The sequence below is a fragment of the Abramis brama genome (assembly GCF_963993115.1).
Source record: "Abramis brama genome assembly, chromosome: 1".
NCBI classification, from domain to species: Eukaryota; Metazoa; Chordata; class Actinopteri; order Cypriniformes; family Leuciscidae; genus Abramis; species Abramis brama.
The window spans coordinates 68,594,961-68,883,318 of NC_139963.1; the positions used below are offsets into that span (position 1 = coordinate 68,594,961).

The following is a 288,358-nucleotide window of genomic DNA, read 5'->3' on the forward strand; positions in this document are numbered from 1 at the left end:
TCTCTTTTTAGCCCACAACTGTTGGATGATCACCTTTGCTCTAGTGGTAAAGGGTAGTATGAACCCCAGTGGATCATATTGTGAAGCCAACACCTGGTAAGCAGCTCTCATAGTCAGTTCTGCATGCTCAATGAGCCGATAATGGTAGCTGAGGGTATCAGCTGCGCAATTCCACCTGAGGCCTAATGTGGGCTCCATAAGGTCAACACGGTTTTGCACTAACCACTGCTCTGTGGCTGATGACTGGGCTTCCGTTGGAAGATGAGCTACCACCGCTGGATGGCTGCTAGCCCACTGTCTTAGGTCGAACCCTCCTTCTGCTAACATGCTGCGTAACTGATCCACAGTTTGCTTGGCTGCTGGGACAGTAGGGAAGCTTGTCAGGCAGTTATCCACGTAGAAGCTTTGATGGACTAGCTGTTGTAGCCCTGGATATTTGGCTTCAGAATTGCAAGCATGATGTTGCAGAGCAAAGATGGCACAGCATGGACTGCTTGTCGTGCCGAATGGCAGAACCTGCCACTCATATACATCTGGAAGGTTTTCACTCTGCAAATCTCTCCAAATGAAACGGAGGAAGGGCCTGTCCTTCGGCAACAGACGGACCTGATGGAACATGCCCTTGATATCTGAGCTTACTGCTACAGGATGCTGTCTGAATCTTAGGAGTACTCCTAACAGCGATGGTCCAAGTGTGGGACCTGGGAGGAGCTGATCATTCAAGGACAGACCGTGGTATCTGAAAGAACAGTCGAACACCAGTCGGTGCTTATTGTTATGACTCACGAGATGATGGGGCAGGTACCATGCCTCTGTTTGTGTCGCTTCCGTTTGGTTGAGCTTGACCACGTAACCTGCCTCAATGAGTTTGGCAATCTCTCCTGAATAGATTGAGGCCTTGTCAGGGTCCTTCCGGAGTCTCCTTTCAGTGTTCCTCAGATTTGCAAGGACGGATTGCATAGAGCCCTTTAGTTTTGAAGCACCTGAGTTCCACAGAAGAGGGGTGGCATAACGCTGTACTCCCTTGATATTGACTCGCTGAGTTTGAGACTCAAGCAGCTGCATAGCCTCTTTGTCTTGCCTAGACCGAACCACCAGTTTCTCGTTGCGAAAGGGCAGCACATCCAGTTGCCATAACCTTTCCACATTTCTGTAGAGAAGATCATCTGGGTGGTCAGTGGAAACGAAGAAACACTGCTGCACTGGTTCTCGGCCGATAGTACTCATTTCCGCCCCTTGGAGTGCCCAGCCGAGAGCTGTACAAACTGCCACGGGTCCCCCTTTGGTGCCTTGACGAATAGGCTCTTTAGCAGTAATAAGGTGAACTTGGTCTGAACCTATGAGCACCAGTGGACGTACCTTGTGAAATGGCTGTAGTGGAACTCCTCTTAGATGTGCATACCGTCGCTGAAGAGTCTGAACTGGGTATGACTGTTCCACCAGATCAATGCCAGAAGCTGTGAATGCTCCAAACACTTGATAGCGTTTCTCTGGTTTACCTCTTGGAGAGATATCGAAGGTGACTTTTGAGCCATTGAGGCGAGTAGTGTCTGGTCGGACTGTACGAAGTGCTAGAGTCTCAGGTTCACCTTTAAGCTGGAGCTGCTGGACAGCAGTAGGTAGGATCATGGTGCGCTGTGCTCCGTCATCTAAAATTGCATAAGTCTCTATTGTCTTTGATTTGTGGTGCAGCAGCACAGGCACCACTTTCAGAAGGACTCTGCCAGATGCAATGGATGGCAAGAGGTAGATGCGGCTCTCCGAGGTAGCTGATGATGTATCAGTTGCACGACTTCGGGCCACACCATGAAGCACTTGAAGGTGAATACCACCACAGTCACTGCAGGGTTTCTTCAGATTACAGGTCTCATGTGCATGGGAACGGGCACATTTCCAGCAGCGCTTTCCCTCTGAAATCCACTTACAAAGATCAGACACTGACTGTTCTTTAATACTACTGCATCGAGTGATGTAGTGGTCTTTACTACCACAGAAAAGGCAGTTGACTTTGAGGGGGGTCTTCTTCCAAGACACCTTAGGACTGGGGGATGCTTTATCCTCAGTGGGTGCTGCACCATGATACAAGGCTGTACTTTGGCTTCTTGGTTTAGCAGCAGTCTTGTCCTTTGAACCACTGTGATCTCTTTCATACTGGTAGCGTTGCACTAACCTACTTGACAATCTCTGTTGCTGAGCTTTGATGTCGAGCCACCCTGTGAAGTCTTGTAGGTTGTACGGGTTAATACTGGGGGAGTTAAGCTTCCCTTGTAATTGGAGAAACTCTATGAAACCATCTCGCAAGTACTTCGGCAACTTACTAAGCAAACGATCCACATGCGAGCAGCAGTTCAACTCCATCCCTCTGGGTCCCTCCAAAGATAACAGCATGCTCACTAAGAGGTGGACACGGAGAGCGAAACTCTGAAAACTGCGTGCATCGTTTGGTTTTACCTCTGGTGCTGTGAGGATTGCTGCTATTTCGCTCTGCGCCAGCTGATGGGGTTGGCCATATTGTAACTGAAGAGCTTGCATAGCTGCAGAGTACGGGTAGGGATGATGACGGCAGGACTGGCCAATCATTTGTGCCTCAGGCAATTTAAGGTGTTCCAGCAAGATGTGATACTTGTATTTTTCATCTAGCTCTACATGAGGTTCCAGAAGATTGTCCAAAGCTAACTTCAGGTTAGCGAATTCCCTTTCGTTGTCATTCACAAAATCAGGAATCTTTGGCTGGGGAACAGCATGCAAAGGGCGGTGAGGCACCAAGTATTCTGGTCGCTTCAGAGGCTGGCTCAATGGCTTTAGAGAAGTGTCTGCGAGAGCAGGAATGTTCATGGCAGGAACTGAAGCACTGTGCAGGGTTTGAGGCACTGATGCTACTGGAGGCATTGTAGTATAGTGAGGAATTGAAAAGCTGGGTGCAGGTGGAGCCGCGACAGGTTGTCGAGGAGAAGGTGCCACTGTGGTGTAGGTGTAAGGCACACTGGGATGCTGGTAGGTTGGCGTGGGAGCTACTATCTGTGGCTGCACCCGAGGCTGAAAGGCAGTTCCAGCATCGCCATAAGGGCAAAACTGTGAATTAAGCAGTAGTGGCACAGTATCTGCTCTTGTTTCATACTGTGGTTGGCGGATGGCGGCAGGTAACGTACCAGACGAAATTGGTGAGTACAAAGGGAGTGAAGTGACTGGCTGTATTGGTACGAAACCAGAGTTAAAGTGGTCTGCCTCTGCAGTAGGTGTGCTTACATTTATTTGTGTGGCACTCACATGTCCTTGTCCTTTGGTATGTAACTCAATGTCAGGTGACTGTGATGAACAGGAAGAATGACTTGATGAAGGGGTCGGATGAGGTGAGTTTCCTGGAGGTGATCTCGTCGGTGGTGTGGCGGGCTTTACACTTTGCACCTCTTCATCCCCTTCTTCCCTCAGGAATGATGTAATATGTTTCATCAGCTCCTGACGTCGATGCTGTCGTTTTTCGTACTGCTTGAGTTTGCTCTGAAGTGCAGCCATATCAGCAGCCTCATCTCTTTCCTTCTCGGAGATAGACTTCATTAATTCCCTCAGTGAACTCATGCTTAATAAGTCTGTGGAGCTTGTGGCTGGATGCTCACCCTGGCTGGAGGCTGGTCGTGATTGACTAATTATGCCCACTGCGGCTGCTGCTCCTCTCTGCTCCGCTGGCACCTCTGCTGTAGGTGGGGAGGAAAGAGCAGGTCGGTGATGGCTGTAATCAAGAAGATACTCCTCCAGATGCTTAGGTGTGCGACGATGCCTTGAGGGTCTGTCTGACGTCTCAGCTTTAGGGAGAGAGGTTGATTGCTCTTCCAATGACATCACTGCAGTAGTCAATAGCTCCGGCTCGAAGGACCATATATTGGGGATTGCCCCACTAAAAACTGGTGGATTGTATTATTAACCGCTGCAGAACTCTGGTCAGGGAGTCGGAGTCATCAGATAGAGTTATTGCCGTCATTTATTGCACAAGAGTGACCATATACACATAATAGTGTACTTGAGGTAGTCTCTGAAACAAATAATATAACAGAAATAAATATTCACAGTCTAAAATTATTCAACAACTTAAGAGATTGCAAACTCAAATATAAACATCTCTGTAAAGTGCACTGATGCATGAAATATAAATCGAAAAAATATATTAGTATGAGTCTGTAATACAAACTGCATAATAAATTGACAAAACACCGAAATGTGGATTATAGAAATTGGACTGTCTCATTAATACAGGCAGTAATAAATGACCACCAGTGAAAGATATTATCCACGGAGAAATTCACTTAAAGCTAATAACTAGTAAACATGAACAGTATGAGCCGCGATGCTAGCGGGATAATCCGCTCGTTAAGCAGTATCAAATTACACTCAGAAAGATCGCTAAACATCAACCACACTGCAAACATGGTCTAACTTAGCGCAGTTTGGATACAGTATGACAATCTGTTATCAACAATATACATAAAAGGAGAACTTACTTTGTCACAAACTTTCTCTTGCACATAAACACTGCACATGCATGCGTGCACGCGATATGATCGCTCCACTGGAGTAGCTTAGTGAATAGCCAATTACGTTAAGTCCGTATGTGCTGAGAACGCTGCACTACGTTATTTCCTTACAATGCAACTTAAAATATCACACACGCAACCAACTTAATATTTAAAGGGACAGAATTCACAACAAGTAAGTCTAAGTTTTGCTTTCAACCTAAGACGAAGTCTCCTGTGATGAGTAGGAATATTAAGGCGACAGTTGCTGAACATGTTAGTAAACCTGTACTCTCACGAGACATGGTTTGCTTTTATTGTAAAAAGCCTGGTCATAAAATATCTGACTGTCTTATTCTCAAGAAGAAAGAGAGATTGTCGAAACCTGTTGCTTTAGTTTCTACTTCACCATTCACTGTTGATACTCGTGATAAGAAAGATTGTCATTTATCTGGTGCTAGTGATAAATCTGTTGATCAGTGTATAACTTCTTCTGTTGATTATACACCTTTTATCACTGAGGGAAATTGCCTGGTTCAAACGAAACGGTGCCAGTACGTCTTCTTCGAGATACAGGAGCCGCGCAGTCGTTTCTTCTAGAAGGAATTTTGCCTTTAACTTCTGAAACTGCTACTGGAACTCATGTATTGGTGCGAGGTTTTGAGATGGGGTTTGTTGAAGTGCCTTTGCATCAAATCCATCTTTCCTCTGCCATTGTATCTGGGGATGTAGTAGTTGGTGTTCGTTCTGCACTTCCAGTCCCTGGGATTACATTTATTCTGGGAAATGATTTAGCTGGTGGGAATGTTTGGGGACGGAGTGATGTGGCAGCTCCGCCCATAATAGCATCTATACCGAGGAAATCTGATGTTGATAATTGTAGAGAATTTCCTGATTTGTTTCCAGCTTGTGCAGTTACTCGATCAATGGCTAAACCCCTGTCTGAAAACCAAGTTGAAGTTCCACTGCATGACACTTTCTTTTACACTGTTAATACAGGATTTATTTAGAGCTCAACAGAGCGATGACACTCTTAAACCTTTATTTTCTGCAGCCGGGTCTAAGAAGTGTTCTGATCCTCTGTCCTCTTTGTACTTTCTTGAAGATGGTCTGCTTTGTCGGACAGTGGTCCTGCATAAAGATGTTTCTCTGAAACCTAAAACTCAGATTGTGCTTCCTTTCACAGTGAGAGACTCTGTGTTGCATTTGGCTCATCAAGGACTTGCTGGTCATACCGGAGTTCGTAAAACGTACGATCGTGTCTTGCGACAGTTCTATTGGCCTAAGGTAAAACGAGATGTGGAAAAACATGTTCGATCTTGTCATACATGCCAGATCACCGGTAAGCCAAATCAAAAAGTGCCTGTTGCTCCGTTGCAGCCTATTTCTGTCGTCTCCACTCCTTTCGAGCATTTGATAGTTGACTGTGTTGGTCCTTTGCCCCGGTCTAAGACTGGTCACCAATATCTTTTAACTGTTATGTGCCAGACTACTCGTTGTCCTGCTGCTTATCCGTTAAGGTCCATCACTACTAAATCTGTCCTGAAGGCCCTCACTAATTTCATGTCGACCTTTGGAATTCCCAAAGTTATTCAATCTGATCAGGGTTCGAACTTCATGTCAAAACAGTTCTCAAAAGCCCTGCGTCAGCTTCGAGTAAACCACAATATTTCTAGTGCCTATCATCCACAGAGTCAAGGAGTTCTTGAGAGGTTTCACCAAACCCTGAAGTCCCTTTTGAGGTCATATTGTGTGGAACTCGATGCTGATTGGGAAGAAGGTCTGCCGTGGATGTTATTAGCGATACGTGAGGTAATCCAAGAAAGCCTTGGGTTTAGCCCAAATTAATTAGTGTTCGGACATGTAGTGCGAGGACCTACGGCTGTGTTAGCGGAGGAGTGGCGAACGTCTAAGCCTTCTGAAAACATTTCAGATTATGTGAGTGGATTCCGGCGTAGGTTGTATGAGGCACGAGCTCTCGCTAAAAAGAAGTTGAGTAAATCTCAAATAAAAATGCAACAACATTTTGACAGAAAAGCTAAGCTGAGAGAGTTTCAGGTGGGTGATCAAGTATTGGCTTTGCTGCCTCTACCTGCCAACCCATTTCAGGCTAAATTTACAGGCCCCTACAGTGTAGTTAAACGTCTTTCCGATAATAATTATCTGTTGAATACTCCTGACCGGAGGAAAAAAGTACAAGTCTGTCACAGTAACTTGTTGAAATTGTATATAGCTCCTGTTCGTTCTGTTACTGTTAATGTGGTCAACCAAGGGCGTAGATTTGGTTTGAACATTGGGGGGGTTGAAGTTTGGGTATGCCTCCTGATATTGTGATCATGGTATAAATATTGGGGGGGTTGTAATGCATAGATTCAAATATTGGGGGGGAGATAACCCCCCTAACCCCCCCACAAACTACGCCCCTGTGGTCAACTCTTGTGACTCTTTTACAGAATCGTCTCCTCTCTTTCGCAGCACGAGTGGGGATTCTTTAGAGAATGCTGATGAGGATGAGAGTTTTCTTTCTCGAGAAAAAGTCGACGGGCGACTTAAAAACTCTGAGATTCTTCTTAACCTGTCCTCTCATCTTTCTTATTTGACAGAGAAAGAGAGGAGTGATGTCACTGAGTTGGTGATGTCATTTCCCTCTCTTTTCCTTGATGTTCCCGGTCGCACTTCTGTCATCGAACATGATATCGACGTAGGAACCTCAAGTCCAGTTAAGCAGAACGCCTATCGAGTCAATCCTTTTAAAAGAGATTTGCTGAAACAAGAGGTGAACTATCTGCTTGCTCATAATCTGGCTGAATCTAGTTTCAGTTCGTGGAGTTCCCCTTGTGTTTTAGTAAATAAACCTGATGGCTCATATCGATTCTGCACAGATTATCGAAAACTTAACTCTGTGACAAAGCCGGACTGTTTTCCTTTACCTCGAGTTGATGACTGCGTCGATCATGTTGGCTCTGCCCGTTACGTCAGTAAATTCGACCTCTTAAAGGGGTATTGGCAGGTGCCCTTGACTAGTCGCGCGAAGGAATTATCTGCCTTCGTTACGCCTGATGCCTTCCTGCAGTATACGGTAATGCCTTTCGGAGTTCGAAATGCACCCGCGACTTTCCAGCGACTCGTAAACCGTATACTGTATGGAATGTCCGGATGTGAGGCATATCTTGATGACGTCGTGCTGTATAGTTCCTCTTGGTTTGAGCATCTTAACCAGATTAAAGAACTTTTTTCTCGTTTAGCAAAGGCTAATCTCACTGTTAATCTCGCTAAGTCTGAGTTCGCAAAGGCAACCGTTACCTATTTGGGTAAGGTAGTGGGAAATGGTTGTGTAAAGCCCATTGAGACTAAGGTTGAAGCCATTTGTAACTTTCCAGCTCCCACCACTCGTCGTGAATTGCGACGATTTCTCGGCATGGTGGGATATTATCGGAGCTTTTGCGAAAATTTTGCCAGTGTAGTCTCGCCTCTCACCGATTTATTGAGTCCGAAAATGCCTTTTTGGTGGTCTGAGACATGTCAGCAGGCTTTTGAAAATTGTAAAGCTTTGCTGGCATGTGCCCCTGTTTTGACAGCTCCAAATTTTGAAAAGTCTTTTAGTCTTGCAATTGATGCGAGTGCTTGCGGTGCGGGCGCTGTTCTCTTGCAGGAGGATTCGAACCAGGTTCAACATCCTGTAAGTTACTTTTCAAAGAAATTAAATTGGCATCAACAGGTTTATTCCACTATTGAGAAGGAAGCTCTTGCCCTAGTGTTGGCTGTACAGCATTTCGAGGTATATCTAGGGTCAATTGCTGCACCGATTATCATTTATACGGACCATAACCCTTTGTTTTTTTTTAATCGGATGAGAAATCGAAATCAACGACTTATGCGATGGAGTCTCATTTTACAACCTTTCCATTTAGAAATCAAACACATTAGAGGAAAAGATAATGTTATAGCTGACACCCTTTCTAGAGCGTAAAATCGTGATCTCTGCGTTGCCTGTTCTTCTCTTTCTTTGCATCTCTAGGGCCCAGAGGTGTTGAAGAATGAAGAGGAGTAGAAGACGTTTCTTTGGATCACTAGAACTTTTTATTGTGTCCATTTTGGGTGGTGCTTGACTGTCTTTCCTTTGGTTTTTAGATTCGTTGCCAAATCTTTTTGAGGAGGGAGGTGTTACGACCCTGCGCTTTCTTTCCTCGCCTGCTGGTGGTGTTATGATTCAGGAGAGTGTGGGAGATTGTACACACCTGACACCGGTTCACTACTTGATTGTGGAGAGGATAAAACCTTGGCCTCCACCACTCTTCTTCACTTCGTCCAGGGGATTGACACCCTCTGGAGAAGTCACTTTTGGCGTGCCTTTATTTATTTACAACCCATACCAACCTTTTCTCTTCCCCATTTGGATTATGATTTTTCCCCTTTGATTTTGAACCCTAGACTTTGTTATATTAATTTATCTGTATTTTGAAGAGTAATAAAAACTTGCAAGTCATTCAGTGTATTTGTATCCTTTATGTACGGTCGAAACGAGCTGGCCGTAACAGTTACAGTGTTGGGCGCTGTCCCAGATGGCACCCTAAGCACTCGCGGTCTTCCTCTGAGTCCGCACTTTCGGGACGTAATGCCGCTTTGACTCGGCAAAAGTGCGCATCGAGGGCCCAAATCGACCACACGGGGGCGCTCGCTCACACCCTTCTGAGATCTACAAATGACAAATGGGACACACTGCGTTCTCACGGACTTAACGGACACGCGCACGCGGTAGCCACTGTAAGTCCACAAGACCGAAAGTGCTCATGAAGTGCCATTCGGGACAGGGCCAATAAATTAGTGTGTGTGTGTGTGTGTGTGTGTGTTACAGTGTTGGAATGTCTGGCAGTGACTTCTTCATATCAAGAGTGAATCTCCCTGAGACTCGCCACTGCCCCCTAGTGTCTCTGTGTATGTGTGTGTGTGTGTCCACTGCCCCCTAGTGTCTGTGTGTGTGTCCACTGCCCCCTAGTGTGTGTGTGTGTGTGTGTGTGTGTGTGTGTCCACTGCCCCCTAGTGTGTGTGTGTGTGTGTGTCCACTGCCCCCTAGTGTGTGTGTGTGTGTGTGTCCTTGTGTGTGTGTGTGTGTGTGTGTGTGTGTGTGTCCACTGCCCCCTAGTGTGTGTGTGTGTGTGTGTGTGTGTCCTAGTGTGTGTGTGTGTGTGTGTGTGTGTGTGTCCACTGCCCCCTAGTGTGTGTGTGTGTGTGTGTGTGTGTGTGTCCTAGTGTGTGTGTGTGTGTGTGTGTGTGTGTTTGTGTGTCCACTGCCCCCTAGTGTGTGTGTGTGTGTGTGTGTGTGTCCTAGTGTGTGTGTGTGTGTGTGTGTGTTTGTGTGTCCACTGCCCCCTAGTGTGTGTGTGTGTGTGTGTGTGTGTGTCCACTGCCCCCTAGTGTGTGTGTGTGTGTGTGTCCACTGCCCCCTAGTGTCACCCGCCAGTACACACACGTTTAAGTGATGTTACAATACACATCTATGATAAACAACAATACATAAGAATAAAACATAAGAATATCTGAATCTATATGACCTGTCTGTATTTCTGCTTTAGTTATTAATAAAGCTGGTCATTACAGCAGTGAGGTGTGTGTGTATGTGTGTCCAACACTGAGGAAGTGTGTGTGTGTGTGTGTGTGTGTGTCCAACACTGAGGAAGTGTGTGTGTGTGTGTGTGTGTGTGTCCAACACTGAGGAAGTGTGTGTGTGTGTGTGTGTGTGTGTGTGTGTGTGTCCAACATGGAGGAAGAGTGTGTGTGTGTGTGTTCAACTCAGAGGAAGAGTGTGTGTGTGTGTCCAACATGGAGGAAGAGTGTGTGTGTGTTCAACACGGAGGAAGAGTGTGTGTATGTGTGTTCAACACGGAAGAAGAGTGTGTGTGTGTGTGTGTGTGTGTTCAACAAGGAGGAAGAGTGTGTGTGTGTGTGTTCAACATGGAGGAAGAGTGTGTGTTCAACACGGAGGAAGAGTATGTGTGTGTTCAACATAGAGGAAGAGTGTGTGTGTGTGTGTTCAACACGGAGGAAGAGTGTGTGTGTGTGTGTGTGTTCAACATGGAGGAAGAGTGTGTGTGTGTGTGTGTGTGTTCAACACGGAGGAAGAGTGTGTGTGTGTGTGTTCAACACGGAGGAAGAGTGTGTGTGTGTCCAACATGGAGGAAGAGTGTGTGTGTGTTCAACACGGAGGAAGAGTGTGTGTGTGTGTGTTCAACACGGAAGAAGAGTGTGTGTGTGTGTGTGTGTGTGTTCAACACGGAGGAAGAGTGTGTGTGTTCAACATGGAGGAAGAGTGTGTGTTCAACACGGAGGAAGAGTGTGTGTGTGTGTTCAACATAGAGGAAGAGTGTGTGTGTGTGTGTGTGTTCAACACAGAGGAAGAGTGTGTGTGTGTTCAACACAGAGGAAGAGTGTATGTGTGTCCAACATGGAGGAAGAGTGTGTGTGTTCAACATGGAGGAAGAGTGTGTGTGTGTGTGTGTGTGTGTTCAACACGGAGGAAGAGTGTGTGTGTGTTCAACATGGAGGAAGGGTGTGTGTTCAACACGGAGGAAGAGTGTATGTGTGTCCAACATGGAGGAATAGTGTGTGTGTTCAACACGGAAGAGTGTGTGTGTGTGTGTGTTCAACACGGAGGAAGAGTGTGTGTGTGTTCAACATGGAGGAAGGGTGTGTGTTCAACACGGAGGAAGAGTGTGTGTGTGTTCAACACAGAGGAAGAGTGTGTTTGTGTCCAACATGGAGGAAGAGTGTGTGTGTTCAACATGGAGGAAGAGTGTGTGTGTTCAACACGGAGGAAGAGTGTGTGTGTGTGTGTGTTCAACACGGAGGAAGAGTGTGTGTGTGTGTGTTCAACACAGAGGAAGAGTGTATGTGTGTCCAACATGGAGGAAGAGTGTGTGTGTTCAACACGGAAGAAGAGTGTGTGTGTGTGTGTTCAACACGGAGGAAGAGTGTGTGTGTGTTCAACATGAAGGAAGGGTGTGTGTTCAACACGGAGGAAGAGTGTGTGTGTGTGTGTGTGTGTGTTCAACACAGAGGAAGAGTGTGTGTGTGTTCAACACAGAGGAAGAGTGTGTTTGTGTCCAACATGGAGGAAGAGTGTGTGTGTTCAACACGGAGGAAGAGTGTGTGTGTGTGTGTGTGTGTTCAACACGGAGGAAGAGTGTGTGTGTGTGTGTTCAACACAGAGGAAGATTGTGTGTGTGTCCAACATGGAGCAAGAATGTGTGTTCAAGACGGAGGAAGAGTGTGTGTGTGTGTGTTCAACACGGAGGAAGAGTGTGTTTGTGTGTGTGTGTGTGTGTTCAACACAGAGGAAGAGTGTATGTGTGTCCAACATGGAGGAAGAGTGTGTGTGTTCAACACGGAGGAAGAGTGTGTGTGTGTGTGTTCAACACGGAGGAAGAGTGTGTGTGTGTTCAACACGGAGGAAGAGTGTGTGTGTTCAACACGGAGGAAGAGTGTGTGTGTGTGTGTGTGTTCAACACGGAAGAAGAGTGTGTGTGTGTGTGTGTTCAACACGGAGGAAGAGTGTGTGTGTGTTCAACACAGAGGAAGGGTGTATGTGTGTCCAACATGGAGGAAGAGTGTGTGTGTTCAACACGGAGGAAGAGTGTGTGTGTGTGTGTTCAATATGGAGGAAGAGTGTGTGTGTGTGTGTTCAACACGGAGGAAGAGTGTGTGTGTGTCCAACATGGAGGAAGAGTGTGTGTGTTCAACACGGAGGAAGAGTGTGTGTGTGTGTGTTCAACACGGAAGAAGAGTGTGTGTGTGTGTGTTCAACACGGAGGAAGAGTGTGTGTGTGTGTGTTCAACACGGAGGAAGAGTGTGTGTGTGTTCAACATAGAGGAAGAGTGTGTGTGTGTGTGTTCAACACGGAGGAAGTGTGTGCGTGTGTGTGTGTGTGTTCAACATGGAGGAAGAGTGTGTGTGTGTTCAACACGGAGGAAGAGTGTGCGTGTGTGTGTTAAACACGGAGGAAGAGTGTGTGTGTGTTCAACACAGAGGAAGAGTGTATGTGTGTCCAAAATGGAGGAAGAGTGTGTGTGTTCAACACGGAGGAAGAGTGTGTGTGTGTGTGTGTGTGTGTTCAACACAGAGGAAGAGTGTGTGTGTGTTCAACACGGAAGAAGAGTGTGTGTGTGTGTGTGTTCAACACAGAGGAAGAGTGTGTGTGTGTGTGTGTGTTTAACACGGAGGAAGAGTGTGTGTGTGTGTGTTCAACACAGAGGAAGAGTGTGTGTGTGTGTGTGTGTGTTCAACACGGAGGAAGAGTGTGTGTGTGTGTGTTCAACACGGAGGAAGAGTGTGTGTGTGTGTGTGTGTGTTCAACACAGAGGAAGAGTGTATGTGTGTCCAACATGGAGGAAGAGTGTGTGTGTGTGTGTGTTCAACACGGAGGAAGAGTGTGTGTGTTCAACAAAGAGGAAGAGTGTGTGTGTGTTCAACACGGAAGAAGAGTGTGTGTGTGTGTGTGTTCAACACAGAGGAAGAGTGTGTGAGTGTGTGTGTGTGTGTTTAACACGGAGGAAGAGTGTGTGTTCAACACAGAGGAAGAGTGTGTGTGTGTGTGTGTGTGTTCAACACGGAGGAAGAGTGTGTGTGTGTGTTCAACACGGAGGAAGAGTGTGTGTGTGTGTGTGTGTGTGTGTGTGTTCAACACGGAGGAAGAGTGTGTGTGTGTTCAACACAGAGGAAGAGTGTATGTGTGTCCAACATGGAGGAAGAGTGTGTGTGTTCAACACGGAGGAAGAGTGTGTGTGTGTGTGTGTGTGTGTGTTCAAAACAGAGGAAGAGTGTGTGTGTGTGTGTGTGTTCAACACAGAGGAAGAGTGTGTGCGTGTTCAACACGGAGGAAGAGTGTGTGTGTGTTCAACATGGAGGAAGAGTGTGTGTTCAACACGGAGGAAGAGTGTGTGTGTGTGTGTGTGTGTGTTCAACACGGAGGAAGAGTGTGTTTGTGTGTGTGTTCAACACAGAGGAAGAGTGTATGTGTGTCCAACATGGAGGAAGAGTGTGTGTTCAACACAGAGGAAGAGTGTGTGTGTGTGTGTGTGTGTGTGTGTTCAACACGGAGGAAGAGTGTGTGTGTGTTGAACACAGAGGAAGAGTGTGTGTGTGTGTGTGTTCAACACGGAGGAAGAGTGTGTGTGTGTGTTCAACACGGAGGAAGAGTGTGTGTGTTCAACACGGAGGAAGAGTGTGTGTGTGTGTGTTCAACACGGAGAAAAAGTGTGTGTGTGTGTGTGTTCAACACAGAGGAAGAGTTTGTGTGTGTGTGTGTGTGTGTGTTCAACACAGAGGAAGAGTGTGTGTGTGTTCAACACGGAGGAAGAGTGTGTGTGTGTGTGTGTGTGTGTGTGTTCAACATAGAGGAAGAGTGTATGTGTGTCCAACATGGAGGAAGAGTGTGTGTTCAACACGGAGGAAGAGTGTGTGTGTGTGTGTGTGTGTGTGTGTTCAACACGGAGGAAGAGTGTGTGTGTGTTCAACACAGAGGAAGAGTGTATGTTTGTCCAACATGGAGGAAGAGTGTGTGTGTTCAACATGAAGGAAGAGTGTGTGTGTGTGTTTAACACGGAGGAAGAGTGTGTGTGTGTGTGTGTGTTCAACACGGAGGAAGAGTGTGTGTGTGTTCAACACAGAGGAAGAGTGTATGTGTGTCCAACATGGAGGAAGAGTGTGTGTGTGTGTGTGTGTGTTCAACACAGAGGAAGAGTGTATGTGTGTCCAACATGGAGGAAGAGTGTGAGTGTGTGTGTGTGTGTGTGTGTGTGTGTGTGTTCAACACGGAGGAAGAGTGTGTGTGTGTTCAACACAGAGGAAGAGTGTATGTGTGTCCAACATGGAGGAAGAGTGTGTGTGTTCAACATGGAGGAAGAGTGTGTGTGTGTGTTCAACACAGAGGAAGAGTGTGTGTGTGTGTGTTCAACACGGAGGAAGAGTGTGTGTGTGTGTGTTCAACACGGAGGAAGAGTGTGTGTGTGTGTGTGTGTGTGTGTTCAACACGGAGGAAGAGTGTGTGTGTGTTCAACACGGAGGAAAAGTGTGTGTGTGTGTGTTCAACACGGAGGAAGAGTTTGTGTGTGTGTGTGTGTGTGTGTGTTCAACACAGAGGAAGAGTGTGTGTGTGTTCAACACGGAGGAAGAGTGTGTGTGTGTGTGTGTGTGTTCAACACGGAGGAAGAGTGTGTGTGTGTTCAACACAGAGGAAGAGTGTATGTGTGTCCAACACGGAGGAAGAGTGTGTGTGTGTTCAACACGGAGGAAGAGTGTGTGTGTGTGTGTTCAACATGGAGGAAGAGTGTGAGTTTGTTTTCATGACAACTGAGGACATTTTTATGATAACACACCTGCAAATGAGGACACTCGGGAAAATAGGTGATATATGAGGACATTTTGGGTGTCCTCATTTTTCAAATGGCTTTAAAAACATACTAAGCAGTGTTTTTTTTTTATGTAAAAATGCAGAATGTTTCCTGTGATGGGTAGGTTTAGGGATAGGGGCAGTGTAGGGGGATAGAATGTACAGTTTGTACAGTATAAAAACCATTACGCCTATGGAATGTCCTCACAAATCACATAAACATGGCTGTGTGTGTTTAACACGGAGGAAGAGTGTGTGTGTGTGTGTGTGTGTTCAACACGGAGGAAGAGTGTGTGTGTGTGTTCAACACGGAGGAAGAGTGTGTGTGTGTGTGTTCAACACAGAGGAAGAGTGTGTGTGTTCAACACGGAGGAAGAGTGTGTGTGTGTGTGTGTTCAACACGGAGGAAGAGTGTGTGTGTGTGTGTGTGTTCAACACGGAGGAAGAGTGTGTGTGTGTGTGTGTTCAACACGGAGGAAGAGTTTGTGTGTTCAACACGGAGGAAGAGTGTGTGTGTGTGTTCAACACGGAGGAAAAGTGTGTGTGTGTGTTCAACACGGAGGAAGAGTTTGTGTGTGTGTGTTCAACACGGAGGAAGAGTGTGTGTGTGTCCAACATGGAGGAAAAGTGTGTGTGTTCAACACGGAGGAAGAGTGTGTGTGTGTGTGTGTTCAACACGGAGGAAGAGTGTGTGTGTGTGTGTGTGTGTTCAACACAGAGGAAGAGTGTGTGTGTGTCCAACATGGAGGAAGAGTGTGTGTGTTCAACATGGAGGAAGAGTGTGTGTTCAACACAGAGGAAGAGTGAGTGTGTGTGTGTGTGTGTGTTCAACACAGAGGAAGAGTGTGTGTGTGTGTGTGTTCAACACGGAGGAAGAGTGTGTGTGTGTGTGTGTTCAACACGGAGGAAGAGTGTGTGTGTGTGTGTGTGTGTGTTCAACACGGAGGAAGAGTGTGAAGTTCACATTAATAGAATTCCTTCATGTTGAACACACACACTCTTCCTCCATGTTGGACACACATACACTCTTCCTCTGTGTTGAACACACACACACTCTTCCTCCGTGTTGAACACACACACACACACACACACACACACACACACACACACACACACACACACACTCTATTAATCACTTTAATATTGTAAAGTTATGTTATGAAAAACACTTTTCTTTCTTCTTTCATCCTCAAATAAACTGTAATTAATAATCAGATCAATATATTGTAATAGTGAGTGTGAATGAAGCATTAATATCTCAGATGCGTCTGGAATATTTCCACAGATTTCTCTTGATTTGATGTTAATACTGTTGAACATGAGTGTGTTCTTGCACTGTTGCTCATAAATGAATATGAATAGTTGATGAATGTAAACTGACCTCCTCTAGAGCCGAAGCTGAAGAACACGAGGATGAACTGCAGTGAAGGAAGAATATCAAAGCTTATAGCAGCCAGAACACCGAATATAGCCGTGATCCGGTCACTGATCTCCACAGTTAATCTAATCAACACTGTAGAAGAGAAACAGCAATTAATAAATCATCCACATGTTGATCTGATATCTGGCATTTATAGTGTGTCGATTTAATTAAAAATCCACATATGACATATTTTAAAATATTACATAATCCATTGATGCCTTTGTCATGTGACACACCGACCAATCGTCATCGTCTAGTACAACAAGTTCAAATTTCATCAGACAATGTGAAGCAAAGCGGTAATTTCCCGATCATTCATAAATCGGTTGAAAATTACAGACGAATTTACATTAATGAAGCGATCTGAATCTCGTTGAGCTAATGGATGTTAATTGTCTACAAAACACCAGCACCAGAAGTCGCAGTGATGGGAAGTATTAAAGTCACGTGTGTTTAGTCTGTATTGATACAAGTCAAGTCAAGTCAAGTCAAGTCAAGTGTATTTATATAGCGCTTTTCACAATACAGATTTTATCAAAGCAGCTTCACAGCATTAAACCATAATAACACAACAAGGTTGTTTCTAGTGTAAATTTATTGATTGATAAAATTAAATTAATATCCCCAAAATATCCCCAACTGAGCAAGCCAAAGGCAACAGTGGCAAGGAACCGAAAACTCCATCAAGCGGCCTAATGGTGTCCTAAAACTCCATCAGGTGACCCAATGGAGAAAAAAAACCTTGGGAGATCCCAGGCTCAGTCGGGGGCCAGTTCTCCTCTGGCATTTATGAACTAGAGGCCAGATTGTAGTTTGAACAGTAAGATTTAAAATGTTATATGAATGCCTGGCTGAAGAGATGCGTCTTTAATCTAGTTTTAAACTGGGAGAGTGAGTCCGAGTAACGAACAGTATCAGGAAGGCTATTCCAGAGTTTCGGAGCTAAATGTGAAAATGATCTCCCTCCTTTGGTTGATCTGGATATCCTAGGTATGACCAAAAGCCTCGAATTTAGTGATCTTAAAGAGCGCGATGGATTATAGGGCGATAGAAGATCCGTTAAATAGACTGGAGCTAAGCCGTTCAGGGCTTTATAAGTCAGTAGCAATACCTTGTAATTGATACGGAACTTTATAGGTAGCCAATGCAGTGATGATAAAATCGGTGTTATATGATCATATTTTCTTAATCTAGTAAGAACTCTAGCGGCTGCATTTTGGACTAACTGTAGCTTGTTTATTGAGGATGCAGGACAACCAGCTAATAAAGCATTACAGTAATCTAGTCTCGAGGTCATGAATGCATGAACTAACTTTTCTGCATCAGAAACTGATAGCATATTACGTAGCTTAGCAATGTTTCTAAGGTGGAAAAAGGCTGTTCTTGTAACATATGAAATATGATTTTCAAAAGACAGGTTGCAATCGAGTATAACACCCAGGTCTTTTACTGTAGAGGATAAAGTAACAGGACATCCTACGATGTTAAAATTGTATTGTGAGAGGTTTTGTGGGCGGTTTTTTGAACCGATAAGTATTACCTCTGTCTTGTCTGGATTTAATAAAAGAAAATTACACGTCATCCAATCTTTTATATCTTTAACACATTCTGTCAATTTGGATAATTTAGCGTTTTCATCCGGCCGTGATGAAATATATATTTGAGTGTCATCAGCATAACAATGGAAACTAATTCCATGTTTCCTTATAATATTTCCAAGTGGCATCATATATATTGAGAATAACAGAGGGCCTAACACAGATCCCTGCGGCACTCCATAGTTTACTGGAGTTATGATCGATTTTTCTCCATTTAAAGAGACAAAATGGTAGCGGTCAGATAGGTATGATTTGAACCAGCTTAATGCTTGTCCTTGAACACCAGTATAATTTTGTAGTCGATCTAAGAGTATTGTGTGATCTATAGTATCGAACGCAGCACTTAGATCAAGTAAAACTAGTATTGAGAAACAGCCTTGGTCAGAAGCTAAAAGTAAATCATTTGTGATTTTAACGAGCGCAGTTTCAGTGCTATGATGCGGTCTGAATCCAGACTGAAACTTTTCATAGATGTCATTTTCTTGTAAGAAAGAGCCCAGTTGAGTGGACACCACTTTTTCTAATATTTTAGACATAAATGGAAGATTTGAAATGGGTCTATAATTTGCTAGATTATTATGATCTAATTGTGGTTTCTTAATGAGTGGTTTTATAACTGCCAGTTTAAATGTTCTAGGAACATGACCTAAAGATAAAGATGAGTTAATAATATTGAGGAGAGGCTCTTCCACTACAGGTAACACTTCCTTCAGTAGTTTAGTTGGTATAGGATCTAATAAACATGTTGTTGTTTTAGATGAAGTGATAAGTTTATTTAACTCTTTTTGTTCTATAGTTGTAAAGCACTGTAATTGTTCTGGAGGGGTGATAATTGAGGCTGAATTATAAGGCGCGATTGAAGATTGAACGTTTACAATTGTGGTTCTGATGTTTTCTATTTTCTCAGTGAAGAAGTTCATGAAATCATTACTACTGAACTGTAACGGGATATTTTGTTCGGGTGACTTCTGTTTATTTGTTAGTCTAGCCACGGTGTTAAATAAAAACCTAGGATTATTTTGATTATTTTCTATTAGTTTGCGGAGGTGCTCAGCCCTGGCCGCTTTTAGAGCCTTTTTATAACGTGACATACTGTCTTTCCACGCGATTCTAAAGACCTCTAAATTAGTTTTTTTTCCATTTACGCTCTAAATTACGGGTTTCTCTCTTTAGAACATGCGTAGTATTGTTGTACCATGGTGCTTTAATTTTCTCTCTGACCTTTTTTAATTTAATAGGTGCAACAACATCCAATGTTCTAGAGAGAATGGTGCTCATAGTGCTAGTTAGTTCTTCTAGTTCATCTGTTTGTTTGGGTTCAGGCAGCAGATGAGGCAGATTAGATAAGCAATTTGAGAAATTATCTATGGTGGATGGAAGGATTGTTCTGCCTGGTTGATAACGCGGCGCCGCATGACATATTACAGCAGTACGTAATATGCAAGTTACCATGTAATGGTCAGTGACATCATCACTTTGTGGAATGATATCTATATCAGTTGGATCGGTTCCATATGATATAATTAAATCGAGTGTATGATTAAGACGATGAGTTGGTCCGGTGACATTTTGCTTGACCCCAAAGGAGTTTAATAAATCTGTAAACGCAGCCCCTAACGCATCATTTGGATTGTCTACATGTATGTTAAAATCTCCAACAATTAATGCTTTATCAACATTGACTAATAGGTCTGAGAGAAAATCTGCAAACTCTTTTAGGAAATCAGCGTAAGGCCCAGGCGGTCTATATACGGTAGCCAAGGCTAGAGATAATAGGGATGTTTTTCTAACATCTAAGAGCGTAACATTTAGTACAAGTACTTCAAACGAAATAAACTTATAACCCGTTTTCTGAGTAACATTGAGAATATCTCTATAGATTGTTGCAACACCGCCGCCACGACCAATCAGACGGGGCTTGTGCTTATAGGAGTATCCAGATGGAGGAGACTCATTTAGACCGAAATAATCATTTGGTTTAAGCCAGGTTTCAGTAAGGCAAAGTACATCGAAGCTATTATCTGTGACTATTTCATTTACAATAACTGCCTTAGGTGCGAGTGATCTAATGTTTAGAAGACCTAGCTTTAAAAATAGTTTTTGTTTACTAATAGCAACATTTTCTGGTTTAATAACAATTAGATTGTTCCTAGATCCCGCAGTAGATTTATTATTTGGTCTCACTAAACGAGGAATAGACACAGTTTCTATGCAATGTTCAACACTAGTATTTATATCAGTTAAATTGGTTAAATTGGTGCAGCAGAGACTATGATTTGGACTTTTGGTTACTAGTCAAAAGGTATTTAACATTTTGGAGATGTTATCCGACAAAAGATCTGCTCCGAATCTGCTTGGGTGTAAGCCATCGGCACGGTAAAGCCTAGGACGCTCCCAAAACAGATTCCAATTATTTAGAAAGAGAAGTTTCTGCTCATTGCACCATGACATTAACCATTCATTTAGCGCGAACAATCTACTAAACTTTTCATGTCCTAGTCGGTACGTGGGAAGCGGTCCTGACACAATAATCGTTGTTTCGGGCGATGTGCTGCGTACCGTATCGATCAGATTCCTGAAGTCTTTTTTCAGAATCTCCGTCTGACGCAGCCTGATGTCGTTCACTCCCGCGTGCAGGACCACAGTTCCGATGCGCTCGTCATCGTTCAGAATCTCGGGAACACGAGCAGCGATTTCAGAAACACGAGCACCAGGAAAGCAGTGACTGTGCACCTTACTTTTACCTAACGTAGCGTGTACGTGCCGAACGATGGAATCGCCGATGATCAAAGCATCGCGTTCTATTTCGCGGAGAGGGGAGAAGCGGTTCTGTGTGGATAGCTCGAAAACCGGGAGGGTCGGAGAGAGTTTTGGTCTGGGCCTGACTCGCGTCTTCCGCTGCGGAACCACCCAGGCTTCGTGGTGGCGTGTTGGAGCCGGAGTGAACGAGACCATGGCTGATCGCGACCTCGGCGCTCGGGACCGATGTTGAGAAACGCACGGAGTAGACGAGGTCGGAGTCAGCAGGTTAGTAACGTTAGTCACTGATTTGTATGCATCGGCGCGTGATGTTTCAAGAGCCAAACGCCGGTCTATCAGCTCGGCCTGTCTTACTAAAAGGTCGTGGATCTGTTTCTCAACAGCTTCCAGCTCAGACTGCAATGCGTGCAGTTCAAATGTATCTTCACCTGCACCAAAGGGTAGACTACTTACATCTGATATATTCGCCATTTTAACAGATGGACAGTAAGTTAGCAACGACGCTACCAGTGATGCTATCAATATTAATACTAATTTATGACTGAAGTCTTGGATATAATCCGTCTTTTTAGTGGTGCGCGGGTGTAGAGTAGACGCACGATAGGCGAAAAAGAATGTTTGTTTGTAAATGAGTGTAGAGAAGAATCGCCGATGATCAAAGAATCATCAGCGATTCAGCCGTGAATCGCCGGTTCAGCCGTGATCCACGGACGTAACCTATAAGAGTATCCAGCGTTGGATCACAAATAGGCTTGAGACGCGTCTGCTCAACAGTCCGCGTTGTAACTATGAGGTGTGAGCAGTAGTGCTTCTAAGTGAGGAAAAGTAGAAAATGTTCGTTTTAAGTGAGTTTAAAGAGAAAATCAAGAATTATAAATCAAATCGATAGAGCTCCAAAGACAACAACACGTTCAGACCGTTCACAGTTTGATCAAACTACAGGGTGGGCAATGTACTACAATGTAACTACAAAAAATGCAATGTTGGATGTTGTGATTAATAACTGATATTTTTTCTGCCCTGGTTAAAATACAGGGTGGGCCATTTATATGGATACACCGTAATAACATGGGAATGGTTGGTGATATTAAAGTCCTGTTTGTGGCACATTAGTATATGTGAGGGGTAAACTCCTCAAGATGGGTGGTGTGTACTAATATATACTAATGTGCCACAAACAGGACTTTAATGCCTCGTTTCCACTGAGCAGTACGGTACGGTACGGGACAGTACGGTACGGTTCGGGTCTGTTAACCATGATCTGGCTAGCGTTTCCACTGCCAACAGTACCCTTACTTGATAGGCGTGGTGTTTCGATCAACGTCATTTTCGCGCGAAGAAGAACATAGAGCATGTAGAACATGCTACAATGGATGACATGCAGCAGATCTTGTTCTTGCTCCTCGACATGTTTGTCACAAGAAGACAAGCGCCGACATTAGGCTTTTCTCAATATCAAGTACGCAAAGTTTGTACTTGCCATGTGCGACTCCTACATGCAAATGGTACAGAGCGTTTTTAAAAGCGTCACTCAGCTCGCTCTGCTACTCCGGTTATCTCTGTTAACTTGCTCTGTATGTACATTTTAAGCAACAATAAAACGAAATATGTTATAAAACACCACTCTGCCTCTTTTCGTTTTCATTTAAATAAATTAAACATTATAGGGACACAAATGTGGTTCATGCGCAACGCATATTCATTATTCACTGCACGTTATACGTTATTCTATTTATAACAAAACGAAATTTAAAACACAACCCTAACGTTACCTCTTTTCGTTTAAATAAAAAATAAATAAACATATTCCAGGCAATATATGCGTTTGTACAAATGTTGCAATAAACATCAGTGATAATCTTGTAATAAAAAAATGACAAGAAACCATATTTCTTTTTGTAAAATTTCAGTTTTATCAATAATAGCCTATATAAAAGTTTAAGTAAAAGGTACAAGAAGCTATACAATAAGAAATAAAGCAAACAATTCAGTCAAATATCCAAATGCAGCGCTCTAGTCTAACATTACAAGTAAAGTTAAATATAAATAGCTATAACGTTAATATGAAACTAAACTTAGCCCTCAGCCAAAACGATTGACAGGGAACTCATTATATATTCACGAGAGCAAAGATCGCCCGTTAGGTCTACACAAGACGAATTATATCTCATGTTTAATCACTACCGTCGGAGTAAGCGACGAACGTCAGAAGATTAGCCGAGGAAAGGCTCATCCAGCCGGGAAACATGAGCGCCGAGCCCCGCTGAACGCATGGATCTCACAACCGGGGAAAAAAAAATCATCTTTATAAATAAACCACAGATTTGAGCTTTAAACAACTACATTCTCGCCTGAAAAACTCTTAAAATTACATTTCGTGATACAGTAACAGTAGTATTATATTAAACTGTATATTAAAAAATGGCGCTTCTTATGTTGTCATTCCCCTTGTAGCACGCGCAAGTGACGATTCTCTGTCAACCAATCAACGTCCTGCAGTGAGTCTAGCTCCACCTTTTAGTACCGTTCCACTGTGCTAGGTACCCCAATGGAAGGGTACCTAAAAAGTGGTACGGTACGGTTCGGCATTTTGGTACCATTCACAACTTTTGATAGTGGAAACGCAAATAAATGCGTACCGTTCCGTACCGTACCGTACCGTACTGCTCAGTGGAAACGAGGCATAATATCACCAACCATTCCCATGTTATTACGGTGTATCCATATAAATGGCCCACCCTGTATAGTTGTTCAGTGAAGCCCAGCGCCACCTACAGGCTATAATGTGTCGACATGAGAGGACTTTATTATTTTAACAGTTCTGATAATGATGCAGCAATAGTATAATAGTGTGTACAGTACCGGTCAAACATTTGGGCACATTACTATTTTATGTTTTTTAAATAAGTCTCTTATGCACATCAAGTCTGCATTTATTTGATCAAAAATACAGAAAACAATTATTACAATTTAAAATAAAGGTTTTCTATGTGAATATATAGTAAAGTGTGATTTATTCCTGTGATCAAAGCTGAATGTTCAGCATCATTACTCCAGTCTTCAGTGTCACATGATCCTTCAGAAATCACTCTAATATGAGGATTTATTATCAGTGTTGGACACAGTTGAGCTGCTTAATGGTTTATGTTTTTTTTTTTTTTTTTCAGGATTTATTATGAATAAAAAGTAAAAAAAGAACAGCATTTAATTCAAATAGAAAATACTTTACTATTGCGGTGTAGTTTAATGCATGTATGATGTAATTACACATTGACTCCACTAGAGGGCCACCGAGGGTTACAGGAGTTGTGGGAGTCAGACGGTGCAGTAGACCGAGTGTGTGAGTGTGTGAGCAGAAGTAGCTGCTCTGTTCTGTATTAATAAACATTCAGTTCTGAGATATAACTCTCCGTGTTTGTAGTTTATGGGATACACTGCACGAGAAGAAACACTACAACTATCGCTTCTTATCAATTTAGCACATGCTTGCTGAATAAAAGTATTGATTTACTTTTTATAAAAAGAAAGAAAGAAAATTCCTGACCCCAAACTGTTGAACGGTAGAGTATATTGGTACAAAATATTTCTATGCTGTTCTTTTTTAACTTTAGCACTGCAATATTTCTCATTTATACAGTATCAGAGGGATTTCCTCACATATCCCGCGTCAGTACGGAGGCCCACACATGACATGCAGGAAGAAGTAGTAGGAAAAATCTTACATCTTAAAATCTTACATCTTAAAAATTTACTTGCATGTCATGTGAGCAAAACTATTCCATATTTCTCTATTATGTCATTTATTTCCATGATTTGTCATGGCCTGGAAATCACAATTTGAACATTCCCTGATATTTCCAGGTTTTTAATGACCGTGAATCAAAGACACGCCAGAAACACACACACGTCTGTATAACGTCACTAATGTAATGTTAATATGGTGTGCTATCATGGATAATTGAGTATCCTGTGGATCGTAGGATAATCTGTCCTGTGTTTAAATCACTCGATGGCCTGAGACTGAATAAACTAAAGACTTGATAAACTCATGACTTTACCTGCTGATTCACACCATCATCTCAGTTTATGTCCTTTAATGGACCGTCACTTTCTTTATTACTCATTTCACACATTTTAAAATATACATTTTGTTTTAGTTTACTTTCTTTTTTTATTCTATTCTTTCATCACTTTTATTTCTCTCTCTTTCTCATGTAAAACTCCTGAGTATGTGAATAAAATCTGCTTTATAAACTGGCCTTGTCTATGTAATTAACTGATAAATCAGGGCTGATATTATGGTTTGTATATTTTGTAACTTTAACTCCATTAATCTGGTAAAACATGATTTCACAGCTCATATCTGTCACTGACTCTTGATGGAAGAAAATACTTACTGTAAATAATATAGAAGAGGTTTAGCAGGAGCGCCATTATAGAGAGGACTATAATCACGACACCTTCAAATCCGGTGTAATTCAGACTTTTGTCATAGGCAGATTTAAGCAGAACTGAATAAAGGAAGAGAAACAACAACAATTACTAAAATAGAAAAACTAAATATTAATACAGATCAGAGGAATTATATAAACCCTTCTCATTTAAACAGATGCTTTTATACACAACATTACAACACAGTCTCTGTCTGATCCTGACCCTTGACCTTTGTGCTGATTACATGACCCCTGACCCTGACATGACCCTGACACATGCTGAGATGATATTCAGAAGTAGCTTTAGCTTCAGTCTCAGTCACTAGCATGATGTCGACTGTAACAGTTAATGCACTGTTTTCATAATGAAGTGGTGTAGATTATAAATGTGTTCAGTCACACAGAGATTCAGCGCTGAACATGTTGATATACTGACAACAACACAACAGTAACACAAGACACTTCACAGTATTAATGTCACGTGTTTAAGATTTCCTGCTGGATATTGAGAATATTACATCATTTAAATGTAATTATTGTTCAACTGTTAATGTGCATTAATGTGTTTATGATAATGACTGTTGATTTACATTTGGATTTATTTACCTGAGTAAAAAACAGCTGTGAAAACCATATATTCTGTTCTAAAACTGAAAAGTTTAATCCATGTTTTAATCTTGCCTGTAAAACAGAAAATATGAAATAATTACATTCACAATATCATTTACAACAGGAACACAATGAAACACAAATATCAATACAACACTGAACTATTCTTAATGTAAAATGAATTGGTTTTACTGTCAGTTTTTGTGAAAAGAATATGTGTATTATAATTCATATACTATATTAATCTATGAATAATAATAAATCAGCCATACCTGTGAAGTTATTGATATATGGAGCCATCCAGAGCAACATGAGAGGCCTCAGAAAATAAAGAGCAGAACAAGAGACCGACTCAAACACAGATTCTGAAACACAACCACACATTACTGTACATCTACACAGATATATGAATAATCATAATGCATTGATAAACCATCAGTCCTGAAACACTGACCTTCAGAAAAACCCCAGAGGACAAAAGCAAGAAACATCAGAATATTTGGACAGAAGACGAGAAACATCTGAAGACGAAAGACTGTGTCTGAGAGAAGAGACACAATAACACATGATCAGTTCATCAGTAACTATTACATTTAATCATTATTTCAACTATCATTATCAGTCATTCAGTTTTATTTAAAACACACATCTCTGTTCTTTCTGACCATTACATTTATAACTGAATGAAACTGTGTTGGAAACACAGATGTAATATTATAAATAACTGAACACTGATTAAGGATAGAAGAGTTGCTCTTTTCTTTTCTGTTGACTCACCCAGTAGTCTCAGCAACACTTTTATCTTGGTTGAAAATTTCCTGCGATTCTGAGATAAGCCACTGTGAACTGTACATGTGTATTCTCCTTTATCTTCAGCTCTCAGATTGTCCAGATGGAGGGAAAAGTTTCTATGTTTAATCTCCTCAGTAAAGAAATGAGCTCTATCCTGATAATCCTTCTGCTGTTTCTCTGCTCGACTCTCACCACCTTCATACAGATGAACTAAAGTCTCTGAGTCTGAGTCTGAGTCTGAGTCTGTTTCTGAGTCTGAGTCTTTTTTTCTCCATTCCACCTTCAGATCCTTCATTCTAGAGGGTCTTTCTTCATAACAGGGCAGAACCACTGAAGATCCCAGAGGAACAGGTGTGTGAAGACAAGGTTCCACAATGAATCCTGAAAAAGAAACATTTATGTGAAATGTTAAGGCAAAACAGTGAGTTTGTTCAAGGCACTTTATGAAACTAGATATCTACAGTTTCATTTGCTTTGTTTTCTGAATTATAAATGTGAAATACTTATGTTCTGTTCTGTACTTGTGATACTTTCTACTCGAGTCTCTAAACATTTTCTGGTTTCCCTGTGTGTTCTCTGTCCAATCACTCATGAAGAACGCCAAAGCAACATTTAAAGGTCTATTCTCCACATCAGTCTATAATTGTGAATAATGAGTTTCTGATGAGAATAGATGTAGTTCTCACAGGTAAAAACCACCATAATTCCTTCCACTAACTGGGATTATTTTATATATTATCTGCTAATAGCTTTTATAATCATTTCATTTCTTGATTTCTTGTCTGTAATTGAGTGGGAATTTACTTTCCACAGAGACTCAGATGTACAAACCCAGAGCCAGCTGATAAAGCTTATAAATACATGCTCAGATGAAGATGCTGCTCATTCAAAATTAATACGTTTATATAATTAATAATATATGACCAGGCCAGACAATAATAGTTATCACTTAAATGCATCAAACTAATGTTATTAAAAGTCTGAAATACTATTTTTATTGTAACTATATTGCTTAATATTTTCATAGTAGTCATACACTGATCAGGAGTTCAACAGCAGAGTTTCTTTCTTTTTTACACTTACCCAGTTCCAACTCTGTCTCGGTTGAAAACACACACTCCTCGTCCCTGTAAACTTTACATCTGTAAACTCCTTCATCTTCAGCTCTCAGCTTTTTCAGACGGAGGGAGAAGTTTCCATCTTTGATCTTCTTATTGGAGAAATGAGCTCTTTTGTGAAAGTCCTTGTGCTGTTTCTCTGGTCGACTCTCTCCATCTTCATACAGATGAACTAAAGTCTCTGAGTCTGAGTCTGTTCTTCTTGTTCTTCTCCATTCCACCTTCAGACTTTTCTTTAACAAGCTTTTCTTAACCTGACAGGGCAAAACCACTGAAGATCCCAGAGGAACGTATTTATCAGTCACCCAGAACTCTATAAAGGAATAGATTTTCATGTGGAAAAACTATTAATACAAAAGAAAAGAAAAAACTTTGTACAAAACTCAAATCACCACACTAGTATAACAGCTGGTCGATCATTCACAACATGCTATTAATGAATTAATTTGGTTTAATATCCAAAATACAATAAAAAATGATCTGTTTTCAGATTTATAATTTTAAGCATGAATTATTTCAGTAGCAAACAATCCGACATATGTTTCCAATCGCTCTTAGAGGTGCTGAAGGAAAACTTTTCCAGTATTATATCAGAAAAGGATATACGGATATCATTACCATATCCTGTACAAGTGATAATGTGCAATTATTACCATAAGAATCTACATTTGATTTAACCTATAAAAACATAATCAGTCTAATGTAGTCAGGATGATTCAATCATATTAAATAATCATATATATTTGATTTGATCGAATTAGTTTATTTAGATTTTACCACATAAAGCAGATTTTAGATCACCTGACAAAACATATTTACAGTTTATAAAGTATATTTTATCAAAATATGTGTTCAATGAAGCTATGACCATGTGTTTCTACAATTGTTCTGACAGTGGAGTTTATACTGTCAAATACTGTAAATCATACTGTAAGAATGTTTACACTATATACACAATAATCCCATTTACTGTTCTGCTGTAGATATATATATATATATATATATATATATATATATATATATATATATATATATATATATATATATGTAACCCTGTGAATATTTGTACACTCTTATTTTAATTTGTTGTATTTAAAAAATATATATATATATATATATATTAAATATATATATATATATTATATATATATATATATTTTTTTTTTATAACACATGGGAATTTGGATATGGTCATGTCAAGGTAGTCTGAGGTATTTCAAATGTTAACCAATGAGTTGTTCCATTTGAGTTTTTTTGGTGTGTTCACTATCAGCCAATGAGAATGGGAAGAGGGGAGGAGAGAGACGCACGCGGAGGTTGGAAGCTGGGAGGACAGAGAGGGAGAGCGCGCTGTTTGACCGAAGAGAGTTAACTTAAATACATTGTTAAAGTATATCAAGCGACAGTGTTTGTGTCCTAGATCACATTCAGATATATTAATATGTGTTGTGACAACGGGGAACGTTTTCTTTGTGTTTAACGACTAAATGTGTTAAGTCTGCTCTGATCATCCTAGCAGCCGTCATTTTATGTTTCGCTGAAAAGGACTATAGTGTTTTCTTTAGTTTTTTTTCTCGGGATTCAAGGACCAAGAAGAGTCAAACAGCATCGGGGTATTTTCAGGCGGTTCTATGTCGAAAATAGACCTTGCAACTTGTTGAAGGAGAGAGAACGTCAGCTTTCGTGCGTCTGATTCGTCGGCCATTTTCGGGTGTGTGACGCATCACTTATTTCAGCGTTGGACTGTTTTCCTGTTCCTCTTGAGGAGACGAGGACACAAGCTTCACGTAACCACTTCTCTGTGCAGCTGGAGAGTTTCGCTGTAACAGAGTGGAGTATCTGAGTGAGTAACTGAGTGAGTAACCAGTTTGTCTATGCACGTTGAAAACTGCGTCATCTATTCGCTGCTGACATAAAGTGCACCACCGAATTTGGGCCCCAACGAAATCCAAGCGCTTGGTTCATGAACATTTAAACATGTAAAGTGTGAATATGTGATTCAAGTTACAGTTTTGATTTCATAAAAGTATACAACTGTAACTAGTAACTGGTATTATCCGCCTGAGATTGTTTTTTTTTTTCTCTGCTCATTCTGTAATTTACTGACATTATAACAAAAGTGGTTTCATTTTATTTCTTCTAAAAAGAAGAGGATTTTTCTTATTTCATTTTGACGTTTAAGGTGTTTTTTTTTGTTTTGAGGTAAAATAAATACGTTTTTTTATATTTGTTACTATTGTTGTATTTGTTTCATAGCTCAATTTGATTACAGTATTGTTGTAGGAAGAAAACAGCCCTTAACAAATAGTGAAGTAGCATTTTATTTAATCAAAGGTAATGTGTATACATATTTGTGTATAGTTTAAGCTACAGTTTTGGAGGCACCGTGACAAAGTTCCTGTAGAAATATCAGAGAAAATCCAGCCAACTCACCATCAATTGCTGGAGCCCAGGTCTTGCTGTTTTTATGCGCCTTTAACAGTAGTGTTACATTTTTGGAGGCACCGCAGGGATTTTTTTTTTGTTTCTCTGGATTTACTTTAATCTTGTTATCTGCTGGGGTGTCGTGTATTTATTTTATTTTATTTGTATTGTAAGGCATTGTGAGACATGGATATTTCTAAGGCTGGCGAGTGGATTCGTCAAGCGCAAATAAAGCCATCTTGCTGTCTAATACTCAGTGATGTCCCAATAGATGTGAGGGATGAGACTATCGCAGATGTGCTTAATACAGTGAAGCTATTCGGCCGTACCAAGATCCATGGTAAACGGGGAGATCCTACAGGAACTAAGTTGTTTTTGTTGCTTGAAACCAGTAATGACATTGATCCAGATACTGTACCACCAGAGATAGGGATTCCTGATGAAGTGGGGCCATGGAGGGTACATGTACCTGGAAAAATGGTGACAGATCCTTCTGTGGGAGATGCTGTTTTTCAGGATAAGTTGTTGTCCTTGTTGCAGCAGGAAGGAAAGTCACTGGAGGATGTGAAGGCTATGTTGGAACAAGGTCAGTCCTCTGATGCAAAAGTTAATCTTGATTTGGTGAATGCTATTGATCGCCTTGTGGAAAAGTGCATCCATATGCCCAGTGATACTGTGGGTTATAGGAGATTAAGAGTATTTTCAGGTGTGAAACCAGTACCTGCTGGGGAGGAAGAATATGACCCCTGGATGGAGCAGGCTGTTCAAATGATCAGCGAGTGGCAGTGTGCTGATTCTGTGAAAAGGCAGCGTATTGTTGAGAGTTTGCGGGGACCCGCTTCAGACATAGTCCGGTTTCTGAAGGTTAGTAATCCAGCTGCCACAGCTACTGATTATTTGGTTGCTCTGGAAACAGCCTATGGAACTACTGAAAGTAATTCTGATCTTCTTGCTAAGTTCAGGAGCACTTACCAAGGGGAAAGTGAGAAGCTTTCTGATTTTCTCTATAGGCTGGACAAGCTCCTTCATCGCATGCTTGTAAAAGGAGGAGTTGTAGCCGCTGATTTGGATCGCATGCGCATGGAGCAAGTGGTTAAGGGAGCTCGTACTACTGATATGGTAGCGCTGCGACTAAGAATGACCCACACTTTGCGTGATCCTCCTAGTTTCTCGAAATTGTTACGGGAAGTAAGGGAAGAAGAGGATTGGATCAGGGCTAGAGATGGTGGAAAAGTAGTGGTTGCTGCTGCCTCTGTTCCACAGGCCTCTTTGGTGTCTGAATTGAGCAGTATAAAGCAAGAGGTGAGTGCGCTTACAACTCAGATGTCCCAGCTGTTGAAAGCAGCTGCAGCTGCACCTGCACCTGATCCTGTTCCTGAGCATTCTTCCAAGGCAACTGGCCCTGTGTGTCAAGTGGCGGATGCAAGTGCTACAGAAGTCTCCGGCAAGAAGAGCACATCCAAGTTTACTCGGTCTGGAGTTTTCTGTTACAAGTGTGGTGAGGATGGCCACACAAAGAGAGAGTGTCGGGGAACTGAAAACCTGAGGAAAGTAAATCAAAAATTGATCAGTCAGAGCCGGTTCTCGGGAAACTTCTAGGGAGCTCCGTGGAGGAACGGCACAGGACTCCTTTTCCATCCCGTTCCACTTTTTGTTCTGGGGTAGAAATCGATTGTTCTTCTGGAATTCCATCTGGCTTGATTGGTCCAACTTCTGAAGTACCAGTCCAAATTGAAGGAGTGTATGCAAAAGCTTTACTTGATAGTGGCTCTCAAGTCACTATCCTTTATCGAAGCTTTTATGATGTGTACTTAAAACACTTACCACTGTTGCCAGTGGAAAATCTTGAAATATGGGGTTTGAGTTCACACAAATACCCATACGACGGTTATCTTCCCATTAAGCTTGAATTCACTGAAAATGTGGTAGGACTACCACAAGCTGTTGATACTCTTGCACTTGTTTGCCCAGATTCTCAGCCAGAGAAGAGAATTGCCATTCTGGTGGGAACTAACACAAATATAGTGAGACGATTGTTTGAGGCTTGTAAACAGAAGCTTGGTGTTCACTTTTTGCATACCTTGTCCATACATCCTGTAGTTCGAGAAGTCTATGAGAACATTCAGAAGTCCGATGGCTCACCTGATGATTGTGAGAGGCATGGTACTGTGTGGTTTACACAACATAAACCGGTTGTTGTAGGGCCCGGAGAGTCATGTCAAATTCAGGGTAAACCAATTTTTTTTTCTAAATCTACAGATGTGCATGTCCTGATAGACCAGCCGGAGGACACTAGTGTTTCAGATGATTTGCTAGTGAGACCTGAAGTGCAGTCTGTGTCTGTGGTATCTAATCGCATCATGACTGTTACCGTGAGGAATATGTCCACTAAAGATGTGCATCTGAAACGTGGCACACCAATTGCTCATCTTTATCCTGTTGATATTGTACCTCAGCCCGCATTAGCTGAAAGTCAGTTGTCCAATACGCTAACTCCTGCCTCATTTGACTTTGGGAATTCGCCTATACCTGAGGGTGCAAAGCAGCAGTTGTGTGACAAATTGATGGAAAGGCGTGATGTATTTTCTTGTCACGAATGGGATGTTGGGCGTTCAAAGAATACTAAGCATGAAATACGGCTTACTGATCCAACTCCTTTTCGTGAACGTTCTCGCCGTTTGCTTCCTGCTGATTTGCAAGATGTGCGAAACCATCTGATGGAATTGCAGAAATGTGGTATCATCTCTGAATCCAGAAGCCCTTATGCCTCTCCTATCGTGGTAGTGCGTAAGAAATCAGGCAAAGTGCGAATGTGTGTTGACTACAGGACATTGAACAGACGAACTATACCTGATCAATACACAGTCCCTAGGGTTGAAGATGCACTCCATAGTTTGGCCGGAAGCAAATGGTTCAGTGTACTTGATTTGCGAAGTGGGTATTATCAGATTCCCATGGAGGAAGCTGATAAAGAAAAGACTGCGTTTATTTGCCCACTAGGATTTTATCAGTTTGAGTGCATGCCTCAGGGGATTAGTGGGGCCCCTGCAACCTTTCAGAGAGTTATGGAGAAGACAGTGGGCGACATGAATTTTCTGGAAGTGTTGGTTTATCTGGACGACTTGATTGTTTTTGGCAGAACCCTTGAAGAGCACAATCAACGTTTGCTCAAAGTTCTGGATCGGCTTACAGAGGAGGGTTTAAAGTTGTCTCTGGACAAATGCCAGTTTTGCAGGACTTCTGTGACTTATGTTGGGCACATAGTGTCACAAGATGGAATCGCCACTGATCCGTCTAAAGTGGAAGCAGTTGTGAATTGGCCCAGACCGCAGACAGTTACCCAATTGAGATCTTTTCTGGGTTTTTGTGGCTACTATCGACGGTTTGTGAAAGGGTACTCTAGTTTGTGCAGACCCCTCAACCAGTTGCTTAAGGGTTATCCACAAAAACGCCAGGGAAAGGAGAACCTCAAGAAGCCTGCTACTGATGGGTTCTTCAGGGCCTCAGATCCATTTGGTTCTCGATGGGATGACAGTTGTGAGATTGCTTTTCAGGATCTGAAACTCCGTTTGACGCAAGCCCCGGTGTTAGCGTTTGCTGACCCTGAACTACCTTATGAGTTACATGTTGACGCCAGTATGGATGGACTGGGTGGCGTGCTCTATCAACCACATCCTGAAGGATTGCGCCCAGTGGCATTCATTAGTAGAAGTCTTTCTACCTCTGAAAGGAATTACCCAGCACATAAGCTGGAATTCTTGGCTTTGAAGTGGGCGGTAGTTGACAAGCTGCACGGCTATCTTTATGGAGTAACTTTCGAAGTCAGAACGGACAACAATCCCCTGACTTACATTCTGACTTCGGCTAAGTTAGACGCTACAGGTCACAGATGGCTAGCAGCTCTGTCAACTTACCAGTTCAGCTTGAAGTACAGACGGGGATTGATAAACATCGATGCAGACTTTCTGTCGAGACGGCCTCATGTCAGTCCTGGAGCTGAAGAAACATGGGAGGTAGTTCCAGCTTCCGGAGTACGTACTCTCTGCCAATCTGTGGAAGCAAAGGATCAAGTGCAAGGTGCCATTGAGTCAGCTGTAGTACGTCAGCAAAGTGCTTACTTACCCGAGTTGTGTTGTCCTGAGAGTGAAGTGTTTCGAGCTGCTGGAAAAGTTGTTTCCTTTACTCAGGATGAGCTGAGGAATTCGAACTTCAGTGAGTTGAGGGAGGCTCAGGGGAATGACCCTTGCCTGAGTAAAGTAAGGCTAGCAGTTAGTCAGAAGCAATTATCTGGAAGTGTTCAATTTGACCATGTTGACCTCAAGGCCTTGAAAAAAAAATGGAAAAGTCTGGAAGTGGATCAAGGTTTGCTATGCCGGGTGGTCGAGAGGAAAAATAATCAAAGATACAGGCAGTTTGTGCTTCCCACTGCTCTCCGAAGTTCTGTTTTGGAGTCTTTGCACGACAAAAATGGACATTTAGGTTTTAAGAAAACGTATGCGCTCGTGAGAGACCGTTTTTTCTGGCCTAGGATGAAAGAAGAAGTGGAAGCATACTGTAAAAATTGTGATCGCTGTATCATGAGGAAGACTTTGCCTCAAAGAAGTGCGCCTATGTCACATATGCACAGTTCTGGTCCTCTGGATTTAGTCTGTATTGATTTTCTAACAATTGAGCCAGACACCCGAAATGTTAGTAATGTGTTGGTAATTACCGATCATTTTACTCGGTATGCCCAGGCTTTTCCTTGCAAAGACCAGAAAGCTTTGACGGTTGCGAGAACCTTGTGGGAGAAGTATTTTGTTCACTATGGCCTGCCAAATAGAATACATTCTGATCAGGGGCGGGATTTTGAGAGCCATTTGATCAAAGATATGTTGGCTATGTTGGGGGTAAAGAAATCCCGCACTTCTCCATACCATCCACAAGGGGATCCACAACCAGAGAGGTTTAACAGGACACTTCTCAATATGCTTGGCACGTTGAATGTACAACAAAAATCAAGGTGGAGCCAGCATATTGCCCAGTTAGTTCATTCGTACAATTCTACCCAAAATGATGCGACCGGGTATACGCCATACTTCCTCATGTTTGGAAGAGAGCCTAAGTTACCGGTGGATGTGTGTCTCGGAGTTCAGTCTGATGCAGATTCGCCAGTTTCCTATGGGAAATATGTAGAGAGAATGAGGCAACAATTAAAGGAAGCATATGAGTTGGCAACGACTGCATCTGCACGTGCAAACCAAGAAAACAAACTGAGGTATGATAAGAAAGTGCGTCCTCAGAGTCTGAAGCCTGGAGACAGGGTGCTTATTCAGAACCTTGGGTTAAAAGGAAAGCACAAACTTGCAGATCGGTGGCATTCCATGCCATATGTGGTAGAGAGTCAGTTGTCTAACTTGCCTGTCTATAAGTTGGTTCCAGTGAGTGGCAATGGGCCTAAAAAGGTTCTACATAGAAACCATATCTTGCCCTTGAAATCAGAAGTGAAAGTGAGTTTTGAAAGTGAAAGCCTGACCCCTTTACCTGTTCGTAAGACCCGAAAGAGAAGTGAGAATGAAAAGTCCATGTCCGAGCCTGTCAACCTTGTGCAGAGAGATTTTTCATCATCTGATTCAGAGTCAGAATATGATTATGAGCCCCTTATGTGCTTTGATTCTAACTCTCCGGAGATTGAACATCAGGGTCAGGACCAGCAAGATAAGGGTGCTGTTGTGCCTGATGTCTGTGATTTCCCCAGAGTGGAGGAGGTGGGTCAACTGTTGGGAGATCAAGTTGAGACTTTAGATGATGGAAATGTTGACACAGAAATAGTAGGTGGTGAAGGTATAAGGGAACAGCAGCTTGAACATACTGATAACCTACCTGAGTTCATTGATCCTGTGACTTCAATGGTAGAACCGTCTAATGTGCTTGATAATTCTCAAGTGAGGAGATCTGAGAGGCAAAGAAAACCCCCTGAGAGGTTTACTTATCCTGAGCTGGGAAGACCTGTTAAAGAGAAAATGGTTACTTCTCATTGCTGTGGGGTTGCTGGTCATGGAGCTAAGTCTTTATGTTTTTGTGAACATGGTCAAAACAAACATGTGTGGTGGTGTAATTCTCAAGCATTGTGTAATATGTGCATGAGAAACTCAACGGCTTTTCCTTGCACAGTCCCAAGAGTGTAAACCTAGAATTACTCATTTTAATGCAAGGTTTGAGAATACTTTATTTGTTTATTTTTCTTTCCCTCCAGACATGGGGGCATGCTGGAATTTGGTGGGGGGAGGATGTAACCCTGTGAATATTTGTACACTCTTATTTTAATTTGTTGTATTTAAAAAAAAAGTATATATATATATTAAATATATATATATATATATATATTATATATATATATATATTTTTTTTATAACACATGGGAATTTGGATATGGTCATGTCAAGGTAGTCTGAGGTATTTCAAATGTTAACCAATGAGTTGTTCCATTTGAGTTTTTTTGGTGTGTTCACTATCAGCCAATGAGAATGGGAAGAGGGGAGGAGAGAGACGCACGCGGAGGTTGGAAGCTGGGAGGACAGAGAGGGAGAGCGCGCTGTTTGACCGAAGAGAGTTAACTTAAATACATTGTTAAAGTATATCAAGCGACAGTGTTTGTGTCCTAGATCACATTCAGATATATTAATATGTGTTGTGACAACGGGGAACGTTTTCTTTGTGTTTAACGACTAAATGTGTTAAGTCTGCTCTGATCATCCTAGCAGCCGTCATTTTATGTTTCGCTGAAAAGGACTATAGTGTTTTCTTTAGTTTTTTTTCTCGGGATTCAAGGACCAAGAAGAGTCAAACAGCATCGGGGTATTTTCAGGCGGTTCTATGTCGAAAATAGACCTTGCAACTTGTTGAAGGAGAGAGAACGTCAGCTTTCGTGCGTCTGATTCGTCGGCCATTTTCGGGTGTGTGACGCATCACTTATTTCAGCGTTGGACTGTTTTCCTGTTCCTCTTGAGGAGACGAGGACACAAGCTTCACGTAACCACTTCTCTGTGCAGCTGGAGAGTTTCGCTGTAACAGAGTGGAGTATCTGAGTGAGTAACTGAGTGAGTAACCAGTTTGTCTATGCACGTTGAAAACTGCGTCATCTATTCGCTGCTGACATAAAGTGCACCACCGAATTTGGGCCCCAACGAAATCCAAGCGCTTGGTTCATGAACATTTAAACATGTAAAGTGTGAATATGTGATTCAAGTTACAGTTTTGATTTCATAAAAGTATACAACTGTAACTAGTAACTGGTATTATCCGCCTGAGATTGTTTTTTTTTTCTCTGCTCATTCTGTAATTTACTGACATTATAACAAAAGTGGTTTCATTTTATTTCTTCTAAAAAGAAGAGGATTTTTTTTATTTCATTTTGACGTTTAAGGTATTTTTTTTGTTTTGAGGTAAAATAAATACGTTTTTTTATATTTGTTACTATTGTTGTATTTGTTTCATAGCTCAATTTGATTACAGTATTGTTGTAGGAAGAAAACAGCCCTTAACAAATAGTGAAGTAGCATTTTATTTAATCAAAGGTAATGTGTATACATATTTGTGTATAGTTTAAGCTACAGTTTTGGAGGCACCGTGACAAATTATAGTTCCTGTAGAAATATCAGAGAAAATCCAGCCAACTCACCATCAATTGCTGGAGCCCAGGTCTTGCTGTTTTTATGCGCCTTTAACAGTAGTGTTACATATATATATATATATATATATATATATATATATATATCATGCAGACTTATTTTTCTTGACTACATGTTCTTACAGTCAGTGAACTACAGATGATCTTTTAAGGGTTTACAACAATCATGTTTGTGAACAGAGAGTATACGGTCACTGAAGACCTGCTGATAACATATATATGACATCTGAATATATATTTAATCCTGATAATATAGTAATAGCTCTCATTATAGATCCTGAATATATAGTTCAATATATATTCAGATTTATAAATATATATTCAGATTTATACATATTCAGGTATCTTGAGTTATCCTGCCTCAAACATGTAATATTGATGCATCACTAAACCACTGAATAATCAAACCAGTTGAAACCTGTTCTGCACTGTATTGTTGATTAACTATTAAGAGTCGAGTTTGATTTGTTTGTATCGGTTTACTTACTCAGAATCACCTTTGTCTTGGCTGAAAACACACAATCCCTCTTGCTGTAAACTGTACATGTGTATTCTCCTTCATCTCCAGCTCTCAGATTGTCCAGACGGAGGGAGAAGTTTCCATGTTTAATGTGTTCAGTGAAGAAATGAGCTCTATCCTGAAAATCCTGCTGCTGTTTCTCTGCTCCATCTTCATACAGATGAACTAACGTCTCTGAGATTCTTCTTCTTCTTTTCCACTCCACCTTCAGATCTTCAGTTAGTAAGTTTGGAGGAACATGACAGTGAATAACCACTGAATCTCCCAGAGAACCAAGTTTTAAAGATTTTTGCACAATCAAACCTGAAAAGGAAAAGATGTTTCATTTCAAATGTGAAATAAATGTTGAGGAATAATAACCTCACTATCAGCCTCTGTCTAGGCTGTTTTAATCACACTAAATACAGTGGTAACACTAGAGAGTAATGGTCAGTCATTAATAAGTAACTATGCAGGAAGTAACGCAGGACTAATGAGTAGCACTACATTAACACTTCAGCTACTACTATTATTATTATAATTATAGCTATTACTACTATTTACTAATATAGAAACAAGCTTAACTAATCATTAAGTAATATCACATTTAGGACTGAGATAGTTCCTTAAGTAATCAATAATTATTTAATGAGGTTATAGCCTCATTAATAACTGTCAACTAACTATGACAAATTATAAATTATTATTATTAAAATATAAATATTTTTTTTTTTACTCTAAACGTAGTCATAAAAAGCATCACTAATGATTTAAGTGTTAACTTGTCACTCTGCAGGAACTATCTGGACCATTATTTTAAAGTAAAATAAAAATAAAAAATGAATGTAGTGACAATGATGAAAATTACTCTGATTGATGTCATCAGAACCACAAAAACATACTTCACAAAAATATACAAACAAAGAAAATGGTCGTCTAGCAATGCTTTTCTCCATTACCATACACAGTAATGATAAGCAATCTGTCTATAGCTAGATTTTGCTATAGTTGTCCTGAGTTTTACTGTAACAGAGCTTTAGGATGCTCTAAATTTGATGATATAAATTCAACAATACTTTAACAGCTGCTACCAGAACTGTATTTAATGTTTTATAACTTATGTTTTATCGCATCTTGGTGTTGTATTTGTCAAAATGTTAATGACTTATGATAACTGAAATGAATTACACTCATCATCTATCACAAACTTTTGACTTCTTGACTTTTTCTAAACTGTAAATATTACCATAGTAAAATCAGCAGCAGCTGTTAAATTTACCATCCTTTCACACTCAATAAACACTAATTACTATAATGATGTTATTATTATTAGGTTCAATCTCATTTCCCATTGAATAAATCAGGATATGTTCCTGTTATAATTGTACCTTTAGTCGGAGATCTGCAGTAGATCAGAAAGCAGAGCAGAAGTGCAGATCCAGATGCAGAGATACAGAGAATCAGCATTATTATGTGTAGAGCAGAGAAACCTGTCAAACACACACACTTATTAATGCTGTTATTGTGCAAATGTCCTTATATATATTGCACAAATATGTCCTTAAGATATGATACACACCTTTAGCTAAAGGAGACATTCAATAGATTTCTACTGTTTTATATCTAATTATAAATACTAACCCACACTCTAGCAAGCTTTGAACATATTGATTAAAAGGGTCTAAATGTAAATCATCATTGTAAATTTTTTACTAAATGTAGTAAAGGGATGTCGTATAGATAAAAAAATATTTTTCTATCTTCTCACCCTAATTTCAGTAGGTTCAATATATGTCCAGAATTAACGGACCAGAGGCTGGAAACTTATTTTCATAATTTATTCACAAATAAAAAAAGAAAAAAAAGAAATAAACAACACTATAAAACTGGGCAAGATACAGGCCCACTTAGATCCACAACAACCCACTCTTTAATTACAATTCGCTGTAATAGTCACAGATACTATAAGAAAATCAATATACACACTTCATGGCTTATACTGTTAAGACCCACTGAACTCCACACTTAATACTAATAAATGTCTATTAAAAAGACCACAACATGCATAAACCCAGTTAATAATGATTAAAAAGCTACATTAATAGCTCCACACTGCAACCAACACACTAAGGTGGGTCAAACAAGTATAAAGATCACCACCATCTGACTAGACTACAGTATAATTGTACAAAAGTGAGAAGTATTGCATGTTGCCCTAGCCCAAAATGGTACAAATAAAATAGAAATAAATAAAATAAAATAAACAAACCAATTAGGCCCACGACATTACAAGGTGAAAGAAAAACAGCGACAGGCAATCACACTAACATTCTTCTTTTATTTCGTCTGTTGCACCCAGCCTATAATGCGTGCACGCCGTGCGGGCAACAAAGCAAATCCGTTCGTTTTCTCATTAACCGGCGGTGTAAGCCACCTACTCCTGCAATTGTCTGTCTGAGCTCGCGCTCAATGTTTGGCGTCCCTCTGCTCTATATCGCACGTGCTGCTGCCCCTGTCCTGTGATCCAACTTTAGTGTGAGCCAACAAAGAACGAGCGAAAGTTACCTGTGCCCCTAAATAGCCTTCCCCGCTATGGAACTAAAAGCGACAGGAAGTTACCTGTGCCCCCTAAATATACTTCCCCGCTACATTTCAATATACTGTAACCAGAATACTAAAAAATGACCCCATGCTGATTTGGGTACCTGACCCTCTAAGGACACACCTAACAGAAAGTCAACTGGCAACTGAGGCTTCTGACCAAACATCAACTCATAAGGAGAGTAGCCTGTGGACTGATGCTCGGTGGTGTTATATGCATAGACAACCTGAGGTAAATATTGTGGCCACTTTCTCTTATTTTCAGGGGGAAGAGTGCGTAGCAAATCATGCAATGTCCGATTGAATCTTTCACATTGTCCGTTGCCCTGAGGATGGTATGGTGTGGTTCTACTTTTCTCAATGCCATATAGGCTACAGAGTCGTTTTAACAGGTCCCCTTCGAAACTCTGTCCTTCAATGCCTTGATGGCCATGTTCGTCGTGGAGCTGTTTAACCTGTTAACCAGTGCGCCCGCGCACTGAAGCGTTTTTTTTTTTTTTTTTTTTAGTTCAAAGTTACTATCACATTTAATGTTATACCTTGACAAACTATACATCATTAAAAAGATTTAAGACTCAAGTTTCAGTATTTGACCACTATTATATTCTGATAAACTTATAGCGACAATTATTTCTTAATTTGTGTCAGGAGTTATGAAATGAAAAAATGAGTCGATACCTTTAATATGAATTATGAGCGTCAGCCGCTTTCATTCATAAAAAAAAAAACTCTGTGTTGTCGTCATGACAGTGCTTCACAAAACAACGTCCCTCAGGGCTTTTAGCTCAAAAATGTGCAGATTTGGAGAAATATTGATAGATTCTCATAGGTTTACATCAGATTTCTATAGACAGGAATAATATTTATTGAATTTATACTCAAATGCGTCAATGTAATCATTATGAGCGCTGGATACTGATGTAATGTGTTTTCAATCCATACCAACAGCCTGAGGGTGCTATATGCACAATAATAGTCCATATATGGAACTCATGAAGAAGTGCCATAATCATGTGACTAGGGATGTGCCGGTATCAAATTTTCATGCTGCGATTAATTGATTAAGCTTTTATCACGGTATACGGTATTATCACAATATTTTAATTGCTCAAGAGAAACGAATGGATTGGGAGGGGGATGTAGAAAAAAAAACAACTTGCATCACAATAGGTGTAATTGTGATTGTCAAAACATTTGGTAACTAAACAAAATTTTACACAATTTTCACGATTTCAATTCAATTCTTGGGATTTGATTTCAATCTTGATTCAATATTGACTCTTTGGATAAATATTAGGTAGGCTACAGTAGATAGCCTACATGTTAATTTTTCTCAAGAAAAAATTTATCTCACATAATGCTGTAAACATACAGAGAGCCCTGTCAGCTGGTATTATTAAAGGTTAAAAATTAACAAATTAAATTTAATAATATAATTTGGTTTTCATTATAATAACAATTATGACACAAGTAAAAATATAATACAAATGTAATATAGTGCTTATATTTAGCAAAATACTCCTCTCTATAGCTATTTTTTCTAGTCAACTAACGTGTTGGTCATTAAATGGCTTTCCATGAGGTAAATGTAACGTTCTGTGACATAATTGTTCACCTGCAGTTTTACTGACCTCTTTTCGTGGTTGAAAAACACTGATTGATCGATATTATGTATGAGGCATATATACCTTTCGGTAAGTTGTACTGTATCTTTAAATAAAAAGTAACAGATGATCGGTTTACTTGAACTGAGGCACTACAGCGATCGGTCACGTCACATTTACAAGCGCCAAAACGGTATTTATTGTCTGAATTTCGTAATAAAATGGACAGAACCTGAGAGCTGAGAATTTTTTTCATATCAAAAGTAACCTGCTCTGTCTAGTCTGTCGGTCTCCGTGTCCTCTTTGCTCCGTGATTTTTCTCTGCGTGAGAAAATGGATGTGTGGCGCGAGAGCGTGTGAAAAGTGTACGTTAAATTGCGCGAGTCTCATGCTGAAGTTGGCAGCCCTGCTTTTAGAAGGGGGATAAATCCTATATTTTACTGTCTATGGATAAATCGTCGGCAGCGTTCCTCCTTCCGCCATGCTTCTTCTCCATGTGAGGATTGTTTACATTAGTGCACACTGCGCCGCATGCACACAGTGCTTCTACATGTGGGGATTGTTTACATCAGAGTGCGCACGTGTTTCGCGCAGCATATGCAGTGTTTGTTTAAGCGGTTGATGGAAAATAAGCTAATGCGCGTTCTATAAATATAAATTCTGATCTATTATTTTTCACGGTATTTTGAAGTGCCCGCGATAACAATATCGTGCATATTCATTACCGCGATTTATCGCATTACCGAATACTGGCACATGTCTACATGTGACATTCCAGGACATCACTGATACACACACAGCTAACAGAGAGATCGCTGTAATGGATGTAACATGCAGATAAAGATGTTTTGAAGACAATAAACATGATTGCAATGATATTTGAGTTACCTGTGTGTTCTTCGAGCCATGCCAGGTATTTTCATAATAATAAATTATATTTATAATGTAATGCTAATCGATAGACTTTATCATTGTGCAGAATACTATAAAATAATATATTTTCTGTCTGATTTTTTTATCTGAAGCCAAATTAGATCACAGAAGATTATTTAAAACACTCGACTTGCATTATAAAGTAAGTTTGGAGCACAAACATGGTTTTAATCTCATAAATGGTCGTGTATTGATGGTGTGCTAAGCTAACATGCTAGCTAGCCCCAGGTGCACCTGCCACCAGCAGTTATTCTTTTATGATTTTTTTCTAAATAGGAATGCTTACTGAAATTATTCTTTATTCCAGAAGGGCATTTGATACAGTTTCAAATGTAAGTGAGAACTTTGATAAAATAAATTAGGGATTGAAACCCTATGAATAGCCTGTGAATAGCCAGTCAAAAATAAATGCATATTTAGAGCCATAACCAGGCTGGAGAGGTGTGAATGTGTGCAGGGGGAGACTGAGACTGAATGGGGCTTGTTTGCACCACAAAACAATAGAGACAAAAGACTGAATAGATGATGACTACACATCAGCAGCATTTTAGAGTCTAATCAAAATAAAGTCACATGACATGATCTTGAAAAACATTTAACTAAATACAGAGTTTTAGACTTATAATCTTCAGATTTTAAATATAACATGGTCACACATATGGCTTTAGCTGCAGTGCATTTCTAGATTGCTACAGTGCCAACTTAAATTTTATTTTCATGAAGATGTTTCATAAAAATAAATTTCTAATAACTTTACAAAACTTTGAAGCTATTTCTAACAATTTTTTTTATTATGACAATAATAATTTCTACATTTACAATGACCTGCCATGAGATCATACTTGTGTTTTTAGTGCAAAGGGTTCATGAACTATATCTGTTTCAGTTTGGGTATGTCATTTCTGGGGATTTTTCAAAAGTGGGGTTGCAGCTTAACAGGTTAAGGACTTCCGCCTGTAAGCACCGGGGCAGCAGTAGCTGGTATAAAGCTTGCCCTTCCCCCGATGCTTGTATTTGACGGTAAAGAACGGCCTCACTGTCCTTTATTCTTGACCACTGCTGAACCAGCTTCTTCAGGCCTTTGCGAGCCACGACTCTTTCTTGCTTTGTTGGGGGCTTTCCTCTTCTCCAGTGGTTTAGAAATGCCCCGATCACTGGGTCGGCCGCTTGTAGAGTTATCAAGTCCGATTTGGGCCGTGCTGGAAAGGCCGCAATCGCTTGACAGGTAGAAACAACCTAAGACTCTTGAGACATACTCGATGTTTGTTCATGAACTTCGGCTGGCACTGTCACACCCGGGAAAAGAGATGATGTACTCTGGGAACATGTTTGGCGTGACGACATCAGCGTTACGATTAGTTGGCCCTGGTCGATACTTGATTTCAAAATCAAACACTGCCAATTCTGATGCCCAACGTTGCTCCACAGCCCCCAGTTTAGCAGACTGTAGATAACTGAGAGGGTTGTTATCAGTGAGCACGAGAAATTTGTTCCCCAATAAGTACTCCCGAAACTTTTGGGTCACTGCCCATTTCAGTGCCAAAAATTCCAACTTTCTGGAACTATAGTTTGACATGTTCCTTTCTGTACATGAGGCCTGAGGCCTCTGCTTGCGAAAGCAATTGGTCATCGCTTCCCCTCCTGCTCCTGGGATAACACAGCCCCCAAGCCAGCTTGACTGGCGTCAATCTCAAAGACAAAAGGTTTTGTGAAATCTGCATAGCCCAAGACTGGTGCACTCACAAGCAGCCTTTTCAGGGTTTGAAATGAATTTTCACACTCATCACCCCACCGTTCTCCTATGATACGCTTTCCCAGAGTCTTGCGTTTCTTCTTGGTGCCCTCCATTTCAGCCACCAGGCGGTGAAGTGGGGAAGCATATTTGGCAAAACCCTTTACGAAGCGGCGATAATAGGATGCAAACCCCAGAAACGACTGTAGCTCAGTGCAAGATGTAGGTCGTGGCCATTCAGCCATGGCACTTATCTTAGAAGGATCCGTTGCTACACCAGATGCCGATATTACATGACCCAGGTAGCAGACTTCAGACTGGAAGAAGTGACATTTCTCAAGTTTTAGTTTCAGGTTATGCTCTTCAAGACATTTGAGTACCAAACTGAGACGTTGGAGGTGCTGGTCAAAGGATGGTGAAAAGATGACAATATCATCCAAGTACAGCAATAAGGACTGGAAGCTTTGGTCCCCAAAGATTCTCTCCATCAAGCGTTGAAAAGTACTGGGAGCGTTACAAAGCTCGAATGGCATCCGGTTGAACTCAAAAAGTCCAAACGGTGTACAGAAAGCTGTCTTTGCTTTATCCTTCTCTGCCACCGGTACTTGAGTGTAACCACTTGCCAAGTCCAACGTTGAAAACAACCGGGCACCAGAGAGTGCATCCAGGGTCTCCTCAATGCATGGCAAGGGGTAAGCATCCTTCCTTGTTTTAGCATTAAGCAAACGATAATCCACGCACAGCCTGATTTCCCCTGTTTTCTTGTAGACTACCACAATTGGAGAGGAGTACGGACTACAACTCTGACGAACAACTCCTCGTTCCAGTAGCTCCTGAATGTGTGCTTTAACTTGTTCGTACTGCGATGGCGGTAGCCTTTGATAGTGCTGACGCACTGGTGCATCATCCAATAATGGGATTTCATGTTCCACCATTGTACTACAACCCAGGTCTCCCTCTCCTTGACTAAAAACGGAGCTATATTTTTGCAACAACTCTACACCTTGTCTGTTCTGTTCAGGGGAGAGGTTAGCCCATGACAAGCCGGAGAGACCAAGGGGCGGGGCGCCCACTGCCGTCACTGTCTGAATCACAGCAATGACATCCTGGTCATCGGTCTCCTCCATGAGAACCGAGCTTCCCGACTGAGGTGGGTTAACCAAATGTAGCTCACCCAGCAATGTGTGAGGTTGTAGCCAAACATCTTCTGTACTCACATTAACTACAGGAATCTCAATGCTGCCCTGATGAACAGCAAGAAGGGCTGAAGATACCAAAATGCCTGGCGGCAAGGGATTTCCTGACACACAAGGTTCAAGGAGTACTGACGGGAGGTTGATATGAGCCGCTGATGAACACAGGGAATTAATCCACTTCAGGGAACCAGCAGGAACACGCACCGCTCGACCATGGACTTTAGCTCTGCCCAAGTATCCGCCTGAATTAAGGGCTTCAATGCGTTGACACCTGGAGAGAGCTTCTATCCACACCTTACTGGCCGTTTGAAGAGTGGATGAGTCAAACAGTCTGAAACCAAACTGTTCGAAGAATAGGTGGTAGCAGCGACCAATGACATTCATCCCTAAAAGACCAGGCATGGATTGCTCTTACTGTGTAGACTCACCCTGGAGATCCTCTACCACCAACACTCCCATACGTGTTAATGTCTTACCCAACACAGTGATGTCCAGCTCCATATACCCTTTATATGGGATTATTAGCCCATTAGCAGCCTTTAGCCGTAACCAATGGCATTCTTTCAACAGCCTGCCTGTCGACTTGAAGTATTTTTCAAAGAATCTTTCTCTGATTGTGGTAACCATCGACCCCGTATCTACCAGGCAGGGTATCATAATACCCCCCATGTTGATGTCCACAACAGGGCAGTCTCCAATAAGTCGAACCAGATCTGGCACTTGACCTTCAGGTGAGCCCACAAGACCCTCTTCTGGTGCCTGGCTCACGGCACCAGAGGGGTCTAGTTTCCCGACAGTTGGCAGTCCTGGACCCCTCCCACTATCTGGCTCTGCACTCCAACCTCAGAGCCTGATTCTGTATGGTTTTTGGAGGCACTAAGGTTTACCCTACAGAAACGGGCAATGTGACCAGCCCTATTACAGCGGTGACATATTGGCTTACCATCTGCTTGAAAGCGGAAGTGTTTAGCATGAGAGGCAGTCATACTCTGGGTAGGCTGTGGGAACTGGGAAGTGACCTGTTTCAGTAGAGCATCTAATTGGGCTTGCTGTTTACGAAGGCACTCTTTGATCTCAGTAATTTCATCACCAGACCTAGCCATGACAGCACTTGTACTAACTTCAAAACTATCCACCGCCTGAGAATAGGTGTCACAGGAATAAGCCCGAGGTTTAGATTTATTCTGTCTACTGGCCTCCCCCCACCTAAGGGCAACACCCCGAAGGTCAACAAAAGGGATAGCTGGTACTGTGACAACACGTCTTAACTCTCTACGCAACGTGTCGTCCAGCACACCTTCAATAAATTGGTCACGCAACAGCACGTCAGAATTGGGGATACCCCCAGGGGTTTTACGTACAGACATATCCATCAGAGACTTAAGTGTATGTGAATAATCACGTAAAGATTCTCCCTCTCGCTGAGTGCGTTGGTAGAATTGCAACTGTGCCGCTACGTAAGACTGGGTGCAACTATAATTTTCAGTCAAAATAGCAAAGATTTTCTCAGGGGTGTCCCTGTTAACCCTCTGGGGTCTGAGGTGTTTTTGGGGTCCTTGAGATGTTTTGACATGCCCTGACATTTGTGCTTTTTTCAGTTGCTTATAAAGATATAAATGGCAAAGGTGTAATTACACTCTATTTAGCACAAACAGGGCTACCATAATATGTGAGCAACATATATGTTCATGTTTGTATTTTTGAGAGAATAATGTTTATGCATGGTTATTGAAAAAAACTAAAAACTAAAGTTTCTGAAATAAGGCCACAAAACACATACTAAATATGTGTCAATAAGACTTTTGACTAATGGATGTTGTCGCCTAGAGTTTCTTCAAAATGATCTGAAAATCATCCTGCCTAATCGTTCAAATAAAACAATACATTGATTTAAACTTTGTAAGTCAGTTTATTTGTCAGAAGAGGTTTATGCGTGGGAGTGGTAATGGCCTATCAATATTAATGAGATTCAGACCAGGGGTGTGACATAGACACTCCCCCAATGGCTAATGGGCCATCAAGTGAGGCAGCCTGAACAAAGAACAAAGAATGAGAGGAGATTCAAAGGTTTTGTTTTTCAATCTGTTTTATTGTAATTCCTCTATGTGGAGGAACTAAATGTTCTAAATTTTCTCTAAGCAAATCAAATGTGAGCAAAATAAAAAAATAATCAGTCGGCTATAAACAAAGCAATTGTGAGCGATAAATAAACAAAAGTAAAGGCAGGTATCTCACAGTAAATGCTTATGCCCCGTTGATGCGGGCTCTAAGCAAATCAAATGTGAGCAAAATAAATAATCAAAATTGTTGATTGCAATCAAAATTGTATTCAAAGAATCCTGAAAAAAAAAAACGTTTCATTGGTTATAAAAATATATTAAGCAGCACAACGGTTTCCAACATTGATTTAAAAAAAAAAAAAAATCATATCAGAATGATATATATATTCTACCAAATTGGTTCACAGTTAGAAGCATCTCAATATATATATTTTTTTTTACAAATTGTGCTTTCAAAATATCCAAGGAAAACATGTCTAGTAATTGTGCAGTTAATTCTCATACTGTATTTTCAGTTTTAGAATATGTATCTTCTCCCCAAATTTGTCACTAATAAAACACAATAAAAAATATTTAAAGAAAAGGCTTATATTTACTGTAGGTTTCCACTGAATGAAGCCCTAGCTTGACACTTTGTCCACTCCCTTCGTCAGAATCCACATCAATAAATCCACAGAACCACTCGTGAAAAAAACGTATCCGTTTACTCAGTTAGCATCAAAAACATCAGCACAGGAATATTACATAAAATAAAAATGATTAATTAACGACAAAAAAAGGGGGGGAGAGAGAGAAAAAAGGTTAAAAAAAAACTATGTGGCTCCACTCTCTGCTTGCCTGACTGTTCACTCAGAAACTTTTACAATTCTCGCGAGAGTATTCCAAGCAATTAAAGGTACATGCGATTTAGGTAAGTGCGATAACAATCCTCTATTCCCAAAATATCACCAATGTAATATAAATGCACTCTAAATTATCCATACACATTTTAGATAATTACAAAATTAACTCCTTGCATTACTGTAAATATTAACTGCATCAACCTGTAAATACTGTAAATATTCCCTTCAATTTCCTCCACATAAATGAATCATGTAAATTACTATTTAACGCATAAATTAAAATTATTTATCAGTTAACTGCCTTTAGGCTCCTACATTACCGGCCCCTAATTGTTATCAATGTCCTTGAAACAATTACTCAAAACTTAAATTAAAGGAGCCTACATGCTAACTAACAAACTATCTAAAGAAATCTTCTTGGTCTTCGCCCTGTACGAAATAGGGTCTTTCCTTTGAAACAGTTTAGGCTATAAATTGTCCTCAGATCCTTGAAGAAGACATAGCTTTGTTATCGGATGACAAAGCTCGCTGCTCTTAGTCTTGACTTTCACTTGATGAACGAAGCCTTTCTTGTCAGGAAAAATCTCCACAATTCTTCCAAGTGGCCATGAATTTCTGGGCGATGTATCATCTACAATCAGCACTACATCACCAACACTGAAGTTTCTTCCAGGAGTGGAGCATCGTTGACGTTCCTGGAGCTGCATAAGATATTCTTTACACCAGCGCTTCCAGAAGACATCCGCGAGGTACTGGACTTGCCTCCATCTGCGGTTAGCGTACTGGTCATCCTTGCTGAACACTCCAGGGGGTAACTCAGGCTTGACCTTGAGTAACAACAGGTGGTTGGGCGTTAAGGCCTCTAAATCGTTGAGATCTGAAGATGCCTGGGTAATTGGCCTGCTGTTTATGATGGCCTCAGCTTCACACAGTAAGGTATGGAGACCTTCTTCATCCAAAAGTTGTTCCTTCACTGAGATGTTCAGAATTGTTCTCACCGAGCGGATCAGCCGCTCCCAGCTTCCTCCATGGTGAGAACCTGCTGGCGGATTAAAGTGCCACTGAACTCCCTTCTCCTGCAAGTTCTTTGCTATCTTGCTGGTGTTCCATTCTTTTATTGATTTTTTTAACTCACTGTCAGCCGACCTGAAGTTGGTTCCATTATCAGAGTACATCTCTTTGACTTGTCCTCTTCTTGCAATAAATCTTCTAATTGCATTGAGGCATGCATCAGTGTCAAGTGAAGATGCTACTTCTAGATGTACGGCTCGTATGGCAAGACATGCAAAGATGACACCGTATCTCTTTATTTGCCCTCTTCCTCTTTTCACCAGAAATGGACCAAAGTAGTCAACACCGACTCTTGTGAATGGAGGACTGTCAGGCAGAACCCTGCATCTTGGTAGATCAGCCATGAGTTGCTTACCGGCAGTTCCGTGTAGTTTCTTACAGCTGATGCACTTGGACAAGAACTTTTTAATAGCACCGTTTGCACCGGGAACCCAGAATCTTTGACGCAGTTGTGCCAACATATGATTTCTCCCGGCATGAGCTGTAACATCGTGAATGTGCTTCAGCACAAGCATCGTGATGTGTGAATCTTTTGACAAGATGGCTTGCTGCTTGGAATCCTCTGGCATTGCTGCACGGCTCATCCTTCCACCAACTCTAATGACTCCGTTTTGAAGTACAGGGTTCAGCTTGTAGAGTGAACTACTCTTCTTTACCCTTTGATGTTCCTTTAGCATAGTCAAGTCTTCTTTGAAGCTTTGTTTTTGAAAGTATTTCACGATTTCTCTTTCTGCTTCAGTCAAACCTTCACAGGTTAGGTGTGTTCCTTTGAAAGCTTTCTTGAACTGATTAATTCTGTTTTCTCTGTGTGAGTTTGGTTCCTTTCTCATTGCTTTCAGTTCCTTAAGCAAATCTTTAAATTTCAGAAACCAGGCCACAGCGCGTTTTAGTTTTGTCCAGGATGAGTAATAGGTCATCAACTGTTCCATAGCATCTTTGGGCTCTTGTGTCTGAATAACATGCGCTTGAACTACCTTTTTAACCTCTGAGTCGTCAATGTCCAGCATTCCAGGATCTGGATTTTTGGGCCACTGGTCTTGTGCACAGAGCAGAAAACTTGGTCCTGAAAGCCAGCTTTCACTATTCAAGAACGCTTCAACAGTCTGTCCTCTCGAGACATGATCAGCAGGATTCAGATTGGTATTAACGTATCTCCACTGTGAAGTCTGAGAGTGCTCCAGGATTGTTGTGATCCTATTGGCAACGAAAGTCTTGAATCTTGTGCCTTCACTGTTCAAATACTTCAGCACAGCCGTGCTATCTGTCCAAAAAATTGATTCGTTAAGTTCCAGTTCAAGCTCTTTCTTCAGAAGCTTGTCCATCTTGACGGCAACTGTGGCTGCAGTCAATTCCATTCTTGGTATGGTTGGATACTTTAAGGGCGCAACCCTTGCCTTTTCCATAATCAGGGTGGCTTGAGCTTCACCGCTTGCAGTGCGTAGCAGTAGGTAACTTGTTGTTCCGTATGCGTCTTGACTAGCATCAGCAAAATGATGTAACTGTGCAAAGACTGGCGCACCAAACTGCTTTGACTTAACACATCTGCCAACTCCAAAGGTCTCAAGCTGTTGCAATCCAGACATCCACCTTTTCCAACTCTTAATGACGTTATCAGGCAGGTCTTCATCCCAGCTATACTTCTGCCGGCATAAGTCTTGCAAGATTCTTTTTGCAGGCAGTACTACTGGAGCAAGAAAACCCATCGGATCAAAAATGGAACAGACGAGGGAAAGCAGGCCTCTCCTAGTGTGTGGTCGAACCTTGAGGTTGATTTTGAACTTGAACTGATCCGTTTCGGCACACCAATGAATTCCCAATGCTCTCTCCATTGGCAAGTTATCTTCATCCAAGTCCAAATCCTGAAAACCCTTGGCCCTTTCCTCTTCAGGAATGGAGTTGAGCAACCTTCGACTGTTACTCGACCATTTCGTTAGTCGAAATCCACCTTTTGCCAACATGCTCCTCAAGTCAGTGCAAAGGGTAATTGCGGTGTCTTCATCTGACTTAAGACAATCGTCTACATAAAAATTCTTCTTCACTGTTTTGGCAGCTTCTTGACCAAATTCATCCTCAAAATCTGTAGCACATTTCTGAAGTGCAAAAGTTGCAACACTTGGCGAAGACGTCGCGCCAAAGATGTGGACGAACATCTTGTATTCAACAAGTGCCTGCTCGCAGTTCCCCTCGGGCCACCAAAGAAACCTGAAGAAATCCGTGTCTTCATCGCTGACTCTGACCTGGTGGAACATAGCCTCCACGTCAGCCATGACCGCCACAGTCTCTTGTCGGAACCTTAAAAGGACCCCCACTAGCGAGCTTGTTAGGTCAGGTCCCTGTAGGAGCTATTGGTTCAGCGATGTTCCTTGAAAGCTCGCTCCACAATCAAAAACAACACGCAGTTTTTGCTTAACTGGATGTCTAACTCCGTGATGAGGCAGATACCATGTTCGTCCCTCAGTTGGCTGACATTCAACGCTATCCAGCTTCACTGCGTAGCCTTTCTTGAGGAGGTCATCCATAAATGCAACATATTCTGCATGAAACTTGACATCTCTGGAGAATCTTTTCCGTAGGTTCAACGCACGTTGCTCTGTGACTGATCTGTTGTTTGGCATGCTCAATTACTTGTTCTTCACCGGCAGGCAAACACTGTAATGACCATCCACGAGTTTTGAGGACTGAGACACCATGTCAATAAACTGGTGATCATCTTTGGACATTTCAATGTCTTCGTTTTGTCCAGCATCAGGAATCAGAATCAGAATCAGAAAGAGCTTTATTGCCAAGTATGCTTGCGCATACAAGGAATTTGTCTTGGTGACAGTAGCTTCCAGTACACATACAATATAAAGTGACAAGACAAGTGACAAGTAACATAGGTATAAATAAAAAAAATAAAAAAAATAAAAAAAAATTATAAATTATAAATATATATAAAGTTATAAGGTGCTATAATGAAATGTCTGAGGGAAGTATTGCACATGTTTGTTCCACAGTAGGGGAACATTAAGTGTTCATGAGGTAGATGGCCTGGGGAAAGAAACTTTTCCTGTGTCTGGTTGTTTTTGTGCTCGGTGCTCTGTAGCGTCGACCAGACGGTAACAGTTCAAACAGAAAGTGTGCTGGGTGTGACGGGTCCAGAGTGATTTTGCGAGCCCTTTTACTCACTCTGGATGAGTACAGTTCTTTAAGTGTGGGAAGGGTAGTGCCAGTGATTCGCTCAGCAGTCCGAACTATCCGCTGTAGTCTACGGAGGTCGGTTTTGGTAGCAGAGCCGAACCAGACGGTGATGGAAGTGCAGAGGATGGACTGGATGACAGCTGAGTAGAACTGTACGAGCAGCTCCTCTGGCAGGTTGAATTTCCTCAGCTGACGCAGGAAGTACAGTCTCTGTTGGGCTTTCTTCACAATAGAGTCTATGTGAGTGTCCCACTTCAGATCCTGAGAGATGGTGGTGCCCAGGAACCTGAATGACTCTACTGCAGTCACAGTGCTGTCCATGATGGTGAGTGAAGGGAGTGCAGGGGGGTTTCTCCTGAAGTCCACGATCATCTCCACTGTTTTGAGCGTGTTCAGCTCCAGGTTGTTATAACTGCACCAAAGAGCCAGAGCTGCTCCACCTCCTGTCTGTACGCAGACTCGTCACCGTTCCGGATGAGTCCGATAACAGTAGTGTCGTCCGCAAACTTCAGGAGCTTGACAGAGGGGTCTTTAGAGGTGCAGTCATTTGTGTACAGGGAGAAGAGCAGTGGTGAGAGAACACATCCCTGTGGAGCACCGGTGCTGATGATGCGGCTGTCGGACGTGATTTTGCCCATTCTGACTAGCTGTTGTCTGTCTGTCAGAAAGCTGGTGATCCATTGACAGACGGAGCTAGGGACAGAGAGCTGGGTCAGTTTGGTCTGGAGCAGTGGTGGGACGATGGTGTTGAAGGCAGAACTAAAGTCCACGAACAGAATCCTTGCATAGGTCCCTGGTTTGTCCAGATGTTGCAGGGTGTAATGCAGTCCCATATTGACCGCATCATCCACAGACCGGTTTGCTCTGTAGGCAAACTGCAGGGGGTCCAGCAAGGGTCCAGTGATGTCCTTCAGATATGCTAACACCAGTCTTTCGAATGACTTCATGGCCACAGATGTTAAGGCAACAGGTCTGTAGTCATTGAGTCCTGTGATCTTTGGTTTCTTCGGGATTGGGATGATGGTGGAGCGTTTAAAGCAGAAAGGGACTTTGCACTGCTCCAGTGATCTGTTGAAGATCAGTGAGAAGATAGAGGCCAGCTGGTCAGTGCAGGTTTTCAGACAGGCTGGTGAAACACCGTCTGGGCCTGGTGCTTTCCTTCTCTTCTGTTTCCTGAAGATCTGACGCACATTATCCTCACTGATCTGAAGTGCAGGGGGGGAGGGGAGGGGGATGGCTGGAGGTGTTGATGGCTGTGTAGAGAGATGGTCAGGGCGGGTGTGGGGTGTCTGATCGGGGGTCTCAAATCTACAGTAAAAGACATTTAGCTCGTTCGCAAGATGCTTGTTGCTGTCGGTGCTGGGGGATGGTGTCTTGTAGTTGGTAATGTCTTTCAGGCCTTTCCACACTGATGCAGGGTCGTTGGAGGAAAACTGGTTTTCCAGCTTTTTGGCATAGCTCTTCTTAGCCACTTCAATCTCCTTTGTCAATGTGTTCCTGGCCTGATTATACAAGATCCTATCCCCACTCCTGTAGGCATCTTCTTTGACCAGACGAAGCTGTCTGAGTTTTGGTGTGAACCATGGTTTATCATTGTTGAATGATAAGTAAGTCCTGGTAGGGATGCATAAATCCTCACAGAAACTGATGTATGATGTTACAGTCTCTGTGAGCTCGTCCAGATCGCTGGCAGCAGCTTCAAAAACACTCCAGTCAGTGCATTCAAAACAGGCTTGTAAGACCTGCTCTGTGTCGTTGGTCCATCTCTTTACAGTCCTTATTACTGGCTTAGCAGTTTTAAGTTTTTGCCTGTAAGTTGGTAGAAGATGAACCAGGCAGTGATCGGAAAGTCCTAGAGCTGCTCTGGCGACGGAGCGATATGCATCCTTTGTTGTGGTGTAGCAATGGTCCAAGATATTATTGTCTCTGGTGGGGCATGTAATGTGCTGTTTGAATTTAGGCAGCTCACGTGTGAGTTTTGCCTGATTAAAGTCTCCGAGAATGATAAGAACAGAGTCCGGGTGTTGTTGTTCTGTTTCTGTGATCAGATCAGCCAGCTGTTGCAGCGCCGTACTCACGTGTGCTTGCGGTGGAATGTAAACACTGATGAGAACGAGCGAGGAAAACTCCCGCGGCGAGTAGAACGGCTTACAGTTAATGAAAAGCACTTCCACATCAGGACAGCACATCTTCCTTAACACAGTTACATCAGTACACCACCTTCTGTTGATGTAAAAGCATGTCCCACCACCACGCGTTTTCCCCGTTGACTCCATATCGCGATCCGCTCTGAACAGCTGAAAGTCCGGTAGATGTAACGCGCTGTCCGGAATGGCTTCGTTCAGCCAGGTTTCCGTGAAACACAGAGCAGCAGAGTTGGTAAAGTCCTTGTTTTTGCGTGAGAGCAGAAGTAGTTCGTCCATTTTGTTAGGGAGAGAGCGGACATTCGCCAGATGGATGCTAGGCAGCGCCGTTCTGAATCCGCGCTGCCTGAGCTTAACAAGTGTGCCGGCTCGCTTCCCACGCCTGCGCGTCTTATACTGTTTCCACAGTGCAGCGGCGCAACCGACGACAATGTTCCGCAAAACGCCAGAAGAATCAAAAACTGGTTGGTGATCAGTTGGTGTGCGCTGCCGAATGTTCAGCAGTTCGTCCCTGGTATAACTGATAGCGTATGACAAACATAAAACAGGACAAACTAACAAAAACAGTGTAACAGCTGGAGAGCTCAACACCGAGGCAGCCATCCGCGGCGCCATCTTGGAAAGTCCTGCTTGAACTGCAGTTGCCAGAGCTGTTCTAGCTTGGCTACAGAGATACGATTGGTGGTGACTCCTGTCAATGTGTTTGTCTCCCTTATACCGCTTCCACCCCTGAGTGGCCCATTTACTGTCCAGCCTAATATTGTTCTTACAGCGTATGGGCCGTCATCCACGCTGCTAACCACCTGCAGTGGCTCCATCGCCTTGGGAACATTTGCTCCTATGAGTAATCCAACCTCTGCTTGGATAGTGGGGAGTTTCACCTCCTTTAGATGAGGCCAACTGTCAACATCCTCTTGGCGGGGAATATTGTCTTTGGTTATAGGGATGTTTTTCTGTGAATACACCTCTGAAAGTTCAATAAAGTGATTGCCATCCAAGCTACTGATTTCCATTCCATTCACAATGCAAGTGTTAACAATAGATTCATTCCCCATTGTTTGCAACAAGATGCTTGTATTGCGTCCGTTCATATTCAGCTGGTTTATTAAAGACTCCGTAGCGAAAGTAGCTGAGCTACCTGGATCCAAAAATGCGTACGTTGTCACTGCCTTGGTTCCCTTTTGTGCTTTGACACACATTGGAATGATCGAAAGAGCACAGTTTTCCTTACCGGCCCCGGTGACAGCAAAAGTTTCTTTCATGTGTACAAGGGCACTTGAGACAGATTGCTGCTCACAACGCTCACTTGTGGCTTCTTCTCGCAAGCCTTTAGTGTTCATGTGCAGCAGTGTGGGATGCAGTCGAGAACATTCTTGACATTGAGCTTTCTCTTTACAGCTGTTACTCATATGACCATGTTTCAAACATGCAAAACACAGACCTTTGCTTCGCAGGAAGTCAATCTTTTCCTTGTGCGGCTTGCTCTTGAGTTTTCTGCAGACTGTGAGACTGTGTTGCTCTCCCTTGCAATAAACACAAGGCTTGCTGTTTGCATCCACTAAGACATTTTGTGTTTTTGGCGTTGGTTGTTTGTCATTTTCAGTTTGGGAGGAGACAATGGCTGCTGTGAATACTTTCTTTGGTTTGAGTGTCTCTGCGTATTTTAGGTGTGTTTTCTGTTGTACTGGTTGTTTTGGCCTGGAGGTGGTTTCTTGTATGTTCCCATAGAGTGGGTGTAGTAAATATCTAACTTGCTTGTTGACAAATTCGACAAAATCCTTGAACTTCACCCTTTTTTTTGTTTTTTCTTGTAGGTCGCACACAGACTTTCTCCAAGCTTCTTTGAGTTTGTACGGCAGCTTGTTAGCTAGTGCCTTTATGTTAGCTGTGTTGTCCAAGTCTTCCATGTAGCTTATATCAGTCATTGTGTTGCAGCAGCCTGTGAGGAACAATGCGAAAGACTGCAGTGCAGCGCCATCTTCTGACTTGATTGTCTGCCAATCCAAAGCCTCCTTTATGTAGGCTTCTGCAATCTTGTAGTCATCACCGTAAAACTCCTTCAGCATTTCTTTCGCTTTAGCATAACCTGCTGAGGGTTCCATGTGAATGCAGCTTTTTACCAACTCATGTGGTTGTCCACTTGTGTACTGCAACAAAAACTGTAAGCGATCACGACTGTCACCAGTGCGATCTTCAACTCTGTGTTCAATAGATCTGATAAAGGATTTATACTCAAGCGGATCACCCTTGAATGTTGGAATGGTGAGCTCAGGGAGTAATGTGGCTTTGTGATTCTTCACAAGGTACTCAGTGACGTCAACTTGCTGAGAGATAGCCTTGCATAAACTATCAAGCACTGGTCCATCATTGAGGTCCATGTTCGATGCAGTCAGAGCTCTTTGTGGCCTTGCCAGCTGAACCTTGTTTTCAAGATTGGACGTAGGCGGGGTGTGCTGTGTTGGTGGTTGGTAGGTGGTGTTCACCTTTGTTTCAGTGATCTGTTCATTAGCTTCTATACTGCTCTCGGCTGCTTGTGTGCACTCATATTTTTGCCAAACTTCCATTTTTGCATCTGACTCTGCAAGAGCGGTCTGCATTGCATGCATCTCCTTTCTAGCCTTTATTCTCTATTTCTCTATTTCTAGCCTCTATTCTTTTTTGCTCAGCCTCAAACTCCGCCTCTCGCCGCCTTTCTTCTGCTTGCAGCTGAGCTTCCCTGCATCTTTTTTCTGCATGCCAATCTGCTTCTTCTTTTTCTATGGCTAGCTTCTCTCTTAAAGCTGCAGCCTGTGCCTTTAAAGAAGCACGCTCCATTTCTGCCTTTATTCTGACTGAAGATGATGACACACTTCCACATCGTGATCCGGGTCTGCTTGAGCGTTTCGTGGTGGTTTTTGATGATGTAGACCTACTATCTGTTGGCATTACGTGTTTATCACACTCTTCAGCCTGCTCAGAGCGTTTCATGACATCTTTCATCCATTCCTCACATTTCCAGAAGAAATCATTTATTGACTTATTTTTAAGATCAAACCAATTCTTTTGATTATCCAGGAATTCTTCTTCAGACATAAATCTTCTCAAACCAGAATTTAAGTCGGAAAATTCTTGCTGCAAACCACTGAAATCCACACGCAATTTATTTTTAACAATGTCGGCGTTTGCATCATCTTCCATTAATTGTTCAATATGCTTTATCATGCTCGTTAGCTGGGATAACTTATACCTGCGTGCATGGAGTTGTCTAGACTTGTGTTCTTCCACAGCCTTCTCAGTCATTTTTACTGTCCGTTTTTCACTGTCTTGTTCATCCATGACAAACGAATGTTTCCACACTTAGTCAATGCAAATGTCAAAACCGTAGGGTAAACTTAACACACACACAATGCGTTCCACTTCGTCGTTCAGCCGAACGGCGTCCTTTTATTTATTTATTTCTCTCTTACGGCGGTGCGCACACCAACCGCACTCCTCGTGATTCAATTAACGATCCACAGCAGAGCAAGGAAAGCAACGACTTACAGATTCACCGTGAAAGTTTCCTCCTTCCGTCCTTTGTCTCGAGTCAGGCCGTTCCAAAGTCCAATAATCCGTGCAGAGCAAGTTTTTTGACTAAAATGTAGGTTTCCACTGAATGAAGCCCTAGCTTGACACTTTGTCCACTCCCTTCGTCAGAATCCACATCAATAAATCCACAGAACCACTCGTGAAAAAACGTATCCGTTTACTCAGTTAGCATCAAAAACATCAGCACAGGAATATTACATAAAATAAAAATGATTAATTAACGACAAAAAAAGGGGGAGAGAGAGAGAAAAAAGGTAAAAAAAACTATGTGGCTCCACTCTCTGCTTGCCTGACTGTTCACTCAGAAACTTTTACAATTCTCGCGAGAGTACTGCAAGCAATTAAAGGTACATGAGATTTAGGTAAGTGCGATAACAATCCTCTATTCCCAAAATATCACCAATGTAATATAAATGCACTCTAAATTATCCATACACATTTTAGATAATTACAAAATTAACTCCTTGCATTACTGTAAATATTTACTGCATCAACCTGTAAATACTGTAAATATTCCCTTCAATTTCCTCCACATAAATGAATCATGTAAATTACTATTTAACGCATAAATTAAAATTATTTATCAGTTAACTGCATTTAGGCTCCTACATTTACCTTTTAATAGTTTGTTTACATATACCTTGTAAATATATTTTTTATTAAAAAGGTTACAATTACAACAATTCAAATGTAATCTTTCTTTGTAAAAACTAAAGTATACATTTTAACATACATATTTCAAAGTTAAGGATTCATTACTTTGAATATAGCCTAGGCTACATTGGAAAAAACACTCATAACATATTATTTGATGACTTTATTTTTGACAAAACATACTTTATTTAACATATGAGCAAAAATTGGCAAACAAAAGCGGTAACCCTTCCTTTTACAGTCCCCTAATTACTAGGTATTTACCTGGTAAATATATGGTAAGTTATAGTTGGTTATTGGTAATTACCACAGGTAACAAGTATGTAAATGCAGAGAAACTACAAACTAATTACTAGGTATTTACCGGGTAAATATATGTTAAGTTATAGTTGGTTATTGGTAATTACCACAGGTAACAAGTATGTAAATGCAGAGAAACTACAAACTAATTACTAGGTATTTACCTGGTAAATATATGGTAAGTTTTAGTTGGTTATTGGTAATTACCACAGGTAACAAGTATGTAAATGCAGAGAAACTACTAAGTATTTACCTGGTAAGCATATGGTAAATTATAGTATTTTAGTGTGTAATTACTTAAGGTGATTATATGCAATTACAGAGAAACTACCAGGGAAAAAAACACCACTGTTAAATATCAACTCAACAAAGTACTGTGTACTTGTTACCTGTTTAGGTTGGTAATAACTCCGATTTAATTGTGTACTTCCTCAGAATGTAGGCAGACAATTTTTAGAAACACCTCCAGTATTACCCATCAATTCAAGTTAGGTTTGTAGTTATCCTAGGGTTATGTTGGTAACAGTCCATGTTTATTTATTACTATCTTGAAATTAAGACGGTAGTTTCCAATAAATTACCTTGTCTTACATAGTTGTTGTTCATTGCTACACCCATTTATAGAGGGTTTATCAAATAATTTACCTTACACTTACCTGGTAACTACCCCGCAGGAACAGTTTTCCCTAATGTCATGGCACATCTTAAATACTGGGTATGTTCTTGCAGATGTTTTTACAATTTACTCAGTAAGTAAAGTGCAACTGTACTGTAAAATGAAGCCTTGTTTATTTCCATGGTATTACCGGAATTGTACCATATAACTTGATCATTCCCTTTTCCATATAGTCACAATTTTTTACCTCATATGTCCTGAAACGTTACCAAGGAAAACATGACAATTTACTCGGTAAGTAAAGTGAAACTGTACTGTAAAAGGAAGCCTTTTTATTTCCATGGTATTACCGGAATTGTACCATATCATTCCCTTTTCCATAGTCACATTTTTTTTTCTTTTTTTTTTTCTCGTATGTCCTGCAACGTTACCAAGGAAAACATGACAATTTACTCAGTAAGTAAAGTGCAACTGTACTGTAAAATGAAGCCTTGTTTATTTCCATGGTATTACCGGAATTGTACCATATAACTTGATCATTCCCTTTTCCATATAGTCACAATTTGTTTTACCTCGTATGTCCTGCAACGTTACCAAGGAAAACATGACAATTTACTCGGTAAGTAAAGTGTAACTGTGCTGTAAAAGGAAGCCTTTTTATTTCCATGGAATTACTGGGATCTTACCCTATAATCTGTAATAGCTGTAGCTATTACAGATTATAGGGTAAGATCCCAGTAATTCCATGGAAATAAAAAGGCTTCCTTTTACAGTACAGTTTCACTTTACTTACTGAGAATGTTCAACGTGATCTCATGAGAATATGTGTGTATTTTTACGTAAAGTGTAATTCTACCATACGTACATTTACTTACGTTTTATACACACAAAAACGTATAATACTGACGTATTTACAGCACTAAAACGTAAAATGTTTACGTATTAACAGCACAAAAACGTAAATTATTTACGTATGAACAACTCTACCGACGTACATATTTGTACGTATTCTTATTTATGCATATTAAAATCGTGGCATTAATGTTTTGACTCTATTGCATTCAAATGTCTTATCAATTACGTTTTCAGTCGCATTTATGCAGTTTACTCAAGAAATAGACTAATAACATTTCGCTCTGTTCGTGCCTTCTGCTGCAAACTCGTTTCGGAGGATTAGCCTACATGCAGTTAAACAAGAATACACTTTAAAACCTTAAAAATACCTTATTTAATCGTTTAACCATTTTAATATTATAGTTTATTTACAGTGAGACACAAAATGTGTTTTCTCCAATAGAACAATAATACACCAAAACCCAACATAAATTCACAAAAGACATCAATTTTATTATACTTGATATAATCCAAATCTTTAGAATCCATACGTTTGCAAGAAAGAGATCCAAATTCAGCCCTTTATCCAGTGAGTGATCTTCATCTCCATTTCACAGGCTATCACAGCAGCGCAGTCTGTAACTGTCAAATCCCGCGCTCGTGATGATGAATTCATATTCAAAAATTGCGCCCTCAAGAAGCGTTACGACATGTTTTACGGCATTGATATCAAACGCTCATTGGCTCTCGCCTGTTCGTCTATGTTCGTCACAGATTGCGACATGCCGTATTTCAGTCGGTAAACTACATTTGCAATGGAGAAGCGCGCGCGCCTTCACACAGAGCGAAGCCGGATTAACATTTTCATGGATTAATAATTTAAATTCTGCTCTGTACCTCATTCAAAACTATTATATACTGAAAGAGAGGACTGTGACTGCAACACATCGTCATGTGAACGACTTTTGGTACCGGTTTTGACATTTTCGCAATAAATAAATTATTGTGATTACACGTATGTTGTTTTTCTTCATAATTGTAGCCTATGTAGTTTTCTATCTTTGAAAATTACGTATTAATACTACGTATTAACAATGAGACCAGGCTGGAATGTTTTAGTAAAGTTGCAGAACACACGGTAAAAGTTTGTGATTTCAAAAATGTTTAAGCAGTAGCAAAGGATGTGGTAAGAGTCTGGTAATACCATGGAAATAAACAAGGCTTCCTTTTACAGTACAGTTGCACTTAACTTACTGAGTAAATTGTCATGTTTTCCTTGGTAACGTTGCAGGACATACGAGGTAAAAAAAAAAAAAATAATAATAATAATAAAAAAAAAATTAATAATAATAATAATAATAATAATAATATATATATATATATATATATATATATATATATATATATATATATATATGACTATGGAAAAGGGAATGATATGGTACAATTCCGGTAATACCATGGAAATAAACAAGGCTTCATTTTACAGTACAGTTACACTTTACTTACCGAGTAGCTGCTAAATTGTCATGTTTTCCTTGGTAACGTTGCAGGACATACGAGGTAAAAAAAAATAAAAAATGTGACTGGAAAAGGGAATGATATGGTACAATTCCGGTAATACCATGGAAATAAACAAGGCTTCATTTTACAGTACAGTTGCACTTTACTTACTGAGTAAATTGTAAAAACATCTGCAAGAACATACCCAGTATTTAAGATGTGCCATGACATTAGGGAAAACTGTTCCTGCGGGGTAGTTACCAGGTAAGTGTAAGGTAAATTATTTGATAAACTCTCTATAAATGGGTGTAGCAATGAACAACAACTATGTAAGACAAAGTAATTTATTGGAAACTACCGTCTTAATTTCAAGATAGTAATAAATAAACATGGACTGTTACCAACATAACCCTAGGATAACTACAAACCTAACTTGAATTGATGGGTAATACTGGAGGTGTTTCTAAAAATTGTCTGCCTACATTCTGAGGAAGTACACAATTAAATCGGAGTTATTACCAACCTAAACAGGTAACAAGTACACAGTACTTTGTTGAGTTGATATTTAACAGTGGTGTTTTTTTCCCTGGTAGTTTCTCTGTAATTGCATACTAATCACCTTAAGTAATTACACACTAAAATACTATAATTTACCATATGCTTACCAGGTAAATACTTAGTAGTTTCTCTGCATTTATATACTTGTTACCTGTGGTAATTACCAATAACCAACTATAACTTACCATACATTTACCAGGTAAATACCTAGTAATTAGTTTGTAGTTTCTCTGCATTTACATACTTGTTACCTGTGGTAATTACCAATAACCAACTATAACTTACCATATATTTACCAGGTAAATACCTAGTAATTAGAGGACTGTAAAAGGAAGGGTTACCACAAAAGCTTATTTGAGGTGGCAGATATTTTACAGTAAAAATGTATAATCTATCCAAAACTAGTCAACGAAATGTTGTCTTTCATATGTCTGTAACATAGGTCTTTCATTTTTATTATAAGGAATATAAAAGCGGATCATTCATTCACACACAGAAATGCGATTCAAATTTAAACCGTCTTTTTGCGAGTTGTGGTAAACAGCGCGCATCTCTGCCGTTCATTCATTCACACACAGAAACGCGATTCACTTGAGAATGAAAAAAACTTACTACAGTATTCCTCAGCTCAGCGGCATCCGTTTGCTCCTCGAAATACCAGCACTTCTGAGGTACATTTTCCATTATTATTATTACGATAGTATTATTCCTCACAGCACTGCGAGATGGTGTAAAAAGTACAATGTGTTTTCTCGAGCTGATATGGGGGCGTTCACAGTTTACATGGATTGCCTCAGATCATTTGCGTTTGAATAGCGCGCGCTCTCCATGGGCGGGGTCATATTAAAAATAATGAGCTGAGATGAGAACGACTGACATCTCTCTCTTTTCATACAGATTACATAAACTGAGAATATATTTTTTTTAATATAAATTACTTCATTCAAAATAAGATAATACAAGCTTCATGCCTGTGTGTCTGTATGCCTGTTTAACTGAGTATTCGCTGAGTTATGGTTCATTTTCGGACGCATTTCAGAATTGACTTCACTGACAGAGAGAAAGCAGAACTCGCAGAATAGCAGCATAACAGTGGTTATTAGGTAATCAAACATTTCTTCATAATTTGGAGTAGTGGTTTATTTCTGTCTCATATTTAAAGCCATTTTGTGTTTGTGTTAATATGCTCTGGTTATGGCTATGTTTGCTGGAATGTGATTTTATATGATTTTCCATGTTTTATGTACTTATAGACTTTCCTTTACCATCAACTGCCAGGGGCTACAGATGAAAATGAGCCTGCATGGCTAAATCTGGCATTTATGATGGACACGAGTGCTCATATTAATTAATATGTATTGTCCCTTTAAAAAAAAGAATAAAGAATGTGAAATGTGTGTGCGAAAATGAAAGCTTAAAAAGATTAAAGAACTGTGTGACAAGTTTTGAAAAAGTACTGAGAAAAAAGCAGTTGTATAAAAAAAAAAGAATTACTGAAAAGATAATTGCAGAGTATCCCATGAGAAAGCACATCCGTAGCTTATTTAATGTAATAAAAAAACATATATAATACAAAACTAAACTATATAAATATAAAAACAATATATTGAATGTTTTTGATGTTATCTGACAAGCCAAAACTATCATTTTATTAATTTCATTCAAGTATTATGAAAAAAAAGTTTTTAGTTAGTTATTAGGGTTTTTTTTACTCACCCAGTTGCTCCAGCACTACAGTTGCATTGGCTGAATCTCTTCCAGCAAACACTTCACACATGTAAACCCCTATATCCTCAGTTCTGACGTTCTTCAGTCGGACAGAGAAGTTTCCTTTGGGGATTTCAGAAGTGAAGAACTCAACTCTGTCTCGGTATCGCTCGTCTGATGAATCTGGAAAAGCCTCGTTGTTTTCGTAGAGCAGAACCAGAATGTCTTCATCTTCATCGGTTTTCTTCCATGAAACCTGTTCAAAGTCTTCAGGTGTGATGTGAGAGTCTACAGAGCAGTTCAGAGTGACGTCTTCACCCACAGACGCAGATATGGGCCGATCTGATCCTGAGACTAGCAAACGCTCTGAAATAACAAACTGTGTAAATATCACACACTCAAAGTATTTCTGAAGATCCATTTCAGTTCAGACTCACCAACATCTTTTATCTGAACCTCAGTCTCTCCAGACTCCTTCTGAGTGTGAACGGTACATGTGTATTCTCCTTTATCTTCAGCTCTCAGATTGTCCAGACGGAGGGAGAAGTTTCCATGTTTAATCTCCTCAGTAAAGAAATGAGCTCTATCCTGATAATCCTGCTGCTGGGTCTCTGGTCGACTCTCACCACCTTCATACAGATGAACTAAAGTCTCTGATTCTTTCCTTCTCCATTCCACCTCCAGATCCTCCATTACTAAAGGTTCATCAACATAACAGGGCAGAATCACTGAAGATCCCAGAGGAGCAACCAGAGGACCAGAGGGACCGCGCAAAATGAATCCTGAGACAGAGAAATACAATAAAGCATACTATATAGCTTTTCAAAGCATAATGGATACAAACTAATATAGAACATAATTACTGACATGAACAAGTATTTCTGTACAGTAGGTGCATTCAGGGATGTCCCTAGGGCTCGACCCCAAATGTTGTTTTTGGTTTCTAGTTATGTAGGCTGTTTACTCGCACAGGGGCACTGACAGCCTCTTAATTTTGATTTTAATATTTACGGCACACTAATAGCATCACATGTAATTCAAAAGGTCTTTTTAGACTTTTGAAGTATTTAATATTAGGGGAAGAATCTTCTAGGTTACTAAAGTAACCCCCGTTCCCTGAAGGAGGGAACGGAGACGTTACATCAGAACGACTGATGAATTGGGATCTCGCCCGAGATGGTGCCCCTTCCAGCACCCCGGTTAAACCGCCTGGCCCCCCTGTACCTGTTGGGGTGGAAGAAGGGACAAGGCTTTGCACTGAAATGTCTATCACTGATGTTCCATCTAACCCTGTACAGTGAGATTATTAGATAACTCTGGGAAAGCGTGCGAAGTCCAACCGGAATGGAACACTCCACATGTTACCTCCCTACAGATGTGGTCTCTGTAGTTATAGTCTGTAGTTATACATATGGACTGATCACAAGGGCAGTGCTACATATGGAAGTTCTCTGTGGCAGATCCCGCCTTTTGCAAGAGTGGAGTCAATACCAGCAGAATAAGTGCTTCTATCTCGTCCTTAGAGGGGAATGGCGCAGCAAGCGAGACACATACCCCTTTTCCACCAAACAAGAACTGGTTCGGAACTGGTGCTGGTTCAAAGTTGGTTCAACTTGAGAACCTTCTCAGAGCCTGTTTGTTTTTCCACTGACTAGAGAGCCCAGCGAACAACGTTGTTACGTCACTGTGTACGTTGCCATACGTCTTAGCTTTCCCAGAAACGCTTGCGCCAACTTCAAGCATAACAATTACAATGGTGGACTACATCGTCTTTCTGCAAATGTTTCTCCTGGCTTTGCGATCCTATATTGGGGTCAGAAGAAGACGTTTAGAACACATTTGTGCTGCTCGTCTGGATTACTATAGATGGATGTTACGTTCAAGAAGAAGTCTAGTCCAGCAAAGAGTTGGTGCCCCTTTGGAACCAATTTTCCTGGCCGAGAACCGGTTCCTTGGCTGTCGAAACACAAAGAACTGGTTCGCGCGTAGGCACCGGCTCCGAACCGGTACCAGCACTGCCTTGGTGGAAAAGGGGTAACAGAGCCAGGCTTCACACATATTACGTGTTTGTACACAACATACTGGAAGACACTGGCTCCACTCTGAGACTGTAGAATCTCGCAAATGTTTAGGTGTCGCCCAGCCCGCAGCTCTACATATGTCTGCCAGAGATGCCTAAAGGTCCCCCACCTTCTTAATGGATGTGAGATCAGTCAGAAGCGCTGTCTTAAAAGGCACAATATGCAAGATTTGTACCTTAATACAACAGCTTCGAAATAATTTTGATAAGCGAACTCATAGTAGGGCGAATCATCCCGATAGCAAAGCAGGGGGGGATGCAATGCAAAACCAGCAATGCAAGTTTGAGAGTTGGCATCCCGACAGATCACGACTTGCTTTACGGCACGACGTCACATACATCCAGGGCCGTAGTCAAGTCAAGTCAAGTCAAGTTTATTTATATAGCGCTTTTCACAATACAGATTGTATCAAAGCAGCTTTACAGTATTAAATTAAAATAATACATCAATGTTTGTTTCTAGTGGAAAACGTCCACGTTTGGTAATGCTGATCAATAGTATTGTTGATTGATTAATTAAATTAAATATCCCCAAATATCCCCAACTGAGCAAGCCAAAGGCAACAGTGGCAAGGAACCTAAAAACTCCATCAGGTGACCTAATGGAGAAAAAAAAAAAACCTTGGGAGAACCCAGGCTCAGTCGGGGGCCAGTTCTCCTCTGGCGTTTAGGAACTAGAGGTCGGATTTAACTGTAAGATTAACAATATTATATGAATGCCTGGCTAAAGAGATGCGTCTTTAATCTAGTTTTAAACTGGGAGAGCGAGTCTGAGCAACGAACAGTATCAGGAAGACTATTCCAGAGTTTTGGAGCTAAATGTGAAAATGCTCTCCCTCCTTTGGTGGACCTAGATATCCTAGGAATGACCAGAAGCCTCGAATTTAGTGATCTTAAAGAGTGCGATGGATTATAGGCGATAGAAGATCCGTTAAATAGACTGGAGCTAAGCCGTTTAGGGCTTTATAAGTCAGTAGCAATACCTTGTAATTAATACGGAACTTTATAGGTAACCAATGTAGTGATGATAAAATTGGTGTTATATGATCATATTTTCTTGATCTAGTAAGAACTCTAGTGGCGGCATTTTGGACTAACTGTAGCTTGTTTATTGAGGATGCAGGACAACCGGCTAATAAAGCATTACAGTAATCTAGTCTCGAGGTCATGAATGCATGAACTAACTTTTCTGCATCAGAAACTGATAGCATGTTACGTAGCTTAGCAATGTTTCTAAGGTGGAAAAAGGCTGTTCTTGTAACATATGAAATATGATTTTCAAAAGACAGGTTGCAGTCTAGTATAACACCCAGGTCTTTTACTGTAGAGGATAAAGTAACAGGACATCCTACTATGTTAAAGTTGTAGTGTGAGAGGTTTTGTGGGCGTTTTTTTGAACCGATGATTAGTACCTCTGTCTGGTCTGGATTTAATAAAAGAAAATTGCGCGTCATCCAATCTTTTATATCTTTAACACACTCTGTCAATTTGGATAATTTAGCGTTTTCATCTGGCCGTGATGAAATATAAATTTGAGTATCTATCAGCATAACAATGGAAACTAATTCCATGTTTCCTTATAATATTTCCAAGTGGCATCATATATATTGAGAATAATAGAGGGCCTAACACAGATCCCTGCGGCACTCCATAGTTTACTGGAGTTATGATAGATTTTTCTCCATTTAAATAGACAAAATGGTAGCGGTCAGATAAGTATGATCTGAACCAGCTTAATGCTTGTCCTTGAACACCAGTATAATTTTGTAGTCTATCTAAGAGTATTGTGTGATCTATAGTATCGAACGCAGCACTAAGATCAAGTAGAACTAGTATTGAGATACAGCCTTGGTCAGAAGCTAAAAGTAAATCATTTGTGATTTTGACGAGCGCAGTTTCAGTGCTATGATGCAGTCTGAATCCAGACTGAAACTTTTCATAGATGTCATTTTCTTGCAAGAAAGAGCCCAGTTGGGCGGACACCACCTTTTCTAGTATTTTAGACATAAAAGGAAGATTTGAAATGGGTCTATAATTTGCTAGATTATGTGGGTCTAATTGTGGTTTCTTAATGAGAGGTTTTATAACTGCCAATTTAAATGTTCTTGGAACATGACCTAAAGATAAAGATGAGTTAATAATATTGAGGAGAGGCTCTTCCAGTATAGGTAACACTTCTTTCAGTAGTTTAGTGGGTATAGGATCTAATAAACATGTTGTTGTTTTAGATGAAGTGATAAGTTTATTTAACTCTTTTTGTTCTATAGTTGTAAAGCACTGTAATTGTTCTTGCGGGGTGATAATTGAGGCTGAATTATAAGGCGCGATTGAGGATTGAACGTTTACAATTGTGGTTCTGATGTTTTCTATTTTCTCAGTGAAGAACTTCATGAAATCATTACTACTAAACTGTAACAGAATATTTTGTTCAGGTGACGTCTGTTTATTTGTTAGTCTAGCCACGGTGTTAAATAAAAACCTAGGATTGTTTTGGTTGTTTTCTATTAGTTTGCGGAGATGCTCAGCCCTGGCCGCTTTTAGAGCCTTTTTATAACGTGACGTACTGTCTTTCCATGCGATTCTAAAGACCTCTAAATTAGTTTGTTTCCATTTACGCTCTAAATTACGGGTTTCTCTCTTTAGAACATGCGTAGTATTGTTGTACCATGGTGCTTTACTTTTCTCTCTGACCTTTTTTAATCTAATGGGTGCAACAAAATCCAATGTTCCAGAGAGAATGGTGCTCATAGTGCTAGTTAGTTCCTCTAGTTCATCTATTTGTTTGGGTTCACTGAGCAGCTGAGACAAATCAGATAAGCAATTTGAAAAATTATCTATGGTGGATGGAAGGATTGTTCTGCCTGGTCGATAACGCGGCGCAGCATGATATATTACAGGAGTACGTAATATGCAAGTTACCATGTAATGGTCAGTGACATCATCACTTTGTGGAATGATATCTATATCGGTTGGATTGATTCCATGTGATATATTTAAATCGAGTGTATGATTAAAACGATGAGTTGGTCCGGTAACGTTTTGCTTGACCCCAAAGGAGTTTAATAAATCTGTAAACGCAGCCCCTAGCGCATCATTTGGATTATCTACGTGTATGTTAAAATCTCCAACAATTAATGCTTTATCAACATTGACTAATAGGTCTGAGAAAAAATCTGCAAACTCTTTTAGGAAATCAGCGTAAGGCCCAGGCGGTCTATATACGGTAGCAAAGGCTAGAGATAATAGGGATGTTTTTCTAACATCTAAGAGCGTAACATTTAGTACAAGTACTTCAAACGAAATAAACTTATAACCCGTTTTCTGAGTAACATTGAGAATATCTCTATAGATTGTTGCAACACCGCCGCCACGACCAATCAGACGGGGCTCATGCTTATAGGAGTATCCTGATGGAGTAGACTCATTTAGACCGAAATAATCATTTGGTTTAAGCCAGGTTTCAGTAAGGCAAAGTACATCGAAGCTATAATCTGTGACTATTTCATTTACAATAACTGCCTTAGGTGTGAGAGATCTAATGTTTAGAAGACCTAGCTTTAGAATTTGTTTTTGTTTACTAATAGCAACATTTTCTGTTTTAATAACAATTAGATTTTTCCTAGATCCTGCAGTAGATTTATTATTTGATCTCACTAAACGAGGAATAGACACAGTTTCTATGCAATGTTCTACACTAGTATTTATATCAGTTAAATTGGTGCAGCAGAGACTATGATTTGGACTTTTGGTTACTAGTCAAATGGTATTTAACATCAACCGTAGCTAGAGGATTCGGGGCCCCCTGAAAAAATATTGATGTGGGCCCCCACCACCCTCCACCAATATTATACTGTATATCTATACATCTATACTGTACAATAGATGAGCATGGAGGCCCACATATAACAGAAGATGATGTTAAAAGTTAAATGTTTATATAAAAATTACAACTAATAAAAACTAACAAAAAGCAAGAAATTGTTAAATAATAATAAAACCAATTTTAAAAAAGTAACAGCAAAATATATATATATTTTTTCCATTAGTCTGTTATAATTCATAAATCAAAAAGTAAACATTTAGAAATTGACAAGAATGCAGTCAAATTTAAAAAATAAAATCATTTATTGTCTTATTTTTTTAATAAAGATAATATGGAACTGGTAATATTATTAAATTACGGTATTCTTTATGTAATAAATACATCATCATCCGGCAGGTCAGGTGCATAATGCAATGTGCCGTGACTATTTACAATAGTGTAAAAAGACAGGAATTTTGACTACGTAATCATTCGGTGGATTGTGGTGTACAGCGATAATGAAGAGTGACAGGACTGGCAGGCTGTAGACGGTAGTTTTCTTATTCCCAGCGAAATAACAATACAAGCTATCTTTAAGAACATCTTGATTGACTGGGATACAACAACTCTCCTGGCCTCCCTCTCCTTCTGTTCATGGCGTTTCTGGTTCCGATTTATATTTTCTTTTCCCCCGACATGTTTCAGTCAGTCAGTCTCCTCTCCCACCAACTTCATCATTAACTTCAGGCACTGCCGCCTCAACTCTGATTGGTTCTGTTCACGAGCTGGGGTGGGACTTACAATTTTATTGGGTCCTTCTGATGTTTGTCACTGGCTGAATAATTAATAAATACTTTAGATCGGACTAAACCATTTATAGGGAGGTAAGAGAATATTTGGAAAAAATATTTAACCAAATTGCATGTTTTTGTGGTTTTCATTTAAATCTCAAGCATACAACTAATATAAATATTAGAATTATTCATACAACAGGGGCCTATATAGTATAACTGCTATAATTGTCACCACCTTTCACCCCACTAGCGACGGCCCTGCATACATCAACAACATATGAAGGAGCCTCTATGGAAGACACTAGTACGCATTTCAGACGTGAATCATGGCAGAGTCGACGAAGAAAACACAGTCGGAAGAGTCAAGGAAAAGAAAACGAGAAAGTGAGACACTCGGTCAGGCTTTCACTCGTTGGCGAGAGCTAAAAAGCAGCAAAGGATGCAACAGCGATGCTGACCTGGCGTTCTTTTTGATGGACTAGTAAGTAAATCTCTTATTTGTAAACTTGCTTGCGTTCTATGTTGTATGTTGTTGTGCTTGCTTGTTGTATGTCAACGAAGTTGTTCATTCATCCAATGTTGATCATAAGAGCAGTCCACTAATTTCCACATATGTCTAGCTAGCTATCAATTTGCAGAGCTGTTAGCAGACTTGACAACAAACACTTGTCTCTCTTACGTGTTTTTGCGTTATGTTTTATTGCCCAGCTTGCCTCACGAGCAAGTTTACAAGCTGAACTCAGGTGTTGTGATGTGCATTTATTACGTAGTCCTTTGTCAGGTTCAAGTTTCGTATGGCATGTGTACTGTGCTTATGCAAACTTTAGCTGGCATATTTGTATGAAATCGTGAAACATTACCTCATCAGTAGACATCTTCGGAGGCTATCTGTGCCTGTTCGATGTCCGACGCTTCCATCCTACTGAACAGGTACCGGTACACAGGGGGGGAGGGGATCAGGTTGTGAGTGCAGAGACTGCTCTGCGTAAGTGGTATTTACGTCAGTAACGTTAAATACAAGTACTCCATAGCGACTCTAGTGGTTACTGTTTGACAAAAACGGAAAAGTGCATAGTGTGCCTTTAAGAGACAGGATCTTAATCTCTACTGACTGCAAGGGCTCAAAAGGTGTTCTCTGTAGGGCCATCAAGATCAAGGAGAGGTCCCAAGAGGGGTTGAGGCGTGACCAAGGAGGATTCAACCTCCTGGTGCCTCTCAGGAACCTGATGATCAGGTCATGTTTCCCCAGAGACGCAAGGCAAGTTGTACTGTTAGCAACTCCAGGCAATTGATATGCCACTGCAGTCGAGGTCCTGTCCTGGAGCCTGAGACTGCTTCCCTGACGCATACAGCACCCCAGCCCATGCTGGAGGCATCTGTTGAGGCAACAAAATGCCTGGACACTTGTTCTAGGGTAACTCCTGACCGTAGAAAAGCAAGGCCCGACCACATGCTGAAAGTACGGCGATAGATCGGAGCTGCAAGATGCATCAACAAATACTTGACAAATGCATTCACAACCATGTAACTATGTTATTGAACTTTAATACATAAAGTAATAGATCCTGTGCAGTTGTATTGCAAAATAAATTGTAAAAAATTTCAAATGGAGTAAATTAGTATTAACAAGATAAAATGTATTAAAAAGATAAACATTATACAACGTATATTTATTTAGCTTACAGTTTTATCCAAATTGAATTACATAGAAAAATCACAAGCATGTTGTCATAAGAAAAAATAAAATGAAATAAAATACGTTTTTAAATATGCATTTGTATTGCAAAATAAGTATAACTTTCCTTATGTGGGATCGCACCTTTATTTGACACTGACACGTATGTGCCAGCTTTGCAGGTCATGCATTCTGCTTCACACGGATCCCAAACAAGACGAAAACACAGGAATTTTCTCTGTAAATCATCTGTGAATTCACATTTGGGCTTTTTTCAGGAACCATGTGCCACTGTTGACAAGCCGTGGTGCTGATGGTAAAGACTGAGATGCAGTTTGACCAATGCTTGCGTGACATACATGACCAACTGACCAATGGTGGCGTGCGAGAAGGCGGGACCTAAAGCAATGCAAAAACGCACACAATGAACGGCGACTGTAAGCAAAAACCGAATCCCGGACATTTTGGGCAATCTAGAAATCCTGGCCGGATGCATTTCTTTAGGTCCAAAAAGAGGACATGTCCGGGGAGAAAAATAGGACGTATGGTCACCCTAGTACAGATCAAATGTTAAATCTGAGGTAGTAGACATATATTTCTCTCTGTTGTTTAGTTTCCTTAACTTTATATCGTGGCTCTGTGCTACAGAAGTGGGGATTCCCTCACATAAATATTGCTATATTTTCAGTATAAGCTCATATTTATTTTAATATTAACTATCTAAAAGGTGTGCATCATGCCTGACACCTACATGAACACTTTACAGTTGGTTTTATGACTGTAAGTCATTCTCTTCAAATGCTATTGAAGTTAGAAATGTTGAATGTTCAATGTCAAGCCAACTTTATGCCCATTAAGCTACATTATGCATCCTGACGGCAGGGGAATCCTGGAGAATGACTTATTGAGGGAATCCCCAGTTCTGCAGCACAGCACCACAAGATATAAAGTTACATAGCTGCCAACTCTCACGCATTCACCGTGAGACACACGCAATTGACACTCTTCACACGCTCTCACGCCACACATCCATTTTCTCACGCACAGAAAAATCGCGAAGCAAAGAGGACATGGAGACCGAAAGACTAGACAGAGCAGGTTACTTATGATATAAAAAAAATCTCAGCTCTCAGATTCTGTCACTTTTATTACGAAATTCAGACAATAAATACCGTTTTGGCGCTTGTAAATGTGACGCGACAGATCCCTAGCGGCACGTGAACCGATCATCTCTAGCTGATAGGGCTCTCTGTATGTTTACAGCATTAGGTGAGTTGTTTTTTTCTTGAGAAAAATGAATGCCTATCTTGTGTAGCCTACCTAATATTTATCCAAATGAGTCAATATTAAATCAAATCACAATAACTGAATTGAATTGAAATGAAATAATAAAAAAGCGTAGCTTACCAGAAATTGAACCATGTAAACATTGTAACATGTTGTCACTAAACCTAATAAAATTCAGTTTAGTTACTAAAATGTTTTGACAATCACAATACAATTGTGTCCCCCCCCCCCCCCCAACCCCCCCCCCCCCCCCCCCCCCCACATAAATCTCACTCCAAGCAAAACTCATAAGTTGGCAGCTATGAAGTTAAGGAAACTAAATAACCAAGAGAAATATGTCTAATACCTCAGATTTAACATTTGATCTGTACGTCAGCAACGGGGAATAACATAATCTCGTTCACGGTAGAGAAAGCTGCTTACATGTACAAAAGTAACTGTGAAGACTTAAATGTAAACACAGCTTTTGTGTCTTTATCAGCTTTTCCATATATAGCTACTGGCCCTAATATTCATCACAAATACTTACCGCTTGCTCTATTTCTGTAAATCTATTTTCATTAATGAATATCTCTCTCTACCTGTTGCTCTGGTCTTCATCAACAGCCACTTGCACCACCTGCTTGTTAGGTCGACTAACAGCTATTAAGATTATGAATCGGTAATCTACCGCTATTCCTGCAGTTCCCGGATGTCAAATGTTGAATTTTCTGTCGAATTTGAACCACTGAGTTTGTGGAAGCGAATTTGTAAAGCGAAGTAAAATGGACCGAAAATTGCCTGTCGAACATTATAGGTATTATAATGTTATGAATTTTTAATAATAAAAATGTGTGTGAAATGTTTTTAATTGAAATATTCACAGCTTAAATATACAACCATGTTTAATTTCAGCCCATAAAAATGCAAGCTCTAAAAATACAATGCATTAAAATGCAAGCACGGTTAATGTAATGCATATTTTTTTCAAGTAGTGCAATTCAACGCGTTTTTTTGTTTCAAAAACATTTGGCATTATTTTATTTTAAAAATATTTGGCAGGATGTGTTTGATAGCCTGAGCCTGCTTGTACTGCCGAGAACTGCTGGCCAAAGTTCTCGACATCATAGCCTAAGAGGCTGGCCTGGGAGATGGAGGAGTCGAGAAAGAGAACTTTGTCGACATCCTCGACAAGTATAGAGTAGAGGAGGCAGCGGAGCGGTTTCTGGCAGAAAAAGGTGCCTTCCACAACTTTGTGACCTCCTCATGCACTTCTGGGAAGAAAGGCACTGGAGCAGAACGCTGCTGTTCAGCATGCCCCACCCGAGATACCAATTGTCCAACCATGAAGGTTCTGGACACGGTGGAGGGTTCCACTTAAGCCCGACGGAAAGCATGGCAGTCAGTTACGGGTCGGACTTGAACAACGCTACTCTCCCCGAAGGAGGCAGCACAGCCGAATCTTCATCCCCAGAGGACTCTAGCTCACCCTCTGATGCAGAGATCAACATCTGGTCCTCCGTGGGAGCCCCGAATGAGATGCTGGGTCCTTCAAGAGAAGGACCAGCAACCCCAGCCGGAAGCTCCAGTTTGGGGAATAACAGAAGAGACTCTTTCGAGGTTTCTTAGTTTGATCTCAGCATCGAGATGGTCATCTTCCCACAGTGGGTGCATGACTCATCAACGAACGCCACCTCAGTGTGCTTGCGGCCCAGACACGGGAGGCAGACAGGGCCAGGAAACGACCACATCCAGAAACACACTGTTTACTTTTTTAAGGAGACCTCAGCTGGAACACACCAACACACAAACAGGAACAGGAACCCTCTTGTTCTGATACTCAAGAACGATGATTGAAGAGCAGAGTGAAACAAAGTTTGCTCGGCTCCGATGCGAAAGCTTAATGTGAGTAATCGCACATTGCCTTATATACCCGGAAGCAAGAGAGTGGCTGTCTATGCAAATATCACTCGCCAATGTGCATTAACTTGTTCTGTTACCATTTGAAGGTGATTGGGCTCTCAGGCAAGATCCCAATTCATCAGTCGTTCTGATGTAACGTTTAATGTGACTGACTGACTGATAGGGAACTCATGTTATGTGTAGTGTTTCATAGTGTTTGTTTGAGTGAGAGAGAGGGAGAGAGTAATGTTCCTTAGTGTTCATCTCATCCATTACTTTAAACATTTTTCTTTTAGATGTAAAATGTATATATACATTTAAAAGATGATTTTTTGGCCTCAGTTCTGAATGGTTTTAAATCAAATGCTCCAAGATACAAATTCCTATGATTATCTCTGTCAAATTTAATTTAATTTTTTCGGGGTTTTTTTGCACTTCACAAGCCAACTGTGTTTATGAATCATTGACAGAGATTATTTCACTTTCATTGCTGTAGAAAAAAAAAGGTTGTAAACACTGGGTCAAATCAGGTTACCAGGAAATATGACCTGAGAAAAAATATATTAAAGTACGACACAGACTCACACCTCAACATGACATTAGCTGACATGAAATTTAAAATGCCAAACAAAAATGTTAATCAAATGTAAACAGTCTTGTGTTTGAGCTGCTTCTTTGTCTTCCAGCTCTACTCACTCTGGACATTCAACTTCAAATGGTGCTCCAAGTCATCCATAAAAACAATCACAAAAAATACTTGATTTTATTTGAAGACATAAAAGAAATCCTGAAACCCAAAATGTCAAACTGATTTTGTTTAGGTTAAAAATTAAGTGGTGATACTGTACAATGTACAGTAAGTGACGTTATGTGATTTCGACACTGATCCGCCATTAAACCCAAAGAAGAAGATGTACCTGTTGTGCACATTGACCATGAGCAGAGTTAAGAAAAATATATAAATTAATTTTGGTCTTTATCAACATAATAACATTTGTTTATTGGTTTATTTTTTTTTATTTTTTTTTGTGGGACATAGCGAGCTAGCATTGTCAGCAATGGATTGTTAAATTGGCACCATTTTCCACCTACGTGTGTTTTTGGCTCAGGTTTATCAGGGGTTTTGGGGTCCTTCTACACTCATGCCAAAGTGTTTTGAAAGCAGTTCTGCTTACCGCAGGCTCTACACTCACTCCCTCATCTTTCACCCTCTCCTTATCCTCCTCACTGTGTGTGCTGGTTCTCCAACACCTCCAACACCACCACCACTATCATCATCAGCCACGGGAGCTGATGAAGGTCCTGCTGCTGCAGAAAACATATCAGTTATTTTGACACATTTTGCAGCATCTGCATGAAGGGCCTGTTCCCTTTCGAAAGGGAACTCTACACTACGTCAGAATGACGCTATGGGGAACGCCTCAGGCGTGACAGGTGTCTGAAATAAATATCAACTCACGTCAATCATGTTGACCGGCGACAGCCCGTGAATCATCAGCTTGATTGATTAACGCGCGACCTGGATGTATAAAGGGGAGCCTTGCACACATGACAACATCTTTTCGTCTTCAGGGACTGTTTGTCTGTTTTGAGAATATCGCTGAAGCGCGCGGGAGGCTCTCTCGAGAGAGCCTCTTGTGCAAACTGTGAGCGTTTTTCATTTAAAGATGCTCCGCTCTCGTCGGACCCTTTTCTCGAGGGAGGAGGGTTCAGCATCTGAGCCCTGTGGCGATCTGTGAAAAAACAATACTGTTTGGGTACGAGGCGTTCACAGTCAGTTCCTGAGGGTGCTGGCAGTGTTCATTAAGAAATATCTCGGCGCGCGTGAGAAAGAAAAAAATCCGTGCGCTGTCGGATGTTTCAACCTCGCACCTGTTGACTTTCTTCTCGAGGGATGAAAGCCAAATATATTTAACGGCTCGTTTTTCGCGCTTGCCGAGGCAGTGTGTAGACTACGAGAACGTATAAATGTTAAAACAGTATTGTCTGGTGATTATGGCTGCATTTAATTCTATGAATTAAAATGATGGAATTTTATCTGACTTTTATGAAGTTAGATATTTAGTAATTCAGCCTATCATCCAGATCGCGTTATCCAGTGTTTTTGGCTGCATTTTAATTAAGGAATTAAAATGATGAGCAGTGAACAAAAAGAGCAGGTGTAATTCTGGTCTTTTTGTAAAATGTGAAATTAACATATTTCTGTTTCTTTTCAGACCACGTTTCCTGTTTTAGAGTCTGGGGCAAAATGTTGTGGGTAAGAAAGTAAATCTAAGATTTTTTTTCGATGGTCAGGTAGTAGGTCTTATCAGGCCTCCTTGACCAGACAGTCCCCATTCTGCAACCGGACAGCGCTTGGGCCTCCCTGAGGTGAGCTCCCAGGAATCGACTGTCAAGGAGTAATGTGGTTATCAGGTTATAGGCCTCACTAGGCCTTCCTGAATATGAGCTTCCACATACTATGGTTGAATGAGCTCCCACATATTATGGTTATCAGGTCATAGGCCTCACTAGGCCTTCCTGAATATGAGCTCCCACATACTGTGGTTATCAAGTTATAGGCCTCTCCAGGCCTTCTTGAATATAGCTCCCATATAATGTGGTTATCAGGTCATAGGCCTCACTAGGCCTTCCTGAAAATGAGCTCCCACATACTGTGGTTGAATATGAGCTCCCACATTCTGTGGTTATCAAGTTATAGGCCTCACCAGGCCTTCCTGAATATGAGCTCCCATACACGGTGGTCGCCAGGTTACAGGCCTCGCCAGGCCTTCCTGGTTATGAGCTCCCACATACTGTGGCGCCAGGTTACAGGCCTCACCGGCCTTCCTGGTGATGGGCTTCTACATGTCAGGTTGCAGGCCTCACCCGGCCTTCCTGAATGTGAGCTTCCACATACTGTGGTTGAATATGAGCTCCCACATTCTGTGGTTATCAGGTCAGAGGCTTCACCAGGCCTTCCTGTATATGAGCTCCCACATACTGTGGTTGAATATGAGCTCCCACATACTGTGGTTATCAGGTCAGAGGCCTCACCAGGCCTTCCTGAATATGAGCTCCCACATACTGTGGTTAGCAGGTCAGAGGCCTCACTAGGCCTTCCTGAATATGAGCTCCCACATACTGTGGTTATCAAGTTATAGGCTTCTCCAGGCCTTCTTGAATATAGCTCCCATATAATGTGGTTATCAGGTCATAGGCCTCACTAGGCCTTCCTGAAAATGAGCTCCCACATACTGTGGTTGAATATGAGCTCCCACATTCTGTGGTTATCAAGTTATAGGCCTCACCAGGCCTTCTTGAATATGAGCTCCCACATTCTGTGGTTATCAGGTCATAGGCCTCACCAGGCCTTCCTGAATATGAGCTCCCACATACTGTGGTTATCAAGTTATAGGCCTCTCCAGGCCTTCTTGAATATAGCTCCCATATAATGTGGTTATCAGGTCATAGGCCTCACTAGGCCTTCCCGAGTATGAGCTCCCACATACTGTGGTCGCCAGGTTACAGGCCTCACCAGCCTTCCTGGTGATGGGCTTCTACATGTCAGGTTACAGGCCTCACCTGGCCTTCCTGAATGTGAGCTCCCACATACTGTGGCCACCAGGTTACAGGCCTCACCCGGCCTTCCTGAGTATGAGCTCCCACACACCGTGGTCGCAGGTCTTCCTAGTTATGAGCTTCCTCATGTCAGGTTACAGGCCTCATCCGGCCTTCTTGAATGTGAGTTCCCACTTACTGTGGTCACCAGGTTTCAGGCCTCATAGGCCTTCCTGAGTATGAGCTCCCACATACTGTGGTCGCCAGGTTACAGGCCTCACAGGCCTTCCTGAGTATGAGCTCCCACATACTGTGGTCGCCAGGTTGCAGGCTTCCTAAAGGCCTTCCTGGTTATGAGTTTTTCACATGTCAGGTTACAGGCCTCATCCAGGCCTTCCTGAATGTGAACTCCCACTCTCTGTGGTCGCTAGGGTTTAGGCCGCACTGGTTGTGAGCTTCCACATGTCAGGTTGCAGGCCTCTTCAGGCCTTCCTGAATGTGAGCTCCCACGCATTGTGTCCATCAGGTTATAGGCCTCATCTGGCCTTCCTGATCATGGGTTCCCACATGCTGTGGTTGCCAGGTTACAGGCCTCACCGGCCTTCCTGGATACGAGCTCCCACAGTCTGTGGTCGTCAGGTCACAGGCCTTAGGGGCCTTCCTGAGAATGAGCTCCTACTTACTGTGGTCATCAGGTTATAGGCCTCACTAGGCCTTCCTGAATATAGAGTGATGAAGTACATGCACCTTTACTTCATCTATTTTTCTTAAACCCATGCTTATGTAAGTCACACGACTAACGTCCTGTGTACTTTCTAAAATCCATTTTTATGGTAAGGGTCATGCGCTGTTCTCTTCGGTCCCTTCCTATGTGGCTCAGACCTTGGTCTTTCACCTCGGGTCCCACTCTAGATGCGTCCTGTCGTCAATTTTTTACGACAGACGCCTTTCTCTAGCTAACTTCCACATTCTGATGAGCTCCCACACACTGTGGTCACCGTGTTACAGGCCTCACCGGCCTTCCCGAGTATGAGCTCCCACATGCTGTGGTCGCCAGGTTAGAGGCCTCATCAGGCCTTCTTGGGTTCAGAATGGCTAAGTACATGCACTTTCTTTCATGTACTTTCTATTTCCATATTTATGGTAAGGGTTGTGCGCTGTACGCTTTATTCCCTTTCTGAAAGTGAGCTCCCACAGGTTGTGGTCCCCAGGTTATAGGCCTCACCGGCCTTCCTGATAGGAGTTCCCACATGCTGTGGTCGCTAGGTTAGAGGCCTCATCGGCCTTCCTGATTTGAGCTCCCACATGCTGTGGTCGCCAGGTTAGAGGCCTCACCGGCCTTCCTGATAGGAGTTCCCACATGCTGTGGTCGCCAGGTTACAGGCCTCACCGGCCTTCCTGATATGAGCTCCCACATACTGTGGTTAGCAGGTCAGAGGCCTCACTAGGCCTTCCTGAATATGAGCTCCCACATACTGTGGTTGAATATGAGCTCCCACATGCTGTGGTCACCAGGTCAGAGGCCTCACCGGCCTTCCTGAAGGTAAACTCCCACATATTGTGGTTGAATACAAGCTCCCCCATGTTGTGGTCGCCAGGTTAGAGGTCCTACCAGGCCTTCCTGGAGGTAAGCTCCCTTTAGGCCCTCACAGGCCTCCTCAGTGTTTTGAAACTCAAACACTGGGTAGATCCATGGATAGAGTAGAGAAACTCCCCTCGCTGGCAAGGGTTGTAAAGCACTATGCTGAGTCATACTCTCCAGGATGTCCCGTCTCTGAGATCCGGGCTGAGTGGTTCACTGCCTGCTTCGCAGTCCCTCGGGTTGGATGCCTTCCTAAGGCAAGTTCCAGAGGCTCTGTCTTCGGACAGACAGGAAGTGGCCAGACTTTAGTGTCTTATGTAGTGACACCAGGTCAGGCCTGCCTGGTGGTATTTCAGGTGGCACGTTCCCCTGAACAGTGACTGGCTGGGGTTCCCTCGGGTCCCCTAGCCACATTCCCTAGAAGGGACCCTTTCTAGTTTTTGAATTGTGGTCCTAGGCCTTTGAGCTGGCCCAGGTAGACCTTCCTTTAAAACTGAGGTTTTCTGTGGTATCATTTAGCTTGGGCTATGACCGTAGGGAATGCTGTCACTGACAGCCCAGTGTGACCTGAGGGCATGCACTCCCCTTAGCATGGTGGCGTTGGTATATCGTTCCCCATAGCGTCATTCTGACGTAGTGTAGAGTTCCCTTTCGAAAGGGAACGTCTCAGGTTACGACTGTAACCTATGTTCCCTGAGAACAGGGAACGAGACACTACGTCTTCCTGCCATGCCTCGGGGCCTGCCTGCAACAGTCCCTTCAGACGATAGGATGTTGTCATGTGTGCAAGGCTCCCCTTTATACATCCAGGTCGCGCGTTAATCAATCAAGCTGATGATTCACGGGCTGTCGCCGGTCAACATGATTGACGTGAGTTGATATTTATTTCAGACACCTGTCACGCCTGAGGCGTTCCCCATAGCGTCATTCTGACGTAGTGTCTCGTTCCCTGTTCTCAGGGAACATAGGTTACAGTCATAACCTGAGACGTTTCTTTTCTTTTTTCACAGTTTCTCTGCGCCTCCCTTGCGTTTTTTTCTCCATCTCTCTGAATATTTTGACCGCTGCACACACTCACACAGAGCCCAAAAATGGGAGTTGTTTAAGATGTGATCGTCATGGGCCGGTCTGTCAGAAAAAAACCCTACACTGACATTTGTTGACATTCATTACACCAGCACAGAGACCCCAGTGCCATCAATTAAGCAAAACAAAACAAAGACAAAAAGAATGGGCTGCCGATGTACGAGTTTTATGGGCCGTTCATACAAAAAAAAAAAAAAAAAAAAAGTATGAGATGTATTGGCCCAAAAAACAAGTCGACTCAGCTGGAAAATGCCCTATCTGCCAGATGGCCAGTCCGCCCCTTGTCTGTATGAAGCATGGCCTTTATTTCATGAGACCAGTGCAGCTATAGTAAGTATGATTTGTCAAATAAAAAATAAATAAAAAACAGAGTAAAGCGTAATTGAATGGTAATCAACTGTAAATTAATTTCAAGGAATAAATCAAGGAAAAACAGTAATATACTGTAAAATGTAACAGTCAGATTTATTAAACTAGGGTGATCATACATCCTCTTTTTCCCGGACATGTCCTCTTTCTGGACCTTAAAAATTATTTCTAGATCAACCAAATTGTCTGGGATTCAGCTTTTTCTTTCTACAGTCGCCGTTATTGCATTTCTTTAATCACCATTGGTCGGTCGGTCATGTACGTAACGCAAACATTGGTCAAACTGCATCTCAGTCATTACCCTCAGCACCACGAGAGCACAAGAGAGAGCCAGAGCGGTGTTTGTTTATCAACAGTGGCACATGGCTCCTGAACAGCGCATGGGCGTCACTAGGCCTAAACTTCAGCCTAGCCCCCCTAAAAAAATTGTGATTGACTGTACACTAATTCTTGATCACTTCAGTCCCCTTTAAAACATATGAAACCGGCTTCGGCTTCGCCCCGTCTTGTTATAATCAGCACGTTCCTCAAAATGCAGCTCCAAGCAGAGAACACGTCAGAAAACAGGCCTCTGTGTGTGTGTGTGTGTGTGTGTGTGTGTGTGTGTGTGCCTCATTGGTCTGTCACTGCTTGTCAATGTCAGAATATTTTAAATGAACCAATCAAATCAAAGTAGGCAGACTTTATGTTCACAGATTTTTAGCAGCGTGACCCGACGCTTCAGTTTACGGTCAAGTGCGAGATAAGATGTAAGTAGCTAACAGCGTTTAAAAAAAAGCCCAAATGTAAATTCACAGGTGATTTACAGAGACATTTCCTGTGTTTTCGTTTCAGTCGGGATCCGTGTAAAGCAGAATGCATGACCTGCAAAGCTGGCACGTACGTGTTGGCGCGTTTCCATTACAGATTTGTTCTAAATGTCGACAAAAAACTATTGCGAAATGACGGCGTTTCCATTAGCCGATGTTACGCGACTAAAACTTAAAGGTCCTGTTCTTCGTGATCCCATGTTTCAAACTTTAGTTAGTGTGTAATGTTGTTGTTAGAGTATAAATAATATCTGTAAAATTATAAAGCTCAAAGTTCAATGCCAATTAAGCGAGATATTTTATTTAACAGAAGTCGCCTACATCGAACGGCCGGTTTGGACTACATCCCTCTACTTCCTTCTTTAATGACGTCACTAGAACCGTTTTTTGACTAACCTCCGCCCACAGGAATACACAAAAAAGGGGGCGTGGCCTTGTTGCGCTCCCACGGAGAAGAGGAAGAGTTGCGTTTGTAGAGTGTGTTTGTCGCCATGTCGTCGAGACGCTGTTATTTTCATCCCCGAGTCAAATCACCTTTGTTTGGCCTTCCCTGAGCGCATGCATTTCCACGTTATGGTAAGAGGCGTGACCTTTCCGGGCAACGTGCGCTAAGCTGCTGTCAAATCACAACACAGGAACCGCTGGCACAATCAGAACTCGTTACGTATTTCTGAAGGAGGGACTTCATAGAACAAGGAAGTTATCAGCCCGTTCTTAGGACAGTGAAAACAGCGGTATACAGATAAGTAAATTGTGTGAAAAATACTGTGTTTTTTACACGCGAAACATGAACACATGTTATATTGCACACTGTAAACACAATCAAAGCTTCAAAAACACACGAAAAACGGGACCTTTAATCCACATAGCTCTCTCTATTTACTCCCGAAATCTGAGGCAGCCGCGGTGGAATTATTTTGTTTTTAAAGAAAATGCTCCCTCAACTCTACCGAAATTCGTTTATGTACTTGCGCACTTCTTATAACTTACTGTGTTTACTCAGCTCTTACGGTGATTTTCTGAAGTAAAACTGACGCTTCATCTTTTGTGTGATGTACAATAAACTTTATTAAACTCATAAGTATATTTTTGATCATCATTCGGACCTGGTCCGAAACAGCAGACTCGTAGGCTATTAATAATGGATACATACAAGCAGATGACAAATACGTTATAACCGTAATTAAACTACTAAACTATACCTGTTCCATCTCTATACAGCACTCTGACTCTGTAGGCATTATTGTCCGACTCGAAATGAACACCGTTACTGAGAGTTTCTGATATTATCATCATTCCGTGAGATGAAATTGTACTGACAGACTGAGCGCGAGCTCATGAAGCTCCGCCCCCTGCAGCAGCAGCTTATTTGCATTTAAAGGTCACACACTAAAACAGCACGTTTTTCTGAGCCCCAAAAAATGACAATTTAAACATGCTGTAAAAAATGATCTGTTGGGTATTTTGAGCTGAAAATTCACATACACACTCTGGGGACATCAGAGACTTATTTTACATCTTGTGAAAAGGGGCATAATACGGGACTTTTAATTTTTTCCTCTTGCGATAAGTCATTCCAAAAATCATGGCAACGGACATTGGTAGGTTTATGTATATCTCAGCCACTGCGCTAGCTATTATTATTAATCGAAGGAGACGTATGTGTGTTATCCAATCATTAATGGCAAGGAAAGACCCTTGAGAGCGGCACATATGAGGTGTTTATGGGTGTTTCTCCCTCATATCTGCCTCAAGGTCTTGATTGTGGCATTTCTTTGAGGTTTAGAATCCAGTAATCCTGTAATTCTTTTGTCTTTTATGAATTTAATAAAGAACTCTGTCTCGTATTCTGTCCAAACATACCACATTATCTACGTCAGGTGACCTGTAAATGCGCAAAAACTGTTTCCATTGCAGTTTTGCGAAATATTTCTTTTGCGAATTGCCTGAAAAACCACCTTATGCGAGCGCTAAAACTGTTTTTTGTGATAAATGGGAGTTTTTGTGAAATTGACGTGTTTCCATTGGCCGTATTTTCAGTTTTCAACTTGCGCAATTTGAAGAGTAATGGAAACACAGCTTCTGTCAAATAAAGGTACTAGCGACCTAGAAGCCCACATAAGGAAAGTATAAGAGAACATCAGGAGGACTGAACTAGTAGATTTTTTATTTTATTTTAACCTATGGCCATGAAAAGAAACAGTGTCATGTAAAAGGTGTTAAAAGCTAAACTATTATTAATTTTTGTTTTATATTATTCTATTGTTGCGGGCCAAATGTTGAATGGAAAGTATGTATTACTTTATGTATTAAAGTACAATAACATTGTTGCAAGGTTGTGAATGCATTTTTCAAGTATTTTTTGATGCATTCATCCAAACCACACCCCCACTCTTAGCCACGCCTCCCCAAACCACACCCCCACCCTTAGCCACGCCTCCCCAAACCACGCACCCACCCTTAGCCACACCTCCCCAAACCACACCCCCACCCTTAGCCACGCCTCCCCAAACCACGCCCCCACACATCAACCACGCCTCCCCAAACCACGCTCCCACCCGTTAACCACGCCCCGTCCTCTTTTCTGAAAACTAAAATATGGTCACCCTAATTAAACTGCAGGACTAGGCTAACTCTCACGAATTCAGCGTGAGACTCACGCAATCGTCACTTTTTACACGCTCTCAGGTCACACCATTTTTATTTTTTTCAATAACCACGCATAAACATTATTCTCTTAAAAATACAAACATCTACATACATGTTGCTTACATATTATGGTTGCCCTGTTTGTGCTATATAGAGTGAATTTACACCTTTGCCATTATCATGTTTATAAATAACTGAAAAAAGCACAAATGTCAGGGCATGTCAAAACATCCCAAGGGCCCCAAAACCACCTTAGACCCCAGAGGGTTAAAGGCAGATGAAACAGCACGCGGAGAAAAATCACGAAGCAAAGAGGACCGACACCGACAGACAAGACTGAGAAGGTTACTATTGATATGAAACAAATTCTCAGCTCTCTGATTCTGTCAATTTAATTACGAAATTCAAACAATAAACACCGTTTTGGCACTTGTAAATGTGACATGACAGATCTCTGACTGATCTCAGTTCAAGCGGCACGTGAACCGATCATCTGTTACTCTTTACACTAGTTAATAGTAAATAAACACGAATGATCAATAGGTAATTTGAAAGATACAGTTCAACTTACCGAAATGTAATAAAAGTGATCGATCATAAAACAGCTGGAGAACAATATGTCACGTAAAGTTACATTTACCTCAGGAAAGCCATTTAATGACCATAGCACGTTAGTTGGACTTAAAAAAAATGCTATAGAGAGGAGTATTTTGCTAAATATGATAACTATATTTCATTTTTATTTTTTCCCTATATCATTAATTACCAACAATTAACATAACACATTAACATATCTAATGTACCTAATATGTATCCAAAGGAATCAATATTGAATCAGATCAGAATCAAATCACAAGAATTGAAATCGTGAAATTTGTGTCAAGCAATAATAAAAACAGTAGCATACCAGTCATTGTACTTTGTAAACATTGTGTTGTCACTTAACTTAATAAAATTCTGTTTAGCTACCAAATGTTACCAAATGTTTAGCTACCAAATGTTTTGACAACCACAATACACTTATTGTGATGCAAGGTTTTTTTTTTTTTTTACATCCCCCCAATCCCAATCTACCCATTTTATGTCATGTTACATTTTCACTGTTTACAAAGGCAGGGCCTGCCATCTTGTATTTTGGCTTGTTGTTTCTGATTGCACTTTAACCCCAAGGGGGAAATCCAGATCAAATCCCAGAAGGGAATATCAAAACAAAAGAAAGTTAAAACTAGTTTTGAAAAATGTCTTTGTCATCTGCAGATTGATTTTAAGTAGGGGTAAAAAAATCGATTTAAATCGTAAATCGGATTTTTGTGTGAAAAAAGCCATATCGCCCAGCCCTAAGCTGAGTCTACTGTCACCTGACCAGTGCTCTTACGCTTTGGGCTTTACTTTACTCTTTTTCTTTTAGTAGAGGGAGTTTTAAAAAGTGCTTCATCCCTCATCGTCTCAGTGTCCAAACTCTCTTCAGCCTCTATAGATTCTGCCATATACATCTTCATCATGTGATACGTCAGTTTTATTTTCTACTTTGTCTGCACTAATCATCATTGTGTCACTGACGTGTTCCTTTACACTCTCCACATCTTCCTCATCTTCCTCATCCTCAGCAGTCTCACTTCTCCCAGCTTCCACATGCATATCTTCCCCAGCAGAAGCGGCAATGGTCCCAGCTTCAGCACTCCCACCCATCCTTTCATTATCAACAGTTTCAGCATCATTATCTCTACATGTACTTAATGTGGCCCTCCTTTCCACATCGGAAACATTTCATAATATTAGAGGAGGCAAAAACTACATACAGTAATCAAACCCATCGATTCTAAATTTGAAAGCCACATTCAATCATCTGCATCGTTCTTCAAAACCCTATAAACCTGTCGTCTAAAACAAACAACATGCTTACGATTTACAGCCAAGTGGGATCTTTTTCATTTGGCACACTACTTTACCATGCCTTGAAGCTCTGTAAGCAAGATTTAATGAACGGGGGAACATTGGACAACATAAGTTTTTCCGCTGGCTGAAGCAGCGGCATTACGGTAGTAAAGGTGTCTAACAACGCCATTCTGTACGATACTGTAACCGATGTTAGGGCCAAGGGACGATTACCACACTCCGGAGGAGCAGACACCAGAGGACACCAAGAGGCGGACAACAGAATGACTTTTAAAGGTCAGTTTTTATTCATTTAAAACAATAAAAACAGTGCTGAGAATGTTCGTGGCTGGAACCCGGTTTGGGAAGAGGAACTGGGGGGGGGGGGGAATATTCCTCTTCTCTACTGGCTCGTGGGTGGAACAATGGCTTCTTCTCGTCTTTTCGACTCATCAGAATGTGCTTGTAGGATGGACAGAGGCTTCTTCTCGCCTTCAGCTTTCCCCACGGACAGAGCAGGTAAGTATTCGGCTCGTGAAGATGTTCTTAGGACAGCCGATCGAATGAACAGCAGCTTCCCCACCTCTTCTGAGGGACAGACAGTAACGGTGGATCAGGCAATAACAAGTGAGACAGGACTGTGGTATTTTACCCGCCTTTACTCTCGTTCCGTGCGTAGCGGAGCGGCGTCGTTGGAAGAGTTCGTGAGACTGGACTTTCGTGGACGTGAGAGACAGTGCTCGTGGAGTGTGGTACTCGGGGTGCGTTGAGCTCTTTCCCTCCACACCGTACACTCAAGTGGGAACCTGGACACAGCTTTAGACAGATCAATTTGAAGGAATCTTCACAGTCATAAGTCAATATTCATCCATCAAAGTTTCAGAGGAAACGCAGTCGTTTGATCTCACCACACTTGTGCATAAATCACTCTTGTAAATCCTCACACGTGCGCATTTCACTCTTTCAGACACTGCAAACTCACTTCATCTCCACAGTGATTAATCGACTCGTTTCTCTTCTCTCTGAAGGGTGAATGACTCGAAGAATAATGTTTTCAGAAGATCAGCATGAACACATCAGCGATCCTCCCAGCTGTTCCAGTTACTACGCTTCGTTCTGTCAACAAGATCACACACATTCATTGCGTTGCTGTTTGTGGTTTCTTCAGAAAACTCACTAAATGAGCATGCCTCGGGGAATCTCACAGTAGAACTCCGATCCGGCATTAAACCTTCAGCCTTCCTATTTCACCGCCGCTGTCAGAACACACACTGCTGCCTACCCGTCCTCACACACTGCTCAAACACTCCCTTTTTATGCTCCTTTTCCTGAGCACATGCTTCAATGAAGCGCAGCTGATTTGCTTCAGCTGGCACTCGTTATGGCCAACACTCAACAGAGCCAGATTTAGAACCAATGAGGAATCTTTTTGGATTTGCTAGGTTTTCACCCGGTGACACCCTCCCCCACCGGATCCGTTCTAGTCCCGAGAACGGGGCCCAGACTCCCATTCTCCGTATCTTGCAGGGGGCACTCCTCGGGTCTCCCGCTGAGAGCGTCGAGCTGGAGCAGCGGGTTCTTCCTCTCTTTGCTCCGGAGTGGGGGCTCTACGGATCATAGCCCAGCCCACCCAAGGTGGTGCAGGGGCCACAGGCACTAGCGCCTCTGGCTCTTGTCTCGGGTAATTGGGACAGGGGCGCAGCAAGTTTCGGTGCAGGACTCTCACAGGGCCGGGCTTACCCTCGGGACGGATGGTGTACACGGGCTGGTCAGGCCTCTGCCGTTGCTCCACTACGTAGGGGGTGGTCTCCCACCGGTCGCTAAGTTTCCCCTTCCCTTTGCGCCGGTTATCCCGTACCAGCACCCGTTCTCCGGGCAACAAAGGGGCCTCTCGGGCAGTGCGGTCATACAAGCGCTTGTTTATCTTGGCTGCTACGTCGAGATGTTTGGATACCTTGTCGTAGGCAGAGTGGAGTTGGCGGTGGTGTCGGTGTACCCATTCGGTGGTGGTGGCAGGGGCCTCAGCTGGAGCCGTCCCCAACAGCAGATCCATGGGCAGACAGGGAGAGACATGAACATAATTCAAGGCTTACGTTTCCTTCAGCATTCTCTTCAGCAGCAGACAGGGAGAGGCATGAACATAATTCAAGGCTTACGTTTCCTTCAGCATCCTCTTCAGCAGCACAGGGAGAGACATGAACATAATTCAAGGCTTACGTTTCCTTCAGCATCCTCTTCAGCAGCACAGGGAGAGACATGAACAATTCAAGGCTTACGTTTCCTTCAGCATCCTCTTCAGCAGCAGACAGGGAGAGACATGAACATAATTCAAGGCTTACGTTTCCTTCAGCATTCTCTTCAGCAGCAGACAGGGAGAGGCATGAACATAATTCAAGGCTTACGTTTCCTTCAGCATCCTCTTCAGCAGCACAGGGAGAGACATGAACATAATTCAAGGCTTACGTTTCCTTCAGCATCCTCTTCAGCAGCACAGGGAGAGACATGAACATAATTCAAGGCTTACGTTTCCTTCAGCATTCTCTTCAGCAGCAGACAGGGAGAGGCATGAACATAATTCAAGGCTTACGTTTCCTTCAGCATCCTCTTCAGCAGCACAGGGAGAGACATGAACATAATTCAAGGCTTACGTTTCCTTCAGCATCCTCTTCAGCAGCACAGGGAGAGACATGAACATAATTCAAGGCTTACGTTTCCTTCAGCATCCTCTTCAGCAGCACAGGGAGAGACATGAACATAATTCAAGGCTTACGTTTCCTTCAGCATTCTCTTCAGCAGCAGACAGGGAGAGGCATGAACATAATTCAAGGCTTACGTTTCCTTCAGCATCCTCTTCAGCAGCACAGGGAGAGACATGAACATAATTCAAGGCTTACGTTTCCTTCAGCATTCTCTTCAGCAGCAGACAGGGAGAGGCATGAACATAATTCAAGGCTTACGTTTCCTTCAGCATCCTCTTCAGCAGCACAGGGAGAGACATGAACATAATTCAAGGCTTACGTTTCCTTCAGCATCCTCTTCAGCAGCACAGGGAGAGACATGAACAATTCAAGGCTTACGTTTCCTTCAGCATCCTCTTCAGCAGCAGACAGGGAGAGACATGAACATAATTCAAGGCTTACGTTTCCTTCAGCATCCTCTTCAGCAGCAGACAGGGAGAGACATGAACATAATTCAAGGCTTACGTTTCCTTCAGCATTCTCTTCAGCAGCAGACAGGGAGAGGCATGAACATAATTCAAGGCTTACGTTTCCTTCAGCATCCTCTTCAGCAGCAGACAGGGAGAGACATGAACATAATTCAAGGCTTACGTTTCCTTCAGTATCCTCTTCAGCAGCAGCTTCAGCACCTTCTTTGTTTTAATGCGATGTTCCCTGGCCAGCACAGCTTCGTCACAGTTCCATCACCCGCGCAGTCTGCAACGTCCCACACATGTGCACACAACGCAAGTTGCACAATTCTTCACACGTGATACGATGAATAAGCACTGCAATCCACAAACCTCAATATGAATAAGGCAGTTGCTCGGGTCCAGATGGAAAGTTGACAGATGTCTCATTTGTATGCTGAAATAGAACAGTAATCTCCGGCGCTGCCCGTCCCACATCACACTTCTCTCTTCTCTCTTCTCACAGCTTCTCTCCGTTACCTCTGCGTGTCCCTCTGCCCTCGGTCACCTGTCATTGCTGCACTCCACTCCCCCCACCGCGCTCTGTCCATCGTGTCCTACTTCTCCCCTGAACTGCCCCCCTCAAGCGAATTCAATACGAATTGTATCTTCTGGGCTTCGCAGAGCCCTTGCAGTCCGGCCAAGTATTCTACTTGCGCTCTCCAGTCCGTTAAACTTAACTCTGAGCCAAACCCACCATACTTCTGGGCCCACGGGACTCCCATAAACATAGATGCCATTGGTTGTCGGGCAGCTGGCAAATCTTCGTCCGCCATCCTGGGTCCTCTGGCCGCTCAACTCCGAGTGGTAATCCTGCCGACTACGCCAAAAGTTATGTAACCGATGTTAGGGCCGAGGGACGATTACCACACTCCGGAGGAGCAGACACCAGAGGACACCAAGAGGCGGACAACAGAATGACTTTTAAAGGTCAGTTTTTATTCATTTAAAACAATAAAAACAGTGCTGAGAATGTTCGTGGCTGGAACCCGGTTTGGGAAGAGGAACTGGGGGGGGGGGGGAATATTCCTCTTCTCTACTGGCTCGTGGGTGGAACAATGGCTTCTTCTCGTCTTTTCGACTCATCAGAATGTGCTTGTAGGATGGACAGAGGCTTCTTCTCGCCTTCAGCTTTCCCCACGGACAGAGCAGGTAAGTATTCGGCTCGTGAAGATGTTCTTAGGACAGCCGATCGAATGAACAGCAGCTTCCCCACCTCTTCTGAGGGACAGACAGTAACGGTGGATCAGGCAATAACAAGTGAGACAGGACTGTGGTATTTTACCCGCCTTTACTCTCGTTCCGTGCGTAGCGGAGCGGCGTCGTTGGAAGAGTTCATGAGACTGGACTTTCGTGGACGTGAGAGACAGTGCTCGTGGAGTATGGTACTCGGGGTGCGTTGAGCTCTTTCCCTCCACACCGTACACTCAAGTGGGAACCTGGACACAGCTTTAGACAGATCAATTTGAAGGAATCTTCACAGTCATAAGTCAATATTCATCCATCAAAGTTTCAGAGGAAACGCAGTCGTTTGATCTCACCACACTTGTGCATAAATCGCTCTTGTAAATCCTCACACGTGCGCATTTCACTCTTTCAGACACTGCAAACTCACTTCATCTCCACAGTGATTAATCGACTCGTTTCTCTTCTCTCTGAAGGGTGAATGACTCAAAGAATAATGTTTTCAGAAGATCAGCATGAACACATCAGCGATCCTCCCAGCTGTTCCAGTTACTACGCTTCATTCTGTCAACAAGATCACACATACTGCCCGCAAACAAAGGTTAGTTGCACACTGGTGATGGTCAATCTTCAAATGTGGTTTTCTCAACAGGGAATCAATGGAAGGGTGCACTTAACTTTTCCTCGGTGAATCACTCAATATCCTGCAGTGGTTTCCTCTCTCACTTACTTCATTGCGTTGCTGTTTGTGGTTTCTTCAGAAAACTCACTAAATGAGCATGCCTCGGGGAATCTCACAGTAGAACTCCGATCCGGCATTAAACCTTCAACCTTCCTATTTCACCGCCGCTGTCAGAACACACACTGCTGCCTACCCGTCCTCACACACTGCTCAAACACTCCCTTTTTATGCTCCTTTTCCTGAGCACATGCTTCAATGAAGCGCAGCTGATTTGCTTCAGCTGGCACTCGTTATGGCCAACACTCAACAGAGCCAGATTTAGAACCAATGAGGAATCTTTTTGGATTTGCCAGGTTTTCACCCGGTGACAATACCGTTTACTTTTTCAATAGTAGGCAAATCAAGAAATCCTATCAAACGAGAAGCTGATAATATACTATTGAAACCAACAACTTATCCTGCAGTCAAAACACATTGTTCCACCGAAACATTAATCTGTTCGAGTTTGACACCGTGTCTACGCGACATCCGGTCTAAATTCACCCGCTCTGAGGACGCCATTACCACACAGCAAACGCTGGATAGCGGCGATTTTCTATCCACAAAAAAAAAAAAGACAAAAAAACTCTACCTAGCCTGTTATACAATCCCAAAATGACACTTAGAAAAGTTTAAGTAGAAACTATTTTAAGTAGAAACAGTGAGAGAGAGAGAGAGAGAGAGAGAGAGAGAGAGAGAGAGAGAGAGAGAGAGATAATCATAATATAATAGGCTACATACCATCAGCGATCATCAGCAGTGCTGACATCAAAACACAGCTCGTCTGGTGCATCTTCAAATGCTAAATTAAACCAAAACGATGTCTTTTAGCTATAAATTACCACAAATATAGATGTTTCGCTGACGGAAGCTCATGTTCGTGAAATGTCTGCAGAACAGTTACTTTCACTCATGGAAGTTCACTTGTTGTCACGACACGCATATGAGAGGGTGATAGTCCAAGTGCAGTTTTATTGGGTAATCCGTAATCATAAATTCAGGAACAGGCAAAAGGTCAAGATCCATGTAAGTGTAACCGTGACGTTTATGCCTAACTGAGTCCCGACTACGCCACCGGGGTTATATACCCACGGAAATAACAGCAACACAAGTTCAAATAGACAATACTTGATAGAAGAACGAAGACGTGGCTTTCAAGCTCAAATAATTTTATTGACAATGAAGCATAATTCTCTGAATCAAGCACTTTTAATTATTAATAATATAAAAAGAGGACTAAGAATTTAATACACATAGACGTTAGGTCAATTATTAGATTTCACAACCCACCAGTCTTACGGTAGGAGAGACCAAGCCTGTGTGAAAAAGAGGAAAAGTCATTGGGCCACGGACCCGCCGCCCTAAGAGTACACACCACACGTGCACGGTTCTCAATAAGATTAATACAACCACTTCTAATAAAAGTACAGTGAATAATACCAACCACTCTACACTCCCAAACCAATACACATGCAGTGCAGGAAATCTCACGCCACATGCAGTGAAGGGAAAAGCCCAGACGACCCCAGAGAAAGGCACTCCCACACAGGCTGGCTCCTAAGACAAAAAGGGATATAGATTAAAACTCCCATTTACACATCACATACACCACAGCGGTTGGTCTAAACCAAACTCAAATGATAAAAAAAAACAATTTACAAAAATAAATCATAAACAAAACAGCAGGGCCTAGACGTCAGAGATCCACATGTATAGGACTCCAAACAGAAAGATCTCTGATGAAATCCAAAAGTGAAATATAAACGGGGTAATACAGCTCGTTGCTATGGGTTAAACACGGCATCCAGCGCTCGACACTAACCCCATTCAAACGCCCACGCGCTATCACTCTTTCATCAAGGACTTTCTACCTCGCTATGGCGCTTCTGGGTCACAACACCGGAAGGAGACGGAAAAGGTCAGAACGTCAGGAGGTTGTGCCGTCTACTGACTGTTGCGCTATTTATAGTAAAATAAACACACGCCCACCCCGTACAGAATCCTTATTCACTCGGTCACATAAGCAGTCCAAAAACAAGAAATAAACACTTAACCAAACCAAGACAGACTCTGGGAAGCGGGTGACAAAATACAAGGATTCCAGAACAAGTGATAAAACAGACACTAACAAGGTGAGTGGGAACAGTTGAGTGTGATAATGAATAATGAGTCCGACACGGGTGATGGGGATTGTAGTCCAATAGTGACTGACACCTGTGGGGGAAGAGGACCTCTAGTGGCTACCCAGCGGACATCACCCATACATTGTGACACTTGTATTATCAGGAAGTCTAACTTACGACGGACTATGATGACAGCTCGCTCACGAGCGAGGGCGGGTCTGTGTTGAAATGCTGCTGTCAATCAACAAATGATCTAATAAAAATATATAGGCTATATCAACTGTTAAATAACAGATATAAGATAAAAATAATAACATAACAAATATAAATAAACTCTTTCACTCACAAAATTTTTTTTTTCTTTGTCAACATAAATACATTATGCGTCCTCTGGTGGTGTGAAAGAGAAATTACATGAATACAAAATATAAATACATCTCCATTTTCCCTCATTTAGAGAACACTACCCACCACTCTTTTTTTAATCAGTTGTTTTGAATCTCAATTTTGACAAAAATGCCATGGTGACATAATTAATTGGTGATGAAATATGCAGTAAACTCATTTCTAAAGAAATGAAGACCTAATGTGTGTGTGTGTGTGTGTGTGTGTGTGTGTGTTTGTAATAGTTTTTCACCCCTGTAGCTCATTTCTAAAGGGTTAATTCATGTTAACCCTTTAGAAATGAGCTACAGGGGTGAAAAACTATTACAAACACACACACACACTTACATTACATTTACATTTACATTTACATTTAGTCATTTAGCAGACGCTTTTATCCAAAGCGACTTACAAATTAGGACTAAATTAAGTGAGTCATCATGAAGAGGCAAAAACAACGCAAGAAGTGCTCAAGATACGAAGTTCAGGCATTATTCAGAGTAGCATAAGCCCGATAAGTGAGGTTTTAAAGGGAAAGGGAAGGTTTTTTTTTTTTTTTATGAGGTTAAGTGCTCACGGAAGAGATGGATTTTCAGCTGTCTTCTGAATGTTGTCAGGGATTCTGCATTCCGGATGACGGTGGGGAGAGCGTTCCACCAGCATGGAACTGTGAATGAGAATGTTCTGGAAAGTGATTTTGTGGCTTTCTGTGATAGAACCACGAGATGTCGCTCTTTGACCGATCGTAGGCTTCTGGTAGGGATGTAGGCTCGTGGGAGTGAGTGAAAGTAGGAGGGAGCTGAGCCTGTGATAGATCTGTAAGCAAGCGTCAATGCCTTGAACTTGATGCGAGCAGTGAGAGGTAGCCAGTGCAGAGAGATGAACAGAGGAGTGACGTGGGCCCTTTTGGGCTCGTTGAAGACAAGACGAGCTGCAGCGTTCTGAATCATTTGTAGAGGTTTAGTTGCACATGATGGAAGTCCAGCCAGAAGAGCATTGCAGTAGTCAAGCCTAGAAATGACCAGGGCCTGGATGAGAAGTTGTGTTGCAACTTCTCGAATGCTTCAACATTTCCTGACCTCTTATGCATTTTCAAGATTTCCAGGAGGACAAAAACACACTTCAAGTTTTGCCCATTCAATAACACAATATGACAGAATTAAGATTCATAAGGAATTTCTTACAGGATTCAGTTGCATTATATGATGAACACTAAAAGACTTCTGTCAGTAATCTTTGAAATGCTTCATACGTCATTAATATTCAGCATGTTTTCTCCTAAAGATGGATGAGTATCACAGACTCTCAGACGCCAGTGCTGTCAGCAGTTCCTCAGATCACAGCATGAACGTTTCTCCTGGCGTGATCAGTGAGTACAAATATCACACACAATATGAGCATATTGCAGAGTAATCATCAAATCGTTCTTAGAAAACACAATCTGATGGCAATGGTAGACCAGAGTCAGGCGAGGACTGAAAACTGCGTCTTATTTTTTTTATGTTTTCCTCTATAAGTATTAAAGGTTTATTAGGTCCTAAAGTTCAGAAGTACAACATGTTCTGTTCACAAACAGAGATGAACTGGAGGATCTGGATCAAACCATTGATGAACATCTACAAGATCATGAGGATCTCCAGCGACTGGTGGCTGAATGTGGAGGAAACTTTCACTGTTTCAATAACAAGAGTAAACATGGTGATCAAGTCCCAGAACTACTGCAGTAGATTGAAGGAATGATGATGAAGAACGGAGGGAAATTTATCATGGACCAAATGAGGAGGAGTGACAGCAAGGACAATCTTGATATCAACTGTAAGATGATTTGTTGTTGAAAATTAATTCAGTACATGCAAGTTATTCATTGAGTGTGTAAGGCACTTATATTTCTCATGCTTAGAGCATTGTCATATTAACAATACTGAGATTTAATTATGCAGTGCATTGATGTGGTTTGATGTTTCTGTTGTAGTTTCATCAGAAGATCCAGATCAGATTCAGATTCAGATCAGACTGGTTCTGCTGGGAAAAACTGGATGTGGGAAAAGTGCCACTGGAAACACCATCATCGGCAGAAACCTTTTTAAATCTACAGCCATTTCAAACTCTGTGACGAAACGGTGTCAGGCAGAAACTACAGTGAGGATCGGTAAAGAGATCTCGGTGATCGACACTCCTGGACTTTATGATCATAAACTCAGTGAAGATTAGATTAAAACTGTTATAGTGAAATGCATAATGTTATCCTCTCCTGGACCACACGCTTTTATTATCGTCGTTAGAGTAGGTCGATTCACTGAGGAGGAGAAAAACACAATACAGCAGCTCAAAGAAGTGTTCGGGGAACAGATACTAAAATACACCATGATCATCTTCACCCATAAAGATCAGTTAGAGAAGGAGAATAAAACCATTGAAGAGTTTCTACAGGAAAGTGATCCAGATCTTCAATCCCTCATACAGAGCTGTGGAAACCGGTTCTTCTGTTTAGATAATGAGTCTGCCAGTTTCCCACAGTTCAAAGATCTGATCGGAAAAATAGAGAAGATGGTGGCAGAAAGTGGAGGGACACACTTCATCAATGACACCAAACACATTCAGGAGATTGTGAGTCAGAAAATGGTTGGGAAAGTGGAGCATTCAGGTTCAGCGGAAGTGTCTCTATGTGAAGATTCGATCCTGACTGGTGAATACATATCAGATATAGTCAGACTCATGAGGGAGGTAGGGGATGATTTAGAGAGCTCCATAAATGAGCTTGAGAGAAGAGGAATCAGTCATACAGAGGCCGTGATTGGTGCACTCAGAGCCACAGGGAAACTATCAAAACAGGACATGTGTGCAATTCAGTGAGAAACATAATGATCAGACAAACATCAGTCATCTTGTTTAGCATTGATCGCTAATAAGAAAAATCGATATGTCTGATGTACTGAATATATACAGAGTATATGAATATATTTGTGCATTGTAATTATATTACATAATAATATATATATATATTTTTTTCTTGTAAAGTATGTCTTCCTTAATGTTATAACACTTCATAAAGTGATCCCCAGCCATGAGATCAAAACACAATTTACAGTGATGGTAATTGAGAGTTTTCTGTATATTTCATAAAAATATTGTAATTAAATATTTTTTTATAATGTAATTAAATTTTGAAAATTCATGAGTGGGTTCTGTTCTTATTATTGCAGATTTTAATCAAAACACAACATTTTCAAGATGGCATTAATGAAAACGAGATGTTCTGTTGTGTGTCTCAGTGTCTAAACTTCAACCTGCATTTAATTTCATTGGGATTTTGTGGAAAGACGACCAATCAGATTTTCATTGGATATTGTGTGTCAAAGGATCAGCTAGAGGTGGGAAATGATCAGTCATGGGAAGTCAAACAATCCAGCTGAACAGCGGTGTGTGTGTGTGGCAGAATCGATAATTCACATTTTAATTTAATAAGTATTTACAGTAGGCTTCGCTGATCTCATGGACCGTTGGAATTTAGCAAGAGTGTTCCTTAGTACTTCCTAGGAGACTACCAAAATACCAAAATCGCCCGGTTCCAGATCTTCAATGGATACACCATGTGTTAACACAAGATCGAGTGTGTGGCCCTGTAAATGAGTGGGGCCTTTCACCCACTGAATTAAATCAAAGGAGTCAGTAAGACTAATACATTGATTGACAAATGTGTTTGACTGGCTGCACACATGAACGTTGAAATCTCCAAGAATTATTACTTTATCAAACTTTGATATGATGTTGCCAAGAAAATTAGCAATTTCAATTTCATTTAGAAAGTCTGTGTGTGCTTTAGGAGGATGATAAAGCACAACAGTGTCCATTTCAAGTTTTAGCAGTTGTAGTTTGAAACTGTTTAAATCATCTGTCATCAGAGTAGTACACTTAAAACTATCTTTAAAATTAGACAAGTCTCTTCCAAAACAGCGGTGTCGTCTCGATTCTTCCCTCGATAGCTTTTCATAGCTTTTCTTCCAAGCAGCAAGTGTCTTAATCTCATGGCGACAGTCTCCATCTGCAGTGATCTTGAAGCCCACTGGATGCCATGATCTTAGTTTTCTTAATGTTGAGTTTCAAGCCTACTTTTCACAGTATATATTATACAATAAACACATTTCAAATATATGAACAAATATTGGACAAAACTCTTAAGTTAAAACTGAATCCTTTATTTTAAATCAGCTTTAGTATATTAGTCAATACATCAAAATATATGTTCTTCTTTAAATCATTACTAAATTATTCTCAATTAGATATCATTACAAAGTGCATTTTTAAAAAGTGCACTTATGTGTGTTAACAGTTATGAAAGTGTTTTTTTTTCTTTAAGGATACTTTTAATTTTAGTAATATAATATTTTATCTGCAAGTACCTTTTTTATTATTATTTAAAAAGTAACTTTACATATTCTTTAGCATATATGTCTTCAGCAAACAATGGAATTACAAATATGTGTATATATCCATATATGGCCATATATCAGATTTCCGTATGGGATAATTTAGGCTATTTTGTGAAATTGGGGGTAACTGTCTTTGTTCTGATCAATCTTGATTTAAACTTAAACTTGATTTAAATTAAGCATCCCTCAAAATGACTAACCCTAACCCACCAAACACTAAACCTCTGTTAATTCTCAAAAAGAACAGAAATCAGTCAGTCTGGTTAGTAATGAGTGAAGCTGGTAATGCTGTTTGTGGAGTTGTTTAATCCTCCTCTGCTGAGATCTTCACAGATTTAATGACTTTATCTTCAGTTGATTTCATCTTGGGCCTAGTCCACATGTACACGAGTTTTTCCTCCTCCGTTTAAAAATAAATCTTGTCCACATGAAAACGAGCTTGCCAAACCAACAGGTGGCGATATGACCATAACCGTAAATCCATGTTGGCCAATCAGAAGTCTGCTGGAAAACAGGTTATTCTGGTAGGCTGACAACATGTTGTCATGAGCAGTTTGTGGTGTAGTTTTGCATTCTGACACTTCTGTTGCGCAATATAATGAGAACTTTTCCGCAGTCAAAAAGTTAATCACAATCCTGCCTGCCATTCTCTCGCTCAGACCCTACACAGGTATTTTTCCTGGAAGTCATGTGATTTACTGGAAAGAAAGAGCAGACACCTGGCATTTCAGTTACATGCAGATCCTGATCCTGTTTTTCCAGAAAAAAACAGTTGATTTAGCTTGTAGTTCAGTTTTAGATAATTTCTTCAAGAGTCATTTGGTTCCTATCCAGACCACCTTCAGATTGAGCTGAGATATATCAATTACTGACGGCTTTAATGACATTTAGTTTGTTTGCTGCTGCTGTTTCATTCTTTTCTTAAATGTGAGGGATGAAGATACACTTGACCTTGTATATTTTATACGATCATACTTCATATTTTCTGTCTCTTTCAGTGATCAAGAGATCCAGTCCAGATGATCCAGTGATCCGGGTTCTTCTGATGGGCAGAAACGGCTCTGGGAAACGCAGAGGATTCTCAGAAGTACAACAGAGGTGGAGGTGTACTGACAGTCGAAACTCTTATGAGAGATGAAGCTCCTCCTGTTAATCACACAACTGCTCACATAAACACTGCAGGGCAATCAGAAGCAGAGATTCCAGCAGGAGAACCAGACCTTCATTATTACCGACTCACAGGTATGAGGTTACTATTCGATTACTGTAAAATTCTGTTGTTAAGGATTCTGTGATTGGCAGGTTTATAAATTGTATTGTGAAATTGTATTGTTTCACGGAGGAGGAGAAGAGGATGTTTCACATTCATTACAACGACAAGAAAAAGACAAAAGAGAGCACAGAGCCATATATTTTATATTGTGTATTTGCACTGATATATACAGTACATGCGCTTTTTATACGCTTCTGTTGTGCAGCTCTGCATTTCACCAACATAATCATTGTTTCATTGTAAACTAAATGTTCAATTTATTTGATTGGTGAAATATAGATTCAACTCAATTGATTTGACATGATTTTGATGAGTAAAATGTATCAAATTAATAAAATGGAAAATAATTCTGACTCTCTAACAATTAGGCCACGACTGACCCATAATGTATATTGGTATATTTGAGCTAAAAAAATAAAATAATAAACTGAAGTTTAATGACGTTTCAAGCATCACATGACCACGGGGTCTCTGATGTCACTCAGAGCCGGCACTAACACACTGTAAATCTGCATATTTCAGTCACTAATGAACGCCTGAGTGTGACAGTCGTGCCGCAATAGTGTCATATCTGTAATTATTTATTCAAATTTATAAGACTTAATCTGTCATTTATTGTTTTAAAACAGGTTCTTCATTTGAGCTGAGTCATGTCTAACATCAGTGTGTGCTGTGGAGAGATTGAGAGCGCTGTGGGGTTTGTGTATGTGATTCTGCCCGTTATACTGAATCACACACTCAGTGAAGACTGTGAGCAGAGCTGGTATTCAGAGGTAACACACACACTGACACACACATGTACGCACACACTCATGATCTGATCCTCTTGTGTGTGTTCAGGACGGGCGTCTGATAGCAGATCCATCAGATCCTGAAACACTGAGTGATCCTGTTATTTCAGTCTCATCTGATCGTCTCGTCACGTCTCGCTGTGTGAATGTCCTTCATGAGATCCTCTGTGACGCTTCAGGAGTAAATCAACTCTCAACACATCATTCCTCTGTTTTCATATTTAATCTTTCATTCTCTAATGCTTCTTTCTTTCATCACAGTCTCATCACAGTCTTAAGACCCTGTTCAGAGGTGAGAGAGACTGTGTAAAACATCAGTGTGTCCTGAATCAGACTAAACTGTGTTGAACTGAATCTTCTGTAAGTGAATCATGATGATTGTGATTGTGTTTTTCAGTGAGGAATGAAACTGCAGCGACTCCAAACTCAGGTGAGTTTCAGCTGATAAACGTGTGTCTAATTCACTAATAAAACACTGATTCAGATCTGATTCAGACTCAGTCCAGTGTGAATGTTTTCTGTCATATTGTCTGATATTTGTGATCGTTGTGTGTTTTAAAGATGTGAATGAAGTGACTCCATCTCTCCAGATCTCAGGTAAAACATCAAGAGCTTTAAACATAAACTCTAATATTGATTAATCATTATAGATCAGCTGATCTGATGTTTGATCACTTGTATAGATCAGTTGTGGTGGCTGTTTGCTCTCTTCATCTTCATCATCTTCATCTGTTTTATACTGCGTAAAAGGATCTTCAGGTGAGTTATGAGTGTTTAATTGTGTCTAAAAGAATTAAATAGTCATGAAAATCAATTTGACAAAGTCATATTAAAGGACGCCTAAACTATAAAATCTCTCTGAATAAATAGAAAATGCTTTGCTGAATATAATAGTGTTTAATAATCAGTCAATGTGTTGTCAGGTATTTTCCGAAAGCAGAGACGATCATCTTTCAGCGTAATGATCCAGAAAACAGGTGAGAGTGAATCAAAGCGAGAGAAATAAAGACTTGAAGAGAGTTTGACTGAATCAGAAGAAGTGAAACAGACGTTCAGCTGAGACTCTGTGAATGAAGCTTGATCTGCTGAAACTGAGTGTGTTTCTCTCAGGGATCCTGAATCTGAGGATGATTCACTGAAGAAGCTCAAATCTGATGAATCTGATTCACTGCAGTTCAACATCTCCACAGGATGATCTTCATCATCTTCATCATCATCATCATCTTCATCATCATCATCTTCACAGAAAGGGATTTTAGTTAATTCTGAGCTTCTCAACTCTTTTCATTCCCTCCTCTGTTTTATTAATGCTGTTTTATTCTTAAAGGTACATTGTGTAATATTTAGGAGGATCAGACATTAATGCAGTATAATATACCGGACCGTATAAATGATAATGAACCGTAATATGAATGAACTGTTATGTTTTTATTACCTTAGACTGAGGTATTTCTGTCTACACACACCGCGGGTCCGCTTACATCGACATTTGTCTACAGTGGCCCTAAACGGACAAACGCGTTTCATCACTATGGTAAAGTTATAACAATGAAAGTTAAAATCGGGGGCAGGGTTTCATAAAATAAAAGTTTCCCCAGGCGCCACCATCTTGTAGCAGACCATCACCTGCTGTTAGCATCCCATTGACTCCCATTCATTTTGGCGTCACTTTAGTCTTTGACAGTGACTAACTTTACATCTGAGGCTTTTAAGACTCCATTTGTCCATTATTTATTTCTAAAGAAACACGACAATGTATAAAAGGCTCCATTTCCTTGTTTCTTACGTTATGGCCCTGTAGAAGCAGTTTTTGTAAAAGTAGGCTAACGATTGCGTCATAACCACGCGACTCTCTGTCGCACAGTAGAGAGATTACCGTATGGACAGGAGGAGAAGCTCGCGGGCAATCGGGGGGACGTGGAGGAAAAATGACAATACAATTAATCAGAATACTTAGCAAAAGTTGCTCCTGCTCCTAGCTCATGGACAGCTCCTACTCACACTCTCCGTCTCTGCAAGATTCAGATTTCTCTCGGCACAGCCACTAGAAGACAGACGGGTTGCTCACATCACGTCTACGTCGTCAAGCTCAGTGTGAGTCTGTGCAGTCGCTCAGCCATCAGGAAGTGAGTGCTTCTAATTGACTTCACTTGTCTCCGTTGAAACCTATGGGGTCGCTGTGTCCAGTTTATATACTGTCTATGGGGAAAATTAGTGAGGGAGAAAGTGCGCTGAGTGTCCGGCAGATGGCGCCAAATCTTAGAGCGCTGAACACTGCACTGAACAAAGAGTCGAGCGCTGAACACTGCACTGAACAAAGAGTCGAGTGCTGTACACTGTACTGAACAAAAGAGTCGAGTGCTGTACACTGTACTGAACAAAAAGTCGAGCGCTGAACACTGTACTGAACAAAGAGTCGAACGCTGAACACTGTACTGAACAAAGAGTCGAGCGCTGAACACTGTACTGAACAAAGAGTTGAACGCTGAACACTGCACTGAACAAAGAGTCGAACGCTGAACACTGCACTGAACAAAGAGTCGAGTGCTGTACACTGTACTGAACAAAAGAGTCGAGCGCTGAACACTGTACTGAACAAAGAGTCGAACGCTGAACACTGTACTGAACAAAGAGTCGAACGCTGAACACTGTCCTGAACAAAGAGTCGAACGCTGAACACTGCCCTGAACAAAGAGTCGAACGCTGAACACTGTCCTGAACAAAGAGTCGAGCGCTGAACACTGTACTGAACAAAGAGTCGAGCGCTGTACACTGTCCTGAACAAAGAGTCGAACGCTGAACACTGTACTGAACAAAGAGTCGAGCGCTGAACACTGTCCTGAACAAAGAGTCGAACGCTGAACACTGTACTGAACAAAGAGTCGAACGCTGAACACTGTCCTGAACAAAGAGTCGAACGCTGAACACTGCACTGAACAAAGAGTCGAACGCTGAACACTGTCCTGAACAAAGAGTCGAGCGCTGAACACTGTACTGAACAAAGAGTCGAGCGCTGTACACTGTCCTGAACAAAGAGTCGAACGCTGAACACTGCACTGAACAAAGAGTCGAACGCTGAACACTGCACTGAACAAAGAGTCGAACGCTGAACACTGTCCTGAACAAAGAGTCGAGCGCTGAACACTGTACTGAACAAAGAGTCGAGCGCTGTACACTGTCCTGAACAAAGAGTCGAACGCTGAACACTGCACTGAACAAAGAGTCGAACGCTGAACACTGCACTGAACAAAGAGTCGAACGCTGAACACTGTCCTGAACAAAGAGTCGAACGCTGAACACTGCACTGAACAAAGAGTCGAGCGCTGAACACTGCACTGAACAAAGAGTCGAGCGCTGTACACTGTACTGAACAAAGAGTCGAGCGCTGAACACTGTCCTGAACAAAGAGTCGAACGCTGAACACTGTCCTGAACAAAGAGTCGAGCGCTGAACACTGCACTGAACAAAGAGTCGAGCGCTGAACACTGCACTGAACAAAGAGTCGAGCGCTGAACACTGCACTGAACAAAGACTCGAGCGCTGAACACTGCACTGAACAAAGACTCGAGCGCTGAACACTGCACTGAACAAAAGACTCGAGCGCTGAACACTGCACTGAACAAAGAGTCGAGCGCTGAACACTGTACTGAACAAAAGAGTCGAGCGCTGAACACTGTACTGAACAAAAGAGTCGAGTGACTGGCGTATCGAAATATTGTTACTTTCCGTCTGTCAGATTGTTCCTCTTTCTGTCTGTGCAACGATTCTGATCACAAAAAAACAGCTTTTTGGGGAACTCACAGTTAGAGTTACTTAAAAAAATTAAAGCAAGGTTTTAAAAAGGGATTTACTTTTACACATTTATATAAATTAGTGTATAGTATAAATGTTTTACTTTCATGTTTTGATTTTCAACAGATTGTTCTGCTTTTAATGTAGTTTGGATAAGTCATATTTAAGTTTTTGTAAGTTTGTAAGTTTTAATGTAAGTTTTTGATCCTCTGAATTGAGCTGGAAGCGAAACACTGTACATGTTTCTCAAACGAAACCCCAGAGCTGTTTCCCGTTGCTACTGCTGGTGTTTATAAAGCCGGATCTGTCTTTCCTGCGTCTTCTCAGCGACAACTTTCCTGTATATACTCATACTGTATATATATAGCACTGTTTACAGTTGCCTATGTAAAAACATTTCTTCTTACAAAAAAACTCAGTGTAGTTTGATCTCTTATTCAAACAAATATGCTTGTTCTGTTCTGCTAGTTAAGATCTTCACAAATATATAAATAAAACAAAACTATCGGTTGAGTATGAAGCTCTTACAAATCACATTTTCAAGTAAAATGTTCACTTTTCATGCCATGAAAATGGAGCATTCCTAATATGTCAGTTATCTGCCAAGCTCCGGTTGCTATACAAGGAGCTAGTGTACTGAGATTCACAAACTGCACATGTGCATTGGCTCGTTGGATCCAGCACAAATTATAAGCCTTTTAAACGCAATTTTAACATAAAAACTATATTTATGGTACAGTTCACGTCAGATTTATTGCTATTGTTATAATAAATATGCTTGTGTCAAGCAGTTTTTTTATTTCCTTATCCAAATAGATAGGACTTCATCTTGGATGCCCGAAATAGCTGCCCAGTGACGTTGCGAATATGGCCGCCAAGTGAACAGTCTTCGCTCCTAACCACTGGTGATTTACTTGGCTTTGCCCAAAGACAGTGTGAGGCTGCCTCCGCAACGAGGAACTGCTCCGACTCCTCCTTTGCACACCTCTTGTTTCCTCCAACGACTTTCCTTTCGGTAGCGCTAAACCCAGCGTGAGGCTTGGTAAAACAAGCCAAATTACATTTATATGCTGATGATACAGTGGTTTACACCCAGACTTCCACCATTTCAGTAGCAGTGCAGGAACTTCAGACTGCATTTCAGGCATTGCAATACACATTATTGAGTCTAAAACTGGTTTTAAATACACAGAAAACAAAGTTTATGGTCTTCTCAAAAGCTTGAGCACAGCTACTCGACAATTGTGGCCTTTTGTCATTGGGTGGGAAATCAATTGAGAGAGTGTCTTCATACAAGTACTTGGGGATATGGATAGATGGTAAGCTTTCCTTTTAATGAACATATTACTGCTTTAGTTAAGAAACTTTCGGTTTCTATTACAGAAACAAATCTTGCTTTACTTTTAGTGCTAAGAAGAAACTTGTGGAAGCTACTTTTCTGCCTGTAACTGATTATGGAGATATATTGTACATGCATGCTGCATTTTCCATCCTGCGTCATGTTGATTCAGTTTACCATACATCACTACGATTCATCACTACGATTCATTACAAATACAAAGTCCCTTACCCATCACTGCATTCTTTATGATTTAGTTGGTTGGACATCACTTAAAATTCGTAGACAACAGCACTGGTATATCTTTATTTATAAAGCTATACTTGGCAAATTTCCACTGTACCTCTGTAACCTCCTCTCTGTTTGCTCTGGTACCTATCAGCTACGCTCCTCAAAGTGGTTGCTTTTTAATGTGCCACGAGTTACAACCGAATTGGGAAAAACTGCTTTTTCTTATTTAGCACCTTGGGGGTGGAATAATCAACAAAAAGAGCTAAAGTTAGACACTCTTATGTCCATAAATGAATTTAAAACTACTGTAGAGTGTTGTGATGGAGACATGTTCTTGTTTTTCTTAAGAGTCTCATTGTGTTTTATATTTTTATTTTAACATTTTGTACTTCTTTTATCGTGAAAATGTAATTTGGTGTTTGTTATGTATGTATTTGTTGTGATTTGGCTGCTACCTTGGCCAGGTCTCTCTTGTAAAAGAGATTATGAATCTCAATGGGACCTCCTGGTTAAATAAAGGTATAATAAAAGGCTGCCTCCACAAAAGGTTCCTGCCTCTGCTCTCCTCTTCACTAGCCACTACCTCCATCAGCTCATATGCCATCATACACCCTCTTTACAGCCGCCCTCATACCAACCCGACCCACACCACCGCTGTGGACCTCCCGCCTGTCTCGTTTCAGGAGCCTGAGCATGGCTCGCTAGGTTTTTGACTCCAAAGATCTCAGGCCCTGGTGGTCTGAGCATGGGTTGCTTTCAGCTACTGGTGCGTTTCACAAAAAAAAACTCTCTTTACTTTTTTTTTCTTTTTTTTTTTTCTAACTAATAATAATAATTTGTGATTTCCCCTTTTGGAGTGTTTCTACAAAAACAGCACAAGTAAGTCACTGCTACCACACCTTCCTATTTCTGAAGATGAACTGCTCAGTTTGGGCTAAAGAGACTGCATCTGCCATACAAGCATGCTACAAACTTCGCCTCATGATAAGAATCTAAAAAGGATGTCTTCATCACGCCATACCTACACCGCTAGCGTGCTCATTTACCGTATAAAAAAAAATTTGATAAGACAGACAGCAACAGTACAACATCTAATCCTTTTCGATTAAAGGGATAGTTCGCCCAAAAATGATATTAAACCCATGATTTACTCACCCTCAAGCCGTTCGAGATGCATATGTCAATCATTTTTCAGACGAACACATTTTCAGTTATTTTAGAAAATGTCTTAGATCTTTCAGTGGTTATAATGTGAAATGATGGGGTCCACTGCTTCAAGTCCCAAAAATGTGCATGTATCCTTCACAAAAGTAATCCATCCGGCTCCAGGGGGATAAACGAAGGCCTTCTGAGGGTAATCCCCTGGGGAGGCGCGCCCCACACTTTGAAAACCCCTGGTTTAGGGCGACTTCAATGTAAGGGAGACTGCGGTATGTAATAACACAATCATCAACATTAAACAGCATATAAATCAAAACTGTCTAATGTTACTGAATGAGCTGTCGACCCAGGACGAGCTACAGGACTGTGAAGCTTCGAGGAGTTGATGGACTCGATCTACACATCTGTGTTTTGATCGTCACTGTGAATGTATGTATTATTTGAAAAAACAGGACTTTCTCAGTTTTTGCTCAAAATGTTGTTTTTATAAAACTTAGTAAAACACAGAAAGACACATATACACTGCAGCAACAGCAGTCAACGTTAGTTTTAGAGACATTTTTCTTTTGCAGAGCAGAGAGAAAAACAAAATGTGGTTTCAGAGAAAGCTAGATGCAGATTTAACATTAAGAAACATTATTTACATTTACAACATATGAAATAAAGCACAATGTTACAATACAATACAATAGGCAACAATAGATTGATATTTAGCTAAATCTCTCTCATTTTGTTTTCCACATAAAGTATCCAACATATTTTGATCACCATTAGAAGTGATACCAGAACTTAGAGTTATAAATATTAATTTCTATATCTCCTTTCCAGACTCACTATTATCAGGGCCGGAATTTCCTCATATTGTGACACTGGCAAAAGCAAGTTTTGGATGAAGATTATTGTAGCTGTAGATATGTACTTCTCTTTGGTTAAATATTACAAAAACCCACAGACAGATGTAACGGATGACCATAGAAATGATTTATGTTAAAAATGACAATATCTTACATTTCATTCATTTATAAAGTAAGTAATTGTCTTACATAATTTTATAATTTTATAATAATGATAATAATTAATATATATAATTTCTCCTCATTGTAATTGCTAATGCATTAATCCGGCCCTGATAATAGAGGAGAACGTCTGCTCATGAGCTTGTAGCTTCTGTGTTTGGACTCTTTCTGGGCTGGAAACTTTATAAGGAATGAATTACAGATGTTTTCTAGCAAGAGGAAGGAAGAGAACAACAACTCAGAGGAGTTTTGATATTACATGAAGGATCTGAGCGCCGTCTGAAGGATTAAACATTCAGTCTCAGTGTTTCTGATGGAGTAAGAGACACACAACTGAACATTTACTGACTTCATGATCCTGAACTGTGATCCTGAGACTCTAACTTTGACCTGATGGATTGAGGTTTAAGTTATAACACTGATTTCTCTCTCTGTTAATGATCTTAATGCAGTTTAAGATCAAGGTTCATCTGTACTGTTGAAGGTGGTTTACAGCTAGAATTAGTTATAAAAGCAAATCACTATTACATGAATACAAAGAACAATGACAATTAAACAGAGATTTACAGCTATTTACAAAACCAAGAAAATGTACATTCGAAAGAAACGGTCTCAATAACGAATGCAGAATGAGATTTAACTCTCAAATCACAGTCAGAAGCTTCTCAGGAGTGTTTTTCTCTCACTGTTGATTATGTTTGTGAAACCACTGAATCCAGCTGAGATTCAGTCCTACTAGTGTCCTGATCTTCATTCAGTAGAGGATTCATCTCAAGAGATTCTGCTGGGTTCTGGTTCTGGTTCTGGTCCTGGTCCTTGTCCAGTTCCAGGTCCTGGTTTTGGTTCTGGTCCAGGAACTGGTGCAGGAACTGGTCCAGGTCCGGGAACTGGTGCAGGAACTGGTCCAGGTCTGGGAACTGGTGCAGGAACTGGTCCGGGAACTGGTGCAGGAACTGGTCCGGGAACTGGTGCAGGAACTGGTGCAGGAACTGGTGCAGGAACTGGTGCAGGGACTGGTGCAGGGAATGGTCCTGGATCTGGATCTGGTCCTGGTCCTGGTCAATCTTACTAGTGTCCTGATCTTCATTCAGTAGAGGCTTCATCTCATGAGATTCTGCTGGGTTCTGGTTCTGGTTCTGGTTCTGGTTCTGGATCTGGTTTGATCCACTGGCTGGAGTTTCATCAGAACCTGCTGCAGTCTGTGTTCAGAATAAGACACACTTTAACATGTATTTTCAACAGTATCACAGCAGTGTTTCTCAGTCCTCATAGAAAACACTTCACAGTTTTACCACACAGAAGCATTTGCTGTTTTTAAGTTGAAGGAAATGACGTTTCAAACCCAGTTTGTGTCAGAGCAGAGGATCAGGATGTGGTATTACAGATATTACAGGTTTTACAGAGTCAATAATCTGAAGAGTTTTGTGTGAAATAAAGGAAAGCCCTGATGTTCTCCAGGAGCAGGATTGAGAAACACTGATGATCTACACAACATCTGTGGAGAAAAGTGTTCAAATCCACAATGATTCTGACGCTAACCTGAGATTCCTGATTCTGAGATCCAGCGGCTCGAGGTCGACCAGACTTTATCGCCTTCTGTGTTCGAGACAAGACAGTTCATTTACACACAGATCTTCAGTAATGCATTAATGTACACACAGATCTCCACTAATGCATTAATGTACACACAGATCTCCACTAATGCATTAATGTACACACACAGATCTCCACTAATGCATTAATGTACACACAGATCTCCACTAATGCATTAATGTACACAGATCTCCACTAATGCATTAATGTACACACACAGATCTCCACTAATGCATTAATGCACACGCAGATCTTCACTAATGCATTAATGTACACACAGATCTCCACTAATGCATTAATGTACACACAGATCTACACTAATGCATTAATGTACACACAGATCTCCACTAATGCATTAATGTACACACAGATCTCCGCTAATGCATTAATGTACACACAGATCTCCACTAATGCATTAATGTACACAGTTATTTAAAGGTGCAGTCAGTCATTCTGTCCACATTTAAAGGAAATAATTTCACAGATCAGATTTAAATGATGCAGAGTCGGGAAGAAGTTGTTTTCTCTCTTCGCTCATTCGCTCTGTATGAAGACTTCAGTCTGAGAAACATGAACATAAAATCACTGAGTGCACCTTTAACATGAAGTGAAACCGCAGGTGAATTAATCAAATCTAATTGACATTAAATATGAAATACTAACCTGACATGACTGCAGACATGGTTTGATCCCTGTGAGTTCAGAGACAGAGGAGGAAAAGAGATTTACAGGATTATTCAGATTCAAAACACTTCAGACTGTATAATAGATTAATAATTATAATAATTTGTTACATTTATATAGCGCTTTTTCTGAGACCTCAAAGCGCTTTACATAGAAGGGGGGAATCTCCTCAACCACCACCAATGTGCAGCATCCACTTGGATGATGCGACGGCAGCCATATTGCGCCAGAACGCCCACCACACACCAGCTTATTGGTGGAGAGGAGACATTGATGAAGCCAATCAGTATATGAGGATGATTAGGAGGCCATGATAGACAGAGGCCAAGGGGCAAATTTGGCCAGGATGCCGGGGTTACACCCCTACTCTTTTTCGAAGGACATCCTGGGATTTTTAATGACCACAGAGAGTCAGGACCTCGGTTTAACGTCTCATCCGAAGGACGGTGCTCTTTTGGCAGTATAGTGTCCTCGTCACTATACTGGGGCATTAGGACCCACACAGACCACAGGGTGAGCGCCCCCTGCTGGCCTCACTAACACCTCTTCCATGAGTCCTGGTTTAACAAAGAAAAATATAATAACCTTCAGATATCCAGTGAATTTAATAGAGCGTTCAGTGAGTGTTGAAGATGATTCAGTTTAGTTTAGTTTAGAATGAGTCAATATGAGTCATAATCAATAATCTATAACTGAATCAAACTGAAGCTGTAGAGTCTCAGTTCAATCAAACACAATAAACACACGTGTGAGATTCATCAATCATCACAACACGAAACTCAGCATTTATTCCCTGAAAGTGACGCATCAGATGATTGGTCACATATCTGGTCATATTTTTAAATGAAAATCTCTTAAAGAAATATGAGAGGCACCAAAACACCTGAAGTGAATGTATTAGTTTAATGGTCTTTAAGTTCAGGTTATACTCACAGGGTTCAAATACCAGTAAAATCATGAGAAATAAAGTGAAGAGGAATTCAGAGGAAAAGACGATGATCCTCATATCTCCAACGGCTCCTTCACCATTAACTGAGGATGAGAATAAACCACAGTATTTCATTTACAGCATGAACAGCTGATTATAAGGCTCATTATTGCTCCAAATGAATATACAGTGGGGCAAAAAAGTATTTAGTCAGCCACCAATTGTGCAAGTTCTCCCACTTAAAAAGATGAGAGAGGCCTGTAATTTTCATCATAGGTACACTTCAACTATGAGAGACAAAATGAGAAACAATAATCCAGAAAATCACATTGTAGGATTTTAAATGAATTAATTGGTAAATTCCTCGGTAAAATAAGTATTTGGTCACCTACAAACAAGCAAGATTTCTGGCTCTCACAGACCTGTAACAACTTCTTTAAGAGGCTCATCTGTCCTTCACTCGTTACCTGTATTAATGGCACCTGTTTGAACTCGTTATCAGTATAAAAGACACCTGTCCACAACCTCAAACAGTCACACTCCAAACTCCACTATGGCCAAGACCAAAGAGCTGTCAAAGGACACCAGAAACAAAATTATAGACCTGCACCAGGCTGGGAAGACTGAATCTGCAATAGGCAAGCAGCTTGGTGTGAAGAAATCAACTGTGGGAGCAATTATTAGAAAATGGAAGACGTTTCAACCGTTTCAACCGTACATAAAGTATACATGTACACTGATGTAATGACTTGCAATATTTTATTAGTCTTCAAAAATACAAATAACTTAATATAACGAAGTCTAGGGTTCAAAATCAAAGGGGAAAAATCATATTCCAAATGGGGAGGAGAAAAGGTTGGTATGGGCTGTAAACAAATAAAGGTTCGCCAAAACAAATGACTTCTCCAGAGGCTGTCGATCCCCTGGACGAAGTGAAGAGGAGTGGTGGAAGCCAATGTTTTATCCTCTCCATAATTAAGTGGTGAACAGGTAACAGGGGTGTGCAATCTCCTGCCATGGAAGAACCCCGCCACCAGCAGGCGAGCAAGTAGAACGCAGGGTCGTAACAGTATATAACAAAGTATTGAGATGAACTTTTGTTATTGACCAAATACTTATTTTCCACCATAATTTGCAAATAAATTCTTTAAAAATCAGACAATGTGATTTTCTGGATTATTTTTTTCTCATTTTGTCTCTCACAGTTGAGGTATACCTATGATGAAAATTACAGGCCTCTCTCATATTTTTAAGTGGGAGAACTTGCACAATTGGTGGCTGACTAAATACTTTTTTGCCCCAGTGTATGTGAATGAAAAGAGAATAATAACTTTCAGATGAAGGATAATTTCTGCCTCACAGTGAGATATTACCACAGTTCAGATTAAAATGCTGTATTAGTTTGTAATGTGTGTGTTTTTACCAGAAAACTCAGATATAATGTAAGTGATGTTGAAGTGTTCACTCGCCTGTTTTCAGGATCAGTTCAGTCATCAGAGCAACAGCGTTCAGTACAACAACACCGACTGATCCAAACACATACACAGGAACAACACGGTGAAGAGCTGGAAGATACAATAATAATACAGTTTCAGATCTTCACCATTAGAGATAATAATAATACAGTTTCATATCTTCACCATTAGAGAAAATTATACAGTTTATATCATCACTTTGCCATCATCACCTTGGAGGCAAAAGGTTGAGAACCACGTTATCTTCAGGAAATACACTGTATTTTAATGTCTTTTTTTTATCCTTTCTGCAACTAAACTATAGAGAGTTAGAGAACCGTTAAACAATTATACAGAGCTTTATAACACCTCAACCACCCCAAAGAACCACTGAAGAACCACATTTATTTAATAAGAAATAATAAATTATTCAAAAAATATCTTGTAGAATAAGGATTTCCATCAGTCATTGATAGAAATTGAATAAAACATGACAGTAACACACAATATTCATACACAAACACACCCTCATGTTTCACACACATTTGTTCTTGATTGAGGAAACAACATAATGAATTAGATGAGTAAAGTTCATAAACAAACTTTAAAGTTGGCTTGAAAAAGAATTGTCTGAAAGTTTGAAATAACTTTGACAAGCTTAAAGTTTGAATTGAATGGGTTTAGCATGATTTACCGCACGTTTTAACATGATTTAGCAGGAATTACCATGTAGCTAACATGATTTAGCATGCTGTTAGCTTGAATTAACATTGTGCTAACATCTTTTAACATGGTGTTAGCATTATTAGCATGTTGCTATCATGTTTTATCATGTTGCTAGCATTATTTAGCATGAATTACCATGTTGCAAGCCTGATTTAGCATTAATTACCATGTAGCTAACATGATTTAGCATGCTGTTGGCATTAATTATCATTGTGTTAACATGTTTTAGCATGGAGTTAGCATGAATTAGTACAATGCTGTCATGTTTTATCGTGTAGCTAGCATGATTTAACATTATTCACCATGTTGCTAGCATGATTTAACATTAATTACCATGTTACTAGCATGATTTAGGAAGCTGTTAACATGAATTACCATTTTGTTAACATGTTTTAACATGTTGTTAATGTGAATTACCATGTTGCTAGCATGAGTTTGCATTAATTACCATGTAGCTAACATGATTTATCATGCTGTTAGCATGAATTATAATTGTGCTAACATGTTTTAACATGTTGTTAGCATGAATCACCAAGTTGCAAGCCTGATTTAGCATTAATTACCATGTAGCTAACATGATTTAGCATGCTGTTGGCATTAATTATCATTGTGTTAACATGTTTTAGCATGGAGTTAGCATGAATTAGTACAATGCTGTCATGTTTTATCGTGTAGCTAGCATGATTTAACATTATTCACCATGTTGCTAGCATGATTTAACATTAATTACCATGTTACTAGCATGATTTAGGAAGCTGTTAACATGAATTACCATTTTGTTAACATGTTTTAACATGTTGTTAATGTGAATTACCATGTTGCTAGCATGATTTTGCATTAATTACCATGTAGCTAACATGATTTATCATGCTGTTAGCATGAATTATAATTGTGCTAACATGTTTTAACATGTTGTTAGCATGATTTAGCATGAATTACCATGTAGCTAACATGATTTGGCATTCTGTTAGCATGAATTAACATTGTGTTAGCATGAATTAGCATGATGCTATCATGTTTTATCATGTTGCTAGTATGAATTAGCATTAACCCCCTGAGGTCGGCTATCGCGCCGGCGCGATAGGCTCGTTTTTTTCCGTATGAGTGAAAAATTTTTTTAAAAAAAAAATATTAATTTTTATCTTATATGCTTGTGTTATACATCAATCGATCCTGTTTAGTGTGTATTATTTTTGTGTACACTCACAATAAAAACAAAGTGTTGTGCTTTTCGCCAAATAAAGAAAAATAAACGTGATGCGAGTTCTGCCTTCTCTCTGTCAGTGTAGTCCATTCTGAAACGCGTCCGAAAATGAACCATAACTCAGCGAATACTCAGTCAATCAGGCATACAGACACACAGGCATGAAGCTTGAATTCTCTCCTTTTAAATGAAGTAATATATATAAAGAACAAATATTCTCAGCTTGTGAAATCTGTATTAAAAGAGAGCGATTCCAGTTGAGCTAATTAGAGCTCATTCAAATGTAATGTGACTCCGCCCCGGAGAGCGCGCGCTATTCAAACGCAAATGACTGAGGCAATCCTGCAAACTGTGAACGTCCCCATATCAGCTCGAGAAAACACATCAGATCATTGTACTTTTTTACACAGTCTCGCAGCGCTGTGAGGAATAATACTATAATGGAACATTTACCTCAGAAGTACGAGGAGCAACAGATCCGAGGCTATGGAATAATGTAGTAAGTTTTTTTTTTCATTCTCAAGTGCGACGCGTTTCTGTGCATGAATGAATGAATGAACGGCAGAGATGCGCGCTGTTTACCACAACTAAAGACGGTTTAAATTTGAATCGTTTCTGTCTGTGAATGTTTTGCTTTTAGCAAACTGTATTGCTATAGGCTACTGAGTAAAAATCGAGTGAAACATGTTGAAATGTAATGTATTTGTATAAGCAACGTATTAAACTGCAAATTAACATTTATATTTCTTATAATAAAAACGAAAATTACTATGTTACAGACATATGAAAGACAACATTTTGTTGACTAGTTTTGGATAGATTATACATTTTTACTGTAAAATATCTGCCACCTCAAATAAGCTTTTGTTTGCCAATTTTTGCTCATATGTTAAATATAGTATGTTTTGTCAAAAATAAAGTAATCAAATAATATGTTGTTTATTCCAATGTAGCCTAGGCTATATTCAAGTAATGAATCCTTAACTTTGAAATATGTATGATAAAATGTATACTTTAGTTTTTACAAAGAAAGATTACACTTGAATTGTTGTTGTAATTGTAAATTTTTAATTAATAAAAAATACAAGGTAGATGTAAACAAACTAATAAAAGGTAAATATAAGCCTTTTCTTTAAAATAATTTTTATTGTGTTTTATTAGTGACAAATTTGGGGAGAGGATAAATATTCCAAAACTGAAAATGCAGTATGAGATTTAACTGCACAATTACTAGACATGTTTTACTTTTCATATTATAGCCCAATTTGCAAGCACAATTTGTGTAAAAAAAACAAAAACAAACATGAGATGCTTCCAACTGTTTCTCTTGCATTCTTTCTTGTGACACACCTGAATGAATAGCTCATTAAGTATGCAGGGGCATTGTCTCCTCAGGTGCGAACCACTAAATATGCATGATCGTTGACGCCCACTCCGCATATTGCCTTTCCAGACAGAAAGTGTTTTGCAAAATATAAATCAATGTATTGTGTTATGTAAATGATTAGGCAGGATGATTTTCACATCATTTTGAAGAAAAAACACTAGGCAATGACATCCATAAGTCAAAAGTCTTATTGAAACATATTTAGTATGTGTTTTGTGGCCTTATTTCAGAAACTTTAATTTTTAGTTTTTTCAATAACCATGCATAAACATTATTCTCTCAAAAATGAAAACATGTACATACATGTGGCTCACATATTATGGTAGTCCTGTTTGTGCTATATAGAGTGTAATTTTTTTTGCCATTGATATGTTTATAAGCAAATAAAAAAAGCACAAATGTCAGGGCATGTCAGAACATCTCAAGGACCCCAAAAACACCTCAGACCCCAGAGGGTTAATTACCATGTAGTTAACATGACAGATACATAGTGATGAAGCTTAAATAATCTATTGGAGTTTATGTATTAAAGTTTTGACGCCGAATGGGACTTTCATGATTTTTATGAAAACTGTATGTTTTAAAAAAGATTAAAAAGATTCGTTATAAAAGATAATAGCGAGTCAGAACAGTTGAAGGTCTGAGAGAGTTTGGTGTTTGTAGCTTTAAAGCTCTAGGAGGAGATGCTGTCTAAACTCAGGCTCAGAAGAATAAGTTTCAATAGTAGATCAGTGAGTGAAGTAAGTTTGATCAAGAAAACTTAAATATCAGCAGGAGATCATAAACACACACGAGGAACAGGATTTCATGATGGTCATTATTATAACGACAAAATTAAAGCTGTGCTGAGATGGTAAACGCTGAATAACTCTGTAAAACATCTGAGGTTGACAGAAGTTTACCGTAAATATACGTCTGCAGTGTTTCAGCGTTTATAGATTTAGGCTAACTTAAACTTACAGTAAAAAGCTGTATTTCATTAACTGGTGTAATGTTATGAAGTACTAAAACACCATAAAAGCACAGTTGATGGTGAGAAAGTTCAAAGTTCATGATGAGATTAGTACTTATATAGAAGCTGTACTGTGTCATTCACACACACACTAAACACCATCATAGACACACACACAACACTGAAATAATGCAGTTAACATTAACAACATAAGATGCAACATAAAGCCCTAATGTACAGAACTTATAAGAACATAAACAGTTTTTCACTGTATATAGTAAGTTACATTTACCAGTCTTTTAGTTAAAATGACAATAGTTGTTTACAGAGAATCGATCTCTCCAGAAGAGGAGAACAGAAGAGAGTGAAGATATAAACGAGAGCTGATGGATGAAGATGATTAGAGATGATGATTAATATTAATACTGTACCATGATCAAATGAGCGTGTGAAGTTTATCAATACCCAGAGTGACTGAAGAAACACGATCACACAGGCCCATCCGACACGATCTGAACATCAACACACACGTTCATCAACTGATAAACATTTAACTTTAGCACACTTCAGCATAAAGCTAAGATATAGCAGGAAGATGTCTCAGATATATAATTTAATATAATCATACCCTTCTCATTCTCCAGAGCTGTGATGTAGAAAAAGATCATTACAGCATTGACCAATAACATGGACATTAAATACACTGATCTCCTGACCGAAGGTGAACCTGAAACACATGTTTAATATTAGTGTAAAACTGCATATCTGTGTTTGACACTCACTGAGTAAAACATCAAGACCATACATTAAACATTATATATAAAACATCATAAATGTTCAAAACGACTGAACACAGATTATTATCATTAAACCCTCCACTCAAAATCTGTAAAGATAAGACATTCATAATGAATTATATATTGATCAGATTATGATGGTATTTGTGTTTATATGAGAGATCATAATTCATCAAACACTTACAGCCCATTCGTTCCCCACATGTAATGTCCCAATCATAGTTTGTCACTGTGAGAAACACTGGTAACACTGCAATAATGAGGAATCCTGGAAACAGAAGAGATTATATTAATGCAGTGATTACATTAATACAGTGATTATATTAATACAGTGATTATATTAAAGGGATACTCCACTTTTTTGGAAATAGGCTCATTTTACAACTCCCCCAGAGTTAAACAGTTGAGTTTTACCGTTTTCGAATCCATTCAGCCGATCTCCGGGTCTGGCGGTACCACTTTTAGCATAGCTTAGCATAGATCACTGAATCGGACAAGACCATTAGCATCTCTCTCAAAAAAATGACCAAAGAGTTTCGATATTTTTCCTATTTAAAACTTGACTCTTCTGTAGTTACATCGTGTACTAATTTCTAGGCTGATATGGCTAGGAACTATACTCTCATTCCTGCGTAATAATCAAGAAACTTTGCTGCAGTACCATGAGTCCAGCAGGCGTAATGATATGACGCAGCGCCTGATAATAGTCCCCAGCTCGGTAGCCAGAGTGGACCATGTTCTCCACCTCCATTGTCGGCGTGGCCACTTGGAGCTGTGGCCACAAGGTCTCCGGTGCCTGTCGAGGCGGCAATCCCCGAACCCGGTGGTGGACACCGGAAGTAAGGAATGCCGTAAAGCTGAAGAATGCCGTAAAGCTGAAGAAGGAGTCCTATCAGACATGGCTGCATTGGTAGGGCACTGCTTCCCCCTCCTGAGGCGCCGGACGGTTTGCCTGAATCTCTTCGAGGCCAATCGATAGTCTTTCTCCATGGCCTCACTGAACTCCTCCCAGGCCCGATTTTTTGCCTCCACAACCACCCGGGCTGCAGTCCTGCAGTCCGCTTGGCCTTAAACAGCCTTGTGGGACTCCTGAGGCAGCTGACGGGTACCGAACCCGTCAGCTGCCTCAGGAGTCCCACAAGGCTGTTTACAATGGAGGTGGGCAGCTGTTGACCTCAACTGGGGATGTCGTCGGACGGTAGAAGGAATACTTCAAGGATCTCCTGAATCCCACCAACACGTCTTCCATTGAGGAAGCAGAGGCTAGGGGCTCGGAGGTGGACTCGTCCAACGCGCAAGCTGAAGTCACCGAGGTAGTCAAGGAACTGAGATCCGCCCCGAGTACCTCAAGTCTCTGGATGTTGTGGGGCTGGAGGGATCATGGGAGTTTGCCCAACCAATCCACATGTTCTTTGTGGATTTGGAGAAGGCATTCGACCGTGTCCCTCACAGCGGCCTGTGGAGGGTGCTCCGGGAGTATGGGGTCCGGGGTCCTTTGCTAAGGGCTGTCCGGTCCCTGTACGACCGGAGCAGGAGCTTGGTTCACATTGCTGGCAGTAAGTCAGACTTGTTCCCGGTGCATGTTGGACTCCGGCAGGGCTGCCCTTTGTCGCCGGTTCTGTTCATAATTTTTATGGACAGAATTTCTAGGTGAAGCCAGGGGCCGGAGGGTGTCAGGTTTGGTGATAACACGATTTCATCTCTGCTCTTTGCGGATGATGTTGTCATGTTGGCCTCATCGCATCAGGACCTTCAGCATGCACTAGGACGGTCGGAAAAGGGTGGCTTGCCCACTTCAGGTTGGTGGAGAGATCCTGCCTCAAGTGGAGGAGTTCAAGTATCTTGGGGTCTTGTTCACGAGCGAGGGAAGGATGGAACGGGAGATTGACAGACGGATCGGTGCAGCTTCTGCAGTAATGCGGTCGCTGTACCGGTCTCTCGTGGTGAAGAAAGAGCTGAGCCGCAAGGTGTTCAGCATGGAGAAAGAGTGTGTGTGTGTGTGTGTGTGTGTATGTGTTTTCAACATGGAGGAAGAGTGTGTGTGTGTTCAACATGGAGTAAGGGTGTGTGTGTGTGTGTGCCCAACATGGCGGAAGTGTGTGTGTGTGTGTGTGTGTGTGTTCAACATGGAGGGAGGAAGTGTGTGTGTGTGTGTGTGTATTCAACGTGGAGGAAGAGTGTGTGTGTGTGCCCAACATGGCGGAAGTGTGTGTGTGTGTGTGTTCAACATGGAGGGAGGAAGTGTGTGTGTGTGTGTGTGTGTGTGTGTGTGTGTGTATTCAACGTGGAGGAAGAGTGTGTGTGTGTGTGTGTGTGTGTGTGTGTGTGTGTGAAACAACATGACAGAAGTTATTAATATACAATTACTTGTAATTCCCTCTTAGCTGTAAATGTATAGTGTAGTAATTATTGTGAATCATTATAAATCATTGTCCAGTTCACAGAGTTTTAACATTAATAGGTAACATGAACATTGTGTGAATTTTGCACAATAATTTATTGTAGGAATCAAATGAACTAAATGCAATGCTTTTCAAAGATATTTAATATTTTAAAGGTATGTAATGAAAAACACTTCTCTTTTTCTTCTTTCATCCTCAAATAAACTGTAATTAATAATCAGATCAATATACTGTAATAGTGAGTGTGAATGAAGCATTAATATCTCAGATGCATCTGGAAAATTTCCACAGATTTCTCTTGATTTGATGTTAATACTGTTGAACAAAGAATAATGTTTTCTTGCACTGTTACTCATAAATGAATATGAATAGCTGATGAATATAAACTGACCTCCAGTCGATCCGAAGGTGAAGAACAGGAGGATGAACTGCAGTGAAGGAAGAACATCAAAGCTTATACGAGCCAGAACACCGAATATAGCCTTGATCCGTACGCTTAACTTCCCAGTTAATCTAATCAACACTGTATAAGAAAAACAACAATTAATAAATCCATCCAAATGTTTGATCTGATTGTGCATTAATGCCATGATAATCAATAAGTATAGAAGTAAACTCACTTCACTAATTCATAATTTAATCTGGACAGACAATCTTCACACAATCATTCACCATTCATTCAAAACTATATAAACTTATAAATATCATATACACTACTGGTCAAAAGTTTTAGATCGGTAAGATTTTTTATGTTTTTAAAAGAAGTATCTTCTGCTCACCAAGGCTGCATTTATTTGATTAAAAATAGATAATTTTAATAGATTTAACTCTACATACTCCAAACTCGGCTAAGACACTCAAACTGATCTGACTCGGTGTGCTATATCTTTTCAGACTGATCGGACTTACGGTTTTCCTAAAAATGACGATCAAAACTCGAAAAAACTCATTCAAAAACTCCCATTGACTTACATTGGGGAGTTCTAAAAAATTCAAACCGACAAAAATTTAAATCTAAACACCTTGAAGACTAAACCAAACTGCCGTTCTATATACTATATGAGCCATTGAGACTCATTTAAACTAATAAATTCAAACTCATACACTTATAAACTAATTAACTTATAAACTCATGAATTCATAGACTTATGAACTCTTAAACTCATAAATTAATAAACTCTGAACTCTTAAACTCATTTAAACTTATAAACTCTAAACTCATTTAAACTTATAAACTCTAAACTCATTTAAAACTTATAAACTCTAAACTCAAAAACTCTTACACTTATAAACTCATCAATTTATACACTTATAAACTCTAAACTCATAAACTCTGTGTGTGTGTGTGTGTGTGTGTGTGTGTGTGTGTGTGTTCACACACACACACACACACACACACACACACACAAACTCTAAACTCATTTAAACTTAAACTCTAAACTCATTTAAACTTGTAAACTCAAAACTCATAAACTACTTTAAACTTCAAACCACTTTAAACTTCTTAAGTTTAAAGCTTCCAGCTCCCAAGCAACTCCATAGCAACCAAACTTGAGTACCCTAGCAACCGTTTTGCAAGACCTATATCTCTGTATCAGAACATAGTATAGAGATGAGGTTTGGCTCTTTTGACTCATGCTAGCAAACAGCACTTCCAAAATGCTACATATGCTAGCAGTGAATAGCTACATGCTAATAGCAATTAGTTAAATGCTAAATCATGCCAAGATCATGCTAAGAACTCTATAAAAACTCCATAGTAACCATCTGTGACAACTACCAACCACCTAGCAACACCATAGCAACCGCCCAGAACACCCTAGCAACCGCCCAGAATACCTTAGCAACCGCCTAGCAACACCATAGCAACCACCCAGAACACCCTAGCAACCGCCTAGCAACCACCCAGAACACCCTAGCAACCGCCTAGGAACACCATAGCAACCACCCAGAACACCCTAGCAACCGCCTAGCAATCACCCAGAATACCCTAGCAACCGCCTAGCAACACCATAGCAACCACCTAGAACACCCTAGCAACCGCCTAGCAACCACCCTGAACACCCTAGCAACAGCATAGCAACCACTCAGAACACCCTAGAAACCGCCTAGCAACCACTCAGAATACCTTAGCAACCGCCTAGCAACACCATAGCAACCACCCAGAACACCCTAGCAACCGCCTAGCAACCACCCAGAATACCCTAGCAACCGCCTAGCAACACCATAGCAACCACCCAGAACACCCTAGCAACCGCCTAGTAACCACCAAGAATACCCTAGCAACCGCCTAGCAACACCAAGGCAACCACCCAGAACACCCTAGCAACCGCCTAGCAACACCATAGCAACCACCCAGAACATCCTAGCAACCGCCTAGCAACCACCCAGAACACCCTAGCAACTGCCTAGCAACACCATAGCAACCACCCAGAACACCCTAGCAACCGCCTAGCAACCACCCAGAACACCCTAGCAACCGCCTAGCAACCACCCAGAATACCTTAGCAACCGCCTAGCAACACCATAGCAACCACCCAGAACACCCTAGCAACCACCCAAAACACCCTAGCAACTGCCTAGCAACCACCCAGAACACCCTAGTAACCACCTAGCAACCACCCAAAATACCCTAGCAACCACTTAGCAACACCCTAGCAACCACCCAGAACACCCTAGCAACCGCCTAGCAACCACCTAGCAACACCATAGCAACCACCCAGAACTGCCTAGCAACACCCTAGTAACCACCTAAAATACCATAGCAACCGCTTAGTAACACCCTAGCAACCACCCAGAACACCCTAGCAACCACCCAGAATACCCTAGCAACCGCTTAGCAACACCCTAGCAACCACCCAGAACACCCTAGCAACCACCTAGCAACCACCCAGAATACCCTAGCAACCACCTAGCAACACCATAGCAACCACCCAGAACACCCTAGCAACCGCCTAGCAACCATCCAGAATACCCCAGCTACCACCTAGCAACCACCCAGAACACCTTAGCAACCCACTAGAAACACCCTAGCAACATTTAAACTTTAAACTAAAAACTTCAAACTACTTTAAACTGTAAACTAAATTAAACTTCAAACTACTTTAAACTTTAAACTAAATTAAACTTCAAACTAAATTAAACTTCAAACTACTTTAATCTTCAAACTACTTTAAACTTTAAACTTTCCAGTCCAAACTTTCTCAAGCCAACTTAAAGTTTGTCTCGACAAACTTTTTAATCTAGTTATTATTATTATTAAGTTGGCTTGAGAAAGCCAACTTACTGAAATCCTATTTAAACTTCTTCTTCTTCTTCTTCTTCTTCTTCTTCTTCTTCTTCTTATTCTTCTGACCCAAAAATTTTCAACTCTAACTCCTCCTAGACCGTTCAAGCTACATACTCCAAACTCGGGTCAGACCTTCATACTGTTCTGACTTGGTGTGCTATATCTTTTCAGACTGGTTTGAGTTATGGTTTTCTTAAAAATTAATATTAAAAATCATAAAAATCCCATAGACTTTCATTGACCAAAAGTCCATGTCTGTTTGAACTATGTTTAATGTAAACTGCTAGAAGCCATTGATACTCAATTAAGCTTTAAGCTATTTCTGTCTAACTAATAACTTATCTATCTATCTATCTATCTATCTATCTATCTATCTATCTATCTATCTATCTATCTATCTATCTATCTATCTTCAAACCTTATCTATCTATCTTCAAACCTTATCTATCTATCTATCTATCTATCTATCTATCTATCTATCTATCTATCTATCTATCTATCTATCTATCTATCTTCAAACCTTTTCTATCTATCTATCTATCTATCTATCTTCAAACCTTTTCTATCTATCTATCTATCTATCTATCTATCTATCTATCTATCTATCTATCTATCTATCTATCTATCTTCAAACCTTATCTATCTATCTATCTATCTATCTATCTATCTATCTTTTTAACTAATCTATCTTTCTTTTTAACGAACTAATCCATCTTTCTTTCTAACTAATCTATCTTTCTTTCTTTCATTCTAACTAATCTATCTTTCTTTCTAACTAATCTCTTTCTTTCTTTCTAACTAATCTATCTTTCTATCTAATCTTTCTTTCTAACTAATCTATCTTTCTATCTAATCTTTCTTTCTAACTAATCCATCTTTCTTTCTTTCTTTCTTTCTTTCTTTCTTTCTTTCTTTCTTTATACCTAATCTTTCATTCTTTCTAACTAATCTTTCTTTCTTTTTTCTTTTTTCTTTCTTTCTTTCTTTCTTTCTTTCTTTCTTTCTTTCTTTCTTTCTTTATACCTAATCTTTCATTCTTTCTAACTAATCTTTCTTTCTTTCTTTCTACCTAATCTTTCTTTCTTTCTTTCTTTCTTTCTTTCTTTCTTTCTTTCTTTCTTTCTTTATACCTAATCTTTCATTCTTTCTAACTAATCTTTCTTTCTTTTTTCTTTTTTCTTTCTTTCTTTCTTTCTTTCTTTCTTTCTTTCTTTCTTTCTTTATACCTAATCTTTCATTCTTTCTAACTAACTAATCTATCTTTCTTTATTTCTAGCTAATCTATCTATCTTTCGAACTAATCAATCTTTCTTTCTCTCTTTCTTTCTTTCTAACTAATATTTATTTATTTCTAACTAATATTTCTAATCTATCTTCAAACGTTTTATATCTATCTATCTATCTATCTATCTATCTATCTATCTATCTATCTATCTATCTATCTTCAAACGTTTTATATCTATCTATCTATATGTCTGTCTGTCTATCTTTCTATCTATCTATCTTCAAATGTTTTCTATCTATCTATCTATCTATCTATCTATCTATCTATCTATCTATCTATCTATCTAATATTTATTTTTCTTTCTAACTAATCTGTTTCTTTTTTTCTAACTTTTCTTTTTTTCTTTCAAACTAATCTATCTATCAAACTTTAACATACTTTAAACATCAAACTTCTTTAAACTTCTTCAAACTATCTGGCCCGGCTTTCTCAAGCCAACTTAAAGTTTGTCTCAACAAACTTTTTTTTCTAGTTATCTATTAGTTCCTCAATAATTCCTTATTAGTTATGCAGTAAGTAAGATACAGTATTCTAAAGTGTTACCTAATGTTACATATGGTGTGCCATCATGGATAATTGAGTATCCTGTGAATCGTAGGAGAATCTGTCCAGTTTTTAAATTACTCGATGGCCTGAGACTGAATATACTAAAGACTTGATAAACTCATGACTTTTATTTTTACACGTTTATTTTTTTCTCTCTCTTTCTCATGTAAAACTCTGAGTATGCATAGAAAATCTGCTTTATAAACTCACCTTGTCTATGGAATTAACTGATAAATCAGCTCTGATATTATGGTTTGTATATTTTGTAACCTGATTACAAAATTAATCTGATAAAACATGATTTCACAGCTCATATCTGTCACTGACTCTTGATGGAAGGAAATACTTACTGTAAATAATATAGAAGAGGTTGAACAGGAGCGTTATTATAAAGAGACCTATTATCAAGACACCTTCAAATCCGGAGTAATTCAGACTTTTGTCATAGGCAGATTTAAACAGAACTGGAATAAAGGAAGATAAAAAACAACGATTACTAACATAGAAAAACAAAATATTAATACAGATCAGAGGAATTATAAAAACCCTTCTCATTTAAACAGATGCTTTTATACACAACATTATTTGAACTGTCAGTCTCTGTCTGATCCTGACCCTTGACCTTTGTGCTGATTACATGACCCCTGACCCTGACCCTGACATGACCCTGACACATGCTGAGATGATATTCAGAAGTAGCTTTAGCTTCAGTCTCAGTCACTAGCATGATGTCGACTGTAACAGTTAATGCACTGTTTTCATAATGAAGCGGTGTAGATTATAAATGTGTTCAGTCACACAGAGATTCAGCGCTGAACATGTTGATATACTGACAACAATACAACAGTAACACAAGACACTTCACAGTATTAATGTCATGGGTTTAAGATTTCCTGCTGGATATTGAGAATATTACATAAATTTAATGTAATTACTGTTCAACTGTTAATGTGCATGTGAATGTGTTTATGATAATGACTGTGGATTTACATTTGGATTTATTTACCTGAGTAAAAAACATCTGAGAAAACAATATATTCTGTTCTAAAACTTAAATTTCGAACCCATGTTTCAATCTTGCCTGTAAAACAGAAAAGATGAAATAATTACATTCACAATATAATTTACAACAGCAACATATGAAACAGAAATGCCAATAAAACACTAAAGAATTTGTAATGTAAAATGAATTGGTTTCTCTGTCAGTTTATGTGAAAAGAATATGTGTATTATAATTCATATACTTCTCATTTGGCTCTCAACGAAGGCGGTCGCATTTTCTTCCCTTCCTCTCCCTTATCTCCCCTGCTTTGCTGCTCTCGTCTCGTCTAGTCTACTGTCTTGTACTTTAAGAGACTCTCTCCGCACTGCTCTCCAAACTAAGAAATTATGGATTTGATCAACTGGTCTCTCAACGCAATTGACACCATCTTCTCGACGAGAAGCTTGGGTTCGGGGGAACCTGACTGCCCTGCCGGAACGTTCGCAGCTGGCTACACGATGGACGCGTGGGAAAGGTGGCGGGTCGTGTGTCTGGCGGCTCTTTCCGTGGAGGACATTGAAGATATCTACCTATTCAGAACCATGATAACAGGTTTTCTGCTGTTTGGATTGCCCTGGTTTATCGAGGAATTAAGAAGACGGTGACAGCTGTCCAAAACCCCACAAGGCTGCCCGTCATGATTGAAGCAGTGGGCAGAGCTGTCAGCACTCAGACTGTGACTATGAACCACAATATGGATAACATCATGGAGAAGCTCACAGCTTTGCAAAGGCAAATGGATCGTTTCGGAGACCAAAATGGACCAGGAGCTGTGTAAATTGGAATGCGGCTACTCGTCCCAAGACCAAACAACCCCTATCTTATCTGCTTTCGGCCCCCCTCAACCAGCACTGGCCTTGGCGAGGCTGCTGCTGGAACAACAACTCCCCCGGAAGAGCACTGCAGCGAGACGCTCTTGCGTTCCTTCCCCCACTCCCCACTGACACCTGCTGATTGTTGACTCTGTCTGGGACCTGATCAAGGTTGTCTCCATGGCAATTGCTGTGTATCGCCTAGATTAGGATGCCAGGCGTAGCGACTCTCCAGGCCTACACATACATGAACTCTTACATATATACAGATATGCAATCATCCCCCACACCCCCCATCCCTCGCCTTCAACGCTTTGTACCCCCAGTCTGACAGGCGGGTCTGTGACCAGCGCCGAGAATGGCTGCAGGACCGGATGGCTGCTTGCCTGTGCTGGGTTACCTCCACCCCCCACTCCCCTCCCCTGTTGCAAGTCTTGTGTGTTCATGCTGTGTACTGATTATGTGCTAATGTTGCTGAGGTGTTTTTTTTACTGTTTCCAAACTGTACTCCTTACAGGAGCATAGTCTGGGGGTTGCCTTTTTTTCTCCTCACCTTTCCTCATGTCATGCTGTATTTTGTTTTCTTAATCTTCTGTCTTCCTGTCCTGTCTACCCCGTTGTCATGTTGTATGCATGTTTGTATGGACAGGTTGATGGCTCATTTCACTGGTACTTGTGACTATGTGACAAATAAAACTACTACTACTACTACTACAGTACTACTATATAAATAATAATGAATCAGCCATACCTGTGAAGTTATTGATATACGGAGCCGTCCAGAGTAACATGAGAGGCCTCAGAAAATAAAGAGCAGAACAATAGACTGACTCAAACACAGATCCTGAAACAAAACCACACATTACTGTACATATAGACAGATATATGAATGATACATTATAATGCATTGCTAAACTATCAGTCCTGAAACACTGACCTTCAGAAAAACCCCAGAGGACAAAAGCAAGAAACATCAGAATATTTGGACAGAAGACAAGAAACATCTGAAGACGAAAGACTGTGTCTGAGAGAAGAGACACAATAACACATGATCAGTTCATCAGGAATTATTACATTTAATAATTATTTAAACTATATCATTATCAGTCATTCAGTTTTATTTGAAAAATATTTTGAACTAATATTTTAATAAATAAAATATTATTTTAATAAACTCTGTTTGGTTGCTAGGGAGTGGCTTGGGAGCTGCCAATGATGAAACTCCAAATACTGCTTGTCAGTATGAATAATATAAACCAGCTCCTATTCGTCTGTGACATTCAGAATGAAAGATATCCCTCTTTGAATTTTGGTTGCTAAGGTGCTCGACAATGGTTGCTAGGGTGTTCTGGGTGGTTGCTAGGGCATTGCTAAGTGGTTGCTTAGAAGTTCTGGGTGGTTGCTATGGTGTTGCTAGGCAGTTGCTAGGGTGTTCTGCATGGTTGCTAGGCGTTTGCTAGGGTGTTCTGGGTGGTTGCTATGGTGTTGCTATTCATGTTAGCATCTTGCTAAAAACATGCTAGCATAATGATAACAACATGCTAATCATGCTAGCTACATGCTAATCATGCTAGCTACATGGTAATCATGCTAGATTTTTTAGCATGCTAGATGCTAAAAACATGCTAGCATGATGCTAGCAACATTATAATCATATTAGCATCATGCTAGCTACATGTTAATAATGCTAACAATATGCTAGCATTTTGCTAGTCACATGCTTATCATGCTAACATGATGCTAATTTTGTTAGCATCTTGCTAAAAATTAGCTAACCACAGCCTAACAACCAAGTGGCGAAATTTGCCACTGCAAGCACCTACTCACATGTACATACAGGAAATGTACATTCTAGTTAGTGGGTGCTTGCCAAAGGCAAGGCACTCACTATTGTTATTTTCCATACTTATTATTAGTGGGTGCTTGCCAAAGGCAAGGCACTCATTATTGTTATTGCTCATACTTATTATTATTAGTGGTGCTTGCCAAAGGCAAGGCATCACTAGTGTTCTCTTGCATACTTATTAGTGGTGCTTGCCAAAGGCGAAGCAACACTATTGTTATTGTTCATACTTATTAGTGGGTGCTTGCCAAAGGCAAGGCACTCACTATTACTATTGCAAAAATCCGGTTCCCTTTCAAGGGAACTCGCGTTGCGTCGAGTTTGACGCTATGGGAACGCTTTGCGTGATGACGTCTTGAAGCACATGTAAAATCAGTCCAATGGTGTGGCGGAACGTCAGAGGCGGGTGACGTCACGTACCAGGAAGCTATAAAAGCCGGCCCGAAACAGAAAACGAAAGCTTTCTGAGTCTTCAGTCGCGCTCTGTGTGAAATCTGTCTGTATATTTGGTGTTGTCTGTCTATATCATATATATATATATTCAGTATGGCGAGCGAGCAGCAGTTTAGAGTGTGTGTCCATCCCTGCCCGCGTTATTTAACGGGAGGTGACACACACACTCTTTGTGTTGTTTGTTTGGGAGAGGAGCATGCCCAGTCAGCACTCGAGGGTGGTGACTGTGTGCATTGCTGTGCGCTTCCATTGCGTACGCTCCGATCCCGCTTGGCTCGGTTCAATCCCGACCACGCTCCCCAGGGCTCGGGTCCCGCCGCTGCCGAGGCACGGCGTCGATCTCAGACCTGGGGTTCACAGATGGATTTATCAGTGGATGTTGAGACGGGCTCTGCCTTATCTCAGCATCCGTCTGATAGATCCAGTGCCTCTTATCAGGGTGTGGAAGCACGCGCTGCGGTTTCTTCCCCCCCGATAGAGGTACCAGTATTGCAACTATCCAGCTCTGAGGAGTTGGATGTTGTGAGTATTGTAGCTGAGTCTGAGGATTCGCCACCTCAGTCTCATGCGTTTGAGGAACTGCTCGATGTCATTACTAGAGCTGTTGACAGACTGTCTATTGAGTGGCCAGAAGATAGGCAGGACGTTCGTTCGAAAAGTAAGCTCGACGAACGCTTCCTGCCATCTCGTGCGCAGCCCCAGCGCAGGAGCCTGCCGTTTTTCCCCGATCTCCACACCGAGGTGTGGAGATCGTGGGCGAAACCAGTGTCATATCGAGTGTATACTGCACAAACATCACACTATTCATCCATTCACAATTATAAAGAGCATGGTTATGGGGAGATGCCGAAGGTGGAAGAGACGCTCGCGAGCTATCTCTCTCCAGCAACGGCATCTTCTCTGAAGGCTCCTGCACTTCCATCCAAGCCAGTAAAAGTTACTTCTTCCCTGGTTCATAAAGCTTATGCCGCCGCCGGTCAAGCTGCAGCGTGTTTACATATAATGTCCATAATGCAGGCTTACCAGGCTGAGTTATTGGGTGATTTTGAGGAGGGCGGGGGTATTAGTGCTGATACGGTGTCTGAACTGCGTAGAGCCACGGATTTGTCTCTCAGGGCCACCAAGGAGACGGCTAAATCCATCGGCCGCTCTATGGCAGCCCTGGTGGCCACTGAGAGGCATCTGTGGCTCAACTTAAGTGACATAAAGGACAAAGAAAAACATGTTCTTTTAGATGCACCAGTATCCACGCAAGGGTTATTTGGAGACGCAGTTAATAGTGCTGTAGCGAAGTCACAAGAAGCTTCAAAACAGGCAGCTGCACTTCAGAAACTTCTCCCCCGCCGTTCTTTCTATGAGGCTGCTGAGCGGGAGCAGCCTCACTCCTCTAAAAAGAGCGCTGAGCACCGCGCCACTCAGAAACAGAGCGTTTCCTCCCGTGCTCCCCCACAAAAATCTTGGGGACACGGAGGGCGCTCTCAAACCCAGCAGTCTTCGAGGGGTAAAACGGATCTGCGGACCGTTATTACCGCCAAGAAGGCTGCTGGGAAAAAGTCCTGATGTCTGAGGGCTCAGGACAAATGAGGGTAGTCCCCCCGAAGCAGAGCGGTTAACACCTCACGGTGCCCGTCTCTCTTCGGTGCCCTCAGGGGACCGTTCTGCCAACCCTGCCGCCTCCGGCGTTACAGGGCGCAGCGGTCTCCGGCGAGCACATATCTCAAGGTCCACCCGGAAACGTAGTGGCCTCGGGATGCCCGCCCCCTCTGAGGAGGGTGCTAGAGCAGTCTGTTTGGTCGTTCCCTGCCGGTGCGCCGTTACAGGGCGACGAACCGACTGCTCAACAGCAGGAGAAAAATACGGTGCCGTCTCTCTTCGGTGCCCTCAGGGGACCGTTCTGCCAACCCTGCCGCCTCCGGTGTTACAGGGCGCAGCGGTCTCCGGCGAGCACATATCTCAAGGTCCACCCGGAAACGTAGTGGCCTCGGGATGCCCGCCCCCTCTGAGGAGGGTGCTAGAGCAGTCTGTTTGGTCGTTCCCTGCCAGCAGTCTGTTTGGTCGTTCCCTACTCAACAGCAACAAAATCCAGAAACCAGTCTCGAGAGACTGGTACCTCTAGTAGAATCTTTGACAGCGTGGAAGCTACTGTCAAATGTTTCTCGTTGGGTCCTGCAGACCGTGGAAAAAGGGTATTAGATACAATTCTAGTAACGCCCACCGCGGTTTATGGGGGTCCTGCCCACAATGGTGGGCCCCGAGCAGGTTCTGGTTATGGAACAGGAAGTAAACACTCTGTTAGAGAAAGGGGCCATAGAATATGTACCTCCCTCCAACAGGGAAACCGGGTTTTACAGCCGGTACTTCATAGTTCCAAAGTAGGACGGGGGATTGCGTCCCATTTTAGGTCTTCGAGTTGTCATGCAGCTCAAGTTCAAAATGTTAACATTGAGACAATCGTGCCACAGATTAGTCCGAGGACTGGTTTGTCACGATAGACCTCAAGGACGCATATTTCCATCCGTCCGTGTCATTGGAAGTTCCTGAGGTTTGCTTTCGGGGGCAAAGCATACCAATATCGAGTTCTTCCATTCGGCCTGGCTTTATCACCCCGCACTTTCACCAAATGCGTGGATGCAGCTCTGGCGCCTCTGCGCCTCCGGGGTATTCGCATCACGAACTACATCGACGATTGGTTGATTTTAGCTCAGTCGCATTAGATGGCGGTTCAACATCGAGATGTTGTTCTCGCCCATATGAAAGAGTTGGGGTTACGGCTGAACGCCAAGAAGAGTGTGCTTCTCTATTTTAGAGGACCACTTTTTTAGGCGTGGTTTGGGATTCAGTGTCGATGCAGGCGCGCCTGTCATCGCCACGCTTCGATCCTGGCAGCTGTGAGAAGTGTAAAGCTAGGCCAGCTACTCACTGTCAAACAGTTCCAGAGACTGTTGGGTCTCATGGCAGCAGCTTCCAACGGGATACCTTTTGGACTGCTGCACATGAGGCCCCTGCAGTGGTGGCTCAGGACCAGAGGGTTTTTCCCCGAGGGGCAACCCATTTCGCACAATCAAGGTCACGCGGTGATGCCTACGTGCCTTGGTTATGTGGAAGAAACCTTGGTTCCTGTCCCAGGGCCCAGTGCTGGGAGCTCTTTGTCGTCGCAAACTGCTAACGACGGATGCTTCCCTCACGGGTTGGGGAGCGATCCTGAGGGTCGCTCATCTCAAGGTCTGTGGGAAGACCATCATCGTTCCTGGCATTCTATAGCCTAGAGATGTTAGCTGTCTTCCGGGCTCTGAGGAGCTTTATCACAGGTCTCAGGGGACACCATGTGTAGTACATACGGACAACACGTCGGTAGTCGCCTATATCAAGGGGGTCTGCGCTGGCACGCCATATCCTCTTGTGGTCCCAGGGGAAGTTGCTGTCACTCAAGGCAGCCTACATCCCCGGGGTCCAGAATATAGGAGCAGACACTCTGTCGAGACAGGGGCCGAGGCCCGGGGAATGGTGGCTCCACCCCCGAGGTGGTGGAGCTGATATGGAAATTTTAAGTGGATCTGTTTGCGTCTCGAGAGACGTCTCACTGTCCACTTTGGTTCTCCCTCACGCATCCAGCTCCTCTGGGACTGGATGCTATGGTACAGACGTGGCCGAGGCTACGTCTGTACGCCTTTCCCCCAGTTGCTCTGCTCCCGGGAGTTCTGGAAAGAGTTCGCAGGGACCGGGTTTGCCTGCTTCTTATAGCCCCGCGCTGGCCGGGCAGAGTATGGTTTCCCGATCTTGTGTCCCTCCTCGACGGGCCTCCTCTGGAGCTACCCGTCAGGAGGGACCTTCTGTCCCAAGCAGGGGGCTCGATTTTTCACCCCCGACCAGAACTGTGGAACCTGTGGGCTTGGCCTCTGAGGGGGCCCAGCTCATAGAGTCAGGTCTCTCAACTGAGGTTGTTGAGACCATTCTACAGTCCAGAGCTCCCTCCACGAGGAAACTTTATGCCCTGAACTGGAGAGTATTCACCTCTTTGTGTAGTGACCGTCGGTTGGATCCAGTCAACTGCCCAATTGGTACAGTTCTGGAGTTCCTGCAAGAGCGGTTCACTGCAGGTCTGACCCCGTCCACTTTAAAGGTTTATGTGGCGGCCGTAGGTGCTTACCACAGTCCTTTGGGTGGAATGTCTGTGGGGAAAGACCCCTTTGGTATCTCGTTTCCCTCGTGGCACTTGGAGGTCCTCCTCCCTTTCGAAATCGGACCAGGAGGCGAATAATTTGCTTTGCCCTGTTCGGGCGTTAGACGCGTATGTCCACAGAGCTGCCCTGTGGCGTAAAAGTGACATTTGCTCCCCTAACAAGGGAGGTCCAGTGTCTAAGCAAAGGATGAGCAGTGGGTGGTTGAGACTATCTCACTTGCTTATGAGGCGGCTGGACAGCCTTCTCCTTTGGCTGTCCGGTCGCACTCTACGAGGAGTATGGCGGCCTCTAAGGCCCTTATATCAGGGGTTTCGTTACAGGACGTTTGTGATGCGGCAGGCTGGTCCTCACCGCACACTTTCGTCAGGTTCTACTCTCTGGATCTAGACTCTGCTCCAGGGTCTCATGTTTTGTCTTCCTAGTGCTGCTCACCAGATTTCACACAGGACAGACATTTGTAGCTATGCCCAGGTGAAAAAGACGTACTGTTAAATGTATTAAAAATGCATTAAAGTATATTTGTATTGTACTAAAAACATACTCAAGTACATTTTTTATATATTTAATAGTACGTCTTTTTCACCTGGGTGGAGGCGTTGGTATAGACGTTCCCATAGCGTCAAACTCGACGCAACGCGAGTTCCCTTGAAAGGGAACGCCTCGGTTACGACTGTAACCTCGGTTCCCTGAAGAGGGAACGAGCGTTGCGTCACCTTGCCATATCTCCTTCATGCCTGTCAACACGACTTCAGACTTTACGAAGCTTTCGTTTTCTGTTTCGGGCCGGCTTTTATAGCTTCCTGGTACGTGACGTCACCCGCCTCTGACGTTCCGCCACACCATTGGACTGATTTTACATGTGCTTCAAGACGTCATCACGCAAAGCGTTCCCATAGCGTCAAACTCGACGCAACGCTCGTTCCCTCTTCAGGGAACCGAGGTTACAGTCGTAACCGAGGCGTTTTATAGTGGTGCTTGCCAAAGGCGAAGCAACACTATTGTTATTGCTCATACTTATTATTATTAGTGGTGCTTGTCAAAGGCAAAGCATCACTAGTGTTCTCTTGCATACTTATTAGTGGTGCTTGACAAAGTCAAGACATCACTATTGTTATTGCTCATACTTATTATTAGTGGTGCTTGCCATAGGCAAAGCAACACTATTGTTATTGCTCATACTTATTATTTATACTTTATTATTCCGCCAAAAGTTTGGCGCGTAACTTGCCCGGCACCGTTTGTCACAGACCCACGAATGAGGCGTCAAATCGTGCAGATTATTCGGGAATGGTGTGCTATGACTTTTATAAGCGATCAGGGATAAGGTGTGCGCCCCAGGGGCGAAGAAGCGGACGAAAAATCCCATAGACTTAACATTGCGACAAAGTTTGACGAGTCATAGCTCCGAGCAAGGATTTCACAGAAACGTGTGATTTACAAGGCAAGGCACTCACTATTGTTATTTTCCATACTTATTATTAGTGGGTGCTTGCCAAAGGCAAGGCACTCATTATTGTTATTGCTCATACTTATTATTATTATTAGTGGTGCTTGCCAAAGGCGAAGCAACACTATTGTTATTGCTCATACTTATTAGTGGGTGCTTGCCAAAGGCAAGGCATCACTACTGTTATTGCTCATACTTATTATTATTAGTGGTGCTTGCCAAAGGCAAAGCAACACTATTGTTATCCTCCATACTTATTAGTGGTGCTTGCCAAAGGCAAAGCATCACTAGTGTTCTCTTGCATACTTATTAGTGGTGCTTGACAAAGTCAAGGCATCACTATAGGCCTTTTCAGAATGTTTGTAAACAATAGGCACCAAGATACTTCCGGGTGGCAGAACGCGAGCGGCTTCTACTGACTAACTGAAGAGATACAGCCGGCGACTGCAACAGTTTCCTACTTATGTTGTTTTTCAACGGCTCTGAGTGGACGTCGTGTCGTCAAAAGTAGAAAATCTTAACTATCCCCTAAATTATATGATTCATCCAGTGTTTACATTTCTGCTTTAACTCTGCTTCGTGTATTCTCAATCTAACATTACATCTACAAAATCACATCAGAGCATTTATCTTCAGCCGGGGAAATTTGTCTCTTTTGAAGATCAGATTCATTGCCAGTCACTGCCTGAAGTAAACAATATAAACCAACTGAGACTCACGCCACACATCCATTTCCTCACGCAACTTACCGAAATGTATATTCCTCATAATATCGACCAATCAGTGTTTTTCAACCGTGCAAAGGTCAATAAAACAGCTGGAGAACAATTATGTCACATAACATTTACCTCAGGAAAGCCATTTAATGACCACGATAGGCTATATAATGTTAGCACGTTATTTTGGCTGGAAAAAAGAGCCAGAGAGAGAGTATTTTGCTAATTATGTGTAGGCCTACTATATTACATATTTATTATATTTTTTACTTATATCATTAAACACAGTTGTTATTATGATAACAAAAACGCATTATATTTAATCATTATGGTAACACTTTACGGTAAGGGTACATGAATTATCATGAATTCATGTATAAATTCATGCATGAAATATGCATTCATTCATGCATTAATATCTCATGAATCATCAGGAACTAACACGAGTTCAACGTTTTTCATTCATGACTTCATGGATGAACAACACCTTAATTAAAACATTAACTAAGATGAGTACATCATCATGAATTATGATTTATTACGCATGATCATGATGTTTTCTTTGTTCACACAAAAAATTGGTCTTTACCACCCATTGTGGACAAAGCTATGGTTATGGTACATGAATCATGTTATGTTATGTTGGCGTTCAAATACTAGTCATCATTAACTAAGCATTATTTATCAATGATTTCATCATGTGTGTGGCCCCTCAACTAAAGTGGTGACTTGGTGCTTTGAAACACTGATGAACAATGTGTTTTCATTATGATCTGAGTTATCCAGCATGTTCATGTCTTCTTCATAGCCTGCAGGTAAATAGACAGACCCCAAAATTGGCCAATCACAGCACATAACATACGAATTCTGTTGGCATTCAAATACAGTAGTCATCATTAACTAAGCATTATTTACAATGACTTCATCATGTGTGTGGCCCCTCAACTAAAGTGGTGACTTGGTGCTTTGAAACACTGATGAACAATGTGGCATAACTGTGAAATGACATGAATATGAACATGAAAGTTCAAGTCTTTGCAAACAATGTACTGTGGACACAAATGGACTTTGATCTTAACTTGCAACGTGATCTCATGAGAATACGTGTGTATTTTTACGTAAAGTGTAGTTCTACCATACGTACATTTATTTACGTTTTATACACACAGAAACGTATAATACTGACAGTGGACAGCACAAAAACGTAATTTATTTACTTATAAACAACTTATACAAACAACGACGTACAAATTTGGGCGTATTCCTATTTAACTTATGCATATTAAAATCGTGGCATTGTTTTGACTCATAATACACTAAAACACAACATAAATTCACAAAATAAATCAATTTTATTAGCTTAATGTGATCCAAATCTTTAGAATCCATACGTTGTTTGCAAGAAACAGATCCAAATGCAGCCCTTTATCCAGTGATCTTCATCTCCATTTCTCATCAGAGACCAACGTCAAATCCCGCGCTCGTGGTGAATTCAAATTCAAAAATTGCGCCCGAAGCGTTACGACATGTTTTACGGCAGTGATTAGTGATGGGTCGTTCGCGAATGAGCCGGATCTAAGAGCCGGCTCTTGTAGGTGAACGACGGGAGCCGGCTCGCATATCTGAAGAGCCGACTCTATTTTTAAAAATATAGCCTATAGAAATTAAATCATTGTGTAGGCTAATAATGAAATAATGAATGATTTTAATTGCATTTAAAATAATTGACTAATTCAAAAACCAACAAAAACATAATTATATAGGCCTAAAGGCGCACACACATTTGTTTCGACTGTCTGATCAGCCTCACATTCTGTTCCTGTCAATCATACACGCGATGTTAACCAATTAAACTGCATGAGGGAGGGCCGAGCAAACTCACACACACACACTAGAGATGCGGATAAACCGCGGATCAGGCGGATGACGTGACGAAAAATAATATTTTAATTAAATTCGGGCGGGTGGCGGTTGAACCAATCAAATGAAAAAAGTTTGCCACTAAGCAAACCTGCAAGCTATGCCCAGCTGTCAGTACTATTGGAGGAGGCCTAAATGTCTCTTAGATGAGACCGCCTGGGCTATTTTGTTATTTTGTTTCGATATTAATTATATTTTAAAACAGCCAATCGTATGACTCAGAAATGACATCGGGCAATTGCAGCGCAAGATGTTCAGAAGAACGCAAGAGCTAAACTTCTACAAGCTCAATAATATCCACATCAAAAAGTAAAAAAAGAAGGTAAGAAAAATAGTCAGTCATAACTTTGCCCATTAATTAGATGTGCAAGGCAAGCAGGCTAGTTTTTGGGTTGTTATGGACAATTAAAAATGTGAATATTCACGTTGCACAGTTGTGTGGTGGACTTTCAGCGAGTTAAAACATATATTTTTTAAAGAGCCGTTTGTGAGTCAAAAAGAGCCGGCTCTTTTCAGTGAGCCGAGTCAAACGAGCCGGCTCATGAAAAAGAGCCGGAATGCCCATCACTAGCAGTGATATCAAACGCTCATTGACTCTCGCATGCTTCGTCACAGATTGCGACATACCGTGTTTAAGTTGTGTACTACATTTGAAATGGAGAAGCGCGCGCGCCTTCACAGAGCGAACAGCAAACCGAAACCGGATTAACATTTTCATGGATTAATAACTTAAATTCTGCTCTGTAACGGTCTCATACAAAACTATTATAACGTTACTGCCAGAGAGGACTGCGACACATCGTCATGTGAACGACTTTTGGTACCGGTTTTGACATTTTCTCAATAAATAAATGATTGTGATTGTCTGTCTGTTGTTTTAATTTATAATTGTAGTTACGTAGTTTTAAGAAATGGTTAGGTTTAGGGGTAGGGGTAGGATTAGTTGCTCAAACTATCTTTTAATGCTACATTGTTAATAAAACTGCCATTTCCCTACACGTATCTGTCCATTACGTTTTATCCTTTTAATATTATCCATAAAATGGGTATGTTTAGGTGTGGAGTTATGGTTAAGGGATCTTACATTTATAATCTATTAAATGGTAAAAGGGAAATTATACAGATATCTTTATGATATGAAATATTCGTAAATAGTTTAACGTACGTTTTTTAGCTGTAAAATCATAATAATGTTATGTAACTTTATTGCTTTATTCTGAAACCAAACGGTATAAACCAATTAAATCAACAGCTGGAAAGAGCTGAGAAGGAATTCAGTACATAGCCTACACCATGAACTTTATTTTAAGTGCCTGTATATCTGAAAACTCTTTACAAAACCATAAAGCTGTTTTACAATTTCATGATATGGAGGAGTCACATCAGTAGCTTTATACATTAAAAGGTGACTCTTTACCCAAAAAGAGATCAAGCTGTTTGTGAAACATTTTTTTTAAACAGCTTTATGGTTTTTAACTGGTTTATACCGTTTATGAATAAAGCAGTACAGTTAAGATCAAAGTCCATTTGTGTCCACAGTACATTGTTTGCAAAGACTTTTGTGTCCACAGTACATTGTTTGCAAATACTTGAACTTTCATGCTCATATTCATGTCATTTCACAGTTATGCCACATTGTTCATCAGTGTTTCAAAGCACCAAGTCACCACTTTAGTTGAGGGGCCACACACATGATGAAGTCATTGATAAATAATGCTTAGTTAATGATGACTACTGTATTTGAATGCCAACAGAATTCATATGTTATGTGCTGTGATTGGCCAATTTGGGGGTCTGTCCATTTACCTGCAGGCTATGAAGAAGACATGAACATGCTGGATAACTCAGATCATAATGAAAACACATTGTTCATCAGTGTTTCAAAGCACCAAGTCACCACTTTAGTTGAGGGGCCACACACATGATGAAGTCATTGATAAATAATGCTTAGTTAATGATGACTAGTATTTGAACGCCAACAGAATTCGTATGTTATGTGCTGTGATTGGCCAATTTTGGGGTCTGTCCATTTACCTGCAGGCTATGAAGAAGACATGAACATGCTGGATAACTCAGATCATAATTCAGAAAAAAAGTTCTCACATTAATTGATATACTGTTCTAGCCTGTGGATTTTTGTACATTCCTTTAATAATTCGAAGAGTAGTCTTGCATGCATGAATTAATACTTTTTTATGCATGAATTCATGATGATTCATGTACCATAACCATAGCTTTATCCACAATGGGTGGTAAAGACCAATTTTTTGTGTGAACAAAGAAAACATCATGATCATGCGTAATAAATCATAATTCATGATGATGTACTCCTCTTAGTTAATGTTTTAATTAAGGTGTTGTTCATCCATGAAGTCATGAATGAAAAACGTTGAACTCGTGTTAGTTCCTGATGATTCATGAGATATTAATGCATGAATTAATGCATATTTCATGCATGAATTTATACATGAATTCATGATAATTCATGTACACTTACCGTAAAGTGTTACCGGTTGTGCTATAGTTTTCCTGAGTTTAGCTACTAGTAACACATTTGATGATATAAATTCAACAATACTTTAACAGCTGCTACCACAAATGTCTTTATGTTTTATAATTTATGTCTTATCTCATCTTGGTGTTGTATTTGTCGAAATATTAATAACTAATGATAGCTCACATTAATTAAACTCGTCATCTAAAACAAACTTTTGACTTCTTGACTTTTTCTAAACTGTAAATATTACCATAGTAAAATCACCAGCAGCTGTTAGATTTACCATCCTTTCATACTCAATGAATATTAATTACTATGATGATATTATTATTAGGTTCAAACTCATTTCCCACAGAATAAATCAGAATATGTTCCTGTTATAACTGTACCTTTAGTCTGAGATCTGCAGTAGATCAGACAGCAGAGCAGAAGTGCAGATCCAGATGCAGAGATACAGAGAATCAGCATTATTATGTGGAGAGCAGAGAAACCTGTCAAACACACACACTTATTAATGCTGTTATTGTGCAAAGTTTCTTATATATATTGCACAAATGTGTCCCTAAGATATGATAAAGTATGGGCACACACACCTTTAGCTAAAAGGAGACATTCAATAGATTTCTACTGTTTTATACTGCATGGTATGTCTCCACCTCCACTTAATGAGTTTATTAGACAAATCATAACTCATCTACTAGAGGAGATTGTACAATAACACAGAAGAAGTGCTTTTGGGCAGTCAGCCTTTTCCTATAGAGCAGCACACACCTGGAATACTGTATCTACAGAATTATGACATATTGCATCCTTTACTTCTTTCTCTGGATCGATAAAACAGTGGTTATTAGGTAATCAAACATTTCTTCATAATTTGGAGTAGTGGTTTATTTCTGTCTCATATTTAAATGAATTTTGTGTTTGTGTCAATATGCTCTGGTTATGGCTATGTTTGCTGGAATGTGCTTTTATATGATTTTCCATGTTTTATGTACAACCCCAAATCAGATAAAGTTGGGACACTGTACAAATTGTGAATAAAAACAATGCAATGATGTGGAAGTTTCAAATTTCAATATTTTATTCAAAATACAACATAGATGACATATCAAATGTTTAAACTGAGAAAATTTATAATTTTAAGGGAAAAATAAGTTGATTTTAAATTTCATGGCATCAACACATCTCAAAAAAGTTGGGACAAGGCCATGTTTACCACTGTGTGGCATCCCCTCTTCTTTTTATAACAGTCTGCAAACGTCTGGGGACTGAGGAGACAAGTTGCTCAAGTTTAGGAAAAGGAATGTTGTCCCATTCTTGTCTAATACAGGCTTCTAGTTGCTCAACTGTCTTAGGTCTTCTTTGCTGCATCTTCCTCTTTATGATGCACCAAAAGTTTTCTATGGGTGAAAGATCTGGATTGCAGGCTGGCCATTTCAGTACCCGGATCCTTCTTCTACGCAGCCATGATATTGTAATTGATGCAGTATGTGGTCTGGCATTGTCATGTTGGAAAATGCAAGGTCTTCCCTGAAAGAGACGACATCTGGATGGGAGCATATGTTGTTCTAGAACTTGGATATACCTTTCAGCATTGATGGTGCCTTTCCAGATGTGTAAGCTGCCCATGCCACACGCACTCATGCAACCCCATACCATCAGAGATGCAGGCTTCTGAACTGAGCGCTGATAACAGCTTGGGTTGTCCTTGTCCTCTTTAGTCTGGATGACATGGCGTCCCAGTTTTCCAAAAAGAACTTCAAATTTTGATTTGTCTGACCACAGAACAGTTTTCCACTTTGCCACAGTCCATTTTAAATGAGCCTTGGCCCAGAGAAAACGCCTGCGCTTCTAGATCCTGTTTAGATATGGCTTCTTTTTTGACCTATAGAGTTTTAGCCGGCACCGGCGAATGGCACGGTGGATTGTGTTCACCGACAATGTTTTCTGGAAGTATTCCTGAGCCTATGTTGTGATTTCCATTACAGTAGCATTCCTGTATGTGATGCAGTGCCGTCTAAGGACCCGAAGATCACGGGCATCCAGTATGGTTTTCCAGCCTTGACCCTTACGCACAGAGATTGTTCCAGATTCTCTGAATCTTTGGATGATATTATGCACTGTAGATAGGGCTGGGCGATTTTTTCGATTAATTCGAATTTACGTTTTAAGACGATTTTTTTATTTTATTAAATCGAGGTATCGCGATTTTTTAATAAAAAAAATAGATTTTGTAATTGCACCAATGGCAGAATAATCACAGCCGTCACCATGTTAACCCGGGACGGAACCACAATCGCCGTCCCCGCGCAACAGGGCCACAACGGGCGGCACGTCACCATGGTTACAGATGGCAAAGAGATGCATTTTTCCTTCCTTTCCAAGTACAGGGATGCTAACAGCGCGCTTTTCGGCGCCTCCCGCTTTTTTCACGTCAGTTTGGGTGATAAATTCATCTGAAGCCTATTTCATAGCTTAATGTGAGGGACAGAAGTCTATTTACATCATTAAAGTTTACGAAAACTCGTTTTCCCTCCTCTGCGGCTGTCATTCTCCATTCGGTATTCAAACAGCGCGCGCGCCTCTTCCGGTTACAGCAGCATACATGTACGGTAAAACTCTCTCCAATATGATATTCACATTATAATGCTTGATCTGTAGAGAAAAGGCTGTGGATTTGCATAAAATGACTTTATTTTGTTGGAGTTTGTTGCTGTTTTTAAACGACTCGCGCTACCGTGTGCCTGTTAGATCACACATCACAAGGACTAAATCGGCATCAAACGCACAATAACTGGAATTTAAAACTGTGAAGAAACAAATGATCAATAAACTGTTGGACAGATAGACACTAGGATTTGTGCGCTCGACATTTCTTCGCTTTGTGCCGTGAACTTTTAAATGCGCACTTGTGCAGCGCAGTTTATTAACATGCTTTATGTTTGCACGATGGTCTACAAAGTGTTTTTTTTTTTTTTTTTTTTACTGTTGAAAATTTGCATAACTTTTTGAGTTCACTGATGTAATGTTTACATTGGTTAAAATGGTTATTTTCTTACTATATATTCAGAAGTATTTAATGTTTCATTCAAATTGCACAATATTTACTTTCATATTTCATTCAAATCTTCTGCAAAGATATTTAACTCGTGAATTTGTTTTACATTTATTTACACCTTGTTGACCAAGTATGGCATGGCCATTAAAAATACAATGTTCCTTAACCAAATGGTTTTTCAAGTTACGTAAAGAGAATGTTACTTAAGTCATGTTGTTGTAATGTTTTAAGTTGACTAGTTACACAATAAAAAAAAAATCGAAATCGAAATCGTGAATCGGTCAAACTTTATGAAAAAAAATAGATTTTTTTTTTGTGCCATATCGCCCAGCCCTAACTGTAGATGATGATAACTTCAAACTCTTTGCAATTTTTCTCTGAGAAACTCCTTTCTGATATTGCTCCACTATTTTTCGCCGCAGCATTGGGGGAATTGTTGATCCTCTGCCCATCTTGACTTCTGAGAGACACTGCCACTCTGAGAGGCTCTTTTTATACCCAATCATGTTGCCAATTGACCTAATAAGTTGCAAATTGGTCCTCCAGCTGTTCCTTATATGTACAGTACATTTAACTTTTCCGGCCTCTTTTTGCTACCTGTCCCAACTTTTTTGGAATGTATAGCTCTCATGAAATCCAAAATGAGCCAATATTTGGCATGACATTTCAAAATGTCTCACTTTCAACATTTGATATGTTATCTATATTCTGTAACAACAATGACTTATGTTAGGGAATTAATTAGCTCAAATTAGCATTAATGTGAATATGCATATGTTGCTTACATGAATTAAATGATTCCCAAATAGGGAATAGGTCAAAAACTTGGCTTATATCAGAGATTACACCATTACTTGTAGTACTCACTGATATAGACGGGTAGAATATGATCAATTAGGGGAAATTTTAGGTATAAATTGAAGAAGGTTCATTTATTGTACAAACTATACGTCCAGCACACAGAATGTACAATTTCTGAACAGAAATCTTACGTCTTTAACACCGATAGATAACACTTTTCCTGTGGCCACAAAGAAAATAATTATCTTAGTGTTTTAGACCATTTGAGATTTCTTTCAATAGTAAAATTGATCGTAGAGCTGTAAGAGGTAAAAATCTGCACAACTCAGGGACTCAGTATTGAAACAAACAGGCAAACTTAATTCAAATGATTTAACAAAGTTTATTCAAACGAGCTACTGGTTACATATACTATTTTAAATCACACAGGAGTAAATATGCATAAACAAACAATATACGATCGCAATAAGGAATACAGCAAAATAAACGTAAAATCAAAGGTTAGAGTAGAGGAAGGAAAAGGGAGAATATAAAAGAGAGAGAGAGAGATGAGAAAGAGAGAGAGAGAGAATCAGCGAGAGACTAATAATAGTGAGAATAAGGATGATTGTAGGTGTGGTTGTCGATGTCCAGAAACACGTGGTGTGGTGTTTTCCTCAGGACGCGTGTGTGTAGTGCCACTTCTAGTTAGCACGTGGTAGTGTGTTTGGGTCGAAACACGTGGATAAGTGTGTGTGCGTGTGTGAGTGAAGATGTTTGTGTGGAAGAGAGTATAAGTGTGAGTTTAGAGAAGAGGTAGAAACAGTTCAGTCATTTAACAACGAAACCCCAACATTCTCAGCAATACTTAGACAACTTAAACAGCATTTCTTTCAGATTGCAAATTGAGGTCTACGTTACGTCTGAGTTGTAGATCGGCCCTCTTTGTGTGGTCTCGTCTGTGTTGGACGGAGGCGGAGTCACGTGATTACAGCGTCTGGTTGCTATAGTGACTCGAAGCGAGCGAAACTCAGCAAAATGATCTTTAGCTTTAAGTTGGTTTCTTGGGTTGGTTGAAGAAGACTATCAAACTGAAGTAAAGTAGTTTTAAGAAAGTCAAACTTGGAACATAAATGAAATAAAAGTGAACGAGGCTTCCAAGGATGGAAGAAGGCGTGTCGTCTTTCTCTCTCTGGCGGAGTGCGATTTAGAGGAGGAAAACATGATATTTTAAAGGGGCCCAACTCACGCCCTCTCACGTATGTGAGCCAATGGTCCTTAACGGCGGGTCGGGTCCACCTCCTGACGTTTCGAGGGTCGATACGCCCCTTCCGACTAAGTATTGAAAGATAAATTCGTTCCTAACATTAATAACACTGGTATTAATAAGAGAATGCATCCTCTGATATTTTGTGTTAAAGATTCCACACCGTTGGGATTTATGGAGCACAACGATACCACGAATGGTAACTTTATGACATAGTCACCCGCGGATACATGATTTTTCGCGATTATAGTCACATCAAATGGATTACAAATCAATAAAGCTATATAGGCATAATATTTGGGATAAGGGATCATGCATACATCAAGAGAATACATTTTAAACATTTCACAAGATGATTTTGATTCACACGTGTAGGATCTGTGTGTGTTTCTGTGTGTGTGTGGGAACAGAGTCACTGAAAGTTCACCATGCTGCTGAACTTTTGCTCTTGGAGCCACGGGGTGATGGTTTATGTGTGTGTGCTGGCTTGGGTTGATTAGATTAGCGGCCAACACGTCCGGTCGGACACTGTCCTGAGCAGTTAATCAGTATCTCAAACGATCTCCAGGGGTTTTAAAGATTGTAGACATCACGGCGTTTCTGCTGCTCATGACTCCCCGGAGGGCAATAAAACCAAAAGGCACTTGTTGGTTCGAGAACAAGAATTCTGTGTGTTTAGGTGGAAATCGATGAGATTTTCTAATTGTCGGCGCCATTTGGGTCCGCACGTCCTGCACGTCCTGCGTGGCGGCATTTGTGAGACAATAGAGGTGTTTGTGGATTACGATGCCAGTGATTTGATTAGGTCTCAGACCAGAGGGGGTTTGATCACAGGGTAATTTCAGTAATTTAAACATAGGGGGAGAGGGCTGTTGATCTGACCATCTCCTTTGCGTTACAATTCTATTGTGAATAAAATATAAGTTTCTGAGATTTGTTATTTATTCCATTCCTTTTTTACTCACAATTTGTACAGTGTCCCAACTTTTTCTGATTTGGGGTTGTACTTATGGACTTTTCTTTATCTTCAACTGCCAGGGACTACAGATGAAAATGAGCCTGTATGGCTAAATCTGGCATTTATGATGGACACGAGTGCTAATGTTTATTAATATGCATTGTGCATTAAAATGGCAGTTTTATTCAATGGAATAAATCAAAATCACTTTGCAATTAAATTTGGAATCGTTATAAATGTTATATACAACTGGATGTAAATGTATAACTAAATCACACTTGTGTATTAGTGTTTTATGACTCACCCAGTTTCTCCAGCACTACAGTTGCATTGGCTGAATCTCTTCCAGCAAACACTTGACACATGTAAACCCCTTTATCCTCAGTTCTGACGCTCTTTAGTCGGACAGAGAAGTTTCCTTTGGGGATTTCAGCAGTGAAGAACTCGACTCTATCTCGGTATCGCTCGTCTGATGAATCTGGAAAAGTCTCGTTGTTTTGGTAGAGCAGAACCAGAATGTCTTCATCTTCATCAGTTTTCTTCCATGAAACCTGTTCAAAGTCTCCAGGTGCGATGTGAGAGTCTACAGAGCAGTTCAGAGTGACGTCTTCACCCACATACGCAGATATGGACCGATCTGATCCTGAGACTAGCAAACGCTCTGAAAGAACAAACTGTGTAAATATCACACACACTCAAAGTATTTCTGAAGATCCATTTCAGTTCAGACTCACCAACATCTTTTATCTGAACCTCAGTCTCTCCAGACTCCAGCTGAGTGTGAACTGTACATGTGTATTCTCCTTTATCTTCAGCTCTCAGATTGTCCAGACGGAGGGAGAAGTTTCCATGTTTAATCTCCTCAGTAAAGAAATGAGCTCTATCCTGATAATCCTGCTGCTGGGCCTCTGCTCCACCTTCATACAGATGAACTAAAGTCTCTGATTCTTTCCTTCTCCATTCCACCTCCAGACCCTCCATTAGTAAAGGTTCATCAACATGACAGGGCAGAATCACTGAAGATCCCAGAGGAGCAACCAGAGGACCAGAGGGACCGCGCACAATGAATCCTGAAACAGAGGGGAAAAAATAAGCTTGTTATGTAGTTTTTCAAAGGATAATGGATATATACTGATATATAGAGCATAATTACTGACATGAACAAGTATTTATTTACAGTAGGTATATTCAGGGGTGTCCCTAGGGCTCGACCCCAAATGTTGTTTTTGGTTTCAAGTTATTTACATTTACATTTATATTTATTCATTTAGCAGACGCTTTTATCCAAAGCGACTTACAAACGAGAACAATAGAAGCAGCTAAATTAACAGTAGGACAACAATATGCAAGTGCTACCCCTCTCAGTTTAAGCTAACACAGTACATGTAAAAACATTTTTTTAAATGAATAGATATAGAATAGAAGAGAAAGTGTTAGTATTAATTGATCAAGTGCTGTTGAAAAAGAAGCGTCTTCAGCCTTTTCTTGAAAATGGCTATGGACTCAGCAGCTCTGGTTGAGTTAGGCAGATCATTCCACCAGCAGGGAACAGTTATGTTAACCCTCTACTGCATGCATTTTGATGGCACATGAGAAAAATTATTTCACATCATTTCTTGGCTCATTTGGGAACATTTTATTGATTTATTGAAAAATATCCCTCCCCCAACCCCCCCACCCCAACATATTTTTTTGTTGCCTGAGGGCAACGTTATGCAACAATGGTAAAGAATCATAGAGAAAATTGTCATTATACAATTCTCAGAGAGCAATAAAAAAATAAATATAAAAATAAAAAAATGTCAAGAAATCATTTAAGTAAAAAAGGAAAAACACTTGAAACACATCAATATATTTGATTTGATACAGACATAGGTTTGTATCATGTAGTGCGTCATGTCATATCATGTACTTCATGTATCCTAATCAACCCCATATACACTACTGTATATTGACAAAAGTATTGGGACCCCTCCAAATCATTGAATTCAGGTGTTCCAATCACTTCCATGGCCACAGTTGTTTAAAATCAAGAACCTAGGCATACAGACGCTTCAACAAACACTCTCAGGAGCTCAGTGAATTCAAGCGCGGTGATAGGTTGCCACCTGTGCAATAAGTCCATTCGTGATATTTCCTCACTACAAAATATTTCACGGTCAACTGTTAGTGGTATTATAACAAAGTGGAAGCAATTGGGAACAACAGCAACTAGGCCACAGAGTGGGGTCAGTACATGCTGAGGCGCACAGAAGTCGCCAACTTTCTGCAGAGTCAATAGCTACAGACCTCCAAACTTTGTAGAGAGCTTCATGGAATGGGTTTCCATGGCTGAGCAGCTGCTTCCAAGCCTTACATCACCAAGTGCAATGCAAAGTGTGGGATGCAGTGGTGTAAAGCACGCCGCCACTGGACTCTGGAGTGACCAATCACACTTCTCTGACTGGCAATCCAATGGACGAGTCTGGGTTTGGCAGGAAAACGGTACTTGCCAGACTGCATTGTGCCAAGTGTAAAGTTTTGTAGAGGGGGGATTATGGTGTGGGGTTGTTTGGTGGAGGGGGAATTATGGTGTGGGGTTGTTTTTCAAGGGTTGGGCTTTGCCCCTTAGGTCCAGTGAAAGGAACTCCTAATGCTTTAGCATACCAAGACAATTTGGACAATTTCATGCTCCCAACTTTGTGGGAACAGTTTGTAGATGGCCGCTTTCTGTTCTAACATGACTGTGGATGCTGCACATTAGTGTCACTTTGGTGACTTTGGGTGTTCCTGTGCACCCAGGAACCCTACATCTTCCCTACTTGTAACACATTATTTGCCATTGTGAGGTATTGTCCAAGACATCCTTGAAAAGTACCCCTTATCGCATAACGTTGCCCTGAGGCAACAAAAAGAAAAACTGAATTTGTGAACATGCAAAATAAAAAAAAATTCACAAAACCTGCCAAAAGGCTTCTCTACACCTTCATACACACACACACATATTTTTTATGTACAGTTCATGTCATTTTAAATATGATTACTAAAGCAAATAATCTTGCTTTCATCTCACACCATGTGCTCCTGTGACCATGTGTCAGAAAAGGACATCCCGCCTTCAAATGGTGCTTGATAGTGACTCCCAAACCTTATTGGACTGTTCTTTGATACTTTTTCAAACATTCTAATTGGTTGCAATCATTTAAAGAAAAATGTACTGAACACAGGGCTTAAGAAAACTTTCCGTTGCCTGGGGGCAACGCTATGCAGTAGAGGGTTAAAGGTCCGAGAAAGAGATTTTGTGCCTCTTTGAGATGGCACCACAAGACGTTCTTCGCTGGCAGTGCACAAGTTTCTGGATGGCACATAAGTCTGAAGTAATGAGTTTAGGTAAAAGGGAGCAGAGCCAGTGGCTGTTCTGTAGGCAAACGTCGGTGACGTTTTGCTGTGCATTTTATAGGTCTATAACTGAACTTTAACATCCTAATATTTGGTAAAAGTTCACTTAAAGCCTGTGCAAAATGAAATACATCCTAGCTACTTTCTAAATGCTTGCTACAGAACTTATTGTGAACAATTCACCCATGCATATGTTTTTTTTTTTTTTTTTGGAATAAGTTGTGTAATACTGTTTTTATGAGCTCAGACATTACCACAAAAGAATAACGAGTTAAGTGATTCAACCTTTTATTTCAACATTATACTTTTGAGTATACATTCATACACTGAAGTAGTGAAGAAAATGATAGACTGGCATTACATACATAAAGTAAAATTATAACGACATTTACAGATGGTCTAACCAGAAGAGAAAATCTCTGCAGGCTATCATGGTTTGCTCTATGATGTAGCTGACCATATTTTCAACTGTTTCAACAATGTCAGTTTTTCCATTTTTTGACAGCAGTGACACACAGAGATCTGTTACCAATGTACACATACACAGTATTTCAGTGACTCCTGGATCGTCACTACATTCACGCAACACATCCAGAACTTTTCTGAGGATTACACCAGGGTTCTCAAGTCTCACGCATTGGCCGTGAGACACACGCAATTCAACCAGTTCACACGCTCACACGCCACACCGTGTATTTCTCACGCTGAAAAGGCAATGCCAACCAAGTTGTCCTACAAGCTTTATATATAACGTTGTATATGAGGCGCGGGCACACAAAGTGAAATTTCCTGCCGCCAGCACGTATTTCGGCCAGATTGCGTTCGTTAATAGGCAACATAGATGCGCGAACACACGGAAGTTGACGGAACATTCTCGGCCACCGTACGTTCGTTACTAGATAACCAACAACATCGCGCGAACACACGTCGTGATGATGGAGAAGGTAAGTTGGAAGAAAGCTCGTCTAACATTTTAAGGCTAGAACATTTAATATATAGCCCATCGTATACATTACTATTGATGCAGTCAAACACTCTACAACTACTTTGCAATCAGGCCAGAAGCTTTGGCTCAGTTTGGCTAGCTTACGTTATCTGAAACTAAGGGAAATGTTAGTGGGTATGGGAAGGAATGAAGATGCATTTCTTCATTTTATTTTAAATAAATTTAAATGTATTTATTTTATTTTAAATTATATTATATATTATACTGTATTAATAGTATTTCTAGTTACATTAAGGCTATATACGTATTAAAGCAGAGTGCTCTGGGACTGGGTAATATTTTATATCCTGTTAAAACATAACGTTACATTAATCATTGATTGCCATTGCATTTGTATTTTTCAAACACTTGCAACACAAAACACATTTCATAAGCTGGAGTGTGTACTCTTGTGTACACACACACACAAACACACACACATACCTTAATAATACTCTAATATGTCATTTGTTCTCAATGTCCCACCACACAATAAATCATTATACCATTTCGACTAGACACATTCAAAATGCAAACATATTTGTTTTTCCAAACTGTTTGGAGCAATTTGTTATATTTTTGTAATTTTTGTAACTTAATTGTAATTTTGAAATATAACATTAAAGAGTATATTTGATGTGATTAATTGCTCTGTCATTTATCAGATTTACCAATTGTTATAATTTCAATTTGTGCTAGTTAATTACAGAGGTGGGTAGTAACGAAGTACATTTACTTCGTTACATTTACTTGAGTACTTTTTTAGAAAAATTGTACTTTTAAGAGTAGATTTGAATGTGGGTACTTTTTACTTTAACTCGAGTACATTTCTAATGAAAAAATTGTACTTTTACTTCGTTACATTGGGCGACGTTCCTCTCGTTACTTTATTTTAATGCAATATGTGTTGTTAAATGCGTAGTTTATTCCAAGCGCGCTGTATCTTTTTTCTGGACTTGAGCGATGCTCAATTCACAAATGAATGACTCTTTTGAGTCGATTATGTTCAAAGACTTCATCAAACAAGTTGGCAGATCTGTCTAAATCGGTTCGCGAATCAGTTTGAATGATCTGTTCAGTTCCTGCACGCACTGAATCGTCTGAAGCGATTTCAATTCACACTGGACTCGGAGTCATAACAGGAAGATTTAAGCACATCAAGAGCGTTAGATGAAGTGGCAGTGGACCTACAGTACAGTCAAGTGAGAGCAAATCTTCAAATGCATCATATTTTTGCCAGCGATGAAGACCTTTATTAGTTGAACTTGAACATCTTCGTAAGCTGTCTGTGAATGAATGATTCCACAGGAGTCAGGACGATATATTCGATTTCATTTCACTCAGGTAATACATTTTACAACCAAACAGATTATTACGCCACGATACTAGAAAGTATGACATTACCCGTTTTTTGGACATATACATTAATTTACATTAAATAAAGCTACCATTGTTCACAGTTTATGAACACCCGCCATCCCGCGGTAGTTTGTGTGTATTGTTGCGCAGTAGCGTGCGAACTCGACTTGAAAACGAATGCCTTTGCCTGCCGTAGACAAAGATAACCAGTTTAGACATGCTTGCAGAAATATGCATTTGATTATATTTTGGAGAACAGTCAGAAGAAGATCCGTCGATGTACTTTTATTTTATTTTTATTTATTTTTTATTTTTTTGTGTTCAGATGTTCATGAGCGCGAGCACATGTGATGAGTTTGTAACTCTTCTCTGTCAATACCTTTGAATGCATTCTGCAGATTCACTTTATTTCGAAATTGTCTAATAATCCAAATGTAGTTGTATAAGTTACTATTATACAAACCAGAGGACAGGCAATGATTTTCGAGCTATACAGATGGCAGAAATAATGCTTACGTCTCTCTTCTGTTTTTGTTGCAAAGATAGCTGATAATAATAGTCATTTAAATAAACAAAATCTAAATAATATCATTTTATATATATGACGACTTCAGAGGCAAAAGCCTCTAAGTACCATCTGAAATTTTCTTCTAAAAGAGAGCATTTTTATCAAGCTTGTATGTTTATGTTCACACTTAAATGGCAATGAAAAGTAGCCTACCTATTAATTGTCATTAAAGTGAAATTACTGAACTTAAATATACATGCTTGATAAAAATGATTGTTTTAGAAGAAAATTTCAGATGGCACTCAGAGGCTTTTGCATCATGAAGTCTTCATATATAGGCCTATATGATCCGAAGTAACTAGTTACTCACTACTTGAGTAGTTTTTTCATTGGATACTTTTTTACTCTTACTCAAGTAACTATTAAGATTATTACTTTTACTTTTACTTTGAGTAAATATTTCTATAAGTACTTGTACTTTTACTTGAGTACAGTTTTTGGATACTCTACCCACCTCTGGTTAATTATGAACAATGGGTAAAATTGGGGGGCGGGGACAGGTGGGGGTGGGGCTCCATTAGGGCTCCTCCCCCAACCGCATGTGATCTCACTCCAAGATTTTGATAAAACTTGAGAACCCTGATTACACTGATCGGCTCTTTGCCATTAAAAAACATGGGGGTCACATCTGTCCATAAATTTGTCAGGCCTCTTACGACATCCATTTCATTTTTGAGATTTGTCACACGTTTGGTGTCCTGCGCACAATCATTTTTCATATCACATGCAGCATAGATGACCCTGTGCATCAAGCCAACCATCTGGCCTCTAAGATAATCTTTAAACATACAGTCTAGCGTAGCTCTTAAACAACACTCATTGCCCGTGGCGCACTCGCACACCTCCGGCTGCATGTGCACAGCATCTCCAGAACTCTTCGGACAGTCGCTCTCCATCAGCTTTTAGATTTTTAGAACTCAACTTTGTACACGGTACACGATATAGGAATATATCATATACAAATATATCATTTTGGAATTACTTATATTCTGAGTTAAATGCAAAGAATGTTTGTGTATGTGTATTGGGCATCTCAGAGAGGGCTTTTCCTGCCACCTGGACTTCTTGCTTGCCGAGAAAGAGGAGTTAAACTGATTACGATCTGTTTGAAGCTCACAACGGAGGTTGGAGGTGTTTCTGTTCAATTTCGACCATGTCACAAACATGTCAAAAGGAGCAGTTCGATCCAGACTCATTGGTACTAAGCTGTGATTTACATGATATGAGTCAATAGGTTTAAAATTTCTGAATTTTAGAATGATTAAGTCATCGTGATTTTGTCCATATACTACAGCGCTTTCAAATGTATTGAGTTAAAATTAAAATGTGATATAAATATTGCATAGAACACGTCATTACCGAATTCAGGGGCAAGACCTGCGATAGGTGCGAGATAGACATGCGCAAGAAATTTCTACCAGCTGACAACATTCTAGGAAACCATAGTTGTTTTTCAAAGTTTGGTTTTCAAAGTGTAAGGAAAATAGACACGCTGCAATAGATTGAGAATGGTGATGTTAAAAATTTGTAAACAATTTCAAAACAGTGTGTTTCAGAAGAAATGCAAACAAAATAAAAGATGCATGAAAAACAAAGGTGTCCAAAATGTTACATGCTAATATTTGGTCTTGTTTCAGAGTCTGTATGCTCCGGTGAAAACTTTGTGACTTGTGTGAACATTGATGAGGCCGAGAACACTAGCACTGTTAACCCTCTGGGGTTTAAGGTGTTGTTGGGGTCCTTGAGATGTTCTGACATGCCCTGACATTTGTGCTTTTTTCAGTTGCTTATAAACATATTAAAGGGACACTCCACCCATTTGCATTAAGCTTTGCATTGTTAGAAACCCAGTCATACTATTGAATGGTCGTGCAACACTCTCTCATTTTCCCCTGAGACGGGAGAAATCCGATATTTACCTTTTACACTTCCTCCTACAATGACGCAAAAATCGTCATTTTGCGTCATTGTAGGAGGAAGTGTAAGAGGGGGGGATTTCTGTTGAGACTACAAGCATTAGTTCCTCATCTTTCCCAGGGGGCGGGACCCGCTCACGCTACAGACCAGTGGGTGGGACTTTACTCTCTGAAACTGAAAGCAATATCCTCCATCTTGTTTGAAGCTAAGCTAACAGGCGCTGTGGAGACAGATGTAAAGTAATGACAATAGCGGAGGAGAGTGCTCAATATGATATAGAAGAAGAGGATTTCGGAAGTCTGATGCTTGAATCAGGTGTTTGTGGCTACCTTTACAAGCCGCATTATAGCGAAGAGCAACCGAGGCAGAAGACCTGCCTGCCGCGGACGAGGAGCCCGGACTGGCTCGAGTTAGGGCGGACTGGTGGCGCCGGTGATCTCACTATGCAACTCATAGACTGTAAGATGCAACTACGAACACAGAGATAGAGTCCGTCTGCGGCAAAGAATTTCAACGATGACAATTTCTCCTGGACGAAATCTCTGAATCAGACGAGGACACGGACGTTTGTGTTGAGAACTATCCTAGTTTCGCACCGCATATGTTCTGACTGAACATCCAGGTACCATGCAATAATTCACCTTTTCGAAAGAAATACAAACGAGGAGTAATGCACTAATGAGTTCGCCAACTAACTAGACATTTTGTGTGAAATGAATTTCAAGCTCTGGTGGTAGCTAGCCTTGTAGACGGAAGAGTGATTTCTCTTATAGGCAGATATGCGCTTTCTGGATTAGTGGGAGTGGCTTGCGGAGCTGTGCAATGTGGTGCATTGTGGGAGTTGTTGTCTTTCATACAAATGCGTCCTGAAGTTATTTTTTGTCTTTCCTCGGTCACGAAGGCACCAAATTCAAAATTTATTTTACATTTCGACTACATATATGACCCACTTTAAATAAAAAACAATGTTCAAATGGGTGGAATGCCCCTTTAATGGCAAAGGTGTAATTACACTCTATTTAGTGAGCAACATGAATGTACATGTTTGTATTTTTGAGAGAATGATGTTTATGCATGGTTATTGAAAAAACTAAAAACTAAATTTTCTGAAATAAGGCCACAAAACACATACTAAATATGTCACATGCCTGTCCTGTCTTGTGCTACACATGGGTGTTTTGTTATGTTGGGCCATGTGCTCGTGTCATTGTCTGATCCCTCCCCCTTGTTATCTGATTATTGTTTGAGTTCATCCACCTGTTCCCTCCTGATTAGTTTCCCCTCATAAGTCCCCTCTTGTTTGCAGTCTGTGTCGGTATGTTGTCTTATGTTCCTGTTTCCCCGTGATCCTCTTGAAAGTTTATGGTCTGTTTTGGTTTTGTATTTATTAAGTTATGTTTTCCCCCTCGTGGGTTTTGTTTTGTGTTTAGTGTTTCTTTTGTAATAAATATTAATTATTTCTGCACTTGAGTCCTCATACCTTTTTGCACTCAACCTTGCCGTGACAAAATATGTGTCAATAAGACTTTTGGATAATGGATGTTGTCGCCTAGTCCTGCCTAATCATTTACATAACACAATACATTGATTTAAATTTTGCAAAACACTTTCTGTTTGGAAAGGCAATATGCGGAGTGGGCGTCAACGATCCAACACCATCATGCATATTTAGTGGTTCGCACCTGAGGAGACAATGGGGCCCGCATACTTAATGAGCCATTCATTCAGGTGTGTCACTGAGCCACAAGAAAGAATGCAAGAGCAACAGTTGGAAGCATCTCAATTTTTTTTTTTTTTTCACAAATTGTGCTTGCAAATTGGCCTATAATATCCAAGGAAAACATGTCTAGTAATTGTGCAGTTAATTCTCATACTGTATTTTCAGTTTTGGAATATTTATCCTCTCCCCAAATTTGTCACTAATAAAACACAATAAAAATTATTTAAAGAAAAGGCTTATATTTACCTTTTAATACTTTGTTTACATCTACCTTGTAAATATATATATTTTATTAAAAAGGTTACAATTACAACAACAATTCAAGTAATCTTTCTTTGTAAAAACTAAAGTATACATTTTATCATACATATTTCAAAGTTAAGTATTCATTACTTGAATATAGCCTAGGCTACATTGGAATAAACACTATAACATATTATTTGATTACTTTATTTTTGACAAAACATACTATATTTAACATATGAGCAAAAATGGGCAAACAAAAGCTTATTTGAGGTGGCAGATATTTTACAGTAAAAATGTATAATCTATCCAAAACTAATCAACGAAATGTTGTCTTTCATATGTCTGTAACATAGGTCTTTAGTTTTTATTATAAGAAATATAAATGTTAATTTGCAGTTTAATACGTTGCTTATACAAATACATTTTATTTCAACATATTTCAGTCGATTTTTACTCAGTATAGCAATACAGTTTGCTAAAAGCCAAACATTCATTCACACACAGAAACGCTATTTAAATTTAAACCGTCTTTTTGCCAATTGTGGTAAACAGCGCGCATCTCTACCGTTCATTCATTCACACACTTCAGTCTCTTTTACACTGATAAAAAAAAGCGAGCTGGTATCGCCAACTCTAATGCGACTGAGCTTGTTTCACATCAGAGCATATGAGCGGAGTGGAGCGGAGTGGAGCGGTGAGAATCTCAGCTCATCGCTCACGGAACTGTTCACCCCTCCGCTCCCCCGCTCAAAGCTACATCAGGCCGCTCCGATCATTATCGCTCAGCGCTCAACGCAGTTTGCTTCACGCGCCACTCAAATCGCCCCCCGCTCACTCAGCCCGGTCTCACCCCAAAACGTCACATACTGACGCGTCTTGACCAAACGGCAATATACGACGAAAAGGGTACCCCTAAAACGTCCATATGAGATGAAGACATAAGCGCACCAGCAGCGCCTCTTAGCGGTACCCTAACGCATACCTAAACCTACCCATAACCCGAATAGTCACATACGGACGTTTTAGGGGTACCCTTTTCGTCGTATATTGCCGTTTGGTCAAGACGCGTCAGTATGTGACGTTTGTGGGTGAGACTGTGTTAGCTCACTCCAAAAAAGGAAAAAAATTGACATGTATATCACTTGTAGCTTAGCGGTCCCCAACCTTTTTTGCGCCACGGACCAGTTTAATATCAGACAATATTTTCACGGACCGACCTTTAAGGTGTGGCGGATAAATACAACAAAATAAAATGATACGACCGGCATAAAAACTGGGGATTTTTTAAAATATAATAATAAACGTGAATCCAATGTGTAGGCCTACTCGCAAATTTATTAGCAGCGTCCTTGTAACATCGCGCTTAAAGACAACTGAGAAAGCCTGAACACAAACAAAATGCCCCCCAAAAGAAAAAAATCTCCATGTTTTCGGTGCTGATGCGTTCATGTAACATGTAAGGGTGGCGCTGCCAATAAAGCACCTAAAATCTGTCACAACGAACCGACAAAATTAATGAGTATGAATATGTAAAATATAGCAGGAGACATTTTAATTGTTTACTAATAAACCAGTTTTTTATGTCAATGTCGGCAGCAAAGATGAAGATGACGATGCTGACTCGCGATCTTCGCAGTAGTGAACGCGCCAGAGAGAAATGCACATTTCATACGAATTACATAAGCAGAGAGCAGTCAGTTTTCTTTCGTTTTGAATTGTTCTGTTTAAAAGTAGACATTTCAAGCTTTCTATATATGTCTCAGGTCTGTGAGGCAAGTAGGCTACCTTATACGCTGAGGTTCATTTATGAGACGAGCTCCAGTTCACGTGCCGGCGCCTCCGTGTCGTGATTATCTATGTACTAATAGGCTATATTTAAATCCAGACAATTGGTTGATGAAACATTGATTAAAATGAAGATACAATTAATACAAAACAAAATTAAATTTAAAGACAGGCTTTGTGCTTTCTGTTTGAGGTCTCTGTGAAAGTTTTAAAGCAGTCTTTTAGTGCCGCTTTCAGACCGCTCACGTCCGTAACGGAGAACTGTCCCGTCTGTAACACTTTTTTTTTTCTTTTTTTTTTTTTTGTGAAATACATTTCTAAATAAATGCGACTTACAGTCCAGTGCGACTTAGGCTATATATGTTTTTTCTTCTTCATGGCGCATTTTTTGACTGATGCAACTTATACTCCGGAGCAACTTATAGTCCGGAAAATACGATGAGTTCTTTATTCTTTCTTTGCGGCCCGGTACCAAATGTCCCACGGACCGTTACCGGTCTGCGGCCCGGGGGTTGGGGAACCCTTAGACCACAGCCTTACCTCCTAAAGAACTATTGAGCAACAACAACATTTTTCAAATAGAAATGTTTTTTATTTTTTTATTACAAATTAGGCCTATGTAAGAAGGAATATAGCCTACACAAAAAATCCTGTAAAATTAAACGAATGGGCCTAATAATATAAATAACAATTATATAAACAAAAACATACATAAAAGTTTTAAAAGTAAATTAACTATTAGGCCAGAATTTTGATAAGTGAACTTTTGCGCACGATTAAAATTTAAATGGGCTTCTATCCATTGTACACACAAACTGCTGTAAAATTAAACGAAAAAATGGGCCTAATAATATAAATATTATTATGGACGACACAAATTAAATAAAACGAACCATTAGGCCTACTTGAATGACAAAACTAATTTGTTCGAATATTACGCTATATTTAATTTACACTTTGTTACAAGTTACCATATTCAATTTGCTAACCTTTTGCTTTCTTCCCAGCGAGTTCACGTAGCACACTTTCATGTTTTCGAGAGATGTATCTTTTTAGATTCCAAAATGAATCTTTACTGACTGAAACGATGTCTCTACATTCGTTTTCTTGTACCACATTATCATTGTTAGTTAGTTTTAATAGGACACCTGTATGACTTCTCATTTTCCTTTTTGAACTCCATTATTGAGCCGAGTTTTGACTGAAAATAGTTTACTGTTGATGACTGTGCAAGACAGATGGATTCGGGGTCGGGCTTGACTGAGCATGCTTCAGACTCGTGGTGTGAGTGGAGCGAAATTGGAGCGGGAAATGGGGCGACGCTCCGTCCTTTTAAAAATTCCACTCTGCGCTCTGTCCAAGATCCGCCCACTCGCGCTCCACTCCGCTCAAATGCTCTGATTCACATATAACTGTTGATTGTTAGATATAATAATTAGATAATTTATCTAACAATTGAAATTTAAGATATGTTAAAACATTCCGGCACTCTGCTGATGAGGCCAAAAACTGCTTACCACATGTTTTCATAAAAAGAAGAGCAATTATTAAGTCATAAAACACAACATCTGTTTTCTGGATCAGGCCTAAAAGACCGATGCCTAAAACTCTGGTGTCAAAGTATTGGTGTGGACAGAATAAAAAAATGAATCATCCCCCCTTTCACATAAAAATACCACATATCAACTGTAATTCATTAGCTTAACTGTTGTTTAGCGACATACACAAAATAACTGTGTATCTGTGACTGTGCTGTGAAATGCACATCTTTAAGTGTAATAGTTAGACGAGTTTGAAGTGTAATAGTTTTATAGGTAACAGAAAAACAGCAATACTCATCTTTCACGTCGATGTTTCGTAGACATAGCAGAAAGATGTTCTAAAAGAAATATGATTTGTTTAGTCTTAAACACTCATGTAGAAGGACCGTCATTTAATTCTCTTTATGCAATATTTGTACATGTTTTTCATAAATTCCTATATGAACATGTTTGCCCACACTCTGAGACTAAATAGTTTTTGCAAACTGTACAAAAACAAAAAGAAAGAAGATGTAAACGACTAATATATAAAATGTCAATTGCAGACATTCAAAACTGATCACAAGTGGCTTTTCTGTTTTTTTTTTTTTGTTTTTTTTTTTTTGTTTTTAAATGGCTCATGCTGTATTTACTTTTTAGCATGTTGACCTCTAGAATTTACTTTCATGCAATTTTATCAGCAGGTTTTACCGGAGTGTGAAGCTTTGTTTAACAGCCTCAGGCTTTAAGAATATGCATATCTCAGTGCAATAGTCAGATGTGATTCTGTTGTAATAGTTTAAGTGTGAAACAGCATATACTTACTTTTCATGTTAATACTTTGTGTGATTCCACATCATAGATAGAGGGAAAGTTTCACTAAACAAATGATCAATTTAGTTAAAAATTCTCAAACAGAAAGACTATCAATTAAATTCTTGAAATCTCATTTATTCCTATAAACACTGAATGTTGACAGCTCTCAAAAAAAAAAAAAGTCTTTACCTAAAACACATACAGTCCATCAAACAAAATGTGAAACAGTGACATCTGCTATCTGAACAAGAGGACTAAATCTAGTGGAGTAATAAAACCATAATTTGCACACTTTTGTGTATTTATTATAAACGGTGCTTTTCAACCCTCTTTTCTTAGTGATTTGGTCTTTTGAATCTTACATGGATGTTTTGGACACATCACTGCATGAATTCATGTTTGCCGGATGTATGTGGGAAAAAGCAGATCAGAGTAACATGGGACAGTATATTTCCAGACAAACCCGGAAACCTCACATATGCGGACATATACAGGAATCCGTGAAATTTCACGGACATAAACACTGTTGGGTGTGAGAGGATTGACGACTGTTAGGTGTGAAGACCTTTCATATGTTAATGACTGACACTAACACAGTGCTGGCTGTTCTCAGAGGGAGGGGTGGCAGGGGAGGACTTCAGGATTGAGAATTATAAATAAATTAGAGTAAGTAAATTCTTAAGGCCCTGAAACACACAAAGAACTAGCAATGACTAAAGCCGACTCTAGGGTTGGCTAACGTCGCCTGTGTCAGGGCCTTAAAACCACTGCATGAAAAAAAGTCTCTTAATCAAATATTTTTTTATAAAAACAGGACAAAATAAACACCCTGTCTGAACATATATGTTCACAAAAACATCTGAATATTTAATGAAATAAACAAAGGAATTTAATGGAACAAATAAAGAAAAATGAACCAAACATTTCAGAATATCTCAAATTTTGTTGTGAAGTTTTACAAATTGCAGACAACAACATTTGTCACATTTTTTGCTATTGGCTTTTAGCTTGCTTAGTTGGGGACATTTAATTTAATATTCAAAAATATTATTGATCTGCCTGCGTTGACACTATTACATGAGATCTGAACTGAGCTGGACGATGACATCACGGTTTTCTCCAAAGTGGCTATATATATATATATATACATATACATTTAAATTTATTTATTTATTTATTTTTTCAACAAAATTAATCACCACTGAACTTACTGAAGCTGGACTGTGAAGCTATTTTCTTCTGGAAACAAACTTTGTTGCATTATTTTCCTGTTATCTCTGTAAAGCTGTGTAAATCTATATAAATATAAATATATAAATAAAGGTGACTTGACATTTATTTAAAAGGAATTCAAATAAAAAGGAGTTATATAAAAAAGTCAGTTTAAAACACCAAAAACAGATATGCTCAACATAAAAATAAAGGATTAAAAAAGGCCTAAGGGGCACATATAGGCCTAAATCTCAAACATTGCGCAAACGGGAATTACGACTGATACCTTTTCTTTTGTCTGACTTAACTGCACAGTTGATGTACTAAGTACACATCTCCCTGCAACACGTTCCACAGGTAGGAATGCTGCTGCAGAATCAGTCAGTGTGCCCTGCAAACTCCATACCTCCACAGGGTTCCCAAAGAAATGTCTGTCTGGATGAGGGTGCAACCATTTAACCTTTGCAACAACATGCATTTGGGTCTAGGACTGGTTCCTCAAAGCTGGATTCACTAGCACACCACTTAGCAGAAACACAAGCAGATCTTTCAGCTCTGCAATTATTAACAGAAAGTGTAATTCCAAGATTCTTAACTTTAGTGCAAGTCTTGGTCAAACGTGCCACTTGGAGGACACAATTGGTTGGATATATTTTATGGTACATTAATGACAGAATATCCCTGTCAGATTCTTCTAGCACAACATCCTGGAATGGGGGCAACGGCTCAAAATTGTCTACATCCTCTAAAATAAGCATTTCAGACGAGATGTAGCAATACTGTTTTATATACAACATGTCAGTGGCACCATTAAGAGACATGGAATCTTTTTTTTTAATGCTAGGATGTTGATATATTCATCACCGAAATCGCAAGGCAATGGCATTTGAAGCTGTTGGTTCTGTTGAAAATGCCTCATGATTTGAACTTCAATGTTTCTGTTGTTATTTTGATACTGCCCTAACATTCCTTTCAACCGTTCAAAAGAGAAGCACCAAAATGAATAGACAGGTCCGTAATCTAAAATGCAGTCTTTCAGATGTAAATGCAGATGCATGTTGGGTGTGCATTTCAATGGCCCATAGAGAGCAACAAACTTAGACAAAAATGTCTGCAGATACCTGTCAGCTACTTCTAGCCTGTCTCTGGAGATAACCCTTGAGCATATGAGTATGCATGCTTGTACAAAGTCAGACCACATACAATAATGCCTGTCTTCAATCAACCCTTTCAAACAAAACAGAGAATATATAGTAGTCCAATTTTTCCACTGATGAGCAGTAAATCCACTAAATCCAGAGGCAATTTTCTGAGGAATCCTTCCCACATCCTGAGGCACCTTTAAATAGTCTATTCTTCTTTGTATTTCATCAAGTTTTTGGGTGTGTAAAACACCAAGCTCAATCCACAACCTGAATATGTGCCTGGCTGTTCCAAGAAGCAGATTATGCATTGGATCAATAACTACAAATCTTGTAGTGTCATAGTACTTGAGGTGAAAAAGTTCAGACCATCTTGCACCATATTGGGCTTCAAATATTTTCTGGGCTGCCTCGGTTGTTGCCTTCTCAGTCATTTTAGCATACGGCTAATGTTCCTCTGAGGTGCGTGGGACCCATGAAGAACGGTCAAAGCCAGAGAAGTCTGTTTTTCCCCCAAATGTCGTCTTCTTGAATGTTGTGTACCTCTTAATGCTCCATGGCCCACAAAGCCACCACACTTGCGGGAAGCTGGAATGTCTGATGAAAGGCAAAGAAGAGCAGCTCTGTAGACTTGGCACCCCAAGAATGAAAAATCCATTATGGCAACTCCCTCCCACAGTTCACGAAGCTCATCGACCAAAGGGTCAAGATAAGTGTTTATGTTGTTCTTTGGCTCTGTGGGTCCTGGTATAACTCTGGAGCACCACCGGAGGGATCCGTCTCCAGACTATTAACCATTTCCTACCGAACTCAAATTCCCATCATGCCTCTCACCTGGGACTGATTGAGCAACACACCTGGCACCTCATTTACACACACATTTAAAAGCCACTTCCACACACCACTTCTCAGCGAAGTCTTGATTCGCCCTGGCCATCATTTCTGAGCGTTATTTCCCATGTTTGCTTTGTATTTCTGACCTTGGACTGTTTACCTCGTTTTCTGATTGTTCTCTGCCTGCCCCGACCCGGATTGTTTACTGGACCTTGCTTATTGCTGCCTGCCTCGACCTCTGCCTGTGACCCTGATCTTCTCTGCTGTCGATTACCCTGCCTGTCCGACTATTCTAATAAAATCTGCAAATGGATCCCTCTGAGTCCGATGCTTCATTACAAAAACGTTCCTCGCATGGCAAACTCAAAATCACCAAATATATGATCCCTACTGAATATGGTGAATATTTGAATGGTTGATACCAATCAAGGTTCATCATGAGAGCAAAATTGCAAAGTCTCCCCCATTGAAAGTCTGCCCAAATCAGTCCATCATATACATCTGCCATCACAGAGTTAGGAATTTGTCTTTGTCTCCAGGCCTCACACTTCTCTAAAAACCCAGGCCTTTTTAGCAAGGTCTCTAAAGACTGAGTTAGTTTCTTGTAACAATAGGTTTGCTTGGGGTACAGATATTCCTTGCCATTGAAGCTTATCAAATTTTTCATTAATAGAGTGCCACATTTCTTCCTCAAGTTAGATGCCTTGTGTGGATGTTTGTAGAATGGAACATATCCACATGTGTTACTGGTTGCTGAACCATTCCTGGTGATATGGAAAGACTCAGAAAGGGTAAATGTTGTCTTACACTTGGGACAGACAGCATATTCAGTGAAGTTGTCCCTGTTTATACTGGTATATTTTCTTAGTGAATATAAAGTCTTGGGAGTCATACCAGCAAAATTGCTAATTGCATCAACACTGAGAATATTTCCAATGAGCCACATCAGTTGTCTGAGGCATAGCAGCAGTGCAGTGATGGCATTGTCTGAAATGTTGAACACTGCTTGCCAGGTTAAAAGCATCATTGCTAATAGCTTTACAAGTAACTGACCAGAGCTATCTTCATTGGTATTATCTTCTTCAGTGTTTTTATCTTCTGCAAAACCCAAATGTTCAATGTGCTGGTCATCTGTAAAGACTCGCTCTTCGTGGTCACTGTCCTCATCTGAAGACATTTCACTGAGCTCCAAGAAAAGCCTGAGCTCATTGCTGTCTTCATCTGAAATTATAATAAAGAGGAAAAACATTTCATAAAAAAACAACAGCAACTATAAGTGAAATATAATACACATATATGTGTGTGCATTAACTTAAATGTGAGGAGACTTACCTTCAGTAATATATGATAAATCAAGAAGATCTTCTACTGAATCTTGGTTTTCATTTAAATGCATGTCTTCTTCAAATATAATTCCCTTGCTCTTGGTTTCCAAAGTTCTCTGTAACAAAAATAACAATACAATGATTTGTAGCTACACACCTATTTACAAATAAAAGCTAAATACAAAGATATACAAAGAATAATAACAGATATGACCAAAGTTGCAATAAATATAAGTTACAATGTATTAATAAACAATACTCATACTTAAGGGTTAATACATTCAGGGACAATTTGGCCAAAATAACCTATTTTGCATTAAAAACAAGCAAATCACTAAATGAGTTGAACGTTTATTTTGTGATAACTCTGACCAAAGCAGATCACGGGCCTACACACTGCCAGCACCAGTTAACAGACATCAGATATAAAAAAATACTGATGATCACTATATTATTTTACTTGTCATTTGGTTTTACATTGTATAACTTACCCAAGGGAATACCAGCTTCATCCCAGTTCACATCTCACTGTCTTCCAACTCCGTGTTGTGATTTGTCGCAGCTTTAATCCAAGCTCCCTTGACAAAAATAAACTTTTTTTTGTGATGATAAAAATGTGCATGTGAAACTTCTCGTTGCAATGGTCGCAAAACCGCCGAGCTCTCTTTCTTGTGTTATTGTCAGCAGTCGGTTGTCCTTCCATGTTGAAAGGTAATATGTCCAGCTGCATCATATTTATTCACAAAATTAAATAGATTCACTTGCAACGCGTCATACCGAGGGTGTGGTTTAAATGGAAAAAGTACTTCCGCATCCAAACAAGCTGCAAGAAAGCGTTTTGAGGTTTGAAATCCACCACTCACAACAGAGGTGGTGACGTAATGGAGGTGCAACCAATAACGTTAGTGTATTGCTTCAAGCGCGCGAAAAACACTTTAAAATGCCAGCATTCTTTCCGGAAGTAGTGCACAGAGAACAAATTTTCTTTTTTGCGGTCGAGGTTTGGACATTTTTTTCTTCTATATATTTAATATGGCGTGTAGAAGGAACCTGAGCTTTTCTACTCCACTATATAGAGGCGAGCAAGCAGGCTCAAGCCCAGTCAGTGTGACCAGTCAACAACCAATCCAGTTTGAGATGAAGGACCAATAGGGGATGGAAGGCAAAAAGGTGCACACAGGTGTGAAAATGTCTCCTGAAAAAAAACTTTAATGGGTTTACTTGCCATGGCAACAAATGGCTGTAGCACGGAAGTATACGTCCACAACATACATCCGATTTGGTATCATTTCGGATGTATACAGATATATATGGACCCATGGAATTTGACCTATCCGGCCAGTATACTCCTGGATTCTTCCGAATTTCAGCAGTGTATACAAGAGTATACTGGTCCGGATACACCTCTTTGCATGCAGTGCATGTGATTCCTGTGTAAAGATTATCCATTAACTGGTTCTTTTTGTTTTATAAATTTACTTTTCTTATTTCTACAAATATCTGCCTGATAAATATGGACTTAATACACAATTATTATTATTAAACAATATAATCTTAATTTTATTTAAAGCAAACAATACATTTAAATGGTATGGGTTCTCTGCATATTTTGTCATTAAAAAAATTTAAAAATCCAAAAAGTTAAATAAGGGTTGAACTCTTGTCACTGTGGGGCAGCGCTGAAATCAACCATCTGACCCAACAGCGAGATATAATGTCTATCTATCTATCTATCTATCTATCTATCTATCTATCTATCTATCTATCTTTTTCTTTTTCTTTCTTTCTTTCTTTCTATATTTTTTTCTTTCTTTCTATCTATCTTTTTCTATCTTCTTTCTTTCTTTCTATCTATCTATCTATCTATCTATCTATCTATCTATCTTTTTCTTTCTTTCTTTCTTTCTTTCTTTCTTTCTTTCTTTCTATCTATCTTTTTCTATCTTCTTTCTTTCTTTCTTTCTTTCTTTCTTTCTTTCTATCTATCTATCTATCTATCTTTTTCTTTTTTTCTTTCTTTATTTCTTTCTATATTTTTTTCTTTCTTTCTATCTATCTATCTATCTATCTATCTTTTTCTTTCTTTCTTTCTTTCTTTCTTTCTTTCTTTCTTTCTTTCTATCTTTTTCTATCTTCTTTCTTTCTTTCTATCTATCTATCTATCTATCTATCTTTTTCTTTTTTTCTTTCTATATTTTTTTCTTTCTTTCTATCTATCTATCTTTTTCTATCTTCTTTCTTTCTTTCTTTCTTTCTTTCTATCTATCTATCTATCTATCTATCTATCTATCTTTTTCTTTTTTCTTTCTTTCTATATTTTTTTCTTTCTTTCTATCTATCTATCTTTTTCTATCTTCTTTCTTTCTATCTATCTATCTATCTATCTATCTATCTATCTATCTTTTTCTTTCTTTCTTTCTTTCTTTCTTTCTATATTTTTTTCTTTCTATCTATCTATCTTTTTCTATCTTCTTTCTTTCTTTCTTTCTATCTATCTATCTATCTATCTATCTATCTATCTATCTTTTTCTTTCTTTCTTTCTTTCTTTCTTTCTTTCTTTCTTTCTATATTTTTTTCTTTCTTTCTATCTATCTTTTTCTATCTTCTTTCTTTCTTTCTTTCTATCTATCTATCTATCTATCTATCTATCTAAGTCAAGCAAGATAGTCGATCTATCTATCTATAGCAAGATGCAATGTTTTGAGATTTTATGTATGTTACTCTGTTATCCTTTTTATGTACACTCGTGTCGTCTTTGACAGTTGTCTATTTCTTTGACTTATGTTTTGTTTTTTCTTTACAGGTAACACCTCAAGACATTTTTTTATGTAGAGGTTTACAACATACTTATTTGCAAAAAGCAGATACAATAAAGTATACACTCTTTCTAAATGCCTCTTTTTTATTTATTTTTTTAATATTAAAATGACAGTTTCTCTTGAATTCAATGTCCAATACAGTATGCACACCTCATTTTAAACAATTTTACTGCAGCATTTTGTAGATACATCACATTTTACTATTTCAGATGCCTATAAAGTCCCCATTTCCCACAGAAAGGGCATCCCTCCCTCACCTGTGGATCAAGACGTGCTCTGTGTCTGTTCGTGGATATTATACCATGCACTAACCTCCACTGAAGATCTCCAGGTTTGTACAAGGTCCTCCAGCTGCCCTTGGGGGAAGCACCTAGAGTAGGTAGTCAACCAGAATGCCTATTACTGCCGCGCCAGCCAAAAATAAACCAGTCGCATTTCAAAGTCATTCGCGAAATGACCGCCAGGTGGCGCAAAGCGATATCATGCAAAACAGCAGCAATTGCCGTATTTTGAAATGTAAGTGGGATTAAAGTCGATGAAACACTACAACTATGGTAAACAGAATATAACCATTTTTTAGTGCAGAAAAATAGAATCAAAAGTTAAAAATAGAGATGACAGCAATATATATATTTATATATATTTATTTTATATATATATATATATATATATATATATATATATATATACATATATATATATATATTTATTTCTTATATATATTTCTTATATATATATATATATATATATTGGGGTTCCCAATACAGAAAGAATTTTTATAAACATGGTTTTAAGCCAGGGGTACGGGGATTTCCTTCTGGTCTAAACATCCCAGCTTCTGCTGAATTATTTGAACCCCCCTCCACAGTAATCAATGCTACACTTCACCAATATACCATATAAAATATATAAAATAAAGATATGCAACACGCACATTTAAACGACAAACAATAAAATCAGAACCAGCGTTTCAGTTACAATCCTGGTTCCAGTGGCCTTAATGCATGCACGGCTTTTCAAAATGTCACAAAGCGTTTTGGGATTGTTTATAATTAAGTGTTTGGCACACCACGATGAGTGGCGCTGCATTGTTCTAAAGTCGGGTTTTATCCTGGCATGTTGAATTAGTGTTCAACAAACGCGGCTAAAATAACTTAGGCTAATATACTCCGTATTTTTATTTTTTGGTCATACAGATAAGAGTAGAGTTTCCTACATTATTCAAAACGGTACACTTTTATTCATATAAGGCTAACGACAAAAGTTTGTCTGTCATCTCTGTCTCCGGGAACTGCGCATCACAAAAATATTTAGTTAATAAACTTTTATGACAGAAATATCACTACATGTAACCTAAATTATTTAATTCCTTCATTATCAACACTTTAATAGCCTAATGCTAATGTCTAGAATAGCTATTTAAGTGTGAATTGCGACTTCTCTTTGTTTTAAGTCAGTCTCAAATTCAGATAGCCTGTGGGGAGGGTTGGGGGGGGCAGTTCAGTGGCTTTATCGAGGGGGTGCAGGAGTGTTAGTCGCCCCTCTTTCATATGGAGAGTGTCGGAGAGCCAGTCTGATGATACAGAACAGGCAAAGTCCCTTTCAGGATAAATCTCTCAATGTGTCCAAATGTAGGCCCTATAGCCTATTGTAGTTTTATTTATTGTATTTAAAGGTTTTTCACACAAAATTTTAATTGAAGTGTTCCATCCAGTTGTTTCAACTGGTTTTGTAGAGTTTTAGAATGTTTGAGCAGTGTGAACGATTGTTAACAATCTGGCATTATTAAACATGTTGACGAAACGCGTTCATGCCAAGAAACGAATGGGAGTGCTTTAATTCGTGATCAACCTCGTTTTATTGTAAGGCAAATTCAACTAGGCATTCTGTGTCTTTGAAGCAACAAAGCCTAAATCATTTGTTGCAGGGTTTTTTTATTTTATTTCGTGATTTGTGTTGATGACACGCAGCGACATATACAGTATTATCAGCTGTATGATGTTTTTACCCTCAAATGTTTAATTTCGAGAGAGACCCACGCGCAGTGAGGCAGACAAAATAAACTTGCTAAAAAGAGATCCAGCGCGAGAGAGACGCAAAGAAAATGCCTGTTCTTAATTTATGTTACTTTGAACTATTTTCATTTTTTACAGTTTTAATTGTTCAATTTCTTTGGCAATACAAGAAGAATATAAGAATCTGTATTTCTTATTTTGCATCGCAAAGGGAATAAACTCTAAACTCGATGCAACCTTGTTTTAAATAAATAAACTGTCCCAACACTTTGTTTAAACCTTGAAATGTGCGATGGGGTTTCAAACTTAATTAATTTAGTGTTCTTTTACATTTTCATTGTTTTTTATATTGATAGCAATACTATTTAGTTAGTCTGTGTTTTTTTTATAGCCAAGTCAACAAAATCTAAGTCTTTTTCTGATTTGTTCAATGTATGGATCTGTTGTGAAAATTTTCTTTCGTTGGTATGGCCGGGAATCACTGATTTCGCAGAGTTAAAAAGCAATGGTTCTCTGTCACAAACTTTGGGCATTATTTGACTCCCGAGAAATCTTGAAAAGTGTCCATGCTTTTAAGATTGATCTATAAACCGATGTTATCAATAGGATACCCCAGCCCAGCTCACGTCTTTCCCATAGAGGAGTCTCTGAGCCACTTGAAGTCTGAAGGTCTTTACTCTGGATCTGATATCCACTAGGTCTTGTCCTCCTTCCTGTCTGGGCAGACATATCACTGGAGCCTTTAGCCAATGCTGTCCCGACCAGAAAAAATCCACCAGACATCTCTGAATTTGTCTCACAAGGTCTTCTGGAGGTTCAAGGATCATCATTCTGTGCCAAAGGGAAGAGGCTACGAGGTTGTTTCATATCAGCACCCTTCCCTTGTAGGACAGCTGGGGCAGCAACCATTTCCAATGAGACAACCGCGCACATACTGTAACAGGCCTTTATGTACTCAACTGTCCCCCAAAAAACTCCCAGATATTTAAAACCTGCCATTCCGCATTGTAAACCACCAGGAAGTGATGGACTATTAACAGCTTGGCCACACCACACAGCATCGCTTTTACATCAGTTAACTTTAGCGGATGATGCCTTTCCATAGCACTCTAGAGCATGCTTTACCACATCAACATCTCTATCTCCTCGAATTAAAACTGTTATACAGTACCAGTCAAAAGTTTGGAAACACTACTATTTTTAATGCTTTTGCAAGAAGTCTCTTATGCTCATCAAGCCTGCAGTTAAAAAAAAAAAAAAAAAAAAAAAAAAACAGTAATATTATGAAATATTATTATAATTTAAAATAATGGTTCTCTTTTTTAATATACTTTAAAATGTAATTTATTTTTGTGATGCAAAGCTGAATTTTCATCAGCAAGTACTCCAGTCTTTGGTGTCTTATGATCCTTCAGAAATCATTCTAATATGCTGATTTATGATCAATGTTGGAAACAGTTGTGCTGCTTAATATTTTTTTTATAACCTGAGATACTTTTTTCAGGATTATTTGATGAATAAAAAGTTAAAAAGAACTGTATTTATTTAGAATAGAAATCTTTTGTAACAATATACACTACCGTTCAAAAGTTTGGGAACAATAACTATTTTTTTTTTAAGAAATTAGTACTTTAATTCAACAAGGATGCGTTAAATTGATAAAAGGTGATGGTAACGATTTATATTGTTAGAAATGTTTTTATTTTGAATAAATGCTGTTTTTATGAATAAATGCTGTTAACGTTTTACTCATCAATGAATCCTGAAAAAAGTATTCCAAAAAAATATATGAAACAGCACAACTGTTTCCATCATTGATAATAACTGAGTATCAAATCATCATATTAGAATGATTTCTGAAGGATCATAAGACACCAAAGACTGGAGTACTTGCTGATGAAAATTCAGCTTTGCATCACAAAAATAAATTACATTTTAAAGTATATTAAAAAAGAGAACCATTATTTTAAATTGTAATAATATTTCATAATATTACTGTTTGTTTGGTTTTTTTTGGTTTTAACTGCAGGCTTGATGAGCATAAGAGACTTCTTGTTTCCAAACTTTTGACTGGTACTGTATCATCCGCATATGCAGATAATTTGACAGATTGCTGGGAGTTTAAAAAAGTTAATTTGTAGTTTACATAACAAGGGTTCAATAATTATACTATAAACTTGGCCCGAAAGGGGCTTTCACAGGGACACTTAGGCCACCATCCATTTTTATCATACATGTGGCTTCAGTGTACAATACCCGTATCATCGAAATAAAATGATCACCAAAACCAAAGGCCTTTAGAGCATCAAAGAGAAAAATGTGATCCACGTGATCGAAAGCCTTCTCTTGGTCTAATGATAAAAATCTCATTTCAATTTGTTATCAAAAGCATAGTCATATACGTCTCTCACTAAATGTAGATTATCTACAATAGATCTATCTTTTAGGCAGTAAGATTGATCTTCATGTATGCAGTACATTATATAATCTGGTGGCCAAACATTTGGAAATGATTTTGTAGTCCGAGCACTCCAGTTCTTTAAGACTGTTAAATCAGGGAGTAGTGTCAGCACTGCACGCTGAAAGGGAAGAATTCTTTCAGTGACACTTTTTTGAAGAACTTCAAAGTAATTATGTCCAAGAACAGGCCAGAAAGCCTTACAGAATTCGGCAGGTAGTCCATCTATTCCAGAGAATCCCATCACAGCAGCCGTGACTTCTTCACATGTAAGTTCAGTCTCTAAAAAAAGTTTGTGCTTTGGGGTTAAAACATAAAGCAGTTTGTTTCTACATTGGTCATCTGATTTTGTATAAACTTGATTAGAAATCCACAGCAATTTTACGCATCTCTGTTTGATCAGAAGTGTCTCGACCATTTAGGTCTTTTAAACAGTACATCAATTTCTCGTCCTTTTTTTATGCTCTAGAAGTAGGAGCATCCATATCTCTTGCTGTTACAAAACGATTACTTGTAAGAGCTCATTTCACTCTTTCATTTAAAATTGAGCTCAGCCGGTTAGTCTTTTCAGTCCACAGATCTTTAAGGTTTATAGAGTCATTCTTTGCTCAATACCAATAATTTCTTTTTCAAGACATTCCAAAGACTTTTTTATACAAAACAATGAATGTGATAAATATTGTTGACAAAAAATCCTTATTTGTACCTTCCCTATTTCCTACCATTGAATGCATTTTCCATAACAATTCTTCTCACTCTTCCACAATGACTTAAAGCTACACTGTGTAGGATTTTCTCCCATCTAGCGGTGAAATTGTTTATGACTACCAACTGAATATTACTTTCTAGCCCCTCCCTATCCGAGGGCGTTTTAACTCCTACGGTGGCCGTATTAATACAAATCTGCTGGCAGTCGTGAGTAATCTCCCCCTCGCATTCGTCTCGGTGCCACTGAGTGTAAAAACGCGAAAGGCGAAACTTGAATTTCCAGGTATGTCCCTCTTTGGCTAATGTATTTTCAAGATGGAGGCGCAACATGGCTGCCGTCATTCGAGCGACTCGCTCGTATGTATTCTAATTCTATGTATTCGCTCGTATATACTCAAATTTCAAAAACATGTTTATCTTCTAATAATTTAGCATAATGTCTTTTATACACTCTTTTTAATAAAGTACACTCAATAGTGGCAACTTTATGATCAGACATTGAGCTGGGAAGAATAGTTGAATTTATAACTCTATTCCTCATGTTACGTGACATATAGAGTCTATCCAAACGTGCAGCAGAAACCGTCTCATTACTAATCTTCACCCATGTATACTGACGTGTAAACAGATTATGCTCTCTCCATACATCAGATAGGTTTAGATTTTTTTTAAATTATTATTATTTTAGCTATACACATGAACAAATACATTTCCATGTAACAGAAAGCAAGAATAAAAAAATAAAAAACAATAACAGGAAAAAAAAACAGTCTCTCAGTATTTTACATTGATTTTCTATACCTCCTCTTTTCTTAGTCTTTTATTAACACCTCTCCAAGTCCACCACATTTTAAGAACGATCTGAAAGGTCCCCAAACTCCATCAAAATCTGTATATTTGTCCCTTAAAATATAAGTAATCTTTTCCATTGACATATTTGTTACCATTTCTTTTAGCCAACGTCCTATACGTGGTGCACAAATATTTTTCCAATTTAAAGAAATAAGCCGTTTTGCTTGAAGAATGCATATATTTATAAACACATACTCTTTCTTTTTTAACTTGATCTCCTTAGGAAACAAATGTAATAGAAAAAGTAAAGGTGACAATGGAATGTTAACATCAAGAATCTTCTCTATCATTTCTTTCACACATTTCCAAAATTTTTTGACTTCTTCGCACTCCCATATGCAATGATATAATGTACCTTTAAACTCACTGCATCTTAAGCAAGTGTCAGGGACATTTTCATTATATTTATGCAATAGAGCTGGAGTTATATAAATCTGCATCAACCACTTATATTGTAGCAGTTTCAGACGTGTGTTCATTGTTCATGATTGAGCCTCTTTACATGCTTCCATCCAGTCCTCCATCTGAATATCCTCGTTAATATCCAATCTCCAGGCTTCCAATTTGAAGAATCCTTTGATCCTGACACCAGCATATTGTATAATGATGAAATTAAGCCTTTACTTGAACAATTTATTGTAATTTCTTTTTCTAAGATAGACAATGTTGGCATATCCAGAGGATTATTTTGTGATCTGAGTATGAAATTTCTCATTTGTAAATACTTAAAGAAATGTTTTTTTTAGGAATATTATATGCATTGACTATTTCCTCAAATGACGTAAGAGTGTTGTTAACATATAGATCTGCTATCTTTTGTATGCTCTTGTCTGCCCACATCTTGAAACCTGCGTCCAATCTGCCTGGTTTAAACTTTGTATTGCCCCAAATGGGACTAAAGCAAGATAAAGGGTAGGAGACACCTATAAAATTGTTCACATCATACCATACGAGGTTTAGATTTTTAATCACATTGGCTAAGCACAATTCACTCTGTACATGAGGTTCCTCACTATTCCTGCCCTGTGTAAAATCCAAGGTACAATTGAAATCTCCCCCGAAAATAATGAGATCTCCTCTGTGTTGTTGTCTTAAAAAAAAATTCTAATTTAGTGAACAAACGTATTCTCTCTGTCTGCACCTATATTTGGAGCATAAATATTCACAAAAAGAAAAATAAGATTGCTAATTTCTGCCCTCACGATCAACAATCTCCCTGGATCAGCTTCATTTTTTTTTTTTTTTTTTTTTTACAAGATTGTCACTTTAACAATAGGGGGAAAAAGCACTGCCACTCAAATTGGACCCATGACTAAGGACTTTCTCTCCTCATATGCCCCATTCAGCCTCATTGCTCTGATCACGCTCCCGAGAAGTCTCTTGTAACAAAACCACACCCATATCTTTCAAATGCATAATCTCTGAAAGTAACCTATTCTTTGTCCCATCTCTCATCCCATTAACATTTAGAGATCCCACCCGCAAGACTTCCCTCTCAGAAACGCACTCAGTCCTCCTCACCCACACTCCCAACATGCAAAACGCAGAGAGAGAGAGAGAGAGAGAGAGAGAGAGAGAGAGAGAGAGAGAGAGAGAGAGAGAGAGAGAGAGAGAGAGATAATATAGCTAATCATAATATAATGAGCTACGTACCATCAGCGATCATCAGCAGTGCTGACATCAAAACACAGCTCGTCTGGTGCATCTTCAGATGCTAAATTATACCAAAACGATTACGTCTTTTAGCTATAAATTACCACAAATATAGATGTTTCGCTGAGGGAAGCTCATGTTCGTCAAATGTCCGCAGAACCGTTACTTTCACTTGTACTCTTTACTTTCAGTTTTAAATGGTCCTCCGGCTGCGTCGAGTCATGTGATCAGGACTTACTGAAATACAGGCAGTGTAATAAACACATCCTCATATGATCAATCCCAGAGAAAGTTATCATGTCTTTATAACAGAGCATCACCAAACTACCAGGTTTCCCACTGGTCACTCCAGCCGCAGTTTAAAAATACACGGTCAAGACAGATTATTTTAAAAAAAGAAAAAAACTGTGCGCATATTACTATGATTACGGTAATGTCAGGAACAGCGGAGAGAGAGAACGCGCTTTCAGGATTGAGTAACTCAGTAGTGTTCTCTTTGAATAATGGTTTTCTTTATTAGTCTTTAAAGGGATAGTTCACCCAAAAATAAAACTTCTGTCATCATTTACTCACACTCAAGTTTTTCCAAACCTGTATGAATAACTATACAGTTGATGAACCCCGTTGACATAGTCATGTTTTCCTACTTCAAAATATTGTGTTCAGCAGAAGAAAGAAATTCATACAGGTTTGGGTGAGTAAATGATGACAGAATTATTTCTTTAAGGTCATCTTTCAAATCATTGTTTTATGTAGATGTGTTTACAACAAGATTATTTAAAAACAACAGACAAAATAAAGTACATATTCTTTCAAAAGATCTCAATTGCTTTTTGTTTTAATGCATTTGTAGCCGGTGAGGTGGCAATTAGTAGAGGGCGTGGCCAGATAGGTAGAGGGTTTTTAAGCAGGCACCTCTAGGGAGGCCTAGAGAGGAGGTCCAATCTGTTGTGTGGAATTGTGCTGTTTGGTAGCCTTTCCTTGTGTGTTGGTGCACAGACGTGGTCTGGGTGAGAAGGTAGGCCAAGCAAATATTGACTGCTTTGTTTTATATTTGGGTGGGTGACGTGACATGGCAGTTTTGCTGTCTTCAGTGTCAAACATGTATGAATACAAAATAAATTTGCCAAAAACCTTCTCAATATTGTGCAGAACATTATGCTTTATGTGAACATATTCAACATTAAAACAGTTCCTCACTCAGTTTTTCATAATTTTCAACCAAACATAACAAAACTCATATGGTGTGACTGTCCGGCACTTGTTTCTCAAAGTGAGAACTTGAATAAAACTAGAAAAAATAAATGCAAAAATTCTCAAAAAAATACAGAAAAATAATACAGATGTCTATTTGTGAGCCTACTCTTTTCAAAGTACAAGCATAATGTTTTGAGTCAGTTCTAATCAAAAATATTTTGGGATATTTGAACGGGCAACTGTTTTGACACCCTTGGGAAGGAGAGGACCTTCTTCAGCAATGTTGTACAGAACTAGCAGTGTATTGCTACTGTTCAACCTGAGGTGAGTCATCATTTTTATTTTTACAATAAATCAGATCTTGTTGGCACTCTGACAAAAGTCCCACTTCCAGATGTCTTTTGGTGTGACACATTTTTTTAGAAAAATGCAAAAGAAATGTTATTATTTTGTCATAATTATATGTAAATCTATGCTGCTTTGTTATAGCTAGCATGTTGTTAGTATGCTAATGTGTAACTACAAGACTCAAGGTTGTGCTGAGTGCAGAAAACATCATATGGTGTGACACTTCATCATATGGTGTGACATGTCTGCCTGTCACGCCATATGATTTGATTGTCACACCATATGATATGAATTGTAATTCCCTGCATATATAACAATAAATAACAAAGTCCAATGTATGTTTTGTCCTTTTAAACATTTATTTGGGTCCATCATCACATAAAAGCTGTAATTATCCACCATCGATTGTGTTTAGTTTAGTTTAGTTTAGTTTTATTCGGTGATACAGATTTCTAGTTCATCAGACAGACCCCTTCACAGAAACCTTAGAATGCTGTTTAAGTCTGAACAATGTTGTCTTCATCTTAAACCATACATTTCCTTTTCTTTTGTCAACTTGAGGCAGATAATGATGACAAGTGCAGAGAGGACAAAAACCGAGCGGCTGGGGGCGTGTGGTGTGGGCGGTGCTTACACGCCAATAGCTAACAACACACACAGACATTTGAAGCAGTTTGTCTGAATTTTACTCACCGCCTGCGGTTCCAACGCACGACCGTGAACCTTTATCGTTGGGACTGCTATATCTGGTGTCGAACTGGGCCTTGTTTATAAAACAATCATCGTCGAAATGCAGGGAACAAACAAAGTCCTGTGACTGCAGCGAGCAGAGCGCTTAGATGAGGTATTGCTTTCGCTCTCTCGCTCTGGTCTACGGGTGCGCGCGGTACGGGAGCCCTTAGGACCCATATAAGGAAATTCCGCCCCAGCTGACGTCACACAGGCCCATACTCGAAAAAAACTTTCCGAAATTTGTGAAATATTCCATCAAACCTACAACTTAATTTTTGAAACTTTGTCCATGTTTAGCATGGGAATCCAACTCTTTAACAGTGTAAAAAACTCAGTATGCATGAAATAGCATTTCACCCCCCCTTTAAAAAATATCAAATAAATCAATAAAATGTAAATATTGCCTTCCAGCATTTAAGAGTGGTTAAATATTTCCTGCCATATGAGTGATCAGTACTCACCAATAAGTAGGATAATACATGGTTTGCATTGACACATGGCGACATTATCATATGGTGTGACATTCCAAATTGTGAAAATAACATACCCTTATTAATGATAAAACCTGAAAATGTTCATGGAATACATAGAAAATAGTATCAGCAAGAGTCACAAATATTTTTAGAATTTTCTAGCAAGGTTTGTCACAATAAATAGAAAATGCGTTGAAAGACCGACAGCATAGGTCTCACATTGAGCAATGTTTTAGAAAATAATACACAAATTTAATTAATTTTCACAAAACTATAATGGATCACAGTTTAGTTACGATAAATGACTTTGATAAAGTGAGTAACTTAAGAAAGGTATAATCCATTTTCAGTTTATATACAATTATTTTCATGTCACACCATATGACGATTGTACGCACTAATACAACAAATTGTCACATAAATTCTGATTCCAATTTAAAATTTTGAAACAACATATGTTTCTATAAAGATGAGAGTTAGTAGAACAAAAGTCAACCATTTTTATGCCTGTTATTTGAAATTTTTGAAAAAACACTTTTTTATGGTACATATGTCACTGACCCATTTACAAAGCCTTTTTCACTGAATTAGATGTTTTTAATGCAGACACAAACATTGTGACAGGTCCATGTTGGTTTGTGCATGAACGGTCTGGTGAGCAGGTAGGCTAAATAAATAGTGATTGCTTCTTTCATATTAATGAAGACTTGTTTTATTTAATTAGGGAATTGTTTTTAATGCAGACGCCAAACAGTGTGGATTTGTAGGCCAATGGTCACGCCCGTTTTTATCTTGGAAGTTAGTCCAGGATTGGTGGCTGTGTTGCAGATACAGTGTTTGTAAGTGTCTTGATTTTATTTTCTAATGAGATTAAAGAAATACGTTTTGTGGTTATTTTTGTGTATTGTTAATTTGTATTGCTAATTATGTTTGTTTTTGTATTAGGTTTGGTTGATCGCTGTTCCTCTTGTGTTTGTTTTGTTTTGATTTCCCCCATCTAGCCAGTACCGGCATGTGCACGCTATATGCCTCCAGCGCAATGAGTGGATAGATGTTGTGAATCGTACTGGCTAGTGTGGTGTTTTCTTTTTTTACTTTTCCTTGTTTGTATGTCACTTCCCAGCCTAGTGTTGCCAGCCAACCCTTGTACTCTCTGTACTATATTGATGCTTTAAAACACATGAGCTAATTCCACACAGTAGTTTGCAGTGGAATTGATTTCTTTATGTTGGTTTGAGTATGTTATACTTTTATTTAATATGATTTTGGGGTTGTTCGTGTCATTTACTTTGTGCTTTATTTTGAATTGTTCTGTGTGACAAAGTTGGGATTGTATTGGGGTTCATAGGAGGTTGGCTGGTTATTAATATGGAATGAGTTTTTGTTCTACAATGTATTGTTTTGTTTTTTTTGTTTTTTTTTATAGATGTATTATTGTCTCATTGGTTTATTTGTCAATAAATTTGTTTATATTTGTGAGTACATTTTAGTTTTTTTGTTCTCCCCCTTGCTTAAAAGAACCGTTACCTTGGTAACATTTGGCATAGTCGGCAGGATAACCATTTTCTTTTATGTGGTATTAAAGGCTGGGAAGTGGATAGTTTTTTTTTTTTTTTTTTTTGGTTTTTGTTGTTTTTTGGTAGGGAGGAACAGCGATCAGCTTGTGGGACGACTGCTTCTGGCGACATCGGACTGGTCTGCTGCAGTTATGGCAGAGGAGCTGCAACAACTACGAGAGCAGTTAGAGCAACTGCGAATTGAAAATGAAAGATTAAGCCGACTACGCCAAATGTTACCAAGGTGAGTCTGTGTGTTAATTTCTTGTTTCTTGTTATAGCGTTGGCCTCATTCATGGGAAAGCTCGGTGAACGGATAGGTATTAAATAAATATCTAATATTTAAGGTTCTGTTTGATTTAAGCCTTGATATTCTGCCTTCATTATAATTCATTCTCCTGTTTTACGCACTTGATCTGCCAGTGGAGCTGAGTTTAGCTTTATAAACTAAAGTAATCTATTTATGAAGAATAGTGGAAGAAAACACAATTCGAATGAAGTAAAATAGTTCCAATATTGAAGGGAATGCATAAAACTCTTAATTGCGGGACATTTAATGAAAATGCAATCGTGAGTGTCTTAACTGAGTGTAAATGCAATTAAGAAAAATAACATTTAAATAATAATTTTGCTACAGTTTTTGCTTGAACATGTTAAACATATCTAATAATATCTGGAATACATTTTAATTTTAATTTTGCAACTTATAAAGCGCTAAAATATGTATTCAATTTACATATTAAAACTAGTGTATGAAATGGAAAATGTAAATTGTAGCCTATAATTGAATTATCATTTTGCACAGATGTAATGTAAAATGTACATTTAAATACAGAAATGCATTGCCATTTTACGTATTACATTTCAAATTGAAAATAATGGAAATATTTATTAAGTGACACTTCTCTCCAAACAGCTTGTGCTGCAAAGCTCCTCCAAACCTGTGATCAATCCTATTAATAAATTCATTATAGTTGAGAGTACATGATTGTTTCACGGCTTTAAGTTTTTCGGTTCTGATGTTGTGTGTTGAGTGTCCAGCAGATGGCGCCAAATCTCCATTCAAACTGATGACGTTTGATATCCCGCCAAATCAAACAGCTTTAGACGCTTTCATTCATACCAGGCTTTATTAATATGATCAGGTCACCGTTATTATACATTACAGCATCAGATCTGATTATTGTTGACAAAATTAATAACGCTTACTGAACAAGCTCTCTCATGAGTCACGTGTGTTCGTTGTTTCGTGTGTGTGTGTGTGTGTGTGTGTGTGTGTGTGTGTATGTGTTCAGTTAGTGTGTTTCATCAATATCTGCTCATTCTTGCTCTCAAGATTCCCGAATGATCTCTGTCATAAAGCCAGATGCAGTAATATGATCACGTGAGGATATCACGTGATGCTGATGGTGACGTCACGGCACCAGAAAGGAATAGGTCTTGTGGAAAGTGAAAGTAAACAACCCTGAACAGCAGCTCGACTCCTGTGAGATTATATTCCTTTCATGCACGTATGTTGAGTATCATTAATTATTTCAAGAATATATTGAGATTTCTTTTAATACGTTTCGAAGTGTTTTTGTTTTTAGAAACATTAGGTCAGTGTATGAGCTTTATGTGTTCAGATTCAGTGGAGATGGAGACCGGAGCTGAAACACTTCCTGGTATCAAACTCCGTTTACACGCTTTAAAGAATAAGACACACATATATTCCGTTAGTTTGAGTTTGTATTAATCCATCCAATCCAGCTCTGAGCTGATGAATATGTTAATGTAGCTGATAATATTCAGTGGCATTTGAGTTCATCTCTGCTGCTTTCTCTTAACCCGGAGAATACAATACAGTCGAGTCTGCCTTATTTTATTGGCATATATGATATTGGGTCATTTTTAAATCGTTGGGTAATTTCTAGAAATAACCCGACTGTTGGGTTAAATAGCCTACGGTTTCCAGACAGAAAACTTTTAATGCGTTCTGGCCGTTCATTTACAATTATAGCCCTATATACAACACAGATTGCTTCAAAGGAGACTTTTTATTATTTAATGCCATGAGAACAAGAGGTATTACATATTGACATTATTACAGGACGGGGCTCAGCCGCAGGTCAGCCGGACTCTTCAGTGTGTGTGTGTGTGTGTGTGTGCGCTGGTGAACTCACGGACGGGGCTCAAGCTGCCATGAAATTAAAGAAAAAAATTAAATAAATAAACAAAAATAGAAATATTACATACAATCCAGTGCTTTAAAAGCAGTATGTAAATCTTTTGGAACAAACAAAAAAAAAAAAAACACTGAAAACATATAAAGTAATTTTTAAAATATGAAAAATTTGGTTTGCATTGAATCCACTTCTTTTTATGTATATGGTATTTTTTCTAATAAAATAAATAGTGATATAATACGTTGTTCTTTAAATGTTAAATGTAATTATATAGTAAAATAGATTTAGACTATTAAAAAGCACATCAAATACACAAAGTTCATACACTTCAGTTTTCAACTAATAAAGGTTTTTAAATCTTTCCAAAATAATCTTGAGTAAATACAGTGAAAAACAGATGCAAAATTGTTTTGTTTTTTCTAGTGCACAACATATGAAATATTAAGCTTAAATCTTTCCAAAACATGAGGCAACACACAGTTTTTTGTTAAAACTTCTGATGATATAATGTACAGTTCTTGAAAATACCTACTTCTTCACTGACCAGTGAAGGGGGCTCATGTGTTTTGTGGGTGATTGTGATTAACTGTGAAAAATGCACTTTTCATTGGAGAGAATATGGAGTCATGTGACCTGAGCACATGCTGAAACAAGACACAAAATGGCTGCCTGTGGTTCATGTGACCACTGTTCTAAGCTTCACTGTGACACACTGCACTGTCACCAGACTCAGTTCACACATCGCTGCTCTCCTGATGGTTAGGGGACCAATGCTTTCTTAAAGCATAAAGAAACAGAACAGTTGTACCTTTTGAGCCCTCAAATACACAGAGGCAGGGCTGCCAATTGCTATATCAATTCAGTTGTAGAAAAAAAACATTATGACGTCCAGAAATCAGTTTCAGTATTACACTGAGAACTCATGTCTAATGTCGTAGTTTCATTCTTACATCTAGGGGAGACCGGGGAGGGTTGTGGGACTTTTAGCTTCAGCACTTTGCTTTAGCTTGAGTTCTCAAACTTTTATACGAAGTACCCACATTTGTTCACGAGGGTAAGTTACAGTTTGTTCACTACTAATGGAACCAATTCAGCCGAGAATATCACAGACCTTGTGAGTCTGTATAACAGACTATGTTAATAAAATAGGCTACTAAAATTCTATTGACAGGCCTAATTAAAACGTGTTTAAAAATAAAGGTAGAGTGAGAGTTGCTTCTGTAGTGTCTATATGTGACCCTGGATCATAAAACCAGTCTTAAGTCACACCGGTATATTTGTAACAAAACATTGTATGGGTCAAAATTATCGATTTTTCTTTTATGCCAAAAATCATTAGGATATTAAGTAAAGATCATGTTCCATGAAGATATTTAGTAAATTTCCCACCTTAAATATATAAAACATTTATTTTTGTGAGTGGTTGCAGCACTATCGCCATTAGAAATGCACAACTTTAAAGGCGATTTTCTCAATATTTCGATTTTTCAGCACCCTCAGATTCCAGATTTACAAATAGTTGTATCTCGGCCAAATATTGTCCTATCCTAACAAACCATACTTCAATGGAAATATTATGTATTCAGCTTTCAGATGATGTATAAATCTCAATTTTAGAAAAATTACCCATAAGACTGGTTTTGTGGTCCAGGGTCACATATGAGGTGTCTGGAGGAGAGAGTTGATCATCAGCTGAAAACAAAAATCATTCCAGACGAGGGTAATTTACAGTCTGAGTAACAGTCCACCACAAATGTAAAGTCTGTCATCATTTACTCACCCTGTATGACTAAGGCTACTTTCCTCTATGGGACATACAAGATAAGTTAAACGACATGAAGGTGAAATGATCATATAATTCTCGTTTCTGGCTGATCCGACTTGTGCCTGTGTTGACATTTCTGCAGAATGATATTTCACTGTTTTTGAGCATTTTATGACACTTTCACAGTGTAAAGTCCAGTAAGTGGCGCTAAAGGTTAATGCTCAATCACATTTGTAAATGAAGTAGCCTTCCATCTACAATGAAAACCACAATAAAGCTAACCAAAGTGTTAACTAGAGATAAAAACGCATTTGCTGAAGTAACTATTTTAATTTGCCTACAAGTCTTTGAGCTCTTTTATTGTGACTCGTACACAAGTTTATAGTTTCATTCTTACATCTTTATCTAAGTTTCTGGGAACTGATCTGCACTCGTGTGGGTTTTCCCTCATTCAGATCATCTAGAATAAACAACCGTTGAGAAGAAAAAGCTTCATCTACTTCAGTGTCTTTGAACTGAAGGGCAACCATACAAAACACACACATTTAACCCTTGTGTGACCTTATGGACATTTTACACTTTTATTTGTTTTTGATAATGTCGCCTGTGTTAATGCCAACTGCACACATTTTGGCACAGGTGTGTATTTTCATTGGAATTTTACTATTTCAGTCTCATTTACCTTGGATAAATCTATTTTACACCAGAAACACAAAATAGTTCCTCTCAGGAGCTTCAGGACAAAAATATCCCAATTTAAATATTTAATCCCAGGGTCATTTAACTATAAAGTGATGCAATCTTTGTTAACAGGCTTTCATTCTGATGGCAAGGCTTCAACATTTACATCTGTACTATTTTTTTACCAGATATTTTTACCACATGTTCTCAGGTTTGGCCTATAAAGCAAAACCTCACTTTATTCCTGACAACTTATGCAGATATAATTGTGTGTGTGTGTGTGTGTGTGTGTGTGTGTGTGTGTGTGTGTGTGTGTGTGTGTGTGTGTGTGAACAGTTTGAAAGAAAGAGATGATATTGTACTGTAAATTATTCACACACAGATTCATATAGACTCTGCATGTGAAAACTGTGAAGGTCAAAGGTCACTGCATAAAAAATAATGTTGTTGTTAATAATGAACATAATCCAAGACTGTAAAAAAAAAATCTGCTTAGCATTTAGAATATAGAAAATAATTACTATTTTTCTTTTCTTTTTTTCATTAACAACATCTGTGGTATTATGTATGGGGCGCCGTTTGTAAAGCGGCTCACGCTGAAAATAACAGCAACATTTTGTCACATTAGCTTCAAACAATGTTTAAAAAACTGGTATGAATTTTTGACGGTCACTTTTTACCACATTTACAACAATAATTCTTAACTTAGAGATATTTTAAATAGTTAAATCTATTAAATGTTACACCTAAATGTAAAATCTAAATGTAAATGTTACACCTAAATGTTAAATCTAAATGTAAATGTTAAATCTAAATCTAAATGTTGAATCTAAACGTTTCGGGTGAAACTAAATATTTAACTAATATGCAAATTCAAAATGCCGGTAACCGGAAGTGCCAAAATAAAAGCTTGAGGATGTCAGTGAGAGTGTGTGTTTATAGCATGGTTTATAGTGTCAAATAACGAATAAAAACCATCTCATCCGAGGAAATGGACTCTTGGACATGGATTATCGTGATAATAACTAATAAAATAAGCAAGCGAACATGACAGAGAGTGATGACAGAGTGATGACATGACATTCAGTCAAAGTGAGCCCCCTCGTGGCTATTATGGCTACAGGCCATAAGTCCCGCACTTTTCATAAAAGTGACACTAGCCTACTCTTCAAATACAGTTTCTCCAAACGTGTTAATTATTTTAGGTAGTTATTATCACGATAATCCATGTCCAAGAGTCAATTTCCTCGGATGAGATGGTTTTTATTCGTTATTTGACACTATAAACCATGCTATAAACACACACTGACCTCCTCCAGCTTTTATTTTGGCAATTCCGGTCACCGGCATTTTTAATTTGCATATTAGTTAAATATTTAGTTTCACCCTAAACATTTATATTCAACATTTAGATTTAGATTTAACATTTAGATTTAGATTTAATATTTAGATTTAACATTTAGATTTAGATTTAGATTTAGATTTAACATTTAGATTTAGATCTAGCATTTAGATTTAACATTTAGGTGTAACATTTAATATTTAGATTTAACTATTTAAAATATCTCTAAGTTGACAAATATTGTTATAAATATGGTAAAAAGTGACTGTCAAAAATTCATACCAGTTTTTTAAACATTGTTTGAAGCTAAATGTGACAAAATGTTGCTGTTATTTTCAGCGTGAGCCGCTTTACAAACGGCGCCCCATAATTATGTCATCAAACCAGGATTTAACTTAAAAGAGTGTTTTAAAAATGAAAAAAGTGTTTAGTAATTATGATAAGAAGTGATGATGGTAAAAATAATAATAATTAAAAAAAAAACATCAGTGAAAGTGGGAATGACTTGTGTGTCATGATGTGTCACATGTGATTTACCGACAGTGCGTTTCCCGTGTTCAGCAGTTTGCTATTGTTATTCTCAGATGTAATAAACACATGTAGCCTAAGTGGTCACGAACAACATGCTTGTATATCTCTCACTCTCATCTGAAAGTAGATCATCACATCAACTCGCATCATCATAAAACACATAAACCTCAGCTAATAAACATCTCGCCATCGTGAATTCTTCATCAGACTTCAGTTATCTTATTCTTCTCAATACTCAGAAAATATACTGTTTTTAAACAGGGGGTAGTTGACATGAGTTCAGTGTTCAAACGCATTAGCTTTTGACTAACAATAAAAAACAATATATATATGTATGTATATATATATATATATATATATATATATATATATATATATATATATATATATACATGTAAACAATCATGTTTATAAGCTGAAGTTAACACAGCTATTTGATACCTGAAGCGGGTGAGTGATGGTTGAAACTCCTGTTGATGCTGGAGAATCAGCTTTATGAGCAGAAACACACGAGAAACCAGTGATGAATGATGAACTGTACAAGATGTAAAGATAGAGCAGCGATGCGGAAACAACCGAGAAGAAGAAGAAGTGCGTGCCTCTTTGATCTTGTGTTTCCGTTCTAGCTGTGTGACTGTTTCCTTTGAGCTAAACTTCTTGCGTGAGTGTATGTGTGTGTGAGTGTGAGTGAGTGACAAACCACTATAGACACAGCACTAGTTAAGAGAATGTTTTTGCTCTTCAGTTCTTGAAAAACACTTCTTATTACCGACACATTTCTCTGTTTTTATTTTAAATAATAATCCTTTGGAAAAAAAACGTAGCCTATATACAACAATCATGCCACAAAGTATTTTGATATTTGACATTTTTCCTGCTTTTCTTGTTGTTTTCTTTAACTGGTCATGTATTTCACAGGACTCTGTTGTAAAGTGACTTGTGTCGCTCCCTATAGACAGCTTCTGATATGCTGACCATAGCAGCTCACTAGTTTCATAGCAGAAGAGCAGAGAGACCGAGTGTCTGAGAGCGCGCTCGACAGTGTGCAAGAGAGACCGAGTGTCTGAGAGCGCGCTCGACAGTGTGCAAGAGAGACCGAGTGTCTGAGAGCGCGCTCGACAGTGCAAGAGAGACCGAGTGTGTCTGAGAGCGCGCTCGACAGTGCCCAAGAGAGACCGAGTGTGTCCGAGAGCGCGCTCGACAGTGCGCAAGAGAGACCGAGTGTGTCTGAGAGCTGTGTCCGAGAACGCGCGACAGTGCGCGAGAGAGACTGATTGTGTCCGAGAACGCGCTCGACAGTGTGCGAGAGAGACCGATTGTGTCCGAGAACGCGCTCGACAGACTCGTTCGTTTGATTTTGGTTCATTCACACTGCCAGTGATTTTCCGGAATCAGAGAGTGCATTCACACACAACCTGCAAAAATCCCGTAAAGACACGTGACAACGATGTGACTTGTAATGTCTCCGCAGCGTCTTAAGTTTGCTTATGAGCTGCGATTTCTCTCTCGAGAAACCTGCATTTTTTCTCTGATTCGATCATACACTTGCGCATTACGTACCGTTTCACAGCGTCATCACTACGACACAGCATTATTATCGGGGAATTATTATTATCACAGCATTATTATTATGCCGGGATCGGCATCGATCCTGGCATAAATCCCTGGTCGTGTTTGCGTTCACACAGAAGGCACTCTGGCAATTTGCCGGGTTCAAAGAGCTGTTCGAAAGAGGCTCGAGTGTGTCTGAGAGCGTGCTCGACAGTGCGCGAGAGAGATTGTCTGAGAGCGTGCTCGCGAGAGAGACCGAGGGTGTCTGAGAGCGCGCACGACAGTGTGCAAGAGAGACCGAGTGTCTCCGAGCATTATAGTTTGTTTATAAATAAATTACACGTTTCAACATTATAATAATCTCTGTAGCATATTGGTATCTTCTGCAACGTTTACATGGTTATACAAAAAAACATCTAAAAATAACCGACAGGGAACCGCTAGAATTTGGCTTAAATAACCTCTGATGATGACGTTCTCTGTAAAATAAAACCCAAAAATGGTATTATTATTATTTATCTTTGGTACATTGTTCAGTATTATATTGAGAGCACTTATTGTTAAACTGTTGACTTTAGTGAGGAAGAAAATACTTCAAGTACGCCACATATGTCTACCAGTTGTGTGACAGTTTTATCATTTTAATTTGCACTACACATATATGTATTATTATTATTATTTATTTATTTATTTTTGGTACATTTCTTAAGAAGCATAATTCATTTTTAGACTCATCTGTTGGCCAGTTGTGGTCTGTGTAATAAATATTAAAAGTTCTAAACCATCTATTGTGTTTTAATGTTCCACTATAGTAATGATAATATTTACAATAATGTATTGCATTTAATAGATGTCTCTCACAGGAACATTAACATTAACAGTGTTTTATAATGATAATTTATTCTATTTAGTGTCAATTTCATTCATTTAACCTATTTAATATTGCAACCCAGATATTTTAACTTTTTTTTTTTAAGTAAGGCAATAGTTACTTTCCCTAGTAATTAGTTACTTTTAAAATGATGTATAGTTACTAACTCAGTTACTATTTGTGAGAAGAAACTAGTACTTCTTTAAGTAACATGCCCTACACTGGTCAACACACACATGAAATACACTTAATTTGATGCAGATCTGCAATAATTAACAATACATATATAGTTAAGCGAGGCCGTAAATGTGTCTTGAGCATTGCGGGACCAATGCTTTTTAAAAGCATAAAGAAAGCATAAAGCTTTTTGAGCTCTGAGAAACACACAGAGGCAGGATTGCAGCGAGAGAACAACAACAGTTGTGTAGTTTTATTAAAGGTATGTATCAGAAACCGCGCAAACTCGCATTAACGCCTTCTTAAAGGGGACGCGTCAAATATGCGTGTCGGTGATGCGTAAGTTATGTCAGATCAGTGATTTAATTCAGATAAACTTAAAGTTAGCTGAAACTGGGGAAGGGTTTCTATTTCCCAGCCTGCTTTGCAATGGCACTCAAAAGGCAGAGGAAATGCTAAAAGTAAGTGTTATAAAATGCTTTTTGTGCCAAATTAATGTTAAGTGGCAGACTTAGTAGTGTTTAATGTTCTGTTATGTTATGTTATGTTATAGAAGAGTTTCTTTTATGTTGTTTTTTGGGGGATTTCCATCATGGTTATGACTGAAGCATGAGCTTGGTTTGAGAGCAGTGTGTGTTAATGTGGTATATCGCTGTACTCATTCAGCAAGTGCTGTGCTATCAGATCATTGTGTAAAATGCTCATCTCAAATAAGGGGAGTGGCGATACTATAGCGGCCACCGTGTTTTCCTCATGACGGCTGGGGGAGAGAAACACCTGTGTGGCATTAGCAATCAGAGATTAAAACTATAAAGGAATGATGTATTTGTTATTTAGTAGGGTTTGTTCTTGCTGCTGCTGAGTTCCTTGAACGCGGTAACCCACGTCCGGTAGCGGGAAGAAGCCAGCAGTACACACTCATGCTTTACTGTTGTTGATGTATGTGTTGGTATTGTCTTGTTCGCCGGGGAAGCCCTAATTTATGTGTGAAACTACTGGTCCCTCGGCGCTATGTGTGTGTAAAGCAGTGTTTGGAATAACGCCGTTTAAAAGAACGGCGTTAGGTAACGACGTTATTTTTTCAGTAACGGGGTAATCTAACTAATTACTTTTCCCGTCGTTACAACGCCGTTAACATTACTGGACTTTAAAGTCGTTGCGTTACTATGCATTGATTGAATAAACTGTGTAATCCGAACGCACCCCTGGCTCGCACTAGTGATGGGCGGATCGATCCTGAAGTATCGATACTTCGATACTGACGTGGTATCGAAAAGGATCGATCCTCACATAAAAATATCGATCCAAATGTGTGTTTTTTTACCAGTAATGTTTTTTATTAATTTAGCACGCAATTTAGTTAGTAAAATAAGTTTCTAAGTTGAAAAATAAGCGAATGTTAGCGGATAATTGTGTAGGATAGAACTTTTTCTCCTAGTCATCTGGATACAAGACGAAACCAATCAATCACAGAGAGCGTGATCGGGAGTTATTTCGCAATAAACAAACCAAAAGTGTAGGGGTACATAACAGTTCAAAATGTTGACGTCAGTAAAATTTGTTTACTGAAATTAATATTTTTATTCAACAAGGATCGATGCATTAAATTAATCAAAAGTGACAGTCAAGGGTTTTTACACTGTTAAAAAAAAATCTACTTCATAAATGCTGTTCTTTGAACTTTGTTCATCAAATAATTCTGCATAAATGTATCATGGTTTCCACAAAAATATGAAACTGTTTTCAACATTGATAATAATAAGAAATGTTTCCTGAGCAGCAAATCAGCATATTAAAATTAATTCTCATCATGACTGGAGTAATGATGCCGAAAATTCAGCTTTGATCACATGAATAAATTACAGTTTACTATGGCATAGAAAACAGATAGCCCATGTTAAATTGTAATATTACAGTTTTTACTGTATTTTTGATCAAATTAATGCAGAAGAGAATTAAAAATGTTACAGGCCCCAAACTTTTGAACAGTAGGCTAGTACTAGTAGGCTAATACTATAATTAGGGTAGTTTTGTAAAAGTCACTGACTAATTACAGTCGAGTTGACAGCACAAATCACAAAATATTTAGGCCTAGTAGTCATGAAAACGTATTCAGATTTAGCATATTAATGATGCATTCACCTCATAAATCATGACACACTGCTCTAGCACAGGAAAGTGCATACAAGTTCAAGTGCATGCTTTTAAAATAAAAAAGTATTGGTATCGGTATCGATATCGGCGATACTGGCCCTGTATTTACTTGGTATCGGATCGATGCCGAAATTTGCAGTATCGCCCATCACTAGCTCGCACAGCTAGTGGGTTAATAACGAGTTAAGCGATTATGATTGGCTAAGGCAGAGTCATGTGTTTCATGGTAGCCAATCAGAGCCAGTGTTTTTACACACATGCCAGCACACGCGCCACAGAGAGAGAGAGAGAGAGAGAGAGAGAGAGAGAGAGAGAGAGAGAGAGAGAGAGAGAGAGAGAGAGAGAGAGAGAGAGAGAGAGAGAGAGAGAGAGAGAGAGAGAGAGAGAGAGAGAGAGGCGCGGGCGCGATCGAAAAGGCGCAAAGTGTTTACATTTGTGTGAGTGCGTGTGTGTGTGCGTGTGTGTGTGTGTGTGTGTGAGGTGCGGACGCGATCGAACCCTATGGATCGAACAGTGGAAACAAAAACATACTCCGTAATTTTGTTTAAGGATATTAAAACTGGAAAGTGTTTAAGTTACTGCTAATTAAAATTTTAAGGAAAACAAATATAACGTTATTAATCTGAAATGTAGCAAATTAATTTTCAATTCATTCAGGTACAATTACCAAACATATCTCAAGGTCTTTTTGTCTTTTTGTTAATTTAATTAATGAACTAATTATATAAAACTATTGTCAGTGCACTACAAATAAACTGGTTCTATGCCTTTACTTTATTAATCAAACTTTTAATGAAAAGTTGAGAGCGGTTGATTTAATTTGCTAGAGTTAAATGCACTTTATATGGTGTAACTGTTTACTTTTCTTACAAAAATAATGCTTGAAGTGCAGGATAAACCTCTTGCTGTCTGTCGACATGCAATAAATATCGAAAGTTATGTACAAACACCTGTCTGTTCTACTCATTTCAACTGACTTGTGAAAACTGCTAAAAAAAAAATCCAAATTCTTTAACATATAGCAACTTTTTTTTTAACAGTAACGCAAATAGTTACTTTCCCTGGTAACGAGTTACTTTTATTTTATAGTAATTCAGTTACTAACTCAGTTACTTTTTGGAACAAGTAGTGAGTAACTATAACTAATTACTTTTTTAAAGTAACGTTCCCAACACTGGTGTAAAGTGAGCGCGTGTGTGAGGGGGGGTGGGCAGGTTATTATTATCTCCCATATGCCACTTCGCTTGTACTGTATATTGACGACGGCTGTATTTAGCATGAGTGTTATTGACGGTCTGTCCTTGATATTTGGTGTGTATTTATTGGTGTGGTATTTAATATGACTTTGAGGTTTGCAGTGCAATTAAATTAATGCGATCACCTCTCATGCAATGTATGTATTTAACCAACCCGGTGCTGAATATGATCCAGCAATAATTTAACTTAGAGAATAATAAGACATCAACAAACAGGATAATATTTAATTACAAATACCTGAGTAGTTGAATTGTACCTGTCATGATTGCATTAACCTGCTGCCCCCTGGGTTATAATATTATTTAATATTATAAACAAATAAAATTTATATCTAATGAGTTTTGGGTACTTGAGTGTCGTCTTGGTTATTGACCCACCGACAACCTTTGATACTGTGAATCACCCTTATTGTGGGTTGGGGTGGTTACAACTGTGTTACCAATTAGTAATGTATAATTTGTAGAATTAGCTGGTTAATAATAACTTTAAGTTGTGTATGAATTAGCTTACTCAAATATTCCAAGTCAAGTCATCTTCATTTATATAGCGCTTTTAACAATGTAGATTGTTCCAAAGCGGCTTTACAGAGATACAAGGATAGTTTAAAGTAGCAGAGATTGTTTTGGCTTTATAGCAGTTCTTAGAAAAAGTTAGTTTGATTGATTCACTTCCATCGCAACGATCATTAGTTATTAGGGACCGCTAACACGACACTAACCCTAACCCTAACCCTAACCCTAACCCAAACTTCAAAAACTCGTTCAGTCTATAGGCATGGGCGTCAGTTTGGTTTGAAATGTGCTGAGGACAGAGACGCATTCGGAAGTGCATTTTCAGAAGTGCTGGGTACAATGACGCATTCATTTTTTTCTCTCTTTCGCGCAGGTTATGTTAGTTATAGTTAAGTTATAGCAGGTTATAGTTATATAGACTATAGGTATGTGCGTTTGAATATATGTGCGCAGGCGTGTAGTCCTTCCCTACAATTCAACCCTCAACTACTTGTCTGGCCGTAACCCACGCCGTACATAACAGGGAAGAAGAAATGTAGCTCGCTGCACTTGCTGTTGAACTCACTCCGAGTCTGAACCCACACACACAGTTCTCCACCCTCTCTAGCCCCCTTGACCCGCTAAACCAAAGTGAACCAGGGACTAACAGATACAACCACTTCTTATTAGATTAGCACTGTTGAACATCATAACATTAACTAATAACACTACACTATGAATGCGATCCGGACATCATCATCCACCATGTTGACATCATCATGTGACCTACGACGTACAAGCACAACAACTGCAAATATATGAGCGACAGGTTTAACTCATCTATCTGCAAATATCTTGATATTGATGAAACTTGCTCATTTTGTGGTCTTGCTGAAGAAACAGCTGCCTTATTTTGTGATTGTAGTATAACCAATAGATTTAGGGTTGATTTAAGTTCTTACATTTTTAACCCTACTAATGTGACCCACAGATTTATCCTCAAATATGTTTTTTTTAGTAGTATTTTTAGTATAAAAACCCAAAATTGTCATCTCTTGAATATGTTCATTTTATGTTGAAAATGCTTTACCCACAAGCAAAAGTGGCTTTGTTTCATCCCTCAGGCTTATAAGTAAAATACAATAAATATTTTTATGATGAATTATTCAAAGATATTTAACCTCGTTGTTGTGCTTTTTTTCCTGTGTAAATATCTCATAGTATGATGTACGCAAACCCATGATATTTTGTCATTATGATTGTTCATTGTTAAAGATACAACCATGGTATCTTTCTCTGATCTTGTATGTAACTATAAGTTCTGCGATACTCGAAGATCTCGCCTTTGGAGAAAACTGTTGATTTTATACTGGAAAAATGTGAGTATCACTCCTTAAAATTAATATTACCCCAGAATGAATTGCATAGCTAGCCCACCCCAACACTTACACACAATAATAATGATAAATGCTGGCCAATACTTATATATATATATATATATATATATATATATATATATATATATATATATATACTGAAAATGTATATATTATAGTAAGACAAGCAGAATGTATCTTGTTTTGTCATATGACATAGCTATGCATGAATACACACTAGATAAATGCAGTGAACACACATCTCAATTTTCAGTCACGCAATGAATTCATGCATAAATGAATTAAATAATTATGTTTATTTACTAACAATAATAAGAAACATGAATAAAATAATGAATAAAAGTAACCGTCACAATAAATAAATACACAATTCAACAACACACAAAACAAAGCTTTATTCAAACTTAATATTTACAGGCGGTGAACCCTCATCCTCATGCCATCTCAACACAGCGGTTCATTCTTCATCTTTATTCTGATGAACCGCCACTCCCACCTTCACCTGTGTCTGCCGTCCATCATGTCCCGCATTACTGACTGGGATCTGATCGTGGATGGGAAAGGGGCACTGAAGCTAGAAAGCAGCATCTGCCTCATCTCCTTATACAGAGAGCCTGTGAGACTCGACTCAACAGCACACTTACACATCAGTGTTGAATTTTTAATATGATTTGTGTGTAAACACATACATGGATGATGATTGACTGACAATAAAATTATAATAATTAAAATGACACAGGCTATTTTTCCAAAGTGCTCAAGATGACATTCACTAACAATACTTGTAAAACACTTATTGTTAATTTCAACATTTATTAATGCACTATTAAAAACAAAAATTGAATAGCTCAAACTGAAATGTCTTAAAAAGATTCAACCAAAATGCGGACCTAAGTGGGACTTCCCCTGTTGAGGGACTTTCCAGTCGGTCTCTGAAAATAGCTTTTAGAGAACAAACAGTTTTACAAAAACGAAACAACTTACAATCAACCTGAGAGTCTCTACTGTCATTCCTTCTCATGATCCACGACACTCAATCTTCAATCTTCTGCAGTTCTTGAACATTTCCTGAAACAATCTCTCTCTCTCTCTCTCTCTCTCTCTCTCTCTCTCACACACACAAACACACACACACACACACATGCATTCGCGAGTGCAAATGCGGAAGTCCAAGGAAAGGAAGTCGCTGATCTTGCAAAACTAACTGTAAGTTGATGTTCATGTTGGCCTGTAATACCACTAAGCAAGGCATTGGTTATGAGTCGATTGTTCATCCATTAAAACATAACTAAATAATCACACTTTTTTTTTTCTGTAATTAATCACACCAAGATTAAAAGCTGTTAATAAATTTTTATATAATAATGTCACATTTACTCTCCAAATTAAAGGACAATTCCAGTGAAAAATGAACCTAGGGGTAATTAACACATGGTTACCGAGTCGATCGTTCTCTGGGAATGAGTTTTCATGAAAATCGAATATAAAGAGTTTTATCTTTAAAAACAGATTAGCTCATAACACTAGTATATGGGGCACAGAGTAAGTAAAAGTAAATCGCTAGTTAATACCACTAACAAGGCTCAAAATAGCCTCACACTAACACGGTAGCATAATGAGGGTCCCTACATGCAAACCGAAGCATTGAGAACTTTGTAAGTGTACAGACAGTTTAATAAGAAGATACTTTATAAAGACAGTGCATTACGCGTTTACAGACAGGCGTCATCTTGGAAAACAGTCTCGACTAGTCGAGTCACGAACGCCGTGTTACGTGAGCTGGTCGATAGGATATCGTCAGTATATTCCTGCTCGAAAAGATAAGGGCGTCCATCAAACATTAACGGATCGTCAGTTGAATAATCCTCCATCTCTTTTGTGTGTATCCTGTGGAAGCACTAGTCTCTGTTGCGTTCAGTTTTTTTAAATTATTTTTAGTTATTTATTTTCTCTGTTGCATTCAGTGCTTTCTTCTGGAAACAACGGACCATATGAGATTCCAAGTCACAGTTCATCTCACTTAGCACGGCATTCGTGAAAAGATCTTTTAATAGCCCTTTTGTAGAATTCGAGTTCCTCTAATTTCCCCAAAGCTCTTTGAGGTCTCGTGGTAATGAAAAGGTGACTGCAGAACCCCCCCCTCCCACACACACACACACACACACTCTCTCACACAAGAGGTTTGGCTCAAAGGAAACAGTCATACAGAAAGGAAACACAAGATCAAAGAGGCACACACTTCTTCTCGGTTGTTTTTGCATGGCCTCTCTCGGGGACAGTTTCAACATTTTGATTTTTCTCCAATCAGAAACAAGCTAGAGTGATGACACTCACACTGCACATACTCAATTAGTATAGGCTGAATATATGGAGGCCTATGTTCTACACATACACCAACAATACTTAATAAATGTTATTTGATAAATATCAAGCATAGCGTTAGTTCTGGCAGGTCACGTTAGTCAAGCTCTCATGAGCTGACTCTCATAGGAGTCTACCTATAGGAATAAGATGCCGATCACTGTATACATATATAAACTCCTTCAGTATTATCAGCAGCTGTCGTGTTTCTCAGGAGCTAATTACCCTCCTCCATCCCCAGCTCCTCCTCTCGCCCAGTCAGGATTTGGCATTCTGATGTCCATCGAATCAGAATAAATTCTCGAATTATGTTGTATACTTTAAAATCTTGAATTAAATATGTTTGCAAACTTTCATGTTGGTTCTGTTCTGTTTACCCCAAGGGGGGTTATTGCTGCTCTCCTGCTCTTATCCATGCTAGGCTGCCCCATACCGCCAATCCAAACTGTATGCTAATTGTCAATCGTATTTGACGGTAGTGGTCCTGACAGAAATTACTAAATAAATAAATAATAGGCTTTAATAATATTATTGTATAAATAAATAATATTATAGTAGACCTAAAACAGTTAATATTTTCAGAATTCTATGCTAATTCACTGTTAAAAAAAATTACATCCCCAAGTCAAAAATTTCAAGTGACCGATAACATCTAAATTTTTCAATTAGTCTGACGTATTATTTCTCATTGAGCCAATGTTAACAGACTATTGCAACAAGAATTTCACTTGGGCCAATTGAAAAATTTAGATGTTATCGGTCCCTTGAAATTTTTGATTTGGGAGGGTTAGAAATTTTTTACAGTGTTGAGACAATAAAGCTAAAGTTAATTAGTGAAATTTAAGGTATTTTTGCAATTTGCAATTTTCATCTGGCTTCTTCCATTCAAATAAATACTGTGAACGATATGTCATATGTAATCATCTTTAAATGGTATGGGTAATTAGCAGACAGATGCAAGTTTAAAATATACAAATTTGGTCTAGTCTAGTCCAAATAGTCTCTGAGTAACTGAGAGAAATGCAGAAAGTGTTGCAACTGTCCCCGGTCTCCCCTACTCACCAGAATCTGAATCCCCCTCGCGTACACGCGCATGACGTCACTTCACTAGCCTTGGCAGTCTTTTTCAATGTTCTTCTTTTTTTTCTCTCTCTTTATTAATGGTTGTTTTGCCCTGCTTTATTTTGTACTTTCTTTCTTTTAACTATATTAACACTCATTCTGATGATATCTTTATCTGTGAGGATCTCTGCAGAAAAGCACAGGCCTTTATCTCCAGCAGGAAGCCTTTGATGTTGGGGAGTGTGATTTCGGCAGTGTGTCTTCAGTCCCGATTCTACGGTGTCACTCGAGTCTAGAGTGCAATTGCTATTATAATTTACTCACAAATTATTTACTATGCCTTTATTTTTGTTCTGTTTTGGGCCAATTCAGCCACAGCAAAAACAGTTTAGAGAAAACTGCAATAAAAGTACAATGAAATAAATTGCATTAATCACTTCCCTTTTCCTTCTCTTCATTTTCCCTATGTCTCTCCCTTCCACCAGTATAATCAGCCTCATACACTAAGTAGAGTGGAGTACTAGTGTTATATGTATGTATGTATAAAGTGTGTGTATTTTTCTTGTGCCTGTCTCTTCTTCACTTGTCACTCGTTCTGGCCTCATGTTACAAACAGAACTGTCTCCACCTTGGTGTAAAACAACCACCTTATTGTAATTTGTTTGCCCAGGATCTACATTTATTTTAGTGAAAAAATCAAAGTATTATATTTATGACAAAATGTTGTTTTTATCTTTAAATTACTTAAATATCTAACATTTAGCAACACTATATTTCATACAATATGTAAAAAAAAAAAGAAATCTTATTTTGTTTCTACATGTCATCTCACTCCCTGGCTGAATGTGTGATCATTGCACCACAGCTAGTCTCTGACTGTCTCCACCTTCATTTGATTGAAAAAAATAATAATAATAATAAAAAAGGAAAGGAAAGGAAAAAAGTTTTAAACCTCACCTCACAAATAGGCAGACATAATTTTCTAAATTGTCTAATAAAATGTTATTGCATTATTTTTTGTTGATGTCTGCACTATCACTCCTGTCTCCCTGCTCCCAGTACCACATAAATGTTAATATTTGTCTGCTAAATTACTAATGTATTACTAAATTACTACAGACTCGGAGCCTGCAGCTACAGTCCCGCACCCAGAGTCCCGCATTCTCAGACCCCTCGTTTTACGAGACAGCGCCTCCTGCTGTTCAAAAGATCGTATAACACCCTTATCCAAATGCCATTGAAAACAATAGGATGCAATATTATGGTCTCGTTTTATTTAAAGTTATCCAAATAAATATTTGCGTTCCCTGCTTAATGCATGTGCCAAAAAAAAACTCATTGTGTTCTCTGACTAACAAATTACCCAGTAGTTATATTTTGAGCGTGGGTGTAATTGAAAGAAAATTACTGATGAAAGGGATACAATTACAGATTGAACTATCTTCTGAAAAATATTATGTGATATTATATTGCTACAATGTTTTTTTTTACTCAAATTCCAATTTTTCTTTCAGTTCAACCTCTAATGGTCTAATTAATATTATACCATGCTAACATTACAAAACCTGTTTTTTGATATTTTGAATGCGAAGCAAAACTCAAATAAGAGTAGACAAAACACCAATAATAAACAATTCTGTACTTTATTTGACGATCACCTAAACATCATCTTGCTTTAAACAGGATAAAGCGAAGAAAAAAGGAAGAAAGAATTGTGTTAGTGACTTTACTTTTCGTCTTCATTTAGCCTATAAGTCGGTTTGAATAAAAGCTTCTGCTAAATGAATAATTCAATTTATAGGAGAAAAGGTCCGGTAATTAAAAAAAGGTCAAACGGTAAATCTGATTAAATAATTAATGATCCTTCGTTGAGAACAACGACAAAAATCGGTGTTGCCTACACCGTGTTATCCTCTTTTTAAAATTTGCACCCTGTTGACTTCAATGGGGCAAGTTTTAAACCTGCTTTTAGCCTCTTAACATCCTTGATGTGTCATTACAAGTGCACAGGTCATGTGAGTGATTCCTTCAGCGTGAACACGGGTTCAAATTAAAATTGACCGGAGTTCTCCTTTAATGAAAAAAATAACATATAGTTAAAAGAAAGAAAAGTACAAAATAAAGGGACAAACAAAGGCAGGACAAAACAACCATTAATAAAGAGAACTTAAAAAAACACTTAATCCAGAGTTCCTGACAGGAATTGCATGTGTGGAAACTACCGGCAAAGAAAATTAAAAAACACCGCCGAGGCTAGTGAAGTGACGTCACGCGCGTGCACACGAGGGGGATTCTGACACCTGTTTTCACACACACACACACACACACACACACACGACTTGTTTAAATACATTTATGTTGTTCATAAATAACAATAAATTGTTGTTGTACTTGTACGGTACCAGCAATATCTCCAAGTTTTGTTTTTCACTGTAGAAATCTCAAATGTCATGATTTGCCAATGCAAGAGAGTATACCGGCACCTTTTCCCCACTTCAAGCACTGTTTGTAATAGTCAAGAAAGAGGCTAACATACATAGCTAGATCGTGTAGTTAGATTATAGTGGAGTGTGTAGGAGCGCATGTTCCTGGAGTGTTTTAAAGAGCGGTGTTTTTCTTGTGCTGTGTGGGAGTTTCACTTGAAACACACGTGGTTTAAAACTTTCCAAACATGCCAGCATGATGAAACTTAGTGTATTAACTAGTTGCCATATCAACACTTTATACAGTAGAGAAAAAATTGCGCCAAAATTAAAACCTCTTTGGAAGATATCACTGAACATTTATTTAACCATAGCTAAAGTAGATTTCGTATTGAAGTTAGTTCATCTCAGTTTTTTCTGTTTTCCGTTCCTTCACCTGCAGCGGTTAAAACCACATCCTGCTTCTTTCAGCTTTTGTCTCCGTGTCAGAGAAAACCACCATCACATTGCCTACATTAATAACTACACCTTAGTAGCAAGGCAGGTTTGAATCATGCGTCAAGCCATCCAAACCTCTCCTGCAAATGTAAGATTTCTCACAACGTTTATTAACTTTATATTCATCTTCTCCACTTGTCTGATAACTCGTATCATCTGCTTGCCATGCCAGATCAGCTTGTCCCGGGGAAGATGGGTCCTTGCATGATTTATTATTATTATTATTATTATTATTATAACCTTTATTTTACCAGGAAAAGAAGCACATTGAGATTAAGAATCTCCTTTACAAGAGCGTCCTGGCCTGACAGACACAGCTCGTTTGAGTTTAACAGATTACATTCATCATTACATACACATATACACACACAAGCAAATCCAATCAAATTACTAGTTATATTTCATATTACTAGTTATAAAATCAATACATAACCAGTTAAAACATCTACAGCCCGATGTTTCATTCGCCAAATTGCTTAAAACTACTTTGAAAATGTACAGTGAAACCAGCTCCCTAAGTTTCAACGTACTTTGCAAATTATTCCAGGCAGAGGGAGCAGCAAATTTGGCATTTTTCCCCAATTCAGCATTGTTAGGGGTTAACAGTTTAGGACCCAAGGACCAGATGTTTGAAAGAAGACCCGTAGTCAGAATTATAATAAATTGAAGAAAAGTTTTACTGAAGATAGTTTGCAGTTTCATCAGCAGAAGTTCAGCTTCAAGACTCACACAGGAGTTTGTATGCCCACCTGCTTACAGTTACACAGATCACAGCAGTTATTCCCTACACACACACATACACACACACACAGCAGTTATACCTACACCACACACACACACACACAGACAGAAGTTATACCATACACCACACACACACACACAGCAGTTATACCACACACACACACACACACACACACATAGCAGTTACACCCTACACCAAGGTCTAAGCGACATCCTTGCTTCAGGTTGCAGTTTTTGATTGGCCAAGAACACATATAGTCTAAGCAAATGTCCACACATGGATAGATAGGAGAGTATGTCGCCATTAGTCAAGATAGTTGTCACACAATTCCCAGATTTAGGTGTGCGGTGACCTCGGAGGTCGTAGAAAGGCGCCTTCGGGTCTGTTGAAGTGTCCCATAACTCCTATACAAGACCTGCACAGAACATCCAACGCACACACTAAAGCTCTAGGGATTCGCAGTTTCTCCAAGGTTGAAGGCCTCAGCTAACTATCATCAGGACAAACCACCAAACTGATAATAGTGTCAAGTCATCTTCATTTATAGAGCGCTTTTAACAGCGTAGATTGTTCCAAAGCAGCTTTACAGTGATAATAGGAGATTACAGTAACAGAGATTGTTTTGGCTTTACAGCAGCTCTAGAATAAAGTAAATAAATTCACTTTATTCTCAAGAGAAATACACATGAAAGAGGTACAATTCTGTAAATCAGGTGAAGTCACATATAGTTTGACCCCTGTAACCTTAAAGGGAACCTATTATGCCCCTTTTTACAAGATGTAATATTGGTCTTGGGTGTCCCCAGAATGTATTTGTGAAGTTTCAGCACAAAATACCCCACAGTTAATTTACGTGTTAATGACAAGAGCATGTGTCAGAAATCTAAAATTTTGAAGCAGCATTTATGGAAAGACCAGATGTGGTGGTATTGGACCCCACATTGGTCTAAAACGGGGGACTGAAGGGGGGATTGGAATCCACTGATGCTTCAGTGTATATGTAATGAGTGATTATAATCAAGGTATTAATCAATATTTTTCCTTCTAAACATCATAAGTTGAATGACTTCTCTAGGCTTGTGAGATTTTACTTTGTTATAGAAGTTACCAGTGTGATTACTGAAATATTCTTTTCATGTATTCTGTAATGTCTGGATCTGATATCTGAATGCAGTAACAGTGTTTGCTCATTTAGTCTGACTTCAAGAAATGAAATATGGAAAGTGTCTTCCATATAATAATAATAATAATAATGCATTTGGTTTGTAAAGCACTTTTCATAAAAGAATCTCGGAGTGCTACAGAGACCACATTGAACTAATTAAAATCAGAAACTAAAATTAAAAAAATAAATTTTCTATCTGTATATTGATACTTTGCAGTCACGTGATATCTGGCGGGCAACAAACGCGGTTAGTGCATCCAATCACACAACAACTATCTGGCATGTCGTGTACACCTCAAAACACGACTTTTGTATATTAAAACTGGAAACGTCCTGGCAAGCCAGTACAACTGACGTCATGTGCAAAGTATCAATATCAGTTTCTATCTGACGAGTTAAAGGGCACCTATTATGCAAAATTCACTTTTACATGGTGTTTGAACATAAATGTGTGTTGGCAGTGTGTGAGCAAAACCACCCTAGAATGATAAAAATCCACCCAGTAGTTTTTTTACAATCTCAATAAATCATAAGCACTGTCTCAGAACGCCCTGTTCTAGATTTCCCTCACTGTGACGTAGAATTGCGCTAAGCCCCACTGACGTGATTTGATTGACACCTGGTTTTGGCATAGACCCCGCCCTCGGTGATCTGTTACACCATCCTCCATTGTTTCAACGACAGCCGGTAATGTCTCCTAAGAAATGTAGGTGTTCTGTTGTGGGATGTAAGAATGGACATACTAGTCTTCACTGACATCAGAGCCACTGAAAACGCAGCGGATGGATTTTATTTATGAAGAAAAGGCACCACTTAAACTTCCTAAATACGAGAATCATTTTCTGACTGTTTAGTGAACGAAGTTAATCCTCAAGTGTGGATCGTTGCCTACAGTTCGCGATCCAACGTCACCTCCAGAAGAAGTAAGTGTATTTTATTATTTTTGAGCAAATAGTCATTTCAATCGATGTCAGCCAGTTCAACAACAAATGCGTCTAAAGCTATTTATTGTCGTCTCAACAAACAATGTCAGACAGTTTTATGTCACGTAGGCTATAATTTTTTGCAGCAATTACAAATGTAAATAAATTAAGGTCTGCGCTATAGACAGTATATAAACATCTATCTCCCTCCCCTTAAGAAAAAAATAAATAAATCGTTTGTACTTAGCAAACGTTATCACAGTATTTGTGTGTGTGTGTGTGTGTGTGTAGTTTCAAAAAATTGCGCGAACGTTATCACAGTTCGTGTGTGTGTGTGTGTGTGTGTGTGTGTTGCACATCCATAATTGCAAAGGGGACGCGATTAAAACTTTGTAAGTACATAAATGTATCAAATAACCATTCCGAGACGCTTAGTCCATTCTCTTTCGTGTTTATTCTGTGCCGGACTCTCTTCATCATCTGGGTCCAGCAGCAGGGCGGGGATATGCAGCTCATTTACATTTAAGGTGGTACAGACCAAAACAACTATTTTTAAAACAGGCCCCAAAAATGACATTTTCAAATGGTTATAATAAATTAACTGTGGGGTATTTTGTTCTGAAACTTCACAAATGCATTCTGGGGACATCCAAGACCAATATTACATCTTGTAAAAAGGGGCATAATAGGTGCCCTTTAAAATGAGAAAAATCTGATATTGTTTTTGTAACGTCACCAGCTGGAGTGCCCTTGAGAGCCACCAGAGGGCACTCCACACCAGACTATTGTCACTCTCACAAACTACATTTCCCAGAACTCACTGCCCGGACTCATCACTGATTGCATTAACTTGTATCTCATTACCTTGTTAGTTTCAGCTTATTTATTCCATGTTCACTCATTCACTCACTGCAAAGTTTTGTTTTAGTGTCACACTGCAATTCTGAGCATTCTCATGGTTTTCATGTCTCTTGGTTTTGGATTTCTTGCCCTGTTCCCTGGATTACTCTTTTGCCTCTGACCCCTGCCTGTTTTGTGTGTTTGTTTGTACGGACTGCCTGCCTGTGGTTGACCTTGCCTGTTCTTTGGATTATGCTCTTCCACCTCTGCCAAGGTAACCGTCCGATTAAGGATTTTGTCAGTTTTGTGAGCTTAGCCATGTGGTTAACTTTAATGATGCTGTCTTAAAGGACATTTTTCGCCATTGACTTAATAACCTTCTTAATTATTTCATGCCTGACAATACCCCTCACTGGAATCTAGTTAAAGGGATACTTCAGGATTTAGCATTAAGCTTTGTATTAGTAGAAAACCTGTAGTATTTTCGAATTACCATGCTTTCCACCCTCATATCCCCCTGAGACAAGAGATTTATGTATTTTTTGTCTGGAAAAAATCCTCCGATGACGCAAAAATCGTCATTTTGCGTCATTGGAGGATTTTCTGGCCAGAGGCTAAAGACTACAGCCAGTAGATGGCGTTGTTCCGCATATTTTCAGCCCGCCCATAGAGGGTGGGATCTCACTCACAGAATGTACACAGTGTCAGCCGTCTTTCTTTGGAAGCTAAGCTAGCAGGCTCTTGTTCTGTGGAGAAAGCTGAATAGTTGGAGAAAGCTGAGTAACTAGGGGTTACCATCCTCCTTTTCCCGGACTTGTCCGGCGGGCGAGACCGTTCAAAATGTCCGGGATTCAGCTTTTGCGTTCTGCGGTCGCCATTCATTGTTTACATGCACACCTTTTGTTTCAATCTAACTGAATTCATTCCGATTGGTGAATCTGAATGTAGTGTTTACATGAACGCTAAACAAGTGATCGGTTGATGTGCGTTTTACCGGTTGCTAAGAAAATTCCCGCTCCTCCGTGAGAGATGGGAGACCCGGCGCGTCTCAGTAATGACGCCACCGGCCTCGTGCCGTTCTCCCGCGGCCGTCAGCCTCGCCCTGCTCGCCACAGTAAACATGATGAATGAATGGCGACTGTAGAACGCAAAAGCCGAATCCCGGACATTTTGGGCGATCTCTAGAGATCCCTGGCAAATCCCTGGCAAAGTTAGCCTTGTTGTTTTCAACTGCGCACTCTTACCGGTAGGCGTGGCCTCCTAAGGCAGCGAAGTAAGTGCATTCTGGGAGTTGTTGTCTTTCATCCACATAAGCCAAAAATACATTTTCTGGCTTTTCTCAGTCTAGAAAGCTCCAAATTCAAAAATTTCTTCACATTTCTTCTACTTAAATGACCTATTTTAAATACACATTCATCTTCCCAGAGGTGAAGTATCCCTTTAACTATATTGACCTTGCCATTTTGCTGAGCAGCTCATTTTCTGTGGGCTTTACGGATGAGGAGCCTTGCAAGCCCACGGTATCCTCTAAGCCTGAGCCACTTCACGTCATGCCTACTCTAGTGTTGGCAACTCCAGTACTAACACTGCTCACCAGCGCAGTCACATCAGAGCCTCGTCCCACCATGGTCGCTGCCGAGCCAGAGCTTCACGTCAGTCCTGCCGAGCCAGAGACTGTTCACGTCAGTCCTGCCGAGCCAGAGACCGTTCAAGCCAGGCCTTCCCATCCAGAGACCGTTCACGCCAGGCCTGCCCATCCAGAGACCGTTCATGTCAGTCCTGCCGAGCCAGAGACTGTTCAAGCCAGGCCTTCCCATCCAGAGACCGTTGTCGCCAGGCCTGCCCATCCAAAGACCGTTCACGCCAGGCCTTCCCATCCAGACACCGTTCACGTCAGGCCTTCCCATCCAGAGACTGTTCAGGCCAGGCCTGCCCATCCAGGGACCGTTCACGCCAGGCCTTCCCATCCAGAGACCGTTCACGTCAGTCCTGCCCATCCAGAGACCGTTCACGCCAGGCCTGCCCATCCAGAGACCGTTAACGTCAGGCCTGCCCATCCAGAGACCGTTCACGTCAGTCCTGCCGAGCCAGAGACCGTTCACGCCCGGCCTTCCGATCCAGAAACCGTTCACGCCAGGCCTGCCCATCCAGAGACCGTTCACGTCAGTCCTGCCGAGCCAGAGACCGTTCACGCCAGGCCTTCACATCTAGAGACTTTTCACGTCAGTCCTGCCGAGCCAGAGACTGTTCATGCTAGGCCTTCCCATCCAGAGACCGTTCACGCCAGGCCTTCCCATCCAGAGACCGTTCACGCCAGGCCTGCCCATCCATCCATAGACCGTTCACGTCAGTCCTGCCGAGCCAGAGACTGCCTGCTCCGCCCTGGCCGCCTGCAGGGTCGTCTCCTCCCCCTGCTCCACCCTCCCATGGACATGTCGGAAAATGGCGGCGCGCACAGTCGCAGCGGCTAGGAGCTCTCACAGTGGGCATAGGTTTTTTGCTGTTTTGGTAGCACTCAATAATATTAGGAGATTACCTCTCAGGCTTAGCAGGGGGAGGAGACGACCCTTCAGGTGGAGCAGAGGGAGGAGACGACCCTTCAGGCGGAGCAGAGGGAGGAGATGACCCCTCAGGCTTAGCAGGGGGAGGAGACGACCCTTCAGGTGGAGCAGGGGGAGGAGACGACCCTTCAGGCAGAGCAGGGGGAGGAGACGACCCTTCAGGCAGAGCAGGGGGAGGAGATGACCCTTCAGGTGGAGCAGGGGGAGGAGACGACCCTTCAGACTGCGCAGGGTGAGGAGACGACCCCTCAGGCTGAGCAGGGATTGGAGACGACCCTTCAGGTGGAGCAGGGGGAGGAGACCTTTCCCATCCAGAGACCGTTCACATCAGTCCTGCCGAGCCGGAGACCGCTGAAGCCAGGCCTTCCCATCCAGAGACCGTTCACGCCAGGCCTGCCAATCCACAGACCGTTCACGCTAGGCCTTCCCATCCAGAGACCGCTCACGCCAGGCCTTCCCATCCAGAGACTGTTCATGCCAGGCCTGCCCATCCAGGGACCGTTCACGCCAGGCCTGCCCATCCAGAGACCGTTCATGCCAGGCCTTCCCATCCAGAGACCGTTCACGTCAGGCCTGCCCATCCAGAGACCGTTCACGCCAGGCCTGCCCATCCATCCATAGACCGTTCACGTCAGTCCTGCCAAGCCAGAGACTGCCTGCTCCTCCCTGGCCGCCTGCAGGGTCGTCTCCTCCCCCTGCTCCACCCTCCCATGGACATGTCGGAAAATGGCGGCGTGCACAGTCGCAGCGGCTAGGAGCTCTCACAGTGAGCATAGGATTTTTGCTGTTTTGGTAGCACTCAATATTATTGCACGCAGCTTTCAAATGGAGACAGACACATAGTCACCATGAACTATTACGACTTAACAACGGAGCAGAATACCATCTTCCAGTGGATACATCCATCCATCCCCCCCGAGACGACCCTTCAGATGGAGCAGGGGGAGGAGATGACCCTTCAGGCTGCGCAGGGAGAGGAGACTACCCTTCAGGCGGAGCAGGGGGAGGAGACTACCCTTCAGGTGGAGCAGGGGGAGGAGACTACCCTTCTGGCAGAGCAGGGGGAGGAGACTACCCTTCAGGCTCAGCAGGGGGAGGAGACGACCCTTCAGGTGGAGCAGGGGGAGGAGACGACCCTTCAGGCTGAGCAGGGGGAGGAGACTACCCTTCAGGCTGCGCAGTGGGAGGAGACAACCCTTCTGGCTGAGCAGGGGGAGGAGACGACCCTTCAGGTGGAGCAGGGGGTGGAGACGGCCCTTCAGGTGGAGCAGGGGGAGGAGACCACCCGTCTGGCTGAGCAGGGGGAGGAGACCACCCTTCAGGCTGAGCAGGGGGAGGAGACGACCCTTCAGGCTGCGCAGAGGGAGGAGATGACCCCTCAGGCTTAGCAGGGGGAGGAGACGACCCTTCAGGTGGAGCAGGGGGAGGAGACGACCCTTCAGGCTGAGCAGGGGGAGGAGACGACCCTTCAGGCGGAGCAGGGGGAGGAGATGACCCTTCAGACTGCGCAGGGGGAGGAGACGACCCCTCAGGCTGAGCAGGGATTGGAGACGACCCTTCAGGTGGAGCAGGGGGAGGAGACCTTTCCCATCCAGAGACCGTTCACGTCAGTCCTGCCGAGCCAGAGACCGCTCAAGCCAGGCCTTCCCATCCAGAGACCGTTCACGCTAGGCCTGCCCATCCACAGACCGTTCACGCTAGGCCTTCCCATCCAGAGACCGTTCACGTCAGGCCTGCCGAGCCAGAGACCGTTCATGCCAGGCCTTCCCATCCAGAGACCATTCACGTCAGGCCTGCCCATCCAGAGACCGTTCACGCCAGGCCTGCCCATCCAGAGACCGTTCACGTCAGTCCTGCCGAGCCAGAGACCGTTTACGCCAGGCCTTCCCATCCAGAGACCATTCACGGGAGGCCTGCCCATCCACAGACCGTTCACGCCAGGCCTTACCATCCAGAGACCGTTCACGCAAGGCCTGCCCATCCAGAGACCGTTCACGTCAGTCCTGCCGAGCCAGAGACCGTTCACACCCGGCCTTCCCATCCAGAGATCTGCCTGCTCCGCCCTGGCCGCCTCCAGGGTCGTCTCCTCCCCCTGCTCCACCCTCCCATGGACATGTCGGAAAATGGCAGCACGCACAGTCGCAGCGGCTAGGAGCTCTCACAGTGGGCATAGGTTGTTTGCTGTTTTGGTAGCACTCAATATTATTGCACGCAGCTTTCAAATAGAGACACACACATACAGTCGCCATGAACTATTACGACTTAACAACGGACAGCGGAATACCATCTTCCAGTGGATACATCCATCCATCCCCCCCGAGACGACCCTTCACACGGAGCAGGGGGAGGAGACGACCCTTCAGGCAGCGCAGGGAAAGGAGACGACCCCTCAGGCAGCGCAGGGAAAGGAGACGACCCCTCAGGCTGAGCAGGGGGAGGAAACGACCCTTCAGGCTGAGCAGGGGGAGGAGACGACCCTTCAGGTGGAGCAGGGGAGGAGACGACCCTTCTGGCAGAGCAGGGGGAAGAGACAACCCTTCTGGCAGAGCAGGGGGAAGAGACAACCCTTCTGGCAGAGGAGGGGGAGGAGACGACCCTTCAGGATGGGCAGGGGGAGGAGACGACCCTTCAGGCGGAGCAGGGGGAGGAGACGACCCTTCAGGCGGAGCAGGGAGAGGAGACGACCCTTCAAGTGGAGCAGGGAGAGGAGACGACCCTTCAGGCTGCGCAGGGGGAGGAGACGACCCTTCAGGCTGCGCAGGGGGAGGAGATGACCCCTCAGGCTGAGCAGGGGGAGGACACGACGCTTCAGGTGGCCGTTCACGCTAGGCCTGCCCATCCTCAGGCTGTGCAGGGAGAGGAGACGACCCTTCAGGCTGAGTAGGGGGAGGAGACGACCCTTCAGGCGGAGCAGGGGGAGGAGCAGAGCCTTCAGGCGGAGCAGGGGGAGGAGCAGGGGGAGGAGCAGGGGGAGGAGACGACCCTTCAGGCTGAGCAGGGGGAGGAGACGACCCTTCAGGTGGAGCGGGGGGAGGAGACGACCCTTCAGGCTGAGCGGGGGGAGGAGACGACCCTTCAGGCTGTGCAGGGGGAGGAGACGACCCTTCAGGCTGTGCAGGGGGAGGAGACGACCCTTCAGGCGGAGCAGGGGGAGGACACGACCCTTCAGGCTGAGCAGGGGGAGGAGACGACCCTTCAGGTGGAGCAGGGGGAGGAGACGAACATTCAGGTGGAGCAGGGGGAGGAGACGACCCTTCAGGTGGAGCAGGGGGAGGACAAGACCCTTCAGGCTGAGCAGGGAGAGAGAAACATTAAAATGCTTACCCATGGCTGTATCATGAGAAAAATATGTCGCAAAAGCACAGCATTAACTGAGGAGACGGAGCAAGGGGAGAAGACGACCCCTCAGGCGGAGCAGGGGGAGGACAAGACCCTTCAGGCGGAGCAGGGGGAGGAGACGACCCTTCAGGCGGAGCAGGGGGAGGAGACGACCCTTCAGGTGGAGCAGGGGGAGGAGACGACCCTTCAGGCGGAGCAGGGGGAGGAGACGACCCTTCAGGCGGAGCAGGGAGAGGAGACGACCCTTCAAGTGGAGCAGGAGGAGGAGATGACCCTTCAGGCTGCGCAGGGGGAGGAGACGACCCTTCAGGCTGCGCAGGGGGAGGAGATGACCCCTCAGGCTGAGCAGGGGGAGGACACGACGCTTCAGGTGGCCGTTCACGCTAGGCCTGCCCATCCTCAGGCTGTGCAGGGAGAGGAGACGACCCTTCAGGCTGAGTAGGGGGAGGAGACGACCCTTCAGGCGGAGCAGGGGGAGGAGCAGGGGGAGGAGACGACCCTTCAGGCTGAGCAGGGGGAGGAGACGACCCTTCAGGTGGAACGGGGGGAGGAGACGACCCTTCAGGCTGAGCGGGGGGAGGAGACGACCCTTCAGGCTGTGCAGGGGGAGGAGACGACCCTTCAGGCTGTGCAGGGGGAGGAGACGACCCTTCAGGCGGAGCAGGGGGAGGACACGACCCTTCAGGCTGAGCAGGGGGAGGAGACGACCCTTCAGGTGGAGCAGGGGGAGGAGACGACCCTTCAGGTGGAGCAGGGGGAGGAGACGACCCTTCAGGTGGAGCAGGGGGAGGACAAGACCCTTCAGGCTGAGCAGGGGGAGGAGACGGAGCAAGGGGAGGAGACGGAGCAAGGGGAGAAGACGACCCCTCAGGCGGAGCAGGGGGAGGACAAGACCCTTCAGGCGGAGCAGGGGGAGGAGACGACCCTTCAGGCGGAGCAGGGGGAGGAGACGACCCTTCAGGCGGAGCAGGGGGAGGAGATGACCCCTCAGGCCGTGCAGGGGGAGGAGACGACCCCTCAGGCTGAGCATGGGGAGGAGACGACCCCTCAGGCTGAGCATGGGGAGGAGACGACCCCTCAGGCGGAGCAGGGGGAGGAGACGACCCCTCAGGCGGAGCAGGGGTAGGAGACGACCCCTCAGGCGGTGCAGGGGAGGAGACGACCCCTCAGGCGGAGCAGGGGGAGGAGACAACCCTTCTGGTTGAGCAGGGGGAGGCGACGACACTTCAGGCAACCAGGGCGGAGCAGGCGGCGGAGCAGGCAGTGCAGGCGACGACCCTGCAGGCGGAGCAGGGGAAAGTATATGCTTACACTGTACACAAGTATACTGTACAAATAAAAGGTGCCTGAAGGAATTATGGCTACATTAACTTCTATTATAATCAACAAACTGAACCAAAAACGAAATAAGAATTGTTTATTACATATTTTAGATCCATTTTAAAACATACACTTACATGCACTTGGGAAAAAAAGCTAGTAATAGATTAATATCAATGAATACACACAATTATTTATTTTTTTAATAATACATAAGCAACATGAATAATCAACCATGTGTATACAATAGGCTATACAAGAAAAGGCATCTCAACAAAATGCATGGAAACACATGTTCCATTTAATAAATCAATGTAAAAATTAAAATTTTGACTAATTAAAAATGTCCATCTTGACTTAATTGTAAAACGTGTTTCAGTCCGCTTAAAGGAACACTCCACCGTTTTTTGAAATAGGGCTTATTCACTTTCTTTCCTACATTTAGATAGGTGGGCAAATGCATTTTTGTCTCAGTGCATGCATTGTTTTAGTTTGACAGGGTCGGCGCTAGCTTAGCTTAGCATAATGAATGGAATCCTTTGTTGCCAGCTAGCATGTCCTGAGTAAAAGTGATATACATTTTTTTTAAAACCCACCTAATTACTTCTTGTGGCCTGCGTATTCACAACAAGTACAAATAGTGATGCAGATTAACACTAGGCGATTTCCTAGGCAGATATTGACTTATATAGTAAGGACTATATTAGGGGGAAGCACAGGCGAAGCACTGCTACTTGGGTGTGATATCTCTGCCCCTAAGCAGCAGTGCTTCGCCTGTGCTTCCCCCTAATATAGTCCCAAGTCAATATCTGCCTAGGAAATCGTCTAGTGTTAATCTGCATCGCTATTTGTACTTGTTGTGAATACGCAGGCCACAAGAAGTAATTAGGTGGGTTTTTAAATTTTTTTATATCACTTTTACTCAGGCCATGCTAGCTGGCAACAAAGGATTCCATTCATTATGCTAAGCTAAGCTAGCGCCGACCCTGTCAAACTAAAACAATGCATGCACTGAGACAAAAATGCATTTGCCCACCTATCTAAATGTAGGAAAGAAGGTGAATAAGCCCTATTTCAAAAAACGGTGGAGTGTTCCTTTAAGTCTGACGTCACTGTTTCCAAGTCCAAAAGCACTCATTGTGCTGTAATATTCCTGAAAGTTATGATCCTAGCCTTTATCTCTATTACGGAATCTCAGATGGTTAGTTATCCAGCTATTTTGAATCGTAAAGTGTTGAAGTCTGGGATGCCGTGAGACTGGAGACTGTAATGTACACTACGGCTTTTGAAAAGCTTAAATTTGACTTGAATCAACAGTGCTCATAAATGGTTGTTGAGTATTCTCACTAGAAACAAGATAGAGGAAGTAGAAGGGGCTTCGACCTGGAAACACTATTATTTCACAACAATTTTCCATTATAACAGACTTAAGGTGCAGTGAAATAATGCTTGTGTGGCGCTTCATACAGTGGATACAGAAAGTATTCATACCCCCGGTAAATATGATCAAAAATGGCTGTAAAAAATGTATCTTTCATTAAAAAAAATTGATCTTTCTTTTCAAAAATTGAAACCTTTTTTGCAATCTCTTTTTGCCAAGATAACAGCTCTGAGTCTTCTCCTATAATGCCTGATGAGTTTGGAGAACAAATGACAAGAGATCAGCGATCATTCCTTCATACAGAATCTCTCCAGATCCTTCAGATTCCCAGATCCATGTTGGTGCTTCTTCTCTTCAGTTCACTCCACTCATCAGGTCAGGGAACTGGGACGGTCATGGCAGAAGCTTCATTTTGTGCTCTCTAACACATTTTTGTGTTGATTTTGATGTTTGTTTTGGACCGTTGACCTGATGGAAGATCCAACCACGGCCCATTATAAGATTTCTAGCAGAAGCCGCCCGGTTTGGATTTTTTTATCCGTTGATATTTGATAGAATCCACAATGCCATGTATCTGAATAAGAAGTCCAGGACCTCCAGCAGAAAAATAGGCCCACAACATTAAAGATCCAATGGTATATTAAATTGTACACATGGGGATCTTTTTATCCTTTTATCCTAATCTCTGCAATTCTCCATCTTTGATCCTTGAAGAGTCTTTGGCCACTCAAACCATCCTCCTCACCATACATTAAAATAATATAGACACACGTCCTCTTCCTGGCAGATTTGTAACATTTTTACTTGATTATAACTTCTTAATGATTGCCCTGATGGTCAAAATGGGTATTTTCAATTATTTAGCTATTTTCTTACAGCCACTTTCTATTTTGTGACACTTAACAATCTTTTGCTGCAAATCAGAACTGTATTATTTGGTTTTACACATCGTGATGGATGATTAACCCTCAGAGAGTCCTCGGTCACTTCTGACCGAAAAATTATCTGTTTTGAATTTTTAAAAATCACAGCTTCATCGGAAGGTTATGATACTTGGTGACTTTTATGGCATTAGGTATGTGAATACAAAAAAAAATTGAGGTACTGCAGTAAAGGGGTGACACTCTACAACATCAAGAGTGCAAAAAATTCACACCCACCCACACACACACACATACAAACACACTTTTATACACATACACACCAATAAATTCAGATTACAAAAAATCTGTTTTGAATTTTTTAAAATCACAGCTTCATTGGAATGTTACGAAACTTGGTGACTTTTCTGGCATTAGGTATGTGAACACAAAAAAAAATTGAGGTCATGATCCGAGCATGCTAAGTGGTCGTAAAAAAAATAGTCACACTCATGGTCTTCGGTCAAAAATGACCCCCATAGGAAATGAATGGGAAATTGACAAAAACACAAAAATTCACTACAAATCGGCCACGATGCAGAAAAAAAGTGCTCAGCAATGAAGGGGTGAAACTCTAAAACATCAAGAGTGAAAAACATAACATAATTAATAATTATAATTAATATATATATAATTAATATAATAATTATTACAATTATTAAAATAATAATTAATAAAATGTTATAAACCTTGGCAAAAATAATTATTTGAGAATTTCTAAAAAAATACAATCAATCCACATCTTAAAAGTAAGCAATTTGGTCCAAAAACAACTAGAATTCACAAGCATCTCCATTTAGAGCTATTACAGGCATCTAGTGGTAAACCCATGCAATAACATGATTTATTTAATTTTATGTTTAATAAATTGATTTTTTTTTTTTTTTTTTCTGAAAGCCTAGTCTCTATTTTAACCGAAAATACCGCATAGAAAAAATAAATAAATAATAATAATTAAAAAAAAAAACATTATTTTCAAAAAATGGACTATAAATATTGCATAAATATTAATAAGTTCAATCAAATTGTCTCAAAATACTAAATTAAAAAGAATATATAGAACAAAAATAAATTGCATTGGTTTTTACTGGGATGGAGGAAGTTTCATTTTTAGGTGTCTGGTCACTTCTGACCGGGAAGGCACTCAGTGTGACTGCTAAACGAAGACTCTCTGAGGGTTAAGGGAATTTGGCCTTTGTGTTTCCTCATATTTAAAATCCTGTGAAACAAGAAGTCATGACTGGAGTTCCTAGTCCCCAATTTCATGTTCCTAGTCCCCCTGGTGTGCTGAAAAAAGGTAAATATTAATGGGAATATACTTCAAAGATATTTTATTCATAAACCATTATAGGGGTATGAATAATTGTGGCCAACGTGTTTTGGAGAAAAACGTTTATTTCATAATGTGATTTTCCCCCCCAATTTGAATTCTTTTACTTCAATGAAAGGTTAGATTTTTGCAAATTTTTTGAATGAAAGATCAATTTTTTTGAATGAAAGATTTATTTTGTACAGCCATTTTTGATCATATTTACCGGGGGTATGAATACTTTCCGTACCCACTGTACATTACATCACTACACTGCTGACAATGGTCAATGGACTTTTCCCAGAAAAGATCCTAAAATAATCAAATGAGTCCACAACTCATGTGTTATGGGTTGTGTTGTAAGTCTTCTGAAGCCATATTATAGCTTTTTCTTCTTCTTCTTCTTCTTCTTCTTTTTTTTTTTTTTGTCTAAAAAGACTAAACTTGAAGTTATAATTCAGAGTTAAAATGTCTTATTCAAATGCAAATGATTAAGAAAAAAATGCATGGCATTATTGGCGCCAAACCTGTGATATTATTGTAGGCTACATAACATGAATGAGATTTGAGAGCATGAGGGAAGATTTTTGGAGAATAACTGATTTAAAAAAAAAACACAAGTACACAGTCAAACAATAAAACTTAAATATAAACACTGGATCCATTAATAACGCTTTATTTTCTCCTCTCTTCTACTTTAGCCTTTATCTGCTAATAATAAATGTGGCCTCACAGAACAATTGGGTTCCCCCAGATGCTGGCTTTAGATCTTCCAGGAACCTCTAATTTCCCCCAAAGCACTTTGATGTCTTGTGGTAATGAAAAGGTGACTGCAGAACCACACACACACACACAGTCACACACTATATTGCTTCAATTGCTTAACAATTGCTTCAAAATTAACCCTTGTGTGGTGTTCATATTTTTGTTACTCAGCCAGTGTTCGTGGGTCTGGTGGACCCGCTGCATTTTTGGGTTTTTAATTCAACACAATCAAAAATGTTATGTTAAAATTCTCAACAGATGTTTACTTCATCCCAATTACAAGCAATATAAACAGCATATATGGTTAATATTTTCTCTTTACCTTTGTTAGATCACATTTAAGAATTGCAACCTCGTGTGGGAATGGCAGGAGTAGAAACACAAAACTCACTCTTGCACTCTTTCACACTTACACACAATCTCTCTCTCACATGCACGCACACACACACACACTCATGCACACACACACTCATGCACACACATACACACCCCCACAACACAACACACACACACCCACAACACACACACAGACACACACAAAACACACACCCACACACACACACACACGCGCACACACACACACACACACACACACACACACACTTGGATATGTGGTGTACGGTCACTCTCCATAGGCGTAATGGTTTTTCTAATGTACAAACTGTATAATCTATCCCCCTACACTAACCCTACCCCTAAACCTACCAATCACAGAAAACTTTTGCCATTTTTTGAATTTCAAAAAACACCATTTAGTATGTTTTAGTATGAGGACACAGATGTCATCATAAACCATGTTTACGTTGTAATACCCATGTCATTATACACATTTGTGTCCTGATAAACCATATACAAGAACATACACACACTAACAGCAGGCCCTGACAGGAGGAGGACAGAGTAAAGGTACACAGGACCTACAATTTCCACACTTTTATTAGCCCCGGGTCCAGTGGACCCGAACATCCTGTGTGTAATATAAATGTGTAGGGGGGCTGTACAGTGTGTTTTCATTGAAAATGTGTTCTGATATATATTCCTCACAGAAAATGAGCCAAGGCCAATGAGTCTCACTTTGAAAAAATAATTAATTGTATCATTTTTCTTTTGATAAAAAATGAAAACGGGTCCACCAGACCCGAACACCATACAAGGGTTAAGTAAATCTAGCATAACATTATAAGTATACAAGCCACGTGATATGCAATTTCCCGTGATGCCTTTCCAGACAAAAAAATTGTAGCCATTTTGTGCAGCACATGTGAAGATGGTGAAAAGGTTTAACATTATTAAACACTTGTTTATTGTGTTAGTGGGTGAAGATTTTCTGAAACGCAACGGGATGAAGACACTGAAAAGAGGTAAGCTTAACTTTTTTTACTTTTTTAAACTCGTTCATTGCATTTTTGGTCAAGAAATAAACTTTTAAACTGAATTTCAGAATTGCTACGAATTTTTAAAGCTACATTGTGTGATTTTTACCCCCATGTAGCAGTGAAATTGTATATGACTACCCAGTGAATATTAGTTTCTGTTCCTCTCAATTCCGAGGGCGTTTTAACTCCTACGGTGGCCGTATTATTCCAAGATTAACATGGCTTCCAGTTATCACTTCGTCCATGACAATAATAAACAATACGTCTAAAATAATAAAACTACAGGACAGATGTCAGGAGGTAAAAGTCACCCTTGGAATCGGCTATCCCAGCATAATCAGATTAGGCTAACGTTACAATGTTTACAAAGTAAAAGCAATTAAAAATAACTAAAATTTACAGTGTCCTTTTTTTTATATAGATTAAAAAATTGCGCCTTTAAAACTATTCATTACCTGTGATCCGTCGCAGCACAGATTTATGTTACAAGGTAAACAATACTTTTTCACCATTGACGCAAGGATGAAGGGTGCGGTAAAGTAGGTTTTATGTTGGACATTCGTTAGACATTCGATCTTTTCTGCAGCATTAATTGATATGTAATGGCTTAATAGTCGTCGATGATGCTGTATCTCGTCTAGGTCACATTGTAAAGCATAATGTCAAAAGTGAATTTTAATATTATTCGATGATGTAATTGTTTTAAGAATTGGAAGTGATAAAGTCCTCACAACTATCCCCACTTGGGCACTTCAAGTTAGGGAGTGTCTCAAAAGTGCCAAATCGGCAACAAAGTTGGTAAAGTATGTGCATTATTCCACAAAAACACTAAAAACGTGATCCTTTTACGTATGTAGTTGATGTTAGTAAATGGATTAAAAATAGATTAAGCCAATTTTTAACTTGTATTGTCACGTGCAAGGAGAGAGGACCCAAAAGCAGAAGGCAATTTGACAATATTTAATGGCTGAGATACAGTTCAGGTAAAGAGAACAGGTGGCCGCCAGGCATGCAAATCCAACAGAAAGTCTCTCAGCATTAAATCCAACAGAAGATTATCTCAGTCAAAGGGAACAGAAAGTCTCTCGGCAGTAATGCAACAGAAATACTCGGTCTGAGCCGGTAACGGGAAAACCCGGAGGTTGAGAGAGAGGCTGGGTCCGTAGAGAGCACGGGAACGCCAAACCGTGGACCACTCACGTAGCTGGAGGTTGGACAGAGCAGAGGCGAGGTAACTATGCAGTTAGTCAGGAGAACGCACCAGACACGGCACGGCACGGCACGACACGACACGACACGACACGACACGACACGACACGACACGACACGACACGACACGACACGACACGACACGACACGACACGACACGACACGACACGACAGGGTTGGATAGCAGGCAAACAGGTACGTAGCATTAGGCAATAATCTGACAAAGAACAAAGGAAAAGAAAGCCAAGAAATAGAGAGTCTAATCAGAGAAGGTGGGAAACAGGTGGAGAGAGAGAGTGTAGAGATGAGGTAATGAGTAACAGCTGAATGGGATAATGAATGAGGATGTGTGTGTGTGAAAGGATGTAATAATGAGTGTGATCAGAAGAGGGAGGAAGAGAGTAAGAGAACGATACCAGGATCACCTTATATCTACATCAGAATGTATTCACCAACCCTTGGAGCACACCATACACGACTTGGATTTGGAAAATGCCATTTTGTCTATTTTTAATGAATTTTTGAAATGCGCAAATCTATATAACTTCCTGGTCATGTGACCTGATGATGTCACACCACATGTAATGTATTCACCAACCCTTGGAGCACACCATACACGACTTGGACTTAGAAAATACCATTTTGTCTATTTTTAATGAATTTTTGAAATACACAAATCGTATATTTGTAATGAATTTTTGAAATATGCAAATCTATATAACTTCCTGGTCATGTGACCTGATGATGTCACACCACCTGGGATTTATTCACCAACCCTTGGAGCACACCATACACGACTTGGATTTGGAAAATGCCATTTTGTCTATTTTTAATGAATTTTTTAAATACACAAATCGTATATTTTTAATGAATTTTTGAAATATGCAAATCTATATAACTTCCTGGTCATGTGACCTGATGATGTCACACCACTTGGAATGTATTCACCAACCCTTGGAGCACACCATACATGACTTGGATTTGGAAAATGCCATTTTGTCTATTTTTAATGAATTTTTGAAATGCGCAAATCTATATAACTTCCTGGTCATGTGACCTGATGATGTCACACCACATGTAATGTATTCACCAACCCTTGGAGCACACCATACACGACTTGGATTTGGAAAATGCCATTTTGTCTATTTTTAATGATTTTTTTAAATGCACAAATCGTATATTTTTAATGAATTTTTGAAATGTGCAAATCTATATAACTTCCTGGTCATGTGACCTGATGATGTCACACCACTTGGAATGTATTCACCAACCCTTGGAGCACACCATACACGACTTGGATTTGGAAAATGCCATTTTGTCTATTTTTAATGAATTTTTGAAATGCACAAATCTATATAACTTCCTGGTCATGTGACCTGATGATGTCACACCACATGTAATGTATTCACCAACCCTTGGAGCACACCATACACGACTTGGATTTGGAAAATGTCATTTAGTGTATTTTTAATTAATTTTTGAAATGCGCAAATCTATATAACTTCCTGGTCATGTGACCTGATGATGTCACACCACATGTAATGTATTCAGCAACCATTGGAGCACACCATACATGACTTGGATTTGGAAAATGTCATTTCGTCTATTTTTAATGAATTTTTGAAATACGCAAATCTATATAACTTCCTGGTCATGTGACCTGATGATGTCACACCACCTGGGATTTATTCACCAACGCTTGGAGCACACCATACACGACTTGGATTTGGAAAATGCCATTTTGTCTATTTTTAATGAATTTTTTTAAATGCACAAATCGTATATTTTTAATGAATTTTTGAAATGTGCAAATCTATATAACTTCCTGGTCATGTGACCTGATGATGTCACACCACTTGGAATGTATTCACCAACCCTTGGAGCACACCATACACGACTTGGATTTGGAAAATGCCATTTTGTCTATTTTTAATGATTTTTTTAAATGCACAAATCGTATATTTTTAATGAATTTTTGAAATGTGCAAATCTATATAACTTCCTGGTCATGTGACCTGATGATGTCACACCACTTGGAATGTATTCACCAACCCTTGGAGCACACCATACACGACTTGGATTTGGAAAATGCCATTTTGTCTATTTTTAATGAATTTTTGAAATGCACAAATAGACATTTTTAATGAATTTTTGAAATATGCAAATCTATATAACTTTCTGGTCATGTGACCTGATGATGTCACACCACTTGGAATGTATTCACCAACCCTTGGAGCACACCATACACGACTTGGATTTGGAAAATGCCATTTTGTCTATTTTTTATGAATTTTTGAAATATGCAAATCTATATAAATTTCTGGTCATGTGACCTGATGATGTCACACCACTTGGAATGTATTCACCAACCCTTGGAGCACACCATACACGACTTGGATTTGGAAAATGCCATTTTGTCTATTTTTTATGAATTTTTGAAATGCGCAAATCTATATAACTTCCTGGTCATGTGACCTGATGATGTCACACCACATGTAATGTATTCAACAACCCTTGGAGCACACCATACACGACTTGGACTTAGAAAATACCATTTTGTCTATTTTTAATGAATTTTTGAAATACACAAATCGTATATTTTTAATGAATTTTTGAAATATGCAAATCTATATAACTTCCTGGTCATGTGACCTGATGATGTCACACCACATGTAATGTATTCACCAACCCTTGGAGCACACCATACATGACTTGGACTTAGAAAATACCATTTTGTCTATTTTTAATGAATTTTTGAAATACACAAATCGTATATTTTTTATGAATTTTTGAAATATGCAAATCTATATAACTTCCTGGTCATGTGACCTGATGATGTCACACCACCTGGGATTTATTCACCAACCCTTGGAGCACACCATACACGACTTGGATTTGGAAAATGCCATTTTGTCTATTTTTAATGAATTTTTTACATGCACAAATCGTATATTTTTAATGAATTTTTGAAATGCGCAAATCTATATAACTTCCTGGTCATGTGACCTGATGATGTCACACCACATGTAATGTATTCACCAACCCTTGGAGCACACCATAAACGACTTGGACTTAGAAAATACCTTTTTGTCTATTTTTAATGAATTTTTGAAATACACAAATCGTATATTTTTAATGAATTTTTGAAATATGCAAATCTATATAACTTCCTGGTCATGTGACCTGATGATGTCACACCACCTGGGATTTATTCACCAACCCTTGGAGCACACCATACACGACTTGGATTTGGAAAATGCCATTTTGTCTATTTTTAATGTATTTTTTACATGCACAAATCGTATATTTTTAATGAATTTTTGAAATATGCAAATCTATATAACTTCCTGGTCATGTGACCTGATGATGTCACACCACTTGGAATGTATTCACCAACCCTTGGAGCACACCATACACGACTTGGATTTGGAAAATGCCATTTTGTCTATTTTTAATTAATTTTTTAAATACACAAATCGTATATTTTTAATGAATTTTTGAAATATGCAAATCTATATAACTTCCTGGTCATGTGACCTGATGATGTCACACCACTTGGAATGTATTCACCAACCATTGGAGCACACCATACACGTCTTGGATTTGGAAAATGCCATTTTGTCTATTTTTAATGAATTTTTGAAATGCGCAAATCTATATAACTTCCTGGTCATGTGACCTGATGATGTCACACCACATGTAATGTATTCACCAACCCTTGGAGCACACCATACACGACTTGGATTTGGAAAATGCCATTTTGTCTATTTTTAATGAATTTTTGAAATGCACAAATAGACATTTTTAATGAATTTTTGAAATATGCAAATCTATATAACTTTCTGGTCATGTGACCTGATGATGTCACACCACTTGGAATGTATTCACCAACCCTTGGAGCACACCATACATGACTTGGATTTGGAAAATGCCATTTTGTCTATTTTTTATGAATTTTTGAAATATGCAAATCTATATAAATTTCTGGTCATGTGACCTGATGATGTCACACCACTTGGAATGTATTCACCAACCCTTGGAGCACACCATACACGACTTGGATTTGGAAAATGCCATTTTGTCTATTTTTTATGAATTTTTGAAATGCGCAAATCTATATAACTTCCTGGTCATGTGACCTGATGATGTCACACCACATGTAATGTATTCAACAACCCTTGGAGCACACCATACACGACTTGGACTTAGAAAATACCATTTTGTCTATTTTTAATGAATTTTTGAAATACACAAATCGTATATTTTTTATGAATTTTTGAAATATGCAAATCTATATAACTTCCTGGTCATGTGACCTGATGATGTCACACCACCTGGGATTTATTCACCAACCCTTGGAGCACACCATACACGACTTGGATTTGGAAAATGCCATTTTGTCTATTTTTAATGAATTTTTTACATGCACAAATCGTATATTTTTAATGAATTTTTGAAATATGCAAATCTATATAACTTCCTGGTCATGTGACCTGATGATGTCACACCACATGTAATGTATTCACCAACCCTTGGAGCACACCATACACGACTTGGATTTGGAAAATGTCATTTAGTGTATTTTTAATGAATTTTTGAAATGCGCAAATCTATATAACTTCCTGGTCATGTGACCTGATGATGTCACACCACATGTAATGTATTCACCAACCCTTGGAGCACACCATACACGACTTGGATTTGGAAAATGCCATTTTGTCTATTTTTAATGAATTTTTGAAATACACAAATCGTATATTTGTAATGAATTTTTGAAATATGCAAATCTATATAACTTCCTGGTCATGTGACCTGATGATGTCACACCACCTGGGATTTATTCACCAACCCTTGGAGCACACCATACACGACTTGGATTTGGAAAATGCCATTTTGTCTATTTTTAATGAATTTTTTAAATACACAAATCGTATATTTTTAATGAATTTTTTAAATATGCAAATCTATATAACTTCCTGGTCATGTGACCTGATGATGTCACACCACTTGGAATGTATTCACCAACCCTTGGAGCACACCATACATGACTTGGATTTGGAAAATGCCATTTTGTCTATTTTTAATGAATTTTTGAAATGCACAAATCTATATAACTTCCTGGTCATGTGACCTGATGATGTCACACCACCTGGGATTTATTCACCAACCCTTGGAGCACACCATACACGACTTGGATTTGGAAAATGCCATTTTGTCTATTTTTAATGAATTTTTTAATACACAAATCGTATATTTTTAATGAATTTTTGAAATATGCAAATCTATATAACTTCCTGGTCATGTGACCTGATGATGTCACACCACTTGGAATGTATTCACCAACCCTTGGAGCACACCATACACGACTTGGATTTGGAAAATGTCATTTAGTGTATTTTTAATGAATTTTTGAAATATGCAAATCTATATAACTTCCTGGTCATGTGACCTGATGATGTCACACCACATGAAATGTATTCACCAACCCTTGGAGCACACCATACACGACTTGGATTTAGAAAATGTCATTTAGTGTATTTTTAAAGAATTTTTGAAATGCGCAAATCTATATAACTTCCTGGTCATGTGACCTGATGATGTCACACCATATGGGATTTATTCACCAACCCTTGGAGCACACCATACACGACTTGGACTTAGAAAATACCATTTTGTCTATTTTTAATGAATTTTTTAAATACACAAATCGTATATTTGTAATGAATTTTTGAAATATGCAAATCTATATAACTTCCTGGTCATGTGACCTGATGATGTCACACCACATGTAATGTATTCACCAACCCTTGGAGCACACCATACACGACTTGGATTTGGAAAATGCCATTTTGTCTATTTTTAATGAATTTTTGAAATACACAAATCGTATATTTGTAATTAATTTTTGAAATATGCAAATCTATATAACTTCCTGGTCATGTGACCTGATGATGTCACACCACATGTAATGTATTCACCAACCCTTGGAGCACACCATACACGACTTGGATTTGGAAAATGCCATTTTGTCTATTTTTAATGAATTTTTGAAATATGCAAATCTATATAACTTCCTGGTCATGTGACCTGATGATGTCACACCACATGTAATGTATTCACCAACCCTTGGAGCACACCATACACGACTTGGATTTGGAAAATGCCATTTTGTCTATTTTTAATGAATTTTTGAAATATGCAAATCTATATAACTTCCTGGTCATGTGACCTGATGATGTCACACCACATGTAATGTATTCACCAACCCTTGGAGCACACCATACATGACTTGGATTTGGAAAATGTCATTTCGTCATTTCGTCTATTTTTAATGAATTTTTGAAATACGCAAATCTATATAACTTCCTGGTCATGTGACCTGATGATGTCACACCACCTGGGATTTATTCACCAACTCTTGGAGCACACCATACACAAACTTTCTATTCATCATAGCATCATGAAATAAAAATGTAAAAAACTGTTTTCAACATTGATAATAATCATAAATGTTTCTTGAGCATCAAATCCTCATATTAGAGTGATTTCTGAAGTATCATGTGACACTGAAGACTGGAGTAATGATGCTGTAAATTCAGCTTTGATCACAGGAATCAACCTTATTCAACACAACAATAGGAAAACTAAGATGCTTGTTCAGTCTGATCATTGCATTTACACAGAGGTGGACAGTAACAAAGTACATTTACTTGAGTACTGTACTTAAGTACGCTTTTTGAGTATCTGTACTTTACTTGAGTATTATCTTTTCTGGAAACTTTTTACTTTAACTTCACTACGTTTGAAAGACAAATATCAAACTTTTTACTCCACTACAATTCTGTCAAGGTCCTTGAGTAGAAAGTAGTAATGTCAGTCAGTGGATGATTTTGGTTTGGAAATGAAAGTCGGGTTGATGTCAAAACCCGACGTCAGATTTACGTCAGAACCCGACGTCGGACAGAAGTTGGATTTTGGTTGGAAATGAAAGTTGGGTTGACGTCAAAGCCAAAAAACTAAGCCAAGGGCACTATTTGGTGGAACAGCCATTTTGGTGTCCGAAACCATTGTAGACGTTATTGAGTGCACTTATTCAATCTCACATTCAATCCCACTACTGGAACTGTGTTCTTCTAATCTAGAAATAAATCTGATATTGATATGAGGGCAGGCATAGATTCAGAGGCATAAGGTACTGTAAGTATTACATTCAACAATGCAACAATAATAAAACAATGCATTGACATTTACTTTTTACTTTTGATACTTAAGTACTTTTAAAAACGAGTACTTCTGTACTTTTACTTAAGAATCGGTCTTTACAACTTTTACTTGTAAGTAAAAGTACAGAAGTACTTGATTTTAAAAGTACTTAAGTATCAAAAGTAAACAGTAAATGTCAATGCATTGTTTTGTTGCATTGTTGTATGTAAGTAGGCTACCGTATGCCTCTGAATCTATGCCTGCATACCTAACCTCATATCAATATCAAATTTATTTCTAGAACACCGTTCCAGTAGTGGGATTGAATGTGAGATTGAATAAGTCACTCAATAACATCCACAATGGTTTCGGACACCCAAATGGCTGTTCCCTCAAATATTGCCCTATTTAAAGTTTTTTGGCTTTTAGTATGAATATGTTAGCCTTACTGTTATCTATAAGCTAGTGTGCTCCAAAAAAGTGACAAAATTCACATTTAGAAGACCAAACCCAACGTTGAAAATGAAAATCAGGTTTATGTCAGAATCCAATGTCAGATTGACGTTGATCTCCAACGTTGGACAGACGTTGTATTGTGGTTGAAAATGAAAATCGGGTTGACGTCAGAAACCAACATCAGTCGGGTTCTGACGTCAACCCGACTTTTATTTTCAAACAATATCCAACGTCAATCTGACGTCGGGTTCTGATGTCAATCAGATGCAGGGTTCTGACGTCTTTCATTTCCAACCAAAATGCAACCCCTGCAACCAAAATCATGCCCTGACTGATGTTACTTTCTACTCAAGGACCTTGACAGAATTGTAGTGGAGTAAAAAGTATGATATTTATCTTTCAAATGTAGTGAAGTTAAAGTAAAAAGTTTCCAGAAAAAAATAATGCTCAAGTAAAGTACAGATACTCAAAAAGTGTACTTACCTACAGTACTCAAGTAAATGTACTTTGTTACTGTCCACCTCTGCATTTACACTAATAATTGCAACTTTACTAGTAATCTACAATTTGATTGGATGTAAATAGAAGTTTATAACACACAGTACTATTCACACAAGTTCTTGCAATCAGTAAAATTTGAAGAAACCAACAACTGAAATTAAAAAGTTGCTTTATTAGGTTTTTCAAAACATGCAAACTTAAAGAAAAAAAAAAATAACTTTGTACATCCTATTTACAGTGAATACAGGCACCTATCGTATAGGCGCTTTGTGAGTTGGTGCTGGGGACATCTGGGACACAAGATCAGGGTTGTCATGTGTGGTGCTGCGTATCCGCCGTGAGTTCCCCGATTCAGATGGAGGATATACAGGCTTCAGGGTCCCGCTCGATTGAATCGTGACACATAGCGGGCTACAACGTCGTCCTTTGCTGGTGCTTCAAACTGAGAGCAGACTGGGTCTGGCACTGGTATCTGCTTGAGCTGACTGACAAAAGGTTCTGGGTCAGGACACACCACATCAAAAACCAGGTGCATCAGCTCATCCACATAGTCTGAAGGCAAGAACAGACATTCTTTGGATTAATAAACAAAACAGCCCGTTTATAAATTGTATGGAAGCTTGTTTCCGCCACAGAATAAAACATTTTAAAAGATAATTGCGAATTTTAACTCACAATTGTGAGTTTACATCTCACAATTCTGACTTTATTTCTCAGAATTGTGAGATTTGTCAGAATTGCGTGTTATAAAGTCAGAATTGCGAGATATAAAGTCACAATTGCGTGTAATAGTCATGATTGCGAGATATAAAGTCATGATTGCGAGATATAAAGTCAGAATTGCGTGATATAAAGTCACAATTCTGACTTTTTTTTCCTCGCAATTGCGACTTTATATCACGCAATTCTGACTTTATATCTCGCAATCATGACTTTATTACACGCAATTGGGAGATATAAAGTCACAATTGCATGATATAAAGTCGCAATTGTGTGTTATAAAGTTAGAACTGAGATATAATCTATTCTGAGGTAAAAACATTTTTTAAATTTTTTTAATTAATTAAAAATTAGAATTGGACTTTATATCTCACAATTCTGACTTTATAACACGCAATTCTGAGAAATCAAGTCAGAATTGCGAGATGTAAACTCACAATTGTGAGATAAAAAGTCGCAATTATCTTTTAAAATGTTTTATTCTGTGGCGGAAACAAGCTTCCATACAATTGTCATCAACATTCACTCTTAATTTATTTTATTTTTTTAGTACAGCTTCACATGTAAATCTGCAAATATGTAAATCTTATGTTCACAGATTAAGGTCAGATAGGTTTGAAAAGTCTGTTAATATGGTGTTTTACAAGTCCAAATAATTGTCATTGTACATCTGCATTTTATATTGTAATTTATCACGTTATTTTTATATATATTTTCTCTGTTTGATCAGTGTGCAATAATAAATAATTCATACGTTAACTTACTGAATGTCGGGTCTTCTTTCAGTGGCTTCGCTGTACATGTCCCTTGTCTTCCTTTTGGCCAGTAAAGTTTGAGTGAAGGTTTCCCATCAGCCTGCCTTTGTGGACGGTCAGCGTTCTCGTTATAGTGCATCGCTGACAGGTAGAGTCTTTGGAAAGAGAAATTCACAAATGTCATCGCTGTGTATTACGGATGTTGGGCCTCGATATTGAACATTTTCACAAACATTGAGACCCCTTATTATTTACCTGCATAGCATTCCCAAGAATGGAAATGGCACACTTTTTGGAACAAATCGAATGACCACTGAGTGAAAAGCCTCCAGCGATGACGTTTGGTGATGGGGGCTTAGCTTTGACACGTCTTTCAGGACTCTCTTGCTCGTAAACAGCTTCTCCAACTTATAATGAACTGGTGTTCCTAATAGTTTGATGAAAAAAAATATTGGACAACAACTTTATGATAGTGGCCTACTTGGTGAAGATAAAACAATGGTTAAAATTATGTCGTTTTTAATTCATTATTGTTGTTTGTAAAAACGGGACTCCACCAGAAGCTATATTTAGCTTATAAGAATGGGGACCACGTACAAAATACATATATATTCTAAATTAGGGCTCCAACAAACGATTATTTTGATAATCGATTAATCTAACGATTATTAGAACGATTAATCGACTAATCGTCGATTATTTCGCCGACTAATCAGTAAGTTTGGAACGATTATTCAACCTTTTTGATTAGTTAAAACACTGAATTATACATATTCTAACTATAATATAAAAAAAGAAAATCACTTCAGCTTTTGAAATGGTTGTTTTAATGAACTTTGAGCCAACTAAACACCTTTTAATTTACAGTATAAAAAAATAACTGACATGATATTCTTCATAACATCTCCTTTTGTAAGTCTTCATGAATATGATATTGCAGGCCCTTACATTAGGTCACATGGGATCAAACGACTACTCGACAACAAAGATATTTGTCGACAATGTCGACTAATCGTTTCAGCCCTATTCTAAATATAATTCCGGCTTATAATAGAACGAAATACGATGAATTTAATTTTCTTTTAGAGTTATGGATATTCTATTGCATTTGAACCAGGTATCTGTTTTATCTAATTCATAAATTACAATATTTTGTAGGCCATTTGGATTTGTGTGACCAGAATAAAATTACCTGCTTTCAACCATTTCTCCTTGTCCGTCGACACACGTGGAGCATGACGACAGACTGGGTACAGGGGGTCATCGTGGTTATGGATGTCCTGTAGGTGGTTTATCACAGACGACCACTTGGCGATCCTCTCTGGCCCAGAGGTCGATGAAGCCGCAATCCAGTAGATCTGGTTCTTTATCATCGGCAACCATTTTTTCACCTTTTCACAGTCCTTTGTTTTAGAAATGGCCTTCAATTTTTTGCCCATCCCTACGAAAACATTGAAAATATAAAATTCAGGGTTCCCACTCTAAACCAAATGTCAAATTCCCTGACTTTTTCCTGACTTTCACTGACTAAAAAGATGAATTTCCATGACCTATAATGAACGGAAAAACAGGCTGCTGTTTTGCGGAGCACCGAGCTGTTTTGTTTTGTAGAAAGCCTTTCTTTAAAGTGAATTCTGTTTTGTATAAATTGTATCTTAATTTTAATACATTTTTCATCAACCAATTGCCTGTATTTAATAAATGAGAAGCAAATATATAGCAGACAATATAATCATGGAGGCGCGCCGCGGTCACTTGCATTGCATGTGATCTGGAGCACATCTCATCATAAATTAACCGAAACTCGGTGTATGCCTCACATACATGAGAAATACATCTGAAGATAGCTTGAAATGTCTTTAAACGAAACAATTCAAAACGAAAAGAAATAGGCTACTCTGATCATGTAATCCATGATGTGGGACCTGATATTCATTTAGCCTATGTGATATTCATGCTTTTTTTCTTACAGTAAAGCACAGTCCATAAACAACCTCCATATAATAAGACAAATCTCTGGAGGCATGCTCCAAGCACACTCTCATCTCATCCCTTTTCCCACATTTGTAGTAATGACACTATAACCAAACCGGAAATTGTAACGCGTGCGCACGCGAAAGTCCGTATTATTTTTTTTTTTGCAAAGGAAAGAAAGATAGAAAGATGTATGAAACATCTCATTAGAAAGATGTGTGAAACAGCACGATAAAAAAAATCGGTATAGAAAAGTTACATTTTGATAAATGGAAACTAAAATTTAAAGCAACAAACTAAATTCCCTGATATTCAATGACTTGGACAAAAATATATATAAAATTCCCTGACTTTCAATGTCTGGAATAGACCTTCTAAAATTCCATGACATTTCTGAAATTCCATGACCCGAGGGAACCCTGAAAATTATTGCCAGGGCAATTAAACCTAGGTCAACATTTGCCATAATGAATGAAATAAGTCAATGTCAAATACCTTTCTCAAAGTGCCGTACATCATAGTACTGAGTTATTTTGGCATCAGTGAGGAATTTCTGGATCTGGGGGTGCCGATCCGATACGATGCAGTCCAACTTAATTCCAGACTCTGTGATGACTGCAAGGCTCCTCTTCAAACCTTCCTTTTCCATGTTCACGCTACCACCAACCTCGTTGCTCTATTACGAAATATGTATATGAGTGGATTACATTTAATACATTAACCTGTTAAGTGTCACACAGTGCCCAAATTCCTTACATATTTAAAACAGTAATATCCTATACTAAACCTAAACTAATCTTGACAAACTATATATCATTTGAAAGCTTACAATCTCTAATTTTCAAAATAAATTACAGAGGAGCCATAATTTGTCAGTTTGCAACAAGAATATTTTCATATTCCTAAGGCGTGTTCAGACCTATATTTTGAAATAGCAATGAACATGAAAAATCATGAAAGAATATAGAAACCTCAGTTTGTTTTCATGCCAAGAGTTCAAAAGATAGCATCCATTCAATTATTTTAGAAAAAAGGGTCTGAAAATGTTTTAAATATAAAGAAAAAAATAATAGATTCACCATTTGTGATGTGGCAGCGAGCTATAGCGCACATACGTGTTCTTTTTATGTGTTTCTTAGAGGTTGAATTCATATCAAAATCTGCCAAACTTCCCATATTACTTCTGAATAGAATGTCTACTTCATAAATTGTATGAAAATTGTGGAAATAATGGTTCAGATCACTCAAACCACATATGGAAATGGAGGCGCCCTTATATGGGCAGTAATGGAGTCTGGTTGTCACCTAGTGAAAAAGTTTGGTACTGCGCCCAAACAAAATCTTACTGAAAGCTAATTTTTTTAGATATCAACCTAAATTTTGAAACACAACTTGTTCAGATTTTTTACTTTGATTTTTTTGCAGTTTTAGAGTCGCCCAGGTTTTAAAAATATATATTTTATATAAAATATGAATAATTATTTTTTTTACGTTGTATATTTCCATAAACTCAAACTTCTATAACTTTTGTTTTGTTTCACTTTCCTAATTTATTTCACTTCTACAAAATTCTGCCAAATGTCTTCTTTAAAACAAGACCAATTGTATGTCTATACTCCAAAGCATTCTTTAATTACAACCATTTAAGTTCGAAATGTGCATTTTAATGTCAAAAAAAGGGGGGTGACAGTTAACAGGTTAAGGCTAATATGGCAAAGGCATCTCAGAAGTGCTGTGATTTAGTCAGTTACCTGGACTAGCTGGATGTCGATGACTGTGTTTTTATTCAAGTCCATCATGGTGTAGCTTCCAAACTGTCCTGAACACATAATTGTAGAAAATCAATGTTATTGATGAAAATAATGCACTAAATGGCCATTAATCCACTATTTTCCTGTATTAAGATTTAAAAACAATTGCCTGGTGAATCAGCCCTCATATCGCCACCAAGAATAGCACTCCCGTCTGTACTCAGCTGTTGCAAGATGGCTGCCTGATCATTCTTCCACTTGTGGATCACAGCGGGCTCTATGAAGTTGCGGCAATGTGTTCGGAACTGTTCGTAGCTGTGCATCTGCAACCTCATGGCCTTGAAGACCTGTCATGAATAAGAATAATCGAATTAAATGGGTCTAGATGTTGATCAACAGATTTTATTAACATTGCATATGTAGAAGAAAATTGTGGTGAGTCTAAATCTTATACCAAGCGGTGTTGCTATTTGGGTTTTACATGAAAAGACAATCCAGAAATGGTGGTGTATCCCTTTAAGCAGACTTCCTTTCAACAGGGCTGACTCAACTTTAGTCCACCAGGCAGACAATCCCACAGACTTTTGAAGTGTTGCTGCTATATAACAGTAAACTGAAATGATTTGGTCATGAGGAGACTATTGGAGAGCTTCAGAAAGACCAATTGAAACCAAATAAGGCGTGTTGCTGCTGGTAATAATCAAATATATAAAGTAGGGCCCTATGAAATCCGTTTTATTTTTTCTCAAATTCCGTTTTATTTATTTTTTCAAATTCCGTTTTTTTTATTATTGTTATTTTTAGCCCTTTCGGATTTTTCTTGTTTTCTTTTCACTTCTAAGCAATATTGACCTTTAAAAATGTACTTACACGAACTCACAATTCAGCTTTTTTATTTAACCCTCAGACGGTCCTCGGTCATTTCTGACCGAAACATTTTGGTGACTTGTATGGCATTAGGTTTGTGCACACACAAAAAAATTGAGGTCATGATTCGAGCATGCTAAGTGGTCGTAAAAAAAATACTCACACTTGTGGTCTTCGGTCAAAAATGACCCCCATAGAAAATGAATGGGAAATTGACAATTTAAAAAAAAAAAAAAAAAAAATATATATATATATATATATATATATATATATATATATATATATATATATATATATATATATATATATATATATATATATATATATATATATATATATATAATTTTACATAAAGTGTTATAATTGAATGAATTTCATTTTTTGTTACAAATTCTGTAAAAAAAAAAAAAAAAAAAAAGTAAATGTGTCCATAAACAGCTGGGGAATTCACATGCCTCTCCATAGAGAACTGTAGATGCCATCTAGTGGTTACACCATGCTTCTACGCTTTCTCTCCATACTCTCACCAGATGGTGCTAATCTGCTTCAAACATTTTTTTTTTGAAGGCCTAGACTCTATATTAAACTAAAATACTGCATAAATAAAAAGTTAAAAAATACATACATTTATATAATTTTTTTTATTAATTTCAATGGCAAAAATAGAGCATAAATATTGCATAAATATTAATAAATTCAATAAAATGATCTCAAAATACAAAATTAAAAAGAATAAATATTATAGAACAAAAATAAATTGCATTGGTTTTACTGGGATGGAGGAAGTTTCATTTTTAGGCCTCCGGTCACTTCTGACCGGGAAGGCCCAGGATGTGACTCCGAAACGAAGACTGAGGGTTAAACTGTTAATATATTCAGCAAAGCACGTTCAAAATTCTTCAAAATTCAGCCAAACCTTCAACAAATCTCTGGCCAAAAATAACAGTTACAAGGAAGATAGGATTGAGGAGTATTAAATTAAAGATTAAATTAGCTTTTAAATCATTTTTCACAAAGAATGTTTTATAAAAAGATAAACCTCGCATATTTAAGCCTTTAAATCATTTTTTTTAAAAGAATGAGTCAAAAAAGATAAACATTTACAATGATACTGACATTAACAAATACAATGCATATTAGCTTATCTCAACATCAAGTGGATGAACCCCCAACCTCAGCCATTGAACGAAGAGCACTCCATTACCAAAATTAATCGTTTTTGAAGCTATAATAACAATATTAGACACACTCCTTGGACATACCTTCTGTATATTGAAGAAAGAAGCACCAGACACGTAGATGGCTGTAGAAAGCTGTAAATTCCCCGCTGGTGTGGAGTTTCCAATAACTGGCTGACTCTTCCACCGTCGTTGGTACTGGCAATGTGGACATCTCTGCCAAACTACCATTAATGTACCTCTCAGTCTTGTCTGGACCTCACAAACTTGCGTACACACTGGGCACTTCTCAAAAAGCTCCAAGAGGCATTCTTCAAAGACCAACAGCTTTCTCATTTTGGGAATGGCCGATGACTGTTCAGGAGAGGGGCTGGTGTCTTCCCTACATTGACAGAGTGAAAACAGTCACATGCAAGTACAATGTATAAATGCAGGTTTAGATATATAGGTCCAAGTCAATTGACCTATGGCTAAGCCACGCCCCCTCCACTCCCTCGGACAAACAGTCAACATTCGGTAACAGGCGCTATGGCAGCTGTCACTGTTGGAGACATTTCACAGGAGGCAATTGATGATTTTTGGAGACAGAAAGATTATATATCATCTCAAAGTCACCAAAAGGGCCTTAACTATGCATTGGAGGGTTATATTAATCATTTTATTGCGGCACCCCGTTTTCACAGAATTGTAAATGCAACGCATATGTTTGTTCATTAAAATGTATAAATTTTTAGCATTTAGTCATTTATTTGTAATAAACACTTTAAGTGGGCCATTTAAAAATGGTTATTTATATGTTAAATTATCTTTTTAAAACATAAGCGCAGAGTGTTATGTAATATTGTGTGTGTGTGTCGAAAGAATTTGTCCGCAGCTGCAAAAAAAAAAAAAAAAAAAAAACCCAGTCAAATACCCCACTGTCAGTATTTTGTAAGGAACAGGCAAATATGTTAAATATAGCAGGAGACATTTTAATTGTTTACTAATAAAACAGTTATTTTTATATTTATATTTTCTAATAGCCTTGTTTAGCTACTTCTTATTAAATCCAGACAATTTGTTGATGAAACATCGATTAAAATTAAGATACAATTAATACAAAACGAAATTAAATTTAAAGACAGGCTTTGTGCTTTCAGTTTGAGGTCTCTGTGAAAGTTTTAAAACATTCTTTTAGTGCCGCTTTAGAGCGCTCACGTCCGTAGCGGAGAACTGTCTGTTATTTTTTTTTTTTTGTGAAATAAATTTCTAAAAAAAATGCAACTTAGTCCAGTGCGACTTAGGCTATATATGTTTTTTTCTTCCTCGTGGCGCATTTTTTGACTGATATGCGACTCCGGAGCGACTTATAAAATAGGCTACGGTAAGTTATTTATTCTTTTTGTGCAAATGTCCCATAAAGTCCCATCCTTTAAGGATTCATTTATGTCCCATTGACCGGTCCATTGCATTACGAATAAAAGCAGAATCAATTAAGTCAAAAATGTAATGTGCAGTCAGGTGGTTGGAGTGTGGGCGCATTTTTTGACGAGTTTTATAGTCTTGATATTGTTTCTTATTCAAAAGTGGTGACGCCCAAAAAAAAAAAAAAAAAAAAATCAGCACCCCCAACCTAAAACCTCTTCCAGCGGCCCTGAGCACGTGTGTCAGAGAGAGAGAGAGCCGCGGGCGCGATCGCGATCGAACAGTGGAAACATAAAAACATAACGTTATTTGAGTAATTACTCCATTTTGTTCATACAGGACATCATTAAAACTGCAAAGTGTTTAGCCTACTTATATTTGTGTAAAACACAACATTGTGCTTTTGTCAAACTGTACTCTTGTCAAACTGCAACGCAGCTAGAAGCTAGGCTAATGTTACGTTAGAGATGTTAAAGATAACGTTCAAATACGTTGTTGACTTACCTTAGAACAGATGTAGACATCCTTGTTTAATTTATCCACGTTTAGTTGGTGTTGTGGTCTAAGTTACCGCATAAATTAATCCAGAGCAGACACTTATCTCGGTTGAGATGTGGCTTGGGAAAGGGTAAAAAATACACACCGTTGCCCAGCCTCTCAGGATACCTAGTGTCGGAGTTGAATGTACCCCATGCACACCGTCAAAATGACAAGAAAAAACAGATAAAAACGAATGAAAACTGACTAACTGCAATGCATTTCAATGGACGTGGAAGCAGAGAATGTCCGAGTGTATTGGGTTAGCTATGCGCACTGTGATTGGCTCATCGCGTTTGGGGGCGTGGCTTAGCCATAGGTCAACTGAAAAGGGAATACAAAACATTACAAATTTTAGCAGTTCTTGGCATACAGACAACTGTCCCTTGTTGATAATCAGATACATCAGTACTCACATAAGGATTAACATGATATATATTTAAAAACAGCAAGTGAAATAGGACAAAAACATGTTGAATAGTAATTGGGCAAGTTTTCTTAAATCAGAGTAACTTACAATGTGTCCATTGACTCAGTTAACACTTTAACTGAATCTTCGGGGTTATACGTGGAGTCATCTGTTTCTGGTGCCACAAAGGGGTGTGTACTGGCCTCATCTTCATCCTCCTCCATGAGACGAGGCCTCTTTATCTGTGGCTTTGTTAGTGTTGAGGACCAGGGATGGACAGGATGTAATGTAGATGGTGATGTGCAGATGCCTACATCAGTAGTGGTCTTGACTGTAGAAACAGATAGACAAGCAAAAAAACAAAACAATTACATGTTCTTCCATGAATAATATGACATTCTTTGTCATTTTCTAGTTTCACAAACAAAAATTTAAAGTCTACATACCTTCACTTCGGAAGTGTGGTTGCAAAGTTTTAAAGGACAGTTGCGTTCCAGTTGATGCCAGCGCCACGGGTTCTGTCTGGCAGCCAACATCTCTAACGCTTGATGCAACGACAGTACTGGTACCAGACACTGCATGAGATGTGCTAGCCTAATAATGGCATAATGAAAAGAAAAAAACACAATTAAAATTCAAAGCAAAAAAAAACTTGAGTGATATGCAAAAAAATGTGTTTCACTACTTCAAGCGGTACAAAGACAGACAAAATACTGCAATAGCTCAATAAATGTGACAGTACTTATTGTTAGTGAAATTGTAATCACAACCAATTCAAAAAGAAAAAATACACCATTGCCAGATACATTCTTACAGAAGTCCCACTAACTGAAAGCTATTTCAGACTGCATGTTTTGCATGAGTTTGGCTAATAATGTTTTGTGGTATATTGTTTTCATAATCGCATTTAGCAAACAGTTTTAGCCCCTGTACCGTCACTACTGTAGTGTAAAACAAAGTGGAAAGATGTGGCTAGCATTCGCAGAGTCCATTCCCAGTGTTTACCCCGAAGCTAACGTTACATTAGCCGCATTAGCAGTTAGCTGCTGTTTGTTACACACAGTAGAGCAATAAAAACACAGTCTTACCGTTTCAATTTCAGGCAAGTCCCTGATTGTTGGAATGGCACCTTTTTCCAAACGGAGCTTCGAGGCCAACTTCGCCTGATATTGCCCCAAATTTGTGAACGATTCCGGTGTAAAATGTTTAGCGCAGACACCTACCGATAAGCCAGTTGAAAGTGTTGTAGGGACAGCGTCATTAAAAATGAATTTCATCCACTGGTCCCTGATAGTTTGGTCCGTTTTTGGGAGAGAAAACACATTTACATGTTGTTTCTGGCAGTCAACCACAGAGCAACTCACGTGTGCACTTCGTTTCTGCATCTTTCTCGACCCGTCATGACGTCAAGTCGGCGCAGAAATAGAGAGCCTAAGTCCCTCCTCTTCCGGTCGACCACCATAGGACCAGAGATTTATTTATTTTTTTATTTTTTTATTGCATAACACATTTGATACAATTTTCAAAAAAATAAATTAATCTTGTAATACAAAATTCATTTAGATAGTTCACGTTTTCAAAAGGAATAAAAAATTAAATAAATAAAAATAAATAAAGTAACAAATACACATCAGCCAATAGAGAATTGAGACAAATATCATACAAGTAACAAATAATCCGTATAAAAATTATAAATAACATAAAAGTATACAGCCAGAGTATCAGACAGTAAATATCAGTTAAATTAATTATAAAGTTAACTTAGATAGGCTAAGTATTGCATACATTTTGATGCTGATTTACCATCTAATCCAGAGATACATTCTATATTTTTTTTTAAGTCAAGTTTAAAAACATTGAAAAGAGGTATGTTCTTCATAAATTTCGATTTATGAATAAAGAATTTTCCAAGCAAAATTAATAAGTTGACTATATATTGTACAGAGGAGTTTGAGTCAGAAAAGTAAAAGAAGACGTCAAAATTAGATAAGTGAATGTTTGAGCCAAGTTGTCCATTAATGAAACACTGTATATAATTCCACAGAGAAGAGCTATGTGAACAATGGGACCAGAGAATGTCTAATAAGGCGAGAAGTTTCACTCTCAGTACACTTCCGGCTTCTGAACTGGTTGCAGTTCCTCTCTGATTCCACATGAGGGCGCTCACAGGACGAGTGCAGAATGAATGGAGGTCTATGGCGCTATACCAATAAAAATCCACTTTTCTCAGGATATAATTTTTTGTCTAGTAATTTGAATGTTGTATTCGAAAGGAGATGCAAAGAAATTACACATTGCTGGGTGTTAGATTTTTTAGAGTCACTTATTTGCTTTAAAAAGTCTTTTAAAGTGTCAATGACATCATACACATGTACGACCAGAGATACTGCTTTACGGCAATCCTTCAGTCACTATGGTGCTTTCGCGCTCTGCACTTTCTTTTCTCTCGAGGCATCGACAACACAGCTGACACAGGTAAACACACGTGCTAGAAGAGTTTTTGTTTTGTTTGTTTCTGGTCCCACTTCGGATGCCACGATGCCATCAAGCGGTATCTCTGGTCGTAATCAGTCCTTCACTGACCAATCAGCGTTCATTAGCAGAATGCTAGCGTGTTATGGGCAACAACAACTCAGTCTGTAAGAAATCAAAAGGACATAAGTACTCGTTCATTCAACTTTCGACCTAAAACCCATGTTGAACTTGCAAAATCTACAATCAGATCTGAGATTTCTCAACGGCAATCGTGTGAAAGAGACAAATTTAGCCGTCTAGCCCCATAGACTCCCATTCATTTTGCACTCATGGGCGATCGCCCCCAGTGGAGCTCTGGTGGAACTACAACCAAAATTCGGTACAATAGAGCTTAATAGGGAGTGGGCAGGCTCTCCGTAGACGGGCTCTGGTGGGACCTTATTGCGGAAAAATACTGTATGGTAGTCAATGGCGAGAGACAACAAATATTTTGATCTCGTTTGAATTGTGCCCTGATTTACACATATGATGTTTGTCAATTTAAAAGATACATTTTAAAGTCAAGAAAGTCGCAGTTTGATGTAAAACTGTTGAGGTATAAGACTGTGAAAATACGTAATTACAAAGACTACAAACCCAAAAGGCGCACATTTTTTCTGTAGTCTTACATTATAATCGTAACGTAAAGCCGACATGCCTGAGTGTTTTGAGCCAGAATACACACATACGAGCAACGGATCTTGTGACGTATATAGTGCGAGACGAGAGATGTAGTTCATTGAGCGATTTTCACATAAAACTAAACGTTACTCTTCTGTTTTCTGACAAACTGCGACTTTCTTGACTTTCATAATTACCTTTTAAATTGACAAACATCATATGTGTAATTCAGGGCACAGTTCAGACGGAATAAAAAGATAAGTTGTCTCTCGCCATTGACTTCCATAGCCTACATATTTTTTCCGAAATAAGGTCCCATGAGCCGGAAGCGGAGGGGCGGGACTTAGGCTCTCTATTAAAATCTCGTATTTGAGTCCGCGTGCACGTGGGCTGGTTGACGAACCCAGGGGTAAACAAGCGCTTCACTTTTAAATATCGGCTTCCCGGCCAGTGTATAATCATAACATACATTGATTCTCGTGGAAAAGTGAAAATTACAGGTCATGACTCCTTTAAAGAATTGTTTTTTCTTTTTTTAGTCTATCCAGAAAACAACAGAAGAACATATTTAAAAAGAAAAATGCCATACTCCTTAAAAATACCTGTAACACTTTATTATTATCTATATTAAATCACACACCCTTTTTTCACATTTATTTGCCTGAATCCACCTATACATACACAGCTCACCGTCTGATTGAATGATTTCACAAAAGAAAACTGCAAAAACTGTGGTGACTTTATTTCAGTGCATTGTTTAAAAAGTCCAAAGTCTCCAGAACGTTCTGTGAACATATTATATTAGTTATACAGTGGGAATAAAAGTGCTGAAGAGAAAAGCATACCAGCATAACAAAATAATTAATTTTTAAAGGGGAAAACAAGTCTCAACAATTATACAATTATAACATCTAAAATGGACCATAGTTTTTATATTCTTTTAGTAGTTTTATAGCTAAAAAAAAATACTAAATGCAACAATAAAGCGGTACAGTGAGAGGAAAGTTAATATATATTCAGGCTATTGTTTCTGTCTTCATGATTTTATTGCATTACATGACGCAACATGACACTTCTGAACCCAGAAGAGATAAACTGGTTCTTGGACCAATTGTGAATCCAGTTCCCAGGACTTTGACCTCCACCCCATCAGCACCAACAGATGCACCCGTGTTAACTCCAAGTCCCAGTTTCGCACCAAGTGGACCGGCTTTAACTGATGCACTGCCGAGTTCAGCTCGAGCCATTGCTTCGGCTTTAACCACATTGGCGTCAGCCCTAGCTGTGGCGTTGGGCCCTTTGGCTTGTGCCTCAAACACACTGAATGCAGCACTAGCTCGTCCAACTCCTGCTTCTGCAAAAGCTCCAGCCTTGGGGACTCTCTTTCCTGGTTTGTTTTCAAAAGCATACGCATATGTTCCAGTTCCAGCATAGATGCCCTCTGCACTGGCACCTCCTGGTCTGTCAAAATTGTCAATCATGTATACGATGTCACCTGAACTAATACCTGAAAATAAAACAAATTAGCATAAATGCAGTGCATGTAGACATATAGGCTTTTTTTTTTTTTTTACATAAATTTACCTCACCATAGCTGCCAGAACATCATCAAGATAAAAACATATTTTTACTGCTCCTTGCAAGCTGTTAGGTCTGTATTTGGTGCGATTCAGTCTTGATCTAGGGTTTGTTTTGCCTTCTCAAAACTCTAAACAGAGTGGCTCTAATTGTTCAAAAGGCTTTTAAAAAATAAAAGCCAACGTGATATTCTGCATCTTCATAATCTGTTGAATCTGCTCGTGCTTATTGTTTCATTAAGTTGTGAAAAGTGGAGCTATTTGGGTGTGGAGATATTCTCTGTCCAACTGGTGGGAGTGTGTGGTGGTCACGATACAGAGAGACAGTAAATATGAAACTGATGTTTTATATGAGTATGCAAATGGAGAACCGGATCAGGATGATGAACTTAGCTGGATAATAATATAGATGTCTGTTTGCAGATGGCGGAGCTGAATACGGCAGACTGATGACTGGAGAATCGAGGGTAGAGTTCAGTGATCTTCAGGTGAGTAGAGGAGTCTGTACGTCAGGTAAGGACGAGACTAGACAATGAAGTGAAGGGGAAGTGTCTCTTTATAGTGTGTGTAGAGACTCCATAGTGGATGTAGTGAATCACATTATGAAATAAATGTTTTTAGCCAATGCACCCTAGAAATTATTATGACAATGCGTAAAACCACAGAATATAGTTCTGATGGGCAGCAAAAGATTGTTGAGCTTCATAAAATAAAAAGTGGCTGTAAAAATATTTAGAGTGAGTGCAATCTCTGATAATATTATAGTAAATTGTAAAAGAAAAAACTAAATTACAACAATAGACAAAGATATAGCCCAATTGTTGAGTTGTAAACACATGAAATAATAATTTATAACATTTAAAATGTATAGTAGCCTGCCTGACCTGCATATACTCATAGTCAGTAGCTATGTTTACATCCAAAGGTGCGAATTTAACTTATGCGCAAAATTGGAATATAGCATAGAGTCGAAGAGAACAAAATCTTCACTTCCTGATAAACTGGCTCTAAATATCACTACGAAAAGAAATGTTGTACATAAATGACTTGTGTATCAGAGCCCGCAGACGAAATGCCATAAAGTCATCTTGCTTTGGGATGCGGATGCCTGCTGTTTGGGAAAACAGTCGAATAACGCACGTTTATGCGTTTAATTAAATAAAATGTAGTAATCTCACCATTTAATATAACAAAATATAGTAATCTCACCATAAATGTATTTAATTTAATTCTACTATTTTTCACAGTCATCTTTTTTACTTTACAGTAAGACCGGGGTAAAGCAAGGCAAACTACAATTTACCTCAACAAGGAGACATTATGACCAACACCTGTCTCATTCATGGAGGTGGAAAAAGTTTTTTTGTGACATGCAAGATTTTTTGTATTAAAATTTAAATACAAAAGAAAACTTTTTTTTTAAATAAAAGTTGCTGATAACTTCTGGATTTGAAATAAAAATAGTGAGTATGTGTTTGTGGTACAGCCGTGGATCAGTTGCGCACTGCAAACACAGCATATGTGAAAGCACTAGCGCGTGCTGCTCCTGCACCGCACACACACACACTGCACACGGAGTATATATGCCATATTCTAAAATGCTCATAAAAATAGGTGGATGGAAACATACTGATTCATAGACTGTTTGAAAGCTGTGGTGTCTGACACAATCCTATATTTTCAGCAAAGAAGAATTATGAGTATTTCTATGCTGGTGTCATTATTGCCCTGTGCATGGGGGACCGGGACAACAATTTCAGTAATTAAGCACAACAATATTTACAGATAATTGTGACAAAAAATGCCACACAATATTAATGCCAGAGCAAAATCAGTCAGTTTAGGCTGCAAAAATGTGAACAAAAATTTTAAATCCTGGTGGGGACTGTCTGTTAATTTAATACTATACAGAGATCGCACTGTCCGAGCGTGCTTGGGAATATTTTAGAAGTAAATAAATACACAAAATAGGCTACATAAACAAATAACACAAAAAAGTATTAACTATTAAAATGAACTTACCAGACATTCTGATGTCGCAGGTCTAGAAGGCTCGATGGGTCTTTGGTGGCGTCGCTGGAGCTGTGCTTCAGTCCTTCAGAAGTGCAGCTTCTGTCAAACTGCTCCAAGGTTGCCAGGTCCCAGACACATTTATAGCCCAAAAACTGACTCAAAACACGCCAAAAGGAATGTGTTTCCTTGTTTTGGGAATCCACCCCCCCCCCCCCCCCCCCCCCTCATTCATCTGATCAGAACAGTGTTGAATGAATGTGACACCAAACAAATTCTTACACCTTTATTGATTTAAATGTTTTAATCACTATTCAGTGTCATTTTTCATTGACAATTATTTCAATCAATATAAATGGCACAGCTTAAGTCAGGGCTATTTAATTCACTTCATTCACGCAAGTGAAGCGTTGTTCTGATCTCTTTCCTGGAAGTCTATATTAAAAGAAAAAAGAAAAGACAGAAACTGCTAATAATGATAGTATTATTGTATATCGCAAATAATTAGGAAACAGATATCAATAATATTATTCTGTCTCATTGAAATGCATATTCAGCAGCAAAGTGAAAAGAAATCCTTCATGAGTCACTACAGAGAACATGCATATTGTAACAAAGTAAATTAATCTAGCAATTACACAAAAAAGTATAGCAATCACAATGTACAGTATATAGTGAGGTGAATTAACTGTGTATTGTGTGCACTCCATGAGTAGTATTGTACTGTATTGTACAATATTATTGATCTCCTGCATTGATATGAGAACTGAACTGAGCTGGACGATGATATCACTGTTTTCTCCAGAGCTGCTATATATATATATACACTACCAGTCAAAAGTTTTAGATCGGTAAGATTTTTAATGTTTTTAAAAGAAGTCTCTTCTGCTCACCAAGGCTGCATTTATTTGATTAAGAATACAAACAAAAACAGTCATATTGTGAAATATTATTACAATTTAAAACAGCTGTTTTCTATGTGAATATATAGTTAAGTGTAATTTATTCCTGTGGTCAAAGCTGAATTTTCAGCATCATTACTCCAGTCTTCAGTGTCACATGATCCTTCAGAAATCATTCTAATATGATGATTTGATGCTCAAGAAACATTTATGATTATTATCAATGTTGAAAACAGTTGTTTACATTTTTATTTCATGATGCTATGATGAATAGAAAGTTCAAAAGAACAGCATTTATCTGAAATGGAAAGCTTTTGTAACATTAAACACTACAATATGCATTACTATGACAGTAATTGGTAAGAAACATTGGTCAATACTGAAGCCACATGTTCACATTCAGCGAAAAGAAGTACTTACTGAAGTATTATTTAAATTTTAAAACTGAAGATATATTTAAATAATAACTTTAAATATTTTGGATACAGCCTTATCTCTTTTTCTCTTTTACAAATATGCTCAAACACTTTCAGAATAATGTTTCAACTCTGCATTGAATTCATCAACATATAACTTATGTCTGGTTTTCTTCTCCAATTCCCCATTCTGTACAATATTTCACGATTAGGATTTCTTCTCTCTCTTGCTTTAGTTGTCAGTAATGCAGTAAAGTAAAACATGCATTCCTCAACTCTGAGAATGAGTTAAATATGTCATTCAATACATTTCTGGAGAACAATTCCATGAATGCCACAAGTGAAAAAATGCATGTATTTTTAAATAACCATAACTTGCTCAATTTTCTACCGATTTTCAAACGGTTTGGTTTGTTATAAACGTCAGAGATGTAGTCAGGACACTGCATACATGAATAATTATAACAATGGACTTCCATATGAAAGAATTATAGCCACGTTAATAACGTTTGTAAGAAACCAAGCTGTTTGTAAATCCGTCAAGATTTCAGCGAGATAAGAGGATTTGTGTGTGTGCTGATCACTCACCTTAATTCACAGCTTCCCTGTGGTAAGATGGCCGCCGGTGATGCCGGAAGTGACTCCACCTTAAGACATCTAGCCTTTATTATATGATTTCTATGCTCTGTCCCGCATAAGTATTACTCATGTATGGGAGGTCTGTCTATAGTTTGTCCCAATCCAATACAAAGATATGATGGTTTCATCATCAAATGGTGAACTAACAGCAAGGTGCCAAATTATATATAATCAATTATACAATTTATTTGTATAGCGCTTTTCACAATATATATAATTTCAAAGCAGCTTTACAGAAAATTAATTTGTGTTAAAAATTACAATTTAGAGTGATCTGTTATCAGAGGAATTAAATGTATAGTGGAGGATCTTTCCGAATTTTAGATAAGACCCGCCCTCTCCACTTTTTGAATAAGTTTGATTGATTCACCAGAATGATTGACAATTAGGAGGACCAATAGTATAGGTGATCCACCCGGAAGTAAAAAATCCTCCGCTATACCTTTAAGATGATGACAACTGAATCAACATGCACCAATGCTAAATTTTCTATATATCCTAATCATTTGTTATATCACATGTATTCTTTACTTCATTGAGCTCATTGTCTCTGCTTTAAATGAATGCATTGTTTAAATTAATACATTGTTAGCTAACTGCATGATTTGTACAATTCTGAAATACGTAACTTGCACACAGTCATGTGTCAGACGTTGGAGTCATCTCTCTAGGCCAAGGGAGCATAATTCATCTTGTGGTCGGTTATTCTGTCACAGTTCTAAAAGTCCAAAGGTTTCAGATACAAGGTCATTTAATGACAAATTAAACTCAGATAATAACTCACAACCAACAACTGACCATGAACGGAGGAAACATTTTTTTCCAGGCACATTTGACCAATTCCAAACCACATTAATCATAATAACTACAATTAATTTTGTATTAAATCATTTAAAAGTGATATATAATTGTTCATGAAGGCTGGAAATGAAAAATGCCTTATATTCAGGTGTGCAGAATTATTAGGCAAGCTTTCTTTTACAGATAAAATAAGCCAAAAAAGAGATTTAACTCGGACTGAAAAGTCAAAAATTATGAAATGCCCATGAGAAGAATGCAATACTAATGTAATACTAGAGATTGCAGTTAAGGCATGACCATTGGACAGTGAAATACTCATTGGGTCAGCAGGGTCAGACAAATACAGGTGGAGAAGAAAATACACATGTTAACTGCAAAATAATGAAGAATTAAGGTGAAGAATTAAGTGTGAAACCATCAGGAACCCTTTAGTCTTCAGCGCCACCATTTTCCAGACCTGCAACCAACCTGGAGTCTCCAGAAGAGCAAGGTGTCAGGGTCTCAGAGACTTGGGTTAGGCAAAGAATCCTAAAAAATGACCCCCACTTAATAAGAATCACAAGCTGAAGTGTTGTGAAATACATGAAGACTGTTTTTTTATAGGCTTTATAGACAGACAGATTGAGAGTGACTCTTGAAGGACCAGCACCAAACTATACGAGTGCGGATTAGAACCCAGAACCTCTGACACGGTTGATTCTGATTGACACGAAAATTCTCGGCACTGACAACATATATTAGGCTACATCTCATTAAACGACAAATTAAACCCCATGTAGCCTACTATTTAAATCGATTGCTGGACATCATAACAGTGGCGGATACAGAACGTCATTAATATGGATATCTATGGCAGCGAGGGGTGTCTCGGCAAATCAGCCGTTATAATAGCAACCCGCCATGGAACAAGCGCTTCTGCTCTTAAAGGGAATGTGAGATGACGCTCTGATTGGTTTATTTCACGTTACGCCCAAACCACACCTATGAATAATGAAGCTACTTCAGACCAACCCATTTTAGATTTTAGATCAACCCAAGACCCGCCCACAAAGTTACTTGCGTTTCGTGCTTGATACTTGCGTTTCAGATCGTTAAAATAGGGCCCTCAATGTCTTGAACTGTGTTTTCACTAGTTTGGATATTTATATCCGCTGCAGAGCTGATAGTTACAACCTGTTCAAATGAATGCTGGACGAGTCATTGGCTCGGCCGATATAAGTGATTATTTCGAATTCCCTATAAATTTATTAATAATTCCCTTTGGGCTCAATTGACCTGTTTGACCCCTTACACCCTTTCAGAGGGTGCTTAATAAACTGGTAAACTTTATATCCGTAAAACGACTCTGATGTAATAAACGACTCTGACTCTGACTGTAATAAAGTGCGCATTACTGTCGTGATCATTAACGTTAGGCCTATCACTCCGGAGACTGTAAGCTGGATCACAGACAGTACAGATCCATCCTCGAGTAATAACGAGAGTAAATGAAGACTGCCATGTTCATTCTTACACTTTTTATTTTTTATATAAAATCCACTATATCACATAAACTCAATGCAAATTCTGCCTCCAGTAAGTCTGGGAAGGTGATCAATGCAAATTCCCATTGTTAGCATATGTTTCCATATGAAAGAAGTTTCTGTCTATATAATGAAATGCAACCAGAGGATCGGCGCGATTCTGTAACCCAGATCAGCCCGTGATGTTGAGTTAAACACTTCATGTATTTTATAATGTAAAGGTATTGCATCCTCTCTCTTTATTCCAGAGCATTTGATGTTTTGTGTTTATTATCTTTGAACTGAGTATGAAATTGTCATGATACATTTACCTTAATAAATTGTAAACAATTGATTCTATTCTAATCAACATTATTTTCAGTAAAGAGTTAAAAGGAATAGTCAAACATTCGCTCACATTTTTTAATGATGCACAGATATCATTAAAACATTTTCACTTATGGAGTCAGATGAAATAACGAGGTAATTACATCTGAGAAAATGTATTTCATTTAATCAAATTACTTTGCCACGGGGAAAGATTGGATCGCTGATTGGATGCCTCCACTGATTGAGCGTGGGCCACAACAGTAAATGTTGAAACGAAGTGTTATATATTATGCATTTCTGTGAAAAGGGAGAGATGTTGAGTTGTGTTTTTACATGTTTGAGCGTTTCTGTAGTTTCTGTGGCTGAATCAAAACTTGAGTAAGAATAAGTGAACACAATTTCCATGTACAAGCTCCTCTCTTTTCCAGCAAGGCAGTGCTGGTGCCGGTTCGGAGCCGGTGTCCACTCGCGAACCAGTTCTTTGTGTTTCGACAGCCGAATAACTGGTTCTCGGCCAGGAAAATTGGTTCCAAAGAGACACCAACACTTTGCTGGACTAGAACCGTTCTTTTACCACGTCATGCTTACGTCGGGGGCTGGGGCCGGGGTTATTGTTGAACTTCTTATCGAAAGTAACCTCCGTCTATAGTAATCCAGACGAGCAGCACAAATGTGTTTTAAACGTCTTCTTCTGACCCCAATATAGGATCGCAAAGCCAGGAGAAACAATTGCAGAAAGATGATGTAGTCCGCCATTGTAACTGTTATACTTGAAGTTGGGTAAGCTAAGACGTATGGCAACGTAGGCATACACAGTGACAGAACGATGTTGTTCGCTGGACTCTCTAGTCAGTGGAAAGACAAACAGGTTCTGATAAGGTTTGCAAGTTGAACCAACTTTGAACCAGCATCAGTTCCGAACCAGTTCTTTTTTTGGTGGAAATGAGCACAAAAACAAACCAAACTAGTGAATAAACAACATTCAAAACATGAACAGCAGCTTCATTTACATTTATTCAATCAAATCTCAAGCAATCGATCACAGAGCCAGTGATATTCCTACATAAAGACAGATTTGTTAGAAAGCTACAGAAACCAGCTAAAGCAGTGAAATCCAGTGTGACGCTACACAAAAATAAAATACCTCGTTTTTAAGTCACGGTTCACAGTGGGGAAAAGAAACAAAACAAAACATAAAAATGTTCTTTTAATTGTTCGGTGGATTACTGAACAAACGATGGCTCTGTCTCTAAATAAAGTCTGTCAGTACTTCTGCAACTGACTAATAAAAAAAGTAACATTTTGTTTAAATAATTTCCATTAAGGTGCAGCATTTAGAAAATGAACTGTACTGAGATTTATTCCATCTCCATGTTTTGTTCTCCAGAAATCATGATCTTGGGGTTGTTTGCAGAAGGCAGATCTGCCGGCGCTCACCGATTCAAGCTGATCTCCCCATTCAATCCTGATCTCCATTACATCAGCTTTTCAAAATGCTCCTCTCTAGGAGTTTTATTGTCATCGAATGGCTTTTCTGAGGTAAATGTGACGTTATATGACATACCAGATTATTAATAACAGATTATTGTTGAATTATTGTACGGTTGAAACACTGATTGATGGATTACATGAGACAAGATTGATTTCAGTATCTTTCAACATTCCTTCTGATGTTCATTCGGTGAATGAGGATCATCAGATCCAACCTTCAGATCCCTGTGTGAAACAGATTCATCATCATCATCATCATCATCATCTGTCTCATCTCTGAGATGATCATGTGACGAAGTGAAATAAGTCTTTCTCTCAGTTTGATTCACTCACCTGTTGTCTGGATCATCATCTCGTCTGACAGATGAACCTCTGAAAACATCTGACAACACACTGACACTTATTATACACACTATTATTATATGAGGTCAAATCATGAGTTATATTTTCACCTCTTTGTTTCTTCCACCAAAATCTATACAAATATGTATGAATTCATAGAAAGCTGTTCTTCTAAACTTGACAGAATCATAAATATTCTGCTCAAATGAAAGTAAATGTGATTGACGATGACCTGAGCTCTTGTGAACTAGTGTCAGATATAAAGACTGAAGTACGACGTTACAAGATCAGTCTGGACTCACCTGAAGATCCTTTTACGCAGTATAAAACAGATGAAGATGATGAAGATGAAGAGAGCAAACAACCACCACAACTGATCTAAACAAGTGATCAAATATCAGATCAGCTGATCTATAATGATAAATCAATATTAGAGTTGATGTTTAAAGCTCTTGATGTTTTACCTGAGATCTGGAGAGATGGAGTCACTTCATTCACATCTTTAAAACACACAACGATCACAAATATCAGAAATATGACAGAAAACATTCACACTGGACTGAGTCTGAATCAGATCTGAATCAGTGTTTTATTAGTGAATTAGACACACGTTTATCAGCTGAAACTCACCTGAGTTTGGAGTCGCTGCAGTTTCATTCCTCACTGAAAAACACATTCACAATCATCATGATTCACTTACAGAAGATTCAGTTCAACACAGAGTCTGATTCAGGACACACTGATCTTAGGGATGTGCTTACGCTGTGAGTTTGGGTTGCTTATGACATTCATATGGGCCATTTCACCAGATTTATAATGTAAATCATCTATAAGCCTAGACCAACACAGGAGAATACATCAATATGTTTCTATATGCAAACTGTTCAATCACCGCGACTTCAAAATAAAAGTTTAAACCTTTATGAGTTTGCGTGTTTTGATGTCCACATGTTATTATTAAAGAAATTACAGTGGCTATAACATTTCTATCATAAAGAAGTGGCCAAATACTGTATTAAAGGGATGATCTTCCGTAGGTCTGCCATTAACGAAGTGGAAAGAGCAAACGTACAGGAATTTGGGCTCAAATACACACAAGAGAAATAAATAAACTACTGCTGTGTTTAGAACCTTAATAACGTCATTTAACACACCATTTCACACGCACCGTTTCACATGTAACGCATCGTGTCACACATTAAGCAAGTGCAAAGAACTCAAAATGGCGATTGAACGGTTAATGCAACAGATATGTTAACTATTTGACTAAAACATGAAAATAACAAGCAACTCACATTGCCAGTGTGATGAAAAATAAGGTGGATATGACAGACTTGCGCTGCACATGTTGCACTTTATTGTATTTGTATAAACGAATATTATTGTATTTGTAATAAACGTGTGATGTGAGAGCATGTTATAGGCTGTATGTAATGTTATGACCAGATATGACGACGCTACTGCAACACGCATCGCCGCAGATGAGCATCTGAGCTATTCATCAAGCCAACGTGCAAACTATCGCAAATCAAAGAGAAAGTAAATCGTAGATGCATAACACACAATCATCTTCAATAAAAGTAAAGAAACGAAATGATCTTACCAGGGCTGTTGCCGCTCTCTCTTGGTATTTAATTTGGAAATTTTAGCTGATGATCAATAAAATGCAGCAAATATCTATTGATTTGGTGACGTGCCCTCCATTAAAGGTCCCCTATTATGCAAAATTCACTTTTGTATGCTGTTTGGACATAAATGTGTGTTGGCAGTGTGTGTACACAACCAGCCAATAGTGATAAAAATCCACTCACTCCTTTTTTATTAATCCCCATAAATCATCAGCAGTGTCTCCCAACGACCTGTTTTCAGAATGCCGTTTTAGTGACGTCACTAAGCACAGGCCCCGCCCACGAGTGTTGACAGACACTGCCGTTTCAACATAGCCCCGCCCTGATCGAGTTCACAGCTGCTGCACTGACGAGAATGTCTCCCAAGCGTTATAGGTGTTGTGTGGCTGGATGTATTAATCCACATAGCTCTCTCTATTTACTCCCGAAATCTGAGGCAGCTGCTGAAGACGAGGTGGAATTATTTTGTTTTTAAAGAAAATGCTCCCTCAACTCTACTGAAATTCGTTATGTACTAAATGTACTTGCGCACTTCTTATAACTTACAGTGTTTACTCAGCTCTCACAGTGATTTTCTGAAGTAAAACTGACACTTCATTATTAAACTTTATTAAACTCATCAGTAGCCTATATGTTTGATCATACAAGCAGATGACAAATACGTTATAATAACCGTAATTAAACTACTAAACTATACCTGTTTCATCTCTATACAGCACTCTGACTCTGTAGGCATTATTGTCCGGGTCGAAATGAACACCGTTACTGAGAGTTTCTGATATTATCATCATTCCGTGAGATGAGATTGTCCTGAGAGACTGAGCGCGAGCTCATGAAGCTCCGCCCCCTGGGTCATCCAGCAGCAGCTTATTTGCATTTAAAGGGCACACACTAAAACAGCACGTTTTTCTGAGCCCCAAAAAATGACAATTTAAACATGTTGTAAAAAATGATCTGTTGGGTATTTTGAGCTGAAACTTCACATACACACTCTGGAGACATCACAGACTTATTTTACATCTTGTGAAAAGGGGCATAATACGGGACCTTTAAATCGGCATATAGCGCGGGAATTGAGTTTTGCGAAAACACATTTATGTGACCAGGTGTAAATGGAATCGCTTTGATAAATCAGACAGCTATCCGATCTGAGAAAACGCATGAGTGGCCAGGTGTAAACAGCCCCTAATGTGCATTCAAGTTCATTGTAATGCACAGGTGCCAGTAGATGGCAGGAGCTGGATGTTACACAGGTCTCATTTAGTGCCAGTGTAGTAACGGACTTTTCAACAACTTTATTTAAAACTTGAGGAGCATGAACCTCAGATGAAAATTTTATTTAAAATGTAAAAATAAAGGCCTGCCTCTTACAAAAGCCTGCTTCAAATAAAAGCCTGTTACCTTCTGCAGTTCAGGTAAATAAACCCGGTTTTTATTTGAGGAATTTGCTTATCAGGCTTTTACTTATCAGGCCGATGCCAATAACATAAAAATGATCATAGGGCTATATCCACGATACCGTATATCATGCATCCCTTTCACTGAAGTGTGTCTCTCACCTCTGAACATGGTCTTAAGACTGTGATGAGACTGTGATGAAAGAAATAAGCATTAGAGAATCATTATAATAAAAGATTAAATATGAAAACAGAGGAATGATGTGTTGAGAGTTGATTTACTCCTGAAGCGTCACAGAGGATCTCATGAAGGACATTCACACAGCGAGACGTGACGAGACGATCAGATGAGACTGAAATAACAGGATCCCTCAGTTCTTGTGGTTTTGATGGATCTGCTATCACACGCCCGTCCTGAACACACACCAGAGGATCAGATCATGAGTGTGTGTGTGTGTGTGTGTGATCACTCAGTGTTTCAGGATCTGATGGATCTGCTATCAGACGCCCATCCTGAACACACACCAGAGGATCAGATCATGAGTGTGTGTGTGTGTGTGTGTGATCACTCAGTGTTTCAGGATCTGATGGATCTGCTATCAGACGCCCGTCCTGAACACACCAAACACAAGAAGAACAAGTGTGAATGTGTGTGTGTGTGTGTGTGTGTGTGTGTGTATGTGTGTGTAATAGTCACCTCTGAGAGCCAGCTCTGCTCACAGTCAGTGTGTGTGTGTGTGTGTGTGTGTGTGTGTGTGTGATATTCACCTCTGAGAGCCAGCTCTGCTCACAGTCAGTGTGTGTGTGTGTGTGTGTGTGTGTGTGATAGTCACCTCTGAGAGCCAGCTCTGCTCACAGACTCCATTGAGTGTGTGATTCAGTAAATCAGAGGGAAGTTCGTACACAACCCTCTCCATCTCTCCACAGGACACACTGATGTTGTTCATGTTTCAGAAGAAGCTGTTATATAAATCACAGAACAAATTATTGCATATTATATTGCATGACAAGTGTTTTTATTACAGCAAACATTTAAAATGTGTGAAAAAAGTGCAATAATGTGCATTTAAAGCGTTGAAAGTGTTAGTCTCATCTCCTGTCATTTCTCTTATATTGATCAGAAAGTTTCAATAACAAGAAACATGAAAAAAGATATTCAGATTCAGAAGTGTTTTTTACTGCTATATTTTACAAACCAACGGCAAAAGCGGGCGTGCTAGTGCGTGCCAGCGCCAGTCGCGTTTCCACAGTCTCTCCCGGGGCTTGATCGGGCCGTCGGGGCTCCTCGGGGCCACTGGCCAGGGTTTACTGGCCCGCCGAATACACTGGGCCAAAGCGGGCCGGCTCGGGCTAGAGGAGTGGTGACGAACAGAGGCGGGTTTACCTGAGTCTGGAGACATTCTGTCAGCATTAAAGACTTTAAAAATAATAGACATCAAAATTCACTTTCATGTTTGAATGCATGTTTCTGTTTGTGATCCGATGTGGATTCTGATCACCGTATAAGGTAGACATATTTATACGCGATGCAAAAGACTACGCACGCTAACCATCACCATAGTAGGCTAAACATGGTAAATATGAACATTTGAAGAAATCTGACCAATCATAAAGGCTATTAATCATGTTTTTAATTTTATCTGTCGGTAGCCTCTCTTTATACCGACTAACTTTTTTTCGGGAGCTTCCTCTGTTTCCCTGATTGAAAATATATAAGTCTATGGGAAATTGTGCTAAAGCTCCTCGTATTTTTGGTGGCATATTTGTAGAAATGATCATTCTTTCTAAATGTGATGTAAATATGTCCAGATAAACTGAATAAGTAAGTCTGTCCTCTTTCTTTTTTATTTAATAGACCTAATGGTAAGCCACTTTATTTCTGTGTGACTAATGTACAATTTTGACACAAATTAATTCATAATGATCAATGTATCGGTTTTTATTGTAAACCTGTGGTAAAACATTCTTGGGTTTTAAATATTCAAGTAAACAACAAAAATGCCAGCAAACGGTCGCTTTTATCATGTTTGTTTGCGATCTCGCTGTTTCCAGTGATTACTTTTTGATTAGTGATCTGATAAAACTTCATTTGTTGGTGAAAAGACAGGTTTAGTGCGACGCTGTTCCAGAGAGGCGTGTTACGGGCGTGTGTTAGTGAAGCGCTGCGGAGCCTCTGGCCCGACAGTGGAAACGCAGCAGATTTTGGGCTCGGTGCTCCAGGCCCGAGGCTATTAGCCCGACACTGCCCGTTTAAAGCCTTGGTGTTTCCCAAAACCATCGTTGGCCAACTTAGTTCGCAAGTTCCATCGTTATCAGCAGTTCAACGGAAAACTTTCGGGAAACGCACCCCAGGTCGCTCCAACCACACAACTCTGCGATGCTGTTCGTTGGAACGATGGTTTCGGGAAAAACGGACTATTATTAACGGACTAACTATGCTGATAACGATGGAACTAGTCCCTAGTTTATGTTGTAAATGCACAGATGTTATGGTTTTGTGTTTTTTTTTTTACAAATAATAAAAATGGTAAAATTTACAATAGCTATAAAACATGTGATATATTGTAAAGAGTAATGTAGATTTGAAGCTAGTGTTATCTGGGGAAAGGGGCTGTAGTAAATGTGATGCTATAGACAAGGTTGTCCAGTAGAGGGCGGCATGGGTTTGCATATGTCACCTTTTCTCCTGATGCACTGGAGCGCAAAAATCAGAATCAAGACCAGATTTAATCATGGAAATTCTTCAAAATCTAATAGAAGACAAATAAACAAATTAAAATAGAAGTAGGGGGGAGACCGGGGACAGTTGCAACAGGGGATGGTTGCAACATGTCATTTTTCTCCAATCAGAAACAAGCTAGAGTGATGACACTCACACTGCACATGCTCAGTTAGACCCTCCCCCCACTAAGAAGACAGTAGGGGTGCTTCTCAATATCCCTCTTCGTCTCCTCTCTCCTCCGTCCTCCATCCTATGACCCGGAAACCGATCGAGCTCAGCCATCTTGAAGGACATCTCAATTCTCTAATTGCACCGCGAGGAGTCGAGGATCGAGGAGTTAGGAGGCTTCCTGAGGAGTCATGAGCAAGGATACACAGGTGTATCCTATGCGGAAGAGTTTTATCGACTTAAACGTGACGCACGTCTAAATTCTCCTCCCCCTTCACATCGGTCACAATCATTTTAATTTATACTTTACCTTTGCAGTTTATATAAACCACACATCTCACATATTTCAACGGGGTATCTTGCTTTATTATTATTTATTATGAGTTTCTTAAATAAACAAACTTCAACAACATAAGGGCAGATCCTTTGAGCGCTGCTGATGACGCGATGAAGTGACGCTCGAGTGATCAAGTATTCCAATGTATAAAAAAAAGTTACATTCGATCCCTCCGTCCTCGCGTCTTTTCCTTGCAGCCTTCCCTCGCATCCTACAGGGGCGGAGCTGAGACGCGAGGAAAGGAAGCGAGGAAAGGAAACGAGGATGCACAAATAAGAAATGAGAAGCACCCAATACATATTCAACATCTGCTGCTGCATTTATTGAACAAAACTTGTTTTGGAGGTATGAAAGTACATTTTTTCATGAGATATATTTTTGTCATTCTGTCCAGACATTTTATATGAATTAATCAAAACTTACTTAGTTTGAATTATTGTTGTGTTGACTTCTAAGTGACATGGTTAGCATGTGTCAAAGTTAGTGTGTCTAGCAGGAGTATGATGTTCTGTCATGGCTGATAGGGTTTGGGGACGGTTGCAACAAATTATAAATTGCATGTTTAATAAAAGTTTGTTGCATTGCAAATTGTTAAATTCTTCCTGTCTGACACTGAAATATGGAGAGATTGAATAGCATCTGTAATTCCTGCACACTGAATCTATGTAGGCCTATGTTCTACACATAAACAAACAAAACTCAATAACTGTTATTTGATAAATATAATAGGCTACAATAATATTATTGAAATAAATAATACTATACTATTATAGTAGGCCTAAAACAGTTATTATTTTCAAAATTCTATGCACATTGAGACAAAAAGTTTAAGTTGATTAATTAAATTTAAGGTATTTTTAACGTGTTGCAACCATCCCTGGGTCGGGGTCAGTTGCAACATCTGACTTCTTCCATTCAAATAAATACTGTGAACGATATGTCATATGTAATCATCTTTAAATGGTACGGGTATAATCAGCAGACAGATGCAAGTTTAATATATACAAATTTGGTTGGTCTAGTCCAAATAGTCTCTGAGTAACTGAGAGAAATGCAAAAACTGTCCCCGGTCTCCCCTACAGTTTATGTGGGTCCCAGCTCATGTGGGAATTAAAGGCAATGAGGAAGCAGATAAATTAGCTAAACAAGCAGTAGATGAAGAGAGGGTAGAAATTGAGTTATCACATAGTTTAAAAGAAATTAAATCAGTAATAAAAGAGAAAATGATTAAAAAGTGGCAACAGTATTGGGATAATGAGAGTAAAGGGAGACATTTATATGCAATACAAAAGAAAGTGGGAAAAGTTAGAAATGGTTTTTGCAGCACGCTTCATGCAGTTGTCGCTGCTAAAGGTGGCCCAACCAGTTATTAGGTTTAGGGGGCAATCACTTTTTCACACAGGACCATGTAGGTTTGGATTTTCTTTTCCCTTAATAATAACAACCTTCATTTAAAAACTGCATTTTGTGTTTACTTGTGTTATCTTTGACTAATATTTAAACATTTAAGTGTGAAAAACATGCAAAAAAAAGAAAAAAAGAAAGAAATCAGGAAGAGGGCAAATACTTTTTCACACCACTGTGTGTGTATATATATATATATATATATATATATATATATATATATATATATATATATATATATATATACTAGTTATGTGTATATACATAAATACATTAAATAAATCTGGAACTTAAGCTAAACTGGCAGTATTTTTTAAACTTGTTTTTTGTAGTTTGGGCAACAAGTTTGTTTTTGGACATTTGTTTTCTTTTTAAATTGATGAAGGTCATTTGATTGACTGTTCAAAACACAATAGATATCATCAATGCGCTTTTTGGGTAAAACTGCTGTGTATTTTGGCCATGATCAATGCATTGTAACTTTAAAGAAGAGCACAGGAGATTCACAGGGGACGGGTTAACATCAATTGTGGGTGTCACATTCTCCAAAGACACTAATGTGGAGCAGACAGAGGAACCGACCAGGGAGGTGTCAAGGTCAGAAACTCCTGTGGTGAAAGACGATTTAGAGTTAAGGAGGTCGACGAGACAGAAGAAGACTCCGAGTTATTTAAAGGACTATGAGTAGTTAGAAGTGAGTAAATCAGCCACAGGGCAGGAATGCGTCCTGGAGCTCACTGGGACGGAGGTAGTCCACCCGAAGTCAGTGGCGATTTCTTTAAGACTGCAAGGGAAGCTCGGTTTCCCCTATAATGTCAAAAAATGAATGGTCAAATATGTATTAACATTTTATTGACTAAAAATGCGTTAGAAAACGTTAATCTCAAAGACGAGTTCGTTCAGAATCCGTTACATATAGCAGGTCGGCTGACTCGATCTCCTTCTCATACATTCCCGTAGCGTCACAGTGCATTTCCCTGTTGAAGCCCAGCTTCCATTGACTTCAATGGGGCTGCTCTGAACAGTTTTTTTCAGTGCTTCGAAACTAGACGGTCATTGGATAAATGCTGCGATTATGTCCCGCCCACGGACGCTCAGCTTCTCTGGGGGTGAATGAGGAGTGGGCTGGCCTGGACTCCGGCTTCTGCGTGATGATTGGAGGGTCTGTCGTAAGGCTGCATCTCCGTTTGATTGACAGCGATTTCATACAATAAAAAGTCGCTGATGCTGAAGCTGTTCGAGCTCAGTCCCATCGCGGATTTTTCAAAGACAAACTGCTGCAACCTATTTCTTGGTATTTGCTTGTCGAAATTGCTAGCCAATTTTCATAATACATTTCACACAATTATACATTTATACCTTTATTATATTATTACTTATTATATTTTTTATATTATTATTAGTAATAATTAAAAAATAATTATTAAAATAATTAAAAAACATATTATTATTATTAGTATTATTATTATACTTTATTATATTATTATACCTTTATTATATTATTACATTAATTTTTCACAGAGCATTTTCTTGAAAAGGAACTTAGAATTTACGTATAAATAAATGAATAATTTGTATGATGTAGGCCGAAAATGAGCTTCCCCTCTTTGAAAGACCAGCAGCCGCCACTGCCCGAAGTCCATAGTTTATATTGTAAATGCACAGATGTAATGGTTTTGTGTTGTTTTTCTTACATATATCAAAACTTGGTAAAATTTACAATAAAACGTGATATGTTGTAAAGAGTAATGTAGATTTGAAGCTAGTGTTATCTGGGGAAAGAGGGTGTAGTAAATGTGATGCTATAGAAGGTTGTCCAGTAGAGGGCGGCAGGGGTTTGCATATGTCACCTTTTCTCCTGATGCTGGAGCAGAGAGTAGAGCTGTTCCGGGGTCAGTCTGTAATCTGCGGAGACGGGGTCGCTCTGCACCTGTTAATAAAGATTCAAAGTAGTTTGTCTCCACATTTATGATGCACCAAAGGATATTACAGTTGGCTAACTGTGCTTTTGGGAAACGCACCTCTGGTTGTGTTTCCGCTTATTCTCTCTCGCTGCCAGAAGACAGTCTCCCGCTGAAGTGTTTTGACACCATGCCAGTAAATTTTTACATGCAAGCAATTTTTTTGAAAAACAAACTTTTTCGGTTTCTGAGTTGGGTGTGTATATCACCTATTCTAACTTTATATTACCTTCATCTTGTTGGCTAAAACATGGCACCATTTTAAACATGTCAGCAACTCCTAGCAGCAACTGTTAGCTAGGCTTAAACATGTTTTACACAGCGGGGTTAGATGTAGCACAGTGTTACAACTAATCCGCCAAGTGTACAGCGATTATGAAATGAAACAGGGAGCCACACAACTTTACAGGTTTTTGAGTATTTATTTATATATTTATTTTCCCACATTTACCTTTATTGGACTTTCACAATGTTGGATTTTAAATGTCAAAGTATGATTTCTTTTCACATTTGTTTAAAACCTTTTAAAACCCTTTAAAATGTGATTTTGAGCTCGTTTTTATTATTATTACTGTTATTATTAATAATAATTGTGCATGCAGCTGCCACACACAAATATAATTCAATTGCAATTACAATATTTGATGATTTTATTGATTTAATTATTGCAAAAAAAATGTGCAGCCCTTCATATATCTCTATCCGTGATATTGATCCATAAAAGAAGGATGATTTGATGAGGGATGGATGTATTTTATCTATCTATACAGATGTACAAACAATATCAAACAGATAAAATAGTACTGAATTATGTGTGTTACACACAAGTGTTACAACTAACCCTCTGTCTGTCACAGTTAACACCGCACATGGGCTAAGCTGTCACATTTGCACTTCTGTCACTTTCAGTGCAACTGTATGAAAATGGAAGGTCCTAGAAAACAACTTTAAGTGTTCATTTGTAGCAGAGATGTGCCTGTTGCTTGTGTAAAAAAAAAAAAAAATCCAAAACCAAAATGTGTTAGGTTGTTGTGCACAATGTTGTCTACATCATTTCCTCCCAACGAATGACGGCACAGCTCGTGCACGAGCCTGAATACGGAAGAACAACTCGTTCATTCAACAGGATGTCTGAACTCTTTACTCTGCCGGCAGACTTGTTTTCCACTAAACGAGTTCACGGAAGAATAAAATATTCACATTTATGGTGAAATATGCTCAACATAACGTGCACGTTACATGAACATGTGAGCGGGCCACTGGAGCCGATGTTCAGTTTAACTGGTTTAACTGGTGATCGTGTTAAACTGCGACCTGACGCCAGATGTGAACGATCGTTATCCACTACATGATGCTGGTGTCATTGGAAAGATAAAAAAATAAGAAATGAAATTAGGCTACTTGTAAAAAATCAAAACTAACTTTAGCTAGACAATAACTTTATTGTAGAGCTGATATAGGCTAAAGCCAAAACAGTCTCTGTTACTTTAATCTCCTATTATCACTGTAAAGCCGCTTAGGAAGAATCTACATGGTTAAAAGCGCTATAGCCTATAAATGAAGATGACTTGAGTTGTTATAGCAAAAGTTTGTTTGACAGAATAAATAAAGTCTTGCTTGTCACGGGACTCAAACTGCTTAACGTTTAACGTCTCATTACGATGAACTATTACAAAACAGAATATAAGGGGTTATTGATGTACAATTCATCCAAACGTGTTCTTTGGTTCATTATAGTCGTGAACAGCTCAACTTATGTCTCACGCTCACAAGCTGAAAGTATAGTCACATTAAATCACATTTTAGTGACATTTTCTCGTTAAAATCCATTGCTGCTCCCCCAAATATTACAGGACATAACAGCGCACTTCATAAATCATCCAGTCCATTTACCTGCATTTTATTCTAAAACATGAATTAATGCTAAACGCCGGTTCAGTTGAAATGAACAGAATGAACGCGGTTCGCAGAAATGAAACGAATTCCCAGTTATTATTATCAGCATGTTTGCAAACCAGGTTTACAATAAGAAACGCGGGACATTCCTCGGCATAAATGTATTCGCACATTAATCCATCGCTACACTTTTTAGGCTATAGAATATTTTAAACTTTTGGGCAATATGTAATGGCAATATACATTTAAAAATCTTTCAAATGATAGTAAATCGCAATTCAAAAGCACTTACCGTATAGCTGAGGTGAAACTGAAGACGGATGATGTGGTCTGTGTGTGTGTGTGTGTGAGAGAGAGAGAGTGTGAGGATCCCGCATGTCTACAAACCACACGCTCCTCCAAACTACAGTGACTCCTCACGTGAAAAAACAAGCCTGGGTGTCATTGACTAAAACTATCTTTTCAATTATATTATTTTATGTTTTATGTATGAAATGTTTGTAAGGCTAATTTATTTTGCTTTCGAATCTTAAGAAGTAGCTTTAAATAACAGTATATACTATAGAGAGAGCGAGGCACAACCTAGCGCTTTTGACTTTCTCAGTTTGTGTAAATCTATAGGGTTCAGAGTGTTTATTTTTCACCACATTAATTTCCCATATGTGTGGTTTTGTTTCATTAATACAGTGTATACTTTTCAATAATTAAAAATAAAATATTTTTTGAGTTTGACATCGAACACACAACACAGCTATACAACACAGTTCAAAACATAATAATTATTATAATTAATAATTTCTGAACATTGACTCTCAGTCTTTATTCACTTTTTATCATGTTTTTTCACTATAATTCACAAAAGTAGAATATAATATCATAGTGTAAAGTCTATAATTCGGTGATTATCTTGTGTCAGTCTCTACACGCATCATGTTCCTTAAAAAAATTATTTCTTCTAGTTTCCAAACAGAACAGAAGCAAACAAAAGACACGGTAGAAACCCACGTGCTTCCACAGCTGATCACACTGGGAGTAATGGGTTAAATAATACATCCTCCAAACACTCACACCCTATATTCTCTTAAAGAGACACCGTGTTAAATGCCAAAAAGTTTAGAAACATTACATAGGAAACAAAAAATATGAGATAAACTCAGAAAAATATACTATTATTAAACATAAAATATGCACAAATACAAATAACATTATGGCCTATATACATAGTCCTAATAGCGGCTCAGTGTAGCGCAGTGTGACAACGAGAGCAACTGGGGTTTAAACCTGGCGAGTGTTTCTGCTAGTTAGCGAAGCATTAAAGAACCATATCAACTGTTAAATAACATATTGGAGATTAAAAATAATATCAGATTTGTCTAGTTTAAAATAAACACCAAAATAGAGATGCAAAATGTACTTTTGCTATGGCGCAATATTTTCTCTATAGTGTTGACATGGCAACTATACTCTAAGTTTCGTTACACTAGCATGTGTGGAAATTTTTAAAACCAAGTGTGTGACAACTAGTCCCGCATTATGTGTGTGTGCCCCATTCTCCCTATAGCTATGAAATAACAGCTTAGTAAAACATAAAATATATAATCAGATAAATACACTCATGGTAATTATAGCATGGTAATTATAGGGGTCTCATACATAAAGCTGTGTGTGGGATCCTTACTAAAAGTGTACATGCGCTAAATATCCAGACTTCTAAAAGCGCGCGAACGCCAAAACCTGCGCTGAATTATTAGTATCCATAACAGGGTTGAAGACTAATAGTGCCCATATCTTTAAATAATTACCAATAATAATAGGGATTTGATGAGGATAAAATAATTATTTAAATCAACATTTGATATAAACAAAATGATATAAACATTTAAATTAAATATGCCATTCTCATTTATGGAGTTAAACACTTAAACTACATGAAATCATTACTGAGAAGTTACAAAAAAATATATATTCAAGAAATAGAAATATTTGTAGTGGATGCGATGCTTTTGAACACTTTTCCTCTGGCATGCTGTGTTTTAATATTTTAACCACAGAGATAATTGCTGATCATAATAATAGCAGATTGTCTGAGAAAATAGTTTCGTGCAAATAATGCCCAACAAGGTCTATCCGTTTCCATTAAACATATAAATCAATAGAAAATACTATTTGACCAGTGGAAAAAAGATTGAGGAAAAAAAACTTTATAAGTCTGAATATATTTTGGCCTATACGCCATTTTTGGCTTTCGGGCGCACGTACACTTTTAGTAAGAATTGTTAGGGGGGAACAGTTTAGGACCCAAGGACCAGATGTTTGAAAGAAGACCCGGAGTCAGAATTATATTATAAATTGAAGAAAAGTTTTACTGAAGATAGTTTGCAGTTTCATCAGCAGAAGTTCAGCTTCAAGACTCACACAGGAGTTCGTAGGCCGCCCCGCTTTCAGTTACACAGATCACAGCAGTTACACACACACACACACACACACACACAGCAGTTATACCATTTCCAAGGTCTAAGCTACGTCATTGCTTACAGGTTGAATGATTCTGATTGGCTAAGAAATAGATAAACATAGTAATTTTCCACACATATACAGCTAGACTGAAGCATATCTCCATAGATTATGCGCCTTCCAGGTCGCAGATTTGGGTTGTTGGGTGCCAGCATGTCCTGAACAACAACTCCGTCAATCTCCAACAATGCCAGTGGTTCCTTAACCTGTAAGCAAGAAGACTAACACACACCCCGACACACAGCTTTTCCAAGGTTGGATTTGGCCAGGCTCTAACTATAAACAGGAGTCTCATCTCAAAATATCAAGATAACAAGTTCTTTCTCTCAGGATAGGACACTTTAGTCTAAATGGAAAATATAGGATTTAACTGAGAAATGGTCCCTTAAACTATTGGCTTCAATGACCCCTATGTGTTTTAACATGTTGAAGACCTTTCTCAAACACAAAACATTTCCCTATTTCATTTCTGGAAGGAAAAATATTGATTAATACCTTGATTATAATCACTCATTAGCCATACATATACACTGAAGCAGCAGTGGATTACAATCCCCCCCTTCAGAATCCTACACACAGTTTTATCAATGAGACCCCAGTCGTGATCAGAGTTTGGTGCAGCGCACATTCTCCAGTCAAGTGTGTGTTTATGAATCAGCTCCTGCGTGTGAAGTGTGTACGGCTCTCTCAGGGGTTTGTGCGACGCAACGGTTATAAATGACGCTCCTGGTATTGACTAATAATCTACTGCACACTGACATGGGTTTAAAGATATTTCCTTTACATGTTTTGGCCTTCAAAAGTCTTAAATTGCACATATGTAGGTCAGAGAAATCCAAATGTTCTCGGGGGAGCCCCGAACTACCTCGCATCTGACAGCGCGCGCACGCGTGTGTGTGTGTGTGCGTGTGTGTGTGTGTGGTTGCAGTGGCTTTTGTCCTTTATTAACTGAAAGTAATTAAGTAAATTAATACACAACTCTTATTTTATTTTTGGTTTATACCAAATTGAAATTAGCAAGAAAACCTCGCTCATTTAAGAACGCGCATGTATCGCATGGACGGAGCAAGAACATAATAATGCGAGTGTTAAATGCATGTACTTTGGCTTGTTGTTAATGCTGGCGAACTGTCATGTTAAACACCAGCGCAATGCGAATGTTCATCTGTCAGTCAGAAAGCAGAGTCATGCAGGACGATACTTTACTCAGGTCTGAAAGCGAGATGCTCAAACACTGGTTAGAGGAAAACGATGGAAAAATAGACCGGGGATGGTTGTAACACGGGTCAGTTGTAACAATTCCAATCTGTCCAATCAGGAACTAGTTACAAATCACCTGATTCACTTCGCACATCCTCAGTTTAGTTCTTATTCCACATGTGATAAAGTAGAGCCCTGTGGCAGACACAGCACATGTTAGAGTGGAAAAAAAAACTGAGATAAGAAAGTTACTTTTTTTACTTTTTTTGTTTTTGTTATGGGAATTTCTGCTTTGTAGTTAAACTCCTCAAACTTTTATTATGTTTTTTGTGTGTCTGTGTAGATATTTTCCATGCAAGTTGTTAGTGCTAATGTTTTGCCTGTTAGCTGTAAGGTGAGCTAGTTCATGGCTACATGACTCTGGGTTAGTTGTAACAACAATAAAACATAAAAATTTTATTATGGCCAATACTATAGACTTACAGTAACAACCATGCTTACACAAATAGAATGTTCAAGTGTTCAAGTTCATTTTATTATGGTCAATTACTATAACAGAAACAACAGTCACACACACACACACGCACGCACGCACGCACGCACACACACACACACACACACACACAATATGTTCAAGTGTTCAATTTGATTATGGCCAATACTAACACTGGCAGTAACAAACATGCTTACAAACAAACAATGTTTGTGTTCAAGTTCAATTTATAATGGTCAATTACTATGACTGAGAGTGACAAACACACTGAGACTAAAAGTGACACACACATCAGTTATATTGAAAAGTCAGTGTTGAATAAAAACCTTTCAAAATAATTTTTTTGTCAAAATCCTTATTTCATTATGTTACATATCACCCCGGTGGATATCATTATGTTACATCTCACCCCAGGGTATGTTACAACTAACCCAGACTATGGGGTGAATTGTAACATTTCACTCCTCGTGTTTGAAACTAAACCATGCATTTTCTGTTTATGTTGCAAAGATAATAGCTATGTCATTTAATAGCAGACACTTGTAACTAGTTTGGATCAAATTTTGAACACACTGACTTCAAAGTACTACAAGATATAGACAGAAAGGTCAAAATTGTTACAACCATCCCCGGTCTCCCCTACAATGGACATCTTAAGTTTCATTCTTACATCTACTTCATCTATTCTTGTAATCTACAGTGATATGGGGTTTCCCTCATTTAAATGTTAAAATAGTTGCGGTTGTTCAGGCTGCAGAACTGCTGAATGACTGAAGAAACACTTTCAGTGAAATGAAACTGAACATTTCTTGTCTATTACCACCCACTTCTTCTTCTTAAGTGTTATCTTAACTGTGTTTTTCTCTTCTCTGTATTATGTCTTTTGTATTATATTGGTTATGTTGTGTTACTTGTACCATTACTTGTAGGCTACCCAGCATTTCTGAGAGAGAGCGAGAAAGAGAGTGTAGAGTAAGAGACAAAGAAAAGAGGAGGTAAAGAAAGAGAGAATAAAAGAGATAGAGGAACAGTTACAATCTTCTTTTATCCCTTCCTTGATGCTTTCAAACTGACTTGATAATTACAACCTCCCCCACGGCACTGAAGGAGTGAGAGTTATCAGATCACCTGATCTCGGCCTCCAGTTCTCCATCACTGTCAGCATCTCTGTGTCTGTAGGAGTTACTAATGCTTCTTGTGGTAGAAAGAGGGGGTGGAAAACAGTAAAAGCAAATGTCTTGGTTCATATTCAAACGTGGATGATTTTCAACCTTACATCATCATCTAGCTGAGAAGAAAAAGCTTCTTCTGCTTCAGTGTCTTAAAACTGAAGGACAACGATGCAGAAACACACACATTTAACCCTTGACCTTATGGACATTTTTCACTTTTTCAGTTTTATTTGTTGTGATAATGTCGCCTGTGTTAATGCCAACTGCACACATTTTGGCACCGGTGTGCATTTTCATTGGAATTTTACTATTTAACCACAATTTCCTTGGATAAATCTATTTTACACTAGAAACACACAATAGTTCCTCTCAGGAGCTTCAGGACAAAAATATCCCCATTGAAACCCATTAAAACTGAAATATTTAATCCCTGAGTCAAAAGTGATGCAATCTTTGTTAACAGGCTTTCATTCTGTTGGCAAGGCTTCAACATTTCCATTTTTACCAAATAGAGCCATATTCTCTGGTTTGGCCTATAAAGCAAATCTTCACTTTATTCCTGTTTTCTGCTTCTGCATATTATAGAGACAATTCGATAAATTATGTAGTTATAATTGTGTGGGTGTGTGTTGGTATTTATGTCAGTGTGTGGTTTGTATTGAAAATGTTATGAGTGTGTGTGTGTGTGTGTGTGTGTGAACAGTTTGAAAGAAAGAGATATTGTACAGTAAATCATGTAAATGAGTCCTACAGATTCATAGACTCATGAAAATGTGAAGGTCAAAGGTCACTGAGCTCTGAAGATTTGATTTTTTATTCAAACATATATTCTAGTTACTTGTTTGGACTTTTTTATTTGTTATTTATTTTGTACAGAGATACAATGTGAGCTTGATTTTGATGTAGAAGTTCATAAGATAATACAAATGTTTTGACAAAGACATTTTTGTCCTTTATGGACCTGAGCTGTAGTTTTTTTTTTTTTTTTTTTTAAATCTGACACTGAATAAAAAAATATGATGCATCAAAAATAATGTTGTTAATAATCAACATATCCAAGAATAATCAAAAAAAAAAAAAATCTGCCTTAGCATTTATATGGAAAATAATTACTATTTTTATTTTATTTTTCATTAAAAAATACCACATTTGATGATCAGTCAGATCACAGTGGGTTTATAAGCTCACAGAAGCGCGAATCCCAAAGCAACGCTTCAGTTAACGATCACACAGTGCGAGATAAGAAACTAAACAGCTGTTTTACTATAGAAGTTTTAAACGACCGACAGAAATAATCCGTTTGCAAAGACTGTATCAAAGCTCAGCTTAGGGAAGGGTAGATTTACAGGTAAAGACAACGAGACTGAGAGAAGAGAAAGAGAGAAGGCAATGGAGATGAGAGAGGAAGAGCATCCCAGAATGAGATTAACATTATTATTGGATTTCTATTTAACACAGATGTATTGTTTGTTATTTTCCAATGACACTGGAAACTATAGGCTAAATTTAATACAACAAGCACCTATTGAATATATTGCCATTATTACTGTAAATATATATTTATACCTCAAATGTGTTCGAATATTTCACAAGTAAAAGCACTGGGACTTTTCACTGTTTGTATCACTCCGCTTGTGTGTGTTTGTGCACTTGCATCATTCATATGCCCACATTTGTTACCTCAGTATTTATAAAACTCTGCCTGTGTAATAGAGACACTCAATAGAGCTTGCGCTTGTCTTAATCTATCGCTTACATTTACTAAAGCCTACAATAGCAGAAATAAGCCTTTTGGTGAAAATAAAGGTCCATGTTTAATAATGTTCATGAAATTAAATAGAAATGTTTAATAAAATGAGAAAGTATTTAAGTTCTCATATCCATATTTTGTTCTAATGTCATAATCTCAAGGTTTACATGGGTAAAAAAAAAAAAAACTTGCTACTTAGTTAGGCCTATTATTATTATTATTTTGAAAAATTGGTTTTCTTTATAGCCTACATAACAAAACCTACCAGTACAAACAATAAATTCATAAATACACTCTATACAAAACACACAACAAAATAAATTAAATAAATAATAATAATAAAATATTGTTATAAGAAACTACACTTTAATGCACAACCGGGTAGGCAAGTCACACCTCAATTAAATGATCTTACATCCCACACAACAGGTAAAGGTGATTTCCATTGACTGTATGGTATTTTCTGTGCTTTCCAGACCCTGCCCTCTTCATACACACATGCATGATGTCAACTTGGGGCACCTCCTGAAGATGGAGATAGTGACTGGCACACACACACACACACACACACACACACACACACACACACACACACACAGTATATTTATAATTAAAATAAATCTTTGTCCTTGTTACTTGTCGTTTAACCTTAACTGTAAATAACTGTTTTCGCTTTTGTTATTGTTTCCCAATATTTTGACACATTTTGATTTTGGATTTACTGTGTTTGATTTACTTGTTTTCATATGAATAACTGACTTGATCTGAAAACATTCAGTAAACGTGATGGACGGACCTGTAGGACCAAACTATAGCATTAGGTGGTCCTGCGAAGGTTATGGGAATGTGGTGTAGACACTCGGGAACGTCCTATAGTAATGGTCCCCTAAACATTCCCAGAACGTCATGAATGTTCCCTGAAGGTCCACATCATGAGCGTCTCGGAACGTTCCCAGAACGCCAATCAAACGTAAATCCTATTATTTACCCAAGTCAATGCATTATTCTTTCCTTTTTGTGTTAGTGTTTAACATATTTAATTTACAACTAATTATATTGATTTATATCTTCATTTATTATTATTTTTTAAAACTTACCAGGCAACCATGCTAGGCTATGACAGTCGTCATTTACCCTGCCAAACTAGGTGATGCAAAGCATATGTGAGTTTATTATAATATTAAATCTAATATTCAAGCTGTTTTGCCCAAGTAGCAGTGCTTCGCCTTCTGAGAATAGTTCCCAGTATGTATGCGGTTAGAAGACGGCTGTGTCTCATGTGACCTTGTTATTTGTACACGCTGTGACTATACAAATCACAACATGTAAATAGGAAAATGTTGGTGTTATTTTGTCACTTATTGGGAGCAGTATGCTAGCTGTAGCCATTTACCTCCAGTCTTTGTGCTAAGCTAGGCTAGCGGTGGGTGCGTCAGACAGAGTTACGGCACGCACGGAGATGGGTGTGTATGGACTTATCTAACTCTGGGGGATACAGTGAATAAGCTAAAGTCACAAAAAGTCAGCGTTTACACTGAAGTCTCACAGCAGCCAATCACAGCAGTGGGCAGGGACGGACTGACAATCTGTGCGTTCTGGAAAAGTCCAGAACGGCCGTCCAACCGAGGGCCGTCGGCAAAAAAAAAAAAAAAAAAAAAAAATCTAATAAAGCAATATGAACAGCCAACAGCAGGGGCACTAATATGATCAATATGCTACGTGTAAAAAACAACAACTGAGGAAGAAGAGTCGGCCTATAGCCACTGACAGAAAGTTAGTTTTATAAGGCCGCACTTTTAAATTGACTTACATTATATTTGAATAAGTTATTGTATAGCAGTGGTCTCCAACGTGGTGCCTGTGAGTTGCCCGCTAAACACATTCTATAAATAGCCCCCAGACTTCGAATGGTATAATTTGCGACCTTTTCAACTAAACGTTTCAATTTGAACTTTTGCCTCTACAAAATTACCCAACTCTCTTTGATTATACGCTGTCATTTGCGCTGCGTATGAGAAACATCAAATGGCAAACGTTCAAAAAGCGGAACAAAACTTGTTTGATCTGAGCAGCGCATTATCAGCTCGGCCCAAGAAACAGCGATCGCGGCCAAGGCAGATTGTGCGGGCTGATCTCGATCACGCGAACATTTTTACACAGAGCTGCGCGATCCACTGAGAAGCATTTAAATTCAGCGCAGAATTATCTATCTCTATTATAAACCCACAAATGACTATGTGATTTAAGCTTGTAAAAAGCCAGATGAAACAGCGCTGATATTCTCAACATATTGACGAAAACAACAACAACAACAACAACAACAACAACAACAACAACAAAAAACAGGCGAAACATTGTTCCGAGAACAAACCAGCTAGAAGACATTTCACACCAAAACTTATGAATTAACTTTAGTAAAACAAACTTTTTTTGGCAGAAATATGCCTGTATTCATATTTAAAATGCTGTTATATTAATATAGTCATGTATAAATGTATTACATGTAGGCCTAATGCAGTAATGTTTTGTTTAGAAGTTATGGCAGTTTATTTTTTATTTTTTTTATTTTTCATTTATATTTATACTAAATGTTTGGGCTACTGTTTTTGATAACATATACAATAGGTTTATAGAAAATCAACAAAAAAATCAATAAATATTTTCACAATTTTTCATAATTTTTCACAAAAAAAAATACGCTTGTAAGTCTGAACCAGAATATCAAGATATTTTATTATTTCCCATATGATGGTGAAAAGTAAAAAAGCTTCACCATGTTATGTATAATAAATATTGGAGTAGGCCTATACCAAATAAAAATTCCTTCTAATTATTTTATCCCTTGAGGTAGCCCTCGCACACAAAAAGGTTGGATACCCCTGTATAGTAACTATATGTTTTATAATTACAAGTTTGTGTAATTTGGGGTTTCTGTAGCTACTGACATTTCATTATTTGTATTTTATGGCATTGTACATTTTGTGTTTTCATTTGAAGGCTGGGGCTTCATTAATAAACACAACCCCAATAATCATCATTGGTTTTGAGATGTTACTTGCTGTGAATACCTTGTCTGATATACTATAGGCTATTGTGGCATATAGTATCAGGACATCCTGACTAGTGTCTGTCGCGCACGGCTAGGCGAATGGCCGGATGATGGGCCTATTTGGGAGAAAGTCCAGGGCTGTTTTTTAGCCCCAGTCCGTCCCTGGCAGTGGGCGATTACACTGAAGTCTCACAGCAGCCAATCACAGCAGTGGGTGTTTACACTGAAGTCTCACAGCCAATCACAGCAGTGGGCGTTTACTGAAGTCTCACAGTGAATCAGTTTATTATTTATTATAGTAATTTGTAATATTTGTAGTAGAATATTTGTAGTTTTAGAGTTTAAATGGGAACAAAATATGTTAAAGGAAATGCTAAACTGATATTTGAAATAAACGCAGGGTAGCCTCAACAAAACGGTAATCCAATGTTTGCATTATGCATGATAAAAAAAAAAGTCTAGTATTACACTAGTAAAACCTTTGTAACTGCAATTAAACAATAGGCTAAATAAATTAAATGTTCAATATGCTCACTAATATCCGTTGAGCATTTATAAAGAATAAAAATATGCTGAAAACCCAAGCAATAGCATGTGACAAACGAAAAACGGGTATCTTGGTTATGAAAATTTAATGAATGAATGAATGAATGAATGAATAAATAAATAAATAAATAAACGACGAACTACAGTAAAGTAGGCCTATGGGACATAAACTGTTTTGTGTTTATAGCCTAATGGTTCTTGTGTTTGTAGATTGTGGTTGTATTATTTTGGATATCATGAAGGCTATTTTTTTATATCCTATTAATAATCTCATATTGACGCGATAGATTTGCGATGTAGTGCCGAAGTGCTGAAGCCTAGGCCTATTAAAATTATAAAAGATAAAAACACAATAACAACCCAAACAATAAGCTATACAAATGCAATAGCCTGTGTCAAAAATGTTGTCTTATCAAAAAATAAAAAATAAAAATACATATGATGTTGAGTGAGTACATGTTGCAAGCAAAGTTATATCAAAGAACGATCGGAACGACGACAAATGCTGACGTCATTGAACATAACGCTGACCTAAGGGGGACCTTCCCTGTTGAGGGACTTTCCAATCGGTCTCTGCAATCAGTGAACAAACTGAGTTTTACAACAACGAAACAATTTACAATCAACAATAGAGTCTCTGCTGTCATTCCTTATCATGATCCACGATACATTTATACTATTTCCTTCAATCTTCTGCAGTTCTTGAACATTTCCTGAAACGATCAATCTCTCTCTCTCTCTCTCTCTCTCTCTCTCTCTCTCTCTCTCTCTCTCTCTCTCTCTCTCACACACACACACACACACACACACACACACAGACACACACACACACACTGACCTGCTTCTCCTCCATCTGTTTCACCCTCACACACTCCAGCTTCATGTTCCTCAGCTTTAAACTTTCCTTCTGCCATTAAAGTGTTTCCAGATGAGCTCTTTCTCTAGGACAGAGCAATAATTCCGTGTGAAGATGAGAGTGAATAATTTAAATAGTTCGCTGAGTCACTCGTGAATGCGCGCCTGTCATTCAAAACGAAAGGAAGGAGAAATCACGTGACCACGTGAGGAAGCACACGAGAGCCAATGAGCAGCGACATCAGCCAACATCAGCCAATCAGCTTTCGCGGTGCTGCTTCAAATGTAAAAAAAAAAAACACATCATCATGTTGCCAGATGTACGATAATTATCGTATTTGTACAACCCAGTCACATGACGTCCAGGGCCGGAACAATAGAGTTGATATGGCAACTATATACACTAAGTTTCATCATGCTGGCATGTGTGGAAAGTTTTAAACCACGAGTGTTTCAAGTGAAACTCCCACACGGCACAATGATCTGTTCATAAAGTGGAAAAATCAGCGCTTCTGTATTCCAGCGTACGGAGAAATCATGTTCATATAAACTTTAATACTCAGAACTACAGCATACACACTCAAACACACATCAAAAAAGCACACAAGTTATGTTTTATTTTGATGACCTATTCAGTCAGTTTATAATGTTCTAATGTATGCGTTATTGTTTTTTTTTTCCTGCAGTCGGGTTAATAAAACTTCGTTGCAATTGCAATTTATATCTGTTGTTTTTCTTGGTCACATAATGAAATACAGTGCTTATAGAAAATCTTACAGTGAATTTAAGTAAAAAATAACTATTTAAATACAAATTATATGTAAATTTTACATTTAAAATGACTGAATTTGTGTGAGGGACATCTGATTAATAGGAAAATGTTGATTTCATTACAAATATATTTTATAATCACATTCAGAGATTCCATAGTGTCCATAACAGGGTTGAAGACTAATAGTGCCTATATCTTAAAATCTTAAAAAAATTTAAGAGACAAGGAAAAGAGGAGACAAAGAAAGAGAGCGAGAGAATAAAAGAGATAGAGGAACAGTTACAATCTTCTTTTATCCCTTCCTTGATGCTTTCAAACTGACCGGATAATTACAACCTCCCCCACGGCACTAAAAGAGTGAGAGTTATCAGATCACCTGATCTCGGCCTCCAGTTCTCCATCACTGTCAGCATCTCTGTGTCTGTAGGAGTTACTAATGCTTCTTGTGGTAGAAAGAGGGGGTGGAAAACAGTAAAAGCAAATGTCTTGGTTCATATTCAAATATCGTGGATTATTTTCAACCTTACATCATCATCTAGCTGAGAAGAAAAAGCTTCTTCTGCTTCAGTGTCTTAAAACTGAAGGACAACGATGCAGAAACACACACATTTAACCCTTGACCTTATGGACATTTTTCAGTTTTACAGTTTTATTTGTTTTGATAATGTCGCCTGTGTTAATGCCAACTGCAAACATTTTGGTACAGGTGTGTATTTTTATTGGATTTTTACCATTTAAACACAATTTCTTTATATAAATCTATTTTACACTAGAAACACACAATAGTCCCATTAAAACTGTAATATTTAATCCCAGGGTCATTTAACTATAAAATGATGCAACCTTTGTTAACAGGCTTTCATTCTGTTGGCAAGGCTTCAACATTTACATTTTTACTATTTCTGTACCAGATGTTGCCTTTTTCTCAGGTTGGCCTATAAAGCAAATCCTCACTTTATTCCTGTTTTCTGCTTCTGCATATTATAGAGACAACTGGATAAATTATGCAGATATAATTGTGTGTGTGTGTTGATATTTATGTCAGTGTGTGGTTTGTAAGTGTGTATTAAAAATGTTATGAGTGTGTGTGTGTGTGTGTGTGTGTGTGTGTGTGTGTGAACAGTTTGAAAGAAAGAGATATTGTACAGTAAATCATGTAAATGAGTCCTACAGATTCATAGACTCATGAAAATGTGAAGGTCAAAGGTCACTGAGCTCTGAAGATTTGATTTTTTATTCAAACATATATTCTAGTTACTTGTTTGGACTTTTTTATTTGTTATTTATTTTGTACAGAGATACAATGTGAGCTTGATTTTGATGTAGAAGTTCAGAAGATAAAAACAATGTTTTGGCAAAGACATTTTTGTCCTTTATGGACCTGAGCTGTTGTTTTTTGTTTTGTTTTTTAATCTGACACTGCATAAAAAACTATAATGCATCAAAAAATAATGTTGTTAATAATCAACATATCCAAGAATAATCAAAGAAAAAAGAAATCTGCCTTAACATTTATATGGAAAATAAAAAATTTTTTCTCTCTCATCCTAAAAGTAAACAGAGCAACACCAAACAACTCGTGCAGAGCTGAATTAGGACAATACCCCTTATTGATCAGTATCCAGAAAAGAGCTGTGAAATTCTACCAGCACCTGGAGCGCAGTGACCCGAGCTCAGACCAGCTGAAGCCCTGCGGTGTCAGGAGCAGAACCGGCACCGGAGCGCAGTGACCCGAGCTCATACCAGCTGAGGCCCTGCGGTGTCAGGAGCAGAACCGGCACCGGAGAGCAGGGACCCGAGCTCATACCAGGCTGAGGCCCTGCGGTGTCAGGAGCAGAACCGGCACCGGAGCGCAGTGACCCGAGCTCATACCAGGCTGAGGCCCTGCGGAGGAGGGCCTGGAGACTGCAGTAGTACGGCTCAGGAACGGGGGAGGGCCTGGAGACTGCAGTAGTACGGCTCAGGAACGGGGGAGGGCCTGGAGACTGCAGTAGTACGGCTCAGGAACGGGGGAGGGCCTGGAGACTGCAGTAGTACGGCTCAGGAACGGGGAGGGCCTGGAGACTGCAGTAGTACGGCTCAGGGGGGAGGGCCTGGAGACTGCAGTAGTACGGCTCAGGAACGGGGAGGGCCTGGAGACTGCAGTAGTACGGCTCAGGAACGGGGGAGGGCCTGGAGACTGCAGTAGTACGGCTCAGGAAGGAGACTGCAGTAGTACGGCTCAGGAACGGGGGAGGGCCTGGGAACGGGGGAGGGCCTGGAGACTGCAGTAGTACGGCTCAGGAACGGGGGAGGGTCTGGAGACTGCAGTAGTACGGCTCAGGAACGGGGGAGGGCCTGGAGACTGCAGTAGTACGGCTCAGAAACGGGGGAGGGCCTGGAGACTGCAGTAGTACGGCTCAGGAACGGGGAGGGCCTGGAGACTGCAGTAGTACGGCTCAGGGGGGAGGGCCTGGAGACTGCAGTAGTACGGCTCAGGAACGGGGAGGGCCTGGAGACTGCAGTAGTACGGCTCAGGAACGGGGGAGGGCCTGGAGACTGCAATAGTACGGCTCAGGAAGGAGACTGCAGTAGTACGGCTCAGGAACGGGGGAGGGCCTGGAGACTGCAGTAGTACGGCTCAGGAACGGGGGAGGGCCTGGAGACTGCAGTAGTACGGCTCAGGAACGAGGGAGGGCCTGGAGACTGCAGTAGTACGGCTCAGGAAGGAGACTGCAGTAGTATGGCTCAGGAATGGGGGAGGGCCTGGAGACTGCAGTAGTACGGCTCAGAAACGGGGGAGGGCCTGGAGACTGCAGTAGTACGGCTCAGGAATGGGGAGGGCCTGGAGACTGCAGTAGTACGGCTCAGGGGGGAGGGCCTGGAGACTGCAGTAGTACGGCTCAGGAACGGGGAGGGCCTGGAGACTGCAGTAGTACGGCTCAGGAACGGGGGAGGGCCTGGAGACTGCAGTAGTACGGCTCAGGAACGGGGGAGGGCCTGGAGACTGCAGTAGTACGGCTCAGGAACGGGGGAGGGCCTGGAGACTGCAATAGTATGGCTCAGGAAGGAGACTGCAGTAGTACGGCTCAGGAACGGGGGAGGGCCTGGAGACTGCAATAGTATGGCTCAGGAAGGAGACTGCAGTAGTACGGCTCAGGAACGGGGGAGGGCCTGGAGACTGCAGTAGTACGGCTCAGGAACGGGGGAGGGCCTGGAGACTGCAGTAGTACGGCTCAGGAACGGGGGAGGGCCTGGAGACTGCAGTAGTACGGCTCAGGAACGAGGGAGGGCCTGGAGACTGCAGTAGTACGGCTCAGGAAGGAGACTGCAGTAGTACGGCTCAGGAACGGGGGAGGGCCTGGAGACTGCAGTAGTACGGCTCAGAAACGGGGGAGGGCCTGGAGACTGCAGTAGTACGGCTCAGGAACGGGGAGGGCCTGGAGACTGCAGTAGTACGGCTCAGGGGGGAGGGCCTGGAGACTGCAGTAGTACGGCTCAGGAACGGGGAGGGCCTGGAGACTGCAGTAGTACGGCTCAGGAACGGGGGAGGGCCTGGAGACTGCAGTAGTACGGCTCAGGAACGGGGGAGGGCCTGGAGACTGCAGTAGTACGGCTCAGGAACGGGGGAGGGCCTGGAGACTGCAGTAGTACGGCTCAGGGGGGAGGGCCTGGAGACTGCAGTAGTACGGCTCAGGAACGGGGAGGGCCTGGAGACTGCAGTAGTACGGCTCAGGAACGGGGGAGGGCCTGGAGACTGCAGAAGTATGGCTCAGGAGCGGGGGAGGGCCTGGAGACTGCAGTAGTACGGCTCAGGAACGGGGGAGGGCCTGGAGACTGCAGTAGTACGGCTCAGGACCGGGGAGGGCCTGGAGACTGCAGTAGTACGGCTCAGGAACGGAGAAGGGCCTGGAGACTGCAGTAGTACGGCTCAGGAACGGGGAGGGCCTGGAGACTGCAGTAGTACGGCTCAGGGGGGAGGGCCTGGAGACTGCAGTAGTACGGCTCAGGAACGGGGAGGGCCTGGAGACCGCAGTAGTACGGCTCAGGAACGGGGGAGGGCCTGGAGACTGCAGTAGTACGGCTCAGGAAGGAGACTGCAGTAGTACGGCTCAGGAACGGGGGAGGGCCTAGGAACGGGGGAGGGCCTGGAGACTGCAGTAGTACGGCTCAGGAACGGGGAGGGCCTGGAGACTGCAGTAGTACGGCTCAGGGGGGAGGGCCTGGAGACTGCAGTAGTACGGCTCAGGAAGGAGACTGCAGTAGTACGGCTCAGGAATGGGGGAGGGCCTGGAGACTGCAGTAGTACGGCTCAGGAACGGGGGAGGGCCTGGAGACTGCAGTAGTACGGCTCAGGAACGGGGAGGGCCTGGAGACTGCAGTAGTACGGCTCAGGAACGGGGGAGGGCCTGGAGACTGCAGTAGTACGGCTCAGGAACGGGGAGGGCCTGGAGACTGCAGTAGTACGGCTCAGGAACGAGGGAGGGCCTGGAGACTGCAGTAGTACGGCTCAGGAAGGAGACTGCAGTAGTACGGCTCAGGAACGGGGGAGGGCCTGGAGACTGCAGTAGTACGGCTCAGGAACGGGGGAGGACGGGGAGGGCCTGGAGGGCCTGGAGACTGCAGTATTACGGCTCAGGAACGAGGGAGGGCCTGGAGACTGCAGTAGTACGGCTCAGGAAGGAGACTGCAGTAGTACGGCTCAGGAACGGGGGAGGGCCTGGAGACTGCAGTAGTACGGCTCAGGAACGTGGAGGGCCTGGAGACTGCAGTAGTACGGCTCAGGGGGGAGGGTCTGGAGACTGCAGTAGTACGGCTCAGGAACGGGGAGGGCCTGGAGACTGCAGTAGTACGGCTCAGGAACGGGGGAGGGCCTGGAGACTGCAGTAGTACGGCTCAGGAAGGAGACTGCAGTAGTACGGCTCAGGAACAGGGGAGGGCCTAGGAACGGGGGAGGGCCTGGAGACTGCAGTAGTACGGCTCAGGAACGGGGGAGGGTCTGGAGACTGCAGTAGTACGGCTCAGGAACGGGGAGGGCCTGGAGACTGCAGTAGTACGGCTCAGAAACGGGGGAGGGCCTGGAGACTGCAGTAGTACGGCTCAGGAACGGGGAGGGCCTGGAGACTGCAGTAGTACGGCTCAGGGGGGAGGGCCTGGAGACTGCAGTAGTACGGCTCAGGAACGGGGAGGGCCTGGAGACTGCAGTAGTACGGCTCAGGAACGAGGGAGGGCCTGGAGACTGCAGTAGTACGGCTCAGGAAGGAGACTGCAGTAGTACGGCTCAGGAACGGGGGAGGGCCTGGAGACTGCAGTAGTACGGCTCAGAAACGGGGGAGGGCCTGGAGACTGCAGTAGTACGGCTCAGGAACGGGGAGGGCCTGGAGACTGCAGTAGTACGGCTCAGGGGGGAGGGCCTGGAGACTGCAGTAGTACGGCTCAGGAACGGGGAGGGCCTGGAGACTGCAGTAGTACGGCTCAGGAACGGGGGAGGGCCTGGAGACTGCAGTAGTACGGCTCAGGAACGGGGAGGGCCTGGAGACTGCAGTAGTACGGCTCAGGAACGAGGGAGGGCCTGGAGACTGCAGTAGTACGGCTCAGGAAGGAGACTGCAGTAGTACGGCTCAGGAACGGGGGAGGGCCTGGAGACTGCAGTAGTACGGCTCAGGAACGGGGGAGGACGGGGAGGGCCTGGAGGGCCTGGAGACTGCAGTAGTACGGCTCAGGAACGGGGGAGGACGGGGAGGGCCTGGAGGGCCTGGAGACTGCAGTAGTACGGCTCAGGAACGGGGAGGGCCTGGAGACTGCAGTAGTACGGCTCAGGAACGGGGGAGGGTCTGGAGACTGCAGTAGTACGGCTCAGGAACGGGGGAGGGCCTGGAGACTGCAGTAGTACGGCTCAGAAACGGGGGAGAGCCTGGAGACTGCAGTAGTACGGCTCAGGAACGGGGAGGGCCTGGAGACTGCAGTAGTACGGCTCAGGAACGGGGGAGGGCCTGGAGACTGCAGTAGTACGGCTCAGGAAGGAGACTGCAGTAGTACGGCTCAGGAACGGGGGAGGGCCTGGAGACTGCAGTAGTACGGCTCAGGAACGGGGAGGGCCTGGAGACTGCAGTAGTACGGCTCAGGGGGGAGGGCCTGGAGACTGCAGTAGTACGGCTCAGGAACGGGGAGGGCCTGGAGACTGCAGTAGTACGGCTCAGGAACGGGGGAGGGCCTGGAGACTGCAGTAGTACGGCTCAGGAAGGAGACTGCAGTAGTACGGCTCAGGAACGGGGGAGGGCCTAGGAACGGGGGAGGGCCTGGAGACTGCAGTAGTACGGCTCAGGAACGGGGGAGGGTCTGGAGACTGCAGTAGTACGGCTCAGGAACGGGGGAGGGCCTGGAGACTGCAGTAGTACGGCTCAGAAACGGGGGAGGGCCTGGAGACTGCAGTAGTACGGCTCAGGAACGGGGAGGGCCTGGAGACTGCAGTAGTACGGCTCAGGGGGGAGGGCCTGGAGACTGCAGTAGTACGGCTCAGGAACGGGGAGGGCCTGGAGACTGCAGTAGTACGGCTCAGAAACGGGGGAGAGCCTGGAGACTGCAGTAGTACGGCTCAGGAACGGGGAGGGCCTGGAGACTGCAGTAGTACGGCTCAGGGGGGAGGGCCTGGAGACTGCAGTAGTACGGCTCAGGAACGGGGGAGGGCCTGGAGACTGCAGTAGTACGGCTCAGGAACGGGGAGGGCCTGGAGACTGCAGTAGTACGGCTCAGGAACGGGGGAGGGCCTGGAGACTGCAGTAGTACGGCTCAGGAACGGGGGAGGGCCTGGAGACTGCAGTAGTACGGCTCAGGAAGGAGACTGCAGTAGTACGGCTCAGGAACGGGGGAGGGCCTAGGAACGGGGGAGGGCCTGGAGACTGCAGTAGTACGGCTCAGGAACGGGGGAGGGTCTGGAGACTGCAGTAGTACGGCTCAGGAACGGGGGAGGGCCTGGAGACTGCAGTAGTACGGCTCAGAAACGGGGGAGGGCCTGGAGACTGCAGTAGTACGGCTCAGGAACGGGGAGGGCCTGGAGACTGCAGTAGTACGGCTCAGGGGGGAGGGCCTGGAGACTGCAGTAGTACGGCTCAGGAACGGGGAGGGCCTGGAGACTGCAGTAGTACGGCTCAGGAACGGGGGAGGGCCTGGAGACTGCAGTAGTACGGCTCAGGAAGGAGACTGCAGTAGTACGGCTCAGGAATGGGGGAGGGCCTGGAGACTGCAGTAGTACGGCTCAGGAATGGGGGAGGGCCTGGAGACTTCAGTAGTACGGCTCAGGAACGGGGAGGGCCTGGAGACTGCAGTAGTACGGCTCAGGAACGGGGGAGGGCCTGGAGACTGCAGTAGTACGGCTCAGGAACGGGGGAGGGCCTGGAGACTGCAGTAGTACGGCTCAGGAACGGGGGAGGGCCTGGAGACTGCAGTAGTACGGCTCAGGAACGGGGGAGGGCCTGGAGACTGCAGTAGTACGGCTCAGGAACGAGGGAGGGCCTGGAGACTGCAGTAGTACGGCTCAGAAAGGAGACTGCAGTAGTACGGCTCAGGAACGGGGGAGGGCCTGGAGACTGCAGTAGTACGGCTCAGAAACGGGGGAGGGCCTGGAGACTGCAGTAGTACGGCTCAGGAACGGGGAGGGCCTGGAGACTGCAGTAGTACGGCTCAGGGGGGAGGGCCTGGAGACTGCAGTAGTACGGCTCAGGAACGGGGAGGGCCTGGAGACTGCAGTAGTACGGCTCAGGAACGGGGGAGGGCCTGGAGACTGCAGTAGTACGGCTCAGGAACGGGGGAGGGCCTGGAGACTGCAGTAGTACGGCTCAGGAACGGGGGAGGGCCTGGTGACTGCAGTAGTACGGCTCAGGAACGGGGAGGGCCTGGAGACTGCAGTAGTACGGCTCAGGAACGAGGGAGGGCCTGGAGACTGCAGTAGTACGGCTCAGGAAGGAGACTGCAGTAGTACGGCTCAGGAACGGGGGAGGGCCTGGAGACTGCAGTAGTACGGCTCAGGAACGGGGGAGGACGGGGAGGGCCTGGAGGGCCTGGAGACTGCAGTAGTACGGCTCAGGAACGGGGGAGGACGGGGAGGGCCTGGAGGGCCTGGAGACTGCAGTAGTACGGCTCAGGAACAGGGGAGGGCCTGGAGACTGCAGTAGTACGGCTCAGGAACGGGGAGGGCCTGGAGACTGCAGTAGTACGGCTCAGGGGGGAGGGCCTGGAGACTGCAGTAGTACGGTTCAGGAACGGGGAGGGCCTGGAGACTGCAGTAGTACGGCTCAGGAACGGGGGAGGGCCTGGAGACTGCAGTAATACGGCTCAGGAACGGGGGAGGGTCTGGAGACTGCAGTAGTACGGCTCAGGAACGGGGGAGGGCCTGGAGACTGCAGTAGTACGGCTCAGGAAGGAGACTGCAGTAGTACGGCTCAGGAACGGGGGAGGGCCTGGAGACTGCAGTAGTACGGCTCAGGAACGGGGGAGGACGGGGAGGGCCTGGAGGGCCTGGAGGGCCTGGAGACTGCAGTAGTACGGCTCAGGAACGGGGGAGGACGGGGAGGGCCTGGAGGGCCTGGAGACTGCAGTAGTACGGCTCAGGAACGGGGGAGGGCCTGGAGACTGCAGTAGTACGGCTCAGGAACGGGGAGGGCCTGGAGACTGCAGTAGTACGGCTCAGGGGGGAGGGCCTGGAGACTGCAGTAGTACGGCTCAGGAACGGGGAGGGCCTGGAGACTGCAGTAGTACGGCTCAGGAATGGGGGAGGGCCTGGAGACTGCAGTAGTACGGCTCAGGAACGGGGGAGGGTCTGGAGACTGCAGTAGTACGGCTCAGGAACGGGGGAGGGCCTGGAGACTGCAGTAGTACGGCTCAGAAACGGGGGAGAGCCTGGAGACTGCAGTAGTACGGCTCAGGAACGGGGAGGGCCTGGAGACTGCAGTAGTACGGCTCAGGGGGGAGGGCCTGGAGACTGCAGTAGTACGGCTCAGGAACGGGGAGGGCCTGGAGACTGCAGTAGTACGGCTCAGGAACGGGGGAGGGCCTGGAGACTGCAATAGTACGGCTCAGGAAGGAGACTGCAGTAGTACGGCTCAGGAAAGGGGGAGGGCCTGGAGACTGCAGTAGTACGGCTCAGGAACGGGGGAGGGCCTGGAGACTGCAGTAGTACGGCTCAGGAACGGGGGAGGGCCTGGAGACTGCAGTAGTACGGCTCAGGAACGGGGAGGGCCTGGAGACTGCAGTAGTACGGCTCAGGGGGGAGGGCCTGGAGACTGCAGTAGTACGGCTCAGGAACGGGGAGGGCCTGGAGACTGCAGTAGTACGGCTCAGGAACGGGGGAGGGCCTGGAGACTGCAGTAGTACGGCTCAGGAAGGAGACTGCAGTAGTACGGCTCAGGAACGGGGGAGGGTCTGGAGACTGCAATAGTATGGCTCAGGAAGGAGACTGCAGTAGTACGGCTCAGGAACGGGGGAGGGCCTGGAGACTGCAGTAGTACGGCTCAGGAAGGAGACTGCAGTAGTACGGCTCAGGAACGGGGGAGGGCCTGGAGACTGCAGTAGTACGGCTCAGGAACGGGGGAGGGTCTGGAGACTGCAGTAGTACGGCTCAGGAACGGGGGAGGGCCTGGAGACTGCAGTAGTACGGCTCAGGAACGGGGGAGGGCCTGGAGACTGCAGTAGTACGGCTCAGGAACGGGGGAGGGCCTGGAGACTGCAGTAGTACGGCTCAGAAACGGGGGAGGGCCTGGAGACTGCAGTAGTACGGCTCAGGAACGGGGAGGGCCTGGAGACTGCAGTAGTACGGCTCAGGGGGGAGGGCCTGGAGACTGCAGTAGTACGGCTCAGGAACGGGGAGGGCCTGGAGACTGCAGTAGTACGGCTCAGGAACGGGGGAGGGCCTGGAGACTGCAGTAGTACGGCTCAGGAAGGAGACTGCAGTAGTACGGCTCAGGAACGGGGGAGGGCCTGGAGACTGTAGTAGTACGGCTCAGGAATGGGGGAGGGCCTGGAGACTTCAGTAGTACGGCTCAGGAACGGGGAGGGCCTGGAGACTGCAGTAGTACGGCTCAGGAACGGGGGAGGGCCTGGAGACTGCAGTCGTACGGCTCAGGAACGGGGGAGGGGAGGGCCTGAAGACTGCAGTAGTACGGCTCAGGAACGGGGGAGGACCTGGAGACTGCAGTAGTACGGCTCAGGAACGGGGGAGGGGAGGGCCTGGAGACTGCAGTAGTACGGCTCAGGAACGGGGGAGGGCCTGGAGACTGCAGTAGTACGGCTCAGGAAGGAGACTGCAGTAGTACGGCTCAGGAATGGGGGAGGGCCTGGAGACTGCAGTAGTACGGCTCAGGAACGGGGGAGGGCCTGGAGACTGCAGTAGTACGGCTCAGGAACGGGGGAGGGTCTGGAGACTGCAATAGTAAGGCTCAGGAAGGAGACTGCAGTAGTACGGCTCAGGAACGGGGGAGGGCCTGGAGACTGCAGTAGTACGGCTCAGGAACGGGGGAGGGCCTGGAGACTGCAGTAGTACGGCTCAGGAACGGGGGAGGGCCTGGAGACTGCAGTAGTACGGCTCAGGAACGGGGGAGGGCCTGGAGACTGCAGTAGTACGGCTCAGGAACGAGGGAGGGCCTGGAGACTGCAGTAGTACGGCTCAGGAAGGAGACTGCAGTAGTACGGCTCAGGAACGGGGGAGGGCCTGGAGACTGCAGTAGTACGGCTCAGAAACGGGGGAGGGCCTGGAGACTGCAGTAGTACGGCTCAGGAACGGGGAGGGCCTGGAGACTGCAGTAGTACGGCTCAGGGGGGAGGGCCTGGAGACTGCAGTAGTACGGCTCAGGAACGGGGAGGGCCTGGAGACTGCAGTAGTACGGCTCAGGAACGGGGGAGGGCCTGGAGACTGCAGTAGTACGGCTCAGGAACGGGGGAGGGCCTGGAGACTGCAGTAGTACGGCTCAGGAACGGGGGAGGGCCTGGAGACTGCAGTAGTACGGCTCAGGAACGGGGAGGGCCTGGAGACTGCAGTAGTACGGCTCAGGAACGAGGGAGGGCCTGGAGACTGCAGTAGTACGGCTCAGGAAGGAGACTGCAGTAGTACGGCTCAGGAACGGGGGAGGGCCTGGAGACTGCAGTAGTACGGCTCAGGAACGGGGGAGGACGGGGAGGGCCTGGAGGGCCTGGAGACTGCAGTAGTACGGCTCAGGAACGGGGGAGGGCCTGGAGACTGCAGTAGTACGGCTCAGGAACGGGGAGGGCCTGGAGACTGCAGTAGTACGGCTCAGGAACGGGTGAGGGCCTGGAGACTGCAGTAGTACGGCTCAGGAACGGGGAGGGCCTGGAGACTGCAGTAGTACGGCTCAGGAACGGGGGAGGGCCTGGAGACTGCAGTAGTACGGCTCAGGAACGGGGGAGGACGGGGAGGGCCTGGAGGGCCTGGAGACTGCAGTAGTACGGCTCAGGAACGGGGGAGGGCCTGGAGACTGCAGTAGTACGGCTCAGGAACGGGGGAGGGCCTGGAGACTGCAGTAGTACGGCTCAGGAACGGGGAGGGCCTGGAGACTGCAGTAGTACGGCTCAGGAACGAGGGAGGGCCTGGAGACTGCAGTAGTACGGCTCAGGAAGGAGACTGCAGTAGTACGGCTCAGGAATGGGGGAGGGCCTGGAGACTGCAGTAGTACGGCTCAGGAACGGGGGAGGACGGGGAGGGCCTGGAGGGCCTGGAGGGCCTGGAGACTGCAGTAGTACGGCTCAGGAACGGGGGAGGGCCTGGAGACTGCAGTAGTACGGCTCAGGGGGGAGGGCCTGGAGACTGCAGTAGTACGGCTCAGGAACGGGGAGGGCCTGGAGACTGCAGTAGTACGGCTCAGGAACGGGGGAGGGCCTGGAGACTGCAGTAGTACGGCTCAGGAACGGGGGAGGGTCTGGAGACTGCAGTAGTACGGCTCAGGAATGGGGGAGGGCCTGGAGACTGCAGTAGTACGGCTCAGAAACGGGGGAGAGCCTGGAGACTGCAGTAGTACGGCTCAGGAACGGGGAGGGCCTGGAGACTGCAGTAGTACGGCTCAGGGGGGAGGGCCTGGAGACTGCAGTAGTACGGCTCAGGAACGGGGAGGGCCTGGAGACTGCAGTAGTACGGCTCAGGAACGGGGGAGGGCCTGGAGACTGCAGTAGTACGGCTCAGGAACGGGGGAGGGCCTGGAGACTGCAGTAGTACGGCTCAGGACCGGGGAGGGCCTGGAGACTGCAGTAGTACGGCTCAGGAACGGAGAAGGGCCTGGAGACTGCAGTAGTACGGCTCAGGAACGGGGAGGGCCTGGAGACTGCAGTAGTACGGCTCAGGGGGGAGGGCCTGGAGACTGCAGTAGTACGGCTCAGGAACGGGGAGGGCCTGGAGACTGCAGTAGTACGGCTCAGGAACGGGGGAGGGCCTAGGAACGGGGGAGGGCCTGGAGACTGCAGTAGTACGGCTCAGGAACGGGGAGGGCCTGGAGACTGCAGTAGTACGGCTCAGGGGGGAGGGCCTGGAGACTGCAGTAGTACGGCTCAGGAAGGAGACTGCAGTAGTACGGCTCAGGAATGGGGGAGGGCCTGGAGACTGCAGTAGTACGGCTCAGGAACGGGGGAGGGCCTGGAGACTGCAGTAGTACGGCTCAGGAACGGGGAGGGCCTGGAGACTGCAGTAGTACGGCTCAGGAACGGGGGAGGGCCTGGAGACTGCAGTAGTACGGCTCAGGAACGGGGAGGGCCTGGAGACTGCAGTAGTACGGCTCAGGAACGAGGGAGGGCCTGGAGACTGCAGTAGTACGGCTCAGGAAGG

At 40.4% G+C, this 288,358-nt stretch overlaps 6 protein-coding genes and 1 pseudogene across 12 annotated transcripts; 1 reads left to right on the forward strand and 6 right to left on the reverse strand.

The window, feature by feature from the left end:
- Nucleotides 1-38,007: 38,007 nt before the first annotated feature.
- On the reverse strand, nt 38,008-178,100 carry LOC311079122 (CD276 antigen homolog). Of its 2 annotated transcripts, none has more exons than XM_084108323.1 (5): nt 177,914-178,100; nt 149,335-149,670; nt 148,905-149,261; nt 142,927-143,028; nt 38,008-38,539 (listed from the first exon to the last, which is right to left on the reverse strand). In XM_084108323.1, exons 1-5 carry the CDS (start codon nt 177,963-177,965, stop codon nt 38,196-38,198), a joined length of 1,191 nt encoding a protein of 396 aa, XP_083964449.1. In that variant the 5' UTR covers nt 177,966-178,100; the 3' UTR covers nt 38,008-38,195. The 2 variants fall into 2 exon arrangements, with proteins under 2 accessions (XP_083964449.1, XP_083964448.1); XM_084108322.1 differs by lacking the exons at nt 142,927-143,028; nt 148,905-149,261; nt 149,335-149,670; nt 177,914-178,100 and adding exons at nt 39,604-39,705; nt 65,327-65,683; nt 65,755-66,099; nt 94,581-94,726 and having other exon boundaries at nt 38,022-38,539.
- Nucleotides 98,086-104,035, forward strand: LOC311097691 (annotated as a pseudogene). The gene is made up of 10 exons: nt 98,086-98,161; nt 98,319-99,143; nt 101,775-101,863; nt 101,959-102,018; nt 102,890-103,021; nt 103,102-103,157; nt 103,325-103,437; nt 103,524-103,599; nt 103,764-103,817; nt 103,951-104,035. The product of its transcript is annotated as an uncharacterized misc_RNA (transcript).
- On the reverse strand, nt 109,837-131,384 carry LOC311097700 (uncharacterized protein; the record flags this gene model as incomplete). Its single annotated transcript, XM_084137541.1, has 14 exons — nt 109,837-111,578; nt 111,919-111,975; nt 112,636-112,664; nt 113,590-113,688; nt 115,054-115,149; nt 119,739-119,819; nt 119,936-120,034; nt 120,289-120,372; nt 122,898-123,029; nt 127,977-128,090; nt 128,633-128,707; nt 130,232-130,324; nt 130,418-130,504; nt 131,369-131,384. 14 exons carry the CDS (start codon nt 131,382-131,384, stop codon nt 111,072-111,074), a joined length of 1,569 nt encoding a protein of 522 aa, XP_083993667.1. The 3' UTR covers nt 109,837-111,071.
- Nucleotides 178,101-229,165: 51,065 nt separating the features above from the next.
- Nucleotides 229,166-234,220, reverse strand: LOC311066742 (uncharacterized protein). Its single transcript, XM_084088074.1, has 6 exons — nt 234,156-234,220; nt 232,900-233,080; nt 231,623-231,871; nt 230,686-230,857; nt 230,440-230,585; nt 229,166-229,507 (listed from the first exon to the last, which is right to left on the reverse strand). The coding sequence occupies exons 1-6, from the start codon at nt 234,201-234,203 to the stop codon at nt 229,329-229,331; spliced, it is 975 nt and encodes a 324-aa protein (XP_083944200.1). The 5' UTR covers nt 234,204-234,220; the 3' UTR covers nt 229,166-229,328.
- A 90-nt stretch (nt 234,221-234,310) lies between these two features.
- Nucleotides 234,311-239,935, reverse strand: LOC311082263 (uncharacterized protein; the record flags this gene model as incomplete). The annotated part of the gene is made up of 5 exons (XM_084112993.1): nt 234,311-234,502; nt 236,285-236,582; nt 238,659-238,881; nt 238,997-239,144; nt 239,915-239,935. 5 exons carry the CDS (start codon nt 239,933-239,935, stop codon nt 234,311-234,313), a joined length of 882 nt encoding a protein of 293 aa, XP_083969119.1.
- A 2,489-nt stretch (nt 239,936-242,424) lies between these two features.
- On the reverse strand, nt 242,425-245,376 carry LOC311098251 (uncharacterized protein). Its single transcript, XM_084138341.1, has 2 exons — nt 245,285-245,376; nt 242,425-243,192 (listed from the first exon to the last, which is right to left on the reverse strand). The coding sequence occupies exons 1-2, from the start codon at nt 245,289-245,291 to the stop codon at nt 242,738-242,740; spliced, it is 462 nt and encodes a 153-aa protein (XP_083994467.1). The 5' UTR covers nt 245,292-245,376; the 3' UTR covers nt 242,425-242,737.
- Nucleotides 245,377-250,725: 5,349 nt separating this feature from the next.
- On the reverse strand, nt 250,726-274,957 carry LOC311095901 (uncharacterized protein). 5 transcript variants are annotated; one of them, XM_084134760.1, is made up of 11 exons: nt 274,771-274,957; nt 261,202-261,281; nt 255,917-256,110; nt 255,554-255,680; nt 255,003-255,134; nt 254,883-254,913; nt 252,326-252,358; nt 252,160-252,195; nt 251,998-252,073; nt 251,687-251,735; nt 250,726-251,578 (listed from the first exon to the last, which is right to left on the reverse strand). In XM_084134760.1, exons 4-10 carry the CDS (start codon nt 255,665-255,667, stop codon nt 251,702-251,704), a joined length of 456 nt encoding a protein of 151 aa, XP_083990886.1. In that variant the 5' UTR covers nt 255,668-255,680; nt 255,917-256,110; nt 261,202-261,281; nt 274,771-274,957; the 3' UTR covers nt 250,726-251,578; nt 251,687-251,701. The 5 variants fall into 5 exon arrangements, with proteins under 5 accessions (XP_083990886.1, XP_083990883.1, XP_083990885.1 ...); XM_084134757.1 differs by lacking the exon at nt 274,771-274,957 and adding an exon at nt 263,501-263,581; XM_084134759.1 differs by lacking the exons at nt 261,202-261,281; nt 274,771-274,957 and adding an exon at nt 257,399-257,421.
- Between the last annotated feature and the right edge of the window lie 13,401 nt (nt 274,958-288,358).

What these genes read in the sequence shown, in the direction of transcription:
- LOC311079122 (XM_084108322.1), bottom strand. Translation starts at nt 94,632, where the DNA reads ATGCACCAGACGAGCTGTGTTTTGATGTCAGCACTGCTGATGATCGCT. An exon ending in ACTGCTGATGATCGCTGATG is followed by an intron (nt 66,100 to 94,580) that starts GTATGTAGCCTA and finishes TCTCTGTCTCAG; the next exon opens with GATTCATTTTGCGCGGTCCC. An exon ending in GGTTCAGATAAAAGATGTTG is followed by an intron (nt 65,684 to 65,754) that starts GTGAGTCTGAAC and finishes TTGTTATTTCAG; the next exon opens with AGCGTTTGCTAGTCTCAGGA.
- LOC311095901 (XM_084134760.1), bottom strand. Translation starts at nt 255,667, where the DNA reads ATGAACAACATCAGTGTGTCCTGTGGAGAGATGGAGAGGGTTGTGTAC. An exon ending in TCCATCTCTCCAGATCTCAG is followed by an intron (nt 252,074 to 252,159) that starts GTAAAACATCAA and finishes TCACTTGTTTAG; the next exon opens with ATCAGTTGTGGTGGTTGTTT. An exon ending in CTGCGTAAAAGGATCTTCAG is followed by an intron (nt 251,736 to 251,997) that starts GTGAGTCCAGAC and finishes GTGTGTTGTCAG; the next exon opens with ATGTTTTCAGAGGTTCATCT.
- LOC311066742 (XM_084088074.1), bottom strand. Translation starts at nt 234,203, where the DNA reads ATGATGGACTTGAATAAAAACACAGTCATCGACATCCAGCTAGTCCAG. An exon ending in TGTACGGCACTTTGAGAAAG is followed by an intron (nt 231,872 to 232,899) that starts GTATTTGACATT and finishes ATGTTTTCGTAG; the next exon opens with GGATGGGCAAAAAATTGAAG. An exon ending in GAAAGAAGACCCGACATTCA is followed by an intron (nt 229,508 to 230,439) that starts GTAAGTTAACGT and finishes TCTTGCCTTCAG; the next exon opens with ACTATGTGGATGAGCTGATG.